The sequence below is a fragment of the Ascaphus truei genome, chromosome 14 (genome assembly GCF_040206685.1).
Source record: "Ascaphus truei isolate aAscTru1 chromosome 14, aAscTru1.hap1, whole genome shotgun sequence".
Taxonomy (NCBI): Eukaryota; Metazoa; Chordata; class Amphibia; order Anura; family Ascaphidae; genus Ascaphus; species Ascaphus truei.
This window is the reverse complement of record NC_134496.1, coordinates 41,625,297-41,913,654: the sequence shown is the minus strand read 5'-3', so window position 1 is coordinate 41,913,654 and position 288,358 is coordinate 41,625,297. Positions and strand designations below refer to the sequence as shown.

The following is a 288,358-nucleotide window of genomic DNA, read 5'->3' as shown; positions in this document are numbered from 1 at the left end:
CAGTTAGTCATTTTTTCAATTGTAAAACTTTCACCTATAATATTGGATTTTAATATTTTGTCTTATTAATTCATAAAGTACACACCTTTAGCATTTGAAAAAAACGTCTGTTTAATTTAACCAATGTTTTCTTTGGGTTTCCTTTCTTAATGCACTCAGAACAAATTTCTTGGTTCATATTAGATGCATTTACAGTATAAATATTACTTGTGGTCTTTCTGGCAATAGACTCATTGAATTTTTTTGTTTGTTTTAAATTTCCATTCAAATGAGAATATATTTCTTGTGGAGCTGCTTTATTATATTAAGTGATGAAAGTTATGCATTCATCTCCTTTTGTAGCTCTATTTTGTTTAGGGTTTGTATATTATTCAATCTTCTCTATTTAAATTATCTGCTTCATTAAAAGCGAACTAAATACACTATGAACACTTTTTGATAAGGACAAAACAAAGATTTTTTTTTTTTTATAATAAGGCATTAAACATACATACTGTAAAACACATATGTAACTTTAACTCCATGCATCAAGTCTATTTGTTTAGTTAACTGCACAAAAATGATTAGAAGACAATCTAAATTGCATGAAAATCAAAGTCAGTGGCTTACTATTATCTTAACATGCATGGTTCATGCTCAGACTGATTATTCACAAAAGACAAAACAGCTTTCTTTGACTGTGTTCACTGATTCTGTACATCCTTGTACAAGGCTTAATTGTACAAGCTGTGTAATGCAGCAGTCAAAAGCTTCAAGGAATCCATGTGCAAATGGGAAATAGAACCGAGGACCATAGGTTAAATGAAGCAGGTTTGTGTGGTGGAGCTAGATAGATACTCATGTATAGTCTATATTTGCTGCACATGCACATGGCCGCCGACAGGGGTAGACAGCCAAGCCTACTGCCAGCAACATGTGCCAGATCCGTCAGAGCAGAAGGGGCCTGCTGGAGGGTGTTCCTAGAGTTGCCGGTCAGGGCAGAGGGAGCTTGCTGGAGGGTGTTTGCGGAGGTGCCTGTCAGCAGCCGGTGAAAAAGAGGACCTCCTCTTACATACACTTGCAGGCCCCCTCAATCTTCCAAGGCAGCAAGTAGGAACACTTGGATTCACACACCACCCCTCTGTTTTTGCCCTCCCTTCCCCTAGGCCAATACTTCCTTCTCTCCCCCCTCTTCCCCAGGTCAATAACTGCCTCCCTCAGGTCCATAAATATTCTCCATCTCAAGTTCATAACTCCACTCCCCCCCCCCAGGTCCATAACTACCCCCTGCAAGCCCATATCAACTACTCCTCCCCACCCAGACCCATATCTCCTGCTCCTTTCCCTCCCCAGGCCCATATATTCTCCCCACCAGGCCCATATCTCCTTCCCCAGGACCTTATCTTCTCCCCCTCAGCCAATATCTCCTTTTCCCCCCTCAGGGAACCTCCACTGCACCATAGAGGGAGAGCGGGCTGCTCCTTTCATTTGTTAGACCCCAAGAGTTCTGTTGGCGGCTCTGCACATTCATGTTTGACATTTTCAAAATGAATTTTAAATGTTGGTAGGCACAGAAAATTGGTGTATTAGAAGATAATATAAATATGCAGATGTTTAATGACACATTCATTATTTAAAGTTTGAACAAACAAAATGATAAAATACTGTACATGCAAACACATCATATTTGACCACTGTTTCAAGGATATTGATAAGATTTGTTTTTGATAGTGCTGTTTGCCTATATTGAACTCCACAGCACAGTTAACATTTTTTTCGCTTTTTAACAGATCTACCTGCAGTTATATATTGAATGGTCTTTTTTTTCTGGTGTTCATAATACCTACTGGTTTCCCATTTTTACAAACTCAGTGCTAAAAAAAACCAAACTTAAACTTGATTGGTAAAGCTTGCAAATGCAATTGTCCCAGCATGATAAGTAGGCTGAAAGCAACTTGAAAGCATGACAGCTATTAATGACCACAGGAATGCCAACTGGTAAGAAAGTCAAGAACAAACAAAGAAAATGACATTTCATGGAAAAATAGCTCCTATGAAGATATTTTTACGGATGTCTTGAAATCAACTGAATACAGTATGTTTTTTTCCTGATATAATGATATGTTTCTGTGTTTAGTTTATACAACTTTATTGTGTGATACTGATCTAGAAAGGTATCAGGGTTCATCACATGGATCTAAAGATAAGATGTGAGCTTCTATTATGTTTCTTGTTTCTGTTACAGTTTGTCCATATAAAATTGCAAGGAATATGTAAATGCACCACAAATGGTGTTTTTACAGTGTACGGTGGAGGGTTTTGTCCCTTTTTGTTTACACACCATAAGTTTTTAAATATCTGGTTAAATCCACGTACCAGCTCCACATTGCATAGCCAGAACCAACCTCACACTGATGAGACCCAAAAGGTTGAAACAGCTGTCTGTGAGTAGGTTTACCGGCTATGCACTTATTTAACCCAAGCTGTGCTGAAAAGCTGTGTAATGCGGCAGGCCTAAACTTATAAGGGCCCATGTTAAAATGGATGAGAAGTAAAGAGTGACTGTGTGCTCATTTGCATGTCCTTACCCAGAATCCCGCTTTGCTAAGCGATAATGGGGAAAGACAAGGTTGCAGACCTGTCTGAGACATGCGAATGCACCACAAGTGGTATTTCTATTTACTATAGAATATAATAAATATAAGGGGGTAAAATATAAGTAACTGCGATACTATAACTTGTGTAGTGATATTTAGATTGATTTTTTTCGTATATGTGTAGATATTTCTGTTAGCATATAGCCCCCCACAATATTGTTTCAATTTACTTGGCTTCCTTTTCATATATTGTACTGAACATGGCAAAGTGTTTGTGCTAACAATTTGGTAACTAGACTAAGGGATTGGTTCAATGTTCTCTGAAAAAATTAACAATCGCCCCACCAAAAGCCAAAAATTGACATCCAAGTCAATGACCATTTTCGGCAGATTGCACCCTTTGGAAAATATTGAATCATCTGCAACTTTCAACTAACAAAACTGATAGCACTACAATGCTCTCAAACTATTAGAACATAATATTACCCTAATTCTACTCATAAACCCACAGCTAATTTCACAACAGGTCCTGAATGATATCTGAAATGTTTAAAGCACTGAATTCATGCTTCGATTCTTTTGATATCCATTCTTCCATCTCTTGAATCTGTGATTTTTTCAGGGGTAATTTCACATCTCCAGTGTTTAGTTCTACTGCTTTGCAGATGCTTTTTATCGTTTTGTTTTCTTCTCTACGAGTGCTCAAACTCCCTCAACAGTTATTCCAGTTATGTTTTACAGAACAGTATGTGCAATTGTAGTGGTTGAAAAAAAGAAGGTTTAATTTTGAGGAAGCAAAGTTATTAAACTAATACAACGTGTCATTAAAATATAAAAGGCTTTAAGATCACACATATATAAATACTAAATAAGTTAGGGTGGTTTCTGCAGAAGGAAATCACTTAACAGTATATGTAGCTATGTGGTGGTATTTTCAGTGTGCAAGAAAATAGATAGTTGAGTCATAAAAAGCTATGGGAGAGTTATTGGAAATGTGCCTCACATTTGCATTGTACACTGGCGACACACTTTATTCGAGCTTGGCTAGTCCCACGAATTCGGGTATACCCGGGTGTATTGAGGTTTGTGACTGTTTTCTGCCCGAGTGCATTGGGTTATTTTCCAAGCAGGGATTGAAGAATTTTATTCCCGCTGGCTGCAATACTGCACAGTACATATATATATACTGCATTAAAATTCATGAATTTATGCCATCTGGTAGACACGCGAAGCATTGCAGCCTATTAAATCCTAATCATTATCATTTAACAGATCAGCCGCCCATCAGCCAGGCATGAACCCAGGCTGGGAAGGCAAATGCAACGGGGCTTGTCAGAGGTGAGGAGTGGCGCATTCCAGGTATCTGCCAGGTACATACCGGGTATTTGCTCGAATAAAGTGTGTCGGTGCAGTATAACATTTCAGTGGATTTTGTCTTCTGTAGACATTTTGGGGAGTATAAGAAAAAAATAAACAAAAGTTTTACTCTACTCAACTATAGTGGTCATATTCTAATGGGATGAGATTAAGACCCAGATCTAATTTAACTTAAATTAATACTGTACCTTGCTAAATGCTAATGTGTATCTTCAAAACTGTCAGTGATAAGTGCCCGTTGGCTGTTTAGTCTCTTTACACTTCCGTTTCTCCTGCAGCTTGATGCCCCTCCCAAGATCAACGGGGTCAAATGTAAATGCTAAAATTAAAAGAGAAAGCGCACGGAGAAACAATTTCATTATATAAAAACGGCACTTCATGTAAAAACTATAAAGTCACAAAACTTACAATTAAAAAACGCTCGGTCTCCCAATCAGGTCATAGATGTTAACTTCAGCTCGTTGGTAACCCCACACGAAGGAGGGGGAGAAAACAATAGTCCTCAAAGCTGGGAAAAATAAAGTCCTGATGAGAAGCCGGAGCAGCTACAACTACAAACGCAGGCAACTGATCACGGCGTCTTCATGGGGGGGTGCAGTATGTCGGTATCCGTCATCACAGTCCCAGTTGTCATGCACTACTGAACGTACCCTCTGCCTCTACTCGTTCTTAAAACGTTTAGTATTTAACTATAGTCTCTCTCTAATAATTAGCTTTGTGGATATGCGTTAACCTCAGGGAAAATAAAGTCCGTTAATGGTTTTGATAACAAACTGTTATTAGCAGCGCTGAGTTAATAGACCTCTGTGGATCTAGATCCACTTAATTTAATCTAGTATAATTCCCTAAATGCTGATAGGTATGAAAGATACCATACCAGCTCACCACCTAGTAATGATAATTACTGCAAAGCGGGGCTGTGTGAAACATGTTTTCAATGACTGGATTACCCATGGTCTTTTTACATTACCTCCCTATCTATAATGTGTTAGCTCTATGTAGTGACCTTTTGGCAGACTTAACCAAAGCAGTTTATTATTTTACATCCGACCAGCCTCGTTTTGTAAGTTCATCAGAACATCTTGACCAATTTAACACAAGCTGCATAAAGCTGACCCCTTAATTCATCAAGTTGTCTCACACAGAACCATCTATATCAGCTAAGGTACATTCACATGTTTACAAGCGATCTCGGTCAGAAACAATTAAATTAAGTAGATAAATTAGAGTTTCAAAGATGTGCATGCCTGTAGCAATTTTCTCCATTAACCTTTACAAGTGTTAATCCCTTGGATGCCTGTTAAAACTAGAAAAATCACAATGTGCATTTATTATTGTACGTGCCGTAAAAAAATTCTGCTGTTTGTCTTTTATACCTTATTAGTGAATAATTAGCTAAATTTGGGAAAATAACCTGACAAAATAATGACTTAGCGTAGACCTGTACCCTGTTCATATTTGATAGAATCATTCCATGTATTCGTTCCATTGGTCATTATTTGTGAGGCAAGTATGAAGACCCTACAATACAATATTAGAAAAAGAAAAAGAACCAGCACACCGCCAAGAGTGGGTCCCAAGCAGATGTGTTTAAAATTGTGTTTTGGACTGTACAATACAATATTGACTACATCCCAAACCATCACCCAAGCCAACCATCATCTAGCTATCGCTAAGGCCCGGACTCAGAGAGCACTGTTATTTACCTAACAAGGCGTTAAGTTCTGATCTCGTGAAGTGCTAACGGGTACCTTTAAAGCTCAGTGTTAAGTGCTATTTTCAGCCGTAATGAGTCCTTTTGTTAGTATAATTGACATTAGTGCTAATGATATGCAAAACAGGTGTTCCCTATATCAACGCCTATCCACAGATATCTGTTATAGTTACCGCAGGGACTTAACGTTACTTTAATTACTCTAGGATTTAGCGAAACGTGGCATTACTCACATCCAGACCCTGGAATAGGTCTGTTACAGCGTTTGGATAAGTGTAAGACCACAGTTAGGCATGATTGAACTATTCTATTGTTATTTACAGGGCTATTTTCCTCTCTCCTGTCTTCTCTTTTTTTTAACTTTAATTAAACACCTATTCAGGGTCTGGGTGGGAATAACGCCGCCCATAGGTAAGAGAGGCTTAACGCCATGTTATTTGAAGCCAAATTAAGGCAGTGCTAACTTCACATGGCGTTAAGCCTATGCTAATAAGATCACTAATAGCCATTGTTTTTGCACATTGTTAACTTTGTGGATACCTGTTAAACTCATGGACAATACCGTCCTATTTAGGAAACGTCACGTTATTTGCCATGATCTGGATCTGGCCCTGAGTGTCTTTCCCAATCCAGTGAGACAGCACTGGGGAATCCGATCAACATAAAAAAAAATTCTCAGCATAATTAGAAATAAATAATATTATATAAAAAAGAGAAGAGATAAGAATTCCTTAATCACAGTTGTTTACACCCATTCTTCGTCTAAAGAAACAACGTTTGTGAGATGTTTATTCAACATCAGACAAAATGCTTAAGGGCAGATTCATCAAGTGCCGGCACGGGGTAGCACATCTGATTAGGTGTACTGACTCACTAACCCATACCAGTACTTGACAAATCTGCCCCATAGTACTTTATAGAATACACTATTTTTGTGCCAGAGTTTCCCTTTTTTTTTTTTTAAATTACCTGTATTTAGAAATTTGAAAGTAAAAATAAAACATTGATGTGTGTATGAATGACATTAATTAAAGCAGCAGAATAGGTTGCATTGTGTTTTAAATTATATATATTTTTTGATTACAGGATTGAAGCAGGGGGTCTCCGGAGTTGAACTGTGTTAATTTCAGCTCCGGGGACCCCCTGCTTCCAGAGACACTTACCTCCGTAGCGATGCCGTTGTCCCTGTGAAGTTTAAATGTCCTGCGTCAACGGATGATGTCACGGCTTCCAATTGGCCCGCATGGCACAAGACATTGAAACTACACCGGAGATACAGGCACCGCTATGGAGGTAAAAATCTTTGGAAGCAGGTGGTCCCTGGATCTGAAATTAACCCTCAGTACGTAATCCCTATTTCTCTCTCTCTTTTTCTTTACTAAACTTTATTTTATTTTGACTCTCTTTACAGAACCTCAAGTTATCTTTGCAGCTCCTCATCAATGAGCATTTTTCCAGTAAAACCCACCAGGGGGAGTGATTTTTAGGATCTTTTTTTGCTCTTATTTTTTAGCACCTAATGGCAAATACTAGGTGAAGATATGACATTACCAATAATTAGTTATCAACAGTCACACGGAAAGACCTCCACAGTTCTGATTTTGAAGAGATTTCTCTAAAACTCAAAGAACCAATAACATTCCAACATTACAAACAGTATCCATGTACAAAAAATCCCATAGTTTATCTATGACTTTATAGAAAAAAAAATGAAAGTTAAGATGAAAGATTTCTACGATAAAGAGAAAGTACAAAATACATAGCTACCAGAAAAAACTCTGAATATATTACAAATTAATCGCTGCATACAAGAGAATGTAATCAGTGGAGATTATTATATTAAACAGACACAACAACACATAGGACACCAGCACTCCTGTTACTAATAAGGAACAGTAAATAAAGCGAATGGTGCAGTAGGGGAAAGGGCAAAGCAGAAACAAAAAAGAGTCACCCCCTACAGGGGTATTGGCTTTGCTATTTTGCAGTGCTTCATATTTTTTAAGCCCTTTGTGATCCGGGGAGTTTTTAATACCCTATTTTTTTATTGTTATGATACTATTAAAAGTGTTTTTATTATATATACATCATATCATTTACTACTAGTGTTTGTTCATAGTTCCGAGCTTCTATTTGGTTACACTATTACTTCCTACTTGTTCTAGTGATATTTACAGCTGTTATGGAGGGGGCTTTTTGACTGAACCACTGGCCCATCTGGGTCTTGTGTCTGTCAGTTTCTTTTTGTTTCAGATTATTGTATTAGTTTAAAAGCAGTTATGTTTTATTCTTGGGCGTAACTAGGGTATAACTAAGAAAAGCATATTGGACATATCAGTATCCAGGAGATTTGATACATTTGACTCAATTAATGTCAGAAGGATGCTATAAATATCTGGCTAGAGTCTGCTTAGTCATCACGTTTTGAAAACGGTGTAATGAGAAAAATATGTCAATCAAACCTTCATACAGTTAAATTACTGCATACGAATAATCTATATGTTTTAACAGTGTATTGGCTGAGGAAAAATATATGTAAGATCTTTTGCAATGTGAATAAGACATATGGGGATCTCATCTACTATTCTCAGTAATCCGATTTCTCAGGTCTCCTTCAACATGTCCCAAGATGAACATTTGGGAAGATAGGTAGGGTTTTCATGTTTTTTGTTGTCCTGACCCCACATTCATTTTTTTCTGAAATCCATTCTCATCAAAGTATACTTCCCTTTCCAATAAATGGCGTTTATCTACAGCAGGGGGGGTCTTAACTAGAGATGGGTGAATCTGACCAAATCTGTTACCCTGATGTTTTAGCATTTTTCCCCACTAAATCCGTTTTACGGTATAAAATCCGCCAATTGATTTGGTCAGTTTTAATCCGCGTGGATTCATGAAAACCACCATTGGATACAATCCGTTGACGGATTTATAGAATCCATTCCGTGGATTCAGCATTCTGTTGACGGATTCTTACAAATCTGTCAAAGGGTTGCTGAATCGGCGGATTGGATTCTACAAATTTGTCAACGGAAGGCCGAATCCGCGGAGTATATCGACAGTAATAATAAAAAAAATTGCAAACCGCAAATTGCCCTTTTTCAGATTGAATCCTCTGAAATCCGCGGACCAAAGGAACCGGCTGATCCGCTCCGGATCTAAATACGCCCTAAAAATTCGCCCATCTCTAGTCTTAACCTGAAGGGAACGTGTAAAAAAAAAAAAACAACAACAAGAAATGCCTAAAACGGAACCTGACATTTAAAAAATATATATTATTTAATAGTATTGGCGTACATAGGTAAATACTTGAGGATATAGGGGTCCTTAGGTTCAAAAAGGTTGAGACACTGATATACAGGATCAAAACAGGAACAAGAAATGACAGTAAATGTGCAAAATGCAGCTCCAGATTTGATCAGAAATGGAAGAAACCAACTCTTTTAAAGCCCATGGATCTGTTTAATTTGTTAAGCCCATGGATCAGTGTTCCGTTTTAAGAACTTAGGCCTGGATTCATCAAATTTCGATAACCTAATAATGCGAATTTATCTCCCAAAAACATGAGTTATTTTTATGGTGCAATACATCAATGTTGTATCGCCAACAATACGGCACCTTATTTTGGGTGGGTTAAAAATGTAGATTCTTAAAAAAAAAGAGAGAGAATATCGCACGTTTAAGTAAAAAAATTAGTAGTAATCAAATGTTGATATTTTTAGAAATGCTATTAATACTTGTATTAGCTGCACTTTTTTAACACCTACTCCAGGCTGACGCTAACCAGACCTGCACGTCTCTAACAGACGATCACGTGGCTTTAATTTTATTTTAATAAAACAGTATTGAAGCCGGGGGACTCCAGGGCTCAACCACATTAATTTCAGCTTTGGGAACCCCCTGCTTGCAGGCCTCAGTATGGGATGCTGGTATCTCCCTGCATTCTTTCAAGCTCCCGCGTCAAGTGACCGGGACATTTAAACTTTGCACAGAGATCCGCGACTTCATCTCCATTTTACCGCACTCGCAACTTTATAGACAAAATAAGTAAACTTACAATTCCACTTCGCGCCTTATTGAGGATTGTAGAAATGTTTATTCGTTCTCTATTAACACACACACATTTTTTATTCCAATTCAAGAATATCTTCACTTTATGCAAATTTGATGAATCCGCAAGTAAGCCTGCAAAGAACTATCACTCAACTTGCAAACTGTTTTGTAAAATAGCGAGCTAGTATGTAAGGACTTGTGTTTTCAGAGCAAAATGAAAGAGTGCATTGTGTTAAAAATGTATTGAATTACCTGATCTCATTAGAGATATATGTTGGGATATCCACGTTCTTACACACATCTTCTTAGTATTTTGTTTGGCGTGCATCACGTTAAATTATACAGTATGCACGTAAATATGCTGCAAGTCGTAATGAAACTCAATTAAAAAACATTCAGAATATAAATAATTTTTTTCATGTAACCATTATCCTTTTATCTTACCATTAATCGAATGAACAGTTCAACAATTGCCTCAATTGTTGACGGATGAAGCATCAGCTTCCTACATATGTTCCTACATGTGACTGCACTAAGAAATAGTTGCGTCGACTTACATTAGTTGCTTACACATGGGGTGCTCAACTCCAGTCCTCAAGACCCACAAACAGGTCAGGTTTTCAGGGTATCCCAGCTTCAACACAGGTGGCTCAATTAGTCCCTGCTTCAGCACAGTTGGCTCAATCAGAGGTTTATCCTTCGACTGAGCCTCTGATTGAGCTACCTGTGCTGAAGCTGGGATATCTTTAAAACCTGACCTGTTGGGGCACTTGAGGACTGGAGTTGAGCGCCCGAGGCTAACGCCAAGAAACACTTGATAGACAATTTTGAGGCATTTATGATGCATAAAAGTGCTGCATGCTTGTAGTTTAATATTTCATACCATTTACCTACTGCTGCGGCCAAGTTTATTCGAGCATTTGCCCGTTCTTGGCCGCAGCAGTATCCTGGCGCGCGCCGCAGGGTGACGGGCACGCGCCGATGCAGCGGAAGAGCGCCCTCCGATCGGGGCGCTCTCCCTACCGCTGCCGGGTCCGCCGGGTCCCCCGGAACCCCCTGCCGCCGTCCCACGATCGTGGGACACCAGGGCTCCCTCGGGGAGCTCTGGACGCGCGTGCAGGGGGCGCTGGCACCCGATGATGCGTGACCGCGCATCGGTGATGCGCGGCACGCTGAGGGAGTGCGGCTCGCAAGCCGGGACATTTCCCGGCTTGCGGAATGAGCCGCACTCGGATAAACTGTGTCGGCAGTGTATGTGCGCCATAGACAACATACAAACTCCGCGTCTTGCGCCATCCACTAGCATCAATATTTTCTTTGTGAACAACATCTTGACGCACACACCACACAATTAAAGATGGGCGAATTCACCCAAATCCATTTCCCAGATTTTCGCTTATGTTACCCCCAAAATCTATTTTGCGCTGCCAAATCTGCAAACGGATTTGGGCAGTTTCAACCCGCTGAATCCACGGATTGTATTCTACAAATCCGGCCACGGGTTGCAGAATCCACGAAGTGTACTGGTAATAATAATAAAAAATTCACAAAATGTAAATCGCCCTTTTTGAGTTTGATCCACTGAAATCCGAGTACCAAAGGAACCAGCCGATCTTCTGCGGATCCAAAATCGCCCAAAACATTTGCCCATCTGTACACACAGCACAGACATTTATTTTATACTTTAGCGCACGAAGGCGCACTAAGAATATTCTTCTGTGCGTCTGTTTTATGTCAAAATCCCTTTTTACTTAGCCACCTTTTTCATACACATTATTTTACGTACCGGTTATTAAGACAATCAGGCAAAATTTGCCAGGTTTCTTTTAGCAAACATTCTTCACGGAAATGGCAAACTTCGCCATTTTATTTTGCCAAGCATTAAGACTTAATATGCAAGATTACGTGATTCTTTATACTCTGACATTTACTGCGATTTTAGTTAAAATCAGTATAATTGTCGTCATTTCCCAAAATTTAACATTTCATTTTGCAACAGGGTCATCTGTATAGACTGTAACATATTGGGACAACTTTGCGTAAACCTGCAATGTAACATTTTTTATTTTGTAATAATTTAACTACAATCCCCCATTAATACTCTATTATAATGTAATTATGTAAAAAAAAATCCATGTCCTTCATTTTACCCATATTTCCTGCAAATTAGATTTATGGGACTTAAATATCTTTCAATAAAGAGATGTACCTGATTCAAATACTGGACACTGGAAACATCTCAGCAAAATACAATACATAAACAGTAATAGAAATTTTAATATCTAGTTATTGCCAATTTGCAAATGGGGCTAATTACCTCCCAATCCTGAGGAAACCATAACATTTTTTTATTCTTTATGATCACAATGGGAATATACCAATATCAGTTATCTCTTTGTAATTAATATTCAGGCAATATGTAATGCAAATCACACAATTATAAGTAAGACCATTAAGTACCGTAGCTCTTTCCATGTTTCATTTTTTGTGAAGGTGCAATCTGCCATCAGAGGCAGCAGCATCTGTTCGGAGATGTATAACGTTTAGGTGAGTTGTTTGGGAATAGGGGATCAAAGACAATATTAATTTGATTAATAAAGAAGCCTTCCTCGTGCATTTCTCCGTTTTCAATGTAAACGGTAGGTAGGTGATCACAACAGCTATGTCTTACACGAGAGGAAGCTGGAAGGTGGGCTCAAAAGATTCAATCATGATCTAGTCGTTTGTTTGCAGAATGAAATCAAATTCACATTTCAGGTATTTATTTAACAAACCTCAGGTTTGCATGGAAGTTTGGATAAATGTTTGTTGCAAATACATCAATATTGCTTTTGTGGTCTGACTCCCGCCCTTGGTCAAATGAAGTTCACCTTTACTGGCAGCAGGAATAATCAAAACAACGACCTTGTCACAGACAATTTTGTTAGCAATTAAGAAAGTGAATTACCATAATGAACTATGGCTAAAGAACGATTGTGTGCAGTTAAAAACATTTATGTGGGCAAACTTTGAGTGAATAAAATAGACTTAAATTGTTAAAATCCTGCTCATCCTAACAGTTCAATACATTCCTTGGGAGAGTGTAAATTACTACACAGATTTGTGCTGATTTTGCTTGAAATGTTTTACAGAGAAAGTAGACACACTTTTTGGTTGCTTCTCCTGAATAGTTCTGACGAGGGTGGCTGCCAGGAGGCTCCCCTCTCCCCCCACCCGCACCCACACGGATCGTACAAATAAAGACAGGAAACCGGAACTGGAGGTATAAAAGGCTGTGGCTATTTATTTATACAAAAACCTAACAGGGTAATTGCCACTCCCTGCCAGAGTGCTCCTTTGACAGGAGGAGACGGCACCAGGGCAAGCTGCGATCACCCAAAGACCACCCGAGTGGTTGTGAATAAACACTGTTGGGGTTCTAATAAGGAAGGATGGACCTCCCCGCAGCGTAACCATGGCAGATTCTGTCTCCGGAGTCACGGCTTTTTGCTTTCCAGTTGCGGCTCCGGTGACGGTAAGTTTTGCTACATCTGTATTATTAACCTCACTTTGCTCTCTCTCTAGTCTCTCTCTCTCTCTCTCTCTCTCTCTCGTGTCACACTCTCTCTAAATATATATATATATATATATATATATATATATACAGTATATATATATATATATATATAATACTGAGTTAAGTTATGGTGAGTAAAAAAAGTGACAAAAACCCTCCACAGGAAAGCAAATATGCAAATATAGCTGTATGCTCATCTGCATGTCTTAGGCAGGTCTGCAACCCCGCCTTTCCCCATTATCACCCAGCATACAGCACTTCCACTGCAGCAAGGGATTCTGGGAAATGACATGCAAATGAGCACACAGTGTCACTTTTTGCCTCAATAACCACTTGCATGTCATTTCCCAGAATCCCTTGCTGCAGTGGAAGTGCTGTATGCTGGGTGATAATGGGGAAAGGCGGGGTTGCAGACCTGCCTAAGACATGCAGATGAGCATACAGCTATATTTGCATATATATATATATATATATATATATATATATATATATATATATATTGTATGTCTTATTTATATAGCGCCAAAAATGTACATAGCGCTTCACAGTAGTAATACATGTTGTAATCATATAAATAACAAATAATATTAATAACAGGTCATGGGAATAAGTGCTTCAGACACACTGTAAGAGTAACCTTAAGGAAGAGGAGTCCCTGCTCCGAGGAGCTTACATTCTAATTGGTAGGTAGGGGAACGTATAGAGACAGTAGGAGGGAATTCTAATAAGTGCATCTGCAGGGGGCCAAGCTTTATGTATCATGTGTCCAAGCTTTATGTATCATGTGTCCAGGATTATCCATGGTGCTACTCATATGCTTCTTTAAGCAAATGTGTCTTAAGGTGGGTCTTAAAGGTGGATAGAGAGGGTGCTAGTCGGGTATTGAGGGGAAGGGCATTCCAGAGGTGCGGGGCACAAAGTGAGAAAGGTTTAAGGTGGGAGAGAGCTTTAGATACAAAGGGGGTAGAAAGAAGACATCCTTGAGAAGAACACAAGAGTCGGGATGGTGCATAGCGAGAAATTAGGGCTGAGATGTAAGGAGGGGCAGAAGAGTGTAAAGCTTTAAAAGTGAGGAGGAGAATTGAGTGTGAGGTGCGGGAGAGGGATTTCAGGAGGGGAGACACGGAGACAGATTTAGGAAAGAGTAGAGTGATTCTGGCAGCAGCGTTTAGGATAGATTGTAGGAGAGACATGTGAGAGGCAGGGAGGCCAGAAAGCAGGAGGTTGCAGTAATCGAGACAGGAGAGAATGAGGGCCTGAGTCAGAGTTTTAGCAGTTGAGTAACAGAGGAAAGGGCGAATCTTTGTTATATTGCGGTGGAAAAAGCGACAAATTTTAGAAACGTTTTGAATGTGAGAGGAGAATGTGAGAGAGGAATCGAGTGTGACCCCTAGGCAGCGTGCTTGGGCTACTGGGTGAATGATCGTATTTCCAACAGTGATGTGTAGGAGGTAGTAGGGCCAGGTTTAGGAGGAAGTATAAGGAGCTCTGTTTTTGCAATGTTAAGTTTCAGTCAGCGGATGGCCATCCAGGATGATATTCCAGAGAGACATTCAGAAACTTTGGTCTGTATAGCAGGTGTAAGGTCAGGGGTTGAAAAGTAAATTTGTGTGTCGTCAGCATAGAGGTGATATTTAAACCCAAAAGATGTGATTAAGTCACCTAGAGAGAGTGTGTAAAGAGAAAAGAGAAGGGGTCCCAGGACAGAGCCCTGGGGTACACCCACAGAGAGATCGATAGCGGAGGAGGAGGTGTTAGCAAAAGAGACACTGAATGTATGATGGGAGAGGTAAGAGGAGATCCAGGATAGAGCTTTGTTCCGAATACCAAGAGTATGGAGAACGTGGAGGAGAAGAGGGTGGTCTACGGTGTCAAATGCTGCAGAGAGGTCGAGTAATATAAGCAGAGTGTAATGACCTCTGTCTTTGGCAGTAAGGAGGTCGTCGGTTATTTTAGTGAGGGCTGTTTCAGCAGAGTGAGCAGTGCGGAAGCCAGATTGTAGAGGGTCTAGAAGAGAATAGGTGTTGAGAAAGTGTAGCAATCGAGAGAATACAAGACGTTCAAGGAGTTTGGAGGCAAAAGGCAGGAGGGAGACAGGTCGATAGTTAGAAGGACAGGTAGGGTCAAGCTTGCTGTTTTTGAGCAATGGTATAACTGTTGCATGCTTCAAGGAGGATGGAAAAGTACCAGAGTAGAGGGAAGAGTTAAAGATCTGTGTGAGCATAGGGATTATAGAAGGAGCAAGAGGTTTTAGGAGATGGGCAGGTGGTAGAGGGAGAAGAGGAGATCAGCAGTGACACATCCTCCTCCCAGATAGCAGAAAAAGAGTCAAGAAAGGCAGGAAGAGAGCTAGAAAGCGGTGTGGGATGGGAGGAGGCAACAGATGGGATGTTCTGACATATGGATTCCACCTTTTCCTTAAAAAAGTCAGCAAAGTCCTGAGGTGAGATGGAGGAAGAAGAGGAGGCAGGCGAGGGTGGTCTGAGTAGAGAGTCAAAGACAGAAAAGAGTCGGCGTGGGTTAGGTGTGTGTTAATTAGTGATGAAAAGTAGGTTTGTTTAGCCTGGGATAGGGCAGAGTTGAAACAGGACAGCATAAATTTGTAGTGAAGGAAGTCTGCAAGCGTATGAGATTTCCTCCAGAGTCGTTCAGAGGAGCGAGTGGAGGAACGCAGCATGCGTGTGTTGGAATTTAGCCAGGGTCTGGGGTTTGAAGGGCGAGGACGGCAGAGAGAAAGTGGGGCATGTAGATCAAGAGAGGAGGATAAGGCAGAGTTGTAGTTCCTGACCAGGTTGTCGGGGTATGAAGCAGAACTTAGAGGAAAGTGAGGAGCGTAAAGTGGACTCAAAAGCTGGTAGATCAATAGAGCGCAGGTTTCTAAGTGTAAAACAGAAAGTGAATCTCAGCGCTTCTCCACCGAGCCACCAACAAATCGGAAAATAAATATTCACAGTGAAAAATAAATCTGTAAAACAAAGGAGACTTTTGGTTACATAATTTGATCAAATAATGATAAGCCTGCTAACCACACCAAGGCAAGTCTCAGTATGTATATACAGTATGTATGTAAGTCTCAGATTATATATAAAATCATTCTAAAAGATTGTGAAAAGGCATCAACAAATAAAGGAAAAACTGCAAGCAGTAACATGCCTATATATTCATTATTTAAACATTACCAAACATTGTCCACATCAACAGCACTTGCATACCCTCACCATCATCACCCTCCATTGTCACACAGTCTATGATAGTTCTACAGCATATCTCGTTGTAATCCAGGGGGAGCATGGAGGGAAATAGAACAAAAAGACAAAAAACAATCTAAGTGTAGACAGTTTTTTAAATTAGTGTAAAATTCTATGTCTTGTCTTGGCTCGTATGTGATGCCTACTTACAAGATGTAAGTTAAAATCAAGCGGTTTTGACACACAATGGTCTCTGCTAGGAATGTTGTTCTCCACTCAGTGATGGGGTCTCCAATTCTCAGCTCAGCAACAGTGTATATGTAAAAGAAATGATACCATAGTGCAGACCAGTACAATATAAAACTCGACTTTATAGGGTTAAAAAATGAACACTTACAATAAAAACAAGTAATTTAAGCATGTTTCACAATCATGGAGAGAAGAGTTTGTTAGCTTCAGGCTCACCCGCCTCCTCCGATGTGACTTTGTGTAGTTCACCTCTCTCTGGGACTGTGTCTCCGGCGGTGGACGGCGTCTTTCTGGGCTGTCCCCCCTCGTGGGCTCCCTCTTCTGTGGGTTGTTAGACTCCCATTAAGCAGATGTTCGCAAGTACTGCGCTTGGAGCTGCCTCTCGGGTGGATGATTCTGCCTCTCTCTCCGCCGGTGCGTCACTTCCGCTCCGTCCCGATACGTCACTTCCGGGCGCGGCTAGGTGAGTATCTGTATGGCACTCTCTCCTCTCTCCTCTCAGGACGGCTACCACTCTACGCGTTTCGCCAAAAAGGGTGTTTGGCTTCCTCAGGAGTGTCCAACACTCCTGAGGAAGCCACACACCCTTTTTGGCGAAACGCGTAGAGTGGTAGCCGTCCTGAGAGGAGAGAGGAGAGAGTGCCATACAGATACTCACCTAGCCGCGCCCGGAAGTGACGTATCGGGACGGAGCGGAAGTGACGCACCGGCGGAGAGAGAGGCAGAATCATCCACCCGAGAGGCAGCTCCAAGCGCAGTACTTGCGAACATCTGCTTAATGGGAGTCTAACAACCCACAGAAGAGGGAGCCCACGAGGGGGGACAGCCCAGAAAGACGCCATCCACCGCCGGAGACACACAGTCCCAGAGAGAGGTGAACTACACAAAGTCACATCGGAGGAGGCGGGTGAGCCTGAAGCTAACAAACTCTTCTCTCCATGATTGTGAAACATGCTTAAATTACTTGTTTTTATTGTAAGTGTTCATTTTTTAACCCTATAAAGTCGAGTTTTATATTGTACTGGTCTGCACTATGGTATCATTTCTTTTACATATACACTGTTGCTGAGCTGAGAATTGGAGACCCCATCACTGAGTGGAGAACAACATTCCTAGCAGAGACCATTGTGTGTCAAAACCGCTTGATTTTAACTTACATCTTGTAAGTAGGCATCACATACGAGCCAAGACAAGACATAGAATTTTACACTAATTTAAAAAACTGTCTACACTTAGATTGTTTTTTGTCTTTTTGTTCTATTTCCCTCCATGCTCCCCCTGGATTACAACGAGAGTGACGATTTGTGGGACTAGTGAAACCAGTCCCCACCAGCCGGGTTTGAGCAGGGGGTTTGAACCTTTTAATATTATTTGCACGTTATTTGAGCACATTAACATTGTTGATCAATCAATTGATTTTGGTAAAAATTCACTATATAGCCTAAGTGTACACTAATAGAGTTAGCGCTGTTTCTTTCACCTTCACATAGCACAGTTCTACAGCATATGCCATCATCACCACCAGTATCATTGACCAGTGGTTCATGTTGTGATGACCCAACACCACCAGTACCACAACGATGACAACCACAACAACCAGTACCACCAGTTATGTCTCCCGTAGGTCGTATTTTAAATGCAAGAGCTGTCAAGTGGCATTTTTTAAATCTTTCAAATGATCAGCGTGCAGCTACAGTACAAGTGGATTAGGTTGGCACATTTGCATTAAGAGGACACATTACCCACAATTCACAGTGAAAGATAGACACAGTAAGACAAAAAGAGGGTCATAGCAATCAGAAAACACAGTGACACAATTGGAGATGGCGACAATGGCTCAACGTCACCGCAGACACCACCAAGACGGTTACAATTGACTCATAGCGAATTTGGTGATAATGGGGATTTAGATGATCTTGGTGTAAATGGTATGATGATGAATGGCAGTGAGGATGATAATGATGGTGTGGGTGCTAGCCCAGCAGATTGAAAACCAGACATGTCAGTGCTACTCCCAGGAATACAGGCATCCAGATATGCCCCTCCAAAGCATCAACAGCAGCCCACAGGTTGGGAATCATTTGAAAAGGTAAACAAATTCCACTGCATCCATGATAGAGCTCTGCTGCAGAGTGACAAATTTGCAAAAATGCTTGCCTTTTAAATTTGTAATCTCAGGGGTTTAAAGAGTTTATGGAATGTGCAGAGCCAAGTTGGACCATCCCAAGCAGATCATATTTCTGTAACAAGGCACTTCCCAATCTGTACAGCATGGTTGTTGCATGGTGGTTGAGGTTCTTGCTATACCTTGATAAAGCGCTTGAGCACGAAATGCATAGGGGCGTTATTTACCAGTAAGCTATCTATAGTATGTGAGCTGAATAAATTCTTTTTATGGGAGTTACCCTCTGATCATTTTTTTTAGTCCAGCATCGGTTGTTCTCCGGTTTTTTTACACAGATGCTTCCTGTATACCTGTAGATGGGCGAATTTATTTATTTTGGCTGATTTGGATCCGGAGCCGATCGGCCGGTTCCTTTGGGCTGCAGATTTCAGCGGATCAATCTCAAAAAGGGTGATTCGCGTTTTGCAGATTTTTTATTATTATTATACACTCCTCAGATCTTTAAGAATCCGCCATCGAGTTGCTGAATCTATGGATTGGATTCTACAAATCCATCAACGGATTGTATTCAATGGCGTTTTTTGATGATTCCTCATGGATTCAAACCGAACAAATCTGTTTGCGGATTTTACACTGTGAAACGGATTTTGTGGGGAAAATGCGAGAAAATCTGGGAAACGGATTAGGGCGGAAACACCCATCTCTATTTCTTGCATGGTGGGAGGGCAGTAGAGTACTTTACACCTCACTACTGACATGGCATAGGGGCCATGGAGATGGTGACTACCTGACTGTTACTACCCATAGGTTGTGTTTTACTCAATGTAGTAATAATAAAAAGCGGGTTGCAAAATCTGCAGAGTGTATTGGCAATAATAATCAAATATCTGCACCACACGAATCGCCCTTTTTAAGATTGGTCTGCTGAAATCTGCGGAACAAAGGAACCGGACGATCCGATTCGGGTCCAAATTCACGGGATACAAAGAAAGTGATAAGAAAGGCGTTCCCACAGCAATTAAAGTGATAAAAAGTACCCGTGTAAATAATAATGAATCTTCAATATTATTGTGAATAATAAATGAATTACTGCCTTAAAAAGTGCATACAGTGATAAAACAAATATAGCTGTAACTCCCTGCTCAGAACCTCTGGTAGGGACTGTCTTCGTTGGCCCCAGAAAGGCTGAAATGTTCTTCAAATGAAGCATGGGAGAGAATCAGCAAAAAAGAAAATGGAAAAAACAACTTAATGCAGGTGTTTCAATCAATTGGTGATTCGCAGGAGTCTTGGCTCCTATGCAATGCCTACTTACAGTTCAGTCGAAAGTTACTTCCGGCTTCAGTTTCAGGCTCTGTAAGTGGATTGGCTTTATCAGTGGCAAAACGCATTGAGTGGGAGTTTTCTCAGACCTCAGAGCACTCACGGACACGATGTAGAGCCTGAAACCGAAACCGACGTTTGACCGAACCGGAAGTGACGTAACGGAGCTTGCGATGACGCCGGCAAGGACTCCCACAGCCGGGAACGGCAGTTTACACCATCGGCGTCACAGATGGATCGGAGGCGGTGATAAGATTAGTTACTCACGATGTCTAACTATTGTGATATTCTTTTACTGACCGTACAGAGTGTGAGTACGGTTCTTATTCTTTTATGATATTAAATGTATTACTTACTGATCTCTCGCTATTCTATAATTTCTTCCACATAAAGGTGCACCTCTTCTGAATTTATAAAAGCAAATACATTGAAAGAGTTTTGGAGTCGCAAATTATATTTATTACGCCGTAAGTAGGCATTGCATATGAGCCAAGACTCCTGCGAATCACCTTCACTTTTTTCCATTTTCTTTTTTTGCTGATTCTCTCGCATGCTCCCCATAGAATTTGAAGAACATCTGTGTCCAAATTCACCCTAAAAAAGTCACGCACCTCTATTTTAACTCCTTGAGTGCAACAGCGCTTCCAGCTCTCCGATCGCATGCTCAGAGTAGATCACATACTATCATACAAGACCTAGCTACTATGTCACGGGGCCCTTGGTGTGTCAGACCCCATGATGCAGTAGCTACAGGTGCGCCGGCGAGTATTCTAAAACTTGCCTTAAACTTGTCTTGGAAAATCTGGGGCTACCACCAACAAGACAATCCAGTTTGAATTGGACTGCCAGGGACCCCTGCTGTTAATCCGATGGGCCATTAGTCTGTCAGAAATGTCACTGAAATGTTGCAGCATGTACCCAGCATGTACCCAGCATGTGCCCATATATGAAAAACGACACAAGATGGCGCTCTAATATACTCTCAATAGTGCTCAGTGCTCAGTGCAAACTTACAGTAAAGTGTATTGTGGACAATACCTATTAAGTGACTAACATAACACAATAAAATGCGTGCACAAAAATTATCAGTGCAATCTAATAGTGACAAAAATAATCAGTGCAATCTAATAGTGACAGTGAATAAAAAGTGAAATAATAAGGTTAAATGATCATTCAATGATCATTCAAACCCTCAGATAGGACTGTTTCATGGTCCAATGGAATAATATGAAGAAAAACACCAGGGGAGCGATGGTAAACCTTAAAAAGAAAAACACTACATAGTGCAAATATTGTATGTACAATTAAACGTGAATAATATAGGAGCTCCCAAATGCAAACTCACAATAGAGTAGATATTAAAGAGCATATAATCCAGCCGTGAAAAAGGATGGTTCCAGGCGAGTATGGTAGGAGGACATCAGACCTCAAGGAGATTAAAACACCATAGTGTAGATGGTAACAAAATGCGTTTATGCCAAAGAAGATAATTTGAGGCTTTTTTTTAACAAAATGCGTTTATGCCAAAGAAGAAAATTAACAAAATGCGTTTATGCCAAAGAAGAAAATTAACAAAATGCGTTTATGCCAAAGAAGATTTTTTTTTAACAAAATGCGTTTATGCCAAAGAAGAAAATAGCAAAATGCGTTTATGCCAAAGAAGAAAATGCAAAATGCGTTTATGCCAAAGAAGAAAATAACAAAATGCGTTTATGCCAAAGAAGAAAATGCAAAATGTGTTTATGCCAAAGAAGAAAATCAAAATGCGTTTATGCCAAAGAAGAAAATGAAATGTTGCAGCATGTACCCAGCATGTACCCAGCATGTACCTGGGTCTTGTTGGTGATTGCCTCAGATTTGTTGTAGAATACGCGTCGGCACTACAGTACAGTACATCTTGGGGCACTCAAGGGTTAATGTAGGTAAAGTCCAAATGGTTGTACTGTTCTGTAGCCTTTTTACTTTTATTAACCCATGCACAATAAGGCAGGAAATAACAGCTGTACTATACATAGAAACAAGCTGCTACAGTAAGACTATCATTTTGCCATTCTCTGTCATCAGCTTTACTTTATGATATACCGTATACGGTAGATATATATTCTTGATTTGATCACCAGATTATGGGCAAACCAACCAATATTCTCTCCATGAAAGGCATCCTTTGATGGAGATTTAAACAGGAGAAAACCCACACAATGTTGCATTTGTTTGTTGTTTATGGAAGCAGTGCAGAATAGTTGTTATTGATTTTTCAATATTTTAGTCTAGTAAAGCGTTTGCTCGGATGATTTTCGATCATCAAACAATAGAAGGAAAGTGCTACCCAAAGTAATCTTCAATACTTTTGACATTTTGACATTTACTCTTTTTAAATAATCTTTTACATATGTTGGTGTTCTGTAGATTTGGCTGTTATGTGATGAGAATGAACAACCTGTTGGTGTTTCAGTATGTCCTACAGATTACAGCATGTCTAAGAAGCACTATCTGAGTCACCCAAAATCAAATACACCTAGCTTAGAGGTGTGGACATGTTCACTAAAGTTTGTGAGTCAGCAAAATCTGCCTGTTGCTTTGTTGTTGTTGCGAAAACTGCAAGTTTCCAACAATTAAAACTTTGCAAAGCATTTAAAGGTCAATGAACATGGTCACATGGTGCTTTATATAATGCAATTTACGGCTATTTGTACTCATTTCTGGTGAAAAGTGGCAACATTGGCACCATTTCTGTCAAACCAGCACTCATGAAAATCAAAATGTGCTGCCTCATTAGTTGAAAAATGTATTTATTACAAAAAAGTAAATTTACAAAAACTAATATAATCAAGGTAAATTTCACACAAAAAATGATTGTAAGTTTAAAATTAAGAGATACAGGCTTGAAGCCCTGAAGAAGGATGAGGTAAGAGCAAGGAAACTTGAGGTAAGCGTAAGGGCAAGGAAGCCTGACGAAGCATGAGGAAGCCTTAGGTAAGGGTAAGGAAGCATGAGGAAGCCCTCAGGAAGCCTGAGGAAGGGCAAGGAAGCATGAGGAAGCCTGAGGTATGGGCAAGGAAGCATGAGGTAAGGGCAAGGAAACCTGAGGTAAGGGTAAGGGTAAGGGAAACGAAGCATGAGGAAGCCCTGAAAAAGCCCGAGGTAAGGGCAAGGAAGCCTGAGGAAACACAAATGTGCTTTTGGAGATCCGTGTGGTGATTACATACGTCTTATTTTTAAACTAACTATTAGACTTTTTCCCTGGTTAAATAGATTTTTTGAAAATGTACATTTTTGTACATTTAATTTTTCAACTAATGAGGTAGCAAGTTTTGATTTTGATTTTTATAAGTGCTGGTTTCATCTAAATGTTTCTATGTATGTGTATTGTGCCTGATGGTGGACCTTAGCACCAATTACTATTGTGCCTGAAGTTCTGGACCTTAGCACCAATTACAATTATTAACATAGGATCAGTGCAAGTCCTGTTTTTTGTCATTTTAAATTTCAAACAAGGAAAAATGTTTTTTGCAATTTGGCAAAACAAGGTAAATTCCTGAAAAAAAACTAAATAAATATTTTGTGAAGCAGGTTTCAAGATATTCCCACATCTCCAAACATTATGCTTATTAACATGGTTTTTTTCTGTTAACATATTTAAACAAAGTAGCGAAGCATATTTAAAAGAAACAGAAGTGCTAGAACAACAGGTCGCCCCCTGGAGCGTGGGAGGCTCAGGGGAAATGTGAGTACTTCTTCACGGAAAGGGTAGTGGATTCATGGAAACCAAACAAAAGCCTTCAAAAAGACGTGGTAGAAGCTAATATAATAAAAATGCTTGTGATAGACATAAGACTATCCAACATATAAAAGATCAGGGGTCTGAAGTTTTACAACAGAAAGAAAAATGGGATGACTAGGTGGTCAAGTGATTCTTATCTGATGTGAAATTGTCTGTGTATAGGCTTTAAAGGCCAGACATGGGTTTGTACTTAACGCAGGAAATATGCTAAAGCAATTCCAATGCATTAGTTGTTAGAGAACAGTCGCAAAGATGTGTTTGGAAAATCCAATTTGGTGTCAATTTTGTTCTGCCGGTTCCCAAAAATGGCAAAGCCAGTATAACCAGCCTCACACTGATGAGACTCAAAAAGTCACAGTGATCTGGTTTACTGGCTGTGCATGTCTTTAACCCAGGCTGTGCTGAAAAAGCTATGTAATATGACAGGCATAAGCTTATACAGTAGGAGTCCACGTTAAAATGGATTAGAAGCAAAAGGTGACACTATGGGGCTTATTCACAAAGCAGTAATAAAATCAGTGCTTTTGCATCCGACAATGCATTTTTTTTATTGTGCTATAAGACATGAAGCCAAAAGAACGGTTCACTAAGAAGTGAAGGCCATTTTTTAAAGTCCGATAAAAAAATGCACTATCGTGCGTCATGTTTTTTTGTATCAGTGCTATCGTGCTATAAATTCTATAGCGCGATAGCTGATCTCCATGCACGCTGCGTCTTCATGCACGGCTCTTACAGGCGATCCTGCAGTAAAAATATTGATTTTGATAATAGTGTACATGAGCAGGGTTCTCTTGAGCTGAACCGCATTGGTTTCAGCTTTGGGGACCCCCTACTTCCCAAGAAACAGGCCCCATTATGGGGCGCCGGTATCCCCTGTGCTTTAAAATCTCCCGCGTCACGTTACCATGGGATTTAAATCCTGAAGGGGGATACAAGCACCCCATAATGGGTTCCTGTATCTCAGGATGTAGGGGGTTCCCGAGGCTGAAACCAATGCGGTTCAGCTCAGGAGACCCCCTGCTCATGTACACTAGAATCAAAACCCCAATAACAATTGGAAAGAAATGTATTACCGTGGCGACTATCCACTATGGTCATGAAGCAGCTTTAAAAGCCGTATTGGTTTTAGCCTCAGGGACCCCCTACTTCCCAAGATACAGGCCCTGTTATGGGGTGTCGGCATCCCTTTGCAGGATTTGAATCCCCCGGTCACGTGAGCAGTGACGCGGAGAATAACAAAATGGTGAAGATACTGTACCCCATACCGGGGCCTGTATCTCATAATGTAGGGGGCCCGAGACTAAAATCAATGCAGTTCAAATCAAGAGACCCCCTGCTCCCGAACACATTGATCAAAATTTATATAGAAAACCATGGAAGGAGTGAACCCCTTCACTATAAGAGCGTTGTTAATTACTTTATTAGATCATTATTTTATTAGATCATTGCTATGTTACTGTAGGGGTTAAGTGCTTCCGCTATCCACCCAGGAGATCTAAACATCCACCTTTGAGCAAGTATCCCCCCCACCCCCAACCCTTGTACACATTAATTGTCATTGTGGTTAAAAATAACCACAATATGTGTATGGATTGCCACAATCACAATAATGGGCCCACCAAAATTATATTGTTAAATGTGCTGTGCTGTGCAAGGTCGCTGTAAATAAGACAAATTCTTGCGCATCCCTTAAATGTCATTCCACAACGTTTACACCCCTCTGTTTTAAAGCAGGTCGCCATTTTGGCTTTTCGGAGTTTATCAAATATGTAATATGTGCAGCAATGCAGTGCACATATTCATAATTAGTTGTGTACTTTGCCTATGGATCCATTATGATGTGTTTGATTGGCTCATTCTGTGTTAGTGACTAAGATAAATGCCTGGGAATGCAGCAGATTTATAGCTTATATTTAACATTATGACGGCTATTTCATGTTATCTGGCAGTGGGTACAGTATATAACATTGTTGCAGTGATAGGAGGTCTGGCACAACAAATGGCTGTAGTACAGGCAGTTTGATCATTTTCACTCAATGATACTTCATAAATGGTTGTTAGAGAAACTATTCATGCATAATAAATTATACGTTATAAAAAAAAAAATTGTAAATAGATATGTGAAAAATCATTTTAGGCCACAAACAAATGCAAACATTATTAACGTGTACTAGACAACTCTTACAATTCAAAACACGTATGATGTCTGTTTTCATGCAGCTGAAATTTTTTCATATAGGTGTACATTTATAAGTAATATGACATATCTACTTATTTTACAGATGTTGATATCTCCATTCCACAGACAGAAGATCATGTGAATGGAAGTATCCAAACAAGAAAAAGTTACACCTTTTACATAGTCTTTAGACATGCTGTAAACATGATTTAGACACTTGGCTACATTACGTTGGGACTAGTGCTATGAGACACAATATACTGAACATGATATTTTGAGGTTATATCTCTAAGCAATTGTTATATTTTTCACAACTCTTGATATATTTTATATATTAAACAAATGATTATCCTCATTTTGAATTAATGAGACATTTAAAAATGCTGTTGTGAACATGACAATACAATGTATACTAATGTAATTATATTGATTGTATCGGTGTGCAATTTTTCAGATAGCTCATGATCCTGACATTTTACATAAGTCATATAAATACTCCGAATAATATTTTACTACGTTGTGTGTACAAATACACTAGAAAATTATTGTTTGTTATATAGTAGAACTTTCATATATTCATCAAACTTCCACATGACTGTAATTGTATTAAGCATTTACATGAAATATGACAAGATTGCAGTGTGTAAAGTTGCCATACAACAAATGTAACTGATCTTAGGGACACATACCAGGTTACTGATACAAGATATCCCCATGTCAGAAGCTCATACCCCTGCAGCCATAGAAAATTACTGTATTTTGTCATTGTAAATTAAGTGTCAATTATACAATTAAGTAAGGAATGTGAACAATAAAATATATATATATATATATATATATATATATATATATATATATATATATATATATATATTGCAAAGAATGACCTAGGCGCACATGTGCAGGGGAAGAGAAAGGAAAAAAAGAGAGGAAAAAATCATAGGGCAGTATATCAATACAAACAGATAAGAATTCGGTGAGATATGCACTTACACTAGTAAGATCATTAAAGGCCTTTAATCCACTTAGGGACTCTCGAACTCAGCTCCTGTAGTTCGTCTGTTTCTTGGCTCCTGGATCTTTGGAGGGGCTTGTCCTGAAGGCTCCTTGCAGCAATCACGATAAGTCTGTTTTAGCAGACTGTACCTTGATGTGGATCTCAAATAAAGGGATGGGTAGGGAATAAAAGGAGAAACATATGTGTAAAACCCTTTAATAAAACATATAAGGATAAAAACAAAGGTATTCAACTCACATTCTATGAGTTAAAAACGGGCAGTAGAGAGTGTTTAGCGAGTCTCTCACACTCGTGGTATAGAACGCCGACTTCCAGACCTCCTCACACCGGCAAGTGCTTCCGCATCAGGTGATCGGATCTCGTACGGCTCTCGCGAGATTTTCCTCTGTGTAATTCACTGCCAATGCTCCGTTCGGCTCACACTAGAAACAGTCTCTCGGCATCACTCTCCCTGCTCCAATCACGCTGGCCCTACGCGTTTCTCCACTCGGGCTTCGTCAGGGGCTGCTATGGTTACCTTATCCCCACCCTGGGTATTTAAACCTACCTCTATTGACCGATTGGCTGGTATTTCATTAGCTGGCATACAATTAATTAAGCATTCAGCAGGCATATCTAGACCATAGTGACACATCAAGGGACTTGAATAAAAGTTTAGTCCTATTCAATGGCCCTATATACACAATACCTGCCATATATAGATAACAAATATGTAGATAGCAAATATGTATTTAATTGGAAATCACTCACGTGTTCCGATTTGGGGGTTAAATATGTACCCCATCTAAGGATATTTTTAAGACCTCATACACGTAATGGCAGTTATTGTGTATTTAGCAATTGAAATTTGAAAGTTAATTTAGTATATAATACAGAGCACGTTTGATATCTTAGATATCTCAGATAAACAGTTTCTATATTGTTACTTGTAACCAAGTCTTTGGAACAACATGGGATACATATAATACTGCAACATTATGTTGCCAATGGACTATATCCAGACTTACATTAGTTATTTCTCATAATCTCTAGAGAGGAATTGTTTATCTACCTATAATTTGGTTGGAACATATATTTCCATTATAAGAGAGATAAAAATAATAGATTTTTATTTGTTTTTATTTAGGTAATAGAGAGGATTATATTCGTAGATTGCATCAACATATATATATAACGATTTTGTCCGTTTTAATATGTTCACCATACTTATTACAATGTTTAGAGCATATTGGATGATACCTATTATATAATATCGGCCCAAATTATCTTAACAAATAAATAAATAAATAAACCCGTGTGCTTATTCTGATTAATCATAAATAACTAATATGTGCACCATTAATATAAAATTAGTAAAGCATTAATTAATTTGTTCAAAAAATGACTAATGCAAAAGTGATATAAATTTATATAAACTATACCCTTATTTGTGATTGCTATTACATGAAATACATCATATATACTTTATCTTTAACCCATTTATCTAACCAATATATATTGGCCATATTATATAATTAATATCCAATATGTATCAGATTTATATACCATTACTCTAATCAGGGACAACAATGTAATTTGTGAAAATAGACATATGCACCGATCATGTATTTACGTGACCTAAATCTTTCCAATTTAGTCATATGTATACGGATATTGGGTCTATACTTCTCTTTATGCATACGTATAACAGCACCATAACTCCAATTTTTTTATTGATCCACACTCCACTATGCCAAATATATCCAAATTGATATATATAGCAAATCATTATGTTGGGCTATCCCTATGTATTTATTAGACGAAAAAAATCATCTTATGATGATAATGAGGATAGTACTTTAAAGGATACCACTTAGCATCATGTACTTTAGTCTACGGTATTCCGTTCTGTATGGGAAAAAATGGATATTTACAATTGTATATATACAGCTGTATATATATTTGTGGTGAAGACAAGAATTTAAGGGGGGAATTGTGATTGGTCTCCCTCTCTCTACATTAATTCATAAAATGGACCGGAGAGCATAATACACCATTTTACAGGATATCACTTTTTGCACAATAATTTGCAATAATAATATTTGATAATCCATATTGCATAAAGATTGGATATATGCAATTGTACAGTATATACACATAAAAGGCAAAGTACATCAATTAGGGAGGGGATTGGAACGTTACATCCTATGTTTTACACATTAAAGCATATCGTAAACCAGATTATAGAAGATAAACCAAGAAATACACATAAACGATGAGAACTTTATACAAAGAGAAAAAACGAATATATAACTCTTAGTTGACTTTTGATATCACCAGTACATAGTGTGAGTCAATTGTGCATAATGTAAGTCAATTGTGTTTGAAATATGAGCTATCACTCACCAAAGAACAGAGTGGGACATGGCGCTAACAGACTTTTATTTAATCTTTAAGGAATGACCCCAGGTCGATGTCTATATTCATCCCATTTGGTATGAGTGTTTTTAGGGTGTAAATCCAGAAGGTCTCTTGCCTTGAAATTTTAATTACCTGGTTACCCCCTCTCCAATTGGGATGAATTTTATCTATTCCGAAGAATTTCAGACCACTTGGGTTTTGATCATGATGTTCCTTAAAGTGCTTAGATACGCTATGTTGCATGAATCCCTTCTCTATGTTCTTAATGTGTTCAGCAACTCTCATTTTTAATTTACGAGTTGTTCTCCCTATGTACTGTTTATTACAAGGGCATTGTAACATATAGATTATATAATTAGAATTGCAGTCAATAAAGTCCTTTATTTCGTATTCCTCTTGTGTTATTTCAGATTTTATCTTTTTGAATGTTTTCTGTGTATTTGAATTCAATTTACACCCCTTGCATGTTTGACACTTGAAGAATCCATTTGTTACACTCACTGGCTTAACACATTCTTTCTTCAAACAGCTTGGTGCCAGTTTCTGTTTTAAATTTGGGGCCTTTGTAAATATTATTTCTGGCTTAGATGGTAAAATTTGTTGTAAAATTGGATCTTTGTGAAGAATATTCCAATGCTTATTGAATATTCTTTTAATGTGTTTTGAAGAGTCTGTATACCTTGTTACAAAGGGTATTGAGATCTTATCCTTCTCTCCCCTCTCCTTCCTCTCCCCATGTGACCTATAGGATAACAGATCTTTCCGTTCCATCTTGGTAACCTTCCTATAGGCCTCATCGACTATTTCCCTCTTGTATTTTCTCTCAGAAAATCTTTCCATTAGCTCATGAGCTTGTTCGTGAAAAATGTCTTCCTGTGTGCAATTACGTCTCACTCTCTGTAGTTGTCCTAAGGGGATGTTATTGATCCATTTGTCAAGATGTCCACTATCTCCCATTAGGAAGTTGTGGCAATCTACCTCTTTTACAAAGGTCTTGGTCTCCAGTATACCATTGGAGACATACAATTGTAAGTCCAAAAATTCTATACTCGTTTGACTGTATTTGTGGGTGAATCTCAGATTGTATGGATTGTTGTTTAGTTGGTTCAGAAAGATGTTTAATGATTCTATGCTGCCGTTCCATATGAACAGTATGTCATCTATGTACCTATGCCAGGATACCAGATTTGCTCCATACCCATGACCTGACCAGATGTAGTTGTCCTCCCACATCCCCATGAGGATGTTGGCATAGTTTGGAGCAAATCTGGTACCCATGGCGGTACCCCTAATTTGTAGGTAGTATTTGTCGTCATACCAGAAGTAATTATGGGTAAGTATATGTTTAATGCAATCAACAATAAACTTAATCTGTAACTTGTCCAATTCACCATTTTTAGTCAGATTTTCTCTCACTGCATTGCATCCCTGTATATGGTCAATTACCGTATACAGGGAGCACACGTCACAGGTGACTAGTACATAATCATCACTCCACACCATATTCTGAACAATATTCAGAATCTGAATACTATCCTGGACATATGATTTCAGTTTTTGAACTGGTTTTTTTAGGAATGTATCGATATAGCCTGAAAGGTTAACAGTTAGGGACTTTATTCCAGACACTATTGGTCGTCCTGGGGGGTTGGTGGCATCCTTGTGGAGTTTTGGGAGATAATAGAATATGGGAATCCTAGGGGACTCTACATTTAGATATTCCCATTCGGTTTTATCTCGGATTCCATCTCTATATCCCTCGTTCAGTAGTTCTAGTAATTCCTTTTTAAAGAGATCAGTTGGGTTGTTTGGTAATATTCTGTATGTAATTATATCCCCCAACAGTCTGTATGACTCCCTGTTATAGTCACTTCTATTGAGGATAGCCACCCCCCCCCTTGTCTGCTGGTTTTATAACAATGTCTTCCCTTTTCGAAAGTTCATCCACTGCATCTAGTTCTTTTTTTGTTAGGTTTTTTATGCTTTTATTTCTCTTGTCCCTTCCAAGTTTCTCTATATCCTCCTGTACAAGTTTGGAAAAAGTATCTATATGTCCTCCTTTTAGATAACTAGGATAGAAAATTGAGCTTTTTTTGTGGGTTGTATGTACAAATCTTTCACAAGTGGTTACATTATTACTTGTCACTTCATGTGTTATATTTTGTTTCATGAAATATTTTTTAAGAGTAAGATTACGGGCAAACTTACTGATGTCTATGTAAGTATTAAATGTGTTGATTTTGTTTGTTGGTGCGAAAGCTAAGCCTTTTTGCAATATGCTTACTTGATCGTTGCTTAGGACCGTATTGCTCAAGTTAAAGATCCCTTTTGTTGGAATTTCTATGTTGTTTGTTTTTTCGCGGGCTTTTGTTCCTCCTCTCTTTCCTCTCTTTGTGGACTTTCTATCTTTCTTTTCTGTGGAGTATTGGATTTGTTCTCCTCTCTCACTTCTGACAGGACTTTTATTATTTCTCCTGGTTTCTCTCTCTGTTGTTTCCTCTCTAAAAAAGAAGATGAGGAGGTGGATGTTGATGGTTTTATCTCATCCTCAAACACCTCCTCTCTTTCCCTTTCTCTAGGATAATAGTCCTGTTTGGTATTTTGTTTACCATGGTATCCCTTCCAACTGTGTTTCCTACCCCTATAATCACTGGATTCACGTCTATCATGGTGATATTTGTTTTTATTCCAATATCTATTGTCTTTGGGGTGGTATGTGTTGGACCTTGGGCCCATGTATCTGTTCTCATTAACATTCTGGTGTCCTTGTTGTGTCTCATTTGGGTTAGACCCCTTAGATTCCTGTTTTGGCTCTTGTTGATTTTTCTTCCATGATCTATAACAATTATTTATATAATCCTCCTTATCTCTCCTAAACTTTCTTTGTTTAGATAGTTTAGTGTCTTTTTCAATCTTATCGGTTCTCTGTTTGACTTTCTTTTCAGTGTCTTTATGTTTTTCAGTTTTATCTAAATTATTGAGTTTGTTTTCTATGGTCACGATATCTGTCTCTAATAAAATTAGACTCTTATTTCGTTGTCTAATGAGTTACTTCATTAGTTCCACAGATGCCTTGTCTAAAATGCCATTCCATTCTTTCATAAATAATGCATCGTCTTGGTCTGATGTAGGGTCTTTAAATATTCTAAGACCTCTTGGGATCCTATCTACTGCAATATACTGTTCTAATGCTATAACTTCCCAGTATGCTTTAGTATCTTTGACCATTAGCCTTTCTAGTTTAAGGAATAGTGTATCCAAATCTTCCTCATCTCCTGTAATGCTATCTAACCTTATGTCATCTGAGAATATATCTTCCATATTAATACCTCTATGTTTCCTCATATAAAAAATGGAATCAGGTTCCATTGCAGTGGCCATACCAGGTTACTGATACAAGATATCCCCATGTCAGAAGCTCATACCCCTGCAGCCATAGAAAATTACTGTATTTTGTCATTGTAAATTAAGTGTCAATTATACAATTAAGTAAGGAATGTGAACAATAAAATATATATATATATATATATATATATATATATATATATATATATATATATATATATATATATATATATATATATATACATATATATATATCACTATTTGGTATCACAAGTCCTCATAACTAATTGTAGTGAAGTATATAATGGTTATAAATAAGGGTAAAGGTTATAAAAACATTATATATGATTTACTGTACAGTAGTTGGTAAGTATCAATATAACAAATTATCTGCATATTGATCACAAGAATAGCAATATCTCTTAGCTTAATGCAGAACAATCAGCATTGTATGATGTGCACATTGTAGGGTTGCGGGGGAGGGGGGGAAAGAACATACTTTAGGGAAGGACCAATGTGTTAAACACTCACATACAATTGACAGATGATCTTGTGATTATTTAGAAAAAAGATTCCCAATGATTTTGTACAGAGCAGGGTCCTATGATTAGATAAACACATTGAAATGTGACACACATCTTGAGATGACTATACACTAGATTTTCTTATATGTAAATCACATTCTTACATGAGAAATAATTTTCTATTACATTCCGGCGGGTCTCCACCCCACTGGCTGTCTGCTCCCTAACCCCTGCAGAAGGCACGGGAGGATCCTCCTCTAGATCCTCCCGTACGTTGCCTTGAAGATTGTGACGTAGTGCAATGTTGTGCAGAATGCAACAACTAATCACTATGTCAGCAACGTTCTGAGGCGAGTCCTGTAGGGAACCACCAGATCGATGAAGACATCTGAACCGACTTTTCAACAGTCCAAACGTCCTCTCAATAACCGAGCGGATGGCTACGTGTGCCGCATTATAACGTTCCTCTGCAGGGGTTTGAGTATTACCCAGTGGGGTCAGAAGCCATTGCCAGCTTCCATATCCCTAGTCACCTATAAGAGAGCGAAAACACATAAATGTTAATATAATATGTAACATATATTACAAACATTACCTATTGCCATGCCTAGTACATGAAACACAAAGTGAAGAATGTACCACACATATGCCATTACAATCCAAGAATCAGGAATAATTAGCCTAGACATACTGTAATCATGACATCCGTTGAACATTATAAACCTTATGAAATCTCACCTCTGATAGCTATAGCATTAATACCGCAATGTGGAAGTAATGACTGTGTGTATTGTCCACTAATTCCCTGTTCTTGTGTGATTAATAATTGATGACAATTGAAAGCTGCTTCACATGGATTATATATTTTGTATGTTACATACAAAATGCTTCATGTAAACATTTTTTTTGGTAGATTATATATTAGCGATAAATAATGAAACATTGACCTCTACATGACATTTGGATATATGTGCAGTTTGTATAACATTGACTGACCCAATAGCCACCAGTCATTGTATTTCCCTGCTTCAAATGCATGGAAGACTTAAGTTCTGCAGGATATGGGAATCGTGGCAGGAACCTGGGAAAAGGGCTACGACACTCATAATTTTTATGTGCGCGTCACATACGACCTGCACATTAAGCGATTGGTAATGTTTCCTGTTACAGAAAGGCATCTTTCCCTCACCTGCTGTCCCTGTAAGTCTCACAACACTTAGATTGTAAGCTCTTTGGAGCAGGGATTTCCTTTCCTATTGTCTGATTTTGCTACAATGATTGTATTATTATAATTCCTTGTACTGTATTCTTTGTGAAGCGCTTAGTACACGTTTGGCGTTATATAAATAAATATATAATACATACATAAATCTCACTTTCACGTAGCGGGCTCAGCGAAACATGTGTGCAATCTATAGCACACATCACATTGGGTAGCTGTCCTACATTACAAAGCAGCAGTCTTCAATTCCTGCCACTGTGTCTGCTCTCTAGGAAAAAAAATTATATAATTTCTAGCGTGTCTAGTAAGTGCATATAGAAACTGGCTAAGGGCCCACAAGAATGTTGCCTGCGAAACTCTGCCTACCATGCCCACAGTTGTCTGACAAGATGCAGAAGCAAGAAAATGTAATGAGCTCAGCAATTTAATAAGGCCAGGCACTCCTGTCTGTTGATGACGCTAAATCTTCTCTCAACTCTTCATAGAGTTCAAAGATAGCCACTGAATTCAATCGATATTGGTCGATGACCTCTGCCTCAGTTAACCCCTCTAGGGAGCATCTTTCCCAGAAATGTCAGACACTCAATTCCTGTCCTACATGGAAATCCAACTCCCTCGCTCTCCTCGTTCTCCTCAATTGTAGTAGAGCTCTCCTCCTCACATAAAATGCTGCCAAACCCACATTTGCAATGACATCCATTTTGCTCGGAAGGTAAGTGTTTCCTTGGTATCCTTTAAATAGGCAGCTTAATAAGTCACATGATTGTAAATGAGGGCACCAGTGTAGTATAGTATGTAGTATTACATAGTATTTACAACATTTGTATTGTAGTAATCCAAGCAGTTATTATAGTTTAATTCACGTGTTAGACAAATAATAGAAGCTGAGGTAATCAGAAAAAAACACCATTCATTAATCCACTGTCAAAGCGATGATGCAACACAATATAAATAATAGTTGTTAAAAATCACACAATTATGATATTTGTAGCTAACATGTTCAGTCATGAGGTGTTAAATCTCAAGAAGTACTTGGTTGTTTCTAGAGAGGGGTGGCACAAGTTTAGATTTATGTCCAGGTGGTTGTTTTGTGATCACGGGAGGATTGCCGTTTAAATGAACCCTTTTGTAATGTTTGCGGTTAGACTATTACATTCTGAAGATGGATGTTATTCAATTGGGATTAATTTGGATTCAATCACGGGTTCTCCTTCGATTCAAATAATGGGGATCAGCTCCACGGACCCCGAGGGACACAAAGATATTCACTGCAACATCTGGGGACCTCAGGGGGGACACAGATATTCATTGCAACACCCCAGGACCCCGGGGACAGAGACATATTAACTGCAAAACTCGGCGACCCCAGGGGGCACACAGATATTCACTGCAACACCCAGGGACACAAAGATATTCACTGCAACACTCGTGGACCAAGGGGGACACACAGATATTCACTACAACACCCAGGGACCACAGGGGACACAGATATTCACTGCAACACCCAGGGACCCAGGGGACATACAGATATTCACTGAAACACCCAGGTACCCAGGGGGGACACACAGATATTCACTGCAACACCCAGGTACACAAAGATATTCACTGCAACACCCAGAGACACAAAGATATTCGCTGCAACACCCGGAGACCCCGGGGAACACACAGATATTCACTACAACACCCAGGGACCCTGGTGGACACACAGATATTCACTGCAACACCCAGGGACCGCAAGGGACAAACAGATATTCACTGAAACACCCGGGGACCCAGAGGGACACACAGATATTCACTACAACACCTGGGGACCCCGGGTCCCCCAGACACCCGTGGAGCCCCCGCCAGCCTCTGGTATCAATACTCTGCAGAACAATGTTTGTTTATACTTTTATACATGTCTTAACCTCTTTTGTGCCAGCCTTTAGCTGGTGAAAAATCTGGCGAGCTTTTATGGTACGATTCAGTTATCACTGCTTTGTGAATAGCGCTTACTGGCAAAAAAACGGCAGGTTTGCTATTCTTTGGCCTAACGTGCGACTTTCTTTTTCACTGACTGTTAAATGGTGATAAAAAGCCATTATAGTGCGATACTGCACTGTTATCACTGCTTTGCGATCGCACAGCAGGCAGTATTGCGCTATAAAGGCATTTATCACACTTAAAACCACTTATCACTGCTTTGTGAATTGTCCCCTTTGTGCTCATTTGCATGCCATTACCCAGAATCCCTGGCTGCAGTGGAAACATTGTATGCTAAGAGATACAGTAATGGGGAAAGACAGAGTTGCAGACCTGTGTGAGACATGTAAATGTGCTCACAAGTGGTGTTTTCATTTGCCAAAAATGTTATACATTTATTTCTCTAATATAGAAACCTACTGACTGATCTCTCAAATAATTATTCGATATGGGTGAATTCAAGTGAAGTACAGGCAATCGATAAAATAAAAAAAAAAAAATATTTTGGCTCTTATACAATATGTTGTGAACCCGTCTTCCACAGTTCAGTGTGGCTGTGTCCTCCACCCAAATGAATAGAACTCAGATCCTTAGTGACATTTAGAAGATGACTTCATAGCACGATGAATAGGGGCCATTGGAAAATGACATTTAAATACCATATATATTCTGTTAGTTAAACAAAAAAGTTAATTATTATACTTACTAATGAATTATCTACCACTAAAAATATAATAGTATTACTCAATCTTTTTTTTCTAATCTGTTTCAGATGTTTCTGGAAACAGACCAACGTATTGATTTTTCAAGCTTTGGATGCTATCTTTAGTCAATGACAAGTAAATGTTGAAGTACAAAATAAAAGCCAGTGTTTTTAGTGTTACTGCATACAATACTTCACTAATCAGTGGAATGCTTAAGGAATCCATTGGAAACTATTCGATGAAGTCTTATTACACTCCTACTCAACAATGATACTGGAATCCTATTCAGACTGGAATGTTCTTTGATTATTTGACATGTTTTCTTCTTCTAAAACAGCTTCATAAAATCAAGCTTGTGATCATTTTCTTTATGGTCCCAAACATTAACCCTGTTGAGAGATTGAGGCCATGCTCTTAGTGCTACATACATCCTCGATCTAAACCTATGTGAAGCACAACATGGGAAAAAAATATATATAATGTAGGTTAAAATATTTAAATTTGCACAGCTATTAAGATGTTGCATTCATAAACATATACAGTCACATCTATTTAGCAGTCTGCCCCAAGGAAACTGCAGCTGAAATTTAGCCTGACCACAGAAAGATGGCAGCTTCCCCAAAGCCAAAACTCAGTAGATTGATTGCCATAAGGATTAACACAACAGGAGTCCCTGTTTATGAATGAGCATCCCATTCAGAAGCAGGGACCCGTGCTGTATTAATCCCGATGGAAATTCCCCCCCTGGGCTGTGGTTCATCTGCCGCAAGTCCAGGGCAGACTGGAGATACATCTGACTGTATCTGTATGAACAAAACATGTATCTACAGGAGTACACACTGTGTTGGCATCCTGTTACTCTAGACTTCCCCACCTCTAACACTCTTTGTGTCACAGCAGTATGTAACATGTTCTTCATGCACCCAATGTCATAGCCAGGGAAACATTAACAGTCTCTACATGTTTTGCAATTGGGATCGCTTCATCAGGAGTTGTAGGGCCAAGAACTGGCTACCTTTTAATACTTTAGGATAGTTTCCATAGCAACAATAAAAAAAATTATATAGAAAATAACTAAAAATAAATAAAAAGTTTATAAAAAATGATGGATAATGTACGGTATGCTAAAGAGCTTAATACTGTATTAGAGATAGGAAATTTGTTGGGGCGAATTTGGACCCACAGCGGATAGACCAGTTCCTTTGGTCTGCAGATTTCAGTGGATCAATCTCAAAAAGGGCATTTCGTGTTTTGAGGATTTTTAATTATTACCAATACACTCCTTGGATTCTGCAACCCTGCCGATGAATTTGTAGACTCCCATTCGCGGATTCATCATTCCATTAGTGGATTCATAAGAATCCACCAACTGATTGCTGAATTCGCAGATTGGTTTCTGAAAATCTGTCCACGGGTTGTATCCAGTGGTAGTTTTTGATGAATCCGAATGGATTAAAAACGACCAAATCCATTTGCGGAATTTACACTGCAAAATGAATTTTGGGTTAAAAATGCGAGAAAATACGGAAAAAGGATTTTGGCGGAATCACCCATCTGTACTTAATATATATTCTGAAGTGATATTTACTTAAAATATATATATTTATCACACTGTGTTCTATAAAAGGGAATAACAGAAATTATAAAAGAAAACATTCCGACAATTTACAATGTGTTTTTAAGTTTTTGGAGAGGGGAAATTATAAATAAATTAAAAATTGTTCTTGGTGGTGAAACATCCTAGAATCCCTATTTTTTATCTTCTCCCCAAGATTCACAAGAGCTCGGAAAATCCCCCAGGTAGGCTCATAATCTCTGGCAGAGAAAACAAAAGTATCAAAATGCGGTCCCCAAATATGTTGCCAATTATTTTGTTAATATTTGCTTTGCTGCCGAATATTCACCAGGACAGTTTTTGTGCGAATATATTCAGTTCTGGCAGTGGCCACTATTTGCACACTCTCGTTTAGGATGAATGTGGGAATAGTGGCCAAAGGCAGAATTGCGGAATCTTAAAAAAAAATTCTGTCAATCCCCAAATATTCTAACCTGCAAGTAAATGCCATGAATTTGACTGTTTACGAATAATTCTCCCATCTCTAATCTCTGGTATAATAATAATATTTTGTTCTTGTATAGTGCTGACCGTGTACTGTATGCAGCACCGTACACAAAGAGCTGACATCAGGATTTGAAACAGGCTTCCATGCTTCAAATTAATCATCAATGTTTTCGGTCTGCGCCTTTACTCACTGTGTCACTGCTTCTGCAAATCTCTTCATTTGTAGAGAATTTTAGAAAAATAGGTTCTGAAATGGCAGTCATCTATTTTGTAAATATCATTAAAGAATACCAATTAAAACCTTTTGCATATATTACATCTTTTACAATGTTTTTTGTATTACTTATTGGTTATTTTTTATATAAAAATTATTATGGTTCACGCTATGGAAAACCACTTACGAAGTCTCCTTAGTTCATTTACATCATATACTGTGTAGACATATTCCTTGTATCTGCATACTGGTTTATTTTCATTACCTATCAGATATTTGTTTAAAGTTGTTTGCTAATAAATATATTGTTACAGAACCTATTGAAGAAGTCAGTAATCTCAGGGGGACTATCCACGAAGTTGATTGATAACAGGTGTGAGCAATGAGTAGAAGAGCATCACAATGCTATGGCAGGGCAGCTATCCAGCAGCTGGTCTGCCCTTTTTTCACTGCTAAAGCTGCTCCCCTGAATAGCAGAGGTTGTGGCTGGGTTGACAGACAGATAGGTGGGGTTTCATTGTAAATTTGAGCTATCAGTATTGTCACTCTTCTTTGACCATCTGCCATATTGATATCCTTGAACAGACTACTTGTGGGCATTTTGATGTAACAAAAACTAAAGGAGAAAAAAGGAGAGAGGTTTCTGCAGCACTCAGCATTCTCATACTGTATACAATACAGTCCAGCCCCCTTAATGATGTAGATGACCGAATATAGTCATGTAGCCTCACACTCATGATGTAGAGACCCATATTAGGGCATCTACTTCATCTAGGGGGAAGGCACTGCATCTCTTACGTCAGCGCTGTGGGGTAACGGATCCAGATGGCTCCAGATGTGGAGACAAATATGCATCTCTTCTAAAAGGTGATTATTGGTTTTCTCTCCCTGCAGATGGCCAATCAAGTGAAGGATTAACGCTGTAGATTCCCATTCAGAAGTATGGACCCCTGCCGCAAGATTCACTGTTTTCAGGACCGCGGATGTGATAGGGGATTTTAGCGTGTTGTACCCCGGCCCTGAAAACAGTAAGTCTGGACACATCTGTACTATGCCTGGTTTTCAATATTGGATTCAGACTGAGCGAAATACAATTAGAAATGGAACCTTAAATGAAAATGTCATTACATACAAATAATGTCTCTTTCATGCTCTGTCAGTTAAATCCCTGTGAGTGCTATCACATTTTCGAACTCTTTGTGCAATACTCACATGAAGCTATTTGTAAGTCATAATCATCTTCGATCCAATGTCTTCACAAATGACACTACATTTTCCCAGTTGTTATTTGTGAAAATGCATGGTGTATTGTTTATATGTGTGAATATGCACGGGTTTGTTTTCTCTATCTAGGCAGGACACAATCACTAAAGGTTTCTAATTTGTAACGTATTGGGCGCTAGAAATTATTGAAGAGCCAGGGCTTCATATTTCAATTTTCAAAAAGTTCTAAATATTTTTTTACCAGAATTTAATGGAAATGGCAGCATAGAAAGGGTCATGATGGGACCTGACAAACTTTTAGGAAAGTTGTGAAGAAAGGGCAAATTTTACCTGGTTCACAACCTTCTACAAAATTGTACCACATCCGTAGTCATAATGCACTTAGAGGCCAGTTAGGCTAAATTGCTTCCAGTTAGAGATGTTTGCGTACATTTGATTCATTGGCCAATCACAAAATAACAAGAGATGCTAGTTATCAGGGGCCGCAATTACTCAGCCATTAACATTGGCCCAGAAAATGGCACAGATGCAGGGGAATGTTCGAGGTTTCTACAATGACTTTTCCAAACTGTCATCTATTTTGGCAAAGCCATAGCAAAGTTCTAACATGCTGCAGAAGTTCATTAATGTTGAAGATAGAAGAAAATATTTTTCAAATTGCAATTTTTTTTAAATATCTACACAAACGTTTTACCAAGAACATTTCTTCTTCGATTTGCATGAACATTTGCAAAGTGAACTGGGACAACTTTGCACATCCCCGTCACTATACATGACAGCTGATGTCACACGATGCCTTCTTGATGGCGTCTTCTTTTCAAAGACGGTCAGTTCATAAAAGCTACTGCAGAACCCAACTATGTACAACCGGTATATTCAATCTAATTTAGTAAAATGTGTATTCTGTACCTTGGCAAATTCAATTATTGCACATTTATATGATAAGGGGAAAAATCTTTTGTTGGTCACATTAGGATAAAGAAACGTGCCTTTATTTTTCAGTTTTCTTACTCTTTGCAGTTTGCCTGAACTCATTGCCATGGAAGCAAGCTGTTAACATCAAACTATTGCCCTCTCAGCAGTATTCTTTGTTAAGCATTCATTCAATATAATGCAGGATTTCATTCCCATGGTTCTGGGGTATAACCTTTGAATTCGTATTATCACATACATAATTACAATATTTAGAGAACTGTGACAATATATTCAATTGTGCAATACATAACAAAAACAATGTCTACAAAATGCCAACTCAACAACGTTAGATCTGATTACATTTAAACCATTAAAAGTAAATAACAGGCGATTTATGATTGTCAAAAGCCATTCTGAATTGAACAAACAAGTAGAAAAGTCATGGAAAGATGTCATCGAAATAAACCTCACTATAAAACCTTTGCGTACCACAGATCCACCGGCACTTTGCGATCACGTAACCGCTCCTTGGGGATGATCGCTCAATTGCGGCATCACCAATGACAGAATGGAAGATGACGAGTCCTCTTCTGTTCCTCAGCAGACCAGATTGCGTTCAGCGCTCACCAAGAGGGCAGAAGGCTATCTCCCTTACAAAATTAATGAATTGCATATGACATACAGTAACTACTATGTCATGAAGCCACTGGGGTGCCAAACCCTATGACGTTGTATCTATATCATGGGGCATCCAAGAAGTTGAACGATCATGGGTTACATCATTGGATTTCAAACGCTCCTCTGCCACAGCTAGGCCATGCTTTAGGGTTCACCACGTGATACTGCGCTTAGAAATGATTGGTGCATTCTTATCATTATGAATTCCTTGATCTAAAAATATCAAATCTAATGTGTCTGCGTTTCCCTGAGGAGAGGATTGTAAATCATTGAATTACTACAAGGCAAATTCACACGCAGTGATAATGTGTGGCATCATAAAACATAAGCCAATGCAAATGTTTGCCCATATTTAAATGGGTTCAGTGATGCCCAATGTAAGTAGTAATTTAACTTAAGAAAAAAACCTCAAAATTGTAAAATAAATCACAACAGATATAAATAAATAGATTTTGGCCTCTACTTCATGATAAATTAATCAGTGGTGGGCTACTTCAGGGATGGCAAAATAGACCCACTCCCTCTTGTGGTTTGGAATAAGCCATACTGCAGTTCAGCCCAATGGGCAAAACATTGACTCCGCTTGTGAGATAGTTTGAGGGGTAAGGGAACCAACTGAGATTGCTGAAAGTGTAGGAGAGAGGAGAGGGTAACTGAGCTACCCAGGAGGGCAGAGGGCAGGAATATACTGTATTTAACACGTGTGTGTGTGTGTGTGTGTGTATAGTATATATATATATATATATATATATATATATATATATATATATATATATATATATATATATATATAGTTGAAAAAGATTTCACAGGCACTCCAATATAGTATCCTGAATGGGCTGGTGCATATCCCATAAAGATAACAAAAACATACATTACCAGAAGTTGGAAAAAAGAGACAGCACTCAGGCAGGTAAATTCAGTAAGTGTAATAAAACACAAAGCACAGAAGTTCCTCAGGGGGGTGCAGGAAGATCCCCCTGTGGGATCGAAACATTGGACATCTGTGATTCGTGTTTTAATACACTTGCTGAATTTACCTGCCTGAGTGCTGTCTCTTTTTGCCAACTTCTAGTAATGTATGTTTTTATATATATATATATATATATATATATATATATATATATATATATATATATATATATATATATATATCAAAACAGAACAAAAAAAAAGAACAAAAAAAAAGCGAAGTAGCGCCTCTAATACAACCTAAACAAAGCTGTGATTTAAGTAATCCAACTATGAATACATACAATGGGGTGGCATAAGTGGGTAAATTAAATTAAAACCAATATTGACCAAGGGTAATAGGTTCTACCATAAGTTAAAAATGTTCAATAACAATGACCTAATATTTTAATATTTAAAAATAATATCATATAACCATAACATATATATATATATATATATATATATATATATATATATATATATATATATATATATATATATAACTGTAATAATAAAAATATAAAAGTGAATAAAAACCCTAAAAATCCTCAGAAAACACAAAGTCCTGTTCCAAAATACAGCATCCAGATATAAGGCAGCCCGTTTCAAAGGGGTCACTACTCCCTGTTGATACCTATGAAAAAAGAAAAGAAAAGAAACAGGCGCACACCTAGTGCATTAAAGTATAACAAATAGTTTATAGAACAATAAAATCAGTCAAATGCCAACTCACAAAAGTACAGGGTTTAAAAGCAGGTATGAGATAGGCTCTCATAAGCCAGTACTGCCGTCCAATATCAGCAATGGAGTCCTCTCCTGTCTGCTCTCCGCATGGTCCGAGCAACCGGAAATGACGTCCCTCCGGTCGGGTACCCCGCACAGGAAATCCCTCCGGGAACCAACACCTCCAGTTCCTTGCTTCTGATCAGTGAGACATCGGGGGAAAAGGATCCAGCGTTTTTTTCTCCAGCCTCACACAGCCTGCACCGTCTAGCAACCAGCAAAGGTAATGTTCGTGGGGAAGTGACACCTCAGTCTTAGCCACGCCCTACGCGTTTCGTCATCTATGATGACTTCTTCAGGGGTAACCCATTGGATGCCCCTCCATAGTATTTATAACAAGGAAATTTGCATAATTTGATGAATCAATTAAAAAGTCCCCCCCCTCTGTCTTCCCCCCCCAACCCCAGGCCGGAGGCCCCCCCCCTGTCCGTCTGTTTGTTTACCCAGTCTGTCTACAGATGTCTATTCATTCACAATGGAGATTGACACATACAATAAGCAGATTCTGTAAATCGCCGTTATCTTACTCACTGTATGTAAAATATACCTTGAACAAAATAAAAATTTTAAGTTGAAAAAAAAAGAAAGTTTGGTACAAATATTAACTAGTCAATGACCTTAAATATCATTCAATACCAGTCTTAATTGACTGATTATGAGGACCGCACTAGATCATTTCAAAAAATATATGATCAAATTGTTGCTTAGATTAGCTGTTAAGTTTAACAAAATACTATTTACAGGTGTTAACCATTATGAATTTGTATTGAAGACTAAGTGATTTATTAGTAGCACTAGATACTATAGATGATTGTTATTTAAAATTCTAATATGAACTAAGAATAGTACTAGTAATAATTTGGTAAAGTAATTAGATTTAGAGTAAGAACTACATGAGAAATTGAAAGCTGTGCAAAGTAATAAACAGATATAAAAAATGAAAATAAAAAAAATATATATAAATAATAAAAATAATATATCAAGAATTGGAGATTTCCACCAAGTATAAAATAAATTAATAAACAAGTATATAGATTTTTACTTCCTTTAAAAATATAGAACAACATCACATTGGTAACAAATATCCTAATAATCATTAATATAGTACTAGATGGAATAATATCCTACCTACTAGTTATTAATATATATACCTGATGTTACCCATTATTTGATTTTCAGGTATGTGGATTCCAGTTGGAGCCATTGGTGCAGCAAAGGATGAATATTAAGCATGAACAGAAGAAACCTCACCATGAATCATAGGATGTTGTATGTTTGTGTCATATATAGTATATATATAGTAATATATTAATTCAACCTGTACAGGTTTAACAGAAGTGTAACTGTGTATAACTAAATATGTATGACTAGATGAGAATATCTGTTATAGTCTATTCTTGTGTATATATGAATAAGCGTATGTATATATACAGTATGTTGTATATTATGTAAGTCTAGAAAGTGTGTATGTAGTGTATGTAGTAACATATTTGCTTGTATTATACAAGCAAAAATAAGAGTAATATTGGATATCAAAATAAATATAAATCAAATAGAACAATGTAAGTTTAATAATTATACTGAGTATATGTGATTAAACCAAATATGGTAGGGCCAATCGCGAGCCCGAAACAGATACATCCGCAATAAAATTATATAACCACATTGATAAACCTCCAATGTAGCTATTTGGTATAGATAGATATATAGTCCCACAATTGGAATATTAGTAGATGTATGAAAATATATGAAAAATTTATATATCAGTATGGGACGATGTAAATGATGACCTGAAACATGACCAGAGTTTACATCTTCCCATACTGATATATAAATTTTTCATATATTTTCATACAGTACATCTACTAATATTCCAATTGTGGGACTATATATCTATCTATACCAAATAGCTACATTGGAGGTTGATCAATTTGGTTATATAATTTTATTGCGGATGTATCTGTTTCGGGTTCGCGAATGGCCATACCATATTTGGTTTAATCACATATACTCAGTATAATTATTAAACTTACATTTTTCTATTTGATTTATATTTATTTTGATATCCAATATTACTCTTATTTTTGCTTGTATAATACAAGCAAATATGTTACTACATACACTACATACACACTTTATAGACTTACATTATATACAACATATATATACATACGCTTATTCATATATACACAAGAATAGACTATAACAGATATTCTCATCTAGTCATACATATTTAGTTATACACAGTTACACTTCTGTTAAACCTGTACAGGTTGAATTAATATATTACTATATATATACTATATATGACACAAACATACAACATCCTATGATTCATGCTGAGGTTTCTTCTGTTCATGCTTAATGTTCATCCTTTGCTGCACCAATGGCTCCAACTGGAATCCACATACCTGAAAATCAAATAATGGGTAACATCAGGTATGTATATTAATAACTAGTAGGTAGGATATTATTCCATCTAGTACTATATTAATGATTATTAGGATATTTGTTAACAATGTGATGTTCTATATTTTTAAAGGAAGTAAAAATCTATATACTTGTTTATTAATTCATTATATACTTGGTGGAAATCTCCAATTCTTGATATATTATTTTTATTATTTATATATATATTTTTTATTTTCATTTTTTATATCTGTTTATTACTTTGCACAGCTTTCAATTTCTCATGTGGTTCTTACTCTAAATCTAATTACTTTACCAAATTATTACTAGTACTATTCTTAGTTCATATTAGAATTTTAAATAACAATCATCTATCTAGTGCTACTAATAAATCACTTAGTCTTCAATACAAATTCATAATGGTTAACACCTGTAAATAGTATTTTGTTCAACTTAACAGCTAATCTAAGCAACAATTTGATCATATATTTTTTGAAATGATCTAGTGCGGTCCTCATAATCAGTCAATTATGACTGGTATTGAATGATGTTTAAGGTCATTGACTAGTTAATGTTTGTACCAAACTTTTTAATTGATTCATCAAATTATGCAAATTTCCTTGTTATAAATACTATGGAGGGGCATCCAATGGGTTACCCCTGAAGAAGTCATCATAGATGACGAAACGCGTAGGGCGTGGCTAAGACTGAGGTGTCACTTCCCCACGAACATTACTTTTGCTGGTTGCTAGACGGTGCAGGCTGTGTGAGGCTGGAGAAAAAAACGCTGGATCCTTTTCCCCCGATGTCTCACTGATCAGAAGCAATGAACTGGAGGTGTTGGTTCCCGGAGGGATTTCCTGTGCGGGGTACCCGACCGGAGGGACGTCATTTCCGGTTGCTCGGACCATGCGGAGAGCAGACAGGAGAGGACTCCATTGCTGATATCTGACGGCAGTACTGGCTTATGAGAGCCTATCTCATACCTGCTTTTAAACCCTGTACTTTTGTGAGTGGGCATTTGACTGATTTTATTGTTCTATAAACTATTTGTTATACTTTAATGCACTAGGTGTGCGCCTGTTTCTTTTCTTTTTTCATATATATATATATATATATATATATATATATATATATATATATATATATATATATATATATATATATATATATATATATATATATATATATATATATATATATATATATATATATATATATATATATATACATACATACATACTCAACATCTTCATTCCTTCTCAGTCCACTGCTAGATGACAGTCTCCGCAGTGATCTTCCAAGTGCTGTGGTTGCCAATATCTCTTCTCCAACAGAAAAATTGAAAATTGTATCCTTCCATCTTACTTTTTGGTTGTCTTTTGATAACCCAAATGATGATCATTTCTTTTTGTATTATGATGAACCGACTGCCATTTTTATTTCTTCACCCACGTTTCTCATTCATATGTGAGCCCAAACAGACTACACTTTCTTTTTAAGGAACAGTGGAAACTTCACTTAAGATTGTTGTGTTTCTTTCAAATCCGCTTCATCCCATATTCTTTACCCACTGATTTCATTCAAATGTTTCCCATCCATTGATATTTGCTTACCAAGGTAGACATACAAGTAGTTTTCAACTTCTTCTAGTTCTATTCATCATTCTTTGTAGTGCTAATACACATAACTTTGGTCTTGCCTTCTTACCTGCTTCACTGAGTTATCTGATTTGTTGGTGGAAGTATACTGGACTTGTGGCAAAAATAACAATGTTGTCTGCAAATCTTGTAATTAGTAGTAGACCGATTGGTCTGTAGTTCTTGATGTCTTTTTCTTATGGATGAGGATAATGATGGCATTACTCCACTGTAACTGAATTTTTCTCTACTTCTCCCTGATGTTCTTCTGTTTTCAAATGTTATTCTATCTTCCCCCGGGTCCTTTGCAGTCTTTATAGATTTTATTGCCTTTGATACAGATGTTAATACTCCTGCTGGTGTGTTGCAATGAGCCATTTGCAAAGTGTCAATGGGAGAAGACACAATTTTGTGATGAACGGGGGGTGTAGGTAATCTAGTGGTAAGGTACATATTAATCTTTTTGGAGCCCTTAGAGGGAAACGAGCCACAGCTCGCCCATGTTTAGCTGACCACTTGGGCTAATACCAGTGGCGGATTTCCCATTAGGCCCGATAAACACGGGTCTAAAGCATCAAAATTTGGGGGAGCAGCCCGCATGCGTCAATTGTCCATCTGCACCCAGCAATGTGAAGTCACACGGCATCCCATTGCCATGGCAATGGAATAGCGCAGTGCTGGAAGAGGAGGGAGGCAGCAGGTAAGTGCCAAGGGGTGCCCTTTTTTTAAATCCACCACTGGCTAATATGTTAAAAAGGTTATAGCTATTAAAACACAAATGGCTTCTGGGGTGAGAACTGACCAGGTCCCTTGGTTCCAAGTCTCCCCAGGTAGATCAGGGTTTCCTAGACCTCAATGTATGATTGTTATTTACTGTGCTACCTTAAAAAAAAGTCTTAACTTGTATGCCAAGATATCATTTATATCCCAACTATATTGTCCACGCTTCCCTCTACTTGTTCATGTCCTACCTATCCAACTGTTCTTTCAATGTTTCCCTCTCTGGTGACTCCTCCTCTTCACTACCTCTTTCTGTTGGGGTCCCCACAAGGCTCTGCCCTGGACCCTCTGCCATTCTCACTCTATACAGTACCTCTTCTCTTCGTGAGCTAATGCAATCTTTTGGCTTTCAGTATCATCTCTGTGCTGATTACCTCAATGACCGAGCCACTGATTGAGCCACCTCTGATGAAGCAGGGATATCCCTAATACCTGGCCTATTAGTTGCCCTTGAGGACTGGCATTTGCCAAACCTGAAATAAAGCCTATGTAGCTAGTTTGAGATTCTCTTAAGGGCGGTACAATTCCATAAACTCAAACCATTACCAATATACAGTATGTGCAATGTTTATGTGTGGAAAAAATAATTGAGATCATGGAATGTAACCCTTACTTATGGAATCTGGTCAGCTCTGTAATAATGATGGCAAGGACTGTTATAAACAAAAAGCTCCATAACATCACCCAATCTCTTCATGTCTCCAAGACCTTCTACCAAACTCCCCAGGACAAAAGCACCCAGGACATACTTGAGAACGAGAGTTAACTCTCAATGTATTACTTCCTGGTAAAATATTTTAGAAATAAAATTTACACAATCATGATGATACAATCAAGACAACCCTTTTTTTAAAAGACCCACCTACTCAACCCCTTTGAGTCCACTCAACACCAAACTAATGAAGTACTATCCTGCTCCTCATACAGTAGGTCTAGTGAGGGTATCATAACTTGCTTTGGAAAAAAGATGCCTTGATTTCAATGATAAGGGAAATTTGCCATTTGGATATAGGTTAGAATTCTGTCTTTGGGGGCCTGAGAATACTTTTAAAATCAGTATGTCTTAAAGACAGAATCCTGTTGAAGGATTTTGCAAATCTCAATGACGTAAGGGATTATAGCGTAAATATATCTGTTTAAACCTTTTGACTTGGCTGCACCTCTATTATAAAAGTTATTTTACACTAAATAATCCCACACTAAACCTTATTATTCCATTATAATGTTAGATAGACAGCCAGCCAGCTGTTGACATTGACCTATTAAGTGGCCAAGGGCACATTGGTTAGCACTGATGAAGATTAAAACACAATTTGTTTTGTTCATCTGTAACCTGCTTCTTTTTTTTTTTTTTGCATCAGCCTCGAGTAACAGATGGGCCTAAAATCATTTGTTCTAGCAACGAAGAGGATAAACTAACTCAGTACATAAATGAAACATCAGAGAATCTCCACCTCTCTGACTTCACCTTTCGAAAATAAAAATAATAAAATACTTCCAAAAGGCCCCAGGGAATTACAGATATGCATGTCATTCTCCCAGGCATTGGATCAAACGTCCTGGCAATGATTCAGATGGACGATATGAAAAGAAGAAAGGCTGCATCTGTTTGAAACTTTGTTGACATTAAAAACACGCTCTTCTAGGCCTCCTGGGGTATCTTTATATAAGTGTTAAGCGAAATCTTGGTTCAGCAGAAAAGATCATTTTGACTTTCTATTAACTCAAAAAAAAACCTGTATTTTGATATAAACATTTATGACTGTCAGTCACAGAAGGTACAACATTGAAATGTTATGTGTGTGACATTAGTTCCCTACAATCTGTACCATTCAATATTGCAGTATGTTTCCCTAACAGAGAGCACATTAGAGTATTTTGGCTACGGGGACCCTTATCTGGATTGTGCGAATTGTTTCACTAACAATCCCATGTTTTTCCTAAGTGAAGTTGTGGGAAATAAGGCACTAGTAAGATTCTGTTCTGCTTACTGCCCACTCAGCTAGGAGACGGTGATTTAGATTTACTATTTGCATACTAAATGGGGGAAAAAACGATAAATTAAATGATGGTTGAAAACTGGGTTTGAATTGCTCAACTAAAGACAGATGACAGGGTCAAACACCTTCAGGGTTTTGTTTCTGGAAATCTTTGCCAAAAAAAGCTTCATTTTAATTCAGTAAAATGGTAAGGTAGATCATATGAGCTTCTCAGTCTCATATCCATAGTTCATCTTAGCTCTCAACTAAAGACTGGAGGAAGATGATACTGATTTGAAAGAAAGGAGCACAATCCATACATCTCTACATACATACACTCTTTGTGTCTTTCTGTGTGTGTATCTCTCTCTCTCTCTCTCTCTCTCTCTCTCTCTCTCTCTCTCTCTCTCTCTCTCTCTCTCTCTCTCTCTCTCTCTCTCTCTCTCTCTCTCTCTCTCTCTCTCCCCCCCCCCACATCCCCTAAGTGGTTGTATAAGTCATACTGATACCATCTTGTGACAATATGGGAAATTACGCTCTCAATAAAGGTGAAGCCCAGCCATTGCATATCCTATGTTGGCTCATCTGAACAAATATATTATGTGAATGTATGTTTAAACTTTTCTTTTCTGCGTATAATGTAACTGCAAACATAAACGTGATTTAAAGCATAACCAAGGTCTCTGGACATGTAGGGCACCCTTTCTCCATGATTTCCAATGGAGACAGGATTCTAGAAAAGGGATGGCCAATCTCAGTTCAACAGATCATTCCTGGAGTGGCGTGGAGATGGACTAAATGGTGAGCTCTGATTTTGTGCAGAGACACCCAAAGATGATGCTTTGTGCCTTTCTGAAGTGGGAGATTGAAACTTGCCTGCCTACGACATGCATCCAGCGCTGCCTGGAATTCCGGATCCCCCACACCAGTGGAAGCTGTGCCGAGTAAGCCATTTCGGTGGCACCGAACACCTAGGACTGCGGTGATTTTCCTGTGTGGAGTAAGTATAGCTCTGTTGGTGACTTTTTTCTGCATCTGTTGGCTCCGGTAGAAATAAACATCCATTTATTTGATCTTTTTGCCTGTCTGGTGCTTGATCCTGTGAAAGAGTCCTGGTCTCCAGTGACACATATGTATATCAAGCGCTAGAGCACAATCAATTCACAAGTAGTTTTACAAGATCACTGGAGGTTGGTAAGATAAGGAACTATGGTAAATTAACTAATATATTAACCTGATCAAAATTGCCATAGCTTCACCAAAAATGCACAATATTAAAACAAACAGCTGTAACAAAGTGATGTAGTTTGCTAATTTATTTGAAATAACATAATTATTGAGAAAAGGATATTTATGTGGAATTTACTGAATGGGAATTTTTATGTGAACATTATACATCTATGTTGCCCCAAAGGTGACATCTGATGGGGCTCCCCAAGAGCTGCTCCTCTTTGCAAACAATCAGCGTGCTAAGGGTTAACATTTGCTTGTACTTTGTGGAACATCAACCCCACCCACTGGAATGTTAATGAGCCAAGAGGACTAAGAACTTTGTATCCGCAGCTGCATTTAATCTGAACCCTTTCAGTGTATATCTGCATCGCCCCATAAGCGGACAGCCTTTGGCGCAGCCAAGGGGCAGCTAAAGGGTGTGGCCGTTCACTGATGTTTGGTGATGTTAAAGCTCCTCTATTTCAATCTGAAACTCAACAGCCCTTTATCCCCTGTACCCAATTTTCCAACTCTCTGTCCATGAAATTTCTGTGAATTGACTCTATAACCTCTGTTCTTTTAATGTAACCATGTACTGTTATATCTCTATGCCCAGGACATACTTGAAAACGAGAGGTAACTCTCAATGTATTACTTCCTGGTAAAATATTTTTATAAATAAATAATAAACACTGTAATTTTAAAATGTTTTACACTCCATAGTAACCTTAGAAAACAACATTACTCTTAGATCTCATGTTCAAAGTATCAGCAGAGCAGAGTCAGTTAAGAAACCAACACAGGTAAGAAGCCACAGTTTAGCTCTCAACTAAAGACTGGAGGAAGATGAGACTGATTTGAAAGACCTCACATAATGCAAATTGGAAAACTTGAAACTGTTGTTTGCTTGTTGCTTACTACCAAGGTATTCGTACCGGGAAGAAAAAACACCAGGGGGAATTCTTAAAATTACACGTTCCATGTTGTTATGAGTTATATTCGTACTTATTTATTGTAAACTGTATGTGTTTTTTTTATATATTAAGATTTGATAAGCTGTGATACTTTCACTGAAGAACAGCACAGACTGAAAAGGTAAGAACAATGTTGATTTGATTCAAATACCACCGTTTAGTAAATCTCTCCCTGAAATGTTTATAGTTTGGCCTAGTATGGTATAAGACGTTGTATTTATTAAGTGGTGCTAAACTACAGGACATGTTATGGCCTACTCGATTAAATGGGGGGCGACATGTCTTATGGCTACACTTAGTAGACGTGTCCAATAATAGCTTTTGTTATATCTACAAGAAAAAAACAACTTGCTTTGTGAAAACATGTATGCATCAGAAAATATGTTAAAAGCATCTATATGCATGTTCTTATATTTCTGTCCAATTGTTCAATCTACATCAAAAATCCTTTCAATGCAACATAGAGACAATGTTATGATAATAGACAAGCTATTAAATATCAACATATTCTCTCTGAATGATGCTTAAAGGATTGGTGTAAATGAACAAATATACTATACAATGTATTACTCTACAAGATTTCTGATACAATCATATACAGGTTGGTTCAGACTGCAGACACAAAAGAGAATGAAGCTGCAGAGTGGATGCTTTCTATTTCTGCCTTTTATTAATATATAGTACAACTATAAAGTGCAAACATGTATTTCCCAGGATATTGATACACACTTGCAGCAAATCTTGTATAACATTATAATTTAAAAATACATGTCATTCACAGATACGTGTTGCAGGCTAGGTGTACTCATTCAGGGTATGAATTAGCAACCAATTCCTTCAGAACTCCTGCAGTACATATGTCCATTACAACAACAAAAGGGCTTTCTGACTGTTTCGCAAAAGGTTTAGCCAGGGTTTCACTGAGGATCACAAGAGCGGGTTTCTCAATAACAACTAATGACTTTTGAAAGATATAATGTGAGGAAATGTTGTACTATTGGAAAAGGTGGTACCACTTTATAAACAAGCCTAGGTTTACTAGTAGGTCACCAGGGTGACCTTGACATGTGTTATATTACAGCACTCTAGTAAATATTGAGGATGTGCAGGTATCTGGAGAAAATAATCATTTGGATTGAGCTCACAGGCTGATTTTCCAAACATTTGTTTTCATGATTTCTTCTAAACTGCTCCTTTGGCAATCGGAGACTAACAAATGTGCCATGAATTGGCACTTTAAAGCTAGGTCACTGAAAATCTCTTTCACTATCTAAGATGCCTCTACTGAACCCCTATCCACCCTCCCTAACATTTCCATGGCAAGCAGTGTACAATTGTTACCTGACAGATCCTTCTCCATGCTTGATGATAGTAATTTTTAGCTTTGTGATTTAACTGCACAGCCTGAATGGACATGGCAGCTTTTAACATATAATCATATAGAGGTCATTTGCCTTCTGTAATTTTACAGACGGCATGGTACTAGAATAAAATAGAGCTGTAGCTGCCATTGCATAGGGTCACTGCCCTGCCATATGGCTTTATAGGATGCGAAGAGCCTGCAGGAGATTGGATCATCCACAAATCACATTTTACGACTTGCCTCTGCATAGAGTTTCTCAACTTTGGCATCCTATCAAAGAGAAACACAAATCAGCACCTACTGTGAATGAAGGAGCTCAGTGGAAGTTACTACTCAGAACTTGGTACAGCAGCACTGCATCCTAGGAGACTAAACCATTTTCATTGCAAGTGTCCTTGGAAATGTAATTGTGAGATAGTTATTGCTGTGCTTGAAAAGATTGCATCCAAACAACAAATGAACTGCAGATGTTAATGAACCTACCACAGGAGTGAAACATCTAAGCACTGGGATACTTAAACCATTACACAGTTTTAATATAGAGCATTACATAGTTTATATATAAACAGAACCAGTGATAATGGCTGGAATAAAGGTGTTAAACAGTATTTAGATATCTTGTCAATTGTTTTTTGTAATCATGTAGTCAAAAACTAAATCAAATTATTAATATTATATGAATCAGTTATTTCTACTTACCTACCTACCTGAACACTAATTGCCTTAATTAGAATTAACTAAACCGAAGTACACTTCCTCATACTATTCCATTCTGAAAACAAACTTGCAGGAAGGACTCAGACAGCAGATTAAAATGGACAGTGGTAGCAAATTAACAAAAATGTGTCATTATGAGATTCACAAATAAATGAACTTCTCTTGCAATACACTAGTGGAACATGACCTAAAATGTAATTGTATGTGCTTTTTTATGTTCATATAAGTATTTTAGGACATAAGTTCACCTGTATAGAAATGGACTGAGGGTACTACTCTGCACCATTTTTTAAGTGGATATCATTTGGAAAATGATCACCATCTGTTTATCGGTCAAGAAAAACCCCTCCCACATGCAGCTCTTCTTAAGAAACAAACAACCCCCAGAGTGAAGTGTCTTCATTCATCAGCATTCTGCTGATTGCTACTTTGCCTTTAGTCTCCAAATAACTTTACTGCATAACTCTACCTCTACCTTTTTTACTCGCCTATGGTCCGTCAAGCACATACTGTACATGATTATTTATAACAATAACACATATTGCTATGTTAAAGATTTTGAAATAGCACTTATTATTCATGTTAAGTCAAAAAAATGAGAAGATCGTGTCACAGCACTGTACTATTGCTTTCTAATTGTCCCCACTTTGTATCCTTTTCTTCATGATGCCTGTGCTGTAACATATTTATATAATATATTTATATAAATGTTGTTATAAATACATAATATTTGGGAATTGCAGATATTGTTGCAAGCCTAATCAAACATTTCTTCCAAAACAAAGTAGCTATCTTCTCCATGCAATTTAATGTCTCTCCCTTCCCACATTATAATTACCTTCTTTTTGTTGCCTGTAGTTTTGTATAAAGCTCTTTATTCCATCACATTGTATCTTCTGTCAGGGTTAGAAAGCAGCAAAGAAACCACAGAGAGGGTTCTTGTTCCAAATACTGTACCAGCAAAGAAAAGTACTCATGTTGTTCCCCTCATGTTCTCACATATATTCATAGAGCGAATCTTCCATTGAAATCCTAGACAATCCTCTCTTGAAATCCAGCACAGTGCAAAGCTATGTCATACAATAATAAAAATAATAATAATAATACAATATAAGCCAAAGAGCTCTCTGTGCTTATACAGACTGGAGATTAAAGCATTTCTAGAAGTGAGAGGCAAATTGGCCAGAGAGAAACATGTATAGTATCTGATCTCTCAGTAAGGCAGCTTTGGCTGTAGTCATCTTCAAGAATAAGCACATACTGTACAGTGCTTCTTGTTTTCCTTGTTAGGGAAGCCCGTTGAAGAAAACTAACTATCTTCAAAATAAATTAAAAAAAAGTCTATTTTTAGTCAATGCAGAGGGAATTGTAGTGTCTGATTTCATGCTTTATTAGTTTGCTTTGGAAGATACAATTGGCTGCAGCCTTAGCAGCATTTCGTTTGCCTGTCTCTATGTCATAGGTCTACATAAAGCTGTACATACAGTATGCAGTATGAAAGAATGATGATGATCACCCGGGATACCCCACACACCCACCAACAGAGAAAAAAATGCATGGGCTTCCCAGAGCATGCTCACGTCAGAAGCCCCAGCTCTCCCCCACTCCCGTGGTCTGCTCTCCTCCTTCCAGCTTGTTTTCATGATGCGAGGGGAAGACTGTTCTACACAGAGAGGTAGCTGCTGCAGATGCAGAAATGGAGAGAGGGAGATAACGAGATAAATAATATAGCAAATGAGATTATTAGGGATGATGTAACCTTTTGATCTTCTGCCAAAGAGAGAGGTGAGAGAGACAGAGAGACACAGAGAGAGAGAGAGAGAGAGAGCGAAAGAGAGAGAGGTGAAGACAGAGAGGGAGAAACAGTGTGTGAAGATTCTTGACTATGATCGAGTCTCCCAATTATCTGCTGTCAGTGAGAAGAGGGGGGGAGAGAAGTGGGGAGAAAAAGGATAGGCAACAAACGGGGAGAGCTCGAGGATGAAGGAATAAACAGGGGGGCAAGACAATGAAAGCAGTAGTGTGAAGATTGTTGGCTTTGTGTCAAATTCCCAATGATCTGTTGCCTACAACTGGGGGAGGAGGAGGATAGAGGGGTGAGAAAAAGAGACAGATAGAGGGAAAGAGAGGGTGAGTGAGAAAGACCTCAGCATCAGCAGCAGGCAGTGCTGGACAGGGAGGCTGCAGATCCCTTTCTGGCTCCATTGAGTGTAGTGACTGAGTGCTATATCTGCATGCACAGAGCAGCACACAGCACAAGGCACATTGCATTCCCAGCACGTCCCTAGCTCATTTTTTTTTCTATTTCGCCTCAGCCTCAGTAGGAGCAGAATAGGAAGAGAAAGACAGAGAGAGGGAGAACCAGCAATCCTTAAACTCAGCATTTTTATTATTATTTTTGTCCCCCCCCCCACCCACCCCCTGGATGTACTAAACAATTCTCCTGCAAACTGGTAAGTACATATTTTCCATCAGATTTGTCTATGCAATTTCCAGGAAAGGTATTTGTCAGGGATCTCCGATTAGGTAGAAGTTCCAGAAATTATTTACAAATGATGCTAAGGGAAACACTGCTGCAATAGAAACCTCAACCCTTCTGCCTCATCATTATTTCAGGCAATGTTTTTTTTTTACTGGGATGCAGTGTTTATCCATTGCCTTCTTTTTCTACTGCTTATATGTAATCTGCAAACAGCTGAGGGATCTTTAAATGAATAGATGCTTTTGTTTCAGTACAATCATTTTAACCTTTGTGCTATGGGCACACAGGAAATGCAGTATTATGCAGGTCCCTTCATAATATCTAACGTTGGATATTATTATTTTTTTAATCAGTTCCATCTTCAATGTATCCATTTCTGTCTGAAATATAATGTGTGTGTGGGATTAGATGGCTTGGCGATGTTCTTCATTTGGATGTATTTAATTGGATTGTAGAAGATCCCTTCCCGTGTTTTTGTTAGTTGGGAAAGCTTTTTAAAGGGCACTTTGTAAAATGTATAGGTATTTTTCTCCATGAACAGCTCTGAGATGCATCCACCGGTTGGTCTGTGGTCTTCCCAATCCGAGCCAGGCAGAGCATTTAAATCACTGATCAACCCAGACTCAGCAGCATTTAGCCGTCAGTTTCCCCTTAGATCTGAAGATCATATGGGTATGTGGTGTGGGAAGATTAATCATCTCTCTACATTCTATTTGTGGGTATTTCAGGTATAAAATAGCTCTTGTATTAATTGCCTAGTGTGCCTGGAATCTACAAATCAATCACATGTTATGGCCCCACTGACATATTTACAGGAAAAATAAATCAAGAGATTGTTATTATGTCGAAAAGGAAAACTCTTCGGGATCAAATGTATTACTTGATGTTGTACAGTAGGCATTCTTTTTGCATTCTTATGCTGCCAAAATACTGTTAATGTGAGGATATACACTAGACTTTTTTTTTTTTTTTTAGAGTATGCTGATTATATTTCTTCCATCATTACTGCTGTCTGTGATGAGTGAAAAAGGTAAGACTGCAGACAGATGTTCAGAATAATAATCTCTCTTGTATATATGCAAGACACAATACTCAATATGTATGTTGAAATGGTGCATGGGGGAGAGAAATTGCTTATCAAGTGCCAATTATGTAATACAATAGATTGAGCCAAATTGAATTGCATAATTGCTGATTTAAAAATGGGAAAACAACCTAAACTGTATTGATATTTGTCAAATGAGAAGAGTACCCTGACTTTGCTAGGTTGTCACTTTATCTCATAGCTGTTTTAATATATGTTATTGTGACAGAATGTCAAATCTGTGTTATTCTGTTTTTTTTTCTTCTTTTGCAGCTTTTTTAATTAATCAGCAATGAAACCATCTCCAGCAGAAACTCGTCTTAAAGGACGGATGTTGTGGGTAATTCTTTTAAGCACAATTGCTCTTGCATGGACTACGCCAATTCCCTTGATTGAGGATTCAGAGGAAATAGACGAGCCTTGCTTTGATCCCTGCTACTGTGAAGTAAAGGAAAGCCTTTTCCACATTTATTGTGACAATAAGGGATTTACAAATATTAGCCAGATTGCAGAAACCTGGTCAAGACCTTTTAAACTTTATCTGCAAAGAAATTCTATGAGAAAATTGTACACCAACAGTTTTCTGCACCTGAACAATGCTGTGTCTATTAATCTTGGGAACAATGCATTGCAGGACATCCAGGCAGGAGCTTTTAATGGCATGAAAATTTTGAAGAGGCTATACTTGCACGAGAACAAGTTGGACATTTTTAGAAATGACACCTTTATCGGTCTGGAGAGCTTGGAATATCTGCAAGCAGATTATAACGTGATTAAGCGGATTGAGAGTGGGGCCTTCAGATATTTAAATAAATTGAGAGTATTAATTCTAAACGATAACCATATCCCCTTGCTTCCAACAAATTTATTCAAGTCTGTATCTTTAACACACTTAGACTTGCGTGGAAATCGATTAAAGATCCTTTCTTACAGAGGCATGTTGGACCACATTGGAAGAAGCCTCATGGAGATCCAACTAGCAGAGAATCCTTGGAACTGTACCTGTGAGATTGTGCAGTTGAAGAGTTGGCTGGAGCGTATACCATATACTGTGCTGGTGGGAGATATTACATGTGAAAGTCCCTTTCACTTTCATGGCAAGGATCTCAGGGATATAAAACGAAGTAAACTATGTCCCTTGTTGTCTGAAAGTGAAGTTGAAGCAAGCTTGGGGATACCACAGTTACCATCCAGTAAAGAAAATACATGGCCCACTAAACCATCCTCTATGTTGTCCTCTTTTCATGTCACCGCTTCATCTGTGGAATACAAGACATCGAATAAACATCCAACGACCACAAAGCAGCCTAGAGCGCCCAAGCCTCTACCAACACCTCGAGGCCTTTACCCAGGCCCAAACCAACCTCCAATAGCTGGATACCAGACAAGACCACCCATTCCAATCATATGCCCCACTGGATGTTCATGCAGTTTGCATATTAATGATTTGGGATTGACTGTAAATTGTAAAGAAAGAGGATTTCATAATATTTCTGAACTTCTGCCTAGACCACTTAATGCTAAGAAACTCTACCTGAGTGGCAACCTAATACAGAAAATCTACAGGTCTGATTTTTGGAATTTCTCTTCTTTGGATTTATTGCACCTTGGAAACAACCGTATTGCATATGTTCAAGATGGAGCTTTTATTAATCTCCCAAATTTAAAAAGTTTGTATCTGAATGGAAATGACATTGAGAGGTTGACGCCTGGCATGTTCAGGGGCTTACAGAGTTTGCATTATTTATATTTTGAATATAATATGATAAGGGAAATCCAGCCTGCTGCTTTTAGTCTGATGCCAAATCTGAAGTTACTGTTTCTTAATGACAATCTGCTGAGAACGCTTCCAACTGACACTTTTGCAGGCACTTCTTTGGCCAGACTAAACCTGAGAAACAACCATTTCCTTTACCTTTCAGTGACAGGGGTACTGGAACACCTTAATGCCATTGTGCAGATTGATCTGAAGCAGAACCCATGGGATTGCTCCTGTGACATCGTTCCACTGAAGCAGTGGATAGAAACCATTAGTTCTGTCATAGTGGTTGGGGAGGTGTTGTGTACAACTCCTGAAAATCTGACAAACAAGGATCTAAAATCAATTGAAATAGAAGTTTTGTGTCCAGAATTGCTGCATGCTGCTGTTGCTTCATCTGCTCTGCCTGGTAACATGGTGCCCACAAGTTCGTCAGTGTTTGTGTTTACCACACCAGGGGGTGCCATCCCACTATCTGTCCTTATTCTCAGCCTTTTAATCCTGTTTTTCTCAGCTGTTTTTGTGGCTGCGGGCCTTTTTGCTTTCGTGCTGAGAAGGCGTAAGAAACTGCCTTTCAGAAAAAGACAAGAGGTGGATCTGACTGGCATTCAGATGCAATGTAGGATCTTTGAAGACAGACCGAACAACTCCCCTGAGAAGGCCCCCGGCCATGTCTATGATTACATCCCGCATCCAGTGACCCAGATGTGCAACAACCCCATCTACAAACCCAGAGAGGAAGAAATGGGGAAGCAATTTTCAGAGACCAAGGAAAACAACACAAATTACAGGACATTAATAGAAAAAGAGAAAGAGTGGACTTTGGCAGTGTCAAATTCCCAGCTAAATACAATAGTTACTGTAAATCAGTCTGGGGAATTACCGAGTTTTCATGAAAATGGGGTGATCTTTCCTGCTGTAATGGATAGAGAAAGGCCAGCTCCTACAGTGGGGTTTGTGGACTGCCTATATGGCACAGTACCCAAATTAAAGGAACTGCACGTACATCCCCCTGGCATGCAATACCCTGATTTACAGCAGGATGCCAGGTTAAAAGAAACCCTTATTTTCTCTGCCGGAAAAGGGTTCTCAGACCCAACCCAAAGTGAATACCTCGAGTTAAGGGCCAAACTCCAAACTAAGCCGGATTACCTCGAAGTCCTGGAAAAAACCACTTATAGGTTCTAATATAGCAGAATTCCATAGCGCCCCAAAAAAACGCATGATTCGAGATGATACCGTTGTGCTCCCCAAATTGTTTTGGAGGAAGGGCCATACTCTAATCATAATTAATTGAAGTGCCTTCGCAGACTTTTGCCAGCAATGTTATCAATCATTATTTTTTATATAGGAAACTAAGAAACTTTACTGTGCCATGTAAGGTATGGGGATATTTGTACTGATCCTGATCAATAATTCCACGTGTCCTTTTTTGGCAGTAACTTAAACCTTTTCACTAGGGGAGGGGGGGGGGATAGGATGGCGTTGTGGCTTCCTTATACAAAGAAACGCCCATGGCACAGATCCTGTACATTGATGCAGTTTGCTGCATGCCTAAAAACTGCAGGGGGAGGGGTGTAATGCTCGAATGTTCTCACCCAAAACACTGATTATCCATCTCTCCTACAATCCAACCACCAAAACCCTGGAGTTACTGCAACCCTTTATTGTTCAATGTGTATTTGATTTCTCACATATTTTAATGCAGAAAAAGCAATCAATGTACACAAGACACCTAGGGATCAACATCTTTGTGAATTCATGATGACGCCAAGATTTTCTGCAGTTCATTGCACTTTCTTTAGAAATGCTACTGGGTATGTATCACTAACAGCTTTGTAGGAAGCACTTTTAATGTCTTCTCTCTCTCTCCCCCCCCCCTTCCCTTAGCCCTCAGCCTACCCCCCATACACAGATTTTACAAAATGTGCATATATTTATTCTGTAATTTCAGTAAATATTAATTGTAAAGGTAATGTTTAATCAATGTATAGTGATTATGCGTCTGGTATAGCTTTCCTAATAAAATCATTAAAAAAAATATATACATACATATACAAATATATACAGAAAAAAAATGGCTTGATGCTAAAATTTAGCTATGCCCAGTCTAATTTATGTCTACAGTCAGAACTTCTCCATATCGAATAACATTGATCACTATTTCATTGAAATCAGCTCAACACTTTGGGATGAAACACTATGGGATGAGACCTCACCTGCTCTGTGGAAGATACCTTTGTGCTGAGATACTGTGTACCGCAGTCCATTGTAGTCCTTTGCAGGTTTCCCAGCAGTGAAGGGGTTAAAAAAAATACTCAAAGACTAAAGTAAACATTGGCTAAAAGTCTATGGAAACTAAATTAGTACTGACCAAGGTAAGATATATTTACTTGGTGTGTCCAACTTTGAGAGCCCTATCCCTTTCAGTTAATTAAATAGGGACCCCCACAGAGCATTGTGGCCCACACTGGCAAGGAATAGTGCACATGGTAGTCTGTAGTAAATATGTCATTATACATTTTTGCCAGTGTATACTTTACATGCACTCTTCTTACACATCTAGCTTAAGCATGCTCACACACAAAAATATACACATACACACACACACACACACACACACACACACACACACACACACACACACACACACACACACACACACACACACACACACACACACACACACACACACACACACACACACACACACACACACATACATATACTGTATATACATATATACATATACACATACATACAGTAATGGAAGATCCCAGAAGTGATTCAAATGCCAGCACAGCACAAGGGGTAGAAAAAAAAGGAGTTTATTCAGTCCATCATGCAAACATGGGGACCAAAATGCTGGGCTGTGTTTTGAATGATGGTTGAATAAACTCCTTTATTTCTACCCACTGTGCTGTGCTGTCATTTTAATCACTTTTTGGATCTTCCATTACCATTGTTACTTACTTTTACTGTGCACCACTTACCCCTCTGCTGAGGGATCTAACTTCGTATGTACGGCCATCCCCCCCTTCCCCCCTCCCCCCTCCCTATATATCTCTATGTAGATATCTACAGGCAATTACAAATAAACTCAGTAAATACCTAGATATATTAGCTGCCTGAACCCAAAGAAACCCTGATTCTGATCTGGTATGTTATCTACGTCTGTAGCATCTGCTTCAAGGGAGGGTCTATTACTGCAAGGGACCAGCAGAGGGAGCTTTAGTCTAAAGATTGGATGTGAAAAGTAGCTCATTCCTGGTCTTTGGAGCTGTGTAGTCTCCCAGCACCGCAGCCAGCCCTGGATTTATTCCCCTCTGCTTCATTTCCTGTCTAATATAAGTTCCTAATGAAACCATTACTGTACATTGAATGTAAACCATCAGACGTCACTAATGCCTTACATCAAGATGGAAAAATGAACAATGAATGTAAAATCACAGCTTGTTAGTTCTGGCTTTGCTGCAAGATCATCTGCCCTAATGATATATGATATGTTTTCTTGTTCAAATATTATTGCTTTTATATATATATATATATATATATGATATATAGCTCATTGTTTTTGCCCTGTTTTGTTTGTAATTATGTTGCAAATTCCAAGCTACTCCCCAAATGTAGCTTATTTTTTATACTCATTTACAATTTTTTCTACCTTTTATTTGTAATCCTTTATGAGCTATGGGGTTTGCAGCGCATTATTCTGTAAAGAAAATCAAAGCTCTCCAACACATTTAAGATTAAAAAAAAACAACTGTAGTGTTGAAGAGGCATGTAACAGGTTGTAGACCCTTCTTCAGGAGTCACATGGTTAAATGGAATCCCGTAGCTGACAACTGACTCCATTTGATAAAGACAAAGAAAACTTACACTAACATTTAACAATAGGGGAGTTCTGTGCTGCTTCTACTGTATAAGGTATATGCTGCTTAGAACCCACGCCCCTGAGCGGAGCCATTTGACCATAATTATCTGATGTGTACCGTTGCATATTTCTAACGATCCAAAGGCTGGATTGGTTGGCGTCTACATTCTTTGTTTATGTTACATAAACTCAATATTCACTGTATAGTGTTTATATGACTCAATTCGACACGTCTATAAATAGAAAGCATGCACGTATTTGAAAATAAAATGAAAGTGCAAGGCCAGATACTCCTCATAATAGAAATTAGTTAATTTCACGCATGCATTACATGGACGTATTTATTTTACAGACAACACAATTACGTGCAATCCCTAATGTTACTGGTGCTGTGTACATTTTAAACCGAGTGATCATGATCCATATCAAAGTATAATGCAAACATTACAATGTTTATATATTTTATTTTTAAAAAGAAAGAGCGCAAGAAAGTCTTGACTTCAGTAGAGGTACTTTATTTCACCCCTGGCTGGTGAGGAATTCTATTTATTCAGTGGAAATAAATTTATTCTTTGAGAATGGAAATTTTGTATTAAAGGAGATACTTTTTTGGCTTAATCTTTGTTTTATTTTCCTGCGTAGGAAGCTCTTTCTTCTTTATGCATCAGGAATTCTTTGAGATCAGCTGCTTCATTTTGGGGGTGCACAGAATATTTCATTGATGCTTTCTAATGTGAACAATGTTTTAGGTTTTGCGGTGAATACATGCGGACAGAGGATTTTCTGTCTACTTTATCTCAACTGTGAAGAGTTCATATTTTTTTTAGCAATCAATATTGAATGCACAAGCCTTAGCTTTATAAATATGACTGACACTGGCCGTGATAAATGATAATATTAGTGCTGAATGTTGGCGTTATATTGCACAAATGCTGACATGCAGCTTAATATGTCATAGGAAATATTTCCCAATACACTTATTAAAAACTTACATCCATTGATTTTTTTTTTTTTACTCTGTTTGACACAATATTTCTCATTTTTCTTTGATTCACCATAAGAATCAACAATTTAGAGCTGGTCTTTCTCTCACCAACAGTTCCTACCCAATAACAAATACCCAGGCAAATGGCTATATTTACCAGATCAATAACTTGTCACTTATTTACAATGATATTTTTTCAGTTATTGCACTGGGGAGTATCTTATGATCTATATAATCTGTATAAATCACTCATATTTTGTATATTTCTCTGCAACATCTTTGCTGAAAGTCGTGAACCGGGTGACATTTGTCATTTTTGGGGGCAAAATGCAGCAAAAATGTATAAGTTAGTCTTTTCTTTTTGCCAAACATAAAAACTCAGTTTGCAGGTCACTTGACCCTAAATTCAGGGCACATGACCCGTTATATACAGCTGCAGCGGCCGTTATTCAAACAAATCACGCGTTGTGTACATCGGAATACCGATGTCATGACGCAGGATGTCTTCCAACCTTACCGCCCTAAGACGCGAGTGCAGCGAGTGCAGAAAATGGCATTTTAGAGTTCTGGCTTTTAAACACCTTCAATTGACACAGTAGCAAAGTAGCACAGTACTGTACACATTGCAATTCATTCATTTCATTGCACCCAAAGAAACAGAATCCATGAAATTCAAAAAAGCAATCGCGATAAGTGTAGGTGCCTGGGGCGATTGGCCACGTTCATGCCGCGTGGAGTACAGCAGAGCACACGAAATCGGCGCCGTGATTTGTTTGAATAACGGCCGCTGCAGCTGTACTACAATTTCCTCATAGATCTGGGAAAATGTGGGAAATTGGTAAACATTTTGAGCAATATGACAGTTCGTAACATTTTGCATAAATGCAATAGTACATTAATAAGAAATTAGTGAAAAATGTTGTGAGGCAGATTTAAAGACGTTCGAACAATCTCTATCCGATACAAGAGGAGTGAACTTTGCAGAGCACTCTCACGAGCATGGCATTGAAAATATCGTTAGCAACTTGCATTTTCATTCGAATGTTAAACATTCCCGCATGGCATTCTACGAGAGCCTTTTTGCGTGTGTATAGTGGCGCTAACTGTTTACACTTGTACTATCCACCTAAATGGGATTACCAAGTATTATGCCGTTATTTTGCTTTGTGAACAAACCCCTCAAATGGAAATTCAAAAACAGTGGCATATACTTGTTACCATTCATTTCACACTGCTTTATTATTTTATAATTGTTTTCGTACTTATGTCTTCACTATCTATCTTGCTGTTTAACAGTTTTAAGGTTCTACTACTTTCAGTTTTTTAAGTGGCTTGTTTGTTTGTTCGTTTTAGGCAGTATTGGTTTAGGACAGTGTTTTTCAACAGGGGTTCCCCGGGCATCCCTAAAGGATTCCCTTTAATTTTCTTGTAATTTAAAAATTATACCAAATACAGAAGAATGTACAATGCATCTGATGTACTATTAGAGAGTGTTGGGGTTCCTCAGAATCTCACATAGTGTTCCTTCACACACACAAAAGGTTGGAAACCACTGGTTTAGGAGAAGACACAGCATTAAATGTATCATTCATGTATCTTCAGTGAAAATTATTGGATGTTGTCTTTGATACTGTTAATATCATACCAGTTCTTCCGAAGAGAAAGAAAATGGAAGCCGCGGCTGTGTCCAAAATTGATCTACATGATTCAATTCCTAATCATAAATATTTGGGTACTCAACTCAAATTCAATCACTGTTTTACCGAAGGTCTGAACACTGTGTTTCTCTTACTGAAATATTGTGTAATAATTCTTTACATGGGAGAATATTTTCGGGATACCTTAATTAATAATAATAATAATAATAATAATAATAATAATAGTAATGTGATGTCATTTACCAGACAAGTATTGACAATGAGTTTACACCAGTTACCACAGTTACCTGAGAAAATATATCTATGCCTGTGCTATATTTGATTTGTCATTACAAAAGAGAGAAGCTGCATGAACTAATAAATCGTATAGTGTAAGTAAAGCAAAAATCTACATATCCCCGAAGTATGAAAAATGACTCACAATGTTCAATTATGTCTGGATAAAACCTCTCTTTCCTTTTATGCATACATTGATTTATTAATGTATTCATGCTTGGGGTAATTTACAGGTATGAAAGTTTAATTTAGGGCTATTGCAAAGTCTACTACCGTATTGTTTAAGGGGGAAATAATTTTTTGCTCTTTTGCCTTGATTTGCTCCATTTGTGTGCGTGTGCAACCCTTCAATATTGAGCTTGCATAAAGCCGCATGCGCAAGATACTTACAGCACATATAAGGATCTTGAGAAACAAGATACATACAGATGGAACAGCAAATGACTGAACCCTGCTTTACAGTAAAGTCAGCATAATACATTGACTAGAGATGGGGGGAAACTGTCCAAAGTGCACTAGAGAAATTTTAAGCGGTCCACCCCCCCCAAATTCGATTACTTACAAAACATACAAATCCAGTCCTCAAGGGCCACCAGCAGCTCAGGTTTTCAGGATATTCCTGCTTCAGCACATGTGGCTCAGTTAACGACTGCTCTAAGGGCTAATAAACTCTCCAAATGTTTCTTACATTTAGCAATTTCCCAAGCTTTCGGAAAAGTAGTGCGAGTCAGTGAGCGAAACAGAACGTGTGTGCACTATTTATAGTCTCAGCATGAACAAATCGAGTGATTTTAGAGAATTTAGAAAGTTATCATATTAAATGAAACTGCAATGCACATTAACTTAATATTTGGTGAATCGCTTGCGAACTCTGACCCGCATTTTTCGTGACGAACAAATGCCCATTTTCAATTGGTTCCCAACCCCAGGCAACAGTTTTGCACATCTCTAACATTGACCCCGGGGATCATTCATTAATTATATTTTCCTAGCTTTGTACCTGGAAATACCTACAGTACATATTTACCAAAGAAAATTCCTATTAGAAAGGGGTTTTCTTCCTATTTCTTTGATGAGTCTGGTGCTGTTTCTTTTCTCGTGTAAACAGTAGCGAATATTTAATTAAGAAAATATAGCCAGAGTCAGCATGTAAAATCCTAATGTGTTCCTGCAAACATGACTGTTATTATGTCTATGTAAACTCATTGAAGTATAATTATTAAAGTGTGATAGCCATTGTTGATCATCAATTACACTTTATTCATTTGAATGGATGTTATTGATCATTAAGGTGCAATAGTGAAATTAGTGATGAAAGATCCTCAGAGCAATTTGTCAACATGGGTATGAGTTCCTTAACTGATCCAAGTGATCAGACAGAATTGGTAACAGATGGTAACTAAATGAATGAATAAATGATACCAGGAAATAGTCTTGACCTCATTTTGTGGTCTGCAAAATATGATTACTATTCTGTTTATAGCACGATGTCTGCTAGAACCCATTACAATGGGCTCCTAGAGATGGTAGATGATGTCTGAATAGTATCACCGCAGGACAACAAGGGTTTCAAAGTATCCCTAGCTGCAAAACCAGAGCATAAGTGGAGCTAAATACTGCACCATACACTTTATTTTTCAAAGGAAAGTACTACCATTAATATCAATGGGATTATGGACTTTGATAAATATGGTGCAGTGGTCGAGCTCAGTTTTTCCCTGGTTTTACACCAGGTAGACTTTTAAACATGTATATACTGTATACCTCCAAAAAGGTTGTGTTTTATAGTATTACCTTTGTACCATAGCAGAGTTCTTTGCTTTTGCCTCTAATGCTCTATCTTGGATTTTACTCAGCCAATGGTTTAAATAATGAGAGCCACTACTAGAAATGTAGTTCTAGAATATTATACAATAAAACCATTGATAATATTAACACGTAATCTGAAGGGAACGTTCTCAGTGTCATTATCTTGCGGTGAATGGTGTATGCCCTATGTCAGGGCTGCTCAACTCCAGTCCTCATGCCCCCCCCCAACAGGTCAGGTTTTCAGGGTATCCCAGCTTCAGCTCAGGTGGCTCAATCAGTCTTTGCTTCAGCACAGGTGGCTCAATCAGTACCTGCTTCAGCACATATGGCTCTTTGACTGAGCCTCTGATTGAGCCACCTGTGCTGAAGCTGGGATAGCCTGAAAACCTGACCTGTTGTGGGGGCTTGAGGACTGGAGTTCAGCACCCCTGCCTTATGTCATATTTTCAGGAATCATATGTACTGTTTAAGCAGACATGCAAGCTGCATGTTAATCAGAGCATTTTACATCAGAGCATTTTACATCATCCACATAGTGCCAAAACGGTATCCAACCTGTGTCTTCTGCCATTACAGTTATATCTCACACTTTTATCTCTGGTTTTAGTCTGTATTTCAATCGAAATTGCAATCTCGAAGTGATATAAGCAAACACTAAAAAAAGCACAAAAAACACAAGCTGAAATTGAGGCTGATATGTACTGTATGTGCTCAAACAAGTACCCGCCTCTTTGCATGCCAGTTGTTTTAAAGATATGGACAACAGGCAAATCAATATTACCCATTATAAAGCGGATAGAACACTGTTAAATGTAATGCAATGATTACAATTTTAGGACTGTGAGCTGATTTGTATACCACATATCTCACTGCTGACTTCAAAGAAGAACAGATGTGCAAATCACCCATTACATAACCCGACACAAGGCAGTCTGGACAAACAGGATTGTTAACTAGTTACAGTAGGTGTGTGTGACCAATATGGGTGTAGCAAATGCTTCAGGGGACCTTATGTTGCCGTTCATGCAGGGATGTCGTTATGCTATGATCTTCTATATGTTTTGGAAAGTTGTTTGTCAGTTTGCAATGCATTTGGACACCTCTTAAGATATCATACCCAAATTAAGCATGATGGCTTCTGAGATCAATGAGTATGTTTTTGTCTATTTTGGATACAATTCACAAATGACATCACTGATGACATCACAAATAACTTCAGCTATGGCATAACTGATGACTAGGAATCCAATTGGTTTCTTAGAATTTCCACGCAGCCCTGGGTACTTTCAGCTAATGTTATTATAATATAGCAATCAACTGTGCGCTGAAAGACATCCGAAATCAAGAAGTATGTGAGAGCATGTTGAACGCCTTTGTTATTTATCTCTCTCTTTCTCTATATACTGTGCACTCGACAACATAATATACAGTATATGATGGAGAGCACATCAACCTGTTTTGAAAAATAAAAGTGTTTCTATTATGGTACATTGATAACTGTCTCATGGTGATGTGCATGTGGGCTGTATATAGTGAGTACTACTACTATAAAACATATGTCGTAAGACCCACTACTGGCCCAACATATTGGCCGGGCTACAATGTATCTGATGAACACAGGTCTTTAAAAATATGTAGTGGTCTATATACTAAGCATCTCTACTGGAATATTTGGCATTAAATTGACGCAAGAAAACCAAAAAGTACAGAATATTATGTATGTGTACATCTATGTACTAACTTTTTTTTTAAGTGCACAGCAAGTGTGAAAAATGTTTTTTATTCAAGTCTATAAGCGCAACAGTTGTTAAAAGTGTCAGAGCAGTAGTGATGTCCACGATGCACAGATATAAATGGTATTTACCTAAATAATTTGTATATATGTGTGTGTCAAAACAATTAGTTGAAACTGCATCAAAATTGTACGCCAAGATTAAACTGGTGTAAATCCTACATAGTCTGTTTATATTGTTAGTGCAGAATTAGAAGTGCTTAAATTACTATGTATTAAGTGGAAAAAATGTTGACGCAGCATGGGTTTCATCATATATTATACAGTACATTAACAAATTGTTATATTTTTCTGGTATAGGTATTATAAAATATATGAAATGATGTATTGATATTTACTAACACTGGTTAAAACATAAAATGACACATAATTCTAATTGAATTGAAATAGTCTGAAGCCACACAATGTAATGCGTTAAACATCATTTCAGAACTGTGCATCACGTAACAAGTCATACTCGATAACAATCTTACATTTTATTAATGTACTACTGTTTAACACTGTTATTCTGACGCCAACAAATATTTATTAAAAGTTAATTACAGAGATAAAAAATATTGAATATAGAAAGAAAAAATATTTTTTTAAATGGCAGTGGTTGGATTTGGGAATTTACAGGAGTGCAATCAAGCATGATTTTCCCAACCTAGACTTGTAGCTCAATTATCAAATCATTACTGTATGTATATTTATGCTGGTAGCTTATCAACATGCCAATTTTAATTTGCTTTTGCAATCAAAGCAAAATTGATCCATTGGCTGTATGAGGTGGCCAGAAAAGCATTTAAGTGGCATATGTTGCTGTCTACTTCCAAAGTCAATGAATTCAAATTATTTTATTCGTCTCATCATTTCATGATAAAGCTTTCAAGAAATATATGAATCATCCTGCCTTATAGACACCTTACAGACTACAATATTAGTGAATCAATGCATTGTGTGTTTCTTTAATCAGTTTACATATGGAGAAGAGCACAGTTTGAAATGTTTAATTAAACAAATTCTGAAAATGAATGCGTTTGTCATTAATGTATTTCTACTCATATTTAAACTTTGTTTGCAGGTCTGAAGAGACGTCATTTCTAAAGACGAAATCTGTTTCCTGGATTTTCTCGCATTTTCCCCCCCAAAATCTATTTCGCGGTGTAAAATCCGTGGACAGATTTGGTCAGTTTTAATCTGTGCGGATTTATAAAAAAAACGCTACTGGATACAATCTGTTGACGGATTTGTCGAGTTCAATCCGTGGATTCAGCAATCCGTTAGCGGATTCTTAATAATCCACCAACAGATTGCTGAATCCCCAGATTGGATTCTACAATTCCGTCCACAGGTTGTGAAATCAACGGAGTTTATTGGTAATAATAATTAAAAATAAACAAAACGCAAATCGCCCTTTTAGAGATTAATCCGCTGAGATCCACGGACCAATGGAACCAGTCGATCCACTGCGGATCCGAATCCGCCCCAAAAATGTGCCCATCTCTTACCATTTCCCCCACCAGTAAGATGTACATTGAAACTACTGCCATAGGCTTAACATGATGTTAATTTAATGAAGCTTTATGGATCTGGGCTAATGTATATTTAATTTCCAACATCACCGCACATGAATGGTACAGTATGGGAGATTTCTAAAATAAGTTTATTACTTTACTTCAGCTTCTATCGCTTATTGATATCATATATTTTATGTTTATTATGGTCTATTTAGGAATCAGGAATCATTGTCAGATTCCCTAAGCTATATAAGCCTTTTAATTGTGTCTTTTGGAGCAGAGCTGCTACATAGGTCAGAACGGTTTTGTAGAATGTTAGACTTCAGATATGGAGAATTTTGGGGGAGCAAATAAAAAAACCAAAAGAATGTCCCAGAGAGACGCCGACTGTGTTACATCTCATTATAATCTGTGCACCATGTAACGCCTCCCTAACTTCTCCTACTGACGCCCCCCAAGGTGCAAGCTGGGGCAGAGCAGGCAAAATTGGAGCAGAATGCTTTGATACATTGGTGCAGGGGTAAACTGCCCTTGTTTTGCTGCTGGCTGGCATCTAAATAACAAATGGATAGCTTTTCCACGTCACATTTTCAAAAGAATAAAATTTTCTTGCAAGTGATGTTATATATAGAGATGCACAATCTTAAAAGGACAATGCCTCCTAGGCCCCAAATGAACTAATAGCAGTGACATGTTTACGCAGTCACATCTAGGAAATTGATACCTTTGTTTCCAAAATCTGACATCTCTAAGTATTTTTGGGTGATTTTAGTTTTCGTTTGTAAACATGGCGAGCTGAGACTTGGGAGGGGTTTGAGTTCCTCTATCTGCTCTCTTTTGTGTGATGTCACACTGTGATGTCACTGTGTGCTCAGCCAGAACCACCATTTCTCCTCCGTATCCTTGCTGGCTGTCAGATAAGGAGTGAAGCAGACACTTGATTAAGTAGCATCCCCCACTTTAGAATCCCACAAGAAATTAAATGATGTCATTTAATTCACCAAGAATGAAAGCCGTCAGACTTTCACCATTACATTCTTTACACAAGTTTGTTTTCTGGCCTGCTGTGTAGGATTGGTCCTTTGAACATTTCCAATTTTTATACTTGAATGGACTTTGTTTTATTTTATTCGAGCAACTCGCATGATGCATGCTCTTTGTGTTTTAACTAATCTATTAGAAAAAAAGAACTATAGATGGTGATGTTGCCAAGGTATCAAAAAACTAATTCTGCACTACTGAATCTATTGCATTTGGATAGTACATAGAAATACAGAAAACAATGTTAACTTTGAATAAAATATGTCAAGATATACCTAAAGGTAAGTATTTCTAATGTGCATAGTTCATGTAATAAAATATTCATCAACTAAAGAAACAAAACAGGTATTTTTTATATGGTTAAACATTGGTTGATTTCTGTTATTAAATGTATGTGTGTGTGCGTGTGTGTGTATAACTTAAAATGTGTTGTGTGTGTGTATACACATACACATACACACACACACATGGGTTGTTATTATTGATTTATTTATAGTTCTCAGTTCTCTGCGCTTCCCTTAAAGCTGCAGACCAAGCAATATCCTACATGTGTTTTTTTTATATCAGTTCTATACTATGAGAAAACACAACTCTGAATTACATTTTTAATATATTATAATGAACAAGCATTTTTTTGTTTCTATAGCAACCATTTACAAAATCACATCCCCTTCCTCTTCTGAAACAGGCTTTTGCGTCCCTTTTTGATCCCTGCCCTCTCTCTAGCAGTGCACCAATTTCCATCTTTGGTCCTCTTCTGCTGCACTGACAGCCATTTAGTGAACCCCTGTGCCAAATCTTTGCCGAATGATCACAGGAGAACAGATCGATCGGCAACTTAGCTAATTACTTATCATTGTGTAGATTGTATTGATGCACATATTAAAAGAAAAAAATTAAATATACAGAAAAAAATTGCAGCTTTTTTTGTGCTTTAATCCACAAACATAAAAAACTGAGAAATATAGAATTATTAGTAAATGGTCACATTATTTATTAGCTGTAATGTAAAAACAACAACATTATAACAATTGTATTTTGATAGTCTGAGTTTTCCTTCACCAAGTCTATCGTGCACGGTTTTATTAATACCTTTACTCTCCTCACTGCTCACTTCCAGAAGCCTGCAGCTCACCCAAGCACAATAAATCCAATAATGGAGGGCCATACCTCTTCCTACTATATTGATTTGAGTCTATAAGGCTTCCCTATAAATGTGCATAATCTTACTAAGTGGTGTAATTCTATAAGGCACCTTTGGGGCACCGGCAGGTCTCTTACATCACATTCTAGTGAATAGGTCAAAAGGTTTCTTCAGTACCAAGAGGTGTCTTATGGAATGGCTCCACTTAGTAAATATGGGCCAAAGGGTTCTGCAAAGCCCCAACCAGAGATCCTTACAACTGCAATATCACAGCTCCCAACCCCTCTGCTGTCTCAAAGGGCAGGGGGGAAATAATATATTTGTTCTGCAACACAGCAAGTAAATAATCTCCTTAAATCCAGTCCATGCCTCAGGAAGAGATTTAGCGATACCTACAGTATTAAAAGAGAAACTTTAAGAAAACTTAATTTGGAGATAAAATCACAGAGATACAGGGGCTAACATGAAATGTAGTAGACATTGTTATAGAGCTATTCCAAAGAATTCACAGACAGAAAAATATATATACCAGCCCTGCTCTTTCAAGGACATGCAATGCTTGACTGTAAAATATTGCAGTGATGGCAAAAATAATTTGTTTCATGCAGGGGATATTTTTCTGTGGCAATTAAAGCTTCTAGTTTTTAGTTTGGAAGCTTTAATTAATCTTCAATTTGTAGTATGAAATCTTTCTTTGCACCTTAATGAGCCATGTAAGCAGTTTTTTCTACATTAGTTGCAAAATGTGCCAGCATTTGACATTTTCTCTTTGACATATAAAGCATCCTAACATCGCCATACAAGGACCTACAGTAGTGCAGTGTTTTTCAACCAGGCTTCCTAGGAACCCTTGGGTTCCCCTGGCATCCCTAAAGGGTTCCCTGTAATTTTCAGGTAATTTTAAAATTGTACCAAATACAGAAGAAATGACATTGCATCTGATCTCAGATGCGCTATTAGAGAGGGTTGGGGTTCCTTACAATGCATCTGATTTCAGACGCGCTATTAGAGAGGGATGGACCGTTCCTTACAATGTATCTGATCTCAGACGCGCTGTTAGAGAGGGTTGGGGTTCCTTACAATGCATCTGATTTCAGACGTGCTATTAGAGAGGGTTGGAGTTTCTTACAATGCACCTGATCTCAGGCGTGCTATTAGAGAGGGTTGGGGTTCTTTACAATGGATCCTATCACAGACTCGCTATTAGAGAGGGTCGGGGTTCCTTACAATGCATCTGATCTCAGACGCGCTATTAGAGAGGTGTTGGGGGTTACCTAGAATTTCACATAGGTTTTCTTAACCAAAAAAAGTTTTGAAACCACTGAGCTAGTGCATCAATATGTGCTTCTAGTAAAACATTTCTAATAACTATTGCCATATATTTAAATGTTAGATACATACAACATACACTGTACATACTTATGAAGTTGTGGCACTTTTTTTTAAAACTATTATATTCACTAAGTAGGATAGTATACAAACTATCTGTAATGCAATCTTTGAATGCAATTCATGGTTAAATAAATGAGTTTTGGAAAGAAAACATCTAAACAAAATAATATTGAACAAATAATATCGAACACATTTTGTTACAAAAATTAGCATTTGAGAAAATCTATTACAAATCAGTAACACCTTCCCTGATAGATCAAGTGCTAAATATAATGATTCGTATTTGAGATAAAGGAGGAGACATAATAAGCTGTAGTCCATACGGTGACGGAATGTGTGATATGGAAGGTACTCCAAATGGGTCCGGAAGAAGCCATACTGGCATATGTACTAAGTCGTCCTGTGGAAATTGGCCCACGTCATGTGGAAATGCATTGCCATAACTGGAAGGCGTCTTCCTTTCACACCACCTCGTAAAATGCCTTTCAGAAGGTGTCTACCGAACCGCTTGCTTTTAGTAAGTGCTGTGTGTGGCAAGACAGCCTGTAGGCGAGGTCAGACAATAGTCCATACATGCAATTTCAGGGTAAACCAAATGTTGAGTGGTTTTATTTCTCCACAATACAAATAAACATTTGGGCACACTGTCCCTTTAAAGCAAAACAAAACTCATAAAAAGAATACCTACTCCTCATAGGGAGATCTTGCTAAACACTCCAGGCCGTATCTATCAGGCTGTCTGGCTTTTTCCAGTTCCCAACCTCTAAACATATATCACAATGGTCAGGAAACAATATGAAAGTCCTTACTGTATCTTTGGTTGGAAATCTCTGTCCCTAGTGAGTGTTTAGGAAATCCTTCTGGATAAGCGCTTGCACAGGACAGCTCTGTAATCTGAGTCAGTCATCTAGCATTAGCCTCCTTATCAAGCTGGTTGACAGCTGTCTCAGCTTACTTCCTGATTGCCCAACTATTCTTACTGGGTTACCCTTCTGAGTGCTGGATGAAGGACTCAGATTTATGTTTGCCAGGCTTAATAATCAGTACCTGACATTATCCTGTCACACGGTGGAATAACTAAATAGCTATAAAGCTGCTTTAACTATTAATATTCATTTTGGCCTAGAGTTTTTGCCTCTACATTTTTTCTGGGATTTGGTTTTGGTTTGCCTAAAGTTTGTTGGTTTCGTCTAGGTTCTGGATTATGGCAGAATATGTGAATTTAAAGTGGAATTTCTTATCAATATTTCCTTCATATTTATGTCTTTCTAAATAATAATGAAACAATTAATAATTAAATAATTGGTAATCAAATAATTATCCTCTGGGGCCTTATTTACTATTTATTAAAAAATCAAACAATGTTCTATGAATAACATGACCTGCTAAAACAAAGAAAGAAATGCATTTAAATATCAATGTTTTGGATCACTATTAGAACCCATAATATTTAACCCATAATATTTGTCAGAAATGTTGATTTTTTAAATATATTTTTAAACAAGACTGTGATTCAAAGAATATTGCTTTACATCTCAACACCAGAGTGACCAGCACTAACTGCCTTTTTTTCTGAAGTGCCTCTTATGAGTTTGTCTAAAAATGTATTCTATATATACACATATATTTTTTAAATTATTAATGATCTCATTGTTACAAAATTATATTTGATGTACACTCCAAATGATATATCATACATATTTATATGATATATGTTCAAAATGTCAGCAAAATACAAGGGGTTATGAACATATGCTTGTACATACAGTACTGTACATATCATCATCATCATCATCAACACTTGTTGATTCACTGTTGGATGAAGGCCTCCTAATGATCTTCCAGCTGCCAATGGTGGGAAAGCCAGGTCAAGTGGCTGCGGGGGGGGGGGTGGCGGCTGGCCGGTGCTGCAAGTTGGAACTTGTTAATGTCAGTGAGGGAGGCAAGCAGCTGGGGAGAGCCATGCCTGGTGGCAATGAGAGGACCGGCAAACAGGCAAAGAAGTTTGGCCCAGCCAGAGGTCGGGCCCAACTGCTTTGTCTTGCCACCAGGCCCTGGTTCTCCCCAGCTGTTGGCCTCCCTCACTTTCCCACGCAGGGCACCAGAGGCCTGAGACCATCCCCAAGGTAGGTAAGTGTGTATTTATTTAGAGGGGTGGGTTTTTTGGGTGTATATATTTGGGGGTGGGGGAATTTGTATGTATTTGGGTGGTGTTTTAAATAAAAAATTACTTGGGGAGGTTTGTATGTATTTGAGGGGGTAGTTTTTTTGTATGTATTTGGGGGATGGATGGGGTTGTACTGTGTGTATTTGGGGGAGATTGGTATGTATTTGGGGGGCTGGTGTTTTTTCTGTATGTATTTGTGGGTTGGGGGTTGTATGTATGGGGAGTGAGACGCCGACCCCAGTTGCTGAACGCTCCATACACTCATGCTGCGGGCGGCATTCTTTTAATTACACAAAAAGACCAGACACATTGTAAGTGTTTTATTTAGGTCTTGCGCATTGAATAAAAGTTAAAGCTGTATTACGCCATGCATCTTTTGTTTATTGATGGGTTAAATCATCACTTGTTGGAGACTATATGGGATCTGAGGACTCAGCTGCATGACCGGTTCAGAGAATACCCTCGTTGCCCTTGATTCTCCTACATCTTGTAAGTAGACATCTGTATTGAGCAGCAACTCATGCTGTGGAGAAATACCGCACCATGGTCTGCCCTTTTTTCTATCCCACAGAACTATCAAACCATTTCAGACAACTGTTTGGAGTCACCATCTGTCACCTGGGACTGGTTTTGAGGTTTATAACATTGGGACTGGTGTTATTGTCTTACTTGCGCCAGGGATTTGCTTCTCTTTTTTTATCGTTTGTCCATACAGGTTTCTGGGAAGACTTGTTTTTTGTTCCCTAGGCTGCCATTCCTATTCCACTAATTAGGAATTATTTGGTGTTTATTTCACATGTACACGAGGTACCACTAACACAGAGGATATTTGTTGCAGGTAGAGCGCTGATTGTATGCTTAATTAGTAGTGTTGTTTAATTAAAATGATCATCTCTCATCCAGCAGATTCAAGTCGCCTACCAAAATGCTTAATAAATAAGGCAGTAACAGGAAGGCGTTTTGTGGTGCTGGAAGGTGCTATGTCAGGGTCTTTGACTGAGCCACTGATTGAGCCACCTGTACTGAAGCTGGGATATCCTTAAAACCTGACCTGTTGGTAGCCATTGAGGACTGGAGTTAGCCACTCCTGCGCTATGTGGTCTACACTGCTTTTAGTATATGTCTTCCATAGTCATTTCTACTGTATCTCTGTCTCTTTCTCTCACTCCTTCTCTCTACATGTACAGTATATATTTACACAGTTCATTTAACATCTAAGCCACTAAGGAGAATGATGTGGATCATCTTGCCAAGTCATCACACTTAAAAAAAAATGACAAAAACTATTTTAGTTTAGTTAACAAAAGTAAAATAATCATAACGCCAATAAACCAGGGATAAAAGGCAATGATTTTATTGATGACATTGCAGTGTACCTGGAAAAGTATGAATGAAATAGCAAACAAACAAAACATTACAGTGAAATACCACTGCATGTGACACGCAAAGGTTACATCAGAAAGTCCTCTCGGTGGTACCTTAAATCAGGGGTGCTCAACGTCAGTCTTCAAGCCCCTACCCCCAAACAGGTCAGGTTTTCAGGATATCCCTGCTTCAGCACAGGTGGCTCAATCAGTCCTTGCTTAAGCCTATACTGGCATCAGTGCTAATGTTATGCAAACAGGGTGTTGCTCCTGACAACGCCTATCCACAGAGGTACAGTGCAGTTAACGCAGGGACAAGTGCAGGGATGACGTTACAACCATCCAACCCAGAGAGAGAGAGAGAGTGATCTATGTTTTTATTAAAAAAAAGGGACACACCTGGGATAACTAGGAAATATGGCAATATGAATATATAAAGTGTATTCAAATAATTTTCCAGGTATCTCAGGTGTGTTCCTTTTTGTGCGAACGTATTTTTGTCTCTCTCTCTCTCTCTCTCCCCCTCTCTCTCTATCACTCTCTCTCTATCACTCTCTCTCTCTCTATCTCTCTCTCTCTCCTCCGCCCCGGGCCTTTTGGTAAGCGATATTTAACCCAATTAATGTTATTTGAAACTAATGCAAGACAGTGAAGGACATTAAGCCTATGCTAATGAGATATACAATGGCCATTATTTTTGTATGCAATTAGCTTTGTGGATATAAGTCAATCTCAGGGACTATCCCATTTTCTTCTCTATCCTTTCTGACAGGGTAGGTTCATGTTTGCTTATTCCTGTGTATGTATTCGTCCTCCTTACCTAGCAAGAAAGAACATTTCAATTGGTAAAAAGTGAGGGCGGTCAAGAAAATATTATCTGAATAGAGATGCTACCTTTGGAAAGTGAAGAAAATTGGTACTAAAGAATGGGAGCTGCTATTGGAAGGTTCCTTATGTCAGCGGACTAAAATACTGAGCCAGATTTACAGTGATACTCTCCCTAAGTATGTCACTGGTGGTTTTTCTGGCTATAATCGTAACGGTGTAAGGTCTTGCAGACTTTGGGTTATCGAATTTTGGAGGTGACATCAGTGAAGCTGTAACTGGTACAGTTTGATGTTAACAAAAAGTAAAACTATCAAAAATCAACCCACGCTATGTTCTTATGCTCTGTACAAAGGCTACTGTACATAAAAACTTTGCTAAGAGAAATGGCAAAAAAGTTTTTTTTGCGACACACAATGCATCAACCAGGGCGCAATTATCATTTGCCTCTTTTTAGATTAAATCATACAGTGTGTTTACTCTAATTTAAACCAGGGTCAAATGAATTCTGCACCAATGGCTTTGTAGTTTACATAGCTTACTAAAATGAGAAAATATTTTGTAAAGGGTATTTAAAGAAAGGTGTTGTATCTAAAAAAAAAATATTGCATCTTGGTTTTGGCCGTGGTTTTGGATCTAAAAAAATGTTTGTGTTTTGGTTAAGGTTTTGCCCATACTCAATTTCGTTGATTTTGGTTTGGATTTTACCAAATGAAGAGCAAAAAAATCAAAATAAGCAAGAACATGCAAAAATGGTGTCTATAGTGTCTAAATAAGAAGAGCCACAACATGCTTAAATAAGTATACAGTCATAAAAACAATTAATAAAATAAAATACTATAAATAAAAAAATATTACATAATTAAAACGGATATAGGGAGAAACACCAAGAGATGGGCACCTGGCCAGATTTTCTAGTTTTGGTTCAAAATCATTTTTGGATTTGGTTTTGAAATTACACATGTGGTTTTGTCCATTTCTAATTACATTTTCATGTAACAAGCTCTTAAAATAGAAGTCAAATGTTTTAATGGTCACTCTTGAACACAGCACACATATTATTATTTTAAAGCTCAACTGGGCTTTGTTCGTACCAAACATTTGCTGGGTACAGTAATTGCTATTTAACCTCATATTTACAGAGCTATGATAAACGCAATGTTACAGTTCATACTTTACATCATATTTAATTACTGACAAATTATTTATGCTATAAATACAGTATGAATAAAAATAGTTGATGTGAATAGTTTTATGATTATGGTAAGTGCTACTGTTAATTGTTAGGGATCACACACGGAATTAAACACCTGCATAAGTAATTACAGAATGTGCAAAACTGAAAATGGGCTTTTTAATCAAACTAGGGAGTCATTTATTCCACAGAATTTTTACTGAATCAACTTCAAATGTCATTTAAATTCAAAATGCAAACAAAGATAATGAAGAAGGAACAATTAATAAGTCCCCTCCTAATAACACACACAGCTTACTAAACAGTTTCATATTGGTATGGAGGGGTAATGGAGGGGTAATGCATGACGTCCCATGACCAGAAAGGATATTATTAAGCCACTGATATTTGCACCTTGACATGGTGCAAGAGTTTTCTTCAAGGTCACTGAGCCTCAAAACAATACGCCCATCTCTACCACCTTCTACACGTGTATGCATTACTTTCATTTAATTGGAATATTTTCATTTGTAATGTTTACAGAACTTTACTAACCGCTTTTAAATTCAATTGTATTGTATTTATATAGTGCCATTAATGTACATAGCGCTTCACAGTAGTAATACACATGGTAATCAAATAAATAACAGATAATATAAATAACAGATCATGGGAATAAGTGCTTTAGACATAAAAGTAACATTAAGGAAGAGGAGTCCCTGCCCGAGGAGCTTACAGTCTAATTGGTAGGTAGGGAGAACGTACAGAGACAGTAGGAGGGAGTTCTGGTAAGTGCGTCTGCAGGGGGCCAAGCTTTATGTATCATGTGTTCAGAATATCCACAGTGCTATTCATATGCTTCTTTAAGCAAGTGTGTCTTAAGGTTGGTCTTAAAGGTGGATAGAGAGGGTGCTTGTCAGGTACTGAGGGGAAGGGCATTCCAGAGGTGTGGGGCAGTCAGTGAAAAAGGTTTAAGGCGGGAGAGGGCTTTAGATACAAAGGGGGTAGAAAGAAGACATCCTTGAGAAGAACGCAAGAGTCGGGATGGTGCATAACGAGAAATTAGGGCTGAGATGTAAGGAGGGGCAGAAGAGTGCCCAGCTTTAAAAGTGAGGAGATGAATGGAGTGTGAGATGCGGGATTTGATCGGAAGCCAGGAGAGGGATTTCATGAGGGGAGATGCTGAGACAGATCTAGGAAAGAGTAGCGTGACTCTGGCAGCAGCGTTTAGGATAGATTGTAGGGGAGACAGGTGAGAGGCAGGAAGGCCGGACAGCAGTAGGTTACAGTAATCAAGACGGGAGAGAATGAGGGCGTGAGTCAGAGTTTTAGCAGTCGATGACCAATAATGATTAGAAATGTGTCCCTGTTTTGTGAATAACCTTCAACAATTTAACAAATCAATGTAACCCATCCTAATCCATAGAATTTAACCTCAAAAGTATAACATGGAAACATTGCTGCAAATACACTTGCTCTCCAGAATATACATGTAAAAGTATTATATATTACTATATTATATCTATCCCGTCGCCAAAGCAAGTTGCCTAGTTGTGATATTTGACTCTTCCCTTTCCTTCTCTATTCACATTCACGGCATGGTTAAAATGCGACCCCTCGTCCGCCATAATATTTCCAAAATCCGCTTTTTCCTCTTTCAATACTGCACCGACACACTTTATTCGAGCAAATACCCAGTATGTACCTGGCAGATACCTGGAATGCGCCGCTCCTCACACAAGCCCTGTTGCATTTGCCTTCCCAGCCTGGGTTCATGCCTGGCTGACGGGCGGCTGATCTGTTAAATGATAATGATTAGGATTTAATAGGCTGCAATGCTTCGCGTGTCTACCAGATGGCATAAATTCATGAATTGTAATGCAGTATATATATATATACTGTGCAGTATTGCAGCCAGCGGGAATAAAATGCTTCAATCCCTGCCTGGAAAATAACCCAATGCACTCGGGCAGAAAACAGTCACAAACCTCAATACACCCGGGTATACCCGAATTCGTGGGACTAACCGAGCTCGAATAAATTGTGTCGCCTGTGTATACTGTACAGTACTGCTAAAACACTAATGCAAGCCCTTAACCTCTCCTGTCTGGAATATTATAACATTCTGCTAACAGGCCTCCCTGCCTCAAAACGTTCTCCTTTGCAATCTATCCAAAATTCTGCTGCTAGAATAATTTCACTTTCTTCCATCACAGTCTCTAATCATCTCATCCTTAAATCCATCTCTTAGCTTCCCACCAAATTTTGGATCATCTACTGTACAAAGTTCTCCTCCTTACCTTTATGGCTCTCCACTTATCTGCTCTTTCCTACATGATTTCTCACTATGTCTGCGCTCTACCCATAACTGTCTCCTCTCCCCCCTTTCACCTCTACTGCTCTCTCGCATTAAACCCTTTACCCTCACTGGCGGTGACGTCAGCAGTGTAATCGGTAACCGCCGGCGGCGTGCAGATCCCTGCAGTAGTGCTTAGCAATACAGGAGCGCTTCCATCGAGGACAGACTTACACCATGCCAGGAACCAACTGCTCAAGGAGGTCCAGGACGTTAGTTTTGCTGCAGCTTGCAGATCGAGTGACTGGTGTGGATACGGAAGTCCATGCTGTTGTGGTAACGTGTCCATAAAATGTCCTGCCTATAACCTTGATGTACGCGTATTACCTATCCATCTGTACATAATATATCTATTATCAATTACATACTTCACTATGAGACTTTTGCGCTGTTTCTTTTCTTTTTGTACTAGCTTTACAGGATGTTGAGCCAGCCTGTGTAAACCAGCGTCTCATTTATTCTAAAACACAGGTTTAATATTTCCTTGTTATATACACTGGTAGTCACTGTGTTATATTTAGAATATAATTTAATATTTTAACGTATCACAATTGCATTTTACACACTAGATGTAGAACGTCAGTTCACAATTTATTGCTATATTTGTCACTATCAGTTATTATCTGGTGCGCAGAATCTATTCACGTTTGTTCTTTATGAGAGAAAAATGTAATAGTTCCAGTAGAAGTTACCTTTAAGGTATCAATTGATATATGAGGTTTAAATAGGTAGGTACAAAAAACGTTTGCCTGGGAAACCTCACAAATCACAGCAGTAAAGGTTTAACACACCCAGTGTGCAGAAATTATAGCGTAAATAATTTGAGTCATCTGGAGATGTGGGGGGGGGGGGGAACAGTATAGTATAGTATACTGTATAGTCCTGTATAGTCCTTATTGGACTCACTTCATAAGTGCAGCATCCTGACTTCACCCCATGCGTCCTAGGATACTCCGGTTGTAAGAGTTGCAGAAAGATGATTGGAGAAACAACGGAGCACTACCAACGGAACAACAAGAAAGCAATACAGAGAGTGCGTTCCCATAAAAATTAAAACTATTTATTTGGTCATAGAAAAAACGGAGCTGGGAAGATACATACTGTTTTTCTCCAATCATCTTTCTGAAGCAGTTCAATAGCCTAGACTCATGGCTTCTGTCCCACTCCTACCAACCATTAGGGACAAGCATCTTCTGCACTTATTCCCTCACCTCCTTTCTCTGTAAGTCTCCCAAAATACTACTTAAGATTGTAAGCTCCCCAGGTGAAACTTCTTTGCTGGCACCTACCTGTAACGGGTGCTCACCACAAACAGGACGGGACCGCGAGGCTGAGGTGGGGATGTTAATATGAACCGACCTCCAGCCGCGTGACCGCTTCCGAAGTGCAGAGTGATAGTCGTGTTGCCAGGTCAGGGTTGGAGAAGTGAGGGTAGTCGTAATACTCGCGTTGGTCAGGGGTTGGAGAGGTCGGATGGTCGTAGAGGATAGCCAGGGTCGAGGAGCGGAGATGGTAGAGGTCCAGATGCAAGCCGAGGTCGAGGTAGAGAGAAGTCGGGGATCCAGGTACAAGCCGAGGTCAAAACACTGAGGAATAAACAAGAACAGAATGCGCAAGGCAATAGGACAAGGCAACAGAGGTTATGAGGTAAGCACTAAGTTCAGGACGAAACATTATGCTCAGCCAATTTGCCAGAGGGTTGGCTGAGCATATAAAGGGCTGAGGCTCAATGGAGAGGTAGCAAGCAGCTGCTGGAGATAGGGAGAAACACCCACTCAGTAGCAGGCGCCCAATGGCAGGGCGGAAGCGGAGTGAGCCGCAGGTGCAGGTGATCCTGGCTTTAGAGTGGAATTACGGTTAACCCATCGCATGCTCTTGATGATGCAGCGACAGTGTGTGGTCTCCTGGGATTTGGCGCGTCACCCGTGTTGTCACAGGACGTGATGGGGGGGCAGGGCCTAAGCCCGAGCCTGGAAGTATCCCTCTGTCTGACGGCACGGGGCCTGTGGGTAGCTTCCCTAGTCTGCGGCGCGTCACCCGAGTTGTCACGGGTCTTATCACAGGGACGGGACCTAACGCCGATCCTCACACTACCTAAATTTTCATAGGAATAGGAAAAACTCCTTCATGGAGATGAAAATGGATCACGATCTCACGTGCACACGCCCCCGCTGGCTCAAAATTCACACAGCACTCAAAGTCGATCATGCCGATGAAAATGCAATCAGGCAAACAGTACTTTTATAAGCAAACCTGCCACAGCAAAAGTACTTTTATATTCAAACCTATTCAAGGTGCAGCCTTATTAAAGAAAGATTGTCATAAAATAATTTTAAGTGGAGACTTTAAAATAAACATTGACTCTGAAGATGCACTGCCGCTCATTACATTCATGCAAGAAACATTTAATTTAAGTCTAAACACCCATCCAGCCATTCCAACTACAAGATCAGGTTTGACAGTAGTCTTTCAACGGCATTTAGATAATTTACAATCTAAAACATATGTATCTTACTTTAGTTATCATGTCAACTGTATTATTTATTCCAACTGATATTATGGACATTTCTGCAGAAAAATAAATAAAATAAATTATACTCTCAAAAGTCTGTACTGTCTCTTTTGTAAAGCACAGAGTACATTGTGGGTACTATATAAATATTATATTATATATTAGGGCGCAGTCAGAAAAGTTATTTTACTTGAGGGTGAAGCGTGCCTTTCTAATTTATTATAAAACAAGTTTATCATCTTCAGTCATTGCACAATTGTACAGTTATATCATATGTTCACGTCAATAGTGCAAAGTCTCCTGAAAAATCATGTGAGCAACTGTCAGCTCCATATAATAAATATTTATTACATAGATAAAAGCGCATTTAATTATGGACAGGTTATGTTAATTCTTAGAATGCAATAAGGTGTTAAATTGTCACAACACTCATTTTCAGAACATTTTTCAAATATTTATAACCATTTACATATTCAGGGAAAAAAAACCTGCCATGGTTATATAGAAGTACAAAGGGTTACATACACGTGTATATATATATATATGAGAGAGGAAAGAGATTTTCTGGGATTCTGGCACGATTTCGCTGATACTTTCTTCACGCCCTGAACATCCTGATGATCACGGTTCCTTCACCTCCTAGAGACTGACGGACGTTTGATCGAAGTACAGATACCGGATGGTGGTGATATTATCAAGAAATGCTTTTAAAATGTGTACCCTTGTGAGTGTATTTCTTTCCCTTCCCTCCCTTTCCCATCATTAAATATACAGTTTTATACTATGGGGCGTGCGCTCTCTCCTCTCTCTCTTCTACAGATTCCATAGGATGTGGTTATTCCTTTTGAGAGCAGCCGGAGACCCCTTCTACCCACGTCATCATTTTCATTGATGAACTATTTTCTAAAGGACTGGTTTTCACTTTAATTTTTGAATATTATTATATTGTGTTATTTTTAGGTTATTTATTATATTCAATATTCCATTTGTTTTATGCACAGGCACTTACACATTTAATACATTATTGTGGCATTAATATCACATAAACTTATTATTCACTATTAATATCCTTTTTAGGCGCTGCTTTTTTTTTTTTTTTGTTAGTCTCTCATATATATATATATATATATTTTACAGCCTTGAGATCGGATTTCATAAACCATGGATATAACCACAGAATTGTAGACCAGCAAATCCACAAGCCACAGAATACTAAGAAGTAGTCTCCTTGAATACAGACAGAAAGACAAGCGACAGGGTACCTTTGGTGGTCACGTACAGTATACCCTTTAGGGGCATATAACATTTGGAAGTGTTTATGGTTTTTAACCAGTTTTGAAAAACAAATAATGCCTCATTAAAAGCAATACATCAACAGGGACAACACCCTTGCATTAAGCCAGGGGTATACAATGAACAGATTAATAAGCAGATAATATTATGGGTGTGGTAAAGGTGCTCTTAGGACATTCACCAAAGTGTACTCAATGCCAAATGTAGAACAGGCCTGGGCCCTGAAATATCAGTATATCAATTCTGATTGTGGGTTTTACATTTGACTGGATCATCCCAATTTGAGAGAACACGTGAGGGAGCATGAGCGAGTGCTTTTTAAACTAAAACGTGTCTCCAGTTGTATATAGATCTCCTCAAACTCCCTCCAAATAAATTAGGGAGACATGCCGGTGCTGAAAAAGGAGCACACCTGAGGTACCCGGCTGGGAGATATGCTAAAGGCTGTACAAAGTATATTTAAATGAGTCCCATCCCACACTTCATAAAAGGATTTCCATACCAACTATGCAGAGTTGATAAGCCTAAGGCACCAACCTAATGACTGGAATGGTTTCGGACCCAACAGGACTAGAACCCACAACCACTACTTTTCTAGGCCGCTGCTTTAGCAGTGGACTGGTTCGCCCTTCTCTAGAGGATGGCCATCTCTACATTGGGGGGACGAAAGTGGCATGGGGGAATGGATAAGAGGAGGGGCAGATAAGGAATTCAGTGGTCTCTATATCTGGGAGAGAGTGCAGGAACGAACATGGAGAGGCAACAATGCAGACTGCCCGAGGAAGCTGCATGCAGGACCGTCACATACTGCTGTACAGAGATGTCACTGCACTTACTGGCGCAGGCGCAATAACACATTAGCCCTGTCCCATTTTTTTGCACCCGCTCCAATACCCAGCTCAAACAATCTTGAATCTAAGATAATCACCCAGATTTTTAACTCCACATGTTGCTCCATAGCCCATTTCTGAAAACGTAAGACCCCATCCCTTCTAGTATGCTTGCAACAAAATATAGGATATAGCCTATCTCTAGAGACAGCTTACCTTCATAAAAAACCAATAGGTTTATTGATACCTGGATGCCCTTGTTTTCACATTTCACATAAGGTTCTGAGCGATAAGAAAGATTTGTGACAATAGGTGTTTGGAGACAGATGAGGAACGGAGTTGCAGGCTGGTCTGAGACACACATGTTTTCGCAAGTGATATTCTGTAATTGTTCAATAGATGTACAGTATGAATCTCAACAAATAGGATGCTGTGTATCAATATAGGCCCCCTCTCCCGTCCCCGCCCCCCATATGATTATTAATATTTCAATTTCTGTAATTTAGTTTTACCCTGTGCATTTTAATTTGATATGTCTTTGTTATGATTAAATGATATGAAAATGCAAAACAAAAACTAACAAAAATAGAGGCTGCATGGTCTGTTATTTAGTTTATGAGAAAAGGTGTTTATATTGAGGAGCATGTATTCATAGGGCAAGCATGGGGAGGGTGTCATACCTGGTTAAAAATGCACTGAATTGAGTTAGGCATTGTGCCATATTATTCCTAAACTGAAATACTACCTGTCAAAAAGCAATAAAATATGTGGTATGTGATAAAACAATGTTTTTTTTTTGCATCACATTTCTTGTTCGCATAAACTACTGTAGGAAGGAAATGTCTCAATAGTTGAGTCGAATGCATCATTCATAATATACCTTATTAACAGTAACTTCCAGGAAATCTGCAATGTTTACACATCATCACAGATACCAGTAAAATGAAGCAATACAATAAGTTTATGCAATACCTTTAGGTTCTCTCCAGGGGTTTTCAACTCCAGTCCTCAGGACCTCCCAACAAGTCAGGTTTTAAGGATATCCCAGCTTCAACACAGGTGGCATTGAGCCACCTGTGTCAAGCTGGGATATCCTTAAAACAAGTCGAAGACTGAGCCACTGATTGAGCCACCTGTGTTGAAGCTGAGATATCCTTAACACCTGACTTGAAGGAAGCTGCCCAGCCCCGTAGCAGCAGCCCTGCTCTCTCTCCGCACAGGGAAATCCTGCGGCCTCCCCAAGCAGGTCAGATCACTTTGTTCAGAGAGGAAATACACATACATGTCCAGTGTTACCTCTATTTTATTACTGGACAGAATGTCCAAATACCAGTTGGGGAATCTTGAGGACTGAAGTTGAGCATCCCCAAAACCATCCAAGCATGTTTGGGAATATTCATATATGCATTAATTCCGTGTTATTTAACTGCAACATAAACATACATGACCCAAAAGTGGGTTATATTGAATTGTATGTTTTAAAACAGTAATCATGAAAAGCAGTAGTAATGCAGCTTAATCACACAATTACTCAATTTGTCCAGGATGGTGCTTGGTATAATATATGAACAATAAATATTCTGTTTTGTTTTTTAAATCAACAACGGAAGTTAATTATAGTCTATAAATTGTCCTATGTACATTGCCAAGGAGAACCTAAAAAGTTAATTAAACTACAATAATATGGCAGCTATACAATTACATGTTTTCTTGATATTATTAATATACTTCATTCGTCGCTGTCTTATTCATATTTAATTTTTTTATTGAAAAATACATTTTCTCGCATTATACTGCTGCGGCCAAGCTTAATCTAAAGCTTGACTGCATTTTTTCTCGGCTTTTTGTTTTCCACGCCGAAATTGGCCACATGCCAGCCGCATCTTGCGGCCGTTTCTCTAATCAGCGCTAATGGCGCTGAACAAAGGAAGCGCCTGCGGCGCTGGAGAGAAAAAAAAAGCCAGCGTCTGAACGCATTTGAAAATTAACCGCGGAGGCGGCCGCCAAAGACTAAGGGCGGCCGCCACTGTAAGTACAGGTACATTGATAAAATATATGTCTGCACAGTTTTCAAAGAAAGGTTCGCTGACATTCACAATGCAGCTCAGCAGAAACATCATCACTTCTAGAAATGATGCTGACAAAATATTTTTGGTATGGACTTTTAAAATGGCCACCATTATTATTGTCTACTATTTATTTTATAATGTAGTCCTAGTTGTTGAAGCCTTGGATTTGCTACTGCATACTTTCCTTTCATTCCGGAGCCCTTACGCAGCTTCTAATAATTAGCATTTAGCACACAAACCACAGCATTTTCTTATTGGTAGATATTTGTGAATACTTAAAGAAGCTGTTTGTGCTGCTCAATTTTGGGGGGGTTGGGGTGGGATTAGGGTTATTTGTGCTCCCCTGCATGACTTTGGGGGCAGGGGAAGGCGGGGGGTCAGACGGTGTTCCACTGCGCTACTCCAGTTTACCATTGTGGCTATATTAACCCTTAAATATCCTGAACAAGAATACTGGTACGGGAGAACAATATGGCTGTTGGGTCAGCCTTGGCCAAACAAATGTACACATATGGCCACAGGAGTCACCAATAGGAGGAAGCAATGTAATTTACCAATAACGTTGATGCTCTCTAACTATTAGTGGCGGCAGTGGTGGCGGTGGCGGCCTTATTTGTAGTTTTTTGCAAGAAGCTACAACACATTACATAAAAAGACTTAAAAACGTACCTACCTTGGAGCTGGTCTCGGGCCTCTTGTGCCCCAGCTCTGTGGGCCTGTCTAGGATGTGAGTACCCAGCTCGCAGCTGGGGAAAGCCGAGGCCCAGCAGTTGGGCCCGACCTCTGGCCGGGTCCAACTTCTTTGCCGTGCTACCAGTCCTCTAGTTGCCGCCAGGCCTCGGCTATCCCCAGCTGCTGTCCTCCCTCACTGACACTAGCACTGTCCCACGCCGAGACTCCGACACCGGCGCGCTCCGGGCATCTCTCTCCTGCAGGTACGTACTCGAAGCTGGGCCTAGCACACGCTGACGTCAGAGGCTCGGCGTGGGACAGTGTTCATGTCAGTGAGTGAGGCCCGCAGCGGGGGGGAGATCTGGGCCCGGCAGCAACAAGAGGACCGGCAACCAGGCAAAGTGTAACTCAGCAGCTTCAATGTATCCTTATATTACAATGTATCCTTATATCCAGTGTTCGACAAACCTATACATTTGCTCGCCCCGGGCGAGTGGATTTAACCCCCGGGCGAGTAAATATTGGCCCAAGCAGCACACGTTTGGTACTAGGTGGCGAGTAGATTTTTTTGTGTGACGAGTAGATTTTTTGGTGATTTGTCAACCACTGCTTATATCTATTGTTACAGTTTACAGCTTAAACTACTGGGAACATTTGCAAAAAATGATCCCAAACATGAAAGTGTTGCAAAGATCTTGCACTGCTCAGAAGGTGAGATAAAACCTGCTATAGAAATCAAAGAATGCTCGGTATATTAAAATTAATTAAAAATGGCATTGAGAGTTGAATAAAAACAAAAACATACCGATGGTAGTGGGGAAGACAGGACAGGCTTTCAGGATATTCTCAGCTCTTTCTGGGTGCAGCGCCTCCATTTACAGCAGGCCCCAGCAGAGCTGAGTGCAGTTCCTGCAGGAAAACCATCTTGCACTCCCCCTGACAAACTGCAGTCACAGGCAGGAGCATAAAAACAGCAACTGGTCTTTATTATTGTACATCCGTACACAGCATAAAACAGGTACACTTTTCTTAGGGTCTCTGGACTGAACCCCCAGGGCTTGAGGCCCCAAAGGTCTATCCTTTGCTCCCTTACTCCCAGGTGGAGTAAGGGCTAGTATCCCACTCCCTTGCGGGAGGGGAAGGAAGGTGGCCAGAGCCCTGGCTCCACACTTCCAACCACTTCTACATTTGGATCTGCAGTCCCTTTTGTACCCAGGGGGAGGGTCCTAGGTCTGAGCCCCTGAATAGGGCAGCACACAGGCCTCAGGCCCACCCTCCTTGCCACTCAAGTTGTTTACTGCAGTGGAACCCACATTAAACCTAACACTGCCTGCACTGTTACCAGGGCTTATGTGTTAGGCAGGGCAGATTAGTAGCAGGAGGATACATGGCTACAATAAGATTTCACATGTTTTGCTGCTTTAATAATGAAAAAAAACAAACATTAAAATGGTAGGGCACGTGCTGCATTGTTGAATATTTAACTTTATTTAAATTCCAATACAGGTTGCTCAGTGGGACTGCCCCTAAAGCAGGTCAGACATGTCCTTGTTTAGACAAGCTTTACCAGAGAAGCTGATTGGCTAATAATGCTTTCAAGCTTGGGTATGTACCCAGAATATGCATGCTTTTTTACATCACTTCCTTTGGATTCAGTTGCGGTGAATTAGCTGCATTCTTTCTCCCAGATGTGACACATTTGAGGAAGGGAAGTGCACTGCTTTATCAAAACAGTGAGTATAACATGTACTTCTATTTAAAATGCTAACATAGGCATGTCTCATTTGTTCTTTAAACATGTAGCACATATTATTTATTTTATTACTACACCCAGCTACAACAGGGCATATATTCTGCATTGCTTACATAAAGCTGCTAACATTACACTACATATACTGTAAGAACACTGGAGAACACTACACAAGCATCAGACATTCAATATTGTGTAGCAAAAATATGTATTGTTGTAGTTTTGAACTCAACATTGAAACACTACTTGGGGTTTTAAACTCTATAGAACAGAGCAGTTCTAAGCCAATTTCCCCTGCAGAATTAAAAGGTCTTCATTTTTACAGCTTTTGTGTTGCATACATTATTACTGGCTTATTATATATTCTCAATTAAAAACTGATTTACTGTGCTGCATTGGCATAAAAAAAAACTATTGGGGGGCAATTTACTAGATCTGTGTGTTTCGGCAGCATGTTATTTGCGTATGAGACTTCATGTCTTTTTATTCCCACTAACATATTCTTAAAAATTAGAGAACAGGAGAAAACCCTTTGGGTTCTTATTTTTAAAAGTCTTCCAGCTGCAAAACGAGGGCAAATAGAGTCCAAAATAATTGCAGGAGATTTATCAAGGCTTCCAATGGGAACTCGCAGCAGCTTTTTCTGCCAGTTTTGCCCTAATTTCACAGCCAGGACACGTATAAATGGACCCCTAAATGGGGTGGTTTAAAATTCCTTAAAATCAATTCACTGGGGCAAAAGCGCCGCAAATCACCTTTCAGGGGCAAATCACTGCTGGATTTAGAGGTAGTTTCTCTCAAACAGTGATACCTTCCTGTTACATATAGATTAAAAGAATATATATTTATTGACAGTATGGCTATTATCAACAACATGACACTAATAATTGACAGTGGCTTGTACTAGTTAGAATGAAAAAAATAAAATACACAGATTTATGCTTTCATTTAAATTGTGCCAATCGGGTATTCAACATAAAAATCAGTTCAAACAAAAAATGATGCATCATATAAATGACAGCTTCACATGTACAGATGCTGCCAGCCTCAGTGTTCTTGAGAAATTCTCTGTGAGGGGTCCCATTTAGCAGCACACACCCTCCACGGGCAGCAAAGGCTTTTACTGTTTACTGTCTCTCAGCACTTATTTTTTTTTTTTCCTGAGGCTCCAAGGACAGTAAAGTCTGGCTACATGTGGAGAACGAAAATAGACAGAATGTGTAACAGTCTCGCTCAAACTGACAGAGGAAGGTACGGTGACACCCAAGGGTTAAGCTTTATACAAGCTAACTATATAATACAGGTAGAAAGGGAAAGAAAAGCAATCCTGTTGAAAAGGTGCACACCTAAATAGTAATAATCATCAACTTGGTTAGGGATACACAAATAGATCTTAGCTTACAGGTATAAACCTATAGACAAAGACCACCAAACAATCACTCAAGGGTATTGACAGAATTTGATACGCATTTTATATATAAAGTATCAGTGAAAACGAAATAATGTGAATTAAAAATTGGAAGTTTAATAACCAGAACCATAAAAAATAATAAAAATAGACAGGGTCACAGGTATAGGTTAATGAGGTTAGTCTAGAAAGGCAGGAGAAAGACAGGAAGCCTTAAAATAACATTATTTAATAGCTTTTGCTTTCAACTTTACGTGCTATGTTGACTACAGTACTTTTATTGTTTTTGTGGCGATTGAATAATTGTATTTTCAGGTAATTTGGATTTATTTTAAAATCACCAGTTTGAAATATTGTTTGAATGAATGCCCAAATTCATCAATAAATACAATAAATTCTATGTGAGCGCTATAAAAAGTGTAATTCCCTTGGAAGTTACTGCACAAACTACAACACATTGCTACATACAATAAAATGCCTCAGGACAGGGGTGTGCAAACTTTTCTGTTCGTGCCCCTTTGTCTGCCCTCCCCACCCCCCCCTGCTCATGCTCCCCAACCCCTCTTTACATGCTCTCTGGCTTTGGAGGCATCATATAACGTTGCATTGCCATTTGACCCACGTTGTCATGGCAAAGCATCACCGAAGAGCCGACTGAGTAGGTAAGAGAAGTTACATTTAATTTAAATGCCTTGGAGAAGAGCGCGGGGCCTCTGCAACCATCCGTTGTGCCCCCCCTAGAAAATCCTGCACCAAAACCATGTGCCCCCAGTTTGCACACCCCTGCCTTAGGAAATAAAAATAGGTTATTTAATAAAGATTGAAAAATAATTGCCCTAATGTAAATATTGGCTATTAGCTGTACACCATGTGCCTTAATATTTTAATCAGGATGTAGTAAATAAACACAATTATTGTATAAAAGTCTTAGAGTCACTAAGCCCTGCTAAATCACAGCAAATAATATGATGCTGCCTAAAACAGTCACAGACATTACTTTTCCCCAAGCTAAAATAACTTTATTTCATATAGTGCTTTACTCCAATGAGACTCAAAGCACAATTACAGTATAGCGCGCGGTACGCACACATAGGATTGTTACAGACACAGTCCCTGCCCAGACGAGCTTACAATCTATGATTTTGGTGCCTGAGGCACGGGGAGATAAAGTGACTTACCCACGGTCATAAGAAGCTGGCACTGGGTATTGAACCAGGTTCCCCTGTTTCAAAATCAATGTCATTTTTTCAGTCTGTGACTTTACTCACTGAGGCACTCCTTCTCCCTTATTAACACCTTTTTCACTAAGGTAATTCGATGCAAAAATAATAAACCCATGAGTACACTCAGGTCAAGACTATACCCATCGTTTCATTCCTCCTCAATCTGCCGTAGGCGCACACACACAATTAATATATCCGCCAAGCTACAGGTCATTTGTCGAGCATTTGTTTGATGTTTATACAGTATGCACAAAGTATTTACATACTCACATACATGTAATTCACAACATAATACAAAGTAGAATGTGTTCTACTCCATTATTGGGCAAAGAGGCTGATTCTATATGTGCCTCACATATAGAATCAGCCCCAAAGTGTTATACTCTACGTACAGTATCTATGATATCTACATTTTCACTAACTGCAACATAGCAAAGTAAATGAATGTGCTGCTTTCAGTTGTATAAATAACGTACAGGTGCTCAGGAGAAAATATAATGCAGGTATAAAGAATGCATTTAACTTTTAAGGTAAGAGCATCAGGATAATATCTCAAGCATTTTAAATAGAAGATGTACAGGTGCGGCGGCCATTATTCGAACATATCACACGTTGTATACCTCAGAATACCCGTGTCATGGCGCGTCATTACCGCATTTTACTGTTCTGTTTTTTAAACACCTGCAAATTGACAGCGTACTGTACTGTACACATTACAATTTATTCATTTCTGCCACGGACACGCGAAGAATTGCACCCAAAGAAATCGGGATCCATGAAATTCAAACAAAGCAACCGCGTGATTGGCCACTTGGAGTACAGCAGCGTACACGAAAACGGCTCTGTGATATGTTCGAATAACGGCCGCTGCATCTGTATATGTAAAAAAGTGCAGGGCTTCTATACTGGAAGAGTTGTATATGGAAATACAGTCTTTGACTGAGCCACCTGTGCTGAAGCAGGGATATCCTGAAAACTTGACCTGTTCGTGGCCCTTGAGGACTAGAGTTGTCCACCGCTGAGATATAGGCACAAGTTAATTGCATGCGGTTAGACATTTTTAAGATAAAAAATAAATAGTGGAAATGTGAGCATCTTTTGAAGCAAATGGACCATCTGCAAGAATTACATTTTTATGTTAGACGTGCGTTGTTTGCAGTACCGTCTTTGTTTATTTTAATATTTCTTGGCAATCAACCCTATTATTTTTTCTCTGCCCTGAAAAGTTGGCTCCTTCTTTTGCAAATATCAGCTTATCCAGCCCAACTTAATTATTAGGTTTGGTTTGAATTGTTAAATCATTACAAAAGTGACTTGGGCATGATATTATTGGTGGGTGGTTAAAATGAGTATATGCAATTGTAATTAAAAGCTAGGAAGTAAACCTTTGCCCAAGCTGGCAGTTGTGGTGAAATATGTACAAAGGTCTCCAAGATTGAAGAACTTGCTAGTACCAATGCCCCCATGCAACCCTATATAATTCACCAACATTAATTATGTTAGTCTTTTATTGAAGCTTGTGAATTCCCATTGTTCATATAAGCAACTACAGTATGTATTTATGGCACTTCACGACATATCTTAGATTAAACCTCATTATGTATTAGTTCTTTAAAGTCATAATGTCTCATTACATAGTGTCAAAGTATTGGTAATTTAATATAAACTTACCGAAAAGAAGCTTGCAATTGATCAAAGGGTCTTGTAAAAGTGACATGCAAACACACATTGAGCCAAACTAACATTCCTCGAGCATGGGGCATTCTGGGGGAAACCAGCCATGGCATTCCCCAGCCTTGGGCAGATAGTAAGCTATTATTCAGTTGCTCCTTTCATATTCCCTATAGCCCGTGTCAAATTTCCTTTTTTATTGCAGCTGAGTCAGGCTACATCTGGATTTTGAAAACGTAATTCAATAGTGTTACAGTTACAGTGTAATTCAGTGCAAATGACTTAAAATATCTGTAAAACCCAAGCAGAGGTTTCCACAGCCACATGACTAAGATCAAATTAATCCTTGGGAAGGGAAAATGACGAGGATAGCTTTAAGTGATTAACTGTATTTGGTTGGGCTTCCTTGTAATGCATGACTTGTAATAGCCGTAAGCTTGGGGGCTCTATAAGGCAAAAGAGGTAAATGCGACATGCCTTATTAACATGTAAAAGGCAAATCCAGACAATCTATGGGTCAAGAATTGAAGACGTTTTAAGGAAGGTTTCATACAGTACTAGTTAGCATCCATATAATATTAATGTACTGTATGTAGCACATATTACTGTGTTTCTAAGATACATCAGTATATAATATGTCTGTAAAAATCTAGTTCAAGCAAAATGAATACACAAATAAGTACTCATCCGTGATATATAATCTTACCGTACCTGTTTAATTCTGATGTCTGTCCAGTTGAAAGGGGTGGTAATAGGACATCAAGCAGGGGTAGCCAACTCCAGTCCTCAAAAGCTACCAACTGGTCAGGCTTTCAGTACATTCCTGCTTCAGCACAGGTAGCTCAATCAGTGACTCAGTTGAAGACAGACTGAGCCAACTGTGCTGAACCAGGGATAACTCTGGGCTAAAGAGTACCAATACCTTTTATTTACAAACCCAGCGCACCACTGTTTTTATATTTACACACACACACCTTCTATTTAAAGAAAATTTATTTTTTTCGTAAGCTTTCTTTATGCTAAACACAAATATGGCCTAAAACTATGTTTTAACATATAGTCCAAACAGCTTTCCCCATTGCTTCATAGTCAGTAACACTACCAGTTTTTTAGCCACAGTTTTTTTCGCCACTGTGTGAGTCATTGAAAATGTGACCCTCATTTTTTCCAAAACAAAATGGTAGCTACAGTACCTTCCAGCTTATAATGTTTCTTGTTCTTGAATATTCTTCCATGTTAGTAACATCAGGTTATTGTGCAATAAACCTCACCTCAGAAACATCACCGATATTATTATGTTCCTTCTTTGAACAGGCACAATTGTGAGTTTTTAAATAGTTTCCTCTTTAACAAACCATGTTTAATTGGCTAAATATGTCAGTATTTCTTGGCATGATGATGTCTTGCTGATGCTGGATGGCATTAGGCACGCAGTGTGCAAACAGTCAACCTGATACAGTCCACCTTACTCCTTGCTGTAAAGGTTATGGGAACATATGTGGATGAACAGGTTCCTCAAACTTCTTGCAGTAAGTAAGTAAGTAGAATATTTGCTTATACAGACACCAGTTATAACATTCAAACATTATATTATTGCATTTGCAGATGTGGCCATTGTTATTGCATCCAGTAGCATGCTTCAGCAAGACATACAGTACACAACACGCCAGTAGGAGAAGCGGCCATTGTTTTGAATCAGTGTGTGAGAAGAGGGCGGGAATACCATACACTTTCACCTGGGAGAGCAGTCTATGGGTTGCAATAACGCTGGCTGTATTCAGCACTGAAATGGCCTTTATCTCTGTAAAAATGTAATAAACCCATTTAAATAGTAATATAAAATGGATTAGAAACTTGTGAACTTGAGACTTTGGACAGTTTATTAATATATGATAATAAGGTGTTTTTTGTTTTTGTTTCCGGATGCAGGGTTATAAGACATTATTTGCTGAGAAAACGAAAAGTTATTTTTAAACTGACACTTAGGACCTGCGGTTTTAAACCTTCTGCTTAAAAATGGCATTTAAAATGCCGGGACTGCCAGCCCATTGTTCCAAGCAATAAGACCACTTAGGCCAGGTCCCCGCTGGCTACTGCAGTGTCCGCTGTGACGGACACTGCAGGGACAAGAGCCGTCCTATAATGGGGTCTGGCCCGCTGAGAGTGGGGGCCGCCTCGCTGCTCCGACAGTTTCTCCTGCTCTCAAAAAAATTGAGATCAGGACTCGTGACGGAGCGTAGGCCACGCCCCCTGGCAGTTCAGCCAATGAGGGCAACCTGCCGGGTGACATCACGGCCGTGCCCCATCACTCCCCCGTCGCGCCATTCCTGTCTCTCCCCCTGCAGCTCACTGCAAACAGGGGGACTCGGCTGCAAGCGCCGCCAGCCTGGCAGACACGCGTGCAGTGCAGGCATCGGGGCCGCAGCCTTAGGCTAAGGCCCCGGTCACGGCGCTCTAATGCGCGCCTGCTCTTTCGGCTGCGCGTTCCGGCGATTCCCCGGTCTGCAGCTCACTGCAGGAGCAGAGACCGGGGGGGGCGTGCCGGAGGAGTGACGGGGGCGCGGCCATGACGTCACCCGGCAGGTTCGCCCTCATTGGCTGAACCGCCGGGGGGCGTGCCTAGCCGCTCGACGCGAGTTCCTGCTCTCAATTCTATTGAGAGCAGGAGTAGCTCTCGCGCGAGCGCTGCGGCCCCCCCTCGCAGCGGGCCCGGCGCCGTTGCGGGGAGGGCTCTGGTGAGCGCAGCGTCCGCCACAGCGGACGCTACAGCATGCAGCGGGGTCAAGGCCTTACTTAGCATCAGCAACTTGTTGCTGAATAATTAGAACAGCTGTGTTTCAATGTAAATACTGCAAGTGACCATGACACTCACCAGGGTTCTCTTTAAACACAGTCACCATAAGTTAGAGTGCATGACTAGTTATTAGCTTGCTGTGTTGCCTCTCAGATGAACTACCTATTGCAGGCTTTTAAAATACTCCCTACTGTTGATTGGCCTGTGTGATGGAGGCACTTGCATGCAAAAGACGGGTGGGGCAATTCAATATCGTCGGGTCGTTATCAGGTGAAAACTCCCACTGATGTCAACTGAGGTTTTTGCCAGATAACAGTCCGAACGGTTGCATCGGAATACATTGAGTTGCAACACTGATCTCTTATCTGGTCCTTTTATCTTGGTTTGTGCACTATGAAATAAAATGAATCTATCCATCCATATTGCATGGAGGCCGTGTGGTCCCTTAACTGCATTAGCACATTTAAATAGTTCATGACCGTTAACAAGCACTGTTAATGTGATGTAGTAAAAGAAGGAATTGTACTGTGCAAATATAAAAATAAAATAATTAATTATGCATATGGTAATTGGCATTTGCATTTCCAGTTAAATCCCCTAAAAAGAGTCAACTCGCAGAGAAAAAAAGTAAAGCAAGGAATTACAGTTTTACGATTAGCGAGGAAAACACCCAATAATTGTAGTATGATGTAGCAGGGTAAATCACATTCTGGACACCAGACTCAGATCAAAACAAAAGAGCTTTGCTGCAGCATATTAAGGTACACAATAAAAAGGCCATATACTGTAGTGCAGAGATAGGATTACAAAACAATCTCTGGTCCTTTAGGAGAATATATCCAGACTGATAGCATCACAGTGTTATATTACTAGTCAAAGGAGTCATGGAAGCCAGGTACTTAGGCTCTCAGCAAGTCAGCATACAAACAGCTCAGCAAGGCAACTAATTGTGCAGGCTACTCCTGCATTATGCCTGAGCTGTCTGCCTCAACCCTGATACAATGCTAGCACCCTGGGTAATTCATCCAGCGGACCTGGAGCTGAGAAGTTACAATGCGACAGAGTGTGTTTCCCTGTCACATACTATATGGCAATAAAACTCTTTATGACTGGGTAATTATTATTTACTGCAAGTACAAAATAAAACCTTTTTTCTTTTGTTTTGTTTTTTTTAGGCGAAAACTTGTGTGAAACACATTTGAAAACATTTACACAAATGTCACATGGACCCTTATACGAACATTTTTGCCTGTTTTCCGTGCTTGTGAACTTTGTGAAAATGTTATATAAACACGAAATTAAGGCGCAAATTTGAAGATATTCACACATCCCTACGTACAATATCCTTTCAGACTGATAATTCAATTATATTTTACTTAGATCCTTTGTTTCACTAATTCCTATCCAACTCGCCTCAAATCCTTTACATGTAAAGTCTAACCCACACATGGTCCTTCACAGGGATACAGTATGTTGCAACAATGATTCTGCACTGAGGTCCCAATTTAATATGCAGCAAAGATGTTTGCATCTCCCTGGGTAGAGTACAGCTCCATTCAAATAAATGGGGAGGACAGCTACATAGCTTATTGAATAGCAAAGAAGGACGAATAGCCGTGCTGGTCCTTTCTTCCATGTAGTAACAAAGGAGGGAGAGAGAGTATGTGGTATGATACCTTTAATTGGACCAACGAGTAGTTGAAATGTTACAAGCTTTCCAACCTCCCTGTGTCCTTGGTCAGGTATGGTCAAAATACAGAAACACAATATTAAATACAGTGCTTAAGATCTCTCTTACAAACACTCTATATTATATTGTGTTTCTGTATTTCTGCTATACCTGATCAAGGACCCTGAGAGGTTGGAAAGCTTGTAACATTTCAACTACTCGTTGGTCCAATAAAAGGTATCATACCACCTACTCTCTCTCCCTCCTTTTTTACTACAGCGTACTAATGTAAATACTGACCAAAGAAGGTGGAGTGCTGCTGACATGAGGAGAGAAAGGAAATTGGGCATAGTCCCCCAGCCAATAGTAACAAATATAAAAATATTAATATTATACAGTATTTAGAAATATTATTTTATTTTAAAGTGCATAAATGTTTCTTCAATTAATTATTATCGTTTCAACATTTTCATGGACAGGGCCAACTCAGAGTCTCCACCTGAGCCCCCCCCCTGTCTGTGGCCTGCGACCCCTCTCTCTTTCTCTTATACTCTCCCCTCTCCCACTCTGCCTGCTCTCTATCACTTTTCCCTTTCCATCTCCCCCTCTCTCTCCCCTCTCCCACTCAACACCACCCTGCTCTCTGACTCGCTCTCCCCTCTCTTGCCCATTCCCCCTCTCTAACTCTCCCCTTTCACTCTCTCTCTGCCCTCTCTCACTACCCCACCCTCCTCTCTGACTCTCACTCCCTCATCTATCCTTCTCACTCTCCCCATCTCTTTCTCACTCCCCCTCTCCCTCTCCAATCCCAACTCCCTCACTAACCCCTTTATTTCTCCCCCCTTGTTTGTCTTCCCCACTCCCTCTCACCTTCCCCTAGATCCTCTTTCTTACTACCCCCCTCTTCCCTCTCTATTTCTTTACCCCCTCTCTATCTCCACCTCTGTATATCTTTCTCAAACACTCCCTCTCTCCCCATGTATTTCTCACACCACCACTCCCTCTCTCCTCATGTATTTCTCTTCACTACTACTTCTCTCATTCCCCCTTTATTTCTCCCCCACTACCACTCCCTCTCCCCCCTGTATTTTCCCCCTACTAACACTCCCTCTCCCCCTGTATTTCTTTCCCCACTCCCTCTCTTGCATCCCCACACCCTCTCACTTACCCCTTGCATTTCTCCCTCCACCACTCCCTCCCTTTCTCCCCTCTGTATTTCTCCCCCCACTCTGTCACTCTTCTCACCTCTCCCTCTCTCCATGTATATCTCCCTCCATCCCCACTTCTTTTTCTCCCTCTCTCCTGTTTTCATCTACCACTGACCCTTTATTTCTCCCAATGCCCTCTCACTCTTCCCCCCTCTCTAAAAATGTTACCTGGGAGAAGGCCTCCAGACACGAAAGGCCCCACGGCATAAACTGGTCCAACCTCTCCCCCATTGGCTCTGGTCATGGAAGCTGTTTTGATTAATGGGTTTTAATAACAATGAAGTGCATTCATTAAGAAACAGAACAATTTGCAAATATTACATGTTGGATACAAAGCATGTTTCATCAGTAAATTACCAGGCTCCAGCCATGCATTTTTCTTTCCAAGTATACTCACACATCAATTTTGTGGTGAAAGACTCTCTGTTATAGTTAGACTCTCATCAAATCTCCTGGCTCAAAAATCAGATTGGTAGAAGCTCAGCTGCACACGCGGCTTCCTCTGCACTTCACTGCTGCTGTATCGCTTCACTATTGATTTTGGGAGCAGTTGATCCAACTAAAATAAAACTGCCAAGTAATACAGAAGATAAGGAATAGGTCACACAGAGCTGTGGTAATGGAATAATGGCTCTGGGGGGAAAAAGAGACAGTTAACAACTTCCATCATACTGCACATGTCCAGATGGTGAATGGAGAGCAGGGTAATGGCATTTGGAAGCACCCATTTTTCAATCTGATAACAAATACAAAGCATATCCATTCTACTACAAGAAATCCCACGTGGTACAAAACAGTGTAGCAAATTCCTGAAAATTCTGAGTTACCTTAGTCATGATTATACTGTACATACTCAGTGGTCATAATATTCTTGTAAGTGCTCGATTTATGCAGCTGGGGCATACACAGGTTATGGAGAATGTAACATAAGATATAAATACTTCATAAATGGCTCTAAAGGTCAATAGTTGAGTGATATAGTGCCTAAATACTTTCCTTACTGTTTGCATGCATTTTGAAATGTACAGTATGTATTATGACTGTGGACTTTGTTCTAGTAAATGTAGGGAAGGTTTTACAACAGTTACAAAGTCAAAATTGTGAGACACTGAAAAGTAATTGTCTTTACTGTTATTGCTGAACAGGGGCGGATTGGGCCACTGGGTCAACAGGCCAAATGCCTGGTGGGCATGGGACATGGGACTTGATGTCCGCCCTGGCTTGGGGGAGCTGAATGGTGGTTACAGAGGCCCTGCTCTCTTCCCCACAACAATTAAACTAATTGCCGGGGGAGAGCGCAGGAGCAGCATCTCCTCCTAGAGCACCGCATTGTCACGGCAACTCATTACCATGACAATGTGATACTGAATGGCGATGCATCACCATGATGCCTTGTCGTGGGAGGTGGGCCGGTGAGACAAATATCGCCCAGGCCGATATCTGTCTGAAATTCGCCCCTGTTACTGAGTACTACAAAAATAAATCAACTGCAATGTGCTGCAGATCTATCCAAAAGTAAAGGGGTTTACTAGGAGCATTGATTGGGATTTCCACTTAAAAATGTGAACTCAGTGAAAATGTGAACTCAGTGATAGAGTAGGAATTTATCAAACTTCCATTGTCAACATGCTTTATTTAACAAACGTCTGGTGCATTACAGTCCCGTGTCCAATCAATTAAATGCCTGTTTTTTTTCCAGAAATCTACCATCGTTGCTAAGAGCAGGCTTAAAATATCGGGAGGAGGCTGGAAACATTAGAACTTCATAGCCACATGGCTTCTTGAATAGCATAAGATTACCTACAGAACACCTTAGACCAGGGAAGCGCAAACTTTTAGAGCTGCGACCCCCTGCTTGCTCCTGCAGCTACTCGCGCTCCCCTTACTGTTAGACCGGCGTCGGGTGTGACGTCACACGACCCCGTTACCATGGCAATGCGGCGTCAAATCACGCCGCGGGGTCATGTGACGCCACATCACATGACACCGCATTGCCATGGCAACACGGCACAACACTCCTGCTGAAACCCGGTAAGTAGGTTACAGAGGCCTCACACCTCCCCCGGCATTTAATTTAAATGCCTGGGGGAAGAGCGCGGGGCCTCTGCAACCGCCCGCGCCACCCCAGAAAAATCTAGCTCCCCCCTGTTTGCGCACCGCTGCCTTAGACCATATATCGTGTAGATTGTAATTATTAATACAATTATTATTTTGTAAAACTTATATACAATGTAAATGAGCCTAGTGTTATGCACAGGGTATCTTTATATTGTGTTCATGTAAAACTGTGATATATATATATATATATATATATATATATATATATATATATATGCATATATCGTTGCTGTAGATGTAAAAGTAATTAACTACATTCTTTGAGTACTGAGGAAAAGGCGATTTTGGGCCTCATGCAGAGAGCATAGAATTTTCAAATTGGCGAATTTCATAAAAAGTAGCTTTTTTGGAGAGTTTTATTCTCCATATGCAGAAAAGTGCGAATTCTGCTATGTTTAACATGGATGCGTGTGGCGAGTTTGAATGGAACAGATGCGCGCTTCAGAAATGTAAAAAAAAATAATCGCGGCTTTTTTTTCCCCTTTGCTATAGGCGGCGAGCGCCATCTTATTGCCAATATTTCCTGGCGCGGCTAAAATGAGAAAAACGCGCCATTTCCCTGGCGCGAACAGCCGCTACATGCCGTTCGTACCTCTCTGCATTCGGAGAGTTTTAAAAATGGCGAGATCGAGGTTCTCGCCAGCCGCGAGGCGAGTTTTAGCAATAAAAAAACCAAAATGGCGCGTTTTTCGTAACTCGCCATTTTATGCCGGTTTCTGCGCGAAATTGTACAAAAAATGGCGAATTTTGAAATAACGATGCTCTCTGCATGAGGCCCTAAATGTTCATTTTGACAGGGAAATTTCTGTATTTAAAAAGGAAGGTATTTTGATAAGTTCTGAAGATTAGGTGTCTTTAATTAGTTTTTTTTAAATAGAAATATCAAGAAATTCCAAGTCATAAAGTGCATTTAGTGAGTTTTTGCCAAAAATGCACTTAGTTAGTTATACCTCTACAATGACGATATAGAATTATCGACATGCTTAATCTCACATTTCTATGGAAGAGTAAAGCTGCACCTGCTAAACCAATGAACTGAGGTTTGGATGCAAACCAAATGTCTAATAAAGTAACAAATGTCTTGCTACAGTCCACTGGAATTTGGCTGAAGGACCATGATGACTGGTTTGCCTTTTGTCTGAACCTTCCTGATATTGTTCATCATTACAATCTTTCAAACAATACAATCTGATTCCAAGTGAAGGATTTTTTTTTAAGTATTGAGTATGGATGACTAAGAAGAATTATAAGAAGAGCCTGAGTGTTAACAGTTAAACCTCACCCTTCTGACATGCTCAGTAATGAAATCTCACCGCACTTCAGTGGAACACCTTGTGTCATTTTTGAGAAACAGAATCTCAATTACCTACACATTAGCGATAGGATTCTAAGGCATACAGCAATTACACCAGCCACCTGTTGTTCAAGATGGTAGTTAAAATCCTAGGAGACATCACTTATGGTAATGTTTTCCAAATTTAAGCCTAGAGGAGCACCTAGGGAGGAGGCATTAACTCGTGAAGTGGATTTATGTAGATTGTAGCAATGTGCAATGGTATGTTGCTTGACGTAAAAGCAGCAATTTTGGTTACTCAAAAAAGATATAATTGATAAATATATAAATATAAATATATATAGGTAACCCTTCCTGCCCGGCTCCTAGGGAGATTCCATCGGTGTGATTACTCTGCATGGGTTACTTTGACTCAGGGTGCTGGGTTCAGGCGGCTGGACGATGAGGTAGTAAGGTTTTGGAATAATGGGCGCCAGAAACTTTTGTCATACAACAGTCTTTTATTCGGGTTCCCAGATATAGGGACCACACACCACAATTTAAACAACGTTGTATTGCACTTTATGCATTACCTTTGTAACATAATGGTGTTAAACTAACAGAAAAATATTGGCTAAATTAGTATACGAGCAGAGAGTAGTTGGTGCCATTTGTAGTGTGTATGCCAAACACTTTACCCAACACCGGTGTAACGTAACATTATACCAATGGGAAATTATTCGCTAGTATACTAGCAGAGAGAGAGATCAGATATATCTGTTTGCTTTGTCAACCACTATATCTATTACTGGTGTAATGTAATAGTATTCAACAACTGAAAATTATTGGCAATAGCTAGCATATTACTAGCAGAAGGTAGATGGTGCTATATATATGCCAAACACTTTATACAGCACTTTGGGCTGCTACACGTACTGTAATTGGTTAAAATTGGGCACCTCTGAACATTTTCATTACAAGACAGAGGCCCCTTGGGCTGTTATCTCTTTTGCGCATCGATATAGATCCTGGGGACAGGGTATAGGATCCATAGGGTGAAGTGCGGCATGCCGCGGGCCATGATGACATCAGGTCTGAGAATAAAGAATTGGATGCTTAGGATGCTTTAGTCTCAGGTGGGCCACTTCGTGCTCACTGTGCAGATTTTCCCCAGGGGGCAGGCTTTCTCTATACAGCTAGCCATTGCAATTTATGGTGTTATTGTACTGAATAATTTCATACACATGCGGAAGGACCCCTAGGAGGATTTATGTAGGGTGCGTTATAATAGCCGAACCACTGTGATGCAAGACTGTGTGGGAGACTTGCAACTGTTCGACACATTGGGGCATTGTTTGCAGGGCTTTATGGGTGGACCACTGGTGTGCAGATTTATTGCGGGGTAGTGGGTCCACCTTTTAATTAAGACAATGTGGTATCTGTGGAGATGGCTGGTGGTAGTGGCCATTGACATGACGAACATCGGATAACAGGCACTGTGTGTATTAACTGTTATTTCTTTCATTCTAGTAGAGAGCAGAGCGGTATCACGTGGGATTGTCTAGCCTTCTGGGCCAGTCACAGCAGCAACTTTACGGCTGTTGGCTAGGATTCTACACGGAGCAGGTTGGCCAAGAGATTTTGGTGTCGGATCTACAGTAAGTGTTACCGGAACTGGTAAGACAACTGAGGTTACATTGTCAGACAGATGGGGCAAGTATACATGTGGTGGAAATTATTCTTTGTGGGGTTTGTTTGGTGCCAGGGACCATAGGGCAATGTGAAGTGGAGAATAAATAAGGCCACGGGAAAGGTAGAAAAGGATGGGTAGATATGCAGAAAGGCAGTCAGAGTTACAAAAGGAAATACTGTACCAGTATGGTTTTGGAAAGGTGGGATACACCGGTCAGATATCGGCAACAATGTATTTGATATGAGCATAAAGGAGGGCATAGAGCAACCTATCGCCATGTTGGTGCCCAGGACTATTTAGGGAGTAAACGTCCTTGGGTGTGGTGGGTGTGGTGGGTTTGGTGGGTGGTGGGTCTGCCAGTGTCTGAGACCAAGTGGTATAAGGATAACTGATATAATGTCGGCCTCATTGGGTCTGGTGGGAATAAATATGCACCATCTGGTACTGTGTGGGTAGCAGCACTAGTCATGAGCCATGGTGATGCCGTTGGTGGCTCTGTACTACAGTCGTGCTGCTGGGCAGGTGGTAAAGAAGAGTTGGTGAAACTTAGAGATGGGCACATTTTTGGGGCGGATTTGTATGAGCCGCTGATCAGCCGTTTTTTTGGGTTTGCGTATTTCAGCTGTTCAGTCTTAAAACTGGCATTTCGCCTTTTGCAGATTTTATTTTTAACATCAACAATCCATCCGCAGTTTGGATTCTTAAAATCCGCCAACGGATTATATCCAATGGCTGCTTTGGATTATTCCATGTGGGTTGAAACTGTAGCAATCCGTCGGCGGATTTTACACCATATAACGGATTTTAAATGGCAAATTCTGAAAAATCCGGGAAACGGATTTGGACTGGTTTGCCCATCAATAGTAAAACTCGGCTTAAAATATAAAGCTGTGGCCTTGTTTTTTCCCTATACAGAATGTGTCTGTCGTTATTTGGAGGGGACAGATGGGCTCCTAACGTTGTTGGCAAAAAATACGAGCTTGAGGCTTTTTTGACAAACCGATCAGATTTTCAGAGCCAGAATGAAACCGCTTCTAAAAAGCCGTTTAGACGCAGTTTGCACATGCAATACGGGCTTACAGAATAGCAACACATGACAATCCACTTCTAAAAGGGCACTTCAGAGCTACCAGAATAAGCCCCTAAGTATCATTGTTGTGCCTTTCTCTCTTTCCCTCTGATCTGTGTCTCTTTGCCGCTTTCACTCTGCTTGCGTTCTGTACCTCTCATTGATGAACCTTTCACTGTGCTTCCTTGACCTTGAAGCAATCCCCCATCCCCGTTGCCTCCCCAAAAATTCCTCCAAAGAACATAACGAAGCCAAGATTGGAGGTAAAATTGGGTAGCAGCTTTAGTGATCAACAGCAATTTGTTTAAACTAAAGGGAAACAGCAAATGCCCCCCACCCTGCCAGCATGTCCTTAAGCAGATATGTGACCCCATGGGGCCCCAACCATTGCCAGCCTCCTCTGCCATGTGCTTCCCAGCACACTGGCCCCTTGCAACACCCAAAGACAACCAATGGTAATCCACCAGTACCTACCACACAGCAGATATGGCTTCTCTCCCCCACCCCCCATCCCCTTTAGACACAGTCCCTGGTCAAACTCTGCAAGCAGAGTATCACCATGCAAACATTCCCCAATCCTTATTTATAAAGTATTTTACCAGGAAGTAATACATTGAGAGTTACCTCTTGTTTTCAAGTATGTCCTGGGCATGGAGTTAAGATGACAAATAGTACATTGTTACAAATACATAGTTACAGGGCAAAGTTGCGCCGATATATAAAACTGAACCTAAACACCAAATGGCAACTTTCTTTATTTTATTGTATCCAACCCTTTCTTTTTTTTTAATACATTACCAAAACCAATGTATATACATGAAGCAATAACAGTCAAAATGATGGAGGGAAGACGGGCTGCTTTCTCCTGGGTATGGGAAAAGAGGAGGCCCCACCACGCTGAAGCTTGTTTTTTAAGGCCACTGCAGGGACCTTCCTACACCCAGTTCAACCACTCACTCCCACTCAACCTTACCCCTTTGATACCACAAAGTCCATCCTGTTTGAGGACTGGGGATGAGCACCCTGCAGTAAATTACATGAATTTAAAAAAAAAGGAAATTAATGGACGTATTTTTTTTTTTCAAAATACAAATGTAGAAGTTACAATGTTCACTAGAATCCTTTAAAAAAAATCGCTAAATGTACTCGGGCAAACAAAATAATATTTATTTACATTTATGTACATGTACAGTATATTTATGTTGTTGTTATGTTGCTTACAAAAATGTCACAAATATCCCAACCAAATGTAGACAGGTGTTACTGTTGCTAGCTAACAGAACTACTTAAATGGTGACAGATATTCTTTCTGCAGCGATGTATCTTTGCTGCTGTGTCCAATGTAGGAAAATTATATAAATAAACGTGATATCTGATTACTTTCTGAATTGAAAGTTGTGGAGCATTTGATAATATTAATTGCTTTACTACGGTCATGAGTTCAGAATATTTCTTGAAGGCGGCACCATTTAGGCGAGATAACTTTTATGAGAGAAGATGTGGAAGTTTTGCATTGCGTATATACAGTATATATATATATATATAGTTGTATTTATATTTGCATATTTGCTTTGCTGTGGAGGGTTTTTGTCACTTTTTTTACTCACCATAACTTAACTCAGTATTATGGTTGGCCCATCCTTTAGCTTCTTTGCATACCCAGTAAATTAACCCCACACTGATGAGACCCATTAAGGTCGAAACAGCTGTCTGTGGGTTGTTTTCTGGGTATGCACCTTAACCCTGGCTGTGCTCAAAGCTGTGACCATGCAGCAAGCTTAAGCCTATAGGGAAACATGTTAAAAATGGTTTTTGAAGCAAAAAGTGGCACTGTGTGCTCATTTGCATGTCATTTCCCAGAATCCCTTGCTGCAGTGGAAGTGCTGTGTGCTGGGTGATAATGGGGAAAGGCGGGGTTGCAGACCTGCCTAAGACATGCAGATGAGCATACAGTTGTACAGTATTTATATTTGTATATATATATATATATATATATATATATATATATTAGAAAAAGAAAAGAGAAAAAGCGTCCGATCCTTGTGTAAAATCAGATGAACATTTTAATAAATCATGGACAAGACAAATGCACACTTACAATTTGTCTGATAAAAACAGGCACTTTATGGGACCTGCCCATGCACCAAACGAAGACTCCACAGTCACCTCTGCTCTGCAATCTCACGATTAATTCGTATTCCAGTATTTGAGAACGCCGTTTTCTCCAGGGTGTATATCAACCATCCATCAGGAGCTTCTCATCAGCGTGCGTCCGCCATTGCTCCCACGCATGTGGTACTGGATACCGGAAGGACTTTGCCTGCGTTTCCTTGGTCTCTCTCTGGTGCCGAAGGCAGGTCAGCCACCGTAGTTGCAATGTAAACCGTCCCTACGCGTTTCTTCCGCCTTTGCGGATTTCATCAGGGGATAATGGGGAAAGGCGGGGTTGCAGACCTGCCTAAGACATGCAGATGAGCATACAGTTGTACAGTATTTATATTTGTATATATATATATAATATATATATATATATATATATATATATATATATACTGTATATACGCAATGCAAAACTTATATATTATAAATATATATATATATATAAATATATGTTTCGTGTACTGAACTTTAACACACACAAACAGTTTCAATTTACCTGGCCTGGTGTATTCACCTTGGGGCGGGGTCTCTTCTAACACATTGCAGGCTTATCTTACCTCTTCTAACATAATATTAATCTTTTCTGCCAATGTTACTTATGCCCATAATCATATCTCTAACTGTTCATGAAATGTCTCTGAATTAAATGTATAACCACTGTTCATTTAATGTAACCATGTATTATTATAACTTTGTGCCCAGGACTTACTTGAAAACAAGCAGTAACTCTCAATGTATTATTTCCGTTTAAAACATATTATAAATAAATAAACATACAGGCACACGCGCACACGCGCACACGCACACACACAGTTTTACCTCCCTTTACATTGTTTTGGAACCTGTTAGTACTGTACATATTGTTTAATCTTTGCCATACTTCACAGAGGCTGATAATCTTACAGTAGATGACAGATTTACATTCAAGGCAATGCCAATTATTTTTAAAATGTTTGCTTCATCCAGCATATTTTTTAGAAGAGTTCTTGCAGCTCACTATGGATTATCAAGTAGGATGTTTGTACTTTGGTTTTTTCTTTAGAGTTCACCCCCACCCTCCTCTCCACTCTGCATATCATTGGCTGAACTATCCATCGACTTTAATGAACTCTATTTAAAGTAAACATAAAACAGTGCCAACAATAAGGTTGGCTAACTCATTATAATTAGGTTGACCAGTCTAAAATAGTAGTCAGAACTATATTTGGATGTATATTATATTTGAAGGCTACAAACCAAACATAGTTAGGTTATAGTGGTATAAACCAAAAAAAAGTCCTTCAGCATAAAGTGCTTTCCACCACCATAGAAGGTCATGCTCAAACTTCTGCCTTGTGGCCTTCTCTTGGTCAGAAGTTGATCCACTGCACCACTACTGTATAGCTCACCCAAAACGGAAATCCTCAAAGAACACAAGAAATGTGCACCGAAGGGACTGTAAGTACAAATGCTTGATATTTAATACAAAAAGAACATCTGTTGCTTACAATGAGGTAAGTAGTAATAATCACGTCGCAGAGGCTAAAGGAGTATTGCACGTCTGCTGATGGATTTATGCCTGGAACTGTGCGTGCTACAATCTCCCGGTCTGGTAGCAATGAGCGCCAAACACATAATAGAGCAGGGGTTGCCAACTCCAGTCCGCAAGAGTCACCAACATGTCAGGTTTTCAGGATATCTCTGCTTCAGCACAGCTAGACCAATCACTGGCTCAGTCGAAGACTGAGCCACTGGTTGAGTCATCTCTGCTGAAGCAGAGAGTGATTGAGCAACCTGTGCAGAAGGTGGGATATCCTCAAAACCTGACCTGTTGATGGCCCTTGAGTATATTGATGTAGAGACTGACGCTCAATAGAAGTGGTTAGACTCACAGAAAGACTGTAGACATAAAGGTAGATGGGAACTTGTCATAGATCCATATCATCATGTATGTAATAAGTAATTAAGGGGGGGCAAAAAAAAGGACCTAGCGGTCAGTCAGCCAGACTGCCGCAGATGTGGTCCCACCGCACACCCCACTTAACAAACACACTTCCCCATATAGGGTCCAAGGTAAGAATATAAGGGCTATTGCCCGTTACCTGCCCACGGGGGTACATTGAAGTCTAGAAATCATCTGTAGGGTAGCTCCACTGCGTGCAATCGTGGTAGGGTAACCAACAAAAACGAAGAGAGCAAAGGAGCACTGCTGGTAAGAGAATCCAAAGGAAAAATCCTATAGGAAAAAATAAAGGGCACAACTCCAGACTTAAACTTAGGGTAATTTATTCCATAAGTAAACAGGGACAGAAACACAGCCCACGCACCAACGCGTTTCGTCACATGGGGACTTTATCAAGGTGTCACCTTGCTCCTTTGCTCACTTTGTTTTTGATGGCCTTTGAGGACTGGAGTTGGCCACCCCAGCAATAGAGTCTGTTATGGCCGCATAGCAGCGTAATGACGTAGTAGCCTCAATGCATTTAATAAAACGATGTGCTTCAGCAAAAACAATTCAGAGTGCCTCTGCATTTCCTTCACAGGGTCTCCAATCCTCTTCCAATCTCTCCAACAACATACATTGTCCAGAATGCAGATTTCAAGATTGGGGATGTGAGCATGTAAATGAACAGACTCATTTGCACATTCATACCAATTTGAAAATCGGCTGTTAAATCGCTGATTGATGTTAGCTTTTAAAGCATTGGAAGTTGCCTCTATGTCTTCTTGAGCTAAAATGAGACGGAACAGGCCTTATTTAGGGCCTGTGATGTCACATTTTAGTGTCAGATGGTACAGCTCCAATCCGATTTCACGCTGTATCATGTGCCCACCTCTTTTTTTTTTAAAGGATGTGACGTCATCTCCAAAGGAGGTATGTCACATCCTTAAAACCACATGGCTATATCACATGGTATTACAGCCAATGGTATTGAAGACAATCCCATTGGTTCATGTACCATGTGATATGTCACATTAGTTTAAAGGATGTGACATCATCCCTTAAAGTGATGTCACATCCTTTTGAACTAATTTAACATATTATATGGGTATGATGAACAACTGTGCCAATCAATGGGTAGAGAGTGGGTATAGTGGGCCCGGGGTGGGTGGTTAGGTCTCCCGGGTGGGTGGTTAGGTCTCCCGGGTGGGTAGTGGGGGAGGGTGGGTTAACCCCTTAATTACAACAGCGGTATCTCCTATGCATTTTATTCCCACAGTCACATGATGCGAGACATTTAAATGCATAGGAGATACCGGCACCCCATTATGGGGCCTATATCTCGGGAAGCAGGTCCCCGGACCTCAAATCAATGCGGTTCTGCTCCGGAGACCCCCTGCTCATCTACACTAGCATTACATTTTATATTAAAATCTTGCGATCGCTGGCGAGATATGCGCAGGGAGAGGCGGCTCTCTCTGTGCAGCTCTCTCTGCAGCTGGAAAAAATCGCCTGGTGAGCCCTTTTGAGAGAGGCGATCATCACGCCGCCGGCTACTCACCCGTTTTGGGAATTTTGCTATCACAGGTAATCGAGGCTTCGAGGCTTTCTGAATACCGTGATAGCAATGCTAAAAAAACTGGCGGTGTCAACGGCCCAGCGATTTTTTTATGAAGGCTTATAGACTAGTCCCCTTAATGTTTTTGGCACAGAATCCTAAAACAGACGTTTCAATTGTCAGAGAAAAGCACCAAATTCACACACAGTCTAATTATTGGTAATATACAGTATGGCACGATTTACATTTTTAAAAAAAATATATATATTTTTTAGGCACAAATGCGGCTGCACAGACCAATTTCTTAGTACATGAACCCCAAGGTACTGCTAGAAAGTCGAAGCACCCTGCCTTTCACACTGAGATATTGAAGGTTGTTAAATAAACAGGTTGTTCTTATCAGTAATAGATGATAAGTAGAAAAGAATGAGAGAGAGAAAAGAGATCCATTACTGCTCATACTGTATGAACTAAGGAAAAGAAGGATCCAACGCTCTACGGTTTTCTAAATAAAGCTAATTTAGGCCTAGTCACTTGAGAAAGACCTATTGGTCGAAACGTTGTGTGGCACAATAAATTAGCTTTATTTAGAGAACCGTAGAGAGTTGGATCCTTATTTTCCTTAGCATTGCCCTGGAATATACCTGACAGGTTATCCTTGAACCAGGAGCACCGGTAAAACTGTATGTATATTTTTTCATTGTTGAGTGCAGCATACCCCTTTTATTTCATACTGTATGAACAACACAACAAAAATGCCTGTCAAAAATTCCAAAGGAACACATTAGTTAAACCTTGGCATGGTGTTTTATTAAGACTGGTAATCCCAGCAGGTATTGTTTGCTGATTTTGGTAATCCATGCCAGAAATCTCTAACACTGGCCATGTTTCAGATACTGTATCTTTCTGTAGCTTAGCAGTATGATACAAGAACACATGGATCTCATAGAAGCATGGATCTAAGTCACACAACTCAGAAATACCATACATAACCAATTTGTTATCAGACAAGTCAAACTAGTTGAGTTCACACACAGGTGAAAGAGAAGCACCTCGGCTCTGTAGTTTCCTTCACAACTACGTGGCAGCTGCTTTGATACTAATGCCGGGATTTGCCGAGAAGTAATGCGGGGTATCGCAACCTGATCTGGAGTTAACTATAGTACTATTTACTTGAATGGCAGTAAATGCTAGATCGGGGCTTAGTTAATCCCAGCCTTACAATGTTGAATATCCATAGCACAAAAGCAAGCAGCTGAACTCACAATAAGTATGGGTACATGGACAGGTTATACTTATCCTCATTCCTACAACCTGATCATAGGTTGTTTGTTGTTGTTGATACTAGTGTCAAAGCCATCTGTGTGGTTATTTGCTGAGGAGAGGAGAACAGTAGGATCAGTTGCCTTATCTGTTTTATAAGTGTACCTAACTTGTCTTCAGCTGAAAGGCTATTTCATAGTATGTGGGCTAATCATTCTATTTCGAATATAAGGATCACCGAAAACACTTGTTTTAGCCTCCCTATGTGACTAGCAATGCTACCTCTGAAAAAGATTGTAAAGAATAGGTCTAGTCTAAAATTTACTAATCAAGGAGTCGAGCATAAATTAATTGGGTTTGCATTTCACTGAATCGATCCAGATCCCTTTAATTAGCCAAACTCTATATCTAACTTTTCCTTTAACCCACAAAAAAATGTCTTTAAAACATTGCGTTTTTCTTTTGCCAACAATTCTGCATTCAGTAAGGTAGAGGGACTGTCAAGTTGCTGCTCTGATTAGGTAATTTAATTTTCTGTGGCTTCCCTTCCAGCCTGGAACATTCAGAAGTTTATTAGGAACACAGACTTGGCTGACCTTCTGACAAGGGAAAACAAATTGATAACCAAGCTTTAAAAAATAAAAAGCTTGGGTGAATTTCCACAGCAAATGCTGGCAAAGCATGTTGAAAGCTAACTGAATACAGCACGTTCAACATATAAAATGATTGCACTACGATGCAATTACACGTGTTGGCCCCACATACAGTATAAGGCCACTCGTACCTGAGGATGGGTGGGTTCCGACACCAAAACATAAGTTTGTACATTTAGATACTGTAAAAGTTGATTTTATTTATTGAATGGATTGTGCTTATTTGTTCTGTGACCTGATCACTGAACTCAGTCTTGGATGCAAACTGAGTCCAATTTAATTTGGAGTGTTTCTAACACTTCTTACTCAGTCAATTTATCTAAGCGACCTGTACAGAATTTAGATTCAATTGAGATTAAAACAGACGATGTATACCATGTATTTGCCCTACAAAAGCATATCATATATTTAAACACATTAATGAAAAGGTAGTTAGGTATCCATTAGTTCCGCAATTCTATGTTTTATTAGTAATTGCTAATGTATTGGAAGGTCACTGCTGAAGAAACTATTTCATCTCATAGCAATGATATCCCAGTTAACCATTATGAATCCAGTTGCTGTAGTCTGCTCTGTGCTGGGAATTATACATATAGTTGGAGATAAACACAGTTAACCCAGGGTGTCTCTTCTTTGCATGATTATTTCTAGACATGGGCGAATTTGTTTTGGGGATTTGGATCCGGATCGGACCGACCAGTTCCTTTGGTTTGCGGATTTCCATGGATCAGTCTCAAAAGGGTCCTTTTTTTTCATCACTGACAAACCACATGGCAAATTAATAATCCGTGGTCGAGTTGTTAAAAATCTGCCCTCAGATTAAAACCGCGGGAGGGGGATCTCTCTCTCCCCTGCGGGAAACGGATTTTGACAGGACCTCCCCTCCCTAATTATTTCCCCTTATACATGTTGATTGATGAGGGTGAAGCATGTGGATCATGAGGCCTGGAAATTCTTTTGTGTTACTAATGATAGGTAAAGTTACATATTAATAAGATTTTTGCTAAACGTCTAAATTATGAGCACGAACTGTTAGCACAGCATGGCTATTGAGAGGAAAGCAGCAAGCACAGGGGTGGCCAAATCCAGTCCTTAAGGGCTAAGCTTAAGTCGGCTTTTCAGGATGTCCCTGCTTCAGCACAGGAGACTCAATAGGTGGCTCAGTCTTTGACTGAAGCCTGACAAAGGGTCCAGGAGGCCTTGAAACGTTGCTCTATTGTGCACATATAACAGTGTCTGCTAACTTTTCCTTTCCCTGTGTGTGCTGATTTTTTCTGAGTTGCTGATTTTTTGATGCATGAAAGCAGGTGTGCGCAAACTTTGTGCGCTGCACCCCCCCTGCCTGCCAGCCCCTGTGCTCGCGCCCCCCTTCCCTACCTCCGATCCGGCATCAAATGACATGCGGGGGGTCACACAATGTCACATTACGTGACCCCGCTGCATCATTTGATGCGCATTGCCATGGCAACGCATCACCGAAGACAAGGTAGGAGACAATGCAGAGGCCTTACGCGATCCCCGGCATTTCATTTTAATGCCTTGGGGAAGAACGCGGGGCCTTTGTAACCACTGCGCCCCCCTTGAAAAATATTACGCCCCCCACTTTGCTCCTCTGCTTGCTGAGACCAAAAGCAAAACGTATGTCCATCATTATTTTTATGTTTCAGTGCTGATCCTGTTTGGTTTTCGTATAATTATATCTCATCTTGCGGTGTGGATGCAGGATCATAGCACCTCTTGCTGAATTATATTAGACAGGGTAAGTGCTACAGTAGTTCATTCTATTTTTTCAGTCATTCACGGAACCACTGATTAAGCGGCCTGTGCTGAAGCAGGGATATCCTGATAATCCTGTTGACCCTTGAGGACTGGAGTTGGCCACCCCCTAGCTAACATTTTTCCAGATGTGAAAAAGCTCATAGCTGCACAGTATGTGATTTCAAACAGAAACTACCATCTGTCATGGATGCTCACTTCAACCTGGACTGGACCGCGGGGCTGAGGTGAGGAAGATATGTAACCACCGCCCTAAGCCACGGGGATCGGTCCGGATTGCAGGGTCGTGAACGTATAGCCGGGTCACAGATGGAGAGTGGAGAGGGTAGCGGGTACTTGCCTATGGTCCGGGGTTGGAGAGCGTAGAATGGTCGAGGTCCGTAAGCCGTGGTCGTAGAGTAGAAGTCTAGAGGTCCGTTAAACAAGCCGTGGTCCAGGGGACCAAGAAGAGACAGGTCAGGCACAAGCAGGGTCACAACAGGAATTCGGAATAACAGAGACAGGTACTCAGGCTGCAAATAGTACGGTGCATAGAAAGGTCTATGCTCAGCAACGACCAGAGGGCTGAATGAGACTATATACAGGAGAGCACCAATGAGGGAGAGCGGGAAGGAGTGGCTAGATGTAAGTAGAGCGATAATAGGCTGAGGCTGAATGTGGCACAGGTGTTGGTGCCTTTCAATAGTGCACGCGTGCCCGAGACTGCAGCATGATGCGCCGAGATGCGCGTGTGGATGGGACCCGCCGCGTGCCCCCGGAAGGCGGGAGCACCGCGTCAACGGAGCGCGAGTCAGCAGAGGAGCGGGGGGTGCGACCGTGCGGGCCGCCATGACGGAACGTAGGCGCCGGTAAGTCGGAAGGCGCAGGGACCGGAGATGCTGCCCTGACACCATCAGACAGAAATTGCCATCAGATAGGTGTTCTCCAATCTGTAGTTTATTTCTTGTAATATTTTCCACATTTATGATTATTAACTCGTTTTGATTATCTACTGTATGACAATCATTTTCAGTGTTAATAAGTTTGAAATGCACATTTTCCTATCTATAATCACTAACTAATTGTCTAGCACATACAGCAATAAATGCACTGTAAACCGAATCTAGGAATATATAAAGTTCCTGTCTCCCAAGTTTAAAGTCCTCTCTACTTGGTTAAGCAACAAAGGGGAAGAGGAGAGAAGGGCGTTTGGAGGTATGTGCAATGTCTAAATACTATTATATTGAATAACACTGTATCTCGAACTGCAAATGTTTACTTGTATATACCTGTGTAGCCAATTCAGATTATAATTCCAAACTATGCAGTATGCGGTATGCTAATCATGCATATGAATGAAAGAATGTGTGGAGTATTCATAAGATACTTCCAAGGTCCAAAGAGAGCATTTAGCCAGGATCACCCCAAAAAAGTATACAGTATATCTGTAGTGAATAACTGTGGATACGATTGGCAAAGAAAAGTGGAGTCTTGGCTCTTTTAGACAACCTACTTACAGTACGGTGTCTCAATATAATTAAGGCAATAGGAGTGTGGTTATTTCGCTGAATCGGGTATATGTTTGCATATGTTTGCAGCATGATGAATCTGGAAAAGGAAAAAAGAACGATGGTGTAGACCAAAAAAACACAATATGGATTAATCCCATTTTCTGAGTTTTCTCCCTGTGCCTCAGTCGTAGATTCTTCATAGCTGGATTTATTTCACCTGCAGAATTGTATGTACAGTATTTTCAATAGTCAGCACTATATATAAAAATATATATATTATTTTATACAAGATACAATATAATATTCTCATATAACACTGACAGTGTTCAGTAAACAAGCCTGTCCAATATAAACATACAAATATTGATAATAAAAGTGTCATTAAGATGATACAGAAAGAGCTCTGTACAAGCTTCCAAATCCTTCCCATGAAGTACTTATCATAAACATTGTGTATTATGATACCTGAATAAGGAGATGTGGCTAACTTTGCAAACCTGAAAAAGTTTATAATGTTGGCAAGTTGATAATCGATCAATAAAATATTGAGATAGTGAGTGAAACACGGTGCGTGTGCCTGATTGATAGATACTTTTGCAAGTGAATCTACAGTAGCAAATTAGAAAATGACATGAAATTGCAATGCATATTGACTTAATACTTGTGAATCCTCGGCGAACCTTGACTGAGCGGCAGGTTTTTTCATGATTAAAAAAAAGGGCCAATTCTGCATGGTTCGCGCATCTCTAAATTATTCATTATAACAACAGGTTCTCAACTCTAGTCCTCAAAGGCCACCAACAGGTCAGGGTTTCAGGATATCCCTGCTTCTGCACAAGTGGCTAAATCAGTGGCTCGGTCTTCGACTGAGCCTTCAACTGAGCCACCCATTGAGCCACCTGTGCTGTGGCTGGGATAACCTGAAAACCTGGCTTGTTGGGGGGGTCTTGAGGACTGGAGTTGAGAACCTTTGCAGTAAAAGACATTGAGAACAAGTGCACATTTGATTTACTGCAGTAGAGGCAATAAGTTGGGAAGTTCCTGGAAGATATGATTTTTATTAGAGAATTGAAGAGAGGTGTATTCTCTAACAGCTGTGGATATTTCCTTCATGATTGTCTGCCTTTTATTACTCTCCCAAAATTCAATGTGCCCCTCTGCGTGATCACTCACACTATACCTAACCTACTTTTAACATGGAATAAATGTCTTCTCCGCCTATGATTCTCCATCTCTTTTCTCCATTTCTGTCGTGGTGTGCTAATAATTTCACATGCATTCCTTTCTAATTATCTGCATGTGCAGATTGTATCAAATTGTCAATTGTAATCAAATCTGCGAAAACCTTCAAGTTTCAAAAGTGAGATTTCCAGTTCCATTTCAGTGTGAGCATATTTATATCCACGGACAAATCAGCATAGAATTTCGATGTGTATTTGTCTAAAAAACGAATCTCCACTTGTCTTGCCTTGTAAAGTAGATTATATTCACCTCATATACTCATAATTAGCATTTAATTTAAACACAATACACTTGAATGCGTATATTGTATGGCTCACCATACCTTCTACCTGCATAGATGGCAAAATAGGGCTATTTTTCTGTATTTAATAACTTTATTTCATATAGGGCTTTTCTCCCAATAGGGCTCAAATCACTTCATAATTGTAGTACAGAGCACAGTAGGAATTTTTGCAGAGACAGTAACTTTCCATTTGAGCTTACAATTTGTGTTTTTAGTGCCAGAGGCACAAGGAGATAAAGTGACTTGCCCAAGGTCACAAGGAGGTGACACTGGGAATTGAACCAGGTTCCCCTGATGCAAACTCTTTATCATTGTTTGCAGAGTCGGTGACTTTACTCACTGAGTCACTCCTCATTATGTTTATTTTGTCATGTTAAAATGCTTTTATGGCACTGAAAGATGCAATTACTGTTCTTGTGTATTGATTTGAAAGCTAGAGATTAGTTCTAATGAATTTCGTTGCTTGTGTACAGTTAAACATTAATGCTACCATGTTGTTCTTCACACAAGATCGCACAGTTGGCTGTGTAGCCCATGCACTGCCACAGTGTTTGTCAGCAATGGCATTCATCCTAACATTAGTAAGCATTCTGCCTCTCTGGGGATTATGCCTGAAATGAACAGCTGGTATACTTATCCTTGTAAATCACATGGTAAAAAGATCCGATTTACATGTAAGAACATTAGTACAGATGCTAAAAATAAACATTTGTCAGCATGTACAAGAGGTTACACTGCAAATATAATATTTCGAACCAAAGTGTATACCATTAAAACAAGGATACCTGCAAATAAGCAATATTTTCTATTTGCCACTTTTAAATGCAGAGTTTCGCTAACATGTAGAGCAGAGGTGATCAACTCCAGTCCTCAAGGGTCACCAACAGGTGAGGTTTAAAGGATATCCCTGCTTCAGCACAGGTGGCTCAATCAGTGGCTCAGAATGACTGAGTCACTGATTGAGCCACCTTTGCTAAAGCAGGGATATCCTCTAAACCTGACCTGTTAGTGGCTCTTGAGGACTGGAGATGGGCCACGCCAGATATAGATCCTTAACGAGTGAAGGTTCAATGCAAGTTGTGATATAGAACCGCACGAGGGAGCTTCACAAATGTACATTAACTGGAGCTCACAAGTCTCTTCTTCAGATACACTTTAGTAAATGTACAGACCTGTTAAAATTATAACCTGCAATATTCTCAGAGAACAAAAGAAATGTGTTTAGAATTTTGATTTAACTTTAAAAGTAAATTTAGTAAAGCTAATAAAATAAAGTAACGAGACTGATTGTTATATTATAGCCAAACAGGCAAAACCAGTAAGTCGCAAACTTATAAACAATGTGTATCAAGAACCCAACATCTAAGTGAACATATAGAAAATAATAAAACCCAGAGCAGCCTCTGCGGTACTAATTAACTTAATGTTGTTTCACATTCTGACTATATACTGTACTTTAAATCAGAGACCCTCCAAGTCTATCTGAGTTACTTCTCCTTCTTGTAAAGCACAAAGCAGTCCTAGACTTTATCCCAATTCCTTACTAATATATTTGCTAGCACAGTGTTGGAAGAATGGAAAGGAGAAAAAGTATATCAAGGAGTTGGTATGGTATAGTTAAATAGGGTGGAAGAGAGAATTCCTGGCAATTGCTTGCAGGAAGAAGGCTATCTACAGTATACTAGTAGCATATAGCCGTCAGTATAATTACTATATTTAGTATAGATAGTATATATTCCCTTGTCCAGCGATATAATTAACAAACAGGACGGTTTTCAAAGTTGAGGGATAGTTTCAGCTATTAGACGTTCCATTTCTTAACACATCTATATTTTAAAGTAGATATACCTCTCAATCATTAACGTATTGAACTCCCATAACCCCAAATTGTGCACTTTTCTCTCTCTGCCTCAATGCAGCTCATCGGGGTGTGTGACGTCACATGTCACATATTAGACCCAACACGCGTTTCACTGATATCTTTCAGCTTCTTCCGGACGCCACGTTGAGCTGCCTCGAAGCACAGAGTGATACAAGTCTGAGATCTGAGATTTTACTTCTGTATTACTTTCTTTATATTGGTTGAGCAAGATCACCACTCCTTCTTTTTGTTTTGAATGTTTTTTTCTGTTTTTACATATAGTCGTGTGAAAAAAAAAGTGTATTTTTCCTGCCGTTGGTTGATGCTGTTGTAGCAGTACTTTAAAAATGACATTTCTTTCCATTGCTTAAGAGAATAATTGATATTTTGGTGTTTATTTGACCGATATGAGAGTTTTTCATAGTTGTTTTACTTTATCTTGTGAGACTATACGAGAAGAGATTGAATTTAGCCACTTCTATTGTTTGGGGATTGAATTAGAAGCCCCATCTTGCAAGATAAATGAGCACATAGCAATTATCACAAGATGCAACCTTCCCATTGTTGGTATATTTTTAAAGATTTCAGTGAGTGCTACAGTAGGTTCAATTATTTGAAATATCTAAAGACAGTGTCACTTAATAAGACTATACTACATTGTCACTGCTGCTTTATTAGTCAAACAGTGTTTGTATAGAGCTAAATATTGGGCACAATGTGTGTGTCTGTTACACTGTATATACTTAAAAGAAGAGATGGGCAATTTTTTCCGGCGGATCGACCGGTTCCTTTTGTCCACGGATTTCAGTGGATCAGTCTTGACAGCTCAGCCCTCCTGTTACCAGCAGGTATAATGCATCACACGACCAGCAATGGCAGGATCTCCCAGAGGGTGGGGTAAACACTGTTACATATCTAAAATTTGTAAAGTGAATAAAAGAAAAAATACCACCTATTATGCAAACAACCTTAGAGAAGATGCAGCTTTTTCAAAAGGATGTTTCCCAACATCCTCAATACAGAGCATCAACAATCCAAAGTGCAACTTGACTCAAGGTACATCTGAAGAATAGAAAAATAGACTACACTAGTGCAACAGAGCTAAATAAATGTTATGAAATGATCCAAAGCCCTCTACATTTCCCACTCACAAAGAAGGCCTGTGGGAGTGAGGCCTCCAGTCACAACTCCTTGTTTGTCAGGAAGCATGTGAGTGTATTGCCACTGCTTTACTAGCCTTTTTTTTAACCATAAAAAGCTTATTTGCACTATGTTCTCTATTTCTCTTTCCTACTTATACATAACGGGATATCAAAAAAGCTGTGTGGTGCTCTAAAAAACAAAGGCAGATATATCACTATACTGTAATAGTTTCAATCAAAAAAAGTCCTCAATGGAGTACCCCTAAAGAATGGTGTGGGCTGTCTTTTATGATCCATTAAGTAGTCACAGTTTTTTTATCCAAGGGAACGCTTTCTCTCTAATCATTTCTCTTGCATGGAAGTACTGCTCTGCTTTTTCTTCATCGTTTTTTTTTTATATACTGTATATACAACGGGAGCCTAATACCCATCACAGAATACCCCACACACCTGTTTGAGGTCCACTCATGTTGGAAAAAGACCTGATTTTTCTCACACTACGTGAGTGCGAAATGAATAGTGTTTTGCAACATTTCATAATGTATGTATGTATGTATGTATGTCTTTATTTTTATATAGTGCCATTTCTGTACATAGCGCTTCACAGCAGTAATATACATGATAATCAAATAAATAACAAATAATACAAATAACAGATCATGGGAATAAGTGCTTCAGACATAAAAGTAACATTTAGGAAAAGGAGTCCCTGCTCCGAAGAGCTTACAATCTAATTGGTAGTACCAAAAATATGATCGAAGAAGATCAAAACCAAGAATCCTCTACTAAATTGCACTCTATGTTAATAAGTGTTGTGTCTTTAGACATGTTATCTCACCAGTTTCTCTTGCTTCACAAATGACCACTCATAAAGGCCAGATCAGCTACCCAGATTAAAAATAAAAAACAATAAAACTTTATTACATCCTTAATTTGTGACTCTGTGCAATTATTTACAGTGCGTATTGTTTAAAAGAATCCCTGTTGGAGTGAAGTAGAAAATAATCATATCGTTTGGGAGACTTGTAACCACATAAATATGTATGTCTTCCTATAACATATAATAAGTTAATCTACTTTGACACCCCTCAACCCACGGAATGTATCCTAATATGGAGCGTAGGTATATATGATAGATAAATATACCCTACAACTTATATATTTCCTGTGACATAATCAAGGTTCATCACCATAAAAAGCGCTTCAATATCATGCTCTCTTAGCATAACAGTACTGGGATACAGGGAACTATCCACATCACATACATTATCTTAAATGATCATAAATCAGTGTGTATAGGGTAGATAGTATCCCTAGTATGTACTTTAGAATACTGGACCTTAGCGTATATATAATACTCCTATGGTGTTGTATCAACCTTCAAAAGTAATGTATAGAGAGTCTCTTTGACTCAGTTTGACTCCTTATTTGTGTCAATTTTAGCTCTATACACTGTTGCAGTGTAGAACCCAAGTTTCAGCAGACTCAAATAACACTGCTACCAGTCTCAGATGACTAAACACACATAGGGTCCACAAATATTCTCCCACTCTATGGTCTCGGCGGACCCAGCAATAGAATAAGGAAAAGGCGCTTTAAATGAAATAATTCAGGTCACGGCAGACCTATAAATGCTTAGTATCTGTCTAGTGACATTCTAGCATAGGTCGATACAAGCCGTGCTCCGTGGGGTAGAGGTGTCGCTCCGATGACGTCAGACTCGACGTCCAATGACGCGTTTCGCGTGTCACCACGCTTCTTCAGATGGGAGTCTGAATCTAATTGGTAGGTAGGAAGAATGTACAGAGACAGTAGGAGGGTTTATTTAGCTGTGTTGCACTATTGTTGTCTATTTTTCTATTCTTGAGTCAAGTTTGTGCTTTGGATTTGTTGCTGCAATGGTCTGATTTAGTAGGATTCTTTTTGGGGTTGCCCTTTTAAATCTTGACCTCAGTAACCAAAAGAGTTTGCCCTTTCCTGGAGATGTTTGATTTTAGTTGCATTGTTTCCATGCATGCAAATCCTGCATACTTAGCAGGGGTTTCCTCCTCCCTCTCACTGCCCTGAATCTCTAGATCACTGGCAGAGAGCCATACAGTAATACATCTCCCACCCCCTAATTCTCCGTGCGGGCTTCCACAGGTCTAATCAATCTCCAAATGAAATGTAATACCTTCTTTATGCAGAAAGGGGGCCCCAGAGAGAACCTGTGGGCTATTGTGGACAGGGAGTGGGTTGGGTCATAGGGGCAGCGTTAGTATAACATTAGGGCAGGGTAAGTGATGTAATTAGGGGTGGGGACAAATATATTAATTGGCAGGTCTCCTTTAGACTGGTCTCCCCCCCCCCCCCAAATATTTATTTTCTCTTTGGGAACTCTATTCTGTATTCAGTGCACACCGTAGGTAGTCTTGTACAGTAGGTATCATTCATTTTTGTTAAAAAATTTGGAGAGCACACAGTACAATAATAATTGTGGGCTACATGGGGGAAAACATTATTCCTATGTCACTGTATCTGGGATGATTCTTATTTAAGCATCTTTTCCTGTATTTGTTGAGTTTCATTGTATCATTTTGGGTATTATTATTAACTCTACTGTATATTATGTCTGTGCTTGAACCCACTTAATGCCAGAAGTGTCTGTAATTCATTGCTTTTTGGTTTCTCAGTGAGAATATACATATTGCCTCACATAACACACTTTGGATTATTTTGCCTATCTTCTGCATTATGGGGCACATAATAAATGCAGATGAAAAAAGTGTGCGTTTTGTGTATGCGCCTGTAACTCCACCTTTAGATTCTTGCACTCCAAGTTCATTTTTTTAATGACAAATTAATGCCTTAAAGAGGCAATCGAAGCGCTTTGATTTTACATTGTTTTCTTTTTTTACATAATATTGAAGTATGGGGTCTCCGGGGCTGAACCCCATTAATTTCTGGGTATTAGGGTTCACATTATGGCCACTTACAAAGCTCCTGCATCCTGTGGGCCAATAGGAAGCTGTGATATAATCCGGTGCGGATTCCTATTGGCTCACGTACCGCAGAGCTTTAAAAAGCAGGGTGATACCCTCACCCCTTTGGATGTAAGTATCCCTTGAAGCAGGGGGTTCTCGAGCTGAAATTAATGGGATTCACCTCCAGAGACCCCCTGTTTCGATCCAGTTTAAAAAATATATTTGTAGCGCTGCTACCCAAATGGGAGATCTTGCCTAGGCTACAGGTCCGTGTGGTGCTGGTTGGCTGTGAGGGTCCAGGAGAGATGAGCTTCTGTCATGTTGTGGGGAACAGGACAGGCTTTAGCAGATCTCAGGTTCTTTTCATTTGGTGACAGCGCCTCCAGACATAGCAGGCTACAGCAGAGCTGCAGGCAGTCCATACAATGACAGTCTTTTCTCCTATACTTCTGTCCAATAGACTGTGTCTTTTCAGAAGAATATAAAAGGGATCTTTATTTGGTGCAGCCACTGCAGGTGGTATTACAGCGTTTGTATCCTTGTGGAGAATGGATCCAGACCCCTGTATTGTGCGGGCCAGCAGATAATATTGAGGCCTTGTACTATGCACAGATCTTGAGATCCTCAGCCCCAGAAGGGTCTGAGCTCCTCTCCCTTCCCCGACTCTGAAGGACTCCAACTCAGACTGACTCTATAATTTGAAATGCATCCCCCCTAATGCAAAAAGGGGAGGGCACCAGGGTCTGCACCATTATTGTCTGCAACACAAACCCAGTGTCACCTATTCTCCTGCCACTCAGGGAGGCTGTGTGAGGGGGTAAACCACATAGGTTAGCCTGTCACTGTCTGTAGCTATCAGAACTTACATGACAGGAAGGCAGAAAGATAGTCTGGACCAGCCGTGGCGATATATATACTGTGACTTTTATATATATATATATATATATCTCTCGCTTGGATTATCTCTTTAACAGTTGGAAATTTGCCAAACTATGGGTGCATAGAGCATTTATCTTCTTAAATGTTATGATTTCATGCAATTTACTACTATGCTGTTTTATCTAATTCGCTTTAAATCCGATCAGCTAAAAGATTTAGGTAAACTAGAAAAGAGAACAAATAAATTAGTTTCATGTCAAACATCCGGAACATGTTGCATCCAATATTTCATTTGTAATACGTTTTGTTTTAAATTGGTAGCTTTCTGGGAAAGTGTCGGAAGCACTCAAGTATATCGTCTGTGAAAGATATTAAACTTATAAAATATACGGTATAAATGCATAGCCCTATTTCAATTAAAAGTGTCTTTCTATAATCTAAAGGAAGTAAAACTGATTAATTGGGATTCTTTTCTAAATGCCATTTTTCCTTTACAGTTACATTGCCAATTTATTTTTAATGCTGTATTAAACACCCCCAGGATAAGAGATAAGCACACTTTTGGGGCGGATTTGGATTGGCAATGGATCGGCCTTTTCCTTTGGTCCGCGGATTTCAGCGGATCAATCTCAAAAAGGCTGATTCGTTTTTTTGCAATTTTTTTTATTACTATTGCCAACGCACTCCACGGATTTGGCAACCCGTGAGCGGATTTGTAGAATTCGACCCACGCATTCAGAAACCCGTTGACTGATTTTTAAGAATCCACCAACTTGTTGATGAATCCGCAGATTGGATTCTACAAATCCGTTAACGGATTGTATCCAGTGGCGGATTTTGATGAATCCACTGGGTTTAAAACAGACCAAATCCGTTTGAGGATTATACACTGCGAAACAGATTTTGGGGGGAGAAATTATTGAAAATCCGGGAAACGAATTTGGGTGGATTCGCTCATCTCCCCCCAGGATACTGGAGGCCTTCTCCATTGCTTAGTTACATTTTATCATTATTAATTTAGATTTTTTTTCTAACGCGCTGCCAAGTTACTCAGTACTAGAGCGGGTGTAGGAACGTAGAGAGGACACCTGTCCCAGATTTACAACCTACAATAATGTAACTTGTACATTCATACAGTGATCAGATATAATACCCACCATCTCTGTTGGTTCAAAGAAAAGTACAATAATTCCTGCATTTTGTCTTTTGAGCCCATGTGCAGATTTTAACTATTCAATTCAATTCTTCTAATCAACTTGTTATTCCTATTGTGGGCTCGTCAGGACATTATTACATATATAACTCATTCTCTGATTGTGTAGTGCAGGGTGGCCAACTCCAGTCCTCAAGGGCCACAAACAGGTCAGTCTTTCAAGATATCCCTGCTTCAGCACAGGTGGCTCAATCAGGCTCTGCTTCAGCACAGGTGGTTCAATCACTGATTAAGACACCTGTGCTGAAGCAGGGATATCCTACAAAACTTGACCTATTGGTGGCCCTTGAGGACTGGAGTTTGCTCCCCTTGGTGCAGTGTATTAATCTAATTATTATTACTTCTGTATTCATTTTTGCTCATCGTGCAAATAGTCGACAATTTGACTCGATGCCAATGTTGTACTGAGAGATATTACTGAATTGATTCTATAGTAAACTTCACATTGTTTTCTTGTTTTCTCTAGATGGGGAAAAAACGAAAATTTAGTTCGCTGGAGGTCTCTCTGATCGTCTTGTTTCTTATTGTGACGATAGTGGCTATTGTACTTGTTGCGCTTTTTGCTACAGGACAACAAGGGCTCAAGGATCGTAAGTATAAAAATAGAATATCCATTCTGCATACAAACTGTCAGATGAACTGGCGCATAAACTACTTTGAAATAATTAGTAAAAATGAAACTCACTGCAGTCTTTTTTTAATGTCTCTTCGTCCTATTTTCGTTGCTAATGTATATGCTGACATTGAAATGCCCTACGGATATGCGGAATCTGGATAAAACAGTTAGTGCCAAAAAGTAATGACAATTTTTCATTTTCTTGTCATCGTATATCTTCAAGGACATAGATTTGCAGTGGTGATCAGATTTCTGCATTCTAGGTCTGCAATACCTCAGCCCACCTAATGAAAGTGAAGAATGAACTTCCTTCCCCTAGCTTGTGAGCAGCAAGAGTGTAGTCCAAATTGACTAAGCAGTCTTATACACATTATTTATACACATTACACAAATACAGGGCCATGTTCTCCAGCAATAACACACCTTCTGGCTCTTGAAGACACCTTCCAGCTTATTTAAGTCAATACAGTGTTTTCCAGCGTTGCAAGGTGTCTTACTGCAGAAGACTGATCAATAAATATGGCCTACAGTATGTGTGTGAGATCCATGTCTCACAGCTCATCACCATATTTACATACATTTCTTATATTGCAGACTTTGTTACTTACATGTGTAGAGGCTACTCTCTGTTGATTGTGTGTGTTAAGGTAGCAATTCCTCTACTTAACCCCCCTTTAATAGTAAATATTGCAGGAACCAGTTGGTTCCTGTCGCTAAAAAAAAAAACAGCACAGTTTATTTCTGGGGGAGAAGAGCATCCAGGATTGCTGCTTTAAATGTTTCTGTAATGTAAACAAAGCACAAAAATAAACAAATCCAACTAGCAATGAAAGGATTAGGTAATCTAGATGTTGAATTCTTTTTCATCCTAGTCCCGTCCTCAAGGGCCACCAACAGGGCAGGTTTTCAGGATATCCCTGCTACAGGATAGGTGGCTCAATCAGTGGCTCAGTGTATTTTAGAACTTCAGGCTGAGTGAGAAGTCCGTAAAGTGACTGTTAACCGCTGCCTTTGCCAATTATATAACCTGCCTAATGCCTAGGTACCTAATTAGGCAAGATTGAAAAAGTCACAGGGTCCTTACCCTTTATTTCTTGAGTTTTAATCAAAAGGGACATTAGAAAAGACCACTAACTAAGAGACACGTCCCTGCTTTTCTCCCTCGGTGTCCATCACAACCGACCAAAAGGAACTAACTGTTCCTTTTTTTCTTAGTATTTGTCAGTTTTTTTTTTATCTCTGGCTGATGGGCTCAGCCAGTCATTATGCAGAGAAATAGGAAGATTCTTTTTTTTAAATCACTTATTGGCGAGGTATCAAGTCCGAGGTAATAAGGATGAGAGATGTTTTCTAAATTAGCAATTTCATTTTAAAATGTGACTGGATCAGAACAGTCACAGAACTAATTGGCCTGGAGAAAGAGAAAAAAGCAAAGCGAACAAAGGCTTAGTTTTGTGGGTATTATGAGCAAATATGTCATCTTCATATATCCTCTTCTCATGGGTAGCAGGATAGATGGTCAGAAATAGGGATTTTTCTCCCACATTTCAATTTGCTGCCAATACTGCGTTTCTTCGGAGGCGCAAATATATACGTGGCTTGGTTTTAAAAAGTTACCTTCATTTGAGTGTATGCAATAACGCGGACGCCATGGCATATTCCACTCGTTTGCGAGTGTTGTGACATTCGAATCGCCCAGAAGTTCCACATCCTGAAATATTGGGGTTTTCAGTTTGGGGGGGGGGGGAGGAAAGAAGAATCTCTCAAAATCGAATGTCTATACATTTGCGTGCAAGTTTTATGAGATTCACGGGGGGGGCAGCAGAAAAACGATGGTGGTTTCAGGAGCATTTGCTCACACTTTTAACTGTCCAAACCGCCTTTGAAGATCCGTCTGCAAATCGACTTTTGCTCAAAACACCGAACTTTGATTCATTCGCCTAGCTCTAGTCAGAAACAGTTGGTGAACCGGGCAGTGTAGATACAGTACAGTATGTCAGTATTGGGTATGCCAGTTCTCAAGGGCCACCAAACAAATCAGGGTTCATGCTATCCCTGCTTCAGCACAGGTGGGTCAATCAGTGGCTCTGTCGAAGCCTTGAGGACTGGAGTTGCCCACCCCTGCTGTAGATGGAGTACAATACATAGATAGAGGGGACATATTACCTGATTCACACTCCTATTTGATTAAGTACAGAAGCTTCAGTCAAATGAAGGCGGTTATGTTGATTTGGAAATGATATAACATACATTTTTAGTATATATTATAATTTTAAAAATAAGGGAGCAATTATATGTATGACAAAGTGGACGTTTTTGGCTGAAGATCCCTTTTGCCTTCCATGGGGATTTTCAATTGAACATGTCCCTAATAGTCACATTGATGTACAGTATGTACAGTAGAATAAGGCTTTTAGTCTGCGTACCATACGGTAGTTCTTCTGACCCATGGTCATTTTTTACATTCGTCTTTATAATTGAACAGTAGATGTAGTATTGGAGATTACATTTTTATGTTTCTCTCTCTTATTATTATTTTTCCCTTGACATAAATTTACAAGATACTTTTTTTAATCATCATGGTTCCCCCTTGTGCTAACTTTGTGGAATTAGATAGTGTATTTCTCCCTGTTGTTTCGCTTTCTTGATTTGATTAAGTTAATAAATTAATAGCTCAGAGGATATCGCTCTTATCTCTTGATACTTTGCTGCTTATTTAGCTGTAATCTTTTTAGACATTTCTGTATAAACTAAGCAATCTAATATTTCCAAAGAAAAACACATTAAATGAGTTTTATTCATATGTATGTTAGAGTTTTATTTTCACGTCCAAATTCCCATGAATACCATTATTTTTTTACATAACCATTACATTTTGAAAGCTTATAAGTAGAGATGGGCGAAATATTTTTGCGGATTTGGATCCGCTTCGGATCGGCCGGTTCCTTTGGTTCGCGGATTTCCGTGGATCTGTCTCAAAAAACGTGATTCATCTTTTTCTGATTTTTTTTTAAATATCACTGACAGTCCACATGGCACACTAATAACCCGTGGTCGGCAACGGAATCCACGGTTCGGATTCTTAAAAATCCATCCAGATTGTATCCAATGACGGTTTTGGATGAATCCGTATGGATTGAAACTGAAACAATCCGTCAACAGATTTTACACCACGGATTTTACAGGGAAAAGCTGAGAAATTCTGGGGGACATATTTTGACAGTTCCGCCCATCCTTACTTATAAGCAATGTAATACCAGGTCAAAGGCACGAGATGTATGTATGTATGTCTTTATTTATATAGCGCCATTAATGTACATAGCGCTTCACGGCTGTAATATACGTGACAATCATATAAATAATAACTAATGCATAAAGGGGAGAAGTGCTTCAGACATAAAAGTAACATTTAGGAAAAGGAGCCCCTGCTTCGAAGAGCTTACAATGCAAGGAAAAGTACATTTTCAGGGGTATGGTGAAAATGTGAAAAGACATAAGTGTTAATGAATGTATCTTAAGCATAGAGTATTAGCAGAAAAGGCATGTACGGGCTTTTAGTGCAGAGTTTTGCAGGCATTAAGGTTTCCCAGGCTATTCTGAATGCTGAAAATGAGATACAGGGAGCTTGGTGAAATCAAATGGAAAGGACATTACAGCAGAATGGGATAGCTAGTAAAAATAGATTTAGATGTGAGAAAGCAGTACATACTGTACCTACATGGTAGTAACTACTATAGGAGACAGGAAAGTAGTTTTTAATTAGTTATTGTCATTCTATATGTTTTTTTTCCTGTATCACGTGTCAAACAGAAACCCCCTCTGCATCTCCCAACTGGGAATGTCTTTTACTTTTTTTTTTTATGTATGTGCATGTTATCAAATAAATTACTACTTTTTCCTATATTTTGACCAAGGTAGAAATATTATCTGGAAATAATAATTGTTACAAATAACTATATTTCATTGTCAACATTCTGATGTTTTGTTTAATGATTATTCAGTTGGGTTTGCCAATGGAAGTATTGTTTCTAAGTTTGTCCTAAATTGGACATTTAGAAAAAAACGTGTTTTTCAACATCAATATATCAAAGTAGTTTGCCCCTCTTTTACTTTTTGCTAGTTTGGGGAATGGTAATTGAAAGGGGGCAAGAGAAGAATTAAGCAAATAGACGTATGGTGAACATACCTGAGAAAATCCCCATATCCATCACGCATGATGCTACAAAACTATTGGCAGAGATAGCTCTCTATTATTAAAGAAAGAGTGACAGTGGACAGCTGCAAGATCATGGTAACATGTGGTTGCGGCTTGTTGAACCCAGTCATATCACATTTTGTGTGTAGAGCCATCACATGGACATGTTTATTACATTCATTAACTGTTTTTTCACATGCAGCAAGAAAAAATACATTTAGCCAAAGTTGAATAAATAAATAAAAAATTGGGGGCATTTAGTATGGCAGAGCATTGCATACATACCTCACAAGGTGATGTGGTCAAATGACGTAATTGTATATCAACGAACAGAATTTTCACTATTTCTTCCAATTATCTTCAGCGCCTCCATTTGAAGCACAATGTCCTGACACAGAACTTTCTAGTAGGATAGACTGCATTCCAGATCAAACAGCTTCTCAGGTGAGCATTAATTTAAGCAAATACCTTATACAGTGTGTGTCCATAATGGCTTACTGTGCAGGGAGCGTCTCACTGTCGTTTTCTGCATTTGTCAGGCATCAGATCATTCACAGTATTTCTTACTACTGTATTATGAGCAGGAAAAAGAAAGCGCTAACTCCTAAAGAATGCAGATATAAATCCCAATATAGGTAGTCAGACGTTGAAAATTTCACAGTAAATATGCAATGACAGTGTGATATATATTGTAAAAAAAACCTCCAAATGTAGAATCATAAATCCACAAAATATGAGTCCTGCAGTCGAAGTCCTCAAAGGAGGGATTTCCATATCCCTCCAGAAAACAACTAAAGCGGTGAAAGGGTGGACGTTCTGAGGGCGTGTGGACTAATAAATTGATTAAAAAAAGAGAAACAGGTATTGTAATCACAATATGATAACACCGATTTTCACGCTTATTTGGGGGCATCACTACATTGCCCCTTACAGTGATTGACATCACTATATATCTCTGAAGGCTGTGAGAGGAAGATCAGAATATATCATTCACTTCCACCACAGAGAGGACTGCTTTGACAAAGCTCAGTGTGCCCCTACAAAGAGCCCAAATTGGTGTTCTCGTATTGTGATTACTGTACAATACCTCTTTCTCTTTTTTTTTATCAGTTTTAGTCCACGCGCCTTCAGAACGTCCAACCTTTCACCGCTTTAGTTATTTGTTACTATTTGTTCTGCGACCGATCAATATGCAGTAGATGTGTAAACATTTTGCATGAAGTTGCGACCCACACAAAATGCGTGCTATGCGATTTGCGTAAAAAGCCACGGCGGAGTCAGAGTTCACAAGCGATTATCCATGCATTAGATCAGCGTATATTGCAATTTCATTTTATATGCTAATTTTCAAACATCTCTAGCACAAAACCCCATGGTTCGCTAACTGTCTGGCGATATTTCGCTGAAAGCGTGCTAACTTGGTGACATTACTAGCCCTTTAAGGCTTGGCAAAATGTTTTACAGGGAAACAAATTTGGCTACAAGAATGTTACATGTCACAAATGTATTAAACGTGTTTTGTACATCTCTACCACTCAAGATAATATGCTTTGTACAATCCGTGAAAACAACTTACCGCATTTGATTGATTAGAGATCTACACTGGCGACACACTTTATTCGAGCTCGGCTAGTCCCACGAATTCGGGTATACCCGGGTGTATTGAGGTTTGTGACTGTTTTCTGCCCGAGTGCATTGAGGTATTTTCCAGGCAGGGATTGAGGCATTTTATTCCCGCTGGCTGCAATACTGCGCAGTATATATATATATACTGCTTTACAATTCATGAATTTATGCCATCTGGTAGACACGCGAAGCATTGCAGCCTATTAAATCCTAATCATTATCATTTAACAGATCAGCCGCCCGTCAGCCAGGCATGAACCCAGGCTGGGAAGGCAAACGCAACGGGGCTTGTGAGAGGTGAGGAGCGGCGCATTCCAGGTATCTGCCAGGTACATACTGGGTATTTGCTCGAATAAAGTGTGTCGGTGCAGTAAGTAGATTATTTTAAGCAACAACCTATTTTGTCATTGTAGTTTGCTTTCAATCCTTGTGCAATTTCACATCCAGGTGTTTTAACGCTTTATTTTCCAGAGGGGGGGTCTGCACAATATTTTGCTCGCCCCTGTAGCAAAGGAAGAGTTAATATTGAGTTGTAATGTGTACCTTATCCTTTTAATACTGCATGCGTGTCTCCATCTCTCCAATTTCATCCATGTCTCCAATATCCAGGCTCTCTGCAAACAACGTGGATGCTGTTGGAGACCATTCAATGAGACCTATGCTCCCTGGTGTTTCTTTTCCAACAGCCACGGATATGAAGTGCAGGGGGGGCAAAAGAAGACCCAAGCAGGTAAATAGCCAACGCTAGTAAGACCATTATACAGATACTACCTGGTTTTTGAAAGGTAACAAGTTCAGCATGTCCCGGACAGGCGGCCAACCAGTGTGTCATACATTTGCAGGGTTTGAAGCTAACCTGAAACGATTACCTGTTCCTTCAGTGTTTGGAAATGACATCGAGAGTTTACACCTGGCAGCAGAAATACAGACACAAAATCGCTTCAGATTCAAGGTTTGGCTTTTCAGCGTTAATGGTACGCTCGCTGACGCCAGTAAATACTGTTCATAGGGACATCCTAACATTTGAAATGTATGCCTCTGCAGATTACAGACCCCAGCAAGAAAAGATTTGAAGTTCCACATGAGCATGTCATGAACTTCACTGGCTCAGCCGCTGTAAATCCAAATTACGACGTTAAACTGATATCTAATCCTTTTGGTATCCAGGTGGTCAGAAAATCCAACTCTAGAGTCCTGTGAGTATGTTTTTGCAATATGAACGTACATGGCAATTGAGAGATACAGAATGTGTTTCATTCACTTTATTACCTTGTCACAAAGGTCGTCTTTTGCTCCATTCGGGATTTGAGGATTATTGAAGGTGGCAACTATCACTCGTATTTTGGTTTTGGTTCTAAAAATAAATAAACGGGGTTATGGGTTTCTGTTCTGGTTTTGCCAAAACTCGATTTGTTTGGATTTGGTTGGATTTGGTTTGGGATTTTTAACCAAGTCATGGGAAAAAAACCTTTATATCAGGAGAAAATACTAAAATGGCATAATAAAACAAGAAAAATGCTTATATATAAAATTATATACACACACATACATACTGTATATCTACACACACACAGACGAACCTGCAAAAGCAGCTATGAAATGAAAAACTCTCATTGCCTTCAACAGGAACGCAAGAGTATGATGTGCTGATTGCAAAAGAAATGCATTTATTTGTATATTTTATTCCACCAGATTTGACACTACCATCGGACCACTTCAATATGCTGACCAATACTTACAACTTTCCATTAAACTACCAAGTACCAATATATACGGTTTGGGAGAGCACGTACATAGACAATTTAGACATGACATCAACTGGAGAACATGGCCTATTTTTACCAGAGATGGGTTCCCCAATGGAGTAAGTACCTGTATTTATTCTGAAATAACTCCTTTATTAAATAATCACAGCACCCATGCACAGTATACGCTTACTGTGGGTTCCATATCTCAGATCTACACATAAGTAGCTTCTAATATGTAATTACAGTAGGAGCAAAGTACTGTACCTGCGTGAGTTTACAAATAATTAGCTTTCAATAAGCAATTATAAACAAAGTCTTAGAAGGGATTTCCTTCAAGCTTGTAAGACTATTATAGTTTGGAGGTTATGTTTTTAATTACTGCACATGGTAATAAACACGTTTACTTTGTAGGAAAGTAATACAGGAAAGTAAATGGGAGCCTACAGTTGCTGAGCTGATTTAGTGAGATCCAAAATTTGGGTTACAGAATAAAGTAGAAATAGCCGTGTTAGTCCAGTTGCGATAAAGTGCAGGGTAAATAAGTGCAGTACTTAAGTATTAGGTGATACTTTTTTTTTATTTGGACTAACAATAGATATTATAAGACAAGCTTCCGAGAGTTCTCCTCTCTTCCTCAGCTCAGCAATACTGATTTACAGAGATTCCAGGACTTTTACACAGATGTAAAAAAAAAAAAAAAAAGAGATAAGACATCTAAGGCAGATGATGCAGAGAAGGAATATACGCACAGGGCAATAAATGGATGAAAGGGACAGTGAGACACAGGACCATACTGTACATCTATCAGGAGTGTGCAGGGGATGGGGGAGGGGGTTCATTGTAAGATTCATAGAGAGGCAGGGAGAAACATTACAAAAAATGATGATAGTGTCTTATAAGGTTACAGAATAAAAATGGTGTAATCAATAATACAGTTATAATTAGATTCTTTTTTTCAATTTAATTTTATTATAGGACTACATATTCAGAAATATTAACGTTATATAGATAGCATTAGAAAAGTATATCTTTTCACTTGTAATCATAAGGACACATCCGAGCAGTATGCATTTACAGCAATGCACATTTTTGTAACTGTAATTATTTGTAGGGAAACCCTTTGTTTCATATTACTAATGTTGTTGTTTGCTTTGCAGGACATGAGTAACTTATATGGTGCACAGACATTTTTCATGTGTTTGGAGGATAAAGATGGATCAGCTTTTGGCGTCTTTTTAATGAATAGCAATGCAATGGGCAAGTATTTCCTTTTCCAACTTTAATAGTCAATTGTATGCTCCGCAACTGAATCAGCATGTGGAATGGGAATATATCTCATACAATTTCATTAACAATTGATCTTGAGTTTGGTGTAGTTATCTAAGATACCTACAAAGACCAATGTTAGACTGACATTGTCTGTATAAAATAGGCAGATACAGTATAATGCTTGTTATAGTCAGAGAATGGGAGTTTGTGAGTTCCTTATGATAATAACGCGTCTGAGATCAGATGCATTGTAAGAAACCCCAACCCTCTCTAATAGTGTGTTTCAGATCAGATGCATTGTAAGGAGCCCCAGCCCTCTCTAATAGCTTGTCTGAAATCAGATATATTGTAAGGAACCCCACCCCTCTCTAATAGCACGTCTGAGATCAGATGAATTGTAAGGAACCGCAACATTCTCTAATAGCACGTCTGAGATCAGATGCATTGTAAGGATCCCCAACCCTCTCTAATAGCGCGTCTGAGATCAGATGCATTGTAAGTGTAGCCATGCTGTAAAATGGCTGCAGTCATCTCTCCTGCTGACAGTAAGGCCTGGTAAGTTATGGGCATGCCAGCAGTAATTATGGAGGTTTGCCCTCGCACCCTGGTGAGGTGCCCTATGTATGGATGGGAGTGGTCACATGCTCTGAATCCATGGTTCGTGATGTCAGAGTTGTGCCAGCCCCCAGAGGATACATAAGGCACAGCACTGATCAAAAGTTAGTTGTTGCTGAGTTATAGAGGAGTTAAGAAGTTGTTGGGAGGACAGTGTATGTAACTGTAACCAGGGACCTGGTCACAGGGGAGATATCCCTGCGGGGATAGGGAATCCCTACATTAGGAGGACTATACCTTTCAAAGGGAAGTACGGGGAACAATGGAGGGCTAAACACACCCATTGTGGAGGGCAGCTGGCCCACCGTACTAATAAAGATGACCCTGTTGAAATATACTCTCGTGTGTAAGTGTGGAGTAATTGCACAGAGAGGAGCACCACAGAGGAGTTCCTCACCAGGACCATCCACAAGCTCAAGCTGGGATCCTGATGAGGTGGAGGCGCTGCACTGGATATAGGTAGGACTCAAGTACACTACCTCAGCTGCCTGTCTGGGTTGGCGAATCCCCACACACCATCATGCGGGAGACTCTGGAGTCCTGTTGCCAACAGGTGCACCACCAGACATCACACTGTAATGGGGACTGGTTAGACCACAGGGGCCAATATGAGAATTGGGTGGGTCAGGCCAGTCCAGAAAAGCCGTTACATAAGGAACACCAACCCTCTAATAGCGCGTCTGAGAAGATGCATTGCAAGAAACACCAACCCTCTCTAATAGCGCGTCTGAGATCAGATGCATTGTAAATTCTTCTGCATTTGGTATAATTTTCAAAGGACCTGAGAATTGCAGGGAACCCTTGAGGGATGACCGGGGAATCCAAGGTTTCCTAGGAACCCCTGTTGAAAAACACTGATGTAGGGAGATTGTGTTGTTTGTATTTAACATGGATAGGTGCAAGAAAAATGATTATAACCTTGGTTATATCTAATATAGCAAGGGATTCTAAAGAATACTAAAATAAGACCAATTAGATGTGAAACATTTCTCCAAATTAAAAATGACACATGGTGTGCAGCAGCAATCAAATAACTAATAGCTTGTCACACAATATGAACAGAGGTGTAGGGAATAGGTCAAATGATCCTTCTTTTATAGTCCACTAGGTCATAACAAGATCATACACGGTGTGTGGCACCCAGATTGATAGCTCTCGTTAAATAAATATGTAAGACATTAACCATATTAATCTTAGAACAAAGGAGATTATTGGAAGACATGATGTTGCTTAGGGTACATTTTGACAAACTAGTGTATTAGACGTTTTTAATTGATGATGTCATTTACGGTTAGGGGACACATTCTAAATGTAGCAGTGAATAGCGTTACATAGAAATAAAAAAAAATATTATTCTGCACCGAAAATAGAAAATCTACACAACCGTTTTTCTAAACCAGAAGTTAAAAGCAATTAGTGACTGAGGACCTTTATGCTGTAAATTGGGATTCAACATTTTATTTCAATAAAATAACCAAATACAAGACATCCTATATGATATAATGTAAGTAACGTGTAGAGTTGTAAAAAATCCTTCTCATTAAATGTAAAATTCCATCTACATGAAGTTCAGTTGCTCTCATTAGCATGCTTAAATCACTTTTATTCTATGAAATGTGTGATTTTTAGTTAAACACGCTGTATTTTTTTTAAATTTCTGCATTTTCAATGAAGTTTTGGAAAAGTGAATTACTAAAAGCCTAAGTGAAATATAATGGTAAACGGGATACTATTAAAGTGGGGTTCTTTGCACAGATAATAGGCAGACATCTACTGTACATCAAACTGTATATTGGAGCTGTGTTCTAATATAGGTCTGTCGATGACATCAGGTCAGACTTCCACTGCTAACGACTATTCTTACTGCAATCAACTATACTGTATGTATATTGTATTCAAATATGCAGCAATTAACTATTTTAATCATGGAATGTCCCCCTTTTATCTTTGCAGAAGTGACAATTCAGCCTGCCCCTGCAGTAACATATAGAACTATAGGAGGAATCCTGGATTTTTACGTTTTTGTAGGCAGCAATCCAGAGCAAGTAGTTATGGAGTACTTAGAGGTGAGCAACTTTCTATTTCAAGTGTGTTATGATTTCATCTAACTCAGGGGTGGCCAACTCCAGTCCTCAAGGGCCACAACAGGTCAGGTTTTCCGGATATCCCTGCTTCAGCACAGGTGGCTCAATCAGACCCTACTTCAGCACAAATGGCTCAATCAGTGGTTCAACCTTCGACTGAGCAACTGATTGAGCCACCTGTGCCGAAGCAGGGATATCATGAAAACCTGACCTCTTGGTGGCCCTTGAGGACAGTAGTTGGCCACCCCTGATTGACTGGATAATTTTCTGCAAAGCCTGGGACGCTTACTGCCATCAGAGCTCACATTTGCATTGTGGTAGCACTGTGCTTGGTTGTGTGTGTTTGTACTGTATGCATGGGATGTCACTAGTATGCACAATTGGTCTTTTAGTACTTGCCATTTTTAAATGTGTGTATTTGAGAATGGGGAGGGCCTCAAGGGCAGATTATACTTCCGAGTACAGTCGGTGCTAATGGGTTGAGCAATGGCAGCTCATGAGCAGCTCGGATTACAGCATCCTTCCACAACCCTGCTTTGTTTTGAGGAGTGTATCAATCCTATGTAGCTCAGGCTCTTCAATGACTTGTGAAAATCCTGAAACTAAGGGGATTTGCTCTACAGCAGGGGTGCGCAAATTGGGGGTGCAACATTTTCCCGGGGAGGAGGGGGCATGCGCGTCACTTACAGAGGCCCCATGCTCTTCCCTAAAGCCTTTAAATGAAATGTCGGGGGAACGCGCAAAGCCTCTGTATGTTACTTACCTTGTCTCTGGTGGCCATGGCAACGCGGCATCAAATGATGCTGCAGGGTCACATGACATCGCATTGCCATGGCAACACGACGTCACATTACGTCATGACGTCAGAAACACCGAAGACAAGGTAAAGGGGGGAGGGGCACGAGCAGGGGGGAGAGCTGGCAGCGTTAAGGCGCATTAAAGCACGTTAGTACCAGTCGGGCACTGACACACATAGTAACTCCCATTGACTTCATTGAGATTTTCCATGCATGAGCGGCACCTACGCACTTTAGAGCATAACCTCCCATGGGAATTTGGTCTTCTTTTCACTCAAAACTGATGTTTCAATGGCATAGATTTAGAAATGCCAAACACTACGCGAATCCCTACACTGGCGACACACTTTATTCGAGCTTGGCTAGTCCCACGAATTCGGGTATACCCGGGTGTATTGAGGTTTGTGACTGTTTTCTGCCCGAGTGCATTGAGTTATTTTCCAAGCAGGGATTGAAGCATTTTATTCCCGCTGGCTGCAATACTGCACAGTATATATATATAAACTGCATTACAATTCATGAATTTATGCCATCTGGTAGACACGCGAAGCATTGCAGCCTATTAAATCCTAATCATTATCATTTAACAGATCAGCCGCCCATCAGCCAGGCATGAACCCAGGCTGGGAAGGCAAATGCAACAGGGCTTGTCAGAGGTTAGGAGCGGCGCATTCCAGGTATCTGCCAGGTACATACCGGGTATTTGCTCGAATAAAGTGTGTCGGTGCAGTATATCTGTTTCGATTGCAGCTTATTGGAAGACCTTACATGCCTGCGTACTGGACTCTGGGTTTTCATTTGAGCCGCTGGGGTTACGAATCCTTGGATGTAGTTAAAGCTGTGGTGGAAAGAAACAGAGCCATTGGTTTACCTTACGTAAGTACAACACAAGGTGTCATTTATTTACTATGTGTGTGCCCAGTTTTCAAATGTCAACTAAATTGTTCTTTTCACCTGGTATTTTACACAATGAGTATTGTTGCATTATACACATCATACACCTAAACATGAAGATACATTCTTGAAAATGTATGGCTGTTATGTTTGGGGTTTTCTCATTATTTAATTGAATGCAAAATTATAATATTTGCTCATATTTAAATAAGATTTTTAAAAATGAACGTAGGAAGATATGCAGCTAGAGTTAGAGACGGACGAAAAAATCTAAATATGTTTTGCAGAATTTCCCCGAGCTTTCCGTTCAAAATCCGTTCCGCGATATAAAATCCGTCGGTGGATTGTGCCAATTTCAATCCGTGCAGATACAAAAACCGCCATTGGATACAATCCGCTGGTGGATAATACCATTCTGAGTCGCGGATTGCGCAACCCTCTTGTGGATTTTAAGAATCCAATCCGAGGATTCAGCAATCCGCGGATTGGATTGTCAATGATAAAAAAAATAAAAAAATCTGGAAATTGGAGATTGATCAGCGGAAATCATTGGTCCAATTTGCGGCAGATCCAAATCTGGCCCCAAAATTCGCCCATCTCTAGAGTTCTTCACCTTAAAACAATTTTTTTTCTGATGCTCAGTCATAACCATATCTCTTACATGCATCTTATGTTGTTTCAGGATGTTCAATTCACTGATATTGACTACATGGAAAATAGGAAAGATTTCACGTATGACTTAGTGAAGTTTAAAGATCTTCCTGCGTTTGCTGATGATTTACATGCCCATGGCCAGAGATATATTATCATATTGGTAAATTATGAATTTGCTATCCTTTCTATTGTATTACAATTGTATGTATATATATATATATATGTACAGTATATATACCTATACTATATATATAGTAAAATAATGCCGCACACACTAGGTTGAATACCTCAGCAGAGGGTTACTGTTTGTGGTGCACGGTAAATAATATAAGTCAGTGAATATCACAAAAAGGGGGTAACCCTCAGGACTGAAACATCGGGTTACAGTATGTCTACATTGTGGACTAAATAAACACATTTTTTCTTCTGCTCCTAGTGCTGATATTTTGATAAGTTTTGTCATCTCCACTGACTTGTGTGTGTATATATATATATATATATATATATATATATATATATATATATATATATATATATAAATATATATATATTTATATATAAATATATATATTTAATGTTTTGATGTTTTGTTCTATTTTTCTAGGATCCTGCTATTGCTACTTCACCACTTATTGATGGTAGTTACCTGGCATATGAACATGGTCAGAAACTAGGTGTCTGGGTAAACGAGTCCGATGGAAAAACTCCAGTTATTGGAGAGGTAATGCAGCTCATTTATGAAAAACTCTATCCTGTTGTTATATGAAATTGGGGTTGCCAGGTGGCTTCTCCAAATATACTGAACACAATGGGGAAAGGTGCGATGGGCTCGAGATATAGAGACACACACACTCTCATGCTGTTTCCTCCTCTCCTTGGCCCCACCCCCAGGCTCCTGACACCTCCTCAACAGCCCTGTTTGGGGCAATCCCACCCGCCCCCCTTTACCCCCCCCCCCTCCAAGCCAGTCAGGTCACTATGTCCAGAGAGGTAATACCAGACACATATATGTCCAGTATTATGTCTAATTTTTTACTGGACAGAGTGTCCAAATACAGGACACAGTCTACTTCAATACTGGACACCTGGTAACCCTATGTGAAATATGAAAAGCTATAGACATTATTGTAGTTGAGATGTGATTTATTATCAGTGCCATTATCATCTCTACAATATCATTAATTGTATTTTTTTTTTAAAGGAGTCCAAAATGTGCAGCCCTTGGCTTTTTCCTTCTTTAATCTCTAAAATGAAGGGGAGGGTTTTGACAGGGGGGAGTGGGGTGGGCAGAATGTGTTATTTCTGCTGAGCAGGTTTTATGTTCAGGTAAAAATATCTTAAAAGGCATAATAAATAAAAACACCACTTGTGCATTTGCCTTTCTCGCATTGCTCTGCAACCCTGTCTTTCCCCCACTATGTTGTTTTATGCTTCCAATGCAGCCGGGGGTTCTGGGTAATGCCATGCAAATTAGCACACTGTGTCACACTTTATTTCTAATCCATTTAACATGGAGCCCTGTAAACTGAACATGCATACAATCACAGATTCTAAAGTACACAATTCTAAAGGAGGTTGAAATATTTAGATTTTTATAGTTTTGCATGTTCTAGTAGGAATGTTGTATTTTGCATGTTTAAACATGTCTGTCACACCATTATATTATATTGTAGGTTTGGCCAGGAATTACCGTATTCCCTGACTACACGAATTATGTCTGCACACAATGGTGGGTGGAAGAATGCAAGGATTTTTACAACAAAGTGAAGTATGATGGCATATGGATTGTAAGTAGATTATCAAACGTTTACATGTATCATTTAATAAAGTACATAAAAATATCACATGTGAGTACATTCACATGTCTCAGACAGGTCTGCTTTTCACCATTATCTCTTAGCATGTGGTGCTTCCATTGCAGCCAGGGATTCTGGGAAATGACATGCAAATGAGCACACTTTTATTTAATAAAGTAATTTCAATGGAGGTTGTAAGACTTTGGAAATGTTTTAACTACATCTTGTTTGACAATTGCAGTAGACTTTGAAACCCTCTATTGTTTATTGCTGTAAAGTCCTAAATTGGACAGCTGACAAAAGTGTCCAATTTATGGTTGCGATATAAATCTCGGTCATACCTACCAGAGTCGTGGCATGATTTATTACTGACTCTAACACCGCTGCCTGTAAATTGAGCCTGGGATGGAAATACACCTTCTTTTCCCATCAATTGAAGGAATGCTAAATATATAGTACACTTCGGAGAAAGATGTGAGTGTATATGTATACTCATTTTAACTACTACTGAAATACTGCATGTATTGAAGTGGTGGAAACCCAGGATGTAGGGGATATATAAACATTTTCAACCTCCTACATTTTAATAAATTATTGTGATTCAGCTTTTGCTAGATGATTTTACATTTACAAACACACACAACAATAGTTTGGAGGTTTGTAGCCCCTGGTTTTAAACGTGCTCATCCCACTTTTAAATAGCAGGTCTTGTTATGCACCTGTGAATGACAGGTGCATCACACACAGGTGCACAACACACAGGTGCACAACACACAGGTGCATAACAATATTAACACATTTCTCCCTCCATTAGAGAGGTTATGAGAGTGTTTGCAGGTAGTTTCAAGACCTGTAAAAGGGCATTGGTGTGATAATATTGGAGGAGTGGGTCAGGAGTGTGACACTGAGTTGAATCAGCAGAACCTTGTTTGATTCCAGGTGTCAGCTCCTTGGGAAAGTCACTTTGGGCCTCATGCAGAGAGCAGCGCAAAAAGTGAAAGCGGCATTAATTGGCGGATTCTGCCTTCAGAAAGGCAGAAACCGGCAAGTTTAAAAAAAAGCGCCATTTTTTTTTCCCCCTTCAAATTCGCCGCGCGCCTGGAGAGTTTAAATTCTCTCCAGTTTTTTTCTCTGCCGTATGCAGAGAGCCGCGATCGCCATCTAGTGGCTGTTCGCGGCAAAAAAATGGCGCGATTTTCAACATTTTCCCTCTCCACCAAGCAGCTGGCGCTCCGCGGCCGGTGGAGAGGGGAAAAAAAAAAAACGCGATTTTTTCCCCAGTAGTTTCAACAGCGCTAATAGCGCTGGTTGAAACTCTCCATATGCAGAAAGGCAGTTTTCTGCCCTTTCTGCATATGGACATAAAAACTCTCCAAAAAAGGTAAAATTTTTCCCCCTCTCCAATTCTGCATAGCGCTGCTCTCTGCATGAGGCCCTTTATCTCCCTGTGCATCAGGCACCAACAACATAGATTGTAAACTCATCTAGGCAGGGACTGTGTCTGAAAAACAATTTTATGCGCTGCATACCATGAACAATACTGTAATTGTGTAACGCTTTGAGTCCCATTGGGAGACAGGCGCTATATGAAATAAAGTTATTATTATAGATACTTTGGCCAAATCATTTGACTAAATAACCCTTAGGCTGCACTTATAGTGCCGGTGATGGCGATGCTGATGTCACGCTGCGGTCGCTGGAAAAATCAAATTGAAGTGACTTCCAGCGATCGTGACCAAGTCGTCGCTCCTAATATAAGCGCACGCTACGACGTCAATACATTAGCTTTGACTCAACGTTGCGTCGCTGACTCCAGCACTATAAGCGTGGCCTTATTTAGGCTTTGGACCTGCTGTGTCTCGCGGCACGCGCGGCTGCGTGCGCGCCACTCACCATGTGATGGTGTCCTCCCGAGCAGGTCCCGGTCCCTCCTCCCTGCATGGCTCACTACACGCTGTGACGCGTCAGCCGCCAGGGGATGCAAGAGAATTGTAATCCCAAGCGGCGACGCGTCACGTGGTGTGGCTGTGAGCCAATGAGGAGAGGAGGGCTTCGGAGAGGAGGAGGGGAGGGCTTCGGAAAGCGGGGAAAGCAGCTGCAGCACCAGCACCAAGGGAGCCCCCCTGTCCGCTCCCACAGACTCTCTCCTCTGTGTCTGCAGCTGCACGAGGGGGAGGGAACCCCTGGCAATGAGGAGAGGAGGCTTCAGGGAGGGCTTCGGGGAGCGGGGAAAGCAGCTGCAGCTGCAGCAGCAAGGGAGCCCCACTGCTCCCTCCCACAGACTCTCTCTTCAGGGAGGCTTCGGGGAGCGGGGAAAGCAGCTGCAGCTGCAAGGGAGCCCCCATGCTCCCTCCCACAGACTCTCTCTTCAGGGAGGCTTCGGGGAGCGGGGAAGGGAACCCCCTGACACTGTGATGGCCCCGCCCCCCGACGTCATTGCCGCGCCCACCCGACCCGTTTTGGCCACGCTCCCCGCTTCAGCTCCTGCTCCCTACAGACCGCAGATAGCGCCGCCTGTCTGCAGTGCGGGCGCGTGGTCGGAGGTAGCGGGGCCTTAGCCTAATGAGAAGAGAGACAGATACGTTTTTAACTATATCATTTGTCATATTGGCTGTAGCATTGGGGATTTTGTCTTTTGAAGATTTTACATTTAACCTATTTATGTAACTGGTTGATAAAATCATATTTTATTGCAGTGTATTATTTTTGGGGTTTTATACATATAGTGGATACAGTACATATTGCAAACATAACACAATAGAAGATGCTTGCAAAATTGAAGCAAAAATATTTGTAGAAGAAAAATAATCCCAAAGAAAACAATTGGATTTTATTATTTTAATAAATCCTATGCAATTCTTTTGCACTTTTGACCTAAGAAACATAAAAAATTCACCCCATATGGTCATTTTTAGCATTTTAAATGTTGAATACATATTTGTCTATTTGTGTTTAAAAGTATATATATATATATATATATATATATATATATATATATATATATATATATATATATATATATATATAAATATTAACTAGTTATTTTTCTATAAACCTGTATTTAATCGTTTTGAACACTGATAGTCTGATGTTCTTTACGCAGGACATGAATGAAGTATCCAGCTTTATAAAAGGTTCAATCCAAGGCTGTGCTGATAATAATTTAAACTATCCTCCTTTTACACCAAGTAAGTCAACATTTTAATAACTTGGAAAAATGAAGGTTTGATATCATTTTGAATATAAGTGGCACATCATTTTAACAGAAACTATACATTGATTTTTATAATATAGGAATTGTTTAAATGATAGTGTATTTTGGTTTGGGGAATGTTTTCATGTAATGCTATAAACAACCCCTTTCTGCCTTATATTCTCAAGGGATCAGTGCAAACCCTTTAATTAATGTTACAATTGCTATTGATTTTTCCTTAGGCATGCAAGCTAGCCCTATGAGCATAACTATATTAAAATGCTAATGCCTAATTCAGCACTTACTAACTTGTAGTTACTTTAGCTCATTATTTTATCAGATCTACAGTAGATGTTTAATAACTTAATATAACGCCTCAGATTATTCACACACTGAAAACAGAAGTTATACATTAAACAATCACTAACTAATTATCTGTTATCTTAGATATGATGTTGCTCTATGTCTCTTTCTGTGTATCTGTTTTTCTGTTTTGGCTGTTAAAATAAAGGAAGGTATTGTGAAAGAAAATTAGATATTTTTGTACAATTGGAACTAAATGGGCATTAACAATGTGGAGAGATATAAGACATTGATTGTGTGTTAAATATACCACTGCATAGCAGCATAAATACTCCAAGTAACTGGTGTACATGATACAGCTTTGTGTTCCCCTGGTAATGAGAACATATTTTCCTGGAATGTCACGCTGCTTGCTTTTGCCACAATTAGTGATGTGTGAACCATTTGTCCAAGGTTGCAAACTAAGTGAAATTCACCTGCAAAAAAAAAATTGTCGTCAAAGTTCACAAGCAATGTGTGCTGTGATTTCTCCGGATATGCTAATTTGTCAAATTCTCCAAAACATTGCTAGATTTGCTTACAAATGATTCTCGAAAATCACTAGATTAGTTTGCGACATTCTTAAAATGGCCAGATTGGCTTAATGGTGAGAATATGCTGTAAATAGGGCACACACACCATGTTTCAATTATTATCTGGCTACATGTCACTAGAAGCATGCTTCACACTGATAAGACCCAGAAGGTTGAAACAGCTGTCTCTGAGTAGGCATACAGGCTGTGCACTTCTTTAACCCAAGCTGTTTTTGAAAAAAAAAATAATGCGGTGTAAGTTTTAATGGGTCCATGTTAAAATGGACAAGAAGAAAAAAGTGACACACAGTGAATGTGCATTTGCATGTCACTACCCAGAATCCCTGGCTGCAGTGGAAGCATTGTATGCGAACAGATAATGGGGAAAGGCAGGTTTGCAGACCTGTCTGAGACGTGGGACTGTGCCCACAAGTGATATTTTTATTTGCAGCACACTGAAAGCTTGCGAAATTCCAAAACCTATGACTAATTATGCACGATTATTAGCCCTTTGAGGCTCTGCTAAATGTTTATTAGCAATCACTTATAACGTTCAATTCATTACTCTCTGTAGACGTGATCATCAGTTTATTTTTTATTTGAACCCAGAAGAGCCAGCAAAGCACTGCTGGTTATAAGAAGTTCTCACTTGCTGGATGAATAAGAATTTCACATGTCCACTCAGGGCGCAGACAGATTTCCCAGGGCCCAGGACTAGAGTTACGTCCGCGCCCCTCCCCCCCGCCCTGTGGTGGTATTGCGAGCCCCCCATTTCACACCACATGAGCCCCCACTATTTCCCCCTCTTCCCATGTATTTCTCTCCCCTCCGTCTTACTCCCTCTTCCTCACTCACACCCCCCCCACCTCGCATGTATTTCTCTCCTCTGCGTCTCACTCTTACTCCTTTTCCTCACTCACTCCCTACCCCCCTCTGTCCTCTCACTTGCCCCTACCTTCCGTCAATTACCCCACTCTCACTCAATCCCCCCCACAAAATACCAAAAAAACACCACCTAAATACATATAACCCTACCCGCAATACATAATTCAAATAAACCCCACCCCAATACATAATAAAAATACACCCTCCTTCCCAATACATAATAAAAATGCACTTACACCCTCAATATGTAATAAAAATACACCAACCCCCCCAATACATATAAAAATCTCAGACTTACCTTGTGGATGGTCAGGCCGGGCCCGGTGTCCTCTCACAGCCGAAACCCGGCTCTCCCTCAGCTGCAGGCCTCTACTCTGTCCCACGCCAATCTTCCAACGCTGGCACGCACTGGGCCTCTCTGACGCCAGAACACCGGAAGCTGATGCCAGCATGACAGGGAGGCCCAGCGAGCGCTGACATCAGAGGGCCTGGTGTGGGACAGAGTGACGAGGCCTGCAGCTGGAGAGAGAGGGCCCAAATAGCAGCACCTGCCGGCCTGGCCACGGCAGACACCGGGCCGGGCACACCTGTCCCGTCTGTCCCCCCCTGTCGGTGGCCCGAGTCCACTAACTGAGCACTGTTTAGACACTAATAGCAGAACACTGGGTTTTAGAGGCTGAATGCATTTCTGCATATATTGTAGATAAGGGGTTAAAGGAGATCTGCGCTCTCAAAAATAATTTATGTTGGTAATTTAGTTGTTCACAGCAGTGACAAGAAACATCTTCCTTCCAGCACTGTATATTATTTTTTAAGAAGCTAGTATTCAGTGGGGTACAGACTAAAGTACAGTATACAGTGGCTATCGACCACTGCTGGTTTAGGCTCATCTGAACATATCTGTTGCCTTTCATTAACACTACGTTATTTATTTTTCAGCCTTCCAAACCAATTTACAATGGGGCGCTAATTACCAGTCCACAGTGTTTCCAAAATGTTTTTAATGGTGGCTATAAAGGTTGATGGCAGAAGTTTGTCTAGTGCTTGACTTATTGATTTACCATGAACTACAGTGTTCATTAAAATAGCCTTAGTGAAAAATGCATGGCGAGGTGTCAAAAAATAAACACATTTGGAAATTAGCCTTCTAAGAAAAGAAACTGGCCTACAATTAGACACTAGTAATCCAAAACATATGGTGGTCTGAGAGTTTGTTAAATACTTTTATATAAAACTCTGTACAAATATAACACAAATGTTTTAATATCTTTTCTTTAAAAGGAATTCTAGATGGGGTCATGTATTCAAAGACCTTATGCATGGATGCAAAGCAGGCCTGGGGGTCGCATTATGATGTCCACAGTTTGTATGGATACTCAATGGTTCTGTCTACTGAAGAGTAAGATCTGCTGCTTTTTATTGCTTTTTCTATTGGATATTTTTATAGTTGCTCAATACTGATACAGAAATAGTTTGTGCATCTGATTTATCCCTCTACACATAACATGATGAGCTTTGCAAAGGAAATGTGTGCCCTTTTCAAGTTTAACCACTGAATCGGCTGCTAGAGTGCCCTAAGTTGCAATGCTTTGGCATGACAGGGGTAAAACATCCGATTATCAGAGGCTGGCTTTGCAAGTCCACTAACTGAGCAGTTTTTTGACAGTTATAAAAAGAACATTACATTTAGAAGCTGAGTTATGTGTCGTCATTGTGTTACAAACATAAGGGAACGCAATGTACGGCTTGCAATATATATATATATATATATATATATATATATATATAGCAACTGTAAATATTCCTGTATATTCATTTGCATGTCTTAGACAGGTCTGCAACCCTGTCTTTCACCATTATCACCCAGCAAACAGCACTTCCACTGCAGCAAGGGATTCTGGGAAATGACATGCAAATGAGCACACAGTGCCACTTTTTATCTCATGCTCACATTACATGAGCAACCCTTAGTCAATGCATGCTGCTTTAAACATAGCTTTTAAGCAAGGACTTGGGAGATGCAAAGTCAGTTTGATGCAGTGGAAGTGCTGTTTGCTGGTGATAATGGTGAAAGACAGGGTTGCAAAATGGTGAAAGACAGGTGTCTAAGAGATGCAAATGAATATACAGGAATATTTACAGTTGCTTTATGCTTTACTGTGGAGGGTTTTAGTCACTTTTTTTTACCCACCATAACCTTAATAGTCGTGGTGATTACCTACTCTTATCTCATTTGAGCAAATGTCAGCAAGCCAACCTCACACTGATGAGACCCATCAAGGTTGAAACATGTCTGTGAGTGGGTTAACTGACTTTGCATCTCCCAAGTCCTTGCTTAAAAGCTGTGTTTAAAGCAGCATACTGTACATTGACTAAGGGTTGCTCATGTAATGTGAGCATGAGATAAAAAGTGGCACTGTGTGCTCATTTGCATGTCATTTCCCAGAATCCCTTGCTGCAGTGGAAGTGCTGTTTGCTGGGTGATAATGGTGAAAGACAGGGTTGCAGACCTGTCTAAGACATGCAAATGAATATACAGGAATATTTACAGTTGCTTTATGCTTTACTGTGGAAGGTTTTAGTCACTTTTTTTTACCCACCATAACCTTAATAGTCGTATATATATATATATATATATATATATATATATATATATATATATATATATATATATATATATATATATATATATATATATATATATATATATACATATATAAATAAATATATATGTATATAAAAATAAAAAACGAATAGACTTTACCGTTCTGTGGCTAATGAAATACTTATTTGTGCTGGCTTTTGAGATACACTGATCTCTTCTTCCGGCGGTGTTACAATGAATGAAGCCAAAAAAGGGTTTTTATTTTAAAACAGTGCATACTGGAATGTGATCTGTGATTGAAGCGCATCCCTCCCCCATGCGTTTTATGACTTGATGTGTTAAATGGTCCCTGAATGTAAGTGATGTAAGATTGTGCATGTATGTGTATATATATGTGTGTGTGTATGTAAATATAAATTTGTAAAGCGCCCACAGAATATACAGCGCTTTACAAAAGGTTTGTGTGGACGTGTATATACAGATGCAGCAGCCATTATTCGAAAATATCACGCGTTGTATACCTCGGAATACCCATGTCATGGCGCGTCATTACCGGGTGTTGTATACCTCGGAATACCCATGTCATGGCGCGTCATTACCGGGTGTTGTATACCTCGGAATACCCATGTCATGGCGCGTCATTACCGGGTGTTGTATACCTCGGAATACCCATGTCATGGCGCGTCATTACCGGGTGTTGTATACCTCGGAATACCCATGTCATGGCGCGTCATTACCGGGTGTTGTATACCTCGGAATACCCATGTCATGGCGCGTCATTACCGGGTGTTGTATACCTCGGAATACCCATGTCATGGCGCGTCATTACCGGGTGTTGTATACCTCGGAATACCCATGTCATGGCGCGTCATTACCGGGTGTTGTATACCTCGGAATACCCATGTCATGGCGCGTCATTACTGCGTGTTGACTCGTGTTTTATCGAGTGCAGAAAATGGCATTTTAGTATTCTGGTTTTTAAACACCTGGAAATTGACACCGTACTGTACTGTACACATTACAATTCATTTATTTATGCAACGGAAACATGAAGAATTGCACCCGAAGAAATCGGGATACATGAAATTCAAACAAAGCAACCGCGTGATTGGCCGCATGGAGTACAGCAGCGCACACGAAAACGGCTCCGTGATATGTTCGAATAACGGCTGCTGCATCTGTAGTGGTGTGGGTAGCTATAGAAATGTAAGAGGGTGTTGCATTAATATAAGTGTGTGTAGATACTATGTGGTCCCTATTATATATATATATATATATATATAGTTATACGTTACCGTTCCAAGGATTGGTAAACAAGAGACAGCACTCAATGTTGAAAATCAAAGTGTATTAGTGAAAGCAAAAATACATCCAGAAACCCAACGTTTCGGTCCTACAGGATGGGACCTTCCTCAGGGGGATACATCCCCCTGAGGAAGGTCCCATTCTGTAGGACCGAAACGTTGGGTTTCTGGATGTATTTTTGCTTTCACTAATACACTTTGATTTTCAACATTGAGTGCTGTCTCTTGTTTACCAATCCCTGGAACGGTAACGTATAACTACATTCTCTATATGGGACGTGCACCTGTGGCTTACCAGCACCTATTGGAGTGCCAACTGCCTTATCTGACTATATATATATATATATATATATATATTAAATTAGAAATACTGTGCACAGTATTTCTAATTTAATTACTGTAACATTTGAAGTTAATTATATTATTGAGGCACTTGTAAATTTGTAGAGGTTTATTAAAAGCAAAGCATCATTATAACATAAACACAACTATGTGTATGTATATATATATATATATATATATATATATATATATATATATATATATATACATGTAGAGGTATCAGTACCGTGTTAGCCGAGCTTCAATAATCAAAAAAATAAAAAAATAAATAGATGATACCCTTCTGTGGCTAACGAAATGCTTTTATTTGTGCGAGCTTTCGAGATACACTGATCTCTTCTTCCGGCGATGTTACAATCTACATCGCCGGAAGAAGAGATCAGTGTATCTCAAAAGCTCGCACAAATAAAAGCATTTCGTTAGCCACAGAACGGTATCATCTATTTATTTTTTTATTTTTTTGATTTTATATATATATATATATATATGAAGCTACATATTTCTAATGACTTTTCATTTTTAGGGCCATCAAAGCTGTTTTCCCTGGAAAAAGAAGCATTATTTTTTCTCGTTCTACTTTTGCTGGATCAGGAAAATACTCAGGACATTGGCTTGGAGATAATGCTGCCAACTGGAATGATATTAAATGGGCTATACCAGGAATGCTTGAGTTCAGTCTTTTTGGAGTACCTTATGTAAGCACATTACATAAATAAGTCTGCAAAGCGAATGGTCATCTGTGGGAATTAGCACTAAATTGTGTTTATATACTGTACTGTATGTAGAACAATGTGATCCACTTTATTGCCAACTGGATGTGTCTGTGACAGTTGGACTGAGAACAGAACAAAATATGCAGAGATTATAGCTAAATATTATAATAATAGTCTGCCCATTTTCCTATCTGCTGTAAAACTTCGGACCCTATAAAACTATCTTTGACTTTCTTTAATATTTAGGGTAGCTTTAAGTCTATCCAATGCAATTTTTAAACATTTGTTATTGTATTAGCCTCTACCAAGGCTATTCCATGATCATTTACATTAGATAGAACATACTACATAGTAGAGATTGGCAAAAACGGGCATGGGAAATCAGAACGTAGCAGAACCCTATATTCCAAAACCTTCGAGATTTTTAGAACCAAAATATGCCGAGATTAGGAACCAAAATTATGCAGAGATTATGATTGGACACCAGGCCAAGGACCCCACTGTATGTGCTTCTCGTCATATCTTTTTACGTTTTTAGTTATATTATTTTATTTTTCAAATTGCTTTTTTGATTTTATATTTATTTTTAGCATGCTCTTGCTAATTTTTATTTATTTAAAAATATATATTTATATATTGAAATCCCTAAACCAAACACATTGAGTTTTGTCAAAACCAAAATACGGAAAATGATAGAACCAAAATAACACCCAAAACATTAAAAAAAATGGAACCAAAATAAGTGCCCACTCTTACTACACAGTACTAAGTACACAATAAGTAGTCTTTGGCTGCTATTTAATGAACTCTTAAGCAGAGATGGCGAACCAGTCCAAATTCGTTTCCTGAAATTTTCTGAGTTTTCCATAAAGCTGTTCCGCAAAAGGCAAATCGCCCTTTTTGAGATTGATCCGCAGACTAAAGGAACCGGCCGATCTTCCCTCCAAACAATCTCCAATCTTAAGCCATTTCCCAATGCTTAGTTAAGGGCTATGAAACTTAACAGGACTAAAATCTCCAAGACTGCAAAATGGCTTTACAGAGTGTTAAATAAGCGCCTATGTGTAAATTAACCATGAGAGAGCCCCATGACCTAGCTACTATTTCGAGGGCACCTGATGAAAGGTCCAGGATGGACCTGAAACGTTGTCTGTACTTTCTGATTGTTCACGAATAAACACAAGATTCGTAAATGAATTGTTATTGCCTTACTGTGAAACATTGGATAAGAGGACCGCAACCTTTCTTCCTCTATAGTTATATTTGGGTGTTGGCCACAATTTTTGGTTTATTTTGCCCCATAAAAACTGCAAGATGCTCCCATTCTTTTTTTATTATGTCTTGAGGGCTGGCAGGGCACACAAGAGGCCCCATAATGTAGTAGCAACTTCATGCCCATTTGCTAGTTTTCTAGGGGAGATGATAATTTAGCAGGACCCTTCCCTTCTGCTTGCATCACCGCGGTGATATCACGAACAAGGTGGTCGCTGAGGAGCGAGAACATGATACCGATTTGCCAGGGGGCTGTGCACTCTTGTGCCTTATGCCTCCAGCAGATAATTGGATAAAATAGCCTTGTCATTCAGCGCACTCATTTTTCCAGTTCCTTTGATAAAAAAAGTTAGGTTTGATTAACATTCCTGCAACTTATTTAAGAAAAGAATAACCATGTAAAATGATTAACTGACATTGCCTATCAAATAATATATATATATTTTTATAGATTGGTGCAGATATATGCGGGTTCTTTGATGATTGTTCTGAAGACCTCTGCAGGAGATGGATGCAAGTTGGAGCTTTTTATCCATTTTCTAGAAATCACAATGCTGAGCTATATAAGGTAACATTTGAGAGCCACAATATGTTACTTCATTTCATGGTTTAGATCAGGTGTGGGCAATTATTTTGACTGGAGGGCCAGTTGACAGGTTTTGGTAAACTTCATGGGCCACAGACTTAATGTAGAATCTACATTAAGTCCAGTTTACCAAAGCTCCCCTCCTCACCAGCTTCTCCCGACCTGCATCTTCCCTAACCTTTTCTCTCTTAGCCACCCACCCCACTTACTCACCCTCATCCACTCTCCTCTCTCCTTCCTCCGACCCTACCTGTGGTGCAGGCGGCAGAGGCAGCAGCCTAGCTACAGCCCACCCAGGCAGTGATTACAGAAGTTGGGTCTGACTTCCAGTCTGTCCTAACTTCCGTGTTAGGACCTCCTGAATGGGCTCCAGCAGCGCTGCTGCCTCACCGCCCCCACCACAGGTAGGGCCCTACCTGTGGCGGTTCACAGGCAACCCTCCAACAGGCCAGATGTGGCCCATTCTTTGCCCATCCCTGGTGTAGATAGAAAATACTTGCAGAGGCTTAAAAGATGGCATGTGTTAAATGAGTTAGTACATGAGAACATGAGAGAGAATAGCAAATTGTGTAAAAAATTGCGTTTGCACAAATTTTTTCCCAAATCTGTATTTGCAAAATTGCCATGAAAGCTTGCAATTTATGCAAATACCGTATGAGAATAAATAAGCTGCCACAGGCAGTTCCACGTCCATTCGGGCTTCACATCGGGGAGGAAGATAGTATTGTGCTGTCATTTAGATGGTTTCTCCCCCTTAGCCTCACACTGTTTAGTGGACTGGACATATGTGTAGCCAAGACCCCAGTGGCTGGGTGCAGCTGACAGATACCTTTGCATACTCAGAGGAGTTGAGACTACAGTCACAGTAAACAGTGAACAAAGTCAGATTGTCATATCTATAATAAAATCTGGGACACCTGTGTAAAGAAAAAAAGTGGGGTAAATGATATACCTGTATGGCATCAGCATAGGAAAAAGACAAAAAGAGAAACCATCCACATTTCCTACAAATGTCCTTGCTTGATCATTTCATTTTACAATTGGGAGGCAATGTAATTAGTATTTTATAATGACAATGTCTAAATGTTACATGAACAAAAAAGGGGTTCCTATATTGGGATATAAACGATTTCTATTACATGTTCCCATGGAGGTAATGACACAACAATTAACCCATAATAACTAGACCAGAGGTTCCTCACTCCAGTCCTCAAGGACCAATTACACTGCAGATTTTAAGGCTATCCTTTAATTAGTTAAAACCAGAGACAGAACATAAAACACAGACAGAGCTCAGTTTTAGAACATCCAGTGAAACTCATACACGGTACAGTGCCTAAATATATATGTATAAATATCTATTAAGTAAAATGGTCTTTTAGTTTGACATTTTTGGCCAAAATTGTTGTAAGCCCCTGCGCCAACGTCAGACCACATTTCAGGGGTCCCTAACGCTAATATAGATTCTTAATAACCTGTGTAATAACAGGAAGAATGATTTATAGTAAATCTGTCAATATTAGTTGCAAAGTTCTAAGTTTGATTGAAGCTTTTATTAACCTGTACATTACCAGGAAAAGCACTCTGTATTAGAGTTGTCACAACCATACTGCAAGCAAGCCAGTTCCCCTGAGTGGAATGCTTATATATATGTTGTGGTTATTTTGGGGGTTCAATAGGAGCTTGTTTGGTGTCCAGTATGTATCCTTTAATTAGCACAGGTAGCCCAATCATTTTTACTGAATCCCCTGTGCTCAAGCAGGGGTATCCATAAACCTGCACTGTTAGTGGTCATTGAAGACTGGAGTTGGAAACCTCTGAACTAGACAGTGTCGTGGAAAAACTCACTTCACACTTATTATTATTTAGGGAAAAGTAATCTGTTGAGAAACTTTATTGCAGCAGCCGCTTGCAGGAGTACATCCACATAAACATCAAGACATGCGCCTGATAGAACATAAAATCCACTGCCGAGATAGTCCAAAGCAGTCAAACTTATACCCCAAAAAGGGGCGGGCATGCATCATTTCATATGATGTCTTGCAATCTCATCTCCCCCTTGAAGGCTAACAGCTATATATCGCTTGCCTAACTCAACAAAGAAAGAATTAACAGATACTGTAAGAACTGGAGGGGCGCACCTCAGAAAAATAAACACAGAGTCAGCTATTATAAGGTGACAGACAGTTCAGAGAATGAAAAAACTTATTTCATATACAGTACATGCAATTTCCCCTGCTACCCTTCATATACTGTAATACAAAGCATGAATTTTCTTATAGCTTATACAAATGTTAACAATATAAAAATATTATACATCCACAACTGTAAGGGAGTAGGGAGTCAGTGAATTTTTCAATATGCAGTAATTGGGCTTGATCGAAACACTTAGGCCCAGATCCACAAAGCTTCCTTAAGTCACTTAACGTGGTAATAACCTAACTTAACATCACATTAAGAATAACAGTGTATCTTCAATGGACAATAACATAACATTGAGCCATGTGTAATCCGGTAAAGAGCATAGTGTTAACTACAACACATTGTTTTGACATGCAAGTGAGACGTTATCGTCATAACATCGCATATCCACTGAAGAACATTTACAGTCACCTCGGGTCTCGTGACACCAGAGTGCCACCGGACCCCCGGCACTTCCACATTATGTGATCACAACAGGAGCGATCACATAACGTGACTGGGGTCTGAATGTTCGAAACAGAAATGGAGTGAGAGCCACTTCCATCTCGCTCATCGGAGCAGTCAGCCTAAAATACAAGCAAGAGCCCGTGATGTACCTAGTTTGTTATTTGGGTCCCATGCCATACCAGTTACTGTACAGTAGATTATAAGGGCATTCTAAAGGTTAAGGTTAACACAGTGACGTAGCGTTATCTTAGGTCTTATGGTATACCTCAACTTGGTGTTACTCACATCCAGTCCATGAAATAGGGCTTTTACAGGGTGTGGGTGGGTGTAACACCAAAGTTAGGCATGATTTATAGACTTATTTCTGGCGTCAATTCCATTTTCTCGACTCTCTTTTTCAATTCATGCAAGAGACCTATTGCAGGGCCTGAATAAGATATACTTAACTTCCCGTTATTGGAACAACGCAACAATAACAGGATGTTAAGCCTAGGCCAATAAGCGCAATAAGGGCCATTGTCTTAGCATACAATTAGCTTTGACAGTGCTGCTAAATTAGTGCGTTGGGTAACGTCATGTTATGAGCCCTGATTTACCGGAGATTTTGGAATCTGGTCCTTAAAAAAGTAAAACTAATGGCTTATTTTTACATAGGAAAATATATTTGTAGTCTATATCAGAAAGTAAATTGATCAAACTTGGTCTTATTTGTTCAGTGAAAATTTCTTATGGCTTTTTCTGGAATGTTTTCTTGGTAGTAGATTGCATCAACCGGTAAAAAAAAAATCAGTTAACAGGCTTTTCCACACAACTCCAAATGATATTTATTTAATACAATTTAATTCTTTGATTTCAGGATCAGGATCCTGCTTCCTACGGAGCCGATTCACTCTTGGTCAAGACATCAAAGCACTACTTAAACATTCGCTATACCCTGCTGCCCTACCTTTATACTCTATTCTACAAAGCTCACACTAAAGGAGAAACAGTAGTGAGGCCTCTTCTTCATGAGTAAGTGATTGATCTAAACTGTTCTTTGTAAGATGATGATTGCAAGTGGCCAAGACATACATTGCTGTCAATACCAATAAATTGTTATAGTTACAAGTACTTTTTAATGATAGCTCAAATTGTTTACGAAGCTGGCAGAAAAATAGGGGATTATTCTGTAAACTCTGTTGGCGCTGAACCGTGCAATCTGCACGCAAATCCCCCTTCAAGTCAATGCGGCTTTCCGTGCAAATCGCACGGTTCAGCGCTAACAGAGCTTACAGAATAAGCCCCTATGTGTTAGTCAATTGCTAGCCAGCATTTGTCAGAAAACTCTAACATTGTTTGGATACCTTGCTATTTAAGAGTAAATAGCGCTCAAATTTTGTCAGAAACAATTCCACAAAACTTTTTTGTTTTTCAATATATTCTACTAATGGAAATGTATACATGATGTGAAGTCTTTACATCTTTTTCATTATTTTTGTTCCAGTTTCAACATAAAAAAAACTTCCAAACAAACTGATCAGCAGAAAATGTACATTTATAGATTAATAGCATTTTTGTTTTGATAATCAAATGCAAAAATCCCAGTCATCTGGTTTCATATAGGTTCTACTCTGATGAAGCAACATGGGGAATCGATCAACAGTTTCTGTGGGGTCCTGGCCTTCTCATCACACCTATACTTAATGAGGTACTGTATATTACTTGTAGTACATTTCAATGATTGTAAGTATCAGCATGATAGATCAGATCCTGTAATAGAGCTAAGGAAGTATATATTGACAGAAATGCAATAAAATAACCTAATTCCTATTATTTAGATTTGGTTTCAGAATAGGACTACATTCCAGAACTCCACTGGAGATGGGGAAGGTGCCATAGTGAAGGTGGGAGGGAAGTGGGATTTTACAAACATAAAGGGCCATATTTACTAATTGGTTCTATTCAATAAGTCTCCTTTTGGGCCATTCAACTGAAAGGACCATAAAGTTTGTTCAGGCACCACAAGTGGATCTATCATAGAAAGTCTCCTGGCTGCAAAACTGGGGAAAAACCAGTTCAGCAATAACACCATATTTAGCAAAGAAAAGGAATCCCATTGCAAACAATGGAAATGTATTCCATTGATAAATCTAGTACAGTTCATTTGCACCAGTTTTGCAGCTGAGAGACTAGTAAATAACCCACAAGGCATTTATGGAATAGCCTCACTTAGTGGATATGGGCCAACGTGCTTCATAAAAGCCTCATAGAGTTCATCTACTTAATACACCCAAACCCTACTATATAAATTGGAAATCATAAGAAAGATTATTGGTTGGCTTAAAATGCAGAGCATTGAAGGTCAGCAGCGCACACGGAAACGGCTCCATGATATGTTCGAATAACGGCTGCTGCATCTGTATGATAACCCCATGGTAGTCCAAGTAGCCAGCTAGGCAGGGTGTTTTTAGCTTTAACACCTTAGTTGCAGCACGTGCACTAAAGGCGTTTGTTTGCAATGCATTATTATTATTATTGTTTATTTGTGAAGTGCCAACATATTCCGCAGCGCGGTACAATGGGGCACATAGATATGCATTACATAAAGAAATAGTTGCAAACAAGTGATGACAAACATGTACAAACGGATACAGAGATGTAAGGCCGGCCCAGAGAGCTTACAATCTAGAAGGAATGAGAGACAATGTTGAAACAAGAAGGTAAGGTGGCTGCTTATTTAGGATACAATGTAGCTCAGGTTGGAATGTGGCACAGTCTGACAGCTGAATCCATGACGTTTTGGGGGGGGGGAGGGGAGGATGTTATATAAGGTGGAGATTGGTCCATCTGCACAGTTGGTCCCAATGGGGTTGGAGTTCCTTTGGCTAAAGTGGTTAAATCTCTTTACTACCATAGGATACTCTAATGGTTATGTATGGTTATTACAGTACCATATGGTAGTATTTGCATGCAGGTTTTGAACGTTAATGTAGGAAATTGCATTAGTCTAGTACAGATCTCCTCCTTTATCGCCAAAACCGTCCACTTAACGACCATGAGAGAGTCTCATCTTATTCTGCGTGATCAGAGGTGGCTCACTTGTTCTACTTTTACTTTCAGTACCTTGAATGTGATTTGATGGTGTAGGGATTGATGAAGCCTTAATAATTTCATTAACACAACGTGAAACAAACATATAAAATGGGAGATCAACAAATATGTGGACATGCTATTGAATGCTCTGTTTGTAACTTGAAATGTCATGTTTCTTTATTATATTAGAATTCAGAGTTTGCTGAGGCATACATACCGGATGCAGTGTGGTATGATTACGAGACAGTAAGTGGAATCCATCCAGTACCTATACAGTGACCATCCATGAAATATCTTCAGTTTATATATGACAACAAGTTTGGTTTAGATTGGTAATATGCAAACCTTTTACAGAGACACATTTTCAGTTAATTGTGATTTTGGGGGAATTGGAAAATCTATATATACGGTACATATGCTTCTTAATTAGGGTTCTCTTTAATGTAGAGCCTAAGGCCTCAGGCATGGTCAGCGCTTACACGCTGAGCCGTGCTGAGGCGCGCTTGCACTTACCTGTGAACCCCTACAGCCGCAATGAGAGCGGCTTTAGTAGGGGCTCGCCTACGCTTCTGCAAGCGCGCGGAAACGTAGGTCTTAGGTAATTTTTAAAATCAAGCGCTTGCCGGAGTGCAGGGCCGGTCACGTGAGCGGTTCGCCCAATGAGGGCGAACCAGCTCCGTGACGTCACTGGCCCGCCCCCGGCCCGCCCCCTTTGTGGGTGTAAAGAGCAAAGTATATATAATTAAATTACGTAATTCAAAGTGACAGTCCTGCCTAGCACGTGGAATAGGTCAAATGTAGCTAATTTACACCCTTTTTTAATATTGGAGTATTTTGAAAATATTGTTTTAAGCTTTTAATATGTCCATGTTAACTTGGTTCTTTGGAGGTTTTTTTTACAACCTTTGGAACCAAAAGACATCCCGTTAGTTATCCAAATTGTTCTTATGTTTGCCAAGTAATTATTGTGCCGTCCTTAATCAAACGGGTAAACATAATTAGCTCATATGCTTGGATACAGACAAGAAGCGATACATATTCATAAAAATAGATGAGACATACTTAAAGGGTGATTGAATTTTTCGAAGAAATGTATTGCTTATTTAAAAAATATCAAAATATATACTAATTCTGACCTCTTCATTTCAACTGTCCCTTTAATAGCAAAACTTATACTGGTGTGAAAATTCGGCATCTATCTGTCTCTTTCACTCCTATCTCATTCCACCATTTAAAAGTAAAGTATTGCTCCAGTTCCCATTGAAAATAGAAAACATATAGAGATCCTTGTAATAAGATCATATTTGATGTTTATTGTGCGTCATAAGTCTAGTGCTTAAAAAGTATTTAAAATCGCCATAGACTTCATACTTATGACGCATAGTTCATTGTGTAAAATGAATTTCGCCACATCGCATTGTGATGAATACCTAATACAGTTGTAAATTAGTTATGAGTATTTTTGTATTATAACTAGCATTAATAAAAAGATAAATTATTAGTGTAATATTAGTGATAACAGCCATGCAGTGAAAATAATAAATGTTAATTTATATACTGAAACATCTGTGCTCCCTCGAACACATGTTTGGTTCATGTGTAGCAACTTATTTCTGGGCTAACAATACAAACAAACTTTATAGGGCTTACGCCAGGTTCAATTTAGCGAATGATTTTGATGTGAGTTTTATAATTTTTTGGGCGCACAGGTCAATTTGACTAAAACCATTTTTGATGCTTAAAGCACATATTGGGGAAAAATAAGGTTAGTACAGTAGATTGGCGCACATGAGCACAATTGCATTTCAGATTTCCGTGCGTGAATTGTACACCACAAATGGACTTTGCGACACTTACTGTAGTACAGGGGGTGTCCAACTTCAGCACAGGTGGCTCAATCAGTGGCTCAGTCAAAGACTGAGCCACTGATTGAGCCAACACAGACATTCCCAGCAAGCTGAAACCCCAATACTCATCACATCATATATATATATATATTTTCTTGGTAATTTAGTTAAACCCTTTGGCCAAAGCGCTATAAGCCTGCATACCAACGTCAAGGCATAACCAAATGTGCAGGTCCTAACACTACACTTATAGCGCTTTGGCCAAATGGTTTAACTAAATGACCAAGAAAATATTATTATTGAAGTATTTAACTTTATACTTATTACCATCTATATTTTGTCAGATTGGATGTAGCATTGGGCTTACCTGTCTTTTGCCGCTGATTGAGCCACCTGTGCTGAAGCAGGGATGTCCTTAAAACCTGACCTGTTAGTAGCCCTTGAGGACTGGAGTTGGTCACCCCTACTGAAGTACGTAGGCCACTTAGTAGAAAAACCTGGCAGAAAAGTGTGATATAATCAGAACATTTCAGAGTTTTTCTGCCTCTGTTTTCTACAATACTGTTTAGAATTGTAATGTTTCTCTGCTTACAACTATTCGATTGTGGCAACAATTATTAATATTATTATTATTATTATTATTATTATTATTATTAACTCTTCGTGCAATTTCATATTATAGGGTATCCAAGCACCATGGAGAAAGCAACACGTTTCCATGTATCTCCCAAGTGACAAACTTGGGCTTCATCTCAGGGGAGGCTACATCTATCCAACTCAGAAACCAGCTAATACTACATTTTACAGGTACTAAGTACACATCGGATTTGCCCATTGGAAATGTTGGTAACGTTAGCCTATTTCCGGGCTCCATCAGATCCTTCAGCCCAAACTGCCCCAAAAAGCTGAGCATTTGCCTAGGACGTACCTAGAACATTATATGTGCCTCTTATGCCCAGTACATCATATGGGCATTACCAAGTACATCAGTAGAGCACTGAAATTGTTGCTTTAGGAAACCCATATGGATATAACACAGTTCTGTCACCTGGCTTAGCACATGTGCCCTACTCTGCAATTATTCTCTGTGCCAGTTGTGCACCTGTGTAAATAAAGCCACAGGCCTGACTGCAGAGGCAGCCGTCATACTGTATAATCTCATACAACCTTAGTCTCTGGATGTTTTTTGCCACTTCAATCAGTAATCATTGTTGTGGCACTGTGGTTGGCTCGAAGCATGTAACCCTGGGGTGGCTGCAGCTGCTTACAAAAATCATGTATAATATCTCATTTGTAAGCGACAAATAATGTCTTAATACCTACACAATAATAAGCCAGGGACAATGATATGGAATATATAATATATAAGAATAGCAAACGTTGGCTCAAGAATATGCAATCGTACATTGCTGATTGGATACCAGCTGTGTCAGGTAAGCATGCATGGACAGCACATATTGACTATACAGTATGTCCCCTTTTTTCCATATTGGAGATTAGTCTTGTATAAGAGAATATGGCAGCCTGTCAGTAAACAAATGCATAGGGGCTATGTATATAGAATGTATATAGAAAGTGGTGCATACCTGTAATTTTTTATTTTAGTGTTTTTATCACTTGCAGAACTGTGCCAATGACAACGTCCAAACTCTGCTTCTAACATCACCCACTAGCACAGAGGGGGGCTACTCCAGTCTGCAAGGGCCACCAACAGGTCAGGTTTTTAGGATAACCCTGCTTCAGCACAGGTTGCTCAATCAGTCCCTGCTTCAGAACGGGAGGCTCAATCAGAGGCTCAGTCTCTGCGACTGAGCCTCTGATTGAGCTACCTGTGCTGAAGCAGGGCTATCCTGAAAACCTTACCTGTTTGTGGCCCTTACGTCGTTGCCCATCCCTGCACTAGCACAATAAAATCAGTTGTATACTCTAGATTGGTGCACAAAGATACTTGAGGTCACTACTCTTCGTTGCGTCGCTTTTACGACAAAACTATGTTTAAAGCAGCGCTTTATACAGTATGTACGTCTATATAACTATTTTATTGGCATTCCCATATGATGCAAAGATTTTGACGGCATCATAATAAAGTACATTAAACCTGGGCAGTTAAAGTACTGCAACTTTTCAGTAGCTGAATGGTAAATGTATCTTATTACTACAGTAGTAGTTAAAGCAGCAATACTACATCCTCCCCTTTATTTTCTTATTATTATATGGAAAGCGAGTGACAATGTATCATTCTACATTCTTACCTAAGCTGGCAGTCGTTTGGTGCTCCTGTTATAACTCTGTAAAAATTCTAATTGTGTGCCTAATTAAATGGCCTCCTTTCAGTTCCGATCAATCCTTCAGACAGTGTAACTCAGAAGCTACACTGTATCCGGATATTACTGAAAAACATTATCTATTGTTACAGTTTGCAGCTCAAACTGCTGGGAACATTGGCAACAGATTAGCACAAACAGGAAAGTGTTACAAAGATCTTGCACTGCTGGTGAGGTGTGTTAAAACCAGCTATAGAAATCAAAGGATGCTCAGTATATTAAAACTCATTAAAATGGCAACAACAAAAAAACATTCACTATTATGTAATACTACAGAACTGATTTAATAAAAAAAAACATATAAGATTTCACATTTTGCTGCTCTAATAAGAGGATCGGTTTTCAACAGCTGCGGAAAATCTTGCTTGAACTACAGAATTAAGATGGACAACTGCATTATATGTGAACATCTCAGTATTACACACTGGCACTCATGCAAAAAACTGATTTTAGAGCAACCTGGCATTATTCATTCCCTCAGGTCTCGTAGGCATCTGTAAATACAGAGCTACTAAATGAAAAAAGTTTTTGCTGAGATGAAAGAAATGAATCTTAATAGTGGTGTTGCCTGTGCAATTGAACTAGAGCCTGCATAATCCCAAAACACACTGCCGGTGAAACAAAAGTTACGCTTCAAGTCTGACATTAGGTTAGAGTTAAATGACTTTGAGAAAGGTGAATAGTTTCATTATCCTGCCACAACCCTGGTGGAAAACTATTCTACAGTTCATGGAAAGACAAGAATTAGGGGCAATCCTTTGATACATTGGTTTAGTAATAGGAAGATTTGGCAGTCATTGCACAAATTTGCAACTTTTCATTTCAGTTGAACAGCAGTAAGTGTCTTCTCTGGAATGGTGTTTTATCACAGATGGTAGTTTTGCTGCTTACTGCCTGAGAATGTTAAATGTCTTACCATTTCAAAAGAGTTGCTCAGACTTTTTCTCAGTCTACTTTAGTGACGAAGGACGGCTGTATGTAGAAAATGCTGATAGTGAGTAGAGATTGGTGAATTTTCTTTGCGTATTTGTATCCGCCTCAGATCGTCCGGTTCCTTTGGTTTGCGGATCTCTGCGAATCTCTCCTAAAAAGAGCGATTCGTTTTTTCTGTTTTTTTTTTTTTTTTTTACCACCGCCAATCCAATACGCGATATTCAGCGGAATGTAACAATCCAATCCGCGGATAGGATTGTTACATTTCACCAGCGCTTTGTATCCAATGCCGGCTTTTGATTTATCCGCACGGATTGAAACTGGAACAATCCATCGACGGATTTTACAACGCGGAACGGATTTTGAATGGAAGCTGGGAAATTCCGCAAAACGGATTTTGACAGTTTCGCCCGTCTCTAAGGCTGTGTCCATAGAAGGACAGTCAGGGCTGAGCCCCATCATCCTCCATAAGGATGTCTTGAGAGGGTGCTCCTGCCATCGTCTGCAGGCGGGCTGAGGCGCAGGGATTTTCAGCAGACAGCAGAACCTGTTTCTGAGCGCGCTTTTGGCTGAAATCCTCCAATCAGAGCAAAGCAGCGTCAACGTCACGGTGCATTGACATCAGTGCCCCGCCTCCCGATCGCACACGCTGGCTCGTCTGCTAGTTCATGCAATCGCTCCTGACGCAGACAAGCCTCAGCGTGAGCGCAGAGGAGTGCTGACTGCAAAACTATGGACGCAGCCTAAGGGTGAGCCAGATGATTAAGCGAAGTAAACAAATCCTGTATCAACATATCCACGGTTCAGGAATATGGCAAGTATTGTTTTAGGAGCCACATACCCACTCTCATTAATTGAACCTTAATATTTGTGAGTTTTATTGTAACTTAATAAATGTTTACTGTACAAGACAAAGAAGTGTTTTAAAAATATACACATAATTTTTGTTTTCATTTTGCTGAAAAAGTTAAAATCTTCAAAAAAGGATGCTCAATGTGTTCCTAATCTTTTAAACGTGTGGAATGTTTTTCATTTTATCAGATGTCTTCCGTTCCATTTTATGGCTTAGTCATTTCGATGGCAGCATTGTATTTTATCGTCATTTATTTTATTATCGTTTCAGCCGTAAAAATTCTCTTGGTCTTATTATTGCGCTGGATGATGCCCAATCTGCCAAGGGAGAATTCTTCTGGGATGACGGAGAATCTAGAGGTAGATACAAAGTGTGACACCGCGCTCTTGTAGTTATAACCGTAATTTTGCTTTTATAGTGTTTTTCAAGATCACACAGGAAAAGTCGTCTAAACCATTTTTAGACGTTATTCAATTAACGTAATATTTTGACATGAAATGGTAAACAAAGTACATGTTACAATTTTTAAATATGACAGTTTTACTTTAAAACCACCAATTATTCAATAGAGTTAATTGTATTGAATGGGCGTCTTTTGTTCCTGACAATCTTTTAAAAATCCAATTACAAGAGCTGTGAAGCACGTTAGCAGAGTTATCTCAGTTTGTGTGTCTGCACTGTCTTCTCTATTTCTTCCTCCTCTGAACAGATTAGCCTCAATATTTCCCTTTTTGTGTTCATTTATTGTTTCTTTTAAACTTCATTCTATTTACTTTGCAGTACAAATGCTCATCTTACGCTTTTCTGTGGTCCGTACAAGAGACTTGTAGTTTGCTTTGCAAACTTTGAGAGATGTACCTGTTTCTGCACCTTTTTGGGAGGTTGCAAAAAAGGTTTGCCATTTTGCCACAAAAGTTTGCTGTTTTCGACATGAGAACATGAGCACATATAGTTCCTGCTAGAGACAGTTCTGCCTCTATAGCAGGTTGGTAGTGCTGAGCCTGCCCACCTGCCCTAGTTCCCACCTACCTAGCCTAGTGCCCACCTGCTCTAGTGCCCATCTGTCATAGTGCCCGCCTACTCTAGTGTCTGCCTGCTCTAGTGCCTGCCTGCCTTAGTGCCCGCCTACCCCAAAACCCATCTGCCCTACTGCTCATCTGCCCTTGTGCCCATCTGCCCTACTGCCCATATGCCCTAGTGCCCGACTGCCCTAGTGCACACAGAGAGTTTGAGGCCCTGTTGTTCAGGATTCTACTCATCACACTCTTTAGAGAACTGGGTAATTGTGCATTGTGTAGAAGTATTCAAGGTCTAGCTGAGCAAGGGTGAGCGCCGATACCCACAGAGGGGTTGAGGACTGTTGCTCAGGATTGTCCTCCATCATTGTGTAAGATCACTACCACTAATTATCATCCTCTGCCCCATGTTGATTGCTGAGGTTGGAATGATATTGTCATCTCATCACTTATGCCTCATACAGTGCACTTCCATGCTTTTATGTTGTAGATCTGATTACCGACAGTCAGTCACACCTGGGATAATTGATTAATTGATATCAGCATGGTAATTAAGTCAGTACATGGCAAGTCTCTTTATCTTCCTGTGATTCAGGCACCAAACATAGGGCTGAATCCTCAGAAGGGAGTTAACTTTTACCGAATAACATGGCGTTCATGAAATAGGGAACGGTCATTATTGTTCTTATTATTAACGTGTATCTTGAAGCTAATGAAATGCAAAAATAACGTCCATTTGTCAAAGTACTGTAATAGCATTATTAACTGATTTTCATGTCTCAGAGACACGGTCTCCAATATACTGCGCATGCGCACTGGTCAAATTTTAAGGCTCGTTGTTAAGGTAGCGCTATTACCAGCATATTGAATGGAGCCATCATGTCTCACTTTTCCCACATCTCCGTCCATCTTCCAGTATAATACAAAAGGTGTTCTTGCACGTGGATCTTATAGTATCTCTCGTTCTGTCAGTCTTTTGCTTTTTGTGTGTCTCCGTTTACCTTTTGTGTGTCTCTTACAGTATGTTACCTGCCTTCCATCATGTAGCCATCTTTCATTGAGTTTCCTTTTTTACCCAATGTCACTGCATGTCCTTTCTTTCCTGACCACACCATTGGGTCTCCCTTATATTAATTTCATTCCACTGTGCATTTTTTAATTGCCCAAATTCCACAATCAATGTCGCTTTCTCTTTTCTTTCATTCAATAATCTATCCCTTCCTTCACTTCCTTCACACTCTTTTGTCTTTTTCCTTCTCACATAAATTGCCTTCGATCGTCTTTCCCTTAGTCGCAGTCCATTCTTCTTGTGTTTTTATACCTTCTTTTGCATTGTGTTTGTGCCTTTATTTAACCCATCGCCCTGTGTTGCTATCCTCTCTGGCAGCGGTGATATTGGTTATATTATTGAAATGTGCTTATCTGCATTTCCCTTGGGCTCTTTCCTTATTAGGATTCTTAAAGTGTACCTTTTCCCATTTCTATGTCTTGTTCAAAATGCTTTTTATTTTTAATAGCCTACGATAGTTTCAAAAGGGGATGTAAAATCAGATATTTGTTACTTTATAGCTCTGATTTTCATTACACACACGTTATCGCCACATTGAAAGTCAGTCTTTGCTGCATGTTATTCTTGTTACAACTTGTAAGGTCAGTGGTGGAAAAGACCTAGGGAACCAATTAGTTTTCTTCTAAACATGCTGCTATATTATTGTAAAGGCTGAAAAAATGTGGACGTCTTCAAAGACAATGAGCTCCGATTTTGCTGACGTGTATAGTAATAAATATAGACTGCTGGTGGGTCATTCTACTAGTGGAATCGCTTCAGTTTTCTCGCAAACCAAGTAGAACTGGAATTTTATTGTTCTTAGGTTGAAAATAAAACAGAAGGAAATATAGTGAATTGTTTTCATAAACAGGCCAACTTAATAACATTGGTTTGCAGTCTCCCAAAGATACATATTGAAATAATTTGCACTTGAAAAATAAATATGACTTACAACGTTGGATTTCAGCTTACTTCAAATCCTTCAATTATTGAGTGGCAATATTCCCATCGTTTTATATTGGTGTTTTTTAATCAAAATGTTTGCACTTACTACTGTATATAATGACAGTAAGTATATTTGACTTGGTGTTTCCTTTACATCTTAGTCTTATTGGGCATTGCAGATTTTGATAATATTCTTGGAGTATTAGAAGGGGACATTGCCAACAATACATTTGTTTAACATGAATCAAATGAAAATATCACTTGTGAGAACATTCACATGTCTCAGACAGGTCTGCAGTGCTGCTTTCCCCCATTCTATCCTAGCACACAGTGCTTCCACTGCAGCAAGGGATTCTGGGAAATGACATGCAAATGTCACAGTGCAGTGTTCTTAGGTGGAAAATAAAACATTAATTTATTTGTGGGTGCTGTCTGTGCAAAGGTATATGTATATACTGTACTGTATATAGATAGATATATAGATATGTATATATTTATTTACAGTGCTTGATAAATCACCCAGACAGAGAGAGTGTGTGAGAGACAGAGAGAGTGTGTGAGAGACAGAGAGAGAATGTGTGAGAGAAAGAGAGGGTGGGTGACGGGGTGGGTGACTGACTGGGTTGGGTTGTGTGACTGGGTGACTGACTGACTGGGTGGATGGGTGACTTACTGACTGGTTTGGGTTGTTTGACTGGGTGACTGACTGGGTAGGTGACTGACTGGGGGGCTTTGGGGGAGTAAGAGGTATTTGTCTGCTGCCTATCAGCTCCTCGAGAATGAGGGGGGTGCGTGGGGTCAGGTGGCTCATTTATGACAAGGGCTGCACTTACTTTCCTTCGGGGCACTCCAGCAGCGCTCTCCACTAGCCTCCCCCTCCTCCAGATCAGGTATTGCCAGCCAGCATGCTTCTTCAGGGCTCACCTGACCCAGATCACCAGCAAGTGAGACTCTGGGGAAGAGGCAGGTCCGCGAGCACTGACAGCCGCAGCACAGGTGGAGTGGTTGCACCGCCTTCCCCGCACCCAGGTTGGACGGTCGCCTCGGTGCACCTTGCTCACGGGCCTGCGTCGGCCATTTTGTAGCCTCACAAACCCAGGCCCGCCTCCAGCTACACCTCCCGGCTATGATCTCGGGCATCCATCTCGCGCCGGTGGCCATTTTAGGTCACTTCCCGCACGGCCATTGTAAGTGTGCAGTCAGAGAAGGAGGAAAATGTTGCCCCAGCACCCCGCCACAGCATCCCACGAAACACCTCACAGGTGTAAAATGCACTGGGCGACCACATTTGTCGAGGACTGTATATACATATACATAAGCAGGAATCATGTTTGGGTCCTGTGAATGGACGATCTTTGCACAGACAGCGCCCACAAATAAATTAATGTTTTATTTATATAGATTTGTTTTATATATATATACAACACTGCTGTTCACTGCACATTATTAAGCAGCATGAATTATAGTGCTACATGCATTATAAGCGCTATATAAATAAAATTATACATACATATTGGCGTGGAACATCAATTGACAAATATAATTTTCTTTATTTCAGGGACCATAGAAAAGAACAATATTTTATATGCATTTTCTGTTTCCTCTGTAAGTATTTCACATGCGCTATCATTTTATTAAAACAAGAACGTAGGGGGTTGAACATGTGGACCACAACGTAAAGCTTAATTCTTAAAACACATAGTATTAGAAGTTCCACCCGCAGAATATAAAATGAAGAAAATAATACATTAAAAAGTGCTGCTGACATAGAAAGGATGACAGCTCACATGATAAATAAATTAATTGGAAATTTAAGTGCTCGCATTTTGTAGAAAACTGATGATTTCATTTACTATATCTAGCAATTTAGCAAAATGCTATTTTTTTTTGTTCAAATGACTAAACTGGCAGAGTGCAATTTTTCCCCCCAAATTTAAAAAAAATACAACATTTTAATATGGATGGACAACTCCAGTCCTCAAGGGCCACCAACAAGTAAGGTTTTTGCAATAGTCCTGCTTCAGCATAGGTTACTCAATCAGTAGCTCAGTGACTAGCCACTGATTGAGCCACCTGTGCTGAAGCAGGGATATCCTGAAAACCTGACCTGTTGGTGACCATTTGAGGACTGAACTTGCCCACCCGTATTCTAAGACATAACAGTTATATGAAACTTCTTATAGTTTCAAATCTAAACCAAATAATGATGAAGGTATTTAAAAATATAGGGGAAGCTTTGAAAATGTGTCGAACACAAGGGGCTCTGATGGGAAGAGCTGACCTAATGCAAGATATTGAGCTAACAAACAATTTTCAGGCCAACCCTGATGTTATTTAAAGGAAAGTGGTGTCTTTCAGAACCTACTAACCATGACAGCAACCAATGCAATGTATACCGATCCAAATAACCTGAGGTTTGAAGAAATAAAAATACTTGGAGTGCCTCTGAACAGTGATAATGTCATAGTGAAAAAAGGGGGCTTGGAACAACCCTCAAGCCATAAGATCATCTATAATCCTTCCAGCAAGGTAATTATCAATAACCACTTTTTTCCATGATTTGCCTGGGGGAAAAAAATGAATGACTGCCATGTCACTGTTTTGCCAAATACTGGTTATATCTCTTTCTTTGAAGTGTGTCAACTTGGTTTTTAATGCTCCTCCTTATGACCGGGTTCTAATATTGTCTTGATATTACACTGTTTACACATTTTTTTCAGTGCACTGACCTACAAATTGCAGACTTGAAAAATATGTTATAAAGTGGATAGATAATATAAATATAAATTGGATGAGGGGCTCAGTTATTTATTCATATGACCTTTAAACAGTATGGTTCACACCTTAGTGAACCGTTTAAGCCAGTGTTTTCAGCTGGGTTTGTAAGAACCTTTGGGTTCGCCGGGCATCCCTAAAGGGTTCCCTACAATTTATCTGATCTCCGATGCGCTGTTAGAGAGGGTTGGGGTTCCTTAAAAGGTATCTGATCTAAGATGTGCTATAAGGGAGGGTTGGGGTACTTTACAATGCATTTGATCTCAGATTTCCTGTTAGAGAGGGTTGGGGTTTCACAGAATTTCACAATATAATTATAGGGTTCCTTAACCAAAAAAAAGGTTAAAAACCACTGTTGTAAGCAAATGTTAAAACTGGTCACTAGACTAAACTCCCCCCCCAAAAAAATTCCCAATGTACAGTATAATAAAAACATCTTTGTCTGTATTTTCTCTGCAGGTTCTGCAAATAACAAATCTTCAGCTGATACTTGGAGAATCGTACACTGTGGAATGGACTCAGATTGTAAATCTGTTTGTAAAAGTTGACTGTCACCCTGAAGTCAATGGAAATGAAAATAATTGTGTAACCCGTGGCTGTGTCTGGGAGGTGCGTACAATGAAAGTGCAATCATTAGTTTAATTTTAATGGCAAGCAGCACAGAGTTTGGTCACAGTACATTTAAAAAAAGATTGCCAGTGATCCACAAGTACTATACAATACAAACAAAGCAAATACAATCATAATAATAATAATATGTTCTTGTTTAGCGCTTCTAGTTTTACATAGCGCTTTACAGAGACATTTTGCAGACACAGACCTTGCCCTGTAGAGCTTACAATCTATGTTTTGGTGCATGAGGCATAGGGAGATAAAGTGACTTGCCCAAGGTCACAAGGAGCTGGCACCGGGAATTGAACCAGGTTCCCCTGATTCAAACTCAGTGCCAGTCCTTCTCTTACTTAATATTTGTAGTATATAGAGATGGGCACATTTTGGGGGCGGATTCGGATCCGCAGCGGATCGGCCGGTTCCATTGGTCCACGGATTTCAGCAGATCAATCTGAGAAAGGACGATTCGTGTTTTGTGGATTTTATATTATTACTTACACACTCTGAGGATTCAGCAATCCGTTATATTCTACAAGTCCGTCCACAGGTTGTATCCAATGGCGGCTCTTCGCGTGGATTAAAACCGGCAAAATCCGCAAACGGATTTGAGGTTGAAAATGCGAGAAAATCCAGAAAACGGATTTGGGCAGATTCACCCATTTCTATTAGTATATATGAAGAACATTTGGGTACATTCTCATGTTTGACATTCGCTGCTTTAAATAAATTGTCATTCATAAAACATCATTAAAACCAATAATATATATATTATTATATATTTTATATATATATATATAAAAGTTTTTCATTTAAAAAAAAAAATGTGTACAAATGTGTATGAAGGAAAACGGGAAAACAAATACTTCAACCTTTACAGTAAGTGCTGCTAAGACATATCTTGATGGCAATGTGGTAAATTTCACAAACATACCACAATTGAAAGTGGCAGAACAATATATAACAATATGTCTTACCCTGAGGATTCTCTATAGGGGGTTGTTAATTATTCAGCATTGTATTTACATTTGAAAACATTGTCACATCATTTTAAAATCAACTAGAAGGGAGGACGGACTCATCAAAATCAACGCTTTAAATAGTGTTCAATACATTACCGTTAAATGACTCATTTTTTTCAATATAACATAATCATTTTTATTTTGCAAGTGAAAGCACCTGGGCGAGGGAGAATTAATAGAAGTTTAATGATCCTCAACGTAGTTACGAATCTTAAGATATTTTTCATAGAGGTTCAAACCTCACGTCCCTGTTAAACTAAACTCACTGCACTTGCTAAACATTTTTCAGATGTGTATTGATGCCTGAACTATAAAGGCCTCTGAGCATTTCTGCTCAGTGAATAATGCATATATTTGAGACGAATCGTATTTTCATACTCATTTCATAAAAATAGATGTTTTCTGCCCTCTTAACCTTTTCAGAGTTGGAATGGCAACATCCTTCATGTGTCTAGGACATTCCAACACCACAATTGTGTGGCTGTTAGTGCAGAGATTACAAACTTCCTGCTATGTCCCTGAGAACTGCAGAAGCAATCTTTCCTGGACATTAGTTTAAACGTCCAGTACCTATAGTGCCTTTAAGGGTTAAACAATTCCATGCCACAATATCTAGACATAGCTACTGTGCAAGAAAAACAGCTATCAGTTGTAATTAGGGTTGCCAGGTGGCTTCTCCAAAAATACTGGACACAATGGTGAACGGTGCAATGCGCTCGAGACACACACATACACACACAAACACCCCTCACACCACTCTCTGTATATATATATAATATATATATATATATATATATATATATATATATATATATATATATATATATATATATATAAATATATATATATATATATTTATTTTATTTTTTAAACAGAAACCAAGAGAAAAAAGATCCCAAAATAGCACTCTAGCGTACAAAAGTATCAAAATTTATTAGACACATAAAACATACAGTATACAAAGATCCACGGTGTCCCCAGGGCTGTCTAATCTTAGAACACTGATAACAAACTAAGCTACACACTGGAAACAGCAATATAAAGTCAGTACTGGTAAATAGTAAATTAAAGCCATTGTATGACTACGCTGAATAAACCACGAGAAAGCTGAGTGTGAACAAACAGAAATACCCAATAAATTAGTACATATGCAGAACCTGTAGGGTGGAGGCAAAGAGTTAGCCTCTAAACACTAGGACCGGCCGGTCAAAAAGTACTGAGTGTAACAACTCATGAATCCATGGCATGTTAGCATCATAGCAAAAGCATACATAAGTGGAATCATACACAGGTTGAAATACACACACAGTGTAGCAGCAGAGCTATAGACAAAGGTCAACACACAGCCAAATTGTACTTAGCACTGGTCCAAGGAAAGACAAACTGGAAGCTGTATGTCTGCATGTGAAGGGAGTCTGTTCAGAGTAATCAGATCGCCGCAATGCGCTTGCTCCGTGAGCGATGTAGGCGCCAAATTCAAAACTGCAGCAGGAAAGATATATATATAAACACACACACACATGTATACACACACACACATGTATACACACACACACATGTATACACACACACACATGTATACACACACACACATGTATACACACACACACATGTATACACACACACAAACTTTTTACTCTATTTAAAACATATATATAAGCCTTACTACTGCAATAGTATTTTATGTATGCAGGATATGTTTCCAGGAATTCTGTAAACACAAACAACATTTTCAGCTGGTTCTGCAGTTGTTAAAAGGTATAAAACCACTGATCTAGGCAGCTTTAATTCGCCACAGTAAAGGCAGTGAGAACATTTGATATCAATATCTCAATGGCCCAGTGATTGTCACTCTGGGTATTCAGGGCTTATTGAATAGAAAGTGCAGTCCTAATTTGTTGACACTTCTTCACTCCCCTCTTCTCAGACACTTCACCCTTTTTACTTCAATGCCTCTTTGCCATAATAATTTCAATATTAAATTCAGTCAAGCTGTCTTCATAATTGTTTTGACGATAAAATTGACCTTCAGACATTCTTCTGGCTTTATTAATCTGTCCCATTGCGTTTAGTATAGGGTTACCAGATGTCCCCTATATACGGGATTGTCCCATATTTCATTGACTTGTCCAGTTGAGCCTGAAATGTCTTTCAGGGTCCACAATTCTTCCGTATTTAACGCCTTCACGTGAAATGCTTCAACTTAAAGTTACTGTGATGAAACCGGTCATAAAATCGTAATTGATTTCTACTTGAGTGTAATAGTTCCCTTTTCCGGTAGATGTCGCCTTACTAAATTATTAAAAGAATAAAGTTAGGACCCTGCCTGGTCATCTCATAATACCATGACCCCCACCACTATAGGCGTTACCCTTCTCCCACCCTTACGTGTTAGTTCGGTGTGCTTTCCCGGCCCGGCCAAGTGTAGAGGTGATATAAACCAAACAATATTTCGGTCAAGCAGGAGATACCATTCAGCTCGAAGCATTTGCAAATCATTCATCGCTCATTATGACATCACACTTTCATACTGGATTTTGCCGTCCCGTATTGTACAAATGTAAATGTGACAGCCCTAGTTTAGTAGCTCTGCATTGGCAACTATCACACTAGAGTAGTTCCTATTGGCATGGCCAGTGAATAAAATGTTTTTTTATTTATTTTGGGTAGCAAGCACATTGTCAAAGAAGAATCGGATTTGCTTTTACTTTTGAATTCTACTGCTCAACTAATGACGATCTTCTTCAGGTTTCCATTGTTCCCGGCGAGCCATATTGCTACTACCCCAGCGACCATGGCTATAATGTTGGCAAAGTGCTGTCTACTGACTCTGGTATAACAGTTGATATACACCAAGGCACCAGATCCGTACCACGTTATGGTAAAATCTCCCCACCTATAAACTCACTTCGTGTGGATGTAAAATATCACGAGAACAATATGCTTCAATTTAAGGTAACCCCCAGAAGTTCTAAACAAACTGAACGTCTTTATAATGCATTGAAAATTTTGTCAATTTAACCTCATTTCACAGCAAGTCTAGAAGGTTACAGAACACTTCTTCATCTGAACATGCATTACCAGACAGAAAATATATAGAAATAAGTATTCAACTGAAGATACTTCTACATTTTTACTGTAGTGATTGATCAACAGCACAGTGTTTTGAGCAATCTTTGGGAAACTTTCACAAGCTATAATGTATTTGATTTTTCATCATGTCACATTTTTGGTTTCCTGTGTCGGCGTGTCATACTGTCCTTTTATAATTAACATGGAATATGTGTTCTTTGTATAGATCTATGACCCCAATAATAAAAGATATGAAGTTCCTGTACCAATAAATACACCCAGCAGTCCAGCAAGCAACGAGGATCAGCGACTGTACAGTGTTACTGTTCAAGATAATCCATTTGGACTTCAGATCATAAGGAAAAGCAGCGGAGCCATCATGTAAGGAAAGGTTCATGTCCGGTCAGGGGAATTATATGATGATACCACATTCCTCAAATGTATTATTACATAATTTCATGTTGCGAAATATGAGAAAAGATAAGGCGTATGAGACACATCACTCAGCGTACATCAGCACCGTCTCCAGAATGTAAGGGCTAAAAATAACTGTAGGAAATACCTTCAGCTTGATTTAATATACAGCAGCTGTTATTGCAGGGTACCTGCTAGCACATTGGAGAATGATGGCGAAGATTTGGCATACGTTATGTCTGCCAGTTGCATTATGGATTTCCCACCAAGATGCCTTAGCGGCTTCAATAATGGCCTCTACATCTTTAGTAATAAATAAGAATATGTAGGCACCACTATAGTGCAGAATAGAATATACAGTAGAGTACTTTTTGGCAAATCAAAGCCATGTCCTTTGTGAAAGTTAATGCAAGAAGTGTGTTTTCTTATTTGAAACTGTTTTTTTACTAGTTTCATCTTGTTGAGGTTCCATGTTGGAATCTTTATAGTCCTTCTGCCATAAAAGTGTTTTAAGTAAATTCATTAAGTTACTGCTTTTTGGAGAGGTCTGTTATTTTAGGGGACCGTTAGTGAGCCAGAGGGAATATGTTCAAGCACTTCCTCAGAAATTCATTTGTGCTTTGAAAGCAATTGATTCCTCTGTAAAATGTCAGGCGCTTTCTTCTAATCAAATTCAGAACAAAAAGAAATTAGACTCGCGTCCAGGGGGATTATTGCTTGTATCATCTGTCCTTTGAGTCAGAAATGTTTGAGACACTTGGATTAGAGATGTTGATGGAAATGTTTAGAGCTGATATACTTTAAGAAATAGTCTTTTTAGCAAAGTCTAAGGGTATTCTCTAAACACCATGTATGTGTATTGTGCGAAGTCATTTAGCACCTGTAGGGGCTATTTTTTATACTCTCCTGGCTGCAACATGGGAGCACAAATGGTACAAGACATAATCATATTTATCAAAGAAAATAAATCCAATTAAAAGCAATTGGAGATTTTCCTTAAAAGAAAACTGGTTCAATTCTTTAGCACCGATTTAGCCCCAGTTTTTCAGACTTTGATATTGCTTCTGGGACAAACATTGCCATTGGTTTTGTATTTATCTGTTGGTAGTTGTAATAGTTCAGGGGTGGCCAACTCCTGTCCTCCAGGGCCACCAACAGGTCAGGTTTTCAGGATATCCCTGCTTCAGAACAAGTGGCTCAATCAGTGGCTCTGTGAAAGACTGAGCCACCTTTTCTGAAGTAGAGACGGATAGACCCACCTGTGCGGAAGCAGGGATTTCCTGAAACCTGACCTGTTGGTGGCCCTTGAGGACTGGAGTGGGCAATCCCTGGACTAGTTGATGTAAAATGCAGTGTTTGGAGAACATGTTTTAAAATTATACTTTTTCATTACAACATTCATTTATTACAACAGCCTCCAACAATGACTTCCATAGAATCATAATAATGATACCATTGACTTATTTCTTTTCTTTACAGTTGGGATTCTCAGGTGCCTGGATTCACCTTCTCAGACATGTTCATTCAGATTTCAACCAGACTGCCCTCCCAGTATATTTATGGACTTGGAGAAACGGAGCATAACAGTTTTCGTCATGAATTAAACTGGGGTACCACTATTGGACTTTTCTCAAAAGATCAACCCCCGATAGTAAGTACAGAGCTTATCTCAAAGTTCTGGTTATCAAAGTCTCCCAACTGCAAAAGAAGGTAAAGAAAATCCCCAGATTTACCGTATAAAATAATTCCTATTGACACCAATGGGGTTTTCTCTTTGATAAACCTGTTGCATTATTTAATTTGGCCCACATTTTGCAGCCGGGAGATTGATACATAATCCTCTGTTGCTTCTTGAATGTTGCTTGGAGTCATTGAGGAGTAGTACATCAATCAAACAGGAAATATGTTAAAAACAAATGAATTAATAGAAAGGTAATAAGACATTACAATATTATATGTTGTTTCTTTAACTCACTATAGCATAAAGATAATTTGTATACATTTGATGTGAGCTGTGGCAGGTGGTAGGGATTTGGGAGGTGGTGGGATTTGGCAGGTGGTGAGGATTTGGCCGGTGGTTGGGATGGCAGGTGACAGGGGTTTGGGGAGGTGGTAGGGATTTGGGAAGTGGTAGGGATTTGGCAGGTGGTTGGGATTTGGCAGGTGGTTGGGATTTGGCAGGTGGTTGGGATTTGGCAGGTGGTAGGGATTTGGCAGGTGGTAGGGATTTGGCAGGTGGTAGGGATTTGGCAGGTGGTAGGGATTTGGCAGGTGGTTGGGATTTGGCAGGTGGTTGGGATTTGGGATGTGGTAGGGACTTGACCCTTTGTTTTAGATACAGAACACGACACCTGAATATTTTTATGAAACGTAGACACACCCAAACCTGCATTACACACATACAGATTAAATAATTTTTACGGATTAAACTAACAACCAAACATAACTTTTTTTTTCAGCGACATAAGAATTCCTATGGTGTTCATCCATTCTATATGGGGCTGGAAAATGATGGCAGTGCTCATGCTGTCCTTCTGCTTAACAGCAATGCAATGGGTAAACTGATGTCTTAACGTTTTAATTTTTTTATTTCTGGGTGAATCAATTGTGTTTATTTTACCTCCATATTTTAACCTCTTGATGTTGTCGGTGTCTTTATAGTGGTTAAAGGTGCCTTCCAAGTTGAATGCATACCTTTTTTTCATATGGCTTAGAAGCAACGTGTCTTCAGAGCTGAATCATGTTAACTTCAGCTCCGGTGATGTGCTGGTTCTCGAGATACATAACGGGAAAGGCACCGCCGGTAATAACTGGTTGTTTATATCCCCTTTGTCATGTAGGCCAATAGGAAGTTGCGAGGAAACTTCTATTGGCCTGCGTGATGCAGGACATGTAAACCTCCATTTCGTATCTTTGGAGGGTATGAACCAATGGCATCTTTCCCGTTAAGTATCTCAGGACCACAGGATCTCAGGAGCTGAATTTAAAATCCAAATACCCCCAGATTCCCACCCATGTAACAAATATGGGGAACATTTCTGCAAGGGGGGGGGATCTGCTCTTCTAAGTTTCTATCATTCAAATCTTAAAAGCTAAGAGACTGCGAATTGGGAACTGATGTATCACTTTTGCTTCTCGACCCACTCTCTAACCATCTACAGGCCCCCTCACCTCCCATTCAATGGTGAGTCATGGGGTAACAGAGTTAATAATGCTTTAATTTCACTTGAATGGAAGTTAAAACATCTTTAGCCAGTATTCACTAAGCGATGATTCGGGGTATCGCACCTCAATCCGATTACATTACTGCCATGGATTTGAATGGCAGTTCATGCTGGATTGGGATGTGTTACCCCCATTGGAATTTAGTCAATCTACCCCTTTAACTGTGTAATGTCCCACTTCTGACTATATTGATATTATCTCCTCCTTCTTCCTCTTTATCATCTTCTTCACTTGTCTCTCTGACCCTCCTCCGATTCAGGTTAAGGAACTAAAGAATAATCAAACAATATAACAGTGAATCTAATCCATCCTTCTAACTAATGAATAGAGATGGGTGAAACTGTAACATTTCGCGAGCTTTCCATTCAAAATCCGTGTTGCAGTGTAAAATCCACATGGATTGAAACTGGAACAATCCATCGACGGATCAAAAACCGCCATTGGATATAATCCACTGGTGAATTGTACCAATCCAATTCGTGGATTCCACAATACGCCTGTGCATTTTAAGAACCCAATCCACGGAGTCAGCAATCTGCGGCTTGGATTGTTACAATCTATCAGAAGATTGAATCCTCGGATTGGATTGTCAATGATAAATACAGAATCCAGAAAAGGTGAATCGCCCTTTTTTGAGATTGATTCACGGAGATCCGCGGATCGAAGGACCCGGACGATCCGCGGCGGATCCAAATCCACAAAAAAAAATCCACCCATCTCTACTATGGACATACAGACTCCTCACTGTATTTTTAGAACTTAAACAGTTTAGTATTTTTTATAGGTCTGCATATTATTAATTTAAATTCTTATCCTTCCAGATTTGACACTACAGCCAACTCCAGCTTTAACATATCGCACTATTGGAGGCATTTTGGACTTTTACATGGTTTTGGGTCCCACACCAGAACTTGTTGTTCAACAGTACACAGCTGTAAGATGCTTTGAAATAGTTATTTTTTTTTTATCACTGTATGTTTGCCCTATGAATTTTCCTTCACTTTCATTTGCTTTCCTTTTCAGCTTGTCGGACGCCCTGTCATGCCAGCCTACTGGGCTCTAGGATTTCAGTTATGTCGCTATGGCTATAAGGATGACAAGGAAATAGCTGACTTGTATAATGATATGGTTGCAGCTAAGATTCCTTATGTAAGTTCAGGTTTTTGCTACTGTTGCACTTTTCTACTGCGTCCTGAGTTCTGCTTTATTAACTGTGAAGAATATTACAGTAAAGCTGTTTCATATATTTGTTTAGGGTATAGGGAGGCATCATTTACATGATTTAACCCCCCCTAAAGACAATACTTAACTAACCCAGCTTAACGTAGCAATCCATGCCTTTTTTAAAATCTTTTTCTTTTCATTTAATACAGGATTGAACAGGGGGTCTCCGGAACTGAACACCATACATTTCAGCTCCGAGGACCCCTTGCTTCCAGAGATTCTTACCTCCGTAGGGAGTACCAGTATCTCTCTGTAGTTTAACGTCCCGGTCACATGGACCAATAGGAAACCGCACTGGGTGATGTCACAGATTCTTATTGGCCCGCAGAGCCCGGGATCTTTGAAAATCAGTCATAATGTGAACCTTGGAATGGCTACCTGCACACACTACGAAGACAAGTATCTCCAGAAGCAGGGGTTACCCAGAGCTGAAATTAATGGGGTTCAGCTCCGGAGCCCCCCCTGCTTCAATCCTGAAGAAAAAATTTAAAAAAAGAAAAACGGCTTGGATTTCCTCTTTAACTCCAAGGTTTCAAATGGGAGAAAATTGAACAAATGGCAATAATAGCTTTTAAAAGTCAAAAATAGGCCAATGATTCATTTTTACAATAATTTCTTTAACCCCATGTGCTGCATGACATAACCATTTCCGACCAAAAAGCCACACTGTGATGCTGCATAATGCAAGTTATGTCATAGAAGCGGGGCCCAAGCTACAGCAGGGGAGGGGGAGAGGGGAGCCTTCTGTTGAAACTTTAAGGGGGAGGGGGAATCAGCCATTAGATATGGCTCAGGGATTCTCTCTGTGAAATCCCAGAATTCCCTGGTTTCTCCTGTGGCTTATAAAAGTCTGTGATTAAATAGGCACAGCACAAAAAACATAGGCTCAGAACCTGCTAAATATGTACAGTTGAAGGGTATGCTATTTTTGGAACTATATCTTTAAAACAGGGAGTAAACAGGAAAGATAAAAAAAATATAGCAAATTGCTCCATCTTGATACATATCCCCTAGGTCAGAATCTATTGCTGGGTTGCCACAATACAGTTAAATTATTAGCAGTATAATTATTTATGTGTTCTAACCATTCTCACCAACCTTTAGAGCTAAAGATAAGATAAACCAGTTTTAGACAGGTTGGTAGATGTTCAGAAATATCAGCAGATTATAAATCAAAGTCTCGGGTCCAAGATCATTAGCTCAGCTGGCTGGTTAAGTTCGCCAAAGACAGATAATAATTTCTACTGATACTCTATGCTAGTTAAACATTAAACATAATTAAGCTGTCAGCAAGTCATAGTCCATTAAATATGATTACAAAAAAAACACGACCTGCTATATGCCATTTGCTGTATCGGACAGTCAAAAAAAAGTGCCTATTAAATTGGAGAGCACTTTTGCCTTTTTTGGAGAAAAATGACAAATTGGTGAATAAAATGTGGGGATACAATCAGTGGTGAATTAATAATTAGAATTGGGGTGCTCAACTCCAGTCCTCAAGCCCCCCCCCCCCCCAACAGGTCATGTTTTCAGGATATCCCTGCTTCAGCACAGGCAGCTCAATCAGTCCCTGCTTCAGCACAGGTGGCTTATTCCATCCCTGCTTAAGCACAGGTGGCTCAATCAGATTGAGCCACCTGTGCTGAAGTTGGGATATCCTGAAAATCTTACCTGTTGGGGGGGAGGGGGAGCTTGAGGACTGGAGTTCAGCACCCCCGATTTAAAACATCTACAGTATAAACGATACACAAATCAGGAAAGAAAGACTCTGAGGAGCTGAAAACCCCTTTCATATTATCAGCGATTGTAGGATAACCTTTATTAGTGAGCATATCCTCTCGTTCTCAAACGTATTTTCTTACATGGCCAAGCACGTCACTTATACGTTAAGCCAGTGATTCTCAAACCTCTCATTGGGAACAACTGTCACATCGTCTTAAGAATAAACAAAACATATGCACCTAATTGGTGCACCTAAATGGTGATATCACCTAATTGGCACATGAGTTGGCTGGCACAAAAATCTGGCCTAGTTTAAGTGTCTGAGAAGATGCGTGAGAACCACTGCGTTAAAAAAAAATTGTTAACACCTTCAGTGCTAAGGAACTTTCTTGCTGCAAACAGTGTGCAGGGTCATGTAATCCAATAGGCATCCTTCCTGATTACATTGAATAGCCTTCTGATTCAATGCATCTGCAGATCTGTAAGCGGTGCATAAACTTGCAGATGCCAGTAAACAGGGAGATATTGAATGGTGTGCATTGTACAATACTTAGGTCACAAGAGTGTGACAACCACCATATGTCTATATTGTTATTTTTCGACGAATTTACTGAATCACATCACCAATACCACGCACTACTGTCGCATGTTCTTTGACAGTATACAAAACGCTAGTGGTAATATGAGTGTTTCCATGTTATCATAACCATTTCCTAATATCAATGATTACCTACAGTTTATTTTTTTTGCTTAAATAATATCAAATAATTTGGCAAAGAGGCACTGTTTCTCCCTCCAGCAGCACAATGTTACTGCTATGAAGAAATGCAAGGGAATCGCCAGTAATTAGTTTGTCCTAGTGGCCAGATAACTCCGATTCAATGATATCTCGTAATATTATCCCGCAGGATGTACAATATGCTGATATTGACTACATGGAGAGGCAGATGGATTTTACACTAAGCCCAAACTTTACAGGACTTCCAGCTTTGGTTGACAAAATAAGAGCACAAGGAATGAGATTCATCATTCTGCTGGTGAGTTTAAGACCATATGTTTCGCTACTTTTATTCTTATTATTGCCGCCATAATAATTTTTACGCCAACGCCAGAATCTCCAACATTGAAACAGTTACACTTTAGTCGCTACGTCAGTGTTCGATTGAGGACCTTCCAAGCAAGTGACGCCTCTTAAGGAGGCTCCATAATACATGTAATTGACTATATGCAAAGAACATATTATTAATACAATTTGTATTTTGGGATATATATATATATATATATATATATATAGCATAAAAGAGAGAAAAAAGACCCAATCCTAGTGTGATACCAGTGATAAAATGTAATAGTCTTGAACAATGACGATTTAAACTCACAAACATCCAAAGTTTTAAGCGTATGAGATAACTTATGCCCCAACAAGTCATTAAGATGCGTCTCTCTGCTGCTCTTCTCAAACCATTTAACGCGGTTAGTCAAGGGATCGCCTCCTCACCAGTCCTCCAAAGACATGTTACTCTTTAGGAGTCCTCCGACAAGTTGGCAGCAAAACCACAGTGTTCCAGAAAGGAAAAGTTCCCAGTCCTCAGGGCGGATTATCAGCACCTTCTCCGGTGCAGTGATTCAAAGCACCTTTGCACGCTGCCTCACACAGCAACATGTGACCCTACGCGTTTCTTCAGATAAACTGATTTCATCAGGGGATGGGTTCTGGTAGTGAATGCACAGGATATATAGCACCAGAACCCAATCAAAAGAGACCTACTAAATATACACCTGCGTGTCTATTATTCTAAGAAAGTCCCTGAAATGTAAACTGATATTATAAGGAAAAACCAGCTAGAAGATCATTAGGAATTAATTCCCCAAATGTGAAAAAGGAGGGAATAGTAACATACCCTCATACATAGAGATACACAGAAATACATGCAGCATGAAAATAGAAATGTCCAAACAATCTGGTTCAATCCTATTAGCAAACAGTCCTTGTACAGTATTTGGTATAAATCCAAGCCTATATAGTTGGAGAAAAGCCACCTCAATCCTAGGTTCCAACTGATTCCTGCCTCCAGATGGGAGCGCCTCTGCTCCCAGGAAATTGGATTTAAAGTTTGTGAGGGAAGCGCAAAACAGAAGAAACCAATAGAGCAGACTGTACTACAAAGTTTTAACGATCACAGAAAAGACAAAAACGCCTTCACAAGAATACACAGGTAACAAGCTTATCTGTGAGACGCTGTAGTCTCCCTCTCCATAATCAAGCAGGGATTCTTGTTCCTGACCCCACCAACCCTGACTGCAGAGGAGAGCCTGTGCACCGACTGTACTCAGCAGATGCACTCAACAACTTGATCATTTGGTTCCAGAGGTGCAAGGTTTAGCTGGATAGCGAATGTTAAAAGAGAAAACCAGCACTGTTCAGTACGAATATCAAGTTTCAAGTGACCTACGTTTTGGTCCCTAGTGTCATGATAACAAAGTGGGAAATACCAGAAGAGAGACCCCCCCCCCCCTCTCTCTCATTAACAATTGTGTGAAATAATCATAATGACATCATAATGTTGAAAAAACAACAACCATAGAATGTGAAAAAACATCATGATAAGTGCAATAAAGATGAGACGTGTGATTAATTGTGTGGCGCGATACCATGCTCCAAAATTGGTTTAAAACATATGTAATATACGCATAAATGTATATGGATAGTCTATACCCTCATTCAAAAGATATCAGTATAGTCTTAGTAGTAGTTGTGAGAGTCCCTTCGCATATCGGAGGGCACTTTCTGTAATAAATGTGAAAATGTAATATAAAAATGAAACCAAAAGGTCTCAGACGGTCTGTAATCCTTACAAATTGTATGAAAAATAGGAAATTAGCAAAAAACTATGATATAGGGAAACCCCCATATGTGGGAATTACATTTTATTTTTTACTTTTTAGTGTGGGTTTTTCAATATTATGACAATTTCATACTGTTTCCCACTCGGGAATAATATACATTCTGGTGTTTTCTTCAAGCACCACACCTGCTTAATAGGTACAAGTACAGGGCATGTAACATGCTATATTGTACAGGGCATGGGTATTGAGTGAGGTGAGGGTGTGAGGAGTGAGGAGTAACTATTTCTTGCAGTATTGTTAAAGTTTCAGGAAACTAATAGTGGAGAAAAAGTTCTATTTAGCTGCCCAAAGATGGACAGTGGGTCAGTTAGACATTTATCAGACCTTGAATTTGATTTGTGGAGCTGTCAAAACAGATACTGTAGGCGAGATAAAATATTATTTCAGCAGGATGTTTTAGAAGATTACTTAAATCTGGATTGAAAAGGGGGAGATGTTCCTGAGATGGACATCCACAAAGTTTGAAGAAGGACTGCATATACAGTAGGGGGTAATAACAAAAAATAATGGGTTCAATGGCTCAATATATATTAGTAGTGTCTGCTTTTAAGAAATGATACACCTGTTATACAGTATAATGGGGTAAATGACAATTGACCTCATTTGAATGTGCAATCCAACATAGTCAGTCAGCCAGTTAAATTCCTCTGAATGGGGAAGTGTTTGTCAATCCAGTGTTTTCTGTACCCTTATCCACCCTCTCCTGTTCAGAAAACAGGGGGAGATGGGGAGGGGGGACTCTGGCTGTACAAACACTAGCTGATCATACAGTGACATCACACACAAGGGAGCAGCCAGAAGAAATCAAATCCCTCCCTAGTCTTAAATTAACTTTAATAAATAAAAGTACTTATAAAGGTCAGATTATGATCAAAATGGTACAAATTACTGTGATGAGACCCCGTAAACATATCAGTGGAATTAGTTCACTATGTTCCTAGGAGGAATTGCCCTTTAATAGAACATTTACATAATTTATAGGAACTATATATATATATATATATATATATATATATATATATATATATATATATATATATATATATATATATATATATATGAGTAAGAGAAGAGAGAGTGCATGCCCCATAGAGTAAAAAAAAATACATTTATTTATGGGGAAGGGGGGGGGGGGAAGAATATCACTCACAAGGGTAAATTAAAAAATGAGCAGTTGTGAATATAATCACCGTCGACCAGATGATTCTGCAACCGAAATCCAAAGTCCAGATCTCACTCCACGGTTTGGAACGACACCAATTTGCTGGGACTCCCACAGAAAGCCTTAGATGTTTACAAAGATATTATTCTCATAAGGGGAAAAATAAATTCCTTCCTGACTCCATAAATTGGCAATCAGATTACTCCCTGGATCAACATCCTTCCCATGGATATTTATTTGGTATATTCCTGTATACCTTTCCTTTCTAAAAAGATGTCCAACCTTTTTTTGAACAAATCTATTCTATCTGCCATCACAGTTTCCATAGGTAATGAGTTCCACATTTTAATGGCCCTTACCGTAAAGAACCCTTTCCTCTGTTGCTGGTGAAATCTCCATTCCTCCAACCTTAAGGGATGACCCCGAGTCCTTTGTACTGCCCTTTGGATGAATAGATACAGTAGTGGGATGAAGTATTGAGGGTGGAATGTAAGGATAGTAATGGACATTCTACACAAACTCAAAAGTGCAATGATTTCCATTGTATTGAACATATTTTACTACCAGAAGACCCAACTGATGTATTGGTCCATAACAGGGAATATAATTACAACTTCTAATTTCTGTAAATTAGTTTTTATCATATTATTTTTATTACCCTTTTCCAGTTCTGTTACAGAAAATAACATAATAACAATACAGTACAAAGAACATTACAATACAAAAGGTGATCAAATATATTATTATTAATAATAATAATAGTTTGGTTTACCAAATTTAGATGAACATAAGGTAGAGAATTGGTATGTGTCATATAAAATATGAAATGTATATACCACATGCTGCAAGCTCCATTGTATATTGTTATATACATTGAAATTAATTGGGGTCAGATTCAATCTTCACTGTGCATATTTAATCCAGTTTGACCAGATCGTAAATTTGTTTATTTTAAAGTGAATATTTGCATCTCAAACATTACTTTTGGAAATGCGTAGAACAACTGAAACATATTTGTTATCATAATTTCATATGTGACGTTAAGATTTAACCTTTGTTTTTACAGTACAGATGATATTATATTGAACTGGGTATTTATTGCTTAAACCTGATTACCTTTGTCTTTTGTGAATTATGAATCTGTTTTAGTCACCTGAATTTGTAAATAAGTGATTAACTCAAGGGTTCGCAAGTCCCCCCAACAGGTCATGTTTTAAGGATATCCCTGCTTCAGCACAGGTGGCTCAATCAGTTTGAGCCACCTGTGCTGAAGCAGGGATATCCTGAAAACCTGACCTGTTGGGGGGGTCTTGAGAACTGGCGTTGAGAATCCCTGGATTAACTAACACCTGTCCCATTAGATTGGTAGAATACAGTAATGAACTTTGGTACAATTAATAAGCAAAGGTTATTTCACAGATATTGATTGCTACTTTGTAATTAATTGCCTCTTCTAAAGTATTCATTGTTTTGTGTGTGTGCTAACTTTAGGATCCAGCCATTGCAGGAAATGAAACCAAACCGTACCAGGCTTTTACCAGAGGTGAAGCAGACGATGTATTTATCAAATGGGCAGATGGAAGTGGAATTGTGTGGGGAAAGGTAACTTCTGAAGTTTCATCTTTTAAAGATATGCAATATACAGAAACATCTGGAGACTACACGCAGTTTAGTCTTCAAATATGTGACGGGTGTAAAGTGAATGGCCATTATTATTACTATTATTATTTAATATCATATACAAAAATATTCTTAATGGTGCAGGTGGAAGAGGATTTTTTCTTTCTTTCCCAAATTCAGTGTACGTCCAAGTATAAGCATTTAAAGAACGAAGCTTGAGCGTTACAGTTTTTGGGTGTCTAAAATCAAGTTAGGTTTTATAGAGAAATGTAGTGATGTTTTAGAGCAGGGGCGGGCAACTTCAGTCCTCAAGGGCCACCAACAGGTTTAGGTTCTCAGGATATCCCTGCTTCAGCACAGGTGGCTCTATCAGGGGCTCAGTTGTTGATTGATCCACCTGTGCTGAAGCAGGGATATCCTGAAAACCTGACCTGTTGGTGGCCCTTGAGGACTGGAGTTGGCCCCCCGTTTTAGAGAAACAATGATTCTCCTTATCACTTGATACCAGGAATAGCTGCATTTATTTAAAAAAGCATGACATCTCTGCCCCTGTGTTTTATTTTGTTGCTTAACCCTTTGAGTGCGCCATAGCCACCACAGGTCTGACACTTCAGGGACTCCCTGACGTAGAGGCAGCTCATTTTTCTAGTGGAGGCCGCGTTCTACGCTCCTGTGGGTGCGGTGAACGTGATCTGGCCAGAGCAGGAATGGAAGAGGACTCCTCCTCCTCTTCTGTTTGCGTCATCAGTGTCACAGCGATCACATGATCGATCGGAGGAGCGATCACAAGATTGTGATGTCCCAGTTGGGATCTGGTTCTCTGGTGCTGTGGCTGCTCCAGTGCTCAAGAGGTTAATCTGAACCGTATTGTATGTTCCTAAAGTGAGAAACAAAAAAGAGGCTGGTCACCACTAACGACATGGTCCCAGTGACATCACAGCTCACATCTTTGTTGGCTTACTAGAGTGAGGCTGATGGTGGCTATATTGGTGGACATAATGGTATTCTACCATTGAATAAAAATGTTGCATAAAAACTTTTTAGTGTCCCATGAAGAGGAAATCCAATAAGCTAAAACCAGTACAATCTTGCTCCTGGAATCTCTCTAGCTCAGAACACAGTAATGTGGTCATACAGGCCACATGTCATGTTATCGCCACCAAAGCAGTCACATGACTTAACCCCCCTCCCGGGAATCAGGAAGGGAAGAGAAAATCATTCAGAGTGCTGGCTCTTGTAATTGTCCTTGAGTATTGCAATGGCATTGCACAGGTTAACTGGGGATATTTTCAGAATTTACGGTACAAATATCAAATATTTTAGAAATTAAACATCTAAATTACATATTGAATATCTTTATTCCAAAGTTAATGTTATGTTTGGCACACAATTTCATAATAACTCTACTTCTTTGTTATGATTTTTAGCGATTAGAGGAGTTGGTATCTCAAATAAAAAAATCAAAGATCATTACTGTACTTTAAAATTGCTACATAACAATATACGTTAATCAGTAACAATTAGAAACATAGTATTCAGAGATCATAAGGGACACAATCTCAGTTATCTGCTTTTATTGGATTGTTTTGATTTAATTATTTTATGATGTATTCATTATATGAACTTAAATAAATGTTATGTTTGATTCCTTTCAGGTCTGGCCAGATTTACCTAATGTATATGTTAATGAATCATTGGATTGGGATACACAAGTAGAGGTAAATATAATAAACAGACTTTGTTATTCTCTGTATTTTATTAATGAGTGGAAAGTGAGTGATGTATGATCAAGGCAAAGATTATTATGCTAGTGCAGGGGTCCCCACGGGTACCATGGTGCCCGACAAGCCTTTTGTGTGTGCCCGCGACTGACCGGCTAACAGTTGATAATACGGGTCTCCAATACAATGATCGCGAGCTACCGGTAGCTCACCGGCTGCCAGTGAGTAGCTCGCCGCTGTGCCTCCCACAGCGGCTACGTGCCTCTCTCTTGTGCCGGTCAAAGCCGGAAGTTGGGCCCAACTTCCGCATCCGTGAGCGGGACCGGCGCAACACTGCTGCCCTCCACCCAAGATAAGTGTATTGTGTGTGTGCATGCATGACTTGGATGGTGCCCACCAGTCTCTCGTGAACTCTCATGTGTGCCCTTGCGGACCCCTGTATGCAAAGACACCCAGAGTATTATTCTGTCTGTAATTGTTTGCAAGGAAAAGGAGAATGGCAATGGTTACAACATGTAGGTGTGATATCTAGACCTGTAACAGAGATCAATGTAAATTAGTCTGAGAGCCATAGATAGAAGAGAAAGCACGATACACCTTTAAAATAGTGGATGCACTTAAAGAAACCAATTCCTGAATAGAGATATCTCCAACCAGAAAGGTTAACAATTATTCAGTGATGTTTTATACGTTAAGATTAATGTTTGATAAATAGTTTTCTAATGTGTTTTAAGCTTTTCGTCTTTTTTTGTCAGCTTTACAGAGCCCACGCCGCATTTCCTGACTTCTTCCTCAATCGCACAATCGAGTGGTGGCATCGTGAAATCAGAGATTTCCGGGAAAATCCTACAGACCCGGCAAAAAGTATTAAGTTTGATGGCCTCTGGATAGTAAGTTCGCCTTCTATAATTGCTTTGCTTGCTACAGTAGTACCATTAATGATTGAAAAGATAATGCAAGGTTTGTGCTTTGTTTTTTTTTAAAAAAGGACATATTCCTTCAATTTATGACCTTATTTTTAAATCAGAAATACTTATTCACATTAGTATTGTAATTGTTATTAAAAATAAAATAAAAAGGAGAGAGACAATTGCTTTACTAGATAAACAACTAAAATGCGTGGGTGTTTAGAATTAGTATATATTCACTAATGAAATGGCTCTCGCAGAGCTCACTGCACAAGTGGGTATGTCATGACTGAATACATTTTAAGAAAATAAAGATAATCTCATATATCATTTCTAACTAATGTATGAAGAACTATAATGCTGGTCTATAAAGCAGTGTCACAGCCTTCAAAAGTAAATTAACCATATAGGTGCAACTCTATATTATACAAGTGTAGCCCTGGTCTCCAGCAGCTCCTAGAGACCCCCCTCCTTTGGAGCAGCGTGGTCACGGGTGCCGCCGGAGCCAGCGACGGACCCGACGGCTGCTTCCAAGAGTGGGGGCCGGAGCAGGGAGCAGCGCGCCTCTTCAGTTATGCGGCCGGTTGCCGGGGACGCGATCGGGCCGTTGCTAAGGCCGCGGTCGCGTCGCTACGGTCCCGGCGGCTCGCGGAGCAGGGCGCCGCCATTGTGAGTGCGGAAGCGCATGCACAGGAGCCCAATAGCGCGGGAGGCCCACAGATAGCTCGCGCATGCGCAGTGCAGGACTATCAGCCCCCAGGGTGCCCAGGGGTAGAGCCATATGACACCCGGGAGCCAATAGGGCTAGAGGATGACCCTGCAGCAGCAGATAGATACATTTCGCGCGCTGCAGAACGGCAGTTGGAGCTGGGGAGCAGAAGGGGAAGAAAGGGTGCAGGGAGCGAGTGAAGCTCCTGCACGCGTAAGGTCCCCCATATCCCAGGTAGGCCCCAACTCCCCACCAGGTTAGTGGGTAATTGATTAGGGACGGCCCTAGGTAGGGACGCTGCCCTTAGTGAGTGTGTGAGTGCTGTCTTGTCAGGGTCACGGCTGGCAGTGCGGTGAGGCCTGACACGAAGGCACAGTGGTTGTGCAGCAAGTTTGCTGTACGCACCCAGCAGGTTGCAGTGCGTTGCTGCAGGCGCTGGGAGTATTAGTTAGTCAGGACCGGGAAGAGGCAGGGGAGCGGAGCAGGCTATTAACCCCTTAGGTCCCAGAGAGGTCCTCACTCCCCAGTTTGTGGTGCTACAGGGACAGGCCCTAGGTTAGGGACCCTATCACAGTAGCGCTAGAGTTAGATAGGGACACAGCGGACGCTGCGTTTCCCGTGAAGAGGTTCGGGCTCAAGTCAGGGCCCACAAAGACTATCTCCAGGGTGGGATCGCCCCTGGGGTCCGCGTGCAAGGAACCAGCCTAGGATCAGACGGAATCACCGAGTGACAGATCCTTTGCGAAGCCGTTGCTGAGCCGAGCACTGGAGTGCTCGGGCAGGTACTTTAAAGCCACAAGTGCACCAACTGGCCATTAGCTTTAATAGTGACTGCGCAGTCACCCATATCCTCTCTCTGCAAGAGTGCGGGACATTGGGTGGGGATCATATGGACACTGGGTGGGATCACCCGGTGTTGGGAAAACGTCCTGCGCGACGCCGTAGTTAGTGTCGCCTCTAGAGAGGGACACCTGTTATTATGTTGACAGTATATGTGTCGTATGTTATTCCCAAGTAAACAGTATTGGTTATTATACATCAAGGTGTGCGAGTTATTGTATGTGTCCTGCGAGGAACAGTTCCTGCTCTGCTAGGAACCATCGCAGGTGGAGGCGCTGCACCGAGTACAGGGTTACTCATAATATAATTGCCACAGGTTCCCGTGGTGGAAGCTCAGCCCTCCTTTGAGCCTAACAGGTAAAGCACCACACCTGGTAACACTGTATGTTCTCCGCACCCACACTATATCTGCGATTCGGTGGGGTGGAATACCCGTTACATTTTGAGGCGCTGCTGAGAGAGACCTGGGGTGCCCTGTTCCATTTTTTTCAAATTGTCCACTTCATATTTTTCACCATGTTTGTAAAGTCTGGATGTGAGGTCTTTGCCTGGGCGTTGGGGCAACATTGTAGCCCCCGCCGTGTGGTGGCCGTAGGAGGCCTTCCCACACATATATTAGATATGGAAGTCTGTAAGCATATGCGTAAAATTCCCGGGTGGTCGTACGCTTGTATATTAGATGAAGAGCAAGACCCCACAGCTCGGTGGATGTCAATACTTTTTGAGGTGATCTCCCCGGAGGACATATGCCTGTCAGAGACACCATCCACGTTGTTTATGCCTGGGTGCCCCCCTGAGGGTTATCCTTTAGTCTACTCTGACCAAGCGCCATGGCAACTTTCCCCAAGATGGCAACATGCGCTCAAGGCGGCGCAGAATGACTTTGCAGAAAACCGTCTGGGATTGGCGGGAAAACCTAAGCCCCACCCCCGCCAATTGAGTGACATAGTGCAGAACCAGAAACAATCCTTGAAAGAGTGTATCGCCCCTCCTTTACATTCCACCAGGGGGAACAAGCCCCGTGATCCCCAACCAGTAACTTCTGCTCACCATAAGGGAGATACCGGATGCCGTGAAATACCCCCTCTGCCGATTGGAGTCTGGCGAGCCAAGGCCGGGTATGTGTCCGTTCTTTTGTGTCAGTACTTACAAGAAGACCTTATTACGTCTGGTGGTATGGAGTATCATGTATTCAAGCGACTGATAGCACACAAAGTGGCAAGGGTGAGCGAGGACGGGTGCATACAGTGTGTCTGTAACAGATATGACTGTCCCCTTTGTATATTGGACTAGGGAGACAGATGTGCTGACTGCGGGGCGCAGTACATGAAGCCCGTGCTGTTGCAGCCTGCAGAAGCAGCCGGGGAAGAAGTGGTCGACTTTATTACGGAGACGGTCCGTATAGCTAACCAATCTACCCCTCTCATAGAAATTTCGGAGGAATTGAGCATTCTACCCACAGTTCCAGACCCTCTCAAAGGGGACGTCCTAGCGGTAGAGCAGGAACATCTGATGGCGGAACCTGTGGAGAAAGAGGCGCCTGATGCCTCCACCCCAGTTAACGCCGCTGCTAGCTCACCTACCTCCGAAGAAGAGGTTGTGGAGGGTCTGTGTGCCCTACAATGGCCAGTCCGGCCTACTCCAATAGTCCTTCTGACGACGACAAGGGTGAGTTGACTGCCCCAGGGGTGTTGGGTGTGAGCCTCCAGGTGACCGCGGAGCACGATAGCTCCTTAAGTCTGGCCACCAGGGCAAATGGCTCCACTCGACATCGCGTCCTGGCAGAGGTGTATCCCTTAGAAGATAGCTGTCCAGTGGTGCGAGTGGATCATAGGTTGATATGGGAGTAAACCCTAAAAGGGTGCTTCAAATTGATGTTTGCTGAAGACCGTTATCACTGTCTTCAAGGGATCATGAACAGTGTGAAGGTTCCCCCATTAAGTGCATCAATTCGTATAGACAGACATATATAATGTAAAGCTCAGGCACATAGAGTAAACCGCTGTAGGGAAAGAGAGACCTCTAACCTGACCGGAGTGCTTGTCCCATCCGGCGGTTCCTTCTCTGGCGGGTCACGTGTTTCCAGCGGGTCCTTGAGCAGGGAGTGCAGAGACTCACGGGGCTGTCTCAGCCTGTGCCTGTTGAGCTGTTCGTTCGGGGGAGAAAGAAACCTCACCACTGTTCTCTTTGGCGTGCATCCGTCCCAGCAATGGAAGACCAGGTAAGTGAAGAGGAGGGGGGAGAAGTTGGAGCACTGCAGTAAAAAATACTTTGAAAAAGTCGCTCAGACGAAACGCGTCAGAGAATTGTTCTGTCATTTTAATCAGGGCTTTTATGCCGCATTAAAGTTTTTTTGTTGCACGCCGCCGCCAGCCTGGTATTTTTTACTGCAGTGCTCCAACTTCTCCCCCCTCCTCTTCACGTGCGAGTGGATCAGTACCTAGCGCCTATCGTCCAGGTGAAGAGAACAGTCAGTCCCATCGTGGTGTCCAGTGAAAGATGGTACCTGACAGAGTTCCAAAGGAAGACGAACCCATCGCAAGCCAGCGGAGTTGTGAGGCACCACTTACTCCCCACAGGCTCCGGTGGAGGTGGCCGTGAAAAGGGCCCCAACTAAAGTTCAGGCTGAACAGCAGAACGTAGCTGGACATCCGTGTGTCACCATAACTGAACAGAGCATGAGCTCGTGTGCTCCGACCCAAATGGTCCCGGGACTGGGATTCCACACTCCCGAGTTTCCAGCAAGTAAGTGGACTGCCCCAGAAGTGCAGGGGACAGGTCCCGTGACAGCCGAGGTGGGAACTGACAGCGTCCCCGAGGACCTGTTGGCCACCGTGAATCCCCGCAGTGGTAAGGTAGCTACCCTTTACTCCCTGCCGGGTGAAACAGAGACTTTGAGGAAAGAGACATTGCCCATTGCTCGCTTCTCAGTGGAAGCCTCGCAAGTGCGTAGGGACAAGGACTGTGTAGCGAGGGATTTAGTGGAAATTGCCTCCTTTGAGCCCAAAAAGGAGCGCTCCATTCACCATGTAGTGGACCGCGGGAAAGGTCCTGGCCTCCTGGCGTACCGCATCCATGCCGCGGATGGCCGGGTAAAGGCCTGGTTAAGAGATATTGTACTCTTCCTTCCACCAGGAGGAGGAATGAGTACGGAACCGGTGACTGTTACCCCAGAGCGTGCTCTACAAGAGATTCACCCAGGGGAGGCTCACGGATGCAAAATTGAGGTACCCACACATGATCCGTTAGGGGCACTCCACAAATGGTCTCAGCTCACCTCAGTTATCCTATATGACATGCCATGTATTCGTGATGTTAAAGTCAACATGCTAAGTGTGTCGTTTATGCAATGCAAATTTTTATTGTGTAAACTTGTACCAGGTTATGTCGTTCCCCAAGCGGGGACGTTGGATTTTTCACCAGGGGGAGAGTGTATCCTTGGTCTCCAGCAGCGTGGTCGTGAGTGCCGCCGGAGCCAGCGACGAACCCGACGGTTGCTTCCAAGAGTGGGGGCCGGAACAGGGAGCAGTTCGCCTCTTCAGTTGTGCGGCCGGTTGCTGGGGACGCAATCGGGCTGTTGCTAAGGCCGCAATTGCGTCGCTAGGGTCCCGTGGCTCGCGGAGCAGGGCGCCGCCATTGTGAGTGCGATTGCGCATGCGCAGGAGCCCAATAGCGTGGGAGGCCCACAGATAGCTCGCACATGCGCAGTGCTGGACTGTCAGCCCCCAGGGTGCCCAGGGGTAGAGCCATATGACACCCGGGAGCCAATAGGGCTAGAGGATGACCCTGCAGCAGCAGATAGATACATTTCGCGCGCTGCAGAACGCAGTTGGAGCTGGGGAGCAGAAGGGGAAGGCAGGGTGCAGGGAGCGAGTGAAGCTCCTGCACCGCGTAAGGTCCCCCATATCCCAGGTAGGCCCCAACTCCCCACCAGGTTAGTGGGTAATTGATTAGGGACGGCCCTAGGTAGGGACGCTGCCCTTAGTGAGTGTGTGAGTGCTGTCTTGTCAGGGTCACGGCTGGCAGTGCGGTGAGGCCTGACAAGAAGGCACAGTGGTTGTGCAGCAAGTTTGCTGTACGCACCCAGCAGGTTGCAGTGCGTTGCTGCAGGCGCTGAGAGTATTAGTTAGAGTCAGGACTGCGAAGAGGTAGGGGAGCGGAGCAGGCTATTAACCCCTTAAGTCCCAGAGAGGTCCTCACTCCCCAGTTTGTGGTGCTACAGGGACAGGCCCTAGGTTAAGTACCCTGTCACAGTAGCACTACAGTTAGATAGGGACACAGCGGACGCTGCGTTTCCCGTGAAGAGGTTCGGGCTCAAGTCAGGGCCCACAGAGACTATCTCCAGGGTGGGACCGCCCCTGGGGTTCGCGTGCAAGGAACCAGCTTGGGATCAGACGGAATCACCGAGCGACAGATCCTTTGCGAAGCCGTTGCTGATCCGAGCACTGGAGTGCTCGGGCAGGTACTTTAAAGCCACAAGTGCACCAACTGGCCATTAGCTTTAATAGTGACTGCACAGTCACCCATATCCTCTCTCTGCAAGAGTGCGGGACATTGGGTGGGGATCATATGGACACTGGGTGGGATCACCCGGTGTTGGGAAAACGTCCTGCGCGACGCCGTAGTTAGTGTCGCCTCTAGAGAGGGACACCTGTTATTATGTTGACAGTATATGTGTCGTATGTTATTCCCAAGTAAACAGTATTGGTTATTATACATCAAGGTGTGCGAGTTATTGTATGTGTCCTGCGAGGAACAGTTCCTGCTCTGCTAGGAACCATCGCAGGTGGAGGCGCTGCACCGAGTACAGGGTTACTCATAATATAATTGCCCCAGGTTCCCGTGGTGGAAGCTCAGCCCTCCTGTGAGCCTAACAGGTAAAGCACCACACCTGGTAACACTGTATGTTCTCCGCACCCACACTATATCTGCGATTGGGTGGGGTGGATTACCCGTTACACAAAGTATGTTCGTATCGCTCTAAATTCTTAATTTTGAAGCACACACATAGAAATTTGTTGAGAGCAGTTCTTATTCACCGAGGCGGACACATACACAATTGCAAAGCAGGATGAGGACAGTAAGCAGACGCTATGGTAACACAATCTATTGCAATACAATTTTCACAGAGTTTAGATAACATTCAGTGGTACGGTACAGCTGCCATGGTGTATATTTATATATTACAACGTAAATCGTAAACGTAGTGCAATCAAGGTCACTGAAACATCAGCTTTATAAAAAAAACATTTATTCTGGTAGCATATACAGTGAAAATGTGTACAAATAGAAGCCCAGAATGCTTTCATATTGTTAAAACTGCTTTATTGTTAAGATCAAAAAATGATTGCACAATGTCATATTCAAACATTTCATAAATTCTGTCAAAATGTCTGTATCAGACACACTCTCATGCATTTAAGTCTATTTTTCCAAAGCTTCAGCTACTGTATAAATATGGTATGCTCCAATTTTTACTTTTAGGATATGAATGAACCAGCCAGCTTTGTCCATGGATCAGTTTATGGATGTAAAAATGAAACATTAAACAAACCTCCATATATGCCAGGTAAGGTTTTGTTTACTGGATTCCCTTCTTAAATTACAGTACAGTATAAGTAGCGTAAAACAATGGTTACTATTGATCCTACACTGTACAGAACTGTTGGTGAGATACGATTTAAACTCTGGATTAGAGATGTAGATGGGAATATTTGTGTATACTTTATATGCAATTTAGTGCAATTCTCATTCCTCTTTTAGATGGAAATAGACACTATTTGTTATTAGCTTTAATTGCTTTGTACATCTTGCAATAACATACTGGGTTTTTAGCTTTCTTTTAATGTGCAAACAAGCCTGTCTTGCTTTCTAAAAATAACATTGTTATGTTACACAATCCCAGTTTCTTACCTAGCCTCAATATACTTTCCTTTGGATGTTATTCCATGCAGAATTTGTTTTGGGGCCAACTGTACTGAAGCTGGGATATCCTTAGAAACTGACCTGATAGGGGGTCTTGAGGACTGGAGTTGAGCACCACAGATGTACTGTAGGCCACACTTTCCCTTAGGATGAGATTTGTGATTATAAGTAATGTATATTAACCGTTGATATATTTATTTTTATCAGCAAAATGTGAAACTTTACTTTAAGTACTAGTAGAACATGTATTGCTTATTTTTTTTCCCCACAACTAAAAACGTCAAGTTTATTGATGAGTTCAGGATTTAATGGCATGATTACTGCCGAAACGTTGGATTCCTTGGCACAATAAACCCCCCTTACATGAATATGTTCTGATTTTTAGATTTGGAGTCAAGAGATGTGGGGTTGAATCACAAGACCTTGTGCATGGACAGCCAACAATACCTGCCAGATGGAACCCCAGTGAGACACTATGATGTCCACAATTTGTATGGCTGGTCACAGGCAAAACCAACATATGAGTAGGTCTCAGTTTTATTTAAGGGTAGACAATTTCCCTAGTGTTTGGATTTTGGGTCTTAAAAATGTTAGTTTTGACTTTGGTTTGGGATTTTATTTTAATTATGCTTTTTTTTACTCTTTGCAAAAATGTCAAATGATCATCCCTAACATTAATTATTTGCAAACTTAATTGAAAATTAAGTTTTAAACAATCCCTAAGGTCATTATTTTCCATTACAAAAATAAAGATTATTTCAAAGTAGGGATTTTGTGACACACAGATGTGTTCCCAGCATTTTATTCAGTGATTAGAAGCATTAAATGCCATTTGCCTTCAGGTACAGTATGGTTATTATTAACAGATAATTAAACCCGTGCCTTCCTTCACACATTAATTTATTATAATAGGTTTTTTTTTTCTTTGCATGTGGATTCTGTATATTGCTAAATACAATTTACAAATAGTTCAAGGGGAGTGGGAAGAGGAAGGGAATAACTCTTGCAACAGTCACAGAGGGATAAGGTGCTAGGAGCATACAGTATAGTAATAGGGGAAAGAACCTTGCTGATGCAAGGAAAGAAAGGGCCCCTACTGTATATACAGCACACTAGATCCAAAGTAGTGATGATAGGGATGAACCATACATTGTATCAGTTAATGTGCGTTTTTTATGTAAAATAAGCGTGTGTTTGTCCAGCACTATTTACTTCCTTAATAAAGGTTATGTTTTAATTTATTCATCAATACGTTGGATCTAGTTTGCTGTATATAGGGGCCCTTTCTTTCCTTGCTTCAACAAGGTTCCGTTCCCATAAATTCAATTTCCACACAAAATATGTGTGTATCTCCAGTTTGTTATTATTTGTAAATTAATACAATATGTGAAATAAAAGAAAAAAATAACTCATAAATAAGGATGAATAATATATTATTGTGTTATATCAATGTGTTAAACCTACTGTAACTAGGCAATTTCTTTATTTGCACACGTACGGTAAGCTCATGAACGAAGAAATATTTCCTTAGCAGTCCGCTAGAAAAAAATCTAATGTTAAATATTACGAGAAAAATATTTTATTTACATACAGAATGTAATCATTATGAATATGATTTAGAATGGAAAGAGTTGATAAGTGTGACTTTATTGTTTAGCACCTTACGGAATTTAACAGGCGAGCGAGGAATTGTTGTCAGCCGTTCAACGTATCCAACTGCTGGACAATGGGTGGGACATTGGCTGGGCGACAACACTGCGGCTTGGAACCAAGTGGATAAATCTATCATTGGTAAGAAGTATTCACCAATGAGAAGACATTTGGTCACTTTACATAGACAAAGAAAAATACTTTTAAAGCAAGATTTGAGTTACAGTATGTGATTTATTTATTTTTGCAGGTATGTTGGATTTTAGCCTGTTTGGAATATCATATGTAAGTGTTGACTTCAAAATTCAAACATATTTAACACCTTGTACTGTCTGACAAACACTTAAAAATATGATTATTTTTTTTTGTTCAAATGTAATTAGACTGGGGCAGACATTTGTGGATTCTTCCAAGATACTACCTATGAATTATGTGCCCGGTGGATGCAGCTAGGAGCATTTTACCCATTTTCTAGAAATCACAATGGGAAAGGAAGTGAGGTATGTTGGTCATATTCTCTGCAGATATACTACCAAAGTTGTTTCCTCTCCCAAACGTCATTATATGCGTGCTTGTGTGTGTGCGTGCGTGCGTGCGTGTGTGCGTGTGTGTGTGTGTGTGTGTATATATATATACGTGTGTGTGTATTTATATGTGTATGTATATATGTAATATGTGTGTGTGTGTATATATGTGTGTGTTAACACAGAAAATGAAGCAACGCCTACTTGTAAGACATGATACAAGCTCCACACTGGTCTAACAAGATACCAATAGTATAAATACACCTGTAAAGGTTGAGCCCCTAGGAAATAATAATAACGTATATAACATTAGCCTATAAATCAATGGGTATTGAAACCTAAATAATAATTGTGATGACTCAGCCAGTAATCATGTGCTAATCAATAACAAAATATAGAACGTATACAAAGTAAAATAAAAAATATTAAAAGTGTGAAAAAAAATTAAAATGAATCTTTGCAGCCTGGACACAGGAATCACCAATTTCTTGAAAAGATATCTAGAGAAACAAAAAAAAAGAAAAGGCGCACCCCTAGTGTATTAAAGTTTAACAATTTAATAGGACTGGACAGGTATAAAAATGCTCACTCGCAAGCGACGCTAGGAAGTTTTTGAGACAATCTCAAGCTCCGTCTTAGCAGGGAACTCCACGCGGTTGCTGCTGTGCTATCCGGCACTCCACACTGCCGGCAACCGCATATGGGATGTCTGCACTGTGTCGCCTCCTATTCGGCTCCACCAGCAACAGAGATTTCTCCACAGAATGTCCTGGCTGGCGATGGTACACGCTGGTACTTGCTGTTTGTAACTTCTGCTTTCTCAGCTCTCTGCCTCACAGCTGACACTTAGTGATGTGGCAATTAGACACACAAATGGCACACTACGCGTTTCGTCAGAACGACTTCATCAGGGGTCCCCTGAAGCTGAGAAAGCAGAGGTTACTAACAGAATTATAATAATACAGTAAGCGCAGCAAAATCAGACAATAGGAAAGACCCAAAAGGTCGAGACAGCTGTCCGTGAGTGGTTTGACTGGCTTTGCATCTAATCCCATGGAAGCACTGTACAGCATGCTAGGTGATAATGGTGAAAGGCCGGGTTGCAGACCTGTCTAAGACATGAATGTGCTCACAAGCAATCCAAACGGCCGTTTTTTTCCCATTTTTGCTTTTAACATAGCATTGAAGCAGGGGGTCTCCGGAGCTGAACCCCATTAATTTCAGCTCTGGGGACCCCCAGCTAGTGAAGATACACCTCTGTAGGCTGTGTCAGTAGTCGCTTGGCTCGGCTAGCAGGGTTCATGTAATGGCAGCTTTTCAAAGCTCCCACGCCCTGTGGGCCAATAGGAAGTTCGGCTTGCTATTTGCCCCCCGTGATGCAGAAGCTTTGCATCCCCTTAATAGGTAAGTATCCCGAGAAGAAGGGGGTCCCAGGAGCTGAAATTAATGAGGCTCATCTCCAGAGACCCCTTGCTTCAAATCTATGTTACAAAATAATAATAAATAAAAATACATGAATTGCTTCCTTAAGGTTTCCCTTCATTATGCCTCAAAAGAGGACTGCTTGTTTTGGATACTACAGTATATGTTCTGCGTGGTGTATGGAACACAAAGCTTTCCAATGGTTGCCTTTATATTTGGCTAAAGCAGGAGTGCATGGTTACTTTTTGTCATGCGGTAGAATCGATGAATAGAAGACTTCATATCTGTTCATGTCTTGAATTTTGTACAACTCACAAAGTTTCACTTTAATTGCAATTTATAATGTTGAAAGGACTTTGCTTTTGTACTTTAGACCTTGATATGGCCAAATGATACAGTATTTTTTCACAATTATATAGCATGCCAACAGCATAGAAGTTGGCTTTGTACAAATAGTGAGAGTATTGCAATTATAATTAGTATATCATATAATGTCTATGCCAGGGGTTGCCAACTCCAGTCCTCAAGTGCCACCAACAGGCGTTAGGGATATCCCTGCTTCAGGACAGGTGGCTCAATTAGTGGCTCAGTCACAATAACTGAGCCACCTGTGCTGAAGCACGGATATCCCTAATACCTGGCCTGTTGGTGGCCTTTGAGGACTGGAGTTGGCTACCTCTGGTCTGTGGTATATAATTTCTAATCTTGCAGTGCATAGCCAGCAACCAATCTCACACTGATGAGACCAAAATGGTCGAAAAATCTGTTTGTGAGTAGGGTTACTGACTCTGCACTTCTTTAACCCAGGCTGTGCCGAAAAAGCTGTGTAATGCAGCAGGCATAAGCTTACAGTGTTCCATGTTAAAATGGACGAGAAGTAAAGAGTTGCGAACTGTGTTCATGTGCATGTCATTATTACCCAGAATTCCTGGCTGCAGTGACAGCACTGTTTGCCAAGCGATAATGGGAAAAGATGGGGTTGCAGACCTGTCTGAGACATGCAACTGCATCACAAGTGGTATTTTTTATTTAGTGAGTAAGGTAAGAGTAAAGAGTGCTTTTTACCTCTTATTGGAAAATGAGCCTGCCTATCAGACTTCCAAAACCATTTTGCTATTCCTTAGCCCGGTGGAGCGTATCGTCAATTCCATACCATTCATTGGGAAGCAACACTGTTATTCATGAAACACGTTACAAAACAAGGAATATGAGTCTAAAGAGATAATGTAACGTTACGGCAATGTTAAGATGACATTTCTTTTTCATTTTAGAGACAAGACCCTGTTTACTTTGATGAAAATTTTAAAAACCTATCGAGAAATGTTTTGAATACAAGATATACTCTCTTACCATACTTGTACACGCTATTATTTGACGCCCATACTAAGGGTACCACTGTTGTACGACCTCTATTACACGAGTAAGTAATTACATTGTGTATTCAAGTATTTAATGCCGTATTTGCTATTAAAAAAAGAGTGGTAATAAATAATTTAATTGATTAATTTAAGATGTAATAAAAAAAAGGCATTGGATTTATAAGCTTATTGGTTTCCAAAAAAAGGTACACTGTTGTGAATAATATATGTTATTGTTTTGTGCCTTTTTTTCTATTTGATTAGGGATAATTACATCTATTACTAAAAACATTATGCTTTCCACTGTGCCCAGCTACAACTGTATTGGGACATGTTTGCTAAGCGGCGCTAAGCCATAAGACACCTTACAGCTCATTCATCCGTCTTATGGTATAGCAGCATTTAGTAAATGTAGCTCATTTTGCCATCTCCGTATTCCAGGATATTTCAGGAAGAGAATAGAACTCTCGAAAAACGAGTCTTCTAATATCAATTGTTAGTGCAAATAAAACAAAGGTACTCCCTAATACTGAAGTACTCCTTTAATCTTCACTATCACAACTGGACTATCAAGGCTATTTCTATTTAATTCATGATGGAAGAATCTTTCTTGTAAAGTAGTTTATCATGAGATACAAAGTATGTACTTCAGGCTTTGTGAATGAGTTCCTTTAAGAACTGTCAAACATACAGTATATGAAAGACTTGTGCCTTAGCTATTTTATCCATGTTGGAGGGTCACACGTTTCTCTGATCATCAGTCCTTTGGGTCCAGAATCATCTAAGTCCCCAGGCTAGCACCAGAAGACTCCTCCATAAAGTTCACAGCTTGTACACGTCAGTCAACAAGACATACTGTAGGGTTATGATTGCATCCATTCTAGCCCATGAAGCATTAGTCCCAGGCGTATGAGTTCCAGCTTCCTTCTGTTGTTGTTCTTTTAAGGTTTAACGAGCCACATGTGGCTTATTAATCTTATGATTCAGCCTCTACAAGCGCAGGGATTTCACCTTTTGTTGTCCAAAAACTTTTCAAAAGCTGCACCCCACCACTGTAAACAAGTTTAACTCCAGTATATCAACCTGCAACTGCAAACAGGAAACCATTCTTCAGCTCAGCGTTAAATCTGCAGCATACATTATATATAATCCCCTTTTTAACTCTGTCGGCTCCTATTTATTTTAATCAGAAGCTATAACCCCTTTCCAGCAATACATTATTTAGCAACCTGTGGCTGGCCTCTGTCTCCGGTTCACAAGATGCAGGCAATTTAGCACTTTACCATAAAAACTGTCAGAGTGACTATAGAAATAATGATTTTATAGTCATTGTGTAAACCGTTTGTGTAATGTATAGTATATTAAAGTCAGAAAATGCAAGTATTTGTGAATAAATAGGGAATTTCCAAATTAAAAAGGCCATTATTTTAGCCAGTATTTTTACTTACAATTTCCATACTGTACATACATCAACCTTGTCCGTATTGTCTGCAAAGCCTCGTGTAGATGGTACTGTCCTCCTGTCATAGTGTTACACAGTAACTTGGGCCTCAGGTAGCTCATTCACATATAATTACTAAGTGTTCCTTAATGTTACAACATCTTTCAATGCCTTTGTTTTATTTAATATACAGTACCTTGATAAACAAAAGCAGTGTGTACATTCTGTGCGGGTCAAGCAGTTGAAGAACAGCTGTCTTTTCTTATTGAGTAATGCAGGGGTGGCCAACTCTAGTCTTCAAGACCCCCAACGGGTCAGGTTTTCAGGATATCCCTGGTTCAGCACAGGTGGCTCAATCAGCCCCTGCTTCAGCACAGGTGGCTCAATGAGTCACCTGTGCTGAAGCAGGGATATCCTTAAAACTTGTAATATACTGTATTACAAAATTGAATAACCAATCAACCATTGCTTGAATTCCTATTTTAAGATTCATTGACGATAAACAATCCTGGGATGTGTACAAGCAGTTTTTGTGGGGGCCAGCGTTCCTGATCAGCCCTGTCCTTGAGCAAGTGAGTATTTCTCTCATTTTTAAATTGACAATTTCAACATTTTAATAAGCCATTAAATAAAGCAGGATTCAGGAAACGATAAATCGATTTAAACCTGTCGGGTGTATAAAACACAATGATTCAACAATTCTGTATGTTCCATATACATGTTATAGACGAACTGAATACTTTTTATTAGGAGATTCTACTTATGTGGGGTCCCAAATTCTGATAATATAACATTTGTAAAATCTAATTACTTTTGGGACTTATGTTTAATACCTTCAGGTTATAAGAAACTGGTGGGGGTTTGGATCTCAACATAGTTTTTACGCTCCAATGTATGTACAGTAAAGTATGATTGTTATTACATTCATGATAACACTTAGGAATTCTCCCTCCTCTGCCCAAATAAACAGTTATTGTGCCTGTTAGTTAATCATTATAAACGTGTTTAAGGAAACAGCGTTATAATGGACCTGTTCTACTGGGAGAAATAATGACCCTTATTCTCCACTACTAGACACAAGTGTGGTTACTGTATTAGTCACTTGTATGCTCCTAGAATGAAGATATGCAAAGAAACTTGTGCTAACATCTCATGACAACATGCAGTATACCCTGAGTATTAATGACTATGTATGTGACAAGTTACAGGAAACAAATGCTTATGTGTTGTGCCTCATGGTGTTTCTGTTTAATCTTAGGGGGCAACTACAGTCGACGCGTACATACCGAATACACGCTGGTATGATTATTACACGGTAAGCATGGTTTCCTAACTTAGCCTTGATACATAGGTAAAGCTGCACGTGACAAATCCACGCAGGAAAATAAGGGGATCTGTAATCAGTATCATGCACTGAAAATAATAATTTTTCCTTGTATAGCGCTGCTAGTTTTACAGAGACATTTTGCAGACACAGTCCCTCCCCCATGGAGTTTACTATCTATGTTTTTGGTGCCTGAGGCACAGGGAGATAAGGTGACTTTCCCAAGGTCACAAGGAGCCAGGAATTGAACCAGGTTCCACCTGCTTCACACTCCATGCCAGTCAGTGTCCTTACTCACTCATTGACCCACTCCTTCAAATGGGTGTTTTCTCATTGATTTATTGCTAAATTAAGTATTGGGACTTGTTGAGCATATCTGTTAACTTCAGAGTGACATTGCATTAAAGGAATGTATGTGTTTATGATTCTGGGCCATATTAACTGAGTGATGTTAAACCCTAAGGAACCGTTTATAAATTAAGGTTCATGACTAATAATAACATTTTTACCATTATTTCATGAATGTTAATGTTTTTACTGTTATGAACATATTGCTCAAAAGCTTATTATTATTTTTATATTTCAGACAAATTAGGTGTTGTACATGATGTATAAAAGCATTTTGTGTAGACATTTAATTTGAATATATCCAATAAAGCCATTAATAATAGCTCAAATGGAATGTTTGGAATCAAAATCACAGATATAAAATCTATCTTTAATTCTGATATAATGTATTTTAGTCACAAATCTCTACTTACAGTGAAGGTATTAGTTTTTCTCGAAGGCCCATTTCTCATTTTCAGTGTCATGTAAATGTGCCTTTTCATTCATGTTTAGTTAAAATAATTGGCAATGATTGATGGTGCAAAGTGTGAAGTTGTCAGGGTTTATCATATAAACAGCAATATTATCGACTACAAATGGATATATTTGTGGCTTGCAGCACACAATGTCTGCATTTACTATATGTTCCTTGCTGTGAGCTAGTGAATAATACAGGTAGTACAAAGACTAGAGTAATATACAGCATAGGACAGGGGTTCTCAACTCCAGTCCTCAAGACCCCCAACAGGTCAGGTATTAATGATATTCCTGCTTCAGCACAGGTGGCTGTCAAAGACTGAGTCACTGATTGAGCCACCTGTGCTGAAGCAGAGACTGAGACACTTGTGCTGAAACAGGGACATCCTGAAAACCTGACCTGTTGGGGGTCTTGAGGACTGGAGTTGAGAACCCATGCCTTAGGACATTTATTGCAATGAGACTAGATACTGGCCTTATACTGTAGCAGTGACAGCTGAGCCACCCACCATGACACACTGTAGCTAAAGTATTTGGCATTAAGTTTGCATTATTTGTACAACAATGTTTCCAAGCATACAGTATGAAATATAGTTAATGAGTGAGGTTTATGGGTAGCATGACCAAAAAAAGTTTGAAGCATGAACCCCAGTTACAAAGTACAGGCCACTGATGTAGCAACTACTAGCGTACTCCGAGACCCAAATTATATTCTAAAGAAAGTGCAGTAATAAAATAAATAAGATAAATGTGTCCACTGTGGTTTTATTTTAAAACTGTATCTATACATTACTGCAATAACTAAAGTTTATATATTTGATTGATATCTCCAAATAAAAATATCCCTTGATACCTCCACAATGTTTACTAAGCAGGTAATGAACTGTAAATTATGACTAAGTGAGTAAACACATTCACTCTGTAAAACAATGACACTAAGTGTCACGTACGGCACACTTGTGAGCACATGACCTGTATATGGGACAAGGGTTAATACACAGCTCTCTAGCTGACCCACTTTTCACCTTCAACAAAGGTCCCTCAAATGAACAATATCTCTCCTCAATCCTCCCAATATGCCATCTGTCACAAACAACACACTTGTGAGCATGTGACTTAGATATGCAACCAGGGTTAATACACATAGCTACTCTGGCCAACTCACCTTTCTCCTGCACAAAGTACTTTCAATGAATTAATATTTACCCTTTACTCGATTGCAATCATATCTATCCACTGCCAGCACCCAAGAAATAGCAAATGTGAAGTTTGCAGAGTCTTATATCCCTGTTTATTAAAGAACTATGCACTTAACATAAAATAATCTGTTGTTGCAAAATGTTTCAGAAAATGTACTTTACTCTATATAAAGCATACAAACAGTTCAGTCAGAGCTGAACAGCATCACTTGTTAAAGTTTTAGTTACAAAATAACATAATTACAAGAACATACAGTTATAACAAATGCATACCAGTTTCTTGAAATAAAAGGATAAAGCATAAACAGAAATCCCTAGACAGTAGGTTACCATATGTCATTGGTTTTTCCCAGAGAGGTCACTGGCGTAGGAAAGACGAGAACTCACATATCTGATCCAAAAACACACTTCTTGTGGAATTCTAACTCCTTATTAAAAAGTACGGCTTTATATTCTAACTCTCTTTCATTGAGAACACCTGTCACAATCAGCCACTGCTATGACAGTTTTACGACTTGAAAGAAAAAACAACAACCTTTCTTGACATTTAAAGTCTGTCAAAATATATAAAAGACGTCACACCTTAATTTCTTTAATACTTAGACAGACGCGAGTCACATCAATTGGTTCAGGCGACTTTGCTGAATGTAACAAATTTTTGCCAATTTGCTCCTAAATTTGAGCAACAAATGGATATCTGTTCCCTGCCACTCCTAAACATGAAGGGTTTGGCCTTACGGCATCTGTCTAATTGTAAGTTTCAAATATCTAGAAGAATTTTTCAGAATAGAGGTCATCACAAACTATCCTCATTTTTATTAAAGCCCGCCAACTAAGTGGTGACCTGTTTGATGCACAAGGGATATTTCAAGAATGTTATGGTTTTCTTTGAGGCTGACAGCCCATGGGTTTCGTACATAGATTTTCAAACGACACAATTTTTACTTTTAGTGGGCCATCAGTGATAGCCCCCAATTAAGCCTGCTTTGTAGATCAGCAAGGGCACAGGAAGGGTCTTGACCTGTCATAAATCAATGTCTATATATTTTAAGTTAAACTGTAGACACATTAACCCCTGAAGTACCAGATTGATTAAAATACTTAATAGCACCCCTCCCCCCATTTTTATTACACAGTGTTTGAATCAGGGTAGCATGCTCCTTTTGATCTTGGGCGAGTCACTTTATCTCCCTGTGCCTCAGACACCAACAATATAGATTGTAAGCTCACCTGGGCAGAGTCTGTGTCCGTAGAAAACCTATGTGCTGCGTATAGTCCACAATACTGTAATTGTGAAGTGCTTTGAGTCCCGTTGGGAGAAAAGCGATATATGAAAGTTATTATTAATTATACATTAATACCATGAGTTGAGTCAGTAAATGACAGTGACACTTTTTTTTTTTTTGCTTTGCAGGGTGTGCAAGTTAGTGAGCAAGGGAAATGGGTTGTGTTCCAAGCACCTCTTGAATATATAAACCTCCATGTGAGGGGTGGTTACATTTTACCATGGCAAAAACCGGCCAACAATACACATTTTAGGTGAGTATAACAGAATTGCTCGGGACTCTGTACAGTTGTCTCCCTATACCAATATGGTACCATGTCATTCTTCCTAGAGTAATTTGAGTATATTGTTTCTTGCAGTCGGCAGAATTTGATGGGGCTTCTTGTTGCTTTAGATGAGACTGAATCAGCCCATGGACAGCTTTTCTGGGATGATGGCAAAAGCATTGGTAAGAACAATCTTTCAATAAAGAAATAAATATTATGCAAATGTGTTCCTTAAAATCATTCACTCATTCTGTTTGTGCTGTTTGTGTTTTGTGTTAGTGAAATGTACACTGATAAGTACCAATTTCACATTGAAATACTATGTTTAGAGCATCACATATTACAACTTATTAATAATAAATATATATTATTAATAAATACACTATATAAAGCTTAGAAATTCTAAAATGTACATTAATCTCAACCTTTCATTGCCAGAATTTTTATGGCCAAAGAAACATTGTCTACCTATCTGTCTGTCTGTCTGTCTGTCTGTCTGTCTGTCTGTCTCTGTGTCTCTCTCTCTCTATCTATTTATCTATCTATCTATCTTAAACACAACTTCCCTACGTTACCACTTCATTGTTAGCTTTGTTTAAAGTGCCTGCCCTGTCATACAGTATGTGTTTGTGTCTTCTGAGTCTCAGGACGGGAATCATCAAAGCATGATGCGCACTAACTCTAAATAAAGTCAATGGCAGGTATCACCAAGTTGACCGTGATAGCTCGGATCACGCTATGATGATTTCTGGCCGCAGTAAACTGGTTTGGATAAAGCTTGAACTGATGAGTAGCCAGACATTAAAAAGGAATTAAACTGGCAATCCCAATGACCAATGTGAATGAATCTCATTGACATGTTTAAGGGGTCTCATCAGGGCAGTTGGTGCCTTTATTTTTAACCCAAATCTGACCCCTATTAGTATTTTTTATGGCTTGGGAGGGGTTTGATTTCCTCTCCTTTTTTTTGTGTGATGTCACTGTGTGTTCAGCAAGTGCTTATGCAGCCAGAGGGCCCCCCCCCCATCTCACCTCCCATTAACCTTACTAGTTCTCGGATAAGGACAGGGTGGGGATAAGGGTAAAGAAAACACTTGATTAACAACCACTTCCCCATTCAGAGGCCCCCTAAGAAATTCAACTGGCCGACTATGTGAGATTGTTCCTTTAATATGTACGGTGCTCTTAAGGAAGCTGTTACAGCTGTTTAAAGCAGCACTCCAAGCACGATTGAAGCAGGTCTCCAGAGCTGAATCGCGTAGATCACCGTCTGGAGACCCAATGCTCCCCAAAATATTTACTTCAGTAGGGGGCGCCGGTACCCCTCTGCAGTTTAATGGTCCTGGTCACACGAATAGGAAGACACAAGGGATGACGTCATGGCACACATCATTGGTCCATGTGATGTGGGACATTTAAGACTCATTTTCGATATCCCCAACTTGCCCAACCGGAGCTGCTACCAGTACTTCCTATAGAGGTATGTTAGGAAGCAGGGGGTCCCCGAAGCTGAAATCCACGCAGTTCAGCTCTGGAGACACCCTGCTTCAATCCTATTTTTTTTTTTAAATCATGTCAAATAGGCTGCCCTTTCAATGTAGAAAGAAAATTGGATAATAGTTGACAAAGTGTGACTTTGGTTGAGACCTGAAGAATGTTCCTTCAGGAAGGGTGTGAAGATTAAAGATGGAAGGTGCCCTTGTGTTAAGCAGTGCGGGAGATAATAAGAAGGTGAAGTGGGGGATATAATGATAAAATGAATCAGATATAAGAATCACAAGAGACAACGAATAAAGTAAAAAGCAGGTATATTTAAAACATAAATAGTGTATCCATGATAGACAAATCTATTTTTTCTTTCTTTTTAGATTCAATTGAAAAGGGAATCTACATTGCTTATGAATTTTCTGCTGCAAATGTAAGTATACAGTATTTATTTTTTTCGGGGTAATCCTTTAAATATATAAAACTATTATACCATCAGACAACAAATTCAATACATGCCTCAGGTCATATTTTTCATAATGTAAACCTGGACCAAAGAAAGATGAAACATGTTTTAAGGTGATTATACACAAATACCACAATACATAATAACTTATTTTTTGGAAAAGGCAGGTTAGGGAATCACTAAGTGAAAATGAAATAACTGGTTAATAAGCACGAGGCTTTTGAAGAATTTGTAACAGGTTTTGTATTTTTATTAAACCAAACATCAGTAACATTTGCTAATTGATAAGAGGCCAGATACACTAAGCCAGGGGTGGCCAACTCTAGTTCTCAAGAGCTACCAATAGGTCAGGTTTTTTAGATATCCCTGCTTCAACACAGGTGGCTCAATCAGTGGCTCAGTCTTTGACATGGCTTGTGTAATGGCTGCCTTACCCAAAGGTTCAATTACTCCCATCCAGAGCCATATTTCAGGGTCTGGGTTAGAGTAATGCCACCATTGGAACCTAAATAACGTCAGGTTTAATCCCTATGTTAACCTGAACGGCCTTCGGTGGATATGCAATATTGCAGGTGGCGGATCAATACGTTTGCATATCATGAGAACTAATAGCCAATAAAAATTAACCCTAAATTATTTCTAGGAGTAAAACTGCGTTTTTCTCCTTAGTGTACTATGCATAACGCGGATTAACCTAACATTCATTTAGTTTAACGTTAGGTTACATAGCCAAACAGATCTTCGTGCATCTGGGCCAAAGTGAGCATTGATTTTTGATGCTTTGCTTTACAATTTAAGGGTGCATAGGAGGCATGGAAAAATGTATAGGCAACGTGCATGTAAGCTCTCAGACTCAATATTGTAATAATAGATAAGATAAACCTATAACATGGGCTAGCAACAATTAGTATGCAAGTCAATCTCAATGTAACATGTAAAAGCAGCAATATCCTGCACTTGTGGATCTTTTTCTTCAGGTTTTCCCTGAAACAGTGGAGCAGCAGAACTATTGTTCTCTTAGGACATGATTTAACATTTTGCTAATTCAAGAAGAGATGCCTTTGTGAACCAAATATTGTATTTATACCTTGGAGCTGGGCACTATTCCTTCTTCATCATTTTGCAGTGTTACAGAATCCTGCTGCTAGCAGCACCCAATATCTTTTTAGGCTCTGCTGTGCATTCTACATACTCCACATGCATTGTCTAGGCATGACCAGCGAGCCAATCAGCAAGTTGCGGCGACAAGCGGCATTCTCCTTACTGATTGGCTGCTGTAGTCGGTGGTTACTATTTCACCAGGACTAGCCCCGGTAAATGCCTCACTAACGGAAAGGCGAGTGCCTAGGAATAGCAAGCAGCTCTACTCCCTGAGATATCCATTTCATAAATGTTAATAAGAATGATCTTTATATGTTAAATAGTGTTTACACGTATTAAGGAATACAAACAAAATATAAAATTAGGATGTGATAAACACGTGCAGTAAAATGATAGGCCCAAAGATTTCTGTTTTGGAAGACGAGAAACAAAACCAATTGGCCATGTTTTCTTTCCCAACAATAAATAAGGAGGTTCAATCAAATAGTCACTTCTTTTACAGATGTCTCCAGTGTCAACAGGACCACTGGCACAGAATTGCACTATTTGTGTTTTTTTCTACCCCGCATGTGGTTCCTGGGAGTCGTGCCCCAGCGTTTGCACCTGCTATCTGCCATTATTTCTTTATTTATTTTATTTATAAAATGTTTTACCAGGAATTAATACATTGAGAGTTACCTCTCGTTTTCAAGTATGTCCTGGGAACAGAGTTATGATTACAAATACATTGTTGCATTAAGTGAACAGGGCTATATATTATGTACAAGACATTGCATACACAGTTAAAGATAATATATATTATAGGCGTATGTAACAGTTACAAACCAGATTAAAATGTGAGACAGCTTTAGTTTTGAAAGAACGTAGACTCGAGACAGCTGTGAGAGTCTCCGGTAGACTGTTCCAGTTGTGGGGTGCACAGTAAGAGAAGGAGCGGCCAGATACTTTGTTGAACCGTAGGCCCATGAACAGTCTTTTGGAGTCAGAATAGATGATATGTGCTGCATGTGGTAGGGGGTGAGGAGCTTGTTCAGATAGGCAGGTAGCTTGCCCATTGACTTGAATGACCGATGACACTGGATCGAGGTGCAGTACCCTGCTTAATGGCTTAATAAATACTGGTCATTGTATCTGTCTACCAGCATCCTGTATATTTATGGCATATTTTACTTATTACCATTTATTACACTTGAAGGATTACACTTATTTATAATTTCCCCACCCTAATTGCAGTAATCCTTACTAAAACAGGAACAGCTACATTAACTTTATAGAACACATGATTTTTGACCTGGTATAAGCATCGAATACTTATTAAGCTACTGTATATACAATACAGCTAAGTTGGTATTTGGCCATTGTAAAATTTGCTGAATAGTGTGTCTTGGTACAAATGCAGTCTGTCACACATTAACTGTATATCTGTTTGCAGTCTTGAATGTTCTTGTATGGCTTTTAAATGTAACTATTTGAATTGAAAACTGCAGATACATTGATATGCCAGGTATTATAAGGCAGAAGAGCAGAATGCCAAACATGTTTTTGTTGTTTTTTTAGAAAAAAATAAGCTTGACCCCAACAAACACAAAATATACTGATCCTAACAATGTGAAATTTGAAGAAATTAAAATATTTGGATTACCAAAAAACATCAGCGTGCTTATTGTGAAAAAAGGTGGCAATGTACAACCTTCAACTCATCAAGTCACTTACGATGAAGCTAAACAGGTAAATATAAAATGAGTTTTCATGCAAGAAATGAAAATGTTGTTCACTTGATTTGCAGTTGACTACTGCTCAAACCCAATTGTTCGTTGTATGAGTATAAGGAGAATAAGATTTATCTTGATTCTGATGGCCTAGCGGTATAATCTCAGGCATATAATGAGTTAACTTTTCTTGCTTTTTGCTAAAATGTCTAGGATGGCTGAAATTGTGTCTGAAATAACTACTGTTTACAAGAATGGATGTCAAAGTCTGAAACAACAAGACAGGTTCTGGAAAAGTTGTGTGTTTACAGTTGCGATGGGCATCAGAGCCACCCCAGTTCCTTGGTTTTGTTTTGTGAATTCAAGCTATACAGTATATGTGAGAATAAGATTTATCTTAATTCTGATAGTCTAGTAGGCATATATATTGTTAGCTTTAGACAGTAAGATTTCCCCTTTCCTGTCTGCTCCAACTTCAGCACAGTTTAGATGAGCTCAGAGGATAGATACTTCCTCTTTCTAAGTCAGAAATTCTGGCACTCAAAGAGGTTAATTTTTTAGTAAGTGCGTTGTCGTCGTCCCCCCCATCTCCCAACCCCCTGCTCTCCGGAGATATAAGCTTTGTCTTGGGAGCAGGGAGATAGAAGAGAATAATAGAAAAACAGACCTCACCCGTGGCATTGAGATAAGTTTAAACGCTTTGCATGCGGGAACGGACGTGAGATGCAATTATCTGGAATGGGGGTTCGCTGGCTGTCTACATGTGGTATCGTGCTTACAGTAAGACCATGATGTGTTTATCCGAAGCTAAGTAACCAATACATTGTATTTGACTAACAATTGGTGTTGATGTTTTCATGTGTATTCGTGAGTGAGATCAACATTCCCATCCTAAGTATTATTGTATGCCAGTGGAATAAGTATTTCCCCATTAATACGATGAGATATCTATTTCAACCCTGGATGAGATAAAGAAAATAAACCTAAATTAGTAGAATGCATTTCTTGTATGTTAAAGAAACAATCCAAGTGAGCGATTTATTTTTTTGCAAATCTTTTTTTAATTTTTAAAGCGTAGGATTGAAGCAGGGGGTCTCGGAGTTCAACCTCATTAATGTCAGCTCCAGGGACCCCTGCTTCCTGAGATACTTACCTCTGAAGGGGTGCCGGTATCTCCCGCAAGTCTAAAGCTCCCGTGTCACGTGGGCCAATAGGAAGCTGCACCGGGTGACGTGACAGGAGCTTTGAACTGCGGCCATTACGTGAACCCTGCTAGCCGAGCAGAGAGGCTACTGGTACCCCATACTGAGGTAGGTTTTTCTGGAAGCAGAGGGCTTCGTGGAGCTGAAATGAATGGGGTTCAGCTCCGGAGACTCTCTGCTTCAATCCCATGCTAAAAAATTGCAAAACAAATCACCCGCTTCACAGGGCTCTTCCTCCTGCAGCGTCATGATGCCATGGCATAACAATGTCGCATTGTCATCGCAAAGTTTTGCATCGCCATGACAACGCGACGCTACAGAAGGAAGGCCTCTCCACATCAGGCAAGACCTCCCCCAGCTACTGTATATGCATGCACGCACACATCTCCTCCAGCTACAGAGACCTCCCCCAGCTACAGACACACCCTCTGCCCTCCCTACCTTGGGGTGAGTAGCTGTTCCAACCTTCACCGGTTAGGGGACTCCCTACTCCAGCTCTCCCCTCGGGCCGAATTTGGATCCTGGCACTGACAGGAGGAGGGAGTGTGGGGCCCCCCAAAGGCGCCAGCCCTGTGGCAGCTTGGATTGCCTCTTTAAAAACTATCATCCACATTTCAGCTAGTAAGCTGTTCCTTTAAAAAAAACAACCACTATGTTGCTGTTTATGTTGCAGGTTGCCCATATAACGGGTCTTCAGCTAGTGCTAGGAGAATCATACACTTTGGAATGGAATCAAGATTTGCTAAGATTTGACTGTCACCCTGAAGACGATGCCACTGAAGCTAAATGTGGAAGTCGCGGATGCATCTGGGCCGTACGTGGAGCGATTTTTATTTAATTTCTTACTTCTCATAGTTGAAATCATGTAGTATTGAAAATAGTTGAATCATTCCAAATGAGAAACATTGTAAAATATAAGTATGTTATCCAAGGGTAATATACACGGAATCGGACATGTGGTCATGACCATCTCACCGTAACCACGTCGCCACCGAGGGACAATTCCCAGTGATTCTAATCCCTGATGCCCCATGTACAGTATTCATATGTTTTCTTTAAAATTAAGCACATAACATGGGGGATTAAATAGGCAGCTATTTGGGCCATGTGCCTTTGAATCCAGCCAATGACCATTTAATGAGACAATCAGGCATGTCATGTGACCCATGTAGTTCATTTGAATGTACAATTATTTGTGTGTAATAATAATTATATAGGAGTTCAAATGTTTTCAGTAAAGTGCATGATGAGTTAGCCAGTGTTGTAGAAGGGCAGAAATTAAAATGGGATAGTTAATTAGGCATATTAATTAAGTGCAGGCTCAGCAGAGCTGAAATACTGTACTGTAGGTTGTGTGGCTTGTAATGCTGCAGTTCTGCATATATTGAGGCTATCTCACCAACCTTGAGGTGGTGAGAAAAACTCTGCAAGTTATCTGAAGCGGTTTTGCCTTTTTGAGTTAATGGAGCAAGTAGAATTCCCGCCAGTTTGAGACCGTTTTGTCACACCGCTCGGATTGGTAGTGTTGGAATGAAACCGCTGCTAAAAAAAATCCCTTTCTTGCATGGTTTGGACATGCAAGAATGGCTTTCAGAATACAAGAACCTGCATATCAGAGCGATAAGGGCTCTTTCAACACAGATATGCACTTCTCACAGCTATGAGAATATCCCCATTGTGTCTCTGATATTCAATTCAGGCGAGGGGAATCTGGCTTGTGCAGCCAACACAACATACTGTAGACAAACAATTTCTTCAAAGTACAGGTCTCCTCTAGGATAGAGATACAAAGGACAGCTCTACTCACAACTTCATAATGCAATTCTCAATTAAATGTGGCAGCCAAGAACAGTGGAAAGACAACGTTTCAGGTCCCATATGGACCTTTCATCAGGACCTGAAATGTTGTTGTTACTCTGTTCTTGGCTGTCACATTAAATGGAGAATTGCATAATGAACTTGTGAGTTAAATTCTACTTTGTATCTCTGTCCTAGGGGAGAGCTGTACTTTAAAGCAGCAGTCCAAGCTGACATTTTCTTTTTCCAATTTTTTCCCTTTAATATGTGCATCAATACAATCCACACAATGATAAGTAATTAGCTAAGTTGCCGACTGATCCATTCTTCTGTGATCAATCAGAGAAGATTGGGCTCGGGGGTTCACTAAATGGCTGTCAGTACAGCAGAAGAGGATCAAAGATGCAAAGTTCTGTGGGGAAGATCATGTGACCAGGCAGTCACTAGATCCAATTGGTGCATTGCTAGAGAGAGGGCAGGGCTCAAAAAGTGGGTGTCAGAGCCTGTTTCAGAAGAGAAAGGGGATGTGACTTTGTAAATAGTTGCTATAGAAACAAAAAATGCTTGTTATATTATAATACATTAAAAATGTAATTCACAGTTATTTAAAAAAAAATGCTGCAAGTATTTTCTCATAGTACAGACCTGATTGATTAACAAAACCACACATGTAGGATATTGCTTGGTCTGCAGCTTTAAATATTTTTTTTGTATCTGATATCCAAACCAAATAAACATTTGGAAATATATAGTTGTACTCAATATTGCTAAATTGTTTACTGTATAATAACTTTAGAATTATAACTTTATTTCATATACAGTCGCCCTTTTCTCCCCATCGGACTCACATTACTCTATAGTGTGCAGGAATTTTACAGACAGTCCCTGCACAGGTGAACTTACACTCTATGTTTTTGGTGCCTAAGGCACAGGGAGATAAGGTAACTTGCCCAAGTTCACAAGGAGCTGACACAAGGAATTGAAACAAGTTCCCCTTATTACTGACTGAGCCACTCTTTTACTACTTATGCGGTAGCACGTTAGTTTTAGATTGGGTAATGCCAATTATGAACTGCTGCTCAATTTTCTAAAAATTGACGTTTGATGTAAAGGATTACAAACAGTGCAGTAGGAAGAGTTAGATAAGTCTAACTATTTAAAAATAAAAATAAATTCATGATTAACCAATGAACATATTCTTTCTATAATGAACACACATGCCAACCTAATTGTAGAGCATCAAATAACCAAAGAAAATGCCTAGTGAGTACAGTCTAACCTTAAAATCTATTACTAGAGTAACTTTAATTTTATTTTTTACAGATTCCTGATAACCCTATGGCACCATTCTGCTACTATCCCAGTGATTATGGCTATAGTGTTAATAATGTAGTAATGACAGCTCATGGTTTAACAGCAGATCTACATAATGCACATTCCTTTTCACGGTATGGTGAAAGCTCTCCTCCTATAGATACTCTTCGTCTTAAGGTTACCTACCATGAAAACAACATGCTCCAGTTCAAGGTAAGATTTAGACTTCCGTTTAATATATTAAATAATTGCAAAATATAGGTGAACGTCTCATATAAGTGGTCGTAAACCTATATTTAAATTTTTAAGTTCACTCAAAGTTAGAACATTTGTGTTACGGGTACGAGGTGGGAAAAGACCATTTGTGAGCAAATATTCTAACTTAAAATTGCGTGGTTTAGTCAGGAGTGGTCAACTTCAGTCCTCAAGGGTATCCAACAGGTCAGGTTTTCAGGATATCCCTGCTTCGGAACAAAAATAGATCAAGGTAACTGCTGCTCCATGAACAAGAAAATGGGAAAACCAGCAAAGGGTAACTAAAAACACTTTATTGGAACTACATAAAAAAAATGTATAAACAGAAAAAACTCTCCTCCCACGCGTTCCACTACCCCTAATGGCACTTTTTCAAGGAACTCCTCAGTCAATGACTGAGCCACCTGTGCTGAAGAAGGGATATCCTGAAAACCTCACCTGTTAGTGCTCTTGGTGTGGAGTTTGCCACGCTTGGTTAAGTCATATACTTTAATATAAGGTAATGTTACAGTGGTCCCAACCCGTGGGAGGGTTTAGTGAGCTGTGTCAGCCATGTTGTGGTTGGTGCAACCTTATGTATATGGACTGTGTCTAAGGCAGCGGCCATCTTGCGGTTGGCGCTGCCGGAAGAGGAGGTCATGTCGTTCAGGATTTCCTATGCAGACTGGAGACGGCGTGTTCAGTCCTGATGGAGCCAGCGAAGGGAGAGATAGTGTCTAGGGAGCTAGTCAAGCCCCTGGACTAGGCCAGACCCATTCCCCCGTAGGCCCTAGCTAGTTCCCCAACACCATAGTGGAGTATTGTAGGGCTGGCCAATAGTAAGGGACTTGCCTTTAGTGTGCGGACGATTCAGCGGAGTAGATAGAACCGCGGAGGAGGATTCCCCAGGTCTGGTGGAACAGTCACGCAGTGCTACCGGATGTAAGGAGATTGTTTTGAGTCCCTGCATCGTGGGATCACGGATGCGGCCTGTCTGAATATACCCTGGTGTACTCGAGTACCCAGGAAGGTACCCACGTGCACCACACCACATGGGGAGGGTAGCGCTGCCCTTATATATATTTCTGGGAGGGATTGTTCTGCTGGGCATCTGGTTCTAGGTGCCCAGGGCACCCTCAGTACTTTGGGGGACAATTGCTGTCATTGTTACCTGCTGGTTGTTATTGTGTGTGTATACTGTATTGCGAAAGAGTCTATGGGACCATAGTAAATAGTGTTGCATATACTTTGTGTGGATTGTGGTTATTGGAGGTATACCATATAGGTATACCAGTTCCCGTGAGGGGCTATCCTGCCAATACAGGGATCCTCACGGGTGGAGGCGCTGCACCAGCCATCCCAGGCTCCCCAAGTGCGGAGGCTTAGGCCTCTTGTAAGGTTAGCACAAGTATCAGACAAATCTCCCTGAAGAGGAGGGAAAGGGTGTTACAGGAGTATAGAGAAATCCAGTAGCATTATTTTGAGCATGGTTTGATTAGGTGAGTGTAATTTGACTTAAGTAGCTTTAAAATGTCTTCGACTGTTAGAGTTTGATTTAATGTATATTTACTTACATATACAACTGACATGGGTCAACTTTTTTTATGTACATAGATCAGTGATCCCAATAATAAAAGATACGAAGTTCCAGTACCACTAAATACCCCTACCAGTCCAATGAGTACAGAACCAGGAAGACTGTATGATGTTGAAATTGTGAATAATCCATTCGGAATTAAAATTAAACGGAGAAGCAGTGGAACGGTTATGTAAGTTATGATTGATAGCCCATAAAAGAACACATGTAATGCAATATTTCATGTTAACCACATTCCACAAAAGCTCTGTATTACAAACTAGTGTATGCCATTCTGCTCAACCATTTGTCTTTGTGCTGGATAAATTAATGGAGTTAAACAGTAAATGGGGAATTATTCTAATAAGAGATTCATTGTAACAAGGATGGTCTCAGAATCACGAGAGTGCTATATGTTTGTGTGTGTGTGTATATATATATATATATATATATATATATATATATATATATAATCAAAAAATAAATAGATGATACCGTTCTGTGGCTAACGAAATGCTTTTATTTGTGCGAGCTTTCGAGATACACTGATCTCTTCTTCCGGCGATGTTACAATGAATGAAGCAAGCAAAAGGTATACTTAAAAACAGTGTCTCTTGGAATGTTATCTGTGCTAGTCCTTCCCCCGGGGTGGATGTGTTTTATGGCTAGAGGTGTCAAAAGGTTCCTGAAAGCAAGTGATGTAAGTGTGTGTGTTGTGGGTAGGTGTTGAAATGTGAGAGATTGCAGTACATCTAAAAGTTTGTGTGGATACTATGTGGTCCCTTTTGGTGGACAAGCACAGATAACATTCCAAGAGACACTGTTTTTAATTATACCTTTAAGAATACTGATGCTCGTCCCATAGTACAGATAAATAACATGTATAGTTACCAGAGTAGCCAGAACTGGTCCGGTGGTCCGGTGACAGAGAGACAGCACACAGTAATATAGAAAAAAACTGTATTCAAGAGGGTCATGTGACCCTCCTCTGCGTTCGAAAGTCAAATTGAAAGCTACGCACATGGAATAAGCCTGGTGAAGCAGGGAGAGGAGAGAGCTGCAGATGCTGGATAAGTCAATAAAGCATTGAATGTTATTAAAAAAAAACCTTGGAGATGTTTATAAATTGGGAGCCACACTCAGACCGCGTTATAAGCGGATTCGTGTTGTAGTGGATCGCACTATAATGGGGTTGAGCTGTGTGTGTATATATATATAACCTCTCTCTCATAGATAGTGCTACTTAAATAACTGGAAACAAATCAGCCTTGCCACACAAACAAATCACTCATGTTCATTAGAGCTTTTGAAATAATTGTTGTGGTCATTGATGTACAGTGCACAATCGGGGGACAACCCCCTGTGTCAAGTGAAGAGCACAGTGGGACATTAATAAAACCTCTGTGTGGGTGCCTTTAAGTACCTTCTATTAATAAGTTAGATTTACAGGGTGAGCAAACTTTATAGGCCAAGCCCCCCTTTTCATCCATGAAATTTCTTGGGCCCCCCTGCCTGATGCAATTGTAATTTGCCTTTTTATTCTCCCTGCTCTTTGGCTTGCTATCCCCAGTGTTATCCACTCTCTTACCTACCAGTATTAGGCCTGTAATATACTGCATGTGTGGGACAGGGTAGAATGCCGGGAATGTAGGACAGGGGGGGTGGTTTGGTTGCCTGCTCGGTTAGGGACCGTGGTGGGGGGGTTGGTTATGGAGGGGCCTGTGGTATGACACGTGGGGGTTCCCGCAGCCTGTAGGCTCAGTTAGGGCTGGTGGGGGCAACTCAGTCAGTGACACAACACACACACACAGGGACACCACACACACACACACAACAGTACAGGGTAATTACAGTACAAATAAGCAGTGCTTGACAAACCAACTGAAAAATCTACTCGCCACCTAGCCCGCCCTTTAAAAAAAGAAATGGAATAAATTTCTAGTAAGAACTAATAACAAGATTAGTTTTTTTACATAAGAGTTTTTTTTTATTGTTTTACATTTCTACTTTACTACAATTAGTCCTTGTTACGTGTGCGTGTGCATGTGTGTGCGTGCGTGTGTGTGTGCGTGCGTGTGTATTTGTGTGTGTGTGTGTGTGTGTGTGTGTATAAATGTCGGATCTATAAAAAAAAAAAAGCCACATGTATAACTAGCTTCCTTAACCCCTTAACCAGTGTCTGGATGCCCCTGTTTCACAATATCTAAAGCAGCAATCCCACCTGGGTTCTTATCTGATCCGCAGTCCCTCAATGTCCAGGTACCTCATTCCCACAATGTTATATATTGGAGGGGAGGTGTTCACTACCTGTCTTCTGGGTTAAGGGGGATTCCGATGTCTCCCGTATGAAGCTTGAGAGTCAGATCTGGAAGAAAGCAGTATAGGTTATTTCGGTGTAGGTATAGGGCAGTAAAGATATATAGAATAATTAAGACATCCAGATCCAGAGTGTGAGACAGAGAGAGTGTGGGTGAGGGAGAGAGAGAGAGAGGGTGACAGAGAGAGAGGGTGAAAGAGAGAGAGGGTGACAGAGAGAGTGACAAATAGAGAGTGACAAAGAGAGAGAGAGAGAGAGTGACATAGAGAGAATGACAGAGAGAGAGAGTGACAGAGAGAGAGAGTGACAGAGAGAGAGTGACAGAGAGAGAGTGACAGAGAGAGAGAGTGACAGAGAGAGAGTGACAGAGAGAGAGTGACAGAGAGAGAGTGTGACAGAGAGAGAGTGTGACAGAGAGAGAGTGTGACACAGAGAGAGAGAGTGACAGAGAGAGAGTGTGACACAGAGAGAGAGAGTGACAGAGAGAGAGAGTGACAGAGAGAGAGTGACAGAGAGAGAGAGAGTGACAGAGAGAGAGAGAGTGACAGAGAGAGAGAGTGACAGAGAGAGAGAGAGTGACAGAGAGAGAGAGAGAGAGTGACAGAGAGAGAGTGACAGAGAGAGAGAGAGTGACAGAGAGAGAGAGAGTGACAGAGAGAGAGAGAGAGAGTGACAGAGCGAGAGAGTGACAGAGCGAGAGAGTGACAGAGAGAGAGAGAGTGACAGAGAGAGAGAGAGTGACAGAGAGAGAGAGAGAGAGTGACAGAGCGAGAGAGTGACAGAGCGAGAGAGAGTGACAGAGAAAGAGAGTGACAGAGAGAGTGAGAGAGGGTGAGAGAGACAGAGAAACAGAGACAAAGAGAGACACAAAGACAGAGAGAGACAGGGTAACAGAGGGAGAGGGTGACAGAGAGAGAGAGGGTGACAGAGAGAGAGTTTGAGTTTGAACACTGTAAGCCAAATTACACTAACAGGCTAGGAATAGTATAGCAATGAAATATATATATATCATGATACACACCACCCACAGTATATCTGTAAGGCCTCCATATCCAGGACGTATCTTAACCCAGGGGTGTGCAAAGTGGGGTCGTGACATTTTCGGGGGGAGAGTGGGGCACAGTGGTTACAGGGGCCCCACACTCTTCCCCAAGGCATTTAAATTAAATGCCTGGGGAGGCGCGAGGCCTCTGTAAATCTCCCTTACCTGGTCTGAACTGCCTCTTAGGCGACACATCGCCAATACAACGCGGCGTCACGTGACGTCATGACATTATATGACGCCGCAAAGCTCCGAGCCGGTTAGGCAAAGGGGCCGTGAGCAGGGGGAAGAGCTGACAGGGGGGCGCACCCCTATCTTAACCTACAAAATCATACAGCATATTATTATTATAAATCTGAGCGTGATAAATAGACTTCAGTGGTCGCATTCTGTACATTTAAACAAATAATCAAAGATTTTACAAACGGCAAAGTACAGTATATTAGCTGTTTATCCATCTAGGATTTTAACCAGCAATCTCTCCTAGAAGTTTAACTCATGTAGCGTTGGTATCTTGCTCACGGAGCATGCAGACATCTCATTATGTGGAGGGTGAAGACTGCAATATATTTATGATTGAACCGTTTTTACTGGTCAAAGAAATAAAAAGATATAATTATGGACATGGAAAATTCAAAGAGATCTTCAAGTATATTTGAAGTTTATTTCAAGTTCATTATTATTATTATTATTTGAGATATTAAAAAGTATCAACATTCATTGGTTCAAAAGTGGTGCTTACGGGAGTGAGGATCCCAGCATCTCATCTGCCCCGTTATTAAGATTTTTGTTAACATCAGGTGCATTTGATTCCATGTGGCACAGCAAAGCTGCATGTAATATTTTAGTTTCCTGTATGTATGTTTTGCTTTTCATGCTGAAAGTTCTTGTGAGCATTTTTAATTTAATTTTTATTTGATCACCAAAAAGAGGTCCCCACTGTGCAGTCATTTTCATAGAGGTGTAGCAGAAAGGTAAAATGTGCAAAACAGAAATGCCTATGGGGAGCTGCCCCCTTCACCAGAACCCTCTTAAAATATACCATTTGCTGTTAGATGTAATTCAAGATTCATTTAAATTACAGATTCAAGGATCAGTGCATAAAAACATGAAGTATAGGATGCTGAGTTGCAATATCCCAAATTGATCAATACTTTTACAATCCTTTTGCCATCATAAATGTTTCCTCAATAACATAATTTAATTAAAGCAATAGGTACCAGCATTCCAGTGATACGTCAGCTCTGAAACCTCTTCAGATTGATTGATAATCTTGCAAACTTCTTCCACCACAGGGAAATCTCTTCCTTTGCTTTGTGTGTGTGTTGTATATGATGTATATGTGAGCGCATATGTGTGTACACATGCACATTTGCACTATTCCCATATAACATTCTTTAGAAAGATCACTTGACATAAATAGTTATAGTGGTTTTTATATTGATATATATATTTTCACATTCACTGTCTTGTCCCACACACTCTCCCTCATGTCTCCTTGATGCCTAGACCGGCTTTGTATATCAAAAGAGAATAGCCTTCTACAGTATGTCTCTACTGTTCATTTTCACACTAGTGCAACAGTGTTTCCTCCACCCGGTGGGAGATTTGGCCATTACTAAATGTGTGTTGCATGGTACCTGCTGGTAACAGGAGGGCTAAGCTGTCTGCCGATGGTAGTGGGGGCACAGGATCAGGTTTCTGGGGTACATTACCCACATGGTTCTCTAGCAGTGCAGCGCCTCCATCTGCTGCAGGCACCAAGATGAATGGAGGCGATATCCTACGTTAGATATACTCCCTCTCCTTCCAGTAAGATCACACCCAGGCAGGAGGTATATAGAAACAGGAACGGTCTTTATTGTCAACCACGCTCAACACAGCAGGTATAGGGTATCACTCACTCTTCCCCGAGGGGAAGAGGAACAGGGTAGGCCCAGATCCAGGCAGTCCTGTGTGATCCCTGCCTCTCTCAACTGGGGAGAGGAACTCCTGAATTTGGGGCGGTATGGCCTTCAAGTACAGCCAGGGGGAGGTCACCAGGTCTGTCCCATGATTGGACATGCTCAGGCCTGATGTTACCGCCTCCCACTGTCACTCAAATGCAACAGTGGGAGTGGGGAAAACCCATCTTAACTGCTGGCAAGGCCTGTTCTTACCAGGACTTACTGCCAGTACAAGGGTTGGTTAGTAGCCACAGGTGGCATGGCTACATGAGCAAACCTGCTTCTACCTTATTTTATTTCACACTTCCTGTATACATCCATTGTAACAAGATACCCCTCTTACAAATACTGTATATAATACTGTATTTTATTGTGTTTCTATATTTCTGCCATACCCGATGAAGGACACGGAGAGGCTGGAAAACTTGTAGTATACAACTACTTGTTGGTCCAATAAAATACCACCTACTCCCTCTCTCTCCTTTGTTACTACATGGAAGAAAAGACCAACACAGCTACCCACCCTTCTCTGCTTTGTTTTTTAATACATTTATATATAAAAAATATATATATATATATATATATATATATATATAGCTAAACCCCGCTATAACGCGGTGCTCGGGGTCCACATAATGAGACTGCATTATAAGGATTGCAAAATGGCCGCCGCACGAGGACTTGCCGGCATCTGCAGCTCTCTCCTCTCCCTGCTTCATCAGGCTGCGTCCATGTGCGCGGCACAAATCTCCAAGCTTTTTTTAATTTTTATTATTATAACATTCAATGCTTTACACACACCTCCCCCCTACACTAATAATTTTACCAGACCATGCAGGAATCGAACCCATGACCACTCAAACACTAGTAGCAATTCTCTACCTGCTACATCACAGGATTGGTGTGATGTCATTGACTCTATAAACAAACTTAACCTCTACTGTACAGTACTGAAAGGCAGTACTGTGCAGTAGAAGTTGTTTGTTTATAGAGTCAATTACATCACACCAATCCTTTGGTGTAGCAGCTAGAGAGTTGCTACTAGTGTATGAAGTGTCATGGGTTCGATTCTTGCATGGTATGGTAAAATAATTAGTGAAGGGGGGAGGGTGTGTGTGTGTATGTATGTGTCCGTTAGCAATAAAGCATTGAATGTTATAAGGAAAAAAATAAAACATTTGAGATGTTTATAAATTTGGAGCTACGCTCAGACCGTGTTATAAGCGGATCCGTGTTGTGTAGCATATATAGTATGTATATATATACAGACTCATTCTCATTAAAGAGAAGATGTACAGTTTCATAATTCTGACTTTCCATTTACTTTTACAGTTGGGATTCTCAAGTGCCTGGATTCACCTTCTCTGACATGTTCATACAGATTTCAACCCAACTCCCCTCTGAGTACATTTATGGACTTGGAGAAACGGAACACCGAACATTCCGTCACGAGTTAAACTGGGTCACCTGGGGACTGTTTGCCAAAGACCAACCCGGGGGTGTAAGTATAACATGTACAGTATTCATCTGCCATTAGTGGCGTTTGGGTGGAATTGATTACATTGTGCCAATAACAAGATTTTAAATCATTGGGATTATGCCGGTCATTTAAACTAAAATATATTATAAAGACACCCAATTCTAACTAGTACACATTAGCCAGAGTTTCTTACAATATAGTACAATATAATATTGTTTCATTTAGATGTTTATGTCCTCTTCCATGGTTAACAACTTATATGCATATACACAATAGCAAAAATGTAAGCAGCACATTGATGTATAAATCATTTTGTTTTACTATGTCTCATCCAGTAATAATACAAATAAAGAAATGAGAAATAGTAAGCACACAACTGAAAACAAATTATAGGACAATATGATTTTTTTTTAAACAAAATATTACATTTTAATCATCTCAAATGTCAACTTCTAAATGTATGTAGAGCAGGAATAATAAAATAATCTCTCATTACAGTTGAATTAGTTACTATTCTTACAAAACATAAAATTAAAGAAATTTAGCGCTGAGTATATAACCACCGGGTGCCTTTCTGGGGTAAAAAAGTTTACAACTTACCACTTGAATGCAATTGGAATTGCCTCAGAATTGCAACAGTTACACCCGCCAACATTCCCGCTCAACAATCAGTGGGCCCAGGTCAGCACTCTGTTCTTGGCCCTGTAAGGGTGTCGGTGGGCCTTGGTATACAGAATTCACCAGCTTTATAGCCATATTGGAACAGGAGGAGTCATGATGCTAGAATGGGAGTGGCCAAATCGAGTCCTCAAGGCCACCTACAGGTCAGATTTTCAGGATACTCCTGTTCCAGCACAGGTCATTGAGTGAACTGAAGTGAAGAGAGAATAAAAGCGCAAATTAATTAATAACCCCTTGTGCAAAGAAATAGTGAAAACATGTGAGGCCCTTTCTCTAAATAGCAAACACAAAAACAGAAATATGGGGGCACAAACACAACCAAACCAATAGTATAAATGTGTGAACATGAATGGCTTACAGTTGGCAAATTAGCACAGGAAGTATATATCTTGGAAATGGATTAGGAATCACCTTTAAATTGGAGGACAAAATGGAAAACACAATAGTTTAATACTGTATATTGATAGAGAACAGATGTGCACTCACAAACGTTAGTCCTTTAACAGCAGTGTATAGATATGTCAGGAATCTGGTTTGAGGACTCTCCTGGTCCCAGGTACAGTCCTCAATCAAGTGTCCACAAGAATCAGTCTTATTTGGCTTATGCAACTATTGGTTTGGTTGTGTTTGTGCACCCATGTTTCTGTTTTTGCATTGAGTGAACTACCTGTGCTGAAGCAGGGATATCCTGAAAATATTACCTGTTTGCCCTTGAGGACTGGAGTTGACCACTCCTGTCTTAGGGCTTTATTCCTTGCATGCAGAAGCAGACGTGTGGGCTGTATTCCGCTGAAAATCACCATTGAAGCTAATTGGAATGTTTGGGCTGAAAACTGCTGCTTCGGTGTATATAGAATTGCTGCTTTAGCAGCTGGCAGAGAAAGTGGAAGCACATCTGCCATGCAAGCATCATTCAGATTTTGGGGTGTCCGGATTTTCAGCATTAGATCATGTCCTTATAAGAGAAACACACACTTTTAAATAATGTACTTAATGTGCCTTACCAATCACATAGATCTAAACCTTTATTTTAATGATCAGCAAAGACAGTGGAATTTCTGTTTCACACAAGTTATGGTGGGCAAAAAAAAGCAACAAAAACCCTCCACCGTATCGCCATACACCATACAGCAAATAAAAATATCAAACACGCGCACATTCGCATGTCTCAGACACGTCTGCAACCCTGCTTTTCACCATTATCTCCCAGCCCAGGGGTGCGCAAACTTGGGGCATGAGATTTTTTTGGAGGGGCACGGCGGTTGCAGAGGCCCCGCCGCGCTCTTCCTCAAGGCATTTAAGTGAAATGCCGGGGGACTGCGCAAGACCTCTGCAACCTCAACTTATCTAGATTCAGCCGGCATCTGGACACGTCTCCATGGCAACTAAGGTAGGGTGGTGGGGCACGAGCACCAGGGGACAAGGCAGTGGGGCGCAGCAACAAACGTTTGCGCACCCCTGTCCTAGCACACAATGCTTCCATTGCAGCAAGGGATTCTGGGAAATGACATCCAAATGAGCATACAGTGCTTAACTTTTCCTCCAATTTCATGTTGACATGGAGCCTATAAGCTTGTGGCTGCTGTACAGTATTACACAGTTTTCAGCACAGCCTGGGTTAAGTGCATAGCCAGTAAACCTACTCACAGACAGCGGTTTCAACCATTTAGTTCTCATCAGTGTGAGGCGGGTTATACTGGTTTAGCCATTTGAAGCTGGGATAGGTTTCAACCACACCTTAAATAAGCTATGGTGGGTAAAAAATATATAGTGTAGAGCAACTGAGAATATCACTTGTGAGCACATTCACATCTCAGACAGGTCACACGTGAATCTCAGTGCTGCTCACCATGGGACAAGTACAGCGTAGCAATTTTGTTACAGTATGAACGTGTTCCTATTGTAACGTAATATTCTGTGTAATACGCCTTACTAAGCCTGTTCTGTCATGATGAATCCAGTACCAGCAGGATAAGTCCATAACATTTATTGGAAACTACAAATCAATATGACGGCAAGCTGATAGCCAGATTTATATTTTCCAATCATGCAGTAAATCCATTTAACGGTGGCCATTCCCTCTTATAATCTTTTGTACTTATAGATTTAAAACAAAACTGTCAGAACAATTTACAGCAATTTTCTGCAGTATATAATGGAGCACTGTTTAAAACATGTGTACTGTATTATTTTGTGAGTATAAATATCAATAGCCATACGGTTTACAGTTTAAAATAGAAAAACATGCTATATTACTGTACAGTATGTATTAAAGCAGCAGTCTGCACTGCCTGCCGTTTCTGTTATCTGATGCTTCATTTAGGACATTTGAGCAGTTTAAATATTAAGTTTCCAGGAGATCCAAATGGATGTCTCACTACAGTAGCCTGGTGTTACCATGGCAACCTCAGATGCTAGAAAACAAGAAAACAGTGATTTTGAACATTTTTTTTTAGAGCAGGAAATCCTTTGGAAGCAAAATATTTGCATTATAAGGCGTAAACTCTCGAGGAAATTGCTGCTTTAGGGGTACAAACAAAGAAAGTATAATAACATTCTACAGATACAGTGCAGATATGTAACACTTTGTTGATACTTTGTTTCTCTTTGCAGTACAAATTGAATTCCTATGGTGTGCATCCGTTTTATATGGGCCTGGAACAAGACGGAAATGCTCACGGCGTATTTCTGCTTAACAGCAATGCAATGGGTAACTGCAATGTTTGCTACTTTTGGTCATAAAAGACAATGAAATGACTTAATCATTACAAAATGTTATGGCCCAGGTGCACTAAGCAATGTTCAATCAGACCAGATAACATTAGGTTACTTAAATCAGTAACAGACATTATTTTCATTGAGTTTAACGCATATCAACAAAGGTAATTATACAGTATGCAATAACAATGTCCATTGCTTAACTATGTAGCAGAGGTTTAGCATAAGGTTAAATCAGCACGGCTTTGTGTTAGCTTCTAAAAACATGGCTCTTCAAGGTGCTGTTGCACCTAGTCAGACTCAGAAATAAGGGGAGGAGGAGAGTAGCAAGTGACTTAAATTCCTTCCTAAAGACTCCTTTATACAACACATGTATAGAGACACCTGTGCACACAAAGGAACACACCGAAGATACCTGGGATATATGCTAATTTAAGCCATTTAAATATACTTTGCATATCCAACTGAGCATATATCCCATGTATCTCCGGTGTGTTCTCTCTCTAATATTGTCAGGTTAAATCCCTGTGTTAACCTGAACGGCCTTTAGTGGCTATGCAATGCTAGGAGGAACGCCTCTTTCCTATATTATTAGACAAATCGCACAATTTTTACCATGCATTATTTCTAGGACCAACATTGATTGAACGTTAGGTTATTATCTGTTGTGGATAGGCAATGTGATTAGCCTAACATTATTTTAGGTGCATCTGGTCCTAAGTATCAGTTTTAATAATCTCTGATCTTTCCTCTTCAAATACCTCTGTGGGCTTCTCCTTACATTCCATGTAATCTACAAATAATTTCTTCTGACCAACATACATTATTGCTCTGTCTCTCAGCATATTCAGGTGTAAGCTTCCCCTGTCTCCTTGCTCACCTTCTGTGGTCTGCTCAAGTGTGTCCGCATTTCCCTCACCTTTCTCTATGCTGTAGCTCTCGTACTTTAAATTTTTCTCCCTCACTGCCCCTTGCATCTGGAGATCCCTTTCCCTCAGTATTCACCATGCACCTTTCCACGCAATCTTGGGTTACTTCTGAACAGCCACCTTGCTACAGTAATGAAGCATTGTTTGAATATCTTGAAACCAAGACATTGCAATTCTTTCCAAATGCATATACTAACCCTCCTGTCGAAGCTCTTCAAACCACTGCACCTACTGTACACCCACTGCCGCTGTCTTTCTCTTCCCACGCATTAATTAGACTGTAAGCGTTTTGGGCAGAGTTTTCTTATATTCCTTATATTAACATTTGTTTGGTACACTTATACCTGTGTTGTGTTTCAATTCTCTTGTACACTTGGAGCAATGTGAATAGAAGTATACATATACTGTATTGTCTATACACAAATGTGGAATGTCTACTTGACACACTAAAATTGCAATGGAAATGATGACTCGCAAAAGAATATTTGTTGCAAACAAGTTGCAAGATGCTAAATATTTGTAACTCGTAAGACATACAGTAAGTAATGAAAAAAGAATAATAGTGGCCAAATAAGTTTTTTCTTAAAATCCTTTTTGGAGATGTGCGAATGTCTCAGACTTTGCCTGGAAAACTCTTTTATGAAATTTGTACATTTTACATGGAAAAAAGTTCAACAGTTCTGCATGAATATGAGCTTCAGAACTAACAAGTGCTGCTAGAGCCAGTATAGCACCCATACCACCCTCTGCATGGTTATTTTGCATGCGCTGTAACGGGTGGTGCTGGCGTTGCTGGGGGTGGCCTGTCTCAGTGCCTTTGCACACACAGCGGGGGTGTTGTTCAGCATCCTTTCACTTCCACATTATAATGCAGTGGGCAGAATCGGTTAGCAGAAGTTAAGATCTGACTGTGAGACTCTTGCACACTCGGAAGATGAGGCCTGTTGTTCAGGAACATTCTCCTCACTGTCACTGTGTAAAGTCAGTCATTAATCACCATCAACTGGCCCCATACTAACTGCTAAGGTGGGAACTGTGTAGTCATCACACGCTCCATAAAGTGCACTTCCTTGCCCTTTATCTTGATCAGGGGTGGTCAACTCCAGTCCTCAAGGTCAACCAACAGGTCAGGTTTTCAGGATATCCCTGCTTCAGCACAGGTGGCTCAATCAGCGGCGCAGTCAAAGACAGCAGAGTTATCCTGAAAACATGACCTTATGGTAGCACTTGAGGACTGGAGTTGGCCACCACTGATCTTGATGTGAAGGATATGATTATGGACAGATTCACTGTCACTCTGGGGATCATTGATGCTCAGAATGACAATTACAAGCACTAGCTCTGTGCAAACAAGTTGCTCAAATTCCCATACATAGTCACTGAACCACAGTATTACTCACATAACAACTCAAAGTCCAATAGGCTAATGGTGTATTGCTGAATAGAGATGTTTTCTCACGAGAATTTACAATGTATAGGTATAATTAGTTACTGAAGATTAGCACATTTTTGCACAAGTTGACGACTTTGCAACATTTTCGCTTGTGAACAAAGCCCAAAATTCACCAGTTCCACACATTTTTAAAAAAATGTTACACCTCTTTAGCAAACATATTCCTCAAAGTGGAGGTCTCCTATGAGGAATGGTCGATATGGGACCTCAAACGTTCTTTCTCCTCTGTTCTTGGCTGTCATAACAAATGAAGAATTGCTTTGTGAACTTGTGAGTAAAGCTCTACTTTGTACCTCTGTCGTAGAGGAGACCTGCATCCTGAGGAATTTGCTTGTCTACTGCATGTTGTATTGACTGCATACCAATTAGGCTAAGATAAAATAATATTCTCATGAAAAAGGGTATTTGGTTAAACCCTTTGGCCAAAGCATTTGTAAGCCTGCATGCCACGTCAAGGCAACCCGTTTAATGCAGGTACCTACACTATACTGTATATATATATATATACAAGGTTGCAGGTTGCAGACCTGTCTAAGACATGCAAATGAACATACAGTAATATTTACAGTGGCTATATATATATATATATATATATATATATAAATATATATATATATATATATATATATATATTATATATAATTGTCCCATGGACTAGTGAAAAAAGTGTTAAATCCCTGAAGGTGTTAAATAAAGCATGAGCTTATGTGAGTAGTGCAATTAAAATCTGGCTAAAGCCAGTGTCATACTTACCTTTGCTATAAAGGTAATCAGGGTGCACAAATTCCCTGGTGAGAATATAATACAACTTACACATATACATCTCTGACACTGGGGTGTAATATACCTGCACTAATCTGAAACGTCATAGGGGTAGGTTTAAATGCTCATCTGCTTTACATAGCAGTTACTGAGCCCCTACCAATTTTCCAATTAGTGCAGGTATATTACACCCCAGTGTAAGTCTGGACATCACCCTCCATTGAATGGTAGGTGAATGTGTAAGGCTGACAGAGAGATGTATATGTGTAAGTTGTATTAGATTCACACCAGGGAATTTGTGCACCCTGATTACCTTTATAGCAAAGGTAAGTATGATACTGGCTTTAGCCAGATTTTAATTGCACTACTCACATAAGCTCATGCTTTATTTAACCCCTTCAGGGATTTAACACTTTTTTCACTAGTCCATGGGACAATTATTACATATATATATACAGTATAGTGTAGGTACCTGCATTAAACGGGTTGCCTTGACGTGGCATGCAGGCTTACAAATGCTTTGGCCAAAGGGTTTAATCAAATACCCTTTTTCATGAGAATATTATTTTATCTTAGCCTAATTGGTAGGAGCGCAGGAATCGTTCTTTTTGTTTTTCTATATGTAAGGCCTATCTTTTTACCTGCAGCAAACTTCTATAGGGAGGAGCGCGGTATTATGTACAGTATTGACTGCATAAGCTGGATTCTCCTCGTCTGAAACTGTTTCCCCGCATTTTGGAACTGTTCTATACATCTTTAAGAGCAACCAAATTGTTACATTTACTTTATTTGTCTTTAATTGTTTTGCTTTGGTGTATTTTTTATTATTCTGATGCATCAAACTCTTTTGCTGCCAGAGCAGCTTGAAACATTTTGCTCTTTAGTACCTTGAAGGACTATCTGATAAGAAAGGCGTTAAGATTTTCTAATTAAAGGTATTAATGAGCTGGAACTGGATTCCCTCACTTGAGAGATGAATTTGCCAATCGCCAGGCTATTTGCTTTCCAGGTTTTTTTTATACTGAATTAAAAATGCTCATATTATGCTTTGAAGATTATGTGTATTATTGTGTATTTACAAAGCGTGGTATACTGTATAACATTTGGGCTTTATTTCACCCTTCCTCCCCAGATGTAACAGTACAGCCAACTCCAGCCCTTACTTATCGCACAATTGGAGGAATTTTAGACTTTTACGTCGTTTTGGGTCCCACACCAGAGATGGTTGTTAAACAATACACAACTGTAAGATTCTTAACTTTCTCAATATTTGACGCACTTAGGTCGTACAGTATGTTTTTTCTAAATGCTATTTCTTTATATCATTCCAGCTTATCGGACGCCCTGTCATGCCAGCCTACTGGTCTCTCGGATTTCAGTTATGCCGCTATGGATATAAAAATGATATGGAAATATCAGAATTGTATAATGAAATGAAGGCAGCTCAGATTCCATATGTGAGTTACTACTTGGGGAGTAAACCGGACCAAAAAATAACCCAGAAAAGCAAATCATGAATTGAGAGATAAATTACATATTTCTTGTTATTTGCAGTTCATATTATATCGGCAATACAGCCGTTCAATATACCTTATTTTTTAAACAGCGTATCACAATCATTAATGGGTTTAACTCTTTGAGTCACAGAGAGGCCACTCCCCTCGCGATCACATGACCGCTTTGGATTGCTCCATCACTGATGACAGAACGAAAGGGGAGGAGTTCTCCTCTGCCTGTTCCACTTCCTTATAGATCACATTCTGCAGGACTAGAGTAGGGAAATTTTTGGGGGGCGAATTTGCATCTGCTTCGGATTGGCCGGTTCATTTATTTATTTAATTATTTATAAAATGTGTAGCAAGAAGTAATACATTGACAGTTTATGCTCGTTTTCAAGTATGTCCTGGGCACAGAGGTATGATGACAGATACAGTGTTACAAATACATGGGTACATTAGGTTACAGGGTTGTACATTATATATAAAGACATTGCATGAACCGTTAAAGCTAAAATAAGTTATAGTATTATAAGTTATATTATGTGTGGATTTCCGCAAATTAGTCTTACAAAGGGTTATTCGCCTTTTCCGAGTGTAATGAATAAAGTTTTTAACTGTGTTCCTGAAACATTACCAATATATCCAGCAGTTATATATCACTTTATTGAAATGTTTTCTTTCAGGATGTGCAGTACGCTGATATAGACTACATGGAAAGGCAGATGGATTTCACTTTGAGCCAAAACTTTTCAGGGCTTCCAGCTCTGTTTGATCACATCAAATCAGAAGGCATGAGATGCATTATCATGCTGGTAAGTCATATGTGCAATAAAATCTAAAGCATGTTGTGTTTTTACCTGCAAATTAAGGAATAAGAAGTATGTTCATTTAATATAGAAGACGAAAGACAGATGGTTATTTTCATGAACTGGTAGGAGCCAGTAACTCCATCTTTGTGTGGATATAGGTAGCTTTTCACTGAAACCAACATTTTCAAAGCCTTAAAGGTTTGTCTCACAATTACAGTGAAAAGGTACTATTGTGGTCATTCGGGTGTAGGCTATCATGACAAATAGAATAAGTGCTGGACCGGTATCATTACTATTTGGTATTTTATGGTACTGTGAATACAAATAAAGAGTTGTTTTAATTTATTTTGCTAAATATGTCTCCTACTTAATTAGTTACTTACAAAACTCTCACATATTCGTAATGACCTTGTTGTGTCTGTTTATCTGTTAGGATCCAGCTATTGCAGGAAATGAAACCAAGCCTTACGAAGCTTTCACAAGAGGACGCGATAAAGATGTCTTTATTAAGTACGCAGATGGAAGTGGAATCGTATGGGGCAAGGTACTTGTACAATTAAACTGTCCATTATACAGATACTTTGTTGCAGGAAGGAAGCTAAATTCCCATCACCATGCTTACTGTACTTTAATCTCTGACTGCAAAAAGTGTATCCATAAAACAACCGGTGTCCATAGAAAGTAGGTGATTACTTTATTAATTTATCATACCTAAACAGAAATGTTCAACGTCTCATGACTATGTGGCCATTTGTCACGCCACATGGGAGTGCTGTGGACACCATTTATTTTATGAATATCAAAATTGATCCTGGCGTTGATTTTCAGAGCCACGGACACTCCACTGATTAATACCCCCCAAATTGATTTGAAGTAGTGAGTGGTGCCTACACTGCTTAACTACGCAAAGTGTGTATCAGCATAGGTGTTGGTTTAAAGTTTTCAGCCACGCTGCTGTGTATTTAAATTAGCAGAAGCACACACCAACATATATCCAACATTTCTACACATGACAGACAATTCTTTATTTATATTCATATACCCAATATCTAAGATCTAGTAATAACTGTATTTCTTTGATGGGAGTGGACCCATTTTAAGCCCCATTGTATGCTTCTTGCAACATTGGAGAAGTTACTTCATGTCCCTGCATCAAAAAATTGTTTAGAATAATCTACGTGGCAGGGCTCTTGCCTGAAAAATAATATATCCAATGGTATTATCGGCAAGGCTAAATAAAAAAATATTATTACTATTATTATGAATGAACTTGAGACGCCTTCGATCTCCACTGGGCTCTGACTGTTGTTGAATAAAACATTCTAATAGGAGAAGTATACCATTCATTCTACAGCTTCCTTACATATTTACATTTTTTTTTAAACTTTATACAGTAAACAGTAGTCTTTAATTAACAAACTATTTAAAAAATACTCCAAGGCAAGACTCTACCGTTGGTTCGACATCAGATAATACCGGTAAAAACTTCTGCAGTTCAGTTCCGGATACAATTTTTAATGACTGTTTAAGTTATTTAAAGATAATTGAAATATATCACAGTTTTTGTTCTCAATGTACTTGTTTCTTGTCAGGTCTGGCCAGATTTACCCGATGTATATGTTAACACATCATTAGATTGGGATACTCAAGTAGAGGTAAGTATTGCAATATAGTTAAAAAAAAAAAAAAAAATCCCATACAGCCGCTCACCTCTGATATGTGTTAAGAAACATTATATGAGGCGGCTCACAAGGCAGCATTAATTGCTGTGCAGAAAACAGTCACTGACAACACACACTGTACATATTTATTGTATTTCTTTTCTAAATTAGCATGATCAGGAAAACTGTGCTCTGCAGTGTTTGATGCACACACACGAACAGCCAATGTTTTTATATTACTTTATATAAAACATACCATGCAGTTGAATATCATTTGAATATACAGGTGGTATATAGCAAAATATAGTTAAATATGTTATGGTAAGCTCACCCACAAGTACTTGAAACACTGTGTCATTTTTACTAGAGTGCTGTTGAAGACCAAAAAAGGTAATAGCAAAAAACATAGGATCAACATACATCCTCATTCACTAAAGCTTAACATTTCATCATTATAAACCACCTCGTATTACTTACATTTTTGTTTGCGCCCCTCTTCCTGCTCTTCCCCTCTGCTCTCTCCCCTCCCCCTTACCTTTTCCCCGGCATCGGTGGCGTCATTTGATGTCACAATGTCGTTTTGCCATTTGACTCCGCGTTGTCATGATGAGGCGTTGCTAGAAGCCGCTGTAGAGAAGGTAAGAGACATACAGAGGCCTCACGCACTCCCCCAGCATTTTATTTAAATGTTGTGGGGAAGAGCGCGGGGCCTCTGTAAGCACTGCGCCCCCTAGACAATGTTTCATCCCCCATTTTGCACACCCCTGACACATCATGCTTCATAAAACCTTGCACATCTTAAACTCAAAATGTAAAGATGCAGGTGTGTAACCAACCCCACTCTCAGTTATCCCACCTGCTAATTACCTGTAATTTCTATGCTCCAACTAATGATATCAGGAAACAGACACTGGCATTCTTAAATGAGTGGTGGAGTCAATAGGTAGTAAGTTCTGTGCTGACAAGAAGAGATCAAATTGTTTCTCAAATGTTCGACCAGCTGATGTTCTATTCATGCATTAAAGCTATTTCTTGTGTATTTGTTCCATTTCATTTTTATTCAGCAGATGTACTTGTTAAATTGTACACTGAAAAATATGTTATTTACTTAACTGTGACAGGCTAGTTTGTCTAATAAAACAGATTTTTCAGTATAATAAGGGGACTATTTTGCAGCCGGATGTGGTATTCAAAGTAATATGTAGGAAAAGTAATTCCTTTGTACGATGCAAGGTGTTTTTTTTATTTTTTATTTTTTATAACCAGCCCTCTATAATCCTGAGAAGACTCCTTAAGAACTCCTTTCTTACATAGCTCCATCTTGATCACTGTCCCGATGAAAGTATGATGAAATGTATCCTCATATCTCAATTAACATGAGCTTCATTTGAAAATGTATGTTTCCAAAACCCTCTCCACTTCAACAGTGATTTTTGATGATTTTTATAATTCCCTTAAGCCTCCTAACGTGAATTCTTCTTAAGTTCTTTTGCTTGACACAATATATTTTGTTTCAGATTTACAGAGCTCATACAGCCTTTCCAGACTTTTTCAAAAACGGCACAGCTGAATGGTGGCATCAAGAAATCAAAGAATTCCGTGAAAATAAAAGTATTAAGTTTGATGGCATCTGGATAGTAAGTTTCTGAATTTCTTTGGTTACTTTTTTGCAAATGGGGACTTTTTATTTAAAGATTGGCTCGTTGACATGTAAATCGCTCCATGACCAGGGTTCCAGCTATCTGTAAGAGCTCCTATAGTTCCCTACACTCCCATTCACTCAATTCGATCTGCAGATGAAGGACTCATAACAGTTCCCAGAATCTGACTTCCATTGAGGCCCCAAGCTCTTAGCCACGCTGCTCCCACTCTTTGGAATAGCTCGAGAGGCCCCTCTCTGGAAATCTATAAAAACAAGCTCAATACCTGTTTACCCAGGAATTTAATTAATGAACCACAATCAGTGCAGCATTTAATAGCTACAGTAACGTCCCATCCTGTAGTGTATCTTTCCTTGTGTTTGGTCTCTTTTATAACCTTAAATGTTTTCTTCTTTTTCCCTTTTGTAACTGTGAAGACGAGCGCTTTGAGTTCTATTGGAAGAAAAGCGCTACAGTATATAAATAATGTTATTATTATTATTAATAATAAATACAAGGGGACAATATAACGAAGTATATGTTTAACAAAGTATGTAATGACACAAGCGTGAGGTTATTTGTGTAATTTATGTGTTTAAATATAAAAATAATTTAAAGCAGATTTGTCATTTCTTCCAATCATGTCATTTTTCTGTAAATCCAATCCCTCAAAATCTGATGCAAAAATGGTAGTTCATTAAATATGACTATAATTATGTCCAGTTGCTCTAGTGCAAAATTGAGTATTGAGTAGAATCTTGCTAATTGTGCTCTTGCATTTGTTTCTACTTAGAACTTGTGCTAAAGGTTAATGTTAATGGAACAATTAAAACACAATTGCCCTTGTTTATGGATAGCAAGTTTGCAGAATGAATGAATGCCAAAGTGTATATGTGCATTGCCATAGCTGAACTAGTAGGAATATAAAGGTTTGCATAGCAACAATCCAGGAGAAGGGTGATGGTTTAAACAGTGCCCTGGAGAAAACTGAACTAAAAACCGTTCCAAGTTATTATTTTTACATTGCAAAGGGAGATTTGAAAACTTCAATTGACCTGAAATTTCCCTTTTCATATATTCTAAAGTGGTTTGTTTCATCTCAATATAGAAATGAGCATTTGCAGTGGCTACCACTGTTCATTCAATCAGGGTTAAGTGGAAATCCTGAGGTTCTGTTTTGTACCAGCTACTTAACATGAAAACAGTGAAATACCATCCAAAGGTGGCATTAGAAATTGGGGCTCCTCTGAATGTAATAATTTTTTAAATCATTCTCTTTGCTTTTGAGCAAACTGTTGTTGCATCCACACTGTCTGCACGAATGTGTCAATACTCGTAAGAAGATACAATTATTTATTAATTTATTCCAGGGGTCAGCAACCAGCGACTTACGTATGATCCACATGTGGATCTTTAACTAAATGAAAGTGGCTCTGTCCAGGGGTCTGGCCGGTGCTGAAAGATGGGCATGGCCACAGTTCCAGCTGCTGGAGCTGGGCGCTCACTCTGCGGCCAATCTCTCCATTCCCTGCCTGTTTACCTTATTGGCGCCCAATGTCAGCATCCGCGCGTGCGACCTCTCCAGTGATGCGGGACCCGAGAAGTGTATGGGGGAGGGGAGGTGTATTCATCTCATGCATGTGTTGCGGCTCTCAAAATATTTAGGCCAAAGGAAAATTAAAGGCTCTTCTTGGAAAGGTTGCAGACCCCTGATTCATACTATTGTAATATCAAATGCATGTTTTGTGTATTTGCACTTAACACCACCCTTCATTTTAGTACTAAACTCACAGACTTTATTGTCACAAATGTAGTGGGGGAAACTAATTATAATGGGGAAAAAATGATAAGTAAACTCTTTACAAATGTATATTTTCATTAAAAAAAAAAAAAATAGCCAGAAATACAAACTTTTCAAATTGAACCTGAAGATGGGAGGTACACTGGCGACACACTTTATTCGAGCTTGGCTAGTCCCACGAATTCGGGTATACCCGGGTGTATTGAGGTTTGTGACTGTTTTCTGCCCGAGTGCATTGGGTTATTTTCCAGGCAGGGATTGAAGCATTTTATTCCCGCTGGCTGCAATACTGCACAGTATATATATATATACTGCATTACAATTCATGAATTTATGCCATCTGGTAGACACGCGAAGCATTGCAGCCTATTAAATCCTAATCATTATCATTTAACAGATCAGCCGCCCATCAGCCAGGCATGAACCCAGGCTGGGAAGGCAAACGCAACGGGGCTTGTCAGAGGTGAGGAGCGGCGCATTCCAGGTATCTGCCAGGTACATACTGGGTATTTGCTCGAATAAAGTGTGTCGGTGCAGTAATTGCAAAATATTAGTGTCATCGTGTGTATGTGGGATCTGACATTGCACAATGCAATGTTCAAATTAATTCGCAAGCAAACCTTATAGTGTTTAGTCTTGCCCTGTCTAAATGGCCTACCATTTGTTTTCATTTCAGGATATGAATGAGCCTGCAAGTTTTGTGCATGGATCAGTCTACGGTTGCAAAAATCATACCCTCAATTTTCCTCCATACATGCCACGTAAGATATTCATGTTCTCTACTCCACTGCAAGGTCACGTTGCCCGTGATTGTACTGAACAAGGGTTTCACATTGGATTTCAGTTTGGAATATTCTTCAATCCATTAAAAGGGGTGCTCAACTCCAGTCTGCAAGACCTTCCAGCAGGTCATTTCAGCACAGGTGGCTCAATCAGTGGCTGAGTCAAAGACTGAGCCACTGATTGAGCCATTGTGCTGAAGATGGGATATCCGTAAAATGTGACCTATTAGGGGGTCTTGAGGACTGAAATTGAGCTCTACTGCCACTTTAGCTAGATTTGATACCATACAAAGGAGAGTTCTTGAACAAAAGCTGTAAGCGTTTTGCAGCAGTTATCTAGTTTTACAGCAGATGGTTTGCTTTATGGCCTCTTTTATGACTTTCTCCTTTCTTCCTACATCTGAAACCATGCTCATTCTCAATTTGGTGTCTTCTCTGATTCTTCTTTTCAACTTGCAGACACTCAGTTTATTTTATTTAAAATGACTGCAGACCACTAGCAGAAACACTTCAGTTTTTTTCAGTAGTTCTGTGTTTTTCTTACTTTGTAGTTATGCCAAGTATTTCAATTTAGATGTACTGTAGCTTTTTTTTAAACACCAATTATATTTTTGCCAAATTACTGAAAATGAAAATTCTGTAATGTGATTTGTTAATTATACAGTATCTGAGGTTTTTTTCTGACAGTGACATATACTGAATAATGAAAATGTAATCTATATCTTTTCACAATGGAGATGCTATAATGGTACATCATATCAGTTTTTTATCATGTTTTTTTTTGGGGGGGAGGAGGTTACTGTATCTTGCATTGAATTTATTTTTCATTTTGTAGACACATTTGCACTGAGGACTGATAGAAAGATAATGTAAAAACAGTTAGCAAGATTGTTCGTCTAAAATTGATGTTACTGTATCTTTAATCATTTTTCGATGAGTTAAGAGAAGTATTAAAGTAAACTCAGAATTCATAGCATTGAAAGGGAGTTTTGGCTCATACAACTCAACATTGTGAAGGGAAATTAAATACCTATTGACATTGTGCACTATTTTAACTTCTATACTGTATATTACTTTACTTCCATCTATCAATAACACTGTTACATATAAGTAACATCTTCTTAACTATTAGCGTGTGCAACAACGTATTACTATTATATAAATTCACACATTTTGTTATTTTATTTTTTAGCTTTGGAATCAAAACACAAAGGGTTAAATCACAAGACCATTTGCATGGACAGCCAACAGTTGTTGCCAGATGGAACACCAGTGAGACACTATGATGTCCACAGTCTGTATGGATGGTCGCATGCAAAACCAACATATGAGTAAGTAGTTTGGTTGATTAAAAAAGTATGTATTGCTTTTAAAATTATCACCCAAACAAAATAAAAAAACAACCACCGAGATCATGTGATCGCTTGGCTAGTACAAAGCAGTTCATGACTCCCCTCTCCCCCTCAACATCATGGATGGAAGAGGATATCATAAGGGCCACTAATCTGTTGCCCTTTTGTGATGTCATTGGGGCAATCTATGGCTTCCAGTATTACCTTTCAGTGTTAATATGAAATATATTACATAAAACCATTTATAACTGTTATATTAAGATCTATGGAATATAGGACATTATAACATTTATGTTGTTGGTAAGTCACACATACTGTAAGTAATTAACTTTGTCAGTACAGCAAGTCACATATAGAAATATACACCTATACAGTATATACTGTATGTACTAAAAAAGATATTACACACAAATAAGTATGGATCAGGAATTCAAACAAAGTCAAACCAAATCAATACATATGTAGTACGTCTGTTATTTTATTCATTTAAATGTTATTTCAGTTTAATTTCATAAACCACGTCCCCAACACAATAAAACCCCTCAACTTGATATTGCATATTACAGTAACAACTTGAATCCAAAGAGCAGGGTTGAAATTACCTAACGATTACCTCAAGTAATCAAAACAATTAATCTCCAAAAATATTTTGCCTTTGGTTATGTTATAATTAAAAACATCAATAAGACCAGGACACACATATCCAGGAGTAGGACAGTGCTGCTGATGTTGTAATGATTGGCTCATCCTGGACGTTGTTGAATCAACAACATTAACAGTCCTTTTAAAAAAAACTGACAAAATAAAGAGATACATTATTTTATAACTATACATGTAAGCATTTAAGGTACAGTTAATAATTCAACTTCTTAATTTCAAAGCGAACTTTGAGTCTATGCTACTGTTGTGCACTAAAGTCAGTATTTTGGCAGTTAATGTAAGATTTAATGATAATACATTAGGGATGTTTAATTTTCACTCCAATGAGCAAGAAAGAAAAAGAGCATTTTTATGGGTATCCATGACCTGAAAAACCTTGGTAATTTAAATATTACTATAGTGAAAGAAAATATCAAGGTCACTTCTCATTTTGATTGTAAGCGTGTTATATTTGGCAAAGAGCCAGTGCCTCATTATCCTCCAAGGTGTAGAACTGCTGAGACTGCAATAACAGATGGAATTCTCATTATTTTACCCAAAAATAAATGTTCAATTGATATCGTTGGTATTTAATAGGTTAAAGGTGTATATTTACTGCTGGCTATTTTGATGTATTAAACAATTCTGTTTTTTTGTTTTGTTTATTGCTGACAAACAGAATTATCCCAAAGATGTTTTACTTATTTTATCTAGTGAAATGCATTCTTAAAAATAAGTCTGCTAAATATATCTAAAGTGATATCATATGATTGTATTGTACATGTCATGGCAATCAGGTGATATATTAGCTCAGTTATGATGACAATTACCTTAAAATTCAATTTCTCAACAAACGTCATTGGTCACTTTTTTTTCTAGACAGTCCATGGTTACTCGAGAGTTCACTTGTTTGATCTTGTATTCTTTAGTGCCTTGCGGAATTTAACAGGCGAGCGAGGAATTGTTGTCAGCCGTTCAACATATCCAAGTGCTGGACAGTGGGTGGGACATTGGCTTGGTGATAACACTGCTGCTTGGAGCCAAATGGATGCATCTATTATTGGTGAGTAGGGTTGCCAGGTGGCTTTTCCAAAAATACTGGATACAATGGTGAAAGGTGTGACGCGCTCAAGACTTGCACTCATCTCCCCTCTCCATGCAGTTTCCTCCTCTCCTTGGCCCCACCCCCATGCTCCTGAGACATCCTCCTGATTGGCTGCTGCTGGGTAATGTAGCCAATCAGGATGGAGGAAGCTGCCCAGCCCCCTAGCAACAGCCCTGCTCGGGGAAATCCTGCGGCCCCCCAAGCCAGTCAGATCACTATGTCTAGAGAGGTAGTACCCACAGACACATACATGACCAGCATTACTTCTCATTTTTTACTGGACAGAGTGCAAATACAGGACAGTCTGGTTCAATACTGGACATCTGGCAACCCTATTGGTGAGCAATAATTTTATAATGAATTATGATTTTTTTTAATGCTTAAGTGGTTCACACAAATAACTAATTTAAAACAAGTTATGTCTTTTAATGTGAGTCCTTACAGTAGAAGGTAATCTTTTGCACTCTTCGTGTTCAATGTGTATGTATCGGTGGATAAAGTGTGATGACACTGGGTAGAAAATAGATGTATAAGTTCAAGACACTGGTTCAAGACCCTCTTCCTTTATCTCCCCCAAAACAGAAAGACACTTTCCACTTATGGTGGAATTCTGTGAACGCCGCAAATTTTGTGAAATTTACTGCCAAAAGCAGGAAGTATGCAAACTAAACAGGAGTGTGAACATTGGCCGAAACATTTGGAAATATGGCTGCACTTATTTGCATGCCATCACTAGAGATAAGCACATTTATTTGGCTAATTTGGATCCGCAGAGTGTCGTCCGGTTCCTTTGGTCCACGGATTTGCAGCGTATCAGTCTCAAAAAGGGAGATTCTCGTTTTGCGGATTTTTTATTATTATTACCAGTACACTCTTCGGATTCCGTGACCCGTGGACCGATTTGTAGAATCCAATCCGTGGATTCAGCAATCTGTTCTTCAGAATCCGCCAACGCATGGCTGAATCTGCGGATTGGAATTCTACAAATCCGTCAACGGCTTGTATCCAATAGCGACCAGATCTGTTTGCGGATTTTATACCGCAAAATGGATTTTGGGTGTAAAATCCACAAAATATCTGGGCTGATTTGCCTATCTCCGGTCATTACTCAGAATCCCTGGCTTCAGGGGAGCACTGTGGGCAGGGAGGGAGGGAAGCAGGCAGGGGGGCGCAGCAGAGAACGATTGCGCACCCCTGTGCTAAGAGATAATGGTGAAAGACATTTGCACATCTCTAGTAATATGGGGTACGGATAATTACTTTATTTTTGTTTGTTTTTCACACACACACAGTATCTCTACATTTGACCTTTTTATACTGTACTTACAACTCCACTTTTTTTTTAAAGAAATATTTATTTGAGAAAGCTGCTATTTTTAAAGCATGAATAATTCTTAAAACTTTCTTTTAAAATCCATCCCAGAAAGCTTTGCTTTAATCTAGATCTTCTTGAAAGTCGGACACAAGATTTCAAACAATTCTGAATTTTTTACATAATGCCTAATTTGTAGACGAGTCATTGTTCTTTTGTCATTTGTTTGTTATTAAGTTAAAGTCACACTTATGATTTCTGTTTGGGGATCCACTGGTCCGCACATTATTTTGGGAAGCATCTGAAGTCTTATATTGGTCTCCAAAAAAGGTACCACAACTTACAATGCCTGCATTTTATTTCTGAGTATCAGAAAAGTACGCCTTGTGCTATTTAATATTCTTTGGAAAATATTGTGTGTCAAAAAGGTTATAATTATAGAGATATAGAATCATGCCATATATTACACATTTTTATCTTTTTCTTTCAGGTATGATGGAATTCAGCCTTTTTGGAATATCATATGTAAGTCATCAGAATTTGTGATTTTTTTTATTGTCAATTAACATTATTTTTTTATAACTTTGCATTAACATTCTTGTCTTGTAAGTGGCAACTGCACATTGAAATACCTTGTTTCCTTTACTTTAGACTGGAGCAGACATTTGCGGCTTCTTCGAAAACACCACATATAATTTATGTGCGCGCTGGATGCAGCTCGGGGCATTTTACCCATATTCTAGAAATCACAATGGGATAGAATTTCGGGTAGGTGACATTTCTCTGGGCATGTACAGTATTGTGATGTATTTTTTCATGCGCTATAATGGTAGTCTCTAGTTTTTGATTGTTATTGTTTATCAGTGGTAATTAAACTATACTTCCATCAATAGCTATTTAACTCATATTAATGTACCAAAAGTATCTCCGTTAACCCTTCAAATTTTCAAGTACTATTTGGCAAGGCATCATTTAATGGTCTTGGCTGCTATACTCAGTATGGCTTCCGGTATGTAAGTTGTCCTTTAAAGAAATGTTGGCAACAACACAATGTTCCAAAATAGGATCCATATATTTTTTGCATGACTTCTTTATAAGTAATCATGTATAATTAAAATATACCCTGGAGGTGATACCAGTTTTGGAAGAGGGGACTTTTGCTATTGTCATATTTTATAATGGTACATTATATGGGACTTGCGTTACTTTCACTAAATTATAAATCTCACGTGTGCTGTATCTGTCACTGACATTGTTACACAGAAGGTAATCTGATGTTTAAATGGGGAAATTAACTGATTCCACTGCAGAGTTGGGGTAGATTTGGGATACATGTCTGCCTGGTTGTAACTTTATATTCCGTTGTCCCAAACATAAAAGTGAGTTGCTAGTATTCTGACTTGTGTGGGTGTAGTAAATCAAAGAAAGAAAATGCTAAATTATGATGGAATTATGGTAATTTATCTGGACCGATGTAGGTATCTTCCTCTGAACTACAAAGTTTTAGTCATTAAGGTACTTTCCAAGTCACACATCCTCACAACCTCATACATATTCAGCATCTATAAACATCAGTGACAGTAGGCACAGTTGCTTCAGGGGAATATATCAGAATAGCAACCTCTTTTTTTATTTTATTAACCTTACACCAACTTGTTTAATGGTGCAGAAATGACATCACACTCATTGAAGGAAAAAAAAATATTCCGAAGTGATGCCAGAAAAGAAGTGGAACCCCCCACCTTACATGTGGATCACGTAAAGATATTTTATTGAACTGAGAAGTGTATAGAATATTGTCAAATATTCAGGGCAAACCCCCTTAAACATGTGTTCCCATACAGATGTTCTTAAAATAGGTTTGTGTAGGAGTGGATTTTCCATTTATAAGTGTTATGCCTTTCAATTATTTAAAGTATGACCAAACAATATTGTAAAATATTCTTATTATAACAAGGGAGTATATCAGAAAATAGAAACAATTGTGTTAATGATGTGATTTACCCTGGTTCCCTTTTATTATATATATATATATATATATATATATATATATATATATATATATATATATATATATATATATATATACTGTATGTATATATATATATATGTGTATATATATATATATATATACTGTATGTATATATATATGTGTATATATATATATATATATATTATATACTGTATGTATATATATTTTTATTTATTTATTTATTTTTATTTATTATTTCAGAGACAAGATCCTGTGAGCTTCGATGAGAGATTTAAAAACCTTTCCAGAAATGTCCTCAATATCAGATACAGACTTTTGCCATATCTGTACACACTAATGTTTGACGCCCATACTGAGGGTAGCACTGTTATACGCCCTCTATTGCATGAGTAAGTCATTTTTGATATCTATTGCGCTTTGTAATATTCTAAGTTGTTTTTTGTTGTTTTGTTTTGGAAAAACAGAAAGCATTTGAAAAAAAACTTTTTCTCAATAAAAAAAAATAATTTAACATTTCTGACAGGGCGAACAATTGAATGGAAAATTATCAATTAAATTCATTTAAAAAGCAATACATTTTATAATAAAGCATTGTTTAAAAATACGGTTACAGGTAGATTTCTGTGCTTTGCATGCCTTAAGTCCCTTGCCAATCTCAGCCTTTGCTGGCATGGACCCCAGGACTGTGCAAGAAATGCTGTCCTACGCATTGCTGGAGGTTTTGTTAACTTTCCTGTGAGAAACTAGAGGAAAATAATTAAAGTCACCAGCAAAAATACAAAATCAACACAGTGCTTAATGATTATTAGTAATGCTTAGAATGTATGGTTACTATTCAACCCAAACATTGCTAGTGATTCATGTGAGGCCTAAATTGATTTAATTCATTTTTTTTTTTAAAGCAAATATATATTTTCATTACTTTTATACTTTTGTTTCTTTCTGACTTTGTTCACCATGCCTACTATGTTTGTGAAGATCACAGTGAAAGAAATGGACTTAATAGGGGTTATCCATTAAACTGGGGCATTTAACGCTAGAGATGTGCAAGAGTTTCCCCCAAGTTTGCGAACCATGCCACATTTGCCCTCTTTTCGCCCAAGAAAATGTCAGCAAGTTGGCCTATTTCTTCCTATCGCACAGGTGCAATAGTGCCCCGATTAGCACTATCATAGTTTAGTGAGTAACCCCCTTTAAGTCATTAATGGTTATAGTTTATTGGTATATCTTAAATATTTTAAGCACAACTAACATGCAAAAGTAGCTTTGGCATTCTGTGCTAACCGTACACACATTTCAATGATTTATCTTTCTCTCTTGATCTATATTTGTCAGCGCAAGTATTGTCATTGAACCATGATGTTAATTGTATCCCTGTTTAAAGATTTGTTGCAGATAAAACGACCTGGGATGTCTACAAACAGTTTTTATGGGGACCGGCATTCATGATCAGTCCAGTGCTAGAGGATGTGAGTGCTTTAGTATTATATGTATTAATTAAAACCATGTCGTAGTGAGTGACACGCAGAGGGGTAGAGCCATGAAAGTGTGGAATATGATCGAGAGAAAACGACAGTGCAAATAAATGTTTGCTCATGGAAAATGACAGTGGTAACACATTCATGAGTCTACTCTAGATAGCTTTATATGCCCATACAGTATATATAATGTAGAGTCTGACTGTTCAGATTGTATATATTGCTGGTTAATTAGTTTATGAACTGTGCTAATTAAGAATCTGTTGTTTAAGTTCAATTTAAAAAAATGATGAGGAGCCCGAAATATGAGTGTGTGACTATAATTAAGGATATTATAAGAGATATGAGAAATGTTAGAGGAGGGTAGAACAGGACTTGACAATTTGGCATTCAAATGAGAAAGGTGATAGCCTCCACTCCACAGGACTTGGTACAAACAGGAAAGTTAATTGGGAAATCAACGTTTCGGTCCCTACCAAAGGTCCAAATAGGGATAGAAACGTTTAGTAGATCTGGTTGAAAAAAGACATCAAGTTCAACCTATAATAAATTAATAAATTTAAACGACAGATATTATCCTATATCTGTATCTATAGTATTTTGATCCAGAGGAAGGCAAACAAAAAAAACAGTGACACATCATCCAATGATGTCTCATAAAGGGAAAAATAAATCCCTTCCTGACTCCAAAAAATTGCAATCTGATTACCCCCTGGATCAACATCCTTCCCATGTCTACTTATTTGGTATATCCCTTTATACCTTTCCTTTTTAAAAAAATGCAATCATTTTTTTTTTAAGAGCCTGTATCTATTGTATCCACCATCACAGTCTCCATGGTGTAAAGAATTCAACATTTTAACAGCCCTTACTGTAAAGAACCCTTTTCTTTGTTGCTGGTGTTGTGCAAATTTTTCTGTAATCTCCATGTAATCCGTGCGGTTTGTATGTATGTATGTAATGTATGTTTTTATTTATATAGCACCATTAATATACATACAGTAGTAATACACATGACATTCATATAAATACCAAATAATACAAATAACAGAACATGGGAATAAGTGCTTAAGACATCAAAATTAACATTTAGGAAGAGGAGTCCCTGCTCCGAAGAGCTTACAATCTAATTGGTAGGTAGGAAGTACAGATACAGTAGGAGGGCGTTCTGGTAAGTGTGTCTGCAAGGGGCCAAGCTTTATGTATTAGGTGTATAGTATTAGCCACGGAGCTACTCATATACTTCGATAAGCAGGTGTGTTTTAAGGTGGGTCTTAAAGGTGGATAGAAAGGGTGCTAGTCGGGTATTGAGGGGGTAGAGAGAAGACATCCTTGAGCAGAACGCAAAAGTCGGTATGGTATATAGTGAGAAATTAGGAGAGACGCTGAAACAGATTTAGGAAAGAGTAGAGTGATTCTGGCAGCAGCGGTTAGGATAGATTGCAGGGGAGACAGGTGAGAGGCAGGAAGTCCGGACAGCTGGAGGTTACAGTAATCGAGATGGGAGAGAATGAGGGCCTGTGTCAGAGTTTTAGAAGTCGAGCAACAGAGGAAAGGGCGTATTTTTGTAATATTGCGGCGTATGTGAGAGTTACAGAAAACAATGCATTGTGTTGTACTTTCCACCCTCAAAGTTGCTTCTGTTTTGTTTTAGAATCAATCATCAGTAAATGCATACATACCAAATACGCGCTGGTATGATTATTACACGGTAAGCATTAGTATTTAAGTTGATTCTTTAAGGGCACAATTACTAATAAAAGATGTAACCGTATTACCAAATTTGTTTTCCGATTTGTATAGCCATCTATCTATTTCTTCAGCTCTGTCATTCACTTTCTAAACAGTTTAGCCTTTTGTAAACCCTTGAGAGCTGGAGGAGCTAATGATGTATTTGTCAGGAACACTTTGCAACTTGCCCAGCACTGACACACATAACCCACACAAGCTCAGAACCCAAACCCACCACACCATATATATTTGTGCAGAAAGAAGCGCTGCTGGGTTTGTGACTTCATGTATATACCAAAAACAAAAAAACCTCAGTGGTACATCCAATATGACAAATTATATAGTTAAAAACAGCTGCAACTGACAGTTGTCGATTGCTTTACTTGAGATTGCCTTGACAATTCTGCACTTTTATCCCACGCCGCGAGATTCAATCAGCCAGACTAATGGCCCAACGAATGAACACAGCGGGGGTCCCTGCATTTGATTGGGACTCACATTGTGTGAATCCTACCGGGCTGTGAGTCCCATTCAAACGCAGGAACCCCCACTGTGTTAATCCTATTGGCCATTAAAGCCTGCTCTGGACCATCTCAGGAGTTACTGCGAGATGGTCAAAGATTTTCCTTGTCAAGCAGTCAACAACTGGCAGTTGCACCTGTACGTATCTTTTTCTATTCTCATAAGTGAGGATCATTTAGTTAAATTCGTTGACCAAAGCATTGTAAACTTGCAGAACCACACCAAGGTATCTCCTCTTCTGCAAGTCCAAACACTCTCCACAAACAATACTAATAATATTTGAACAAATGTTCCCCCTCCTAAGTCAAACTTGAATTTTTTTTTCGGAAATACACATAGGGGTCTGATTTGAATAAAACATACATCAATCACCCAGATGAGATTTCTCAAATATGTAACTGGAACGAGTTAACTTGGTCCTAGGAGGAATTTCTTCTTTAATATAAGCTCTTGATATACTGTAATGGTCCTGCTTCTGTAGCGGAAGTCCTGCTTTGTTAGCTCAGTTATTTTACACTTTCCCATGTTGAAATGCGGTGCTATAAAGTATGTGTTGAGTAAATACATACAGTAGTCACAATTGTCCTCCATTACAGGGCTTACAAATGAAAGAAAGAGGGAAATGGGTCACTTTACCAGCTCCTCTTGAACACATTAATCTTCATGTAAGAGGTGGCTACATCATACCATGGCAGGAACCTGCTAACAATACTTTTTATAGGTAAGTGCAATTCTGAATGGAATGTTTCTGTAAGTAAGTTTAAAAGGTCTCATATATTATATTTTGATGACAGTATACAGTTACAGCCAGCTTCATTGCAACCCGTGGCACGCTCCCGCGGGTGAAATGGCGCAATAGCCCTACTCTCTTCTTGCATGTGACCAATTAAAAACAATGGCTGCTTTCCCCACTGGTTCATTGTGCATGACCCATGGTAGCGCATCACGGGTTACAATGATGTTTGCTACAGAAGAGACAGAAGCCCCAGCATGGGGCCGACGGCTTCATAAGGGCTACTAGAGCTTGGATTTGTGAGCTGGGGGGCCGGTTGCATGGGAGGGGACAGGTAACTGGACTGGATCCCCTCCCAGGCAGCCAAATGACTGGAGTTAAGGGAAGAGGGTATAAAGAGAAGGCCTCCAGAGGCCAAGGCAGAGTTTAACGGAATTCAAGTTGTTCATGGGGGTAGCGTTATCGAGAGGGGTCGGAGCGTTAAGCCTCGTGCATCAAAAATAGGAAACTTGATATTTGAGTTTTACTCGTGATGCTGGTCTCCTGGGAAGACAGGTTAATGTCGTCCTAGATCTGCCCCATGATGCAGAGAAAAATAATCGGTGCCACTTGCAGAAGCAAACTCTGATATCATTCAGTGATAATATTTCACCATGTAACCCCCTCTCCTAGCAGCTCCCCCACCGGTCCCTGAATTGCTCACCATTACGAATATGACATTAAAACATCTTCCTTGTGTAAATGGAAAACGTGTACAAATAAGGGGATAGATCAAGGACATTTGTAGATAATTAGACTCGAATCAATGGGGAGGTTGAAAGGGCATTTTTCTGCCCTTACCGTCAGAACAGTGGGAAATTGGCAAAATCCCATTCATTGGTTTTGACCCGATTTGAGCCCTTGTACAGGAAAAAAATAGCACATTAACCCCTTCGCTGCCAATTGGCCGTTAATGCTAAGCAGTGCAATCGGATGCAAGCTACTCCGGCAGCAAAAGGGTTACATTGTAATGTCATTTCTACCAACTTGTGCATGTCTGAGTCAGATTGGTCCGAATCTCCAGTCTGAATATTGTACCTCGTGTTAGAATGTTTGCAGTGCATATTTTATAAGCAGAAGGAAACTAAAGAACATATATATTTATTTATTTTACTTGCAGCCGTAAGAAGTTTATGGGACTTATAGTAGCTCTAGATGACAATGGAGAGGCTCAGGGTAATGTTTTCTGGGATGATGGACAAAGCATTGGTAAGTTTAACACCTCAACATAAAACTATTTAAGGAAAACTTTCATACATAGAGTTTTTTCCATTTACGTATCTCAGTTTGCCGCAGGATAGTTCATGACTAGGGACATATACAGTTTTATAATACATGATGCTAAAATCCAGTATGAAAATGTGATGTCATAATGAGCTGAATAGTGTCTCCCGCTTGACCTCTATATTCACCTATGCACTTGTCCGGGCGGAGAAAGACACGCACTGAACTAACAAGTAGGGATGGGAGAAAGGTAACGCCTGTAGGGGGGTGTGTCATGGTGTTATGAGATGACCAGGCAGTGTCCTTACTTAATTATTTTAATAATTTAGTAAGGCGACATCGGAAAAGGGAACTATTACACTCAAGAAGAAATCTATTACTGATTTCATTACAGTCATTTTAAGTTAAGGCATTTCACGTCAAGGCACTAAAATACGGGACAATGATGCGTCCCCATAGATCTTTCTGGGACAACGGGGCAAGTCAATGGAATGAGGGACAATTCTGTATATACGGGACGTCTGGCAACCATATTCATGACACAGATAAAGAGAACATTGAGGGACATTCACCCCTCAATAAGCCAGTGCTGCAGGGCTTTAAACCACTTAGTTGAAAAAAATACTGCTGTGTCCAGAGGGGCAGAGTATAGAGAGATTAATAACCCCTATTTGGGCTGTGGTCTGGCAGTGACTATCTGGACCCTCCGTGGACCCTCCCAGACCCCTTGAGTCTCGCACAATATGAGACACAACACCTGGGGAACTCCGCAATGAAGTAACAAATAAAAATCAATAACTCACTGGAATCTTTAAAGTCCGCCCGGTCTGCGGCGTGCTCCAAGCTGTGTAGTGGAAATTGCAGGCAAAGTATCCTCGCCGGGGAGAAAAGACAGCGGTCACGGCCGCACAGCAAATGAACAAGGCTGGACTGTGCTCTAAAAAAATCTTTATTATGCCATGGGTATTTAAAAAGATAGAGAGGGAAGCACCCCCCGCAACTCTATAGCACAGTCCAGCCTTGTTCATTTGCTGTGCGGCCGTGACCGCTGTCTTTTCTCCCCGGTGAGGATACTATGCCTGCATATTCATGACACAATTTTTAAGTATTAATGCTACTTGTCATCAGCCTAAAGGTTCAATAATGCTAATAAAGTTATTGCCAAAAACACAGGAAAAAAATTTCTATACCGTATGTACATTAAATGCCGCCCGCCATGACTGCTTATCATTTCTATTGCAGATTCAATAGAAAAGAAACATTATTTCCAAGCAACATACGCTGCTAGTGTGGTATGTAGTGTTTGTATTGTTGTAAAGTTATTAATGTGCATTAAGGGGTTTCCAGTGCCAGAAGGTGTTAAAATACCTGTAGCAGTGCCAAGTTAATATGGCCTTGAGTTTACTGCCATTAAGGAATTATTTCAGACCTTACCAAAACCGATCATTCAAGTCAGGGCCGCAAACAGAAATATTGGGGCCCAGAACAAGCTAAAAGTGTGTGTATCCCCCTCCCTTAATCACCCCCATCCCATGGCGTACTCTTGGTCCCTGAAGGGGGGGGGAGGGAGAGAATGATATATGGGCCTAGGAGGATAGGAGATAAGGCCCAGGGGGCGGGTCATTTTGGGCTCCGGGGAAAGAGGGGCGTGAAGATATAGATAAGGGAGGAAGAAAAAGGATAGGGGGAAGAAAGAGTAGGTGAGGGGAGGGGAGAAGGGGGGAAAGAGATGGAGGGGAAAGAGGAGGAGGAGGGGAGAGAAAGAGATGGGGAAGGGGAGAAAGAGGAAGGGAAAAGAGGATTCTGTCCTGGAGGATTGAGGGGGCCTGTGAGAGGCCTGTGGAGGTGACCTGCAGACCTCTCTGCTGTAGGGTGCATATGGAGGTGCCTGTCAGTGGAGCCTACCTTCCACAGTTTACAGCATGCTTCCTGGATAGGCACCTGCAAGGGCAGTTTCCAGCAGGCCCACTCTGCAGCACTTTGCAGGAGGCCCCCCAATTACATTCCCATACAATTTCCGCCAAATCCCTACAAATGAAACAAAATATATGCCTTGATTTACCCTAATCAGCCCCCCCCCCCCCCCCCTGCCCCACATACAACAATGTTGTATTAGGCAATGCAAAGTTTTCTCATCCACAACACTGGCAATGATCTTAGCCCCTAATCTTATGTTCCAGATTCAAAGACAAAATAACTTTGGGCATCTGCCAGGCTTTGCATTTACCTAGTAATAAATGGAAAATACCCGTCTGCTTGGCATCTAGTTTGATCATCCTTTGCATCCACAATGACTGATTTTTGTGTACAGGAACAGCAATTAATTAAAAAAAAAAAATGAAAATATATAAAAAAAAAATATATAATTTGTTTTCTTCGTATTTGTTTGGTGTCACAGGACTACGTAACAAGCCAGGTAACGCACAATAATTACCTAACTGCAGCAAATCCTCTCTATCTTGGACATGTTTACATCTGGGGAACTGGAAAAGATGCAATAACGCATGTTGCAGTCACATACGCGGGTAAAACAGAAGATATTTTACACTTCACTTCACAAAATGAGGTATGTATGATAATAATATTTTTATACAGTATATGTATGGAATTTTTGTTGCACAAAATATTTAGTAAAGTTTCTCTAGTATATTTACAGTAAGAATAGTTTTTGAAATGTTACTATTTTAATTTAGGTGATCGACAAATATTGTATTTACAAGTATTGTATCAAAGCAAGTGTGTTACTGTATGTTAGAGCAGTGGTGCGCAAACTAAGGGATGTACCCCCCAGGGGGTGCAATATTTTCCAGGAGGGGGGGTGCACGGCGGTTGCAATGGTCCCGTGTTCTTCCCCAAGGGATTTAAATTAAATGCAGGGGGATCGTGTGAGGCCTCTGCAACTTCCCTTCCCTTGTCTTCGGCGACGCGGCATCAGTGGACACTGAAGACAAGATAAGGAGGGGGGCGCAGGCCGGGGGGCAAAGTTTGCGCAGCCCTATGCTAGAGCAATTTACTGACCCGCTCATGCTTGCTTTGAGTCTAGAGCAGGGGTGGAAAACTACAGTTCTCAAGGGCCACTGACATGGTTTTCAGGATATCCCTGCTTCAGGCAAAAACACGAGGAAAAAAGGAGCACAGCAAAAAAAGAAGAGATAACTGGAGGCAAAAGTAGAAAAAATAACAAAAGATTTATTGAGGCATACAGCCTAAGTTAAAAAAGAAACCTCCAACGTGTTTCTCGCCACAGGTGCTTTATCAAAAAGTAGTTTCCTGGGTCTAGAGTGTGTCACTTTATAGGTACTCCACACTGGAAACACTGCCTACCTGTGTCCCAGGTCAAAAAGCCCCGTGGGAACAAAACAGTCCGGGGAAAATGTAACCACAGAAAGAAGGCAGTGTAGCTGTGGGGTAGAAATCCAGCAAAAGGACAGAATAAAAATACAGTAACACAATCTTAAATAGACTCACAAAGACAATACAAATGAAATGAAAAAAAACAACATAAGATATTCAAATCATATTAAAGTAATTGATTGAACCACCTGTGCTGAAGCAGGGATATCCTGAAAACATGACCTGTTTGGTGGCCTTTGAGACCTGCAGTTGGACACCCCTTGTCTAGAGTTTTGTGGCCTAATTGTGGCAAAAATAAAGTATTATATTCTTCAGGACAATATATTATTTGTATACAAATGTAATGTCTGAATAGCCTTCCTGCTTTGCAAATTTTTTTATATATATATATATATATATATATATATATATATTACCCCTAAATACTTTATCTATCATTTTTCTAAAATATATTCTTTCTTTCCTTTTTTTGCAGGTTCTTGAAATCCATCTGACTGATAAATCATATAATTTAGAAAATGTAGAAAAAGTTGCATGGCACTCATAACCATTGTGATTTTTCATTTCTTAAAGTCATTACATTAACAGGACATAAAACAAAATGGCATTTTATTATACATATAATCTCGTACTAAACATAACGGCCGCAATTTCTCATATTAACATTTCTGTAAAAAATATATGTATTGTTTAGCACCATGCTGTTCAAATAACAATGTTAATAAACAGACATAACAAAAATTATTGAGTATTTTTTCGTGTAAATATATATACTGTGAGAATGTACAGTATTCCTCATGTTATAAAGTTGAAATGAGTAATAGGTTACTCAGTCTTACGGATTCTTATATTGTGTATAGTGACAGTCCCAAACGTTTCTTCTACACTATATTTCACTGAGGAACAAGAAACTCTCCTCGCTAAATAAATCTCACATGAGCCATGATAACCCTGCAGTCTTCTTCTGGGTAAACTAAGGGGAAGGGACAAACAGTAATCTAGAAATGAAACCAATTATGGTAGGATAGAAAATGTTTACACATAATACCAACCTACAGCCTGCAGCCCATGACTACATCGAAAATACTGCATTTCATACCAAACATTACTTTTTTTTGTGTTACAGATGCAGCCACGAGTATCAGAATACTTGCCTGGTGAAATGCTGCAACATTTCTGTGAGATTTCTGCTAATGGCCCATCGAATTAACACAGCAGGGGTTCTTGCAGTCCCATTCAGTTTGAATGGGACTGCCAGGGTCTCCCGCTGTGTTAATCCAATGGGCCACTAGTCTGTCTGCAGAAATCTCACAAAAATATTGCAGTATTACTGGGAGAATGCCCCAGATTTTCCAAGGCAAGTGTTTGGATACTCGTAGGCTGCATCTGTATGTTATCCGAGAAATAAAGGCCTGCCATCACGCCAATGTTGATCTCAATTAGACAATTCTACACAATACATTGTTCATTTTGCCATGTTATAGTGGTATAACTGCATCGTTCTCATGCCCATGTATCAGTCTTTCTGATTCATTGAAAAGCTCAATAGCGGGCTCTCTAAATAGTTGTTTAAAGTGATAAACACTTTCCTTATGGGCAAGGATTGGTTGATTTAAAAAGTTTGCAAATAATCTGGTTAGATTTAGGGCCGGATTCTATTAAAAAAAAAAAACTCCTATTGATTTGAATGAGAGTATTCGGCGATGGCAGTGAAAATCTTTAAAGCCTGCTTGATACTTTATACAATCAGCCCCATCGTTTTGTAATTGGATTGGAGCCAATGTCTGCTGTGAAACATCTTGCCTTCAAGCCATGTGTGGACAGTCAACAACTACACATGTGAAACTTTGCAATTTGGCCAGCATATCAGGTGCCTGGTGCAGATTTAATTCAAAGCTTTTCATGCGAATAATGATTTGATGCTTTACAAATGAAACAGACAGCTTTCCCTGATCGTATGATTGCCTTTTCCTGGCCTTATACAGAAGTAATCTTGGTATGCTAGACCAGGGGTGCTAAACTCTAGTCCTCAAGCCCTCCCCAACAGGTCAGGTTCTCAGGATATCCCTGCTTCAGCACAGGTGGCTCAATCATTCCCTGCTTCAGCACAGGTGGCTCAGAGGCTCAGTCTTCGAGTGAGTCTCTGATTGGGCCACTGGTGCAGCAGCTGGAATATCCTGAAAACCTGACCTGTCGGGGGGCAGGGGGGCTTGAGGATTGGAGTAGAGCCCCCATTTGCTAGACACCAAGAAATAACATTTGTTTAGTACAGTATGGGGTCTGTGCTTAATGTCTGTGGTTAAAGAAAATGTTTCCTTTAATACTTCAGATCATACCCATTGTAAAATGTTAGCGTGTATTTATGGAAATGGCATATTAGATAAAGAAGTACACCGTGAAACATATCGCTGGGCTACAGTATTTCACATTTGATCAGTTTATTGAAGCCAATTCGATACTGCCGTTCAGTCGTCGCGTCCAGTCACCGCCAGGACATTTCTCCACTGGCCGCTTCACCGCCAAGGTAAACCCTTAACGTTACCTCTTACCCTACAAAACCCTAATCTTAACCCCTGATACTATTGCTACCCCCAACCCTAAAAATCTTAACCCCTTACACAAATAGCTTTTCATCCTAAACACTTTACCCTAATAGCACTTACCCTAATCCCTTTACCCTAAACCCCCTATCCTTTAACCCCCTACCCACTAAAATCCCTTAAATTAACTTACCCTAGTGGCGAAATGGCCAGCGGCTGTGTCCAGCGGTGGTGCGGCCGCGACAAAGGGTTCCTCGGTGCCGGTGGAGAGACAGCTGCAACGAAATGTCCGATTCCGGTCAGTAAGTGTAATTCTAAGCTTCTGATGGTGTAAGATATACACTCATACAGACTCTCACTGGGCTTGTACATTCCTACATGAAGTGATGATGTCTGGGTTCTGCTTCTCTGCTGCCACATCAATCTTCTATTATAATTAGGTACCTATTTCTAGCAAATTTACTTTGCTTTTCTCCCACTTTACCTTCACTGGGGAAAATGTGAGCTGAGAAAGCAGTCTCTGTTTCAGCTGATCCCAAAGTAATCCAACATTTGTGCTTAGTATCTAATATACTTGAAATTAAAAGTGTTAATGATTAGAAATGGTGTATTAATAAGTGCAAATTGCTACCACATTATATGATATTCTGTTAATAGGACGCAATTTACCATAACACCTGCATACTACCTTAATTTTCTTTCTTTATATTTTTTAGTTAATTTAAAGATATTTTTTTTACTATTTACCTAAAACTAGAGATGGGCGAATTTGTTTTGCGAATTTGGATCCGCAGCGGATTGGCCGGTTGCTTTATTCCGCGGATTTCAGCGGATCAATGTCAAAAAGGGCGATTTGCGTTTTGCAGGATTTTTTTTATTATTACCAATACACTCTCTGGATTCTGCAACCTTTGGACGTATTTGTAGAATCCAACCCGCGGATTCAGCAATCCAATGGGGATTTTGATAAATCCACGCGGATTGAAACTGACCAAATTTCATTTGCGGTTTTTACACCGCAAAACGGATTTTGTGGGTAACATCAGTGAAAATCCAGGAAATGGATCTCTATTAAATCTCTACTAAAAACCTCCTCACGTAGCAGAATGATCACAAAACGTTATGCACATTAGAAGTTACAAAGTAACATGGAAGAAGGTGTAACGTACTTCATTTGTACATACATAATTTTATTATTTAAACATCACCTGCCAGTGTAGTGGTTAAATGTTTTGTAAGCTTCAAAAAGGCACACAAGAAACAGAGTACATTGTCCTCATGAATAGAGATGGGTGATTTGTTTTTGCGGGTTTGGATCCGACGCGGATGGGCCAGTTCCTTCGGTTCGTAAATTTCCGTGAATCAGTCTCAAAAAGGGCGATTTGTCTTTTCCTGATTTTTTTGTTTATCACCGACAATCCACGGATTCCGCTGGTGAATTTTAACAATCTAATCTGAGGATTCAGCAATCCACGTGCGAATTGCGGAATCCATACTGTAGATTGGATTGTTAAAATCCACTAGCGGAATCCACAGATTTGATTGTTAAAATCCACTTGCTGAATCCGCGGGATGTTAAAATCCACCAGCGGATTGTATCCAATGGCGTTTTCTTTTAATGGAAACTGGAACAATCCATCGCCGGATTTCATACTGTGGAATGGATTTCGAAGGGAAAGCTCTGGAAATTCCGCGGAATGGATTTTTGACACTTTCGCACACACAAGAATCCAAATGCAGATCTCCATTGAATCTGTTTCACAAGTGTCACTATCAAAGGTGGATGAATTTGCAGAAGTGGCAGAAGATGGATGCATTTGCCAATTATATCCCCAAAGAAAAGTGTTGGTGCTTTTACTGTAGCAGCAAAATGATTTCGTAAGAACAAAGATGCTCACAAAATTACTGAATATGCGAAGATACACAGCTCAAGCAGCAGATGTTATTTAGTACATGGAATTGTTAACTTGGTTTTAAATTAGCAGATTTTTCTTATATTCCCCAAATTGAGAGAATGCAAAAGTTACTCTGTCTGTTTAAAACAGGGTGGCCAAGTCCAGTCCTCAAGGGCCACCAACAGGCCCGGTATTAGGGATAGCCCTACTTCAGTACAGGTGGCTCAATCAGAATGACTAAGCCACCTGTGCTTGATGCAGCGATATCCTGAATTGTTGGTGACACTTGAGGACTGAAGTTGGCCAACCCTGGTACAGTTTATGCAGCAGTTTATACTGGGAAAATAAACTGACATCAGTGTGATACTGTGATATATGTTAGAAAGAAATAACCCTTAATTCAGTGAACAGTTGTCCACACAGATTACCCAAAGCATTTGTTACGGTTATACGATATAAAATAAACTTAATCTAGTGTCCATATCAGGACATCATTACTCATCAAGCATCAATCATCAAGAACCACTTTGTTGTACTTCTCACACATCATATATCAGGAAAATAGTTGTCATTCTCATACATAAAACATCATCCATCAAGAAAAAGAAAGCTTTCATCAGCATTCGCGAAAACCTTCATGTATCAGGGGGAACCTCCATCATCATGTGTCAGGAAAACCTTAACCTCTATCATGTATCAGGAAAACCTCCATCATAATGTAACAGAAAGACCACCATGTATCAGGAAAACCTCCATCATGTATCGGGAAAACCTCCATAATCAGGGACACCTCTATCATGTATTAGAGAGACCTTCATAATGTATCAGGGAAACCTCAATCATGTACTTTATCAGGGAAACTTCCATCCTGTACAAGAAAAACCTCCATCATGTATCAGGAAAACCTCTATCGTGTATCAGGGAAACCTCCATCATGAATGAGGGAAACATCCATCAGGTGTCAGGGAAACCCTCTCAGGTATCAGGAAAACCTCCATCTTGTATTAGGAAAACCTCCATCATGTATTAGGAAAACCTCCATCATGTATCAGGAAAACCTCTATTGTGTATCAGGGAAACCTCCATCATGAATGAGGGAAACCTCCATCATGTATCAGGAAAACCTCCATCATGTATCAGGGAAACCTCCATGATGTATTAGGAAAACCTCCATCATGTATCCGAGAAACCTCCATCATGTATCTGAGAAACCTCCATCATCCATCACCTGTCTCCATGCTGCATATCTGGGGCAAATATTCCCGATCATAGATCAATCTACTCTATTCTCTGAATTTGAACATGTTCATATTGGACCAAATATTTTGGACATTTATATACTTTTTTTTTTTGCCATGAGAATTCGTATCTGAAAAACCTCCATCATGTATCAGGAAAACCTCCATCATGTATCAGGGAAATCTCCATCATGTATCTGGAAAACCTCCATCATCATGTATCAGAGAAACCTCCATCATCATGTATCAGGGAAACCTCCATCACGTATCAGGGAAACCTCAATCATGTATCAGGGAAACCTCCATCATGTATTAGGAAAACCTCCATCATGTATCTGAGAAAGCTCCATCATCATGTATTTGAGAAACCTCCATCATGTATCAGGAAAACCTCTATCATGTATCAGGAAAACCTCCATCATGTATCAGGGAAACCTCCATCGTGTATCAGGGAAACCTCCATCATGAATTAGAAAAAGTGCTACTATGTATTAGGCAAACTCCCATAATCGTTTTTGTTATGTATGCGAAAATAATTGCCGGCTAATCCGTTCCTCAGTGTAAAATCCACCGATGAATTGTTACAGTTTCAATCCGCGCGTATTAATCCAAAACCGTCATTGGATACAAACTGCTGGTGGATTTTAACAATTATTCTGAATGCACAGATTGGATTCTTAAAATCTGTCAATGGATTGCGGAATCCACAGATGTATTGTAGGGGTTAAAAAAAAAATCTGCAAAAGGCGAATCGGCATTTTTGAGACTGATCCGCGAAAATCTGCGGACCAAAGGAACCGGCCGATCCGAGGCGGATCTAAATCCGCAAAATAAATTCACCCATCTCTAATTTTAGAGCCAGCTCCTTGGTAAATAGATACTTTGATCAGGAACACTTCTGTGAAATACATGATACATGAACATGACAGAGGTTTTCCTGATATGTGGGGAGTTTTCCCCGTACGGTACATGACAACTGAGAGCCAAACTTCTTCTTGATGGTTGATGTTTGATGTATGTGGATGAAAGTGCGTCCTGATAAGTGATGCACAATGTATGTTTACTGTATCTTTATTTATATAGTGCCATCCAGGTACACAGCGGTTTACAATATACGTGACATAATATTATAACACATAGTGGAAATAAGCACTTCAGACATGAAAGTAACAATAGGAAAGGGAGTCCCTCCCCTGAAGAGCTTACAATCTAAGTGGTAAGTGGGGAGAATTTATAGAGACAAAAGGAGGGCGTTCTGATAAGTGCGTCTGCAAGGGGTCATGGTGAGTGCATATGAGATGTATAGTATCAGCCAGCGGAGCCACACATATGCAGCGTTAAAGAGGTATGTTTCAAGTAAGGTCCTAAAAATGTGGAGACAGAGGGTTCCAAATCGGACATTGAGGGGAAAGACATTGCAGAAGTGTAGGGCAGTGAGTGGGAAAGGTTTAAGGTGGAGCTGGGCTTAAGATACAAAATGGGTAGACAGAAGACATCCTTGAGCAGACCGCCGGGCAGGTGTATAGTGAGAAATTAGGGCTGAGATGTAAGGAGGGGCAGAGGAGCCTTAAAAGTTAAGAGGAGAATTACAGTATATAAGTGATACAGAGTTTAATACGAAGCCAGGAGATGGATTTGAGTAGGGGAAATGCTGAGACAGATTTAGGAGAGATTAAAGTGATTCCAGCAGCAGCGTTTAGGATAGATGGTAGGGGAGACAGGTGAGAGGCAGGAAGGCCGGACAGCAGGAGGTTGCAATATGATGAGAATGAAAACGTGTTTCCTGTTATCTACAGTAATACATGATGTGTGATAATGGCAAACATTTGCTTGATGAATGATGATGTCCTAATATGGACACTGTACAGTAATTCAGAAAACTATTATAACAGTTTGGCCAAAAAATTGTCAGAAAATAAAGAAAATAACATCAGGAAGTGAAAAATTCTTTTTTTTTTTTTTGGCGAGGCAAATTTTTTCTTCCATTTGGTTACTAAAACAATTTCAGTTACTAAAAACTGAAAGGAATTTACCATGACCAATAATTTAGACCCACTTTGAATAATAGGAAATAATAATTTTTAAAAAAGCACAAAGTTAAAATCAGGGTGCATTGTTACTGCACCGACACACTTTATTCGAGCAAATACCCAGTATGTACCTGGCAGATACCTGGAATGCGCCGCTCCTCACCTCTGACAAGCCCCGTTGCGTTTGCCTTCCCAGCCTGGGTTCATGCCTGGCTGATGGGTGGCTGATCTGTTAAATGATAATGATTAGGATTTAATAGGTTGCAATGCTTCGCGTGTCTACCAGATGGCATAAATTCATGAATTGTAATGCAGTATATATATATATACTGTGCAGTATTGCAGCCAGTGGGAATAAAATGCTTCAATCCCTGCCTGGAAAATAACCCAATGTACTCGGGCAGAAAACAGTCACAAACCTCAATACACCCGGGTATACCCGAATTCGTGGGACTAGCCGAGCTCGAATAAAGTGTGTCGCAGTGTATTTAACAATAAGTTCCATCCAATCAGTAAAATATCCACATTGTTTAAAATTGCACAGCAATAAAATACGTAAAAAATGAATTTCCACATTTTAAACTTTACATTCAATTAAAAATGTGTCTGTGGTTCTTCAAATAATCGTACACAAAACATAAGTCTTTGAGATTTTTGACCTACAGTATAAATGAAAAATAAATCTTCACTATTATTAAGTTTTAAGTTGGAAGCTTAGGGAGAACATAAGAGTTCTTAATAGATGAAACGAGGGTGATTGAATACATTTCACGGGTCTCTTATTCGCCTGCTGCAGCGGTGCCCAAACTGGGGGGCGCGCCTCCCAGGGGGGGCGGGAGTTTTGTCTGGGGGGCACGGGCCATTGCAGAGGCAGCTCATTGTGGGACAGAGTATACATCAGGATGGAGTATGGTCCAGCCACACTGCTGATTGTCTTAAAAGATATCCCAATCTAATGCAAATATAAACTTCTCTAGGACTTTAGGGTTACTGAATTTTGAACTACAAGTTGGAGGCTTCCAAAGAGAGAAATAGATAAAAGGGGAATGGAGGATGAGGGAATGTGTACTGTATGTACTCTCATTTCCAGGTGCTTTATGCAAATAATCAATTATTGATGCTTTATTGCAAGTTGTTCTATATCAATGTAAGAACTTGACTTCAGTTACATATTTTCTTTCATGTAAAGATGTTTTATCATATCAAAGGCTGACAAATGATTGCCTCTTTACAAGTCCAAAATACAAAGAAACTCCTTTTAGCACGAAAAAGATACAACTGTTTTACAAAATGAAAGTTTTTATGCCTGCAGTGTTTTTTTTTTTATTTGTCAACTTGACAATCCCTAAACCAACACATGTGCTTGACCTAAATATTCATTAGATACTGAGATATACAGTGGAAGAATATTTTCAGATACATGAAGAAGAAGAAAAAAAAAACCTGTGGAAAAGTGACATTTTGGAAAACGTTTTTTTTCCCCCTGTACGTTTATTATAAAAGAAAAAAACATGTTGGAAAGAAGAATGACAGTTTCTCTTGAGCTAATTGACAAGCCAGAGAACAAACACGTCCACTGAGAATATTATGATATTTCTCTAGAGAATAAGGTCTGTCAGAAAGTCCTTTGTTGATTAGTTAAAAATACACAAGAAACTCGAGGAGATTTGAAGTTAGACAAATATATTGTTAGGATTTCATCATCATTATTTAGTGGATACTATAGCAGTACTATAAGTTTGTAATGGGCTGTGTTCTGCAAATATTTTAGAACATTTTAACTTTTGTTGAATAAAATAGTAGCAATAACTGACAGCTACAGGGGGATGATGATATATTCATTTCCTGACAGACCAAATAGCTTCATGATAAAAGCAAAAAATCCCAACCTTTCCACATCCAAATAAAATTACTAAACCAGAAGTATCTCTTTGTGGAAACTATCCTTAGCCATAGTAGAGAGCTTCTGACTCTTAAGGCCCTTGACCCCGAAAAATAAAAGTATCTTAGTGGTCTTTTATCAGTGTCTCTACCTAAATGGTATACCCACTCCACTTTTAATGGGTTCTACTAAGTGACCAATGTTTAACCTAATTACTACTTCAACAAATACTTTATGAAACTTAACAATATAACATGAGCTTTTACTTTTGCGTAATTTATAATTCAATGTATAATGTTTAACACAGCAATACTACCCACGTTTCAAGCTATAATTCTACGTTCTTACCTAAGATGGTAATCGTTTGGAGCCCCTGTTACACATCTGTAAAAATATTGATTGTGTGACTAACATAATAGCTGCTTCAATCAGTGTAACTCAGTAGCTACAATGTATCCTTGTATTACAAAGATAATGCATATTGTTACAGTTTGCAGCCCAAACTGCTGGGAATATTGTCCACAAATTATCGCAAACAGAAAAGTGTTGCAAATATCTTGCACTGCTGGGGAGGTGTGCTAAAACCTGCTATTGAAATCAAAGGATGTTTTAAAACTCATTAATAATGGCAGTGAGTTGAATAATAATTGTAAAAAATTATATATATATATATATATATATTATATATATATATAAGAACTGATTAATTAGATGAAAAAAACCATAAGATTTTACGTGTTTTGCTGCTTTAAGTTGTAACATATTTTTTTTACCCCCCCACCCTTTTCTGTTTTCTGTACCCCCTTCATTCTAAATCCTCAATAACATTTTTCAAACATTATAAAACATACTTTGTCACAGTGGGAACCTACAAAATAATAAACTGAAGTACAGGTTCAGAACTTATGGGATTTTTTTGTACAAAATATGACATTGTTCTTTTTGTATCAGTAATACTTTCACAAGTACAATCTCGGGGGAGTAATCTTTCACATTGAGATTTTGTAGATTTTCAGGTTAATATTTGCTGATGATATGCATGAGTGTGCTAATCAAATGTTTTATACATCAGTCTTACGTACAGTACTCATGACGATCAAAAATAATTTATTGTATATTAATAATAACTAACTATCTCTAGGTGCCCACACTTAACATATATGAGAGGTGCATCTTCTTCTCCCCTTGGTAACCCCCACATGGTTGATCAGGGCCACCCTTCTCATCCATATGCTTGAAGTCCCTTTTACTGTGAGTCCCCTGTTGTGATCCTGGTCTTGTCTGTGTAATCATACTGTCACTTCTCCATCCCTGCTTGGGAACTGCCACTTCCTCAAGGCTACTGAACACTGTGGGTGTCCCAGATATACAGGGGGCCTTCTGCATGGCCTAATGAGGCCTATATGCATCCCCTTCTGTGGGGCATGATTGTACTTCTGGCCATATCAAAGGATCCTGTCACGCCTGTATTCCCGCAGACCTGGCAAGACCCCAATACTGAGGTGGGAACGGTATTACACCACACACCCACAGCAGTGGGAGCAAGCCCGGAGTGTGGTATAGCGTTGCTGGGCCTTTTGGAAAAGTGGTTAAGATACTTGCAACGTCTTGTAGGGTTAAATGTAAGAATGTTTGTGCCCTTGTGCCAATGTCCAGGGGTCCAGAAAGCAGAGTAGTCAAAGTTCAAAGCCAGGTCCAAGGATTCCAGAGGTCAGCAAAGTAGAGTTCGTAGCAAGGTTCAAGGGGTACAGAGAGCAGGGAAGTCAAAGAGAAGCAGGGGTCAAAGCCAGGGAGATTCAAAGTAACACAGGAGCAGGATACAAGCAGGGACACGGAGGGAGCACAGCATAGATCAGCACACACAGGGAAACAGGAACTATGCAGAGCGATGATAGAGAGGACAGACAGGGATTATAAAGGGCGACACACCAATAGGAGAGAGGGGAGGAGCAGAGAGCGAAGTGGGAGACAACAAGGATAGGTCAGAGAGGGAAGAGGAGGAGACAGAAGGATCAGAGAGCGAGATGGCCTGCATGGAATGGGAGGAGGAGTCAGGAGAGTGACAGGGCTTAGAAGAGGAGTGTGTGCGCACGCCCTCTGTAAGCTGAGGGTGCACGCGCACAGGCTGCGTCACCAGACGCGCGGAGTGCCTTGCCGCGGGCAACCCAGCGGAGGGAAGATGAGGACCGTACGGGACCGCCACCGGAGGTGAGATACAGGCAGCGGGCATAGAGAGTGTCTGGGAGCGGGAAGCGTTGCTGCAGGGGCTCGGGGACTGCGCGGGTACGCGAGATTTGCGGAGCATGCGCTGAGGTAATGGGGCAGAGAGAGAGGAGGACGGAGTGGGACAGGTGTGGGAAAGTGCAGAGGGATTAGTAAGAGAGGGGACAGAGGAAGAGAAAGAAGGGGAAGGAATCCCCTGAACCGTCACAGTATCCCCCCTTGAGGATTGATCTCCGAGCGATCCAACCAAGGCTTAAGCGGAAATTTTTGGTGGAATTGCTGGAGTAATCTTGGGGCATGGATATGATGTGCTGGTACCCACGAACGTTCTTCCGGACCATAGCCCTTCTTGTGGACCAGGAACTGGAGTCTGTTTTTGGACCAGCGGGAATCAATGAGGGATTGGACCTCGTACTCCTGTTGTCCTAGGGTGGAGACTGGATTGGGTTTCCTAGAGGGGACAAGAAAATGAGAACTTTGCACAAAGGGTTTGAGAAGGGAAGCGTGAAACACGGACGGAATCCTCATGGTGGGAGGCAGGTCAAGACGGTAAGCTACTGGGTTAATCTTTTCTAATATTTTGAATGGGCCCAGGAATCTCAGAGATAATTTAGGTGATGGCGTTTTAAGCCAAATATTCTTTGAGGATAACCACACCCTGTCACCAGGTTTGAAAGAATGCCCAGGTTGACGATGACGATCCGCCTTGGTCTTTTGTTTGGCAACCGCAGATTGTAACGTTTTGAGGATTTTTTTTCCAAGATTCCTGTAGATTAGCAACATGAGAGTCGGCCGCAGGAACGCCCGAAGGAGAAGGCGAGAGAGGAAGGCTACTAGGGTGGAAACCAAAGTTAATACAAAAGGGAGAATCTTGAGTAGACTCATTTTTGAGAGAATTGATGGCAAATTCGGCCCATGGCAAGAGGTCCACCCAGTTGTCCTGTGAGTCAGATATGAAGCATCTTAGATATTGTTCAAGAGTTTGATTCATCCTTTCGGTTTGATCATTGGTTTGAGGATGGTATCCTGAGGAAAACAAGAGAGAGATTCCGAGTCTTTTGGAAAATGCCCGCCAGAATTTAGAGATGAACTGAGATCCACGGTCAGAGACAATAGAAATTTATTTGGAAAAGACATCAGCCAAAGTGGCAGAATTAGGAAGTCCCTTGAGGGGAATAAAGTGTGCTTGTTTAGAGAACCTGTCCACTATGACCAGAATGGTGTTCATTCCTTTGGAATTGGGCAATTCGACAATGAAATCCATCGATATATGTTTCCAGGGTTGTTCCGGAATGGGAAGAGGTAAGAGAAGTCCCGAAGGTTTGTGATAGAGTGTTTTACTCTGGGCACATACAGGGCAGGCAGTGGTAAAGTCGAGAATATCACTGTTCATCTTTGGCCACCAAAATGTCCGTTTAATGAGATCTGCTGTCCTTTTGAAGCCTGGATGACCGACTGCTCTAGAAGAATGACCCAAAAGCAAAATTTTATGGCGAAAGCGTGGAGCTGCGTATAGGCGTCCTTCTGGTACCCTGAACTTGCTGGGAATGTGAGCTTGAGCTTTGCTGATTTCGTCCAACACATCGAAGTTGTTAGCGGAAATTATACATTTGGCAGGAAGGATAGGCTCCGTGGTTTCATTAGCTTCGGTTTCTGTGGCGAACTGATGAGAGAGAGCGTCCGCTTTGACATTTTTGGTACCAGGAATGTATGAAATAGTATAGTTAAAGTGGGAAAAGAAGAGCGACCACCGAGATTGGCGGGACCCCCGTGCGACGAGCCCCCTCGATATACAACAAGTGAGAATAGCAACTTGTTCCTTGGAGCCCTCCAAAAGGTTCCTCCATTCTTGAAGACCCAATTTTATGGCCAAAAGTTCACGATTACCAACATCATAATTCTTTCGGCAGATGAAAATTTACACGAAAAAAAAACCACGGGGTGGAGTTTCTCTTGGGGAGAAGTCCTCTGGAAAAGGACTGCGCCGGCTCCAACGTCCGAGGCGTCGACCTCCAAAGTGAAGGGGAGGGAGGTATCCAGATGGCGAAGGATGGGTGCGGAAACAAGAGCCTTCTTGAGTACGTCAAAAGCAAGAATAGCCTCCGGGGACCAGGAAGTGGTATCGGCGCCCTTCTTGGTCAATGCGGTGATGGGAAGAGCAATCGAAGAATTTTTTTTTATGAATTTCCTGTAATAGTTGGCAGAGCCGAGAAAACGCTGCAAAACCTTGAGGGAATTAGGCACCGGCCAATCGAGAACAGCTTTCAGTTTTTCTGGATCCATGGAGAAGCCTTGACTGGAGATGATATAGCCTAAGAAGGCAGTAGAGGTCTGGTGGAACAAACACTTCTCCACCTTGGCATATAGGCAATTAGAACGGAGCCTAGAAAGCCCTAGTTTGGTATGTTGAATGTGTTCCTCCCGACTTTTAGAGAAAATAAGGATGTCATCTAGATAGACTATGACAAATGTTCCCAATACATCTCGGAAGATGTCGCTCATGAACTCTTGAAAAATGGCAGGCGCGTTACATAAACAAAGGGCATAACAAGATATTCATAATGTCCTGATCGTGTGTTAAATGCTGTTTTCCACTCGTCCCCCTCCCTTATGCGAATGAGATTATAGGCGCTTCTTAAGTCGAGCTTTGAGAAGATAGAGGCCCCCTGGAGATGATCGAACAGTTCAGAGATAAGCGGAAGAGGATACCGGTTCTTCACTGTGATCTTATTGAGTCCGCGGAAGTCAATGCACGGCCTAAGTGATCCATCCTTCTTCTTCACAAAGAAGAAGCCAGCCCCGGCAGGGGAGGTAAAGTTGCGGATGAATCCTTTCTCCAAATTTTCTTGAATGTAGGACGTCATGGCCTCGGTCTCTAGGACGGAGAGTGGATATGACTTCGACTTAGGCAGGATGTTCCCAGGAATCAGATCGATAGGACAATCATACGGGCGATGTACCTTGTTGAACACATCCAAGTACTCATGATACACCGTAGGCAGGATCAATAGATTAGAAGGAACAGAATCCAGGCCGGCAAGCACTGCAACAGGAGACTCCGCAGGAACGGCATGTGCAGACGAAGGCCACTGGAGAGGCAGAGTACTGGTCCAGTCAATGCGCGGATTGTGGAGTTGAAGCCAAGGCAATCATAAAATAATTTGCACTGTAGGAGATTGAAAAATATCGAAGATTATTACCTCCTTATGACCATCAGCCAAGGTCAGTGTGAGAGGAATAGACTCACAAATGATAAACGCCGGCTGGAGTGGTCGGCCGTTGATTGCCTCGAGGCCAATGGGAGTTTTCCTTCTGACCATGAGGATTTGATTCTCCAATGCAAACTTCTGGTCCAGGAAGTTACCACCAGATCCCGAATTGATGAAAGCTTTGACCTGCAGGAAAAGGTTCGGACCCTCCAAAGTAGCAGGAAGCAGAAACTTCTTTGGGAAACTTTGGGGAAAGAGGGGCAAGGAGAGACAGTACCCAGTAGAAGCCCCTCTACCTTTACTGGGTGTGCCCATTTCCCGGCTTCAGGAGACAATTCTGGAGACGATGTTCCGGAGAAGCACAGTAGAAACAAAGTCTATTCAGACGTCGTCGCGCTCTCTCTGTTGCCCGAAGTTGCTGACTGCCGACCTGCATCGGCTCCGGAGACTCCAGTGCCAGGAGGTGTTTTGTAGGCGACCTGTGAGAAACAACAGAAGAAGGAGAGCAAGAACAGTGCCTCTCGTGCCGTCGCTCCTGAGTATTCTAATCCATGCGTACGTTCAGGGTAATTAACTCCTCCAGGGATGAAGGCCGGGCATGAGTAGCTAGAACATCTTTCAATGTATCTGAGAGTCCGTGCCAGTACGCGGTGGCGATTGCCTCATCATTCCATTGGGTTTCAGCGGCTAGCGTACGGAACTCAATGGCGTATTTGGCAGCTGATCTTCGGGCCTGTGAAATGTGAAAAGAGAGAAAGCGGCTGTCTCGCGCCGTGCAGGAGTATCGAATAAAAGTTGAAACTCACGTCTGAAGAGAAAGTAATCTTGCGTTAATTTGCTTTTGCGCTCCCATAAGTGGGAGGCCCAGGCGAGAGCGTCTCCGTTGAGCAAGGCGCAGATATACTCTACCTTAGCACGACCAGTGGGAAACAGGGAGGGGGACATCTCAAATTGCACCTCGCATTGGTTTAAGAAACCGCGGCAGGTGAGGGGGTCCCCATCGTAGCGATTCGGTGAAGGAATATGGGCCCAGAGCTGGCATAGTTAGTGGCAACCGGTGGCGTAGGAGCCATGGGGCTCTCCAGAGGGGAGAACTTGGCCAATTGCTGGGAGACAGTAGATAGCCGGTTACTGACAAATTGTATGGCCTCTATGGAAATACTTGTACCCACCTCAGGGGGGTCTGCGTTTGTTGGGCTCTGCATAATGTCACGCCTGTATGCCCGCAGACCTGGCAAGACCCCAATACTGAGGTGGGAACGGTATTACACCACACACCCACAGCAGTGGGAGCAAGCCTGGAGTGTGGTATAGCGTTGCTGGGCCTGTTGGAAAGATACTTGCAACGTCTTGTAGGGTTAAACATAAAAATGGTCGTGTCCATGTGCCAATATCCAGGGGTCCAGAGAGCAGAGTAGTCGAAGTTCAAAGCCAGGTCCAAGGATTCCATAGGTCAGCAAAGTAGAGTTCGTAGCAAGGTTCAAGGGGTACAGAGAGCAGGGTAGTCCAAGACAAGCAGGGGTCAAAGCCAGGAAGATCCAAAGTAACACAGGAGCAGGATACAAGCAGGGACACGGAGGGAGCACAGCATAGGTCAGCACACACAGGGAAACAGGAACAATGCAGAGCGATGATAGAGAGGACAGACAGGGATTATAAAGGGCAACACACCAATAGGAGAGAGGGGAGGAGCAGAGAGAGAAGTGGGAGATAGGTCAGAGAGGGAAGAGGAGGAGACAGAAGGATCAGAGAGCGAGATGGCCTGCAGGGAATGGGAGGAGGAGTCAGGAGAGTGACAGGGCTTAGAAGAGGAGTGTGTGCGCACGCCCTCTGTAAGCTGAGGGTGCACGCACACAGGCTGCGTCACCAGGTACGTGGAGTGCCGCGCCGCGGGCAACCCAGCGGAGGGAAGCAGAGGACCGGACGGGACCCCCACCGGAGGTGAGATACAGGCAGCGGGCATAGAGAGTGTCTGAGAGCGGGAAGTGTTGCCGCAGAGGGTCGGGGACCGCACGGGTGCGCAAGACTTGTGGGCAATGGGGCAGAGAGAGAGGAGGACGGAGCAGGGCAGGAGTGGGAAAGTGCAGAGGGATTAGTAGGAGAGGGGACAGAGGAAGAGAAAGAAGGGGAAGGAATACCCTGAACCGTCACAGATCCTAACTCAAGGGGTCCCTGTCTAGAACATCAGGGGGGAGGGGGTTGACCTGAACTATACTGTTGGGAAAATTTTCCCTATATCTGAGCTATGCGGCTTCTCTTTAGCAGCCATTCTGGGACTTATCTCCCCCAGAATCCCATGCTCCTTTCATGTATACCTCTGATGACTCAGGCTGCTGTGTCATCACTGGATGGAGCTTACTTTCTATTCTATGATTAACTTCTAGAGTACTTTAAGTACCCCACCAGGAGAAGGGGGTTACTCTTATATTATCAGTAACCACTTCTAGTACTTTTTGGGATATTTTTACCCTTATGACACGGTTTAATTTGTCTGAATGCATCTTGTAAAACCTACATAATGGCATTTACAACGGATCAGGGCCAATGTTAATAGATACATCACAGAGTTTAAGACATATAGATGGGAACAATAAGACAAGATAAGAATGGAAGCAACATAAATCAAGAAGCAATAAATGGTCTTTTCCTTTTGAAAACATTTATAAAGCCTCGGATTTTACGATTGCTTTAAAGTTTGCTTTGGGAAAGATTTAACTTTCGTCAGCGACTTTTATATCAGTAGATACAATAAATTGTCTTTTTTCTTTCCACCCCACAAAGAACAACAGAGAATGCAAAACATTTTCCCAGAAAGGAGTACATGGATCAATAGGATCTTAAGACAAATGTACAATGCATTATTTTAGAAATATGGTATACTGCACCGACACACTTTATTCGAGCAAATACCCAGTATGTACCTGGCAGATACCTGGAATGCGCCGCTCCTCACCTCTGACAAGCCCCGTTGCGTTTGCCTTCCCAGCCTGGGTTCATGCCTGGCTGACGGGCGGCTGATCTGTTAAATGATAATGATTAGGATTTAATAGGCAGCAATGCTTCGCGTGTCTACCAGATGGCATAAATTCATGAATTGTAATGCAGTATATATATATATATACTGTGCAGTATTGCAGCCAGCGGGAATAAAATGCTTCAATCCCTGCTTGGAAAATACCTCAATGCACTCGGGCAGAAAACAGTCACAAACCTCAATACACCCGGGTATACCCGAATTCGTGGGACTAGCCGAGCTCGAATAAAGTGTGTCGCTAGTGTAGCAAAGCCTTGACCAATCATCGGAGCAAATTTGTTCTTGCCAGACTGGGAGCTTGGACGTTTGAGCCCGAGGGGAGTACGAGTGGGCAAGGTCAGTTATCCATGACCTCGAGAGCCCGCTCGCGTAGAGGACACGAAGTCAGCGGTTCGAGGGCCGGCTGACCGTCCCCTCCCCCTCCTGTCAAAGGAGCACTCTGGCAGGGAATGCATTCACCCCATTACGTTTTCTGTATAAATAAATAGCCACGGCCATTTTACCTCCATTTCCCGTTTCCTGTCTTTATTTGTACGTTACATGTGAGTACAAGGCAGGGGGGAGAGGGGAACCGCCTGGAACCTCCCTGCTCAAGCGGCCTCCCTATCCATAGGCGGGGGGGCTTCATGACCAGGGGGGTCTGGCCTTCCCCTCGCTGGCCCGCTCCCACACCTCCCTCCCCGGCCCAGGTGAGGGTTCCCAGAAGGCCTACTTACACTGGCGACACGTTTTATCCTTAGCTGGCTAGTTGCGCAAGCTGGGAGATGTCCCGGCTTGCTACCCAAATCCCCTCAGCGTGCCGTGCGTCACTGATGCGCGGTCACGCTTCATCGGGTGCCTGCGCCCCATGCACACGTGCCCAGGGCTCCCCGAGGGAGCCCTGGTGTCCCGCGATGTAGGGGACGGCGGTGGGGGGTTCCGGGGGACCCGGCGGACCCGGAGAGGGGAGGGGGAAGCCCTGATCGGAGGACCGCTCCTCCGAGGCTTCGGCGCCCACGGGACACCCCGGTGCGCGCCTGGTTACTGTCGCGGCCGAGACCAGGCAAAGGTAAGAATAAACTTGGCCGCGACAGTAAGGCCAGGCTGGCGGGCAGCACGTCCTCTTTTGCTGCCCACCAGACGATTACCAATTTAGTTGTTTTCCTGATTATATGGCCTGTTGAGCTAAAATATATATCTTGTGCTATGCATTTTGTTCAGATTACTTCTTTATTAGAGGGGGACGATGTATCAAAATTAGGTGTGGAATTATTTGCGGGGTTATCAACTATATATTTTGGAAAGTTGTTTGTCTCTTCGTTGTGCATTCGGACATCTCTTAATATATCGTAACCAAATTTTGCATGATGGTTCCTGAAATCAATGAGTTTTTGTCAATGTCTGGATACAATTGAACACCATTTTGAATCAAGATGGCAGACTGAAGCCTTCAAAATTCCACTGGTTTTAACCAAATTCAGCAGGATTGTAGCTGGACTGAAAGTAGAAAATTTATGTTTTGCATATAGTCAACTTTACGTTGGATGCGTAGAGTGGGAACTGTAAGAAAAATTGTATATATTTGCACCTCATGGGAAAATCTAAAATAGTGTTTACAAGGAAAAAGCACAAACAGGGTGTGAAACGCGTGGGAGGAGATTTTTATAAGTTTTGTAGTTTGTTTATTTTTTTAAAATATATTTAAGTTTTTAATTAAGTTTTTCCAACAGTTGTGTGTGGGGGGGGGGATGGGAGAGAATACAGAAATAAAAAATGGAGTGGGGGTTGGGTAGGAATGGTGCAACATTCCCGTCGAGCACATATTTCATTATAAAAATACACAATGAATGACTGATGGCAAAAATAAATAAATATATACATATATATACTTCAAATCAAATTATGCCCCTCAGAATCTTAAACTTTTTAGGTTGGCTGCTTTCCCAGGCGACCCGGGAAACAGAGAAGGTCTTCACTGGAGAATATTGGTTTGGTTTATGGGTGGGTGTCCTTGCGTGTTGAGAGTCTCATAAATCAGTCATGGCTGCCATACTTTCTGAAATATCTATGCTGAAGCAGGGAGCCACTGATTCAGCCATCTGTGTGTGCTGAAGCAGGGATATCCTAGAAACCTAATCTGTTGGGGTGTCTTGAGGATTGGAGTTCAGAACCCCTGCTGTACCCCTCAAGCCCCTCAAACACACGTTCAAACCCTTTCTACATGTGTTGTCTCTCTCTCTCCCTCTCTCGTGGCTCACATTAGAACGAAGGCAGGTGAATGTCACTTTTTTAATGTCCAGCTATTCATGTTTGCACGTCCAACTAAACACCATATTTGCAGTCAATTCGAATGTTTTAGGAATGATTTGCCCATATACCTTCTTTATCACAATAAACTATCAAAGGAAATAGCACACAGCAGCAGTTAACATACAGTATGACCATAACAACTGTCAGGATAGAGGGACAACTTGCCCCAGCTCTTCTGATGATTTTCTTATAGCTGTAATGTTCACGGATGGGGCTAGACTCCCCCGGGGTGCTACAAATATTCCTCCGTAATAATGTAATCCAATAAATTTAGCTACATCTGCATAAACCCCATTTGATCCTTGCTTTGATTCCCAATATAGTGCGACACAATATATCTCAGTATATCGGTGTCCCAAACATGACAAGATTTAAATTGGTTGAATAATCCTACAGCTAAAGCTCCAAAAATGCAAAAGGAGAAATGCTCTCATTTTTATTCGAGGCTCGTAATGTTTGATTAAAGTGTTATTGTCATAAGCTTGATGAACCACACAATGTCTCCATTATTAGATACAAAATATAAAAACTGATTAGGATGAAACATTTCACGCTATCTAATAAAATCATCCGAACTTGCAGCTCCTTTGTACTTTAAATCCATTGATTTTTTTTTTTTCTTCATCTGTAGCTGCAAGAAGAAAACTTTTGGGAAAGAACCAGTCATAAATCCTAAAGCACCAATTCCATCTTTTTTTTTTTTTTTTACAGAGAATTGTTTCCCTTACCACATAACTGTTTAATATTTTTTAAACTTGGGGTTTTGTAATTTTGCAGCTGACAGCAGCCCAGAGCCAGAGATTATACACCAATTTAAAAAAGGGATTTAATGAACAAAATATTTCTTAACTTTTGCCCAACGGTGTATGAAATCAGTCATTTTACATGAAAACGTTCACCCAATCCCATCTATCAGAGCAGCTCCTGAAGCCTTTGCTGCACTTCCAAATACATTTGGACTCAGAATGAAAACGGTAAGCGCAGAACAAGTGAACCATTTTCAAACATGCTCACACTCAATAAGCAGAAATTCATAAGACTAGTTATACCAGGGGTGGCCAACTCCAGTCCTCAAGGGTCACCAACAGCTCAGGTTTTAAGGCTATCTCCTGCTTCAGCACAGGAATCTCAGTCAATGACTGAGCCACTGATTGATCCACCTGTGCTGAAGCAGAGATATCATTAAATCCTGACCTGTTGGTGGCCCTTGAGGATTGGAGTTGGCCACCCCTGAGTTATATAAACAGTATGCAAGATAATGTTTAGCGACAATATTCTTTTTTCTTTCAAAGGATTATTTGTGAAGATGCAAAGGTACATTCAATGGGGGTATTGAGGAGGAATACAAGTATACAACTTAAGAGTGAATGAGTAAAAAATAAAGCCAATATTCATATTACTGTACTTTGATTGTTACTTTTAAATCATGTCCCACAACTTAACAGTTTTCCAAGTTGTGTTTTAATTTGTATTGTTGGTCTTTGTTAGCTACAAAAACTGCAGATGTACTTAAAGTATTACAAAAATTATTTATATGATCTATTCCAACAGAGAGGGGGCTATTTTATGATCGATTGGTTGATATGGCAAGGAGAAAAATGTGCATTTCAAGTTCTTCAAGTCAAGTTTATTTGTCTCCACAGCTGTTACTAAGTACAGCTATACTTACACAGACAAAGTGCATAACACATATCACATTATCATATGGATAGTACGTATTATTCATCTCATCATCTTTTATTATATCTCTTCCCTTCAAAGTTTTCCAGGGAATCACAGATATTAAGGACAGATGAACATGACTTGGGTGGGAAAGGGGTATTTTCCTCCCTTGCATTCATGGGATAGTTTAAGGGTTAATAGGTGGGGTTGATGTCAGATTTGAAAGGGGTAGGACAGCCATTGTACCTCTATCATCCCTCCCTGTTTTAGTGTCTTTGTTAACTGTAATTAATAATTGTTTTATGTTAAACAATCTCCAATTTATCTATGTCCTTCTGGAGATACAGCATGGTCATCAGAATTGAACACCGTACTCTAGGTAAGGTCTCACCAATGATCTATAAAGTGGCATCACCCCCCTGCTCTTTCTGCTGCTAATACCTCTCCATATACAACCTAGCATCCTACTGGCTTTCCGCATCGCTTTGTTACATTGCTTTGATACGTTTACGCTTGCTGAAGTTAGTCACCCAGTCAAATACATCAATTAAACTTGTTTGACATGATCTTCCCCCAGTAAACCCATGGTGTGTAGGGTCTTGAATTGATGACTATCTAAAGTTCAACAACATACTATCTTACAGCAATATTTTCATTCATTTCCCCACTACTTATGGGGAGTGACTTTGGAAGCTCCTGCTATCCGAGTCACAGCCATACCACCCACGCTAAGGTGCAGTTTGGGGCCTTACTAAGTGCTCAGTACCCACACAGGCTCAGAGACCCCCTAGATTTTTATGGCGTCTGACATTAATACCCAACATACCCTCATTCCAAACTCCCATTGCACATGCCTAACAGTGTGCCTATACTACTTCCTTCTAAGATTACTGGGAGTAAGTAGACGATAGGCCAAGAAAGAAGTAGAAGAACCCAGAACTCTGTATAGTGCTACCATTGAAATTAAACAGAAATGAATTGCAATATTCAGTGGTCATCATCCAGTTGTATTTTGGAAATATAGAAATGATTGAGAGTGTGGTTGCACTAATAGATTTCTCCTCCAAGAATCCAAAAGACAAAAACAAAAACTATCCACTCTCTATGGTACATTTATGGTACATGTATTATCTACTACATAAAGTGTGGTTTCATCATCTTTATTTCCAGTTCTAGTGATCAATACAGAAATGAAATCTATTTTAAATTAAAAAGGCCTTAGGTAGTATAGAATCATATAGAAATCACTAATTAGAACCCCAGAGACTCCTTAGAAACTACAATAGTGCAGGTCTTTTCAAAATGTATCTCTTTGCTTCTGTGCTTAGGGAAAATCTTAACATTATACATCAAGTAGAAGACATTGTGGTTATAAATTTATAAAGCGAGTCAACGGGCCAGATTAAAGAACCATTCAAGCTTTTATGTCACAAGAATTGCTGTTACTAATGGACTTTGTTTGCAGGGGGAAAAAAAAGCACAGAAACATATCCAGGAAAGATCTGGCAGATATACAATTGAGATTAAAATGTTACAGGATAATATAAATATACATGAAAGCAATTTACATATTGAGGGGGTTGATTGCATTGTAATAGTATATAAAATGAAAGTGGGAAAATGATGGTGATTTGATTTCCGTCAGAACGGAATCAACTCTCATTACAATACAGATTAAGAGCCTTAAATCAAAATAGCACTGAATGGCTTTGAGACTTCTAAAGAAAGAGGCCCCTCTATTGCTGAGCAGCCAATAATGTACGATGGTCATGGACCACAGAAAGCATTGGGGATACAAATACAGCATAATATAAATAAATGGGCATACCCAAGGTTAATGATAGAAGCTCTTGGCGTATTATTGGAATATACAGTATACCATGACCTATTGTTTCCAACCAACCGATTTGATGTTTTTATTAGGTATAACCCCTTCAGTGCAGTGATGCCAGCCATACATTGGGCTTCCTGGCATTGAAGAGAATAAGGGGTATACTCATCAAGTGCTGCTACGAATTAGCAGCATTATCTCCCATTCAAGTCAATGTCCATATCTACTAAATGGTGCTATAAGACATATTCTGGAACCGGAAGACAACTCAAAGCCCATTCAAGTGAATGACCCAGAAGGTGTCTTGTGGCATAGCGCCGATTACTAAATCTGGGCCTAGGTATACAGGTAACTCAACCCACAAAGTCAAGACTGCTCTGTGCAACAATTGTAGGTTAAAAAAAGACAGATAAAAGGAAATACCACGCTTGTACAGAACAGTTGCTTCAAGCTCCATGCTTGATAAATCTAAATTTAATAATACAAGTATGCAAGTAATGATTTGGATCAGATGAACCAGATGTCAAAAGAAGAGAAAGCAGTTCTAACAAAGTTAAAACTGTTGGAGAGAGCAATATTTGAGCAGGTGCGGAGAATGAACGAGTAGATATTTCCCATATATTTAATGGAAATAATCCAAAAATCAATACTGATTTGCAACAGACAGAGCAAATCCACAAAACATCTGTTAGTGTTTGAGTGGAAAGCTTGCAAACATTATTTTACAAAGATTTGTGCTGTGGTTGATGTGTTGATTATAGTGACACCTGGGTAATAAAGTTAGTTTTAATCTATGAACAGTAAATTAGTAAGAAAGGAGAACCATATATCTGAAATGTTAAAGCAACAATCCTACTTTCCTTTTTAAAAAATGTTCTAGAGTTATAAGTTTGAAGCAGGGGGTTTCCCAAGCGGAACCGCGTTATTTTCAGCTCCGGGGACCACCTGCTTCCTCAAGTACTTAACTCCGTAGGGGGTGCCCGAAGCAGCTCCGGCTGGTCTATGTGGGGCTATCGAAATGGCGGCTTAAATTTCCCGTGTTCCAATAGGAAGCTGTGATGTGAACCCTTGTAGATTCCTATAGGCCAGCTGGACAGGGACATTTAAATCTGTGGAACTGTTACCGGCATCCCCTAAACAGGTATGTATCTCTGGGAGCATGGGAGACTCTGGAAGGTTGGGGGGTGTGGGGAAGGGGGGGAATATGATACCTCTTTAAACAACATAGTTTCATGTTAAGGCAAGGGGACGCATTACATGCTGACTCTTACAGTACATGCAAACGTTTTAAACACCACAACAAACATTAGGTATATCTAGATTTGAGATGTGCCAACCTATCCTTGTTCACTACATGAAGTTTGGTGCATTTGTTTAAGAGAAATGTATAAGTCAGCAATACACTACAACAACGACGCCTGGTCAATACAGAGTGTCAGTAAATGAATACACACATAGCAGACATACCGCTCCCATTATTGTCAAATATAGCATTACCGCTGGCGCAATGTTTAACACGAGATTTACCGCAGCTCTACTGAAATAAATGGATCCGCTGGCCACAACATAAGGTGATTTAAGAAACAACTTGCATTAGCACAAAACATAAGCCGTAACATCTGCCTCAGCTGTCATTGTTTTATGAAAAAGATTGGGAAATATGCTACAGTATTAGACGAAAGTGGTGGTAGGCAACATGATATAATTAAAGGGCCACATGTGAGGCCCTTGAGCCCTCAAAAGAGGGTAGCACATTATACACACACACACACACACACACACACACACACACACACACACACACACACACACACACACACACACACACACACACACACACACACATATATTATAGTGCACAGGCAGAAGGAGCCGTGGGTTGGAGCTTCCTGCTCCTCTGTTTTGCTGCTTATTGTTTGCTGTATGCTTATGTATTATATTGTATTGCTCTATGTATTGTATGCTTATTGTATACTGATGATACTCTGCCCTCTCCTTACATCTAGAGCTTATGATTAGCACAGGAGAGGAGCAGTATAAGCAGCTGATGAAGTGAGGAGAAGCTTTGATCCACACCAGCTACATGTCACCTTCCTCTTCGCTGGTGAGAGACAACAGGCTACTTGAGCGGTCAGTAGGAGAGCTACAGATGAAGCTTAGGAGGGCTGCCTCTTTCCCACCAATGCCTAGAGGGTAGATTAATCACCATTAAGGTATTTCTTTGCAGCCACGTATACTGTATTTGCTTACCTTTTTGAATATGCAATACCATGGGCCACCACTGCAATTTCAATTACAAATGTTTACACATTCAATTAGCACAGGGACCTATTTTAGACATAATCCCATGAGCTGTATACTGCATATCCCTGAAACCTCCCTTCAAACAACACATGGAGAGACATCTGGGCTCAGAACACCACACGACATGAGATATGTTAATTATATTATAATGACTGCTAATAGCATACCTCCAGGTATGTCAGGTGTACACCACAAGTGTCTCTCCATGTGTTGTTTGAAGGGATGTTTTAGGGGATAATGCATTTTTCAGTTTAACAGTAGTTAATAATATTCACCAACTTTGTTTACACTAAGGTTTTTATTATCAATAAGATGTTGGTGGTTTCTGGAGACGATACATACAAATTTTTGCCTGTCTTGACTGTGCAAAATTCCTCTCGCTGCCAAACTCATATTTCCCCATTAGTAATGCAAAAGATAGCAAATATATTGGATTACAGCCTCACAGATATATGTACAAAGTTGTGTTAAGAAAATCACCTCATTTTGCAAAATGAATCTCAAGTTTCTATATGCAGCAGTATTTATAGATAAAAGAAAGAATTGCCGGCGCCAAAATCAGTCCTTTAAATAATAATAAATCCGAATTAAGACCAAACCGTCTCTTGCAAAGTCCCAAAAGTGTCCTTGAGCAAACAGGCAGTGAAGGGGTCAACGAACGGCTCACACCAAATGATAGTGCAATATGTAAAAAAGAGAAGAAAACAAACAGATAATGGTGCAGTACGCCCAAAAAGTTGACATTAAAACATTAAAAACTCACACATGACAAACATAACACACAATGACAGACAGACACTAGCAAGACTATAATCCTAACAAAAAGCTATTTATTAACATTGAAATACTGGGTTCCGGAGGATACAGCACTTAAGTCCAGAGGGGTAAAATTAAAACCCTACTTACAGGACAGT

At 39.8% G+C, this 288,358-nt stretch overlaps 2 protein-coding genes across 3 annotated transcripts; both read left to right on the top strand.

Annotated features, from left to right (window-relative positions):
- The first annotated feature begins 56,812 nt into the window (after positions 1-56,812).
- Positions 56,813-63,187, top strand: SLITRK3 (SLIT and NTRK like family member 3). Of its 2 annotated transcripts, XM_075570612.1 has the most exons (3): positions 56,813-57,653; positions 58,658-58,712; positions 59,040-63,187. In XM_075570612.1, the coding sequence occupies exon 3, from the start codon at positions 59,059-59,061 to the stop codon at positions 61,711-61,713; it is 2,655 nt and encodes an 884-aa protein (XP_075426727.1). In that variant the 5' UTR covers positions 56,813-57,653; positions 58,658-58,712; positions 59,040-59,058; the 3' UTR covers positions 61,714-63,187. The 2 variants fall into 2 exon arrangements, with proteins under 2 accessions (XP_075426727.1, XP_075426728.1); XM_075570613.1 differs by lacking the exon at positions 58,658-58,712.
- A 56,344-nt stretch (positions 63,188-119,531) lies between these two features.
- Positions 119,532-262,048, top strand: SI (sucrase-isomaltase). The gene is made up of 71 exons (XM_075570611.1): positions 119,532-119,658; positions 130,004-130,127; positions 134,713-134,792; positions 136,584-136,704; positions 136,817-136,926; positions 137,019-137,170; positions 137,667-137,838; positions 138,880-138,979; positions 141,560-141,672; positions 143,238-143,363; positions 144,064-144,195; positions 144,640-144,756; positions 145,709-145,822; positions 148,935-149,019; positions 152,066-152,183; positions 155,559-155,730; positions 157,472-157,588; positions 161,112-161,266; positions 161,858-161,942; positions 163,517-163,573; positions 165,857-165,981; positions 169,555-169,643; positions 173,852-173,898; positions 174,652-174,822; positions 175,528-175,677; positions 179,448-179,654; positions 179,998-180,152; positions 181,665-181,836; positions 182,645-182,741; positions 184,232-184,344; positions 184,434-184,559; positions 187,265-187,393; positions 191,917-192,027; positions 193,701-193,763; positions 194,522-194,656; positions 201,708-201,792; positions 202,534-202,672; positions 203,806-203,939; positions 204,049-204,083; positions 204,182-204,298; positions 207,016-207,164; positions 209,031-209,115; positions 209,802-209,858; positions 213,285-213,409; positions 213,515-213,603; positions 215,290-215,339; positions 218,031-218,201; positions 220,058-220,198; positions 222,505-222,708; positions 224,344-224,498; positions 230,943-231,111; positions 234,385-234,481; positions 238,766-238,878; positions 238,965-239,090; positions 239,816-239,944; positions 240,375-240,485; positions 241,534-241,596; positions 243,120-243,239; positions 245,720-245,804; positions 247,018-247,156; positions 248,746-248,879; positions 250,724-250,758; positions 250,885-251,001; positions 252,467-252,615; positions 253,611-253,695; positions 255,359-255,415; positions 256,554-256,678; positions 257,850-257,938; positions 259,196-259,245; positions 260,352-260,519; positions 261,783-262,048. The coding sequence occupies exons 2-71, from the start codon at positions 130,004-130,006 to the stop codon at positions 261,852-261,854; spliced, it is 8,109 nt and encodes a 2,702-aa protein (XP_075426726.1). The 5' UTR covers positions 119,532-119,658; the 3' UTR covers positions 261,855-262,048.
- The last annotated feature ends 26,310 nt before the right edge of the window (positions 262,049-288,358 follow it).

Coding starts and splice junctions, on each gene's coding strand:
- SLITRK3 (XM_075570613.1), top strand. CDS start 59,059: ATGAAACCATCTCCAGCAGAAACTCGTCTTAAAGGACGGATGTTGTGG.
- SI (XM_075570611.1), top strand. CDS start 130,004: ATGGGGAAAAAACGAAAATTTAGTTCGCTGGAGGTCTCTCTGATCGTC. Junction 137,171..137,666: donor AAATCCAACTCTAGAGTCCT/GTGAGTATGTTT, acceptor TTATTCCACCAG/ATTTGACACTACCATCGGAC. Junction 169,644..173,851: donor GGATGACGGAGAATCTAGAG/GTAGATACAAAG, acceptor TCTTTATTTCAG/GGACCATAGAAAAGAACAAT.